Source organism: Mixophyes fleayi, chromosome 5 (assembly GCF_038048845.1).
Source record: "Mixophyes fleayi isolate aMixFle1 chromosome 5, aMixFle1.hap1, whole genome shotgun sequence".
NCBI classification, from domain to species: domain Eukaryota; kingdom Metazoa; phylum Chordata; class Amphibia; order Anura; family Limnodynastidae; genus Mixophyes; species Mixophyes fleayi.
In genome coordinates, this window is record NC_134406.1 from 64,628,137 (window position 1) to 64,916,494 (window position 288,358).

The window sequence follows — 288,358 nt, forward strand, 5'->3', positions numbered from 1 at the left end:
AGAGGTATCACAGTAGACTCTCTTAGGGAGTCTGCTGTGGAACATGACAAAAATATCTTTAGGAAAAAAGAAGAGAAAGGTGATAGGTTGATGACAGTGAGTATTCAGGCTTTAGAAGGAATACACACACAACCACAATCATACCAAGCATACAACTCAAGTAAAAAGGTCATGGTATGTTTTTGCTGTAAGAAAGAGGGACACATAAGGAGATTCTGTCCAGAAGCAAGGAAAGAAACATCAAGGGGGGAATCATATAGGTATCCTCCACGGAGAAACACCCATAGGCAAGAGAACACACAGCTACCCGCGCATATTATAGCAGCAAATGCTGCGCGAGAAAATGATAGTCAGCGCTAGGGGTCAGGTCATACCTGTAGTCTACAGCCAGTGAGGTTAACTGAGAGTCAGAGTGAAGAACCAACAATGATAGTTGACATAGCTGGTAGGAAACAAACTTTTCTTGTAGATACAGGGGCGGCCCGATCTGTGATAACCTCTCCTTTCAATCTACAGGTGACCAGTAAAACCATTCCAGCTATGGGGTTGACGGGAAAAGGGTTACATTATCCTCTAACTAAACCCGCTGAAGTTACTATCGGCCCTTTGCATACTAAGCATTCGTTTCTCTTAGCTGCAGCGGCTCCTACTAACTTACTAGGGAGAGACTTGTTATGTAAAATGGGATGTGTCATATACTGTACTTCAGATGGTGTGTTCCTAGATATACCCGAGAAGGTTGCACATGAGGTACAGGACATATTGGACACCCCTCATAGGTTAATGTTACACTCTCCTGTTATAGAACAAAGTCCATCTCAAGTAAAGGGGATGTTGCTGGAAATACCAGGTTCCCTATGGACCAGAGATGGACAGGACACTGGACTGATGGCAAACGTAGCCCCTGTCATGGTCAATCTAAAAAGTGGTAGGATAGCTCCAAAAATCCCACAGTATCCATTAAAACCGGAGGTGGAACTAGGGGTATATCCTGTTATTGAGAGGCTGTTACAACAGGGGATTTTAATTCATACAGCCAGTACAGCAAATAGTCCCATTTTCCCTGTGAAGAAGAATGGGGGGAGGGGCTATAGATTAGTCCAGGACTTAAGGGGAATTAATAAAGTTGTTGAGAGCCAATTCCCCGTAGTGCCGAATCCAGCTGTCATCCTCATGCAGATTCCACCGTCTGCCAGTCATTTTACTGTCATTGATCTATGTTCTGCTTTCTTCTCAGTCCCTCTTCACCCTGACTGCCAATACCTTTTTGCATTCTCCTACAGGGGAGTGCAATACACATGGACCAGACTACCCCAGGGGTTCATTGACAGCCCCAGTATTTTCTCCCAAGCCTTACATGACTGTTTGCAATCCTTTCAACCCCACAATGGGTCTGTTCTAATTCAATATGTGGACGATTTGTTGTTGTGCTCTGATTCTTTTATGTCATGTTTACATGATACTAAATTGTTGTTGCTTCATCTTTCACAAACAGGGCACAAGGTGGCAAAGGATAAATTACAGCCATGTCAGACTAAGGTCAAATACTTAGGACACTGCCTCACTAAGGGGCTAAGACACCTGACAACCGACATAATTGAGGCCATACAACACATGACCCTGCCGCAGAGCCAGAAGCAGATTCGTACTTTCTTGGGGATGTGTGGATACTGTAGGTCCTGGATCCCAGGTTTTTCTATTCTGGCATTACCATTGCAGGAGCTAGTCTCTTGCTCAAAACCAGAACGTGTTGTACACACAGAAGAGTCAGAGCAAGCGTTCTTTAATCTTAAAGATAGTCTGACAAGAGCACCTGCATTGGGAATACCTGATTATGAAAAGCCTTTTGAGCTATTTTGTACAGAAGCTGATGGCTGTGCAGCAGGTGTCCTCGCACAGAAACATGGTGACGCTAGCAGACCGGTAGCATACTACAGTGCACAATTAGACAATGTGGCAAGATCACTCCCAACATGTCTCAGAAGAGTAGCAGCAACGGCTCTTCTGGTGAGTAAGAGCGAGGACGTAGTATTAGGACACAATTCAACCATCTATACACCCCATGCTTTATCAGCTCTGTTAAATTCAGCCCAAACCAGACATGTTTCTTCAGCTAGATTCACAAAATGGGAACTAGCCCTGATGGCACCCTCAAACATCACCATCAAACGATGTAGCACCTTAAATCCAGCTACATACCTTCCGTATGTGTCTCTAGAGACACAAAGGGTGGGAGGTGAAGAGACCCTGGTTGATGATGAGTTAGGCAAGAATACTGACACGCATGACTGTATGGAACACCTGAATCAGACCTTTACTGCAAGGCCCGACATACGTGACACCCCCTTAGAAAATGTAGATTTTACGTTTTATACAGACGGAAGTTGCCATAGACAGACAGAGACAGGAGAGCTATGTACTGGTTACGCTGTTGTAGACGATCAGGATGTGGTAGAAGCTGAACCCCTTGGCCCACCTCACTCAGCCCAGGTGGCGGAACTAGTAGCACTAAGGAGAGCGTGTGAATTGGCAGAGGGTAAATCAGCCAATATATATACTGACTCTAGGTACGCCTTCGGGGTAGTGCACGATTTTGGGGCCCTTTGGCATCTTAGAAACTTTACGACAGCAGCAGGTACACCAGTAGCACATTCACAACACATAAAAGGACTTCTGACAGCGATACAGTTACCCAGAACAGTAGCCGTCATAAAGTGCAAAGCCCATACCTTTGAAGAAGACCCAGTGTCATTGGGCAACAACAGGGCAGACGAAGCTGCTAAATGGGCAGCAGGGCAACCTATGACTGTATCGACCGAGACTATGATGGTTTTTCAGACATTAGACACGCAGAAACTAATTGAAATGCAAGATTTGTGTTCCCTGCAGGAGAAGGCGGTCTGGAAGGCGAAGGGATGTGGTCAAGAGTCCTCAGGACTCTGGAGGGATAGACAAGGTAAGCCTGTAGCTCCCCGAACATACTATCCAAGCCTGGCTGAAGCAGCACACGGCCTGACTCACCTGGGTAAAGAAGGTATGTGCAAACTGGTGAGAGCATACTGGTGTGCTCCCGGATTTTCCTCTCAAGCTGGTAAGAAAGCAATGTCATGTCTTACTTGTTTGAGGAAAAATGTTGGGAAAACTATTCCAACTGAGCCATCCCACATCCCTCCTACAGACGGACCTTTCCAGGTAATACAAATTGACTATATCCAATTACCACCGTGCAGAAATCTAAAGTATGTGTTAGTGTGTATTGATGTGTTTTCCGGTTGGGTAGAAGCATATCCAGCAGCCACTAATACTGCTGTGTTCACTGCAAAGAAAATTGTACAAGACTTTGTGTGTAGGTTCGGTATCCCTAGAATCATTGAAAGTGATAGGGGTACCCATTTTACTGGTGATATCTTCCAAAATAAGTGTAAACTCATGGGAATCAGTAGCAGACTTCACACCCCTTACCGACCACAAGCCAGTGGTAAGGTGGAGAGAGTAAACGGTCCTCCACAGCATTCGAACCACTCCTAGACCTCCTCTTAATCTGTCCCCCTTTGAGATACTGTTCGGACGACAACCTCATTTGATCGTGAGTCCACAAGACGACTTAAAGTGTAATAATGAAGTGACTGTACAATATCTTATAAGAATGAGTAGACAGCTGAAACAACAACAACAAAAACTAAAAATGCTGTCACCTGGTATGCCAGAGACGAACTGTCATGATGTTGAACCTGGAGACTATGTTATGATCCGCAATTTCTTACGTTCAGGTTGTTTAGCAGACCGTTGGGAAGGCCCATACCAAGTGCTGCTGACCAGTACTACATCACTGAAGGTTGCAGAGAGAGACACTTGGGTCCATTCCACCCACTGTAGGAAAGTCCATAATCCGGAGAAAGTGCAAGACAAAACTCAGACCGACGACATAGAGCTGTCACTTGTGAGCCTGTTCCGGGAGACCTAAAGCCTGCAGTTGAGACACCTGAACCAGAGACGTTGCCTCAGAACTATCTTTCCAGCGATGGAGTGGCGGTTTTTGTTTTTCTTTTGTTCCAGGATTTTCCTTGTTTTTACTTTTTCTAGGACATTCTATTTTTGTGAAGGAGGATGGAGGACGGAGGAGAGTTCTGGGAGTGATACGGATGAAATGGAGGCCGAAGAAAAGTTAATAGGATATCCTGAGCAAACCATTATCAAACTTGGTCCAGGGGTTATGAAAAGGTCTGCTAGCTCAGGAACTCGGAGGCAGTGTGAGGGGCTATTGTCTGATGAGTATTGTATCTGCAAGTTCTGCAACTCCCTAGTTGAAGAGAGATGCATCCAACGATGCCAGTCCCCCAGTACTCTGAATATAGGCGGCCATTCTTTGGAGGATTATCACTCCCTGGTGGGTAAGGTGCTAAACAAAACCGAGTGTTGGGTGTGCTCTCACGTGCCTCAAGGGCAGCATAACATAGGACTAGTGCCATTCCCTCTAAACATATCTGAAGTACTCGAATTAAGGGGTGGGAGGCCCATAGAAGGGAGGTACAATAACACTAGGTCCCCTAGTCTGACGCTTCGACAATACTCCATAGGCAGATCTTTGCTGTGCCTAAACATATCTCATGCAAAGCGCCTGGAGAATTGGGAGGCTGACCTATCAGATCAGACAATGGCTCGCCACACTCATTTTAGAGAGAGACTCACAAGGTCACTACTAGGCAGGAATGTTGATGGAAGTCACAAGTTAGGGCGTATAACCAAACATAAGAAGGTATCCATTGGAAAAGTCTCTACAGATAAATGTGAAAATGTCATTAATGCCGACACGTGTCTAGAGCAGATGGAGACACTAGGCATGGGTAGTTTTATCAAAACTCTGTGTGACATAATTCATGGGCATACTGTTCCTTATGTTCTCCCTGATGATGTGTATTTTGTTTGTGGAAGGAAAGCCTATTCCTGGGTGACTCCGAGTTCCAAGGGCTTGTGTTTCTTAGCTAAACTGGTTCCTGAAATCATGACTATTACTCATGAAGAAATGGTTGGTATTCACAAGACTACATCACCACCATACATACACACACAGTATGAACACCGTGGCAAGAGAAATATGATTCCTGGTGAGGAACCCATAGCTACAAAATTGATTAGTGAAACTGCTGGTTTCCAAGTTATGGTTGCTCTAGATCTCACCATGACCGCTCGGGGAACATTAAACTTTAAATATATCCAAGACCTAGCCAAACTAATAGATAATATCACCGAGATCTATGATGACACTTTCAGGTATACTGGAAGGGAGCTACAAGCGTACAAGAAAGAGTTGGTGCAACATAGACTGGTACTAAATTATCTCACCTCTATTACTGGTGGGTACTGTGTGACACTGGCCACCCAGTTAGGTGTCAAATGTTGCACGTACATTACTAATAATGCGGATGACCCTAAAGAGGTTATAGACCGGAAGATGGATGAAATTTTGCAGCTGAAATGGGAATTTCGAAAGAGCCATAATTCTTCGTTATATGAGGTCGGGGAAAAGGTGGCGGGTTGGTTCTCATGGTTGAACCCAGCAAAATGGTTCTCCGGTCTGGGGGAGTGGGTACAGGAAATGATTGCGAGTGTAGGTAAGCTCCTTCTCCTTATACTGGGTGTTATCTTAGCAATTGGTTTAGTTGTCAAATGTGTTCCTACTGTGTTGAAGTGTGGAAAACGGTCTCATAAGAGTAACACTGAGAAAGAGACTGAAAGGGTAGTACCAGATACCGAGATCATGGTCTGTGGAGAAGTATTGTACAATCCTGAACTTGAAACGGTGATTGGGTGATAGTTTATTACACTATCAAAGGGTGGAACTGTCGAAGTCAGTAAATTGGATAAAGTCATTTCAATTAAAGTCTAGCAAACTTGGTTGTCTTTGTCTGAAAAGATGCGTACGGTATGCATCGACGTACAAGGGCACGCTACGGCGTGAAAGGGCGTATGCATCCACTACACGTGGCAACAACAGTAATTGGTCTTTTACCATACATTCGCACAAACACGCATACTTATAAAATAGTACACATTAATGTTAGTTGCAACACATAGTCAGTTATGTCGAAATATAGTAGTATTTATATGTTATATCAGAGTTACATGCATATTAGTGAAATACACGGAACGGGTTAAAGGAATAACATCATGAGTGGTATCATAATGAACCTCATTACATATCCTACTGTTTGGTTCACTCTGCGAGGGAATCGCAGAGTGAATACGCAAGTTATGAATGATAGGGAATTATGAACTACTTAAGACTAAGGCATCCTGGCGGGAAGAGCAGAGCATACCCGCTGCAGAGATGACCCCCTCCTTTGGATTCCTTAGGATGAGCCAGCCAATGATTGACGACCCCTTGGACATTCCTGAGACCCGGACCAATAGATGCAAGCCATACCATCTTCATTGTATTACTGTATTTGATTGTGTATATAAGCAGCAGCTTGTGATCCAGAGTGCAGACATCTTGTCCCCAGACTTCAGGATTGAATGACTGCACTGGATCCAGAGCGCCTGCGATAAGTAACGGCTGTATTTACTATTACTTCGCTTGAGCATATTATTCTACTTATTTGCGAATAAATCTTTGTGCTTTGGAAACACAAATCGAGGTTCGACAATCGTTATTGGTTAGCGACAGTACACACATAACAGTTGCATGCCATATGGATGGGAAATAAAGGTATGCACTGGAGCCCCTGCAGACCCACTTGCAGCATAATCATGGAATAAGCACAAAATCTTTACAGAGGGGAGGGAACCCTGTAGATTTTGGGGACATAATAAAACCCCTCTCTCTTTCCCCCACCTAAGACGCAATAGCCTAGTGGCTACAACGCGTGAAGATGCATAGGATGCTATTTCTTGTGGGTTGCTTGCCATATGGATGGGAAATAAAGGTATGCACTGGTGCCCCTGCAGACCCACTTACAGCATAATCATCAAACATGGAATAAGCCCAAAATCTTTACAGAGGGGAGGGAACCCTGTAGATTTTGGGGACATAATAAAGCCCCTCCCTCTTTCCTCCACCTAAGACGCAATAGTCTAGTGGCTACAACGCGTGAAGATGCATATAATGCTATTTCTTCTGGGTTGCATGCCATATGGATGGGAAATAAAGGTATGCACTGGAGCCCCTGCAGACCCACTTACAGCACCATCATCAAACATGGAATAAGCCCAAAATCTTTACAGAGGGGAGGGAACCCTGTAGATTTTGGGGACATAATAAAGCCCCTCCCTCTTTCCTCCACCTAAGACGCAATAGCCTAGTGGCTACAACGCGTGAAGATGCATAGGATGCTATTTCTTGTGGGTTGCATGCCATATGGATGGGAAATAAAGGTATGCACTGGAGCCCCTGCAGACCCACTTAAAGCACCATCATCAAACATGGAATAAGCCCAAAATCTTTACAGAGGGGAAGGAACCCTGTAGATTTTGGGGACATATTAAAGCCCCTCCCTCTTTCCTCCACCTAAGACGCAATAGCCTAGTGGCTACAACGCGTGAAGATGCATAGGATGCTATTTCTTCTGGGTTGCATGCCATATGGATGGGAAATAAAGGTATGCACTGGAGCCCCTGCAGACCCACCCACAGCATAATCATCAAACATGGAATAAGCACAAAATCTTTACAGAGGGGAGGGAACCCTGTAGATTTTGGGGACATAATAAAGCCCCTCCCTCTTTCCTCCACCTAAGACGCAATAGCCTAGTGGCTACAACGGGTGAAGATGCATAGGAAGATATTTCTTGTGGGTTGCATGCCATATGGATGGGAAATAAAGGTATGCACTGGAGCCCCTGCAGACCCACTTACAGCATAATCATCAAACATGGAATAAGCCCAAAATCTTTACAGAGGGGAGGGAACCCTGTAGATTTTGGGGACATAATAAAGCCCCTCCCTCTTTCCTCCACCTAAGATGCAATAGCCTAGTGGCTACAACACGTGAAGATGCATAGGATGCTATTTCTTGTGGGTTGCATGCCATATGGATGGGAAATAAAGGTATGTACTGGAGCCCCTGCAGACCCACTTACAGCACCATCATCAAACATGGAATAAGCCCAAAATCTTTACAGAGGGGAGGGAACCCTGTAGATTTTGGGGACATAATAAAGCCCCTCCCTCTTTCCTCCACCTAAGATGCAATAGCCTAGTGGCTACAACACGTGAAGATGCATAGGATGCTATTTCTTGTGGGTTGCATGCCATATGGATGGGAAATAAAGGTATGCACTGGAGCCCCTGCAGACGCACTTACAGCACCATCATCAAACTTGGAATAAGCCCAAAATCTTTACAGAGGGGATGGAACCCTGTAGATTTTGGGGACATAATAAAGCCCCTCCCTCTTTCCTCCACCTAAGACGCAATAGCCTAGTGGCTACAACGCGTGAAGATGCATAGGATGCTATTTCTTGTGGGTTGCTTGCCCTATGGATGGCAAATAAAGGTATGCACTGGAGCCCCTGCAGACCCACTTACAGCACCATCATCAAACATGGAATAAGCCCAAAATCTTTACAGAGGGGAGGGAACCCTGTAGATTTTGGGGACATAATAACGCCCCTCCCTCTTTCCTCCACCTAAGACGCAATAGCCTAGTGGCTACAACGCGTGAAGATGCATAGGATGCTATTTCTTGTGGGTTGCATGCCATATGGATGGGAAATAAAGGTATGCACTGGAGCCCCTGCAGACCCACTTAAAGCACCATCATCAAACATGGAATAAGCCCAAAATCTTTACAGAGGGGAAGGAATCCTGTAGATTTTGGGGACATATTAAAGCCCCTCCCTCTTTCCTCCACCTAAGACGCAATAGCCTAGTGGCTACAACGCGTGAAGATGCATAGGATGCTATTTCTGGTGGGTTTCTTGCCATATGGATGGGAAATAAAGGTATGCACTGGAGCCCCTGCAGACCCACTTACAGCATAATCATCAAACATGGAATAAGCCCAAAATCTTTACAGAGGGGAGGGAACCCTGTAGATTTTGGGGACATAATAAAACCCCTCCCTCTTTCCTCCACCTAAGACGCAATAGCCTAGTGGCTACAACGCGTGAAGATGCATAGGATGCTATTTCTTGTGGTTTGCATGCCATATGGATGGGAAATAAAGGTATGCACTGGAGCCCCTGCAGACCAACTTAAAGCACCATCATCAAACATGGAATAAGCCCAAAATCTTTACAGAGGGGAGGGAACCCTGTAGATTTTGGGGACATAATAAAGCCCCTCCCTCTTTCCTCCACCTAAGACGCAATAGCCTAGTGGCTACAACGCGTGAAGATGCAAAGGATGCTATTTCTTGTGGGTTGCATGCCATATGGATGGGAAATAAAGGTATGCACTGGAGCCCCTGCAGACCCACTTACAGCACCATCATCAAACATGGAATAAGCCCAAAATCTTTACAGAGGGGAGGGAACCCTGTAGATTTTGGGGACATAATAAAGCCCCTCCCTCTTTCCTCCAGCTAAGACGCAATAGCCTAGTGGCTAAAACGCGTGAAGATACATAGGATGCTATTTCTTGTGGGTTGCATGCCATATGGATGGGAAATAAAGGTATGCACTGGAGCCCCTGCAGACCCACTTACAGCACCATCATCAAACATGGAATAAGCCCAAAATCTTTACAGATGGGAGGGAACCCTGTAGATTTTGGGGACATAATAAAGCCCCTCCCTCTTTCCTCCACCTAAGACGCAATAGCCTAGTGGTTACAACGCGTGAAGATGCATAGGATGCTATTTCTTGTGGGTTGCATGCCATATGGATGGGAAATAAAGGTATGCACTGTAGCCCCTGCAGACCCACTTAAAGCACCATCATCAAACATGGAATAAGCCCAAAATCTTTACAGAGGGGAAGGAACCCTGTAGATTTTGGGGACATATTAAAGCCCCTCCCTCTTTCCTCCACCTAAGACGTAATAGCCTAGTGGCTACAATGCGTGAAGATGCATAGGATGCTATTTCTTGTGGGTTGCTTGCCATATGGATGGGAAATAAAGGTATGCACTGGAGCCCCTGCAGACCCACTTACAGCACCATCATCAAACACGGAATAAGCCCAAAATCTTTACAGAGGGGAGGGAACCCTGTAGATTTTGGGGACATAATAAAGCCCCTCCCTCTTTCCTCCACCTAAGACGTAATAGCCTAGTGGCTACAATGCGTGAAGATGCATAGGATGCTATTTCTTGTGGGTTGCTTGCCATATGGATGGGAAATAAAGGTATGCACTGGAGCCCCTGCAGACCCACTTACAGCACCATCATCAAACATGGAATAAGCCCAAAATCTTTACAGAGGGGAGGGAACCTTGTAGATTTTGGGGACATAATAAAGCCCCTCCTTCTTTCCTCCACATAAGACGCAATAGCCTAGTGGCTACAAAGCTTGAAGATACATTGGATGGTTTTGTTTGTAGTCATCTACACTTTATCTGTTTTCATATATTGTATATTTATCACTTGTACAAGCCCATTTTTATGCAAAACAGTGTAATATCTGATTTGTCTTAATTGCAATATATTCTGCATGCTACATTCATGGAAATATTTTCTTTAATTTGCACAAAAAAATGTATATGTTTAATAGTTGGTGCTACTGTACACAAGCATTCACAGTTATATTTAAAAGTTTTTTATGTTTGAAAGTCCCCACCCCCTACCCCTTTGCTGCCTAGAAGAGGTAGAGGGAATTTGGTGGTTGGAACCTCTTCTTGGAGCAGGTCATTCCCATAAACATGGCCGGGATACTGTAAAATTTAGCGTGCAGGAGGTAGCAATAGCAATTTAATCTGTGTTTTATACTGCTAGGGAGAATGTGGACCCCAGTTAGAGGGCTCCCTCTGTTCCGGTGACTTAATGAAGCATCAAAGAGTTCCTAGAGTCAGGGCAGACTTAGATAGGTGTTTATGTCAGAATCTAAATAGCCTCTTTGAGGCCCCGGTGTCAAAGGACCTTTGGGTATTCTTGCTGTTGTTTCCCCCACCAGACCTAGATACATTTTTTAGGAAGCTTGCTGTCATAGCAGCAGTCAAATCCCTCTTAGCTCTGAATTAAAAGAACACTTTTACATCATCTCATTGCACACTCAAAAAGCAGATTTGGCATATAGCGGCAGTGGAGGAGTTAACTTACTACCTTCATGATAACAGCCATGTTTTTAATCAAGTATGGGTCCCCTGGCTCTTTGCTGAATGCAGATCTTTGTCTTTCTCCATCTCTGCTCTGCCTCTCCCCCCGAGGACCCATGTCCGGTGAATGATTCTTCAAATACTTACCTTCTTCTGTATTTCTGTAAGGCTATGCCCATGCTGCCCCACTCAAAGTTTCTCTACATTGTGATATTTTATGGTTGCCCTCCGTCCTACTTCCCCACCCCCAACTTTTGGTCCTGTACTTTCTCCCTGCTTTCAGTCTAACTTCTGCTTATTATACTGTTATTACCAGTGGTCAAAGTGAACATTTAGAAGTAGCGGTTTCGAAATTTGGAAGTGACGGTATGAAAAATGTAATGGGAATATGAGTGAATAGAATTTGATAGGTTTACAATGACAGCAGTAGAAGAAGAGGTAGGATGTCATACCACCGTATACACCGCACTTGGACCACTGGGTATTACTGTCTGTAAACCTTGAAAACTGGTCTTACATTTTCAACCTGGTTTTGATCCCTCTGTAGACTCTGTTTTCTTCAGTATCCTGGATACAGTGTGATATTCTGTATATTTCAATTGAAGCTTTTTGTGTCACTGTCAACTCAAAAATAAAGAATTATGTAAAAAAAAGTGAACCCATGCTTCATTTATTTAGCCATAATGTAACATATTCTTAGGCAATAATACTATTGGAATTATTAATGTGTAATGCAAAACAATACTAATAGCTGCAGGTTTTGTGCAGAGAAGAGGAGCAGGTGCCATCAAGGAGGCTTGAAAAACCATCCCTTCTAAACATCACAGCTATTGGAACACCATCTGAATGCATAATATCCTGATTAATTGGCTATTTCAATCCATTTCAATTCATTTGAATTCATTTTTATTGTTATATTGCTTTATTATTTTACAGCAAAATACTTTCTTATCGATATACCATCTAACAGTGTAAAGTTCAGTAAGCTATTTTTGTTATGTGGTGATTAAAACATCAAACATGAGACATAGGGGTACAAGGAAATTCCTGTATTATATAACAGTATTGTAGCAGTTATGGTCTATAACATAGACAAAGACAAAAGCAAATGTACTTTGACTGTATGTACAAGAAAGAATGTAAATTTTCGCTGTTCAGAACCAGGCCCCTATTTATGGGAAACCCATTATAACATACTATGGTGGCAGAATTACAGAGGCTACATGTTGCCCGATATTTTATCATTACATTTCCTTCTTATTTCTTATGTATGTAGCATAAAAATAAATAAACATTTATAATTCCTGTTAGAATAGATTTGCTTATTTTACATTAAGATTACTTGGTGTTTGGGCATTGGAACTCAGTAGCAAAATAGGGAGATACACAGCCAAAGTGGCCTAGGGAGGGCTGTGCATGTAGAGACAACCAAAGAAGAAATAGATAAGCTAATACCTAGGAACTGTGATTTGAGACAATCTAAGTATCACCCTTTTCCCTTTGATGTACTAGGTCTGTGCAATTAAAGTACTGCTCTATTGCAAAAGCATTTCCACAAGTAAGAGTAAGTACAAGTAAGGTAACTGAAATGGCAAACTGTATATAGCAATCTTCCTAAAGGACTGTTACATCTAAAAATTCAAGTTTATTTTTTTACGTTTTTAACAAGAAATAATTATAATAAAAATATCCAGGAGCCTATTAGAAATAATGGCATTTAATATATGTCTCTAGGGTTACCCGAAGTGGAGTTTTCTCTGGGTATTTTAATTTATACTGACATTTTAAATTGCTTTCTTAATTTTGTACCATGTCTTGTTATATTTAAATTTTTATGGTCATTTATTTCTATATGTTCACGTTACTTTTTAACTAGTACAATTGTACATGTTATTGTATTTTTGATCATACTTATGACTATGTGATAGTCATAAAAATAAAAAGTAAAAAAAAAAGTAAAGTAATGGCTTTACCTGATTTGTACTAGAATATTTGTATGACAGTAAGTATGCTTCTTCTATTTTTTTGGTGCCATATTAAAATAATCTATTAATGCAAATGGTAACATCACATAGCAGCTGGATGTGTTCTGCTGTATCACAGACAAATCCTCAATCAGCATTTCAAGCAAGTAGCGCTAGTTTATAGAAGAAGATGAGCGAAATCATTGCTAACTCTGAACAACTGAAGTGTAGTGATCAAAATGAATTTCCTTTACTGCCAGCCAATCACAAGTGGTGTCAACATGTGACAGTGAAGTGTAAGCAATCTGGACAAAACAAAAATCATAGGGGAATTACATGTGGACCACATTTATTGCCAAATTTTACCTACAAAAAGATGCAAAATTTCACCAGCAAATGTGAAATAAGGGGAATATTCTACAAAAGAGTGTAGTACGTATTTACGGTACTGACCCTAATGATTAACCCTAATATCCCTAACACCCCTAACCCCAAAATAGTACTTACATGTCATAAATGACAGGCGACTCCGTCCTTCGCCGCCTTAAAGGCAAGTCGTTTTTGTGGATAACGTCATTTTCGGGAGCTGGCAACACAGCGAGTCGTCATCTGAAGACATCTGCATTCCGGTAAGTGTTTCTTTTTGCAGGTCGGCCTACTCTGCAGTCGGACTCCTCATGTCATGCTGTCATCTGTCTAGGTAGTCAGTACCATGAAATTGACTACCACCGCTACAAAACAATTTTGAAAACTGTGATCATCTCTACATAAAAATATTGTGAAATATGTTCTATGAGTTGTGCAATTACTTGAGTCTGTAACCAGGACATTTTAACCTTTGACCAAGTATTGTTGCAAATAAATCTTTGACTAATGGAAAAAAATGATGATTAGTAGTAATTTATTAAGCATTATTAGTTCCTATAAAGCTATATGTGTACTTGTGAATGTTATTGGGTGTAGGAAAATTTTATATCTGTAAGTCACCGCACCACTCTGCTCTGTACTATGGACAGTTACAGGCATTGGGATCTTCAGCAAATCTGGTGAATGACTATACCCAATAAGCATAATTTTGTTGGTTTTTTTTTATTCATTAAACTCAACCCAGTACCCCTTAGCTTTAGGTGGAAACAATAGTATAACAATAATATAATATATACAATGCAAAAGCTAAGTGAAAAAAAAAAATTCAGACACATTCTAGTAAATGTAGGATTGAGCACTTAATTTAGTGATAAAAAAAATATGCATGTAGCTTTAAATATGAGTGTCAACCAATTCACACATACCTTAGAAGTGTTTATAATACACAGATTTCGGCTAAGTCACTGTTTTTCAGACATGTGTGAATGAACTTTTTAAATTAAGTTTCTTAACAATGATAGGGGAAACTGATCTGCATATAGTAGTTTATTATAGCACTGTCATTGGTTATACACTAACTGTTACATAAATGGTATCTTTCCAAGTGGGTGGTGATCGTATGTTATCTTAATGTTAGTAGCATAAATATTAACATATTATTGGGAAAACACTCAGATACATACTTACATCCATTCTTCCAAGAGATGGTTTAAAATACGTATTTGTGTAACTGTGTATGCATAGCTAGTGTATACTGAAAACCTATAATTATGTCTAACTGACTATTGTGTGAAACAGTGGGTTTTGCCTATAGAAGAAAACTTTTGGATTCCTGCCAGGTTTTCTATACAATTTTCATGAAGAGAATCAGTAATTCCTTTTGATCTCTTTGAATGCAATTATTAGTGCATGCATGTGTACAATTTTTCGCATTGACAATGAAGCTTACAGTCACAGGTAATATTTTCAGAGCTCCTCAGTACATTCCTCAAATATCTTAAATGCCCAGTTAACTTGTTTTAACATATACTGCAGGCTATTAACAGGAACACCATGAATTTGTAACAATTTCATCAGCTAGGTGCATTCTTATAGCAGGAAAATAAAACAAATAGTTGTGTTGGTCCCTTGGCATGGTGTTAGCTATTCAGCGACAGAACCACCACCTGTCTCTAAGTGACACTGTGGCAGAGTTGGGTCTCTCTGTAGCATAGGACTCCCCTGAACGTCTGTTTGTAAAAGTATCATGTTGGCATAGTGGTAGTATTGTTACATATCAGGTTCCATTCTGACTAGGGCACTTTCTGTGTGACATTTTATACGCTCTCCCCTTGTTTGCCTGGGTTTTCTCCAGGTGCTCCAATTCTCTCCAACAGTCCAAAAACTACTGTCAGGTTAATGTGTATGTTTGTGTGATATACTGTAAGCTCACCGGGGCAGGGACTGATGAATGATTAATGTGTTCCCTGTAAAGCTCTGCAGAATATGTTGTCACTATGTAAATAAAAGTTATTAACAAAAATTTGCTTTTAGGGGACCACTGCCTCTCTGTCTCCAACTACCAGGTCTGGGCCCACTACTTCTGTTTCCTGCTATTAGCATGACACAGCACAACTCCACTCTGAGCTGTCCACTTAGCTCCCTACTGAGCATTAGATGGCTGTGGTCACACATATTTTTAAAGCTTTTGGGGCTGATGCCAATCTTTACTCTTACAATTGTCACAATTTCCCTCCTCAGCTCACAAGATTCATTTCCCGGGTGCACTGCTCATCTTCACTGTCAAAGTTTCCCCCTCTTGCTATTTCTTTTCTTAGAGTTTTTTATGTTAATGATTAGACTGTTTTTCTGTGAAACTGTAACGATTGTCTCGTTGTCTGAATGCAGAGATCCCTGGGGAGATGGATACACATGTTAGCCTGGTTTAGCACTGGCCAAACAGAGACGCGGAGTGTTACAGGTTCCCAAGTCTTCACCAAGAATCGCTGCAAGGCAGGATGGACTTTAGCAGGTCAGCTAGCCGATGACTGGTACATTGGCGGTAGCGAGGTCTAAAATCAGTATGAAGAAGGAAAGGAATCTCGTACACAGGCAGTAGCGCAGTACAGAACCAGGATCTGAGGAAGAGAGGTCAAAACAAGCAAGGACTGGTACACGAGGGGTTAACAGGCAGAAGCACTTTCCAAGAAGGATTCACATGGAAAACCAAGGACAGCAGCAATACAGCATAACAGGGAGTCAGTCTGGGTATGGAAATCTGTTGCTCTGACACTGTTAGAGTGAGCTTTATATACACTGCAGAATATGCCACTTCCCAGCCACAATCATGTGACCGCCCAAACCAGGAAGTGCTGATCTAACACAGAGAAAGAGGGAATCAGAAGCACAGATGTGTGAGCAGGGATGTTTTTGTCAGAAACTTTCCTATTTTGTTCTCGTGTGCCAATTTTCCCTGGTTCCACTTTCTATGTAATGTCAATGTGGACACAATGCCCGAAAGATTATCAAACTTTTCCATATATAAATTACCCACTTTACTTGTCACTAAAAAGCAATCTTTGCCAGTCTTACTGACCATCCTCTTGCCCCCTACAAGAGTCTTTATCTCTTTAGTTAGCTCCAGAGCGTTTTTTGTCCTTTTGTAAATTTTATTTCACTTACTTAGTCTACTCGGCTCAGAAAGGTAGTCAACATCTTGTTTGTATTTCTGTCTGATCTGCTGAATCAGTTTAAGAAATTGTGATTGCAGCTCTGGAATCTAAAGATATAAATTAAGTATCCCACTAACTGTGCCTTCATATATTCTACTTGGTGTCCTAATTCTTTCTTAGACATTTCTACATCATGTACACTCTTTCCTAGATCATCCATGGAGCTAATCATGTCCTGTATCTTAGCACGCATCTGGTTATAGAGGCTTTCTAATTCAGCCTTAAACTCCAGAGCTTCCTCCAGAGAATGGGTCGATTCCAAAGCTTCAGTCTCTTTCTGACAAGTTTCTGTTTCTTCATGGCCATGTTCTTCTGCATATTCAACAGAAATCATTTCCCCCTCACCAAGTCATTTATCAATCTTCTTCTTCTTCTTTTCCAAATTGAAATCAATTTGCTGCTGCTGATCAAGATCCAAATAATATCACTGTATGCTGAAGCCTTGTCTTTGTGTTCTCAAACTTGACATAAAGTAGCTGTCTTTTCCTCATATAATTGACTTACAGTTTCCAGGTCTTTCTCAACCTCTTTGTTTTACAATCAGATTATCTTCCTCTAACTCACAGTCCGAAAGAACTCAATTAATTTCTCTCTCGTACATCAGTATTGATAGGTACCCTTTGTTTTTATCTTATGATCCTTACTGAGCTTTCTTAATTTCCCTATTTCTTTCTCCTGCTCTACCAAGTTTTGTATTGTGCATTGACTCTGGCCTCTCCGTGTGCTTGACATTGCCTGAAACATTGACATAGAGTGGACTGTTTCCGGCTTTGTCTATGGATAGCTGTTCCAAGTCGGTCTCTTTTCTTGCTGAATTACTATGTGTTTTGTTCACAATTTCTTGTTCTCTCTCTGCTACAATCAGATTACTTAAGTGTTGCTCTCTCAGTAAATTTCCTTTCAATACTTCACACTCTTCAATATCCATAACCATTACTGCCAGTGGTATGTCTGTCTCTTTAGAACTCTAGATCAGACGCTGCAGAGCAGTGACAGCTGTCTCTTTCACTTATTGGCTCTGCAGAATGCTCACTTTATAGGTCTTGATTCACACTTTCTTGTACAACTATGTGGATGTATGCTACCAAGGTTAAAGTGGTCTCCTTATGCCTGCTGCTCTCTTGAGTCTTCTCACTAAAATCTGTAATATATCTGCACTCTCTTTTTGTTTCAAACACTCTTTTAAGGTTTGATATACAGTCTCTGGCAGTTTTTAGACTACTCTAGTTTCAGCTGGGTTACTCGATCAACTTCTGCAAAATCTGAGCTTCTTACATTATAATTTCGAACCCTAAATATTCTAACTCTGTTGTCCATATGAGAAGACAAAAATGGAAAATATGAGAAATCATATATTTTGTCTTGTGAATGTACTACTGGTTGAAACCAAACATTTTATTTCAAAGTATTTGTTTTTGCTTCAAACTCCTTAACATTTTATGATATAAAGCTTGTTTATTATTGTCAAACTCTTCCGTAGTGGCAAAGTCAACTGCAGTTAGCCAAGCACCACATTTTTGTACTGACCCAGATTTAAATTGTTTAGAAACTTAAGCTAATATGGAAATATAAACTTCCCTTTCTCTGAATTTTAAAATTGTCACTTCAAATCAAATATTTTATCTTTATATCCGCAACTTACGGTTTATTCCCCTCTTGAAGCCAATGTACCATATAGGTGGGTTCTTTAGAGCCATCACTTTTTATGTGTGCATGAAGAGAGGGCATGGATATACTACATGAAAACATTGTCATATTGAGGGAAGGGGGGTGCCACATCTCCGAGTGGCGTGCCCAGCACTTCAGAAGTCCTGTGATACGCCCTTCCCTTCCCATAAAAGCACTCCTTCAATGATGCATGTACCAGCTGCAGGTGAAAAATGCATCATTCAGTTGATGGATGGTGGCACAGTGTTACACAGCAATCACCTTCGCTCCTTCTTGCAGTCAATGTACCAAAGTCAGGGCCGGATTAAGGCAGGGCAAAGGAACTCTGACCAAAGTGACTGAGTGTAGAAAGAGGAGGAGACGAATCATGCTTTTAGAGTGAGGAACCACACTGTCTCTTTATTTGTGCAAGTGCACCAATGTGTGCACTAAGGGCCTGAGTCATTAAGGAAAGTAAGGTAAAAAAAGGAGTAAATGTTCTCCAGGACAAACTATGTTGCAATGCATGAGGAGCAAATTAGTTTATTATTTTGCACATAACTTATATATTGGCTGTTTTTTCATCTAGCACACAAATACTTGAAAGCTTTATTTTTACAATGAAATTTAAATTTGATCTAGGACATGCCCTACTTCAACTATAAATCTGTCCCTACAGTTTAAATTTACTTCCCCTTCCAATGCAAAATGTTTTTGCCCAAGTGCAAAGTTGCTCCTTTTTTATGCTTTACTCTCCTTAATGACTCGGGCCCTAAGTGTATTTTAAGTTCAACACCAAGTTACCAGATGATGCCCTTCTAAATGTGTATTCTCAATCTCTTCATCTCATATAAATAACAAATGCTGCAAGAGAAAGTCATATTTATGCATGTGTATGCAGAAGTAGACACATGTATGTGCCTAGTCTACACACAGTAAGTGCCAGCAAGCTGAACAAACTTTTGTACCTCCACAGATGCCACACCCTTGGCCCACTAATATAATGCAAACTTACAGTTTATTTTTTTTAAAGTGCACCTGAATATCACTTCCTCTGACATGGTGGTGAATCTCCAATCCATGAATGTCAAAGGGTTAAACTCATTTTGTTGATTATTGATCTCTAAACTGCTCCCTACAGTGTACTATTCTTCCTATCATTCTAAGCATAATGGTGTACTCATGTAACAGTGTGGAGTCAGAATCAGACTCCAATGGCTAGAAAGGAAGGCAGACCATTATAAATTCACTAGAATAAAAATGGTCAGAGTCAGCAAGGTTCGGTACACTGTAAGGTAAATCAGTATTAAAGGGTTGAGGTGAAGACTAAGTCAAGGATAAGCCGGTAACAGTACACATGTAGATAATGGCAGAAAATAGCAACAACTAAATTATCAGACAGGAGCACAATAATCTGGGAGGAAGGAGGTAGTGACAGGGCTGGTACATCTCCCTCCTGGTCTAATGCAGCATTCTATCCTGGGACAAACGTGACTTCTGTCTGCAGTACTGGATATTGCCATGTTGGGTGAGATATTTGCTTAACATTCTGCTAAGTCTGAACATCTGATCTCATCCATCAATTGGCTTCCTCTGCAGATTATAAGAGTCTCCTCCTACACTCAGCAAATTGTCAGTGCAACACTTTCCTAGTTCCAGACTCCCACATTTGCTGTTGGTTGCGGCTTCACTCCTGTTTGCTGTATACAGATCTCAACCATCGTCCTTCGTGTGAATTCAGCTTCACCCTGTTTGCTGTTCTATGGATATCTGCCATTAACTCTCTGATTTGAGCTTCATAGTGTATGCTGTTATATGGACTTTTACCAGTAACCCTCTGAGTGAGCTTAGGTTCATTGTGTATGCTGTTATATGAACTGCAAACCATTAACCCTCTGTGTGAATTCAGCTTTAACCTGTGGCTGTAATGAACTGCAACCATTAACCCTTTGTGTGAATTCAGCTTCATTCTGCCTGCTGAAATAAATACTTTGGTTATTTATTCCTCGTGTGGATCCACCATCATTCTATCAGCTTGTGTACATATTCCAGCTGTTTTCTTCTGTGTGGCTCCTCCTCTCATCAATCTAGTCCTGTCTCTCCTACTGGCTATCTTGGGTAGAAGGTTGTTGTTCTGAGTCTTTCACCTTCTGAAGCAATTTCTGTGTCTCTGGGTACTGACTTCCAGTTCCAGGCCTAAACCAAGTTCTGAGTTCTGAGTTGTCCAGGGCCAGTTCCAGGCTTTGTCAGTTCAAGAGGTTGCCACCCCTGTATATCCTCTGCCTGAGTTCTGAGTCTTCCAAGTCCCAGTTGTGGTACTATATTTGTCTCTGAGTTCTTGGAGGTACTGAGTCTCTGGTCGTGGGTTCAGATCCCCCCTATTCCTTCATCCAGGTTCCAGTCCATCATCTCCATATTCCAGACATTTATTTAAGTTTGGAGTCCAGTCCAGCCTTCCTCCTCTTAACTTCAAGTATACGGGATTAGAGCAAGCTCTATGAGCGAGGCATTCATTCTGCCTCCCAGTTTCCACTACAGTCCTGCCACAGCTAGCCCCAGAGGTCCTGAGACGGATCCCAGAAAACCTATTGCCGTGACAAGATCATTATGATTACAGCTAGACTGGGCTGGACCCAAAAAGCAATGAGCTGTCCCCCAGTTAGAATACCCCAGTCAGCAGAGCAGCAACCTATAGAGGCATGAGTGCTGAGTTCATATACAGATAAGTCATTATGTTAAAGAGGTCACTTTCCATCATGGTTGGTAAAAGCTTTACCAAGGTCAGATACATTCTGGCAGCGCAATACTGGAGGAAAATCCAAATCCATGGTCTAAAGGAGGTAGCCAAGGTCAATACACAGTCTGAGAGCGTGGTTCAGGAGGGAAATCCGGAATTGTGGTCTGGAGGAGGTTGCCGAGGTCAATACCGATATCAGAATAAGGCAGACAGTACCCAGGATAATCCAAAAGTAGAGTCAAGGCAAGCAAGTGTCATACACAGGAGGACTGGTAGAATGCACAGCGAGCAAGGGAACAACACAGGGAGCAGGACAGGAGTCAGACACAGGTTATCTGTTGATCTGACACTCTCACAGTATCAGAGTAGCTGTTTTATTGCCAGGGAATCAAAATTCTTGTCTCTCGGTCACATGACCGCAATGCAGGAGAGCCACTCGCCCCAAAGTTAGATGGCACGAGCAGCTGCAGGACGGGACACAGGGGCCAGGATGGGGTAAGTACCTGACAGTACCCCGTCTCCTAGGGGTGAACACTGGGCATCCTAAAAGGTTTACCAGGAAACATTTTATGGAATTGTCTAACAAGATCAGGAGCATGAAAGTCACCAGTGGGTACCCAGGGGTGTTCTTCGGGTCCATACTTGTTCCAATCGACCAAAAACTGAAGAGTTCCTCCTAATATTCGGGAGTTAAGGATCTCATTGACTTCACACTTTTGTTGATCTTTAACAGAAATGAGAGAAGGGGTTTCTGAGGGAAGACAATTTGTTGATAACAGCGGTTTTAAGAGCAAACATGGAAAACATTCAAAATAGAACGTAAATTTAATCTAAAAGCCACAGGATTAATGACCTCCAGAATTTAAAAGGGTTCAATTAAACAAGGAGCAAATTTCTTTGAAGGAACTTGGGAGTCAGAGATTCAGCATAGATAACCATACTTTGTATCCCGGAGAAAGAAGAGGAGTTGGATGTCTCTTTTTGTCAAAGACTTTTTTGCTTTGCACAGAGGCTTGTACCATCTTCTATTTAACTTGAGACAAGCGTTCAAAAAATTTTTGAAAGAGAGAGTCAAAGGAATTTCAGATATTGGAAGGTCGAAATATGGAGGAAGCTTGGGATGAAACCATTGGAGAACAAAAAAGGGGGAAACAGACGTATATTTGTGGCGCTGATTATTGGGGAATTCTGCCCATGGTAATAAATCATCCCAATCATCATGTTTGGCAGAAATATAGCACCTGAGAAATTTTTCAAGCTCTTGGTTGGTTCTTTCAGTTAAAACATTAGTTTTGGGATGATAGGAGGAAGAGAAAAGATGATAAAAGGCTCTCCAGAATTTAGATACAAATTGGATGTCATGGTCGGAGGCTATCAGATCTGAGCAACCATGCAAACGAACAATCTCCTTTAAAAAAATGAAAGCCAGAGTGGAGACTGAAGAGGTACGACATGATCTACTTGAGAAAGGTGGTCTGTGATGACCCAAAGAATAGAACAACCCATGGAGGTAGGTAAATCTGTGATGAAATCCATCGATAGATGACTCCAAGGGGGATCAGGAATAGGAAGAGAATTCAGAAGGCCATTAGGTGCTTGTCTAGGGATCTTTTTCAGGCACAAATAGAGCAAGAAGAGACATATTATTCCACATCAGTGTATAAGGAAGGCCACCAGTAGCCACAAGAAATTAGTTCTCTAGACTTCTTACTACCAACATGTCCAGTAAATCATGAGGTGTGGACCCATTTGAGGCGTTTGGCTCATAAGTGAGAAGAAATTAAGGTCTTCCCATGTGGAATTCTTAGGTCTGTTGGAGTAGCACTGACCACAATACATTTGGGGTCCAATACAGGACTCTCTTTACACTGATTCTCCAAATCAGCTGAGTCGAAAGACCAAGAGAAAGCATTGTCTTTTTTGTTCTTGGAGTCTGGCCTGAAGGTGATGATGATATCAAAGCGATAAAAAAATAAGGACCTCCTATATTTCCGAGGATTCAGACAGGAAGAAGATCGTAAAATACAAAAGATTTTTATGATCTGTGTAGATGGCCATTGGGAATAAGGCTCCTTCCAGTAGATGTCTTCATTCTTCTAGTACTAATTTAATAGACAGAAGTTCTTTATCCCCAATCCCATAGCTTTTCTCTGCTGCAGAAAGTTTCTGAGAGGAATATCCACAGGGGTGTAGTTTCCCCGAAGAGGACCTATGAGACAGAATCACTCCAACATCAAAAGATGAGGCGTCAACTTCTAAAAAGAATGGAAGAGTAGAGTCTGGTTGCAAAATTATAGGAGCAGAGTTAAATGCCTGCTTGAGCAGATTAAAGGCTTGAAGTAACTCAGGTGGCCAGACTTTGAAAGCGGACAACTTTCTAGTTAAGGCAGTGATGTGCGCTGGAATAGAAGAAAACCCCTTGATGAATTGCAAGTAATTATTAACGAACCCTAAAAAACACTGAATAGCCAATAGAGTCCAATCGGTTGAGGCCAGTAGAGTACAGGCTTACGTTTTTCGGGGTCCATCTGGAGACCAGTGCCAGAAATTACATAACCCAGAAAGGGAAATTTATCCTTCTTGAACAGGCATTTTTCCAATTTGCAGAATAACTGATGTTGCCGGAGTTGGGTAAGAACTAAGGTCACATGTTCACGATAGGAGAAGAGATCACAAGAAAATATAAGGATGTCATCTAAGTAGATAACTATAAAATGATAAAGGATATCTCGGAAGATCTCATTAATGAAGCCTGAGAAACCGCGGGAGTGTTATATAACCTGAATAACCAGAACTTAATACTCAAAGTACCCGTCTCGATTATTGAAGGCTGTCTTCCACTCGTCTCCCTTCTTCATGCGGATCAAATTATATGCACCCTGGAGATCTAATTTATTAAAAATAATAGCTCCTCAGATCCGGTCAAATAGTTTGGAGATTAAAGGCAAAGGATATCTATTTTTTACAGTAATCATTGTGTGAGACTTGATGGATCCTCCTACTATTTAGTTACCATCAATGTCTGTAATAGTGATGGCTTGATCCAAAGGAACAGTAGGTAAGGAAAGCTTTGCGACTGTGGCTGCAGAAATAAAATTCCCAGGTGCACCTGAATCAATGAAAGCCAGAAGGTAGGCCTGTTTACTGGAATACTAAAGTAATACCCTAATGGATAAATTAGAATTGGATGGAGATGTAGCAGTAATACCTAATCCGTCCTCTCCAGAGCTGGTTAGGCTTTGTCGTTTCCCGGGTGTTTAGGGAAACTGCCCAGAATATGCTCCGACTCTTCACAATACAGACATAACTTATTTCTGAAATGGCTCTCCCTCTCTTCCGAGTAGAGACGGGATCGCTCCAGTTGCATGGACTCCTATGTGGAAGTAATGGGATTTTGGAAACTGGGCCAAACAAACACCAGATCGGCGAACATGTTCTCTTTCCTGATTTCGCTCCCTGAAAAGAATATCTATTTGGTTACAAAGGGAAATGAGAGCATCTAAAGAGATAGGAAGTTTTCGGGAAGTCAGTTCATCTTTAATTTGGTTGAAGAGACCTTACTAAAATGTCGATACTGGGGCCTTCATTGTCCTAGTAAAGCCAGAGTACAAAACTGAATGGCATATTGACCCAGCAGTAGCAAACCTTAGTGGAGACGCAAAATATCCAAGGCTGCACTGGAAACTTGACCTGGCTCATCAATTTTTTTTAAAAGCTTCCCAAAACTTGGAGCTATTAGCAAACAACGGATCATTGTGCTCCCATAACAAAGATGCCTAAGCCAGAGCCTGTCCAGATAACAGGGAAATAATATATGCCACTTTAGTATTCTCTGTGGGAAAATTCCGCGGTGGTAGTTCAAACTGTATGGTACATTGGTTTAATGAATCAGGCACAATTTGATGGTCATGCCTAGTTATCAAAGTGTATTGGCATAAAAGATATGATTTAGTAAAATGGGTTATGGGTGTGAATATTCCATATGACCTCTTACATAAGCCCATTAAATCTTCCAACAGAGCTCAGGTCAGATTTATTTAGATTTTATGTGCAATGCAGCATATCATCAAATTACTCAGCACTGGAATACGGAAGAGGTGCCAGCAACAAAAGCTGTAGCAAATTGTATCTAGTTCATTGTTTTCATTGAGTATATTACTAGCTTGATGAATAACTTGTTTCATAGTGTCTGAAAAAACTGGTACTTATTACATGGTAAATCTTTAACAGGAAGTCCCGCATTTCTTCAGTAATTATTGCCTGATCCATATCACTATTCCTTCTTCCCCATCCTCCTACATTGTTTGTTTCCCTTACTCCACAAGAGGGAGTGGAGTCAGGGGGTAAAGCAGGTACAGGTAAGTAGTAAAGCTTAATACAGTGTAGAAATAAGAATACAGTTACAGATCCCAGGACTATGAGAGACATCTATCATCACTGATCCAGATTGCAGTCCAAGGCCTAATGCAGCAATTTGTCACATTCTGGATCAGACTTAATGCCAGCTTGCCAATTACATAACTCCTAGATACTTACTTGGTACCACCAGAAAGGTAACTTTAGGAGGTGGTGCAACAGGTATGGGACCCAAGGTAACGGGGACACGATGATTTACATTTGTGGACACACACCAGCCCCACTCTGCTCTTATGAGCATGTATTTGATTCAGAGCATGCAAAATAAAGCCCTGTTTGTCCTTCACTGTGCATGCGCTGGCCCCCACTCATGCTCAGAAAGTAGAACAGGGACTATGGGAGAATGGAAACATGTTGCAGGGCCCCACAGCAAATTTTGCAGGGGTAATTGCTTCTTAGATCACCAAGTAACACCAACTAACAAACACAGAGGACCTGTGTCATTAAGGAGAGCAAAGCAAAAACAAAAGGAGTAACTTTGCACCTTGGCAAAACCATGTTGTTGTCAGGATCTGCCTCGCATTCTCTGCAGCTTTGTGTCAGGATGCAGCTTCATCTCGGCAGCTCCGCTTCTGGGATTGGATTGGACTTTATTATTGTGTCTCACTGAATGTATTATCTGGCAGTACCTCTGATCCACCAGAGGTGTTGCTATTGTGCTTTGCTTCTCTGTCTTTTAGGACTTAACCTTGTTGCACCAATTATCTCCTGCACCTGGTTGTTATCTATTTATACCTGCCTCTCTCTCTTTCCTGTGCCGGTCATTGTTGTTGTTACATGTTGCTGTGCTGTTCCTTGCAATGCTCCTGGTTTACCTGTTCACTTGCATCAGCCGTATTCCAGTTATTTGCTTTTTGAATCTCCCTGCAATCCCTGTCCTGTATCTACACCATCTGGTTTGTACCATACTGCATTTTCTGGAAACATATCTGCAATAAATATTGTGTATTTCACCATATTCTGGGATTCTTAGCTGTGATTTCTGCATTGAAGTGTGACAGTTGTATTGGAGGGGGAGGTAAATTTAAAATGTGGGGACAGATTTATAGTTGCGGTAGGGCATGTGCTTGATCAACTTTAAATTTCAATGAAAAAAATAAAGCTATCAAGTATTTGTGTGCTACTTGAGAAAGCAGCCAGTATTTTCCTTGCGTGCAAAATAATAAACTAATTTGCACCACTTGCATTGTAATAAGGTTTGTCCAGGATCAAATTTACTCCTTTTTTGCCTTGCTCTCCTTAATGACTCAGGTCCAGAGACCTTAGTGCACAAACCTATCTACTTGCCATAAGAAACATTTAAAAATAGTGATGTCTAAAGATAACTAGGTAAAAGAAAAAAATAGTAACTTTCCCACTGCTACTGAAATACAGGGATCTTAAAAACTTTGCAAATAAAAAACTAAATTAGAATGAACATTTAAGTGGCCATAAGCCTCAGGAAAGAGCTCATATAGCATAATTTTAGAAAAAAATTTTTTATGTACAAATCAGTGATCATAAGTGATTATTTTATAAATGTTCAAAGTAAATAATGATTTTCTTGCGTGGTTATTGGATACAGTCATTATAGACATAAGACAGAATCAACTGCCCTGATTTTATCCTTAATTAATTATCTTCTTTGTTACCACTAATAGTTGATCTCACTGATTCACTTTTTGTCTAAACATAACTGCAACTTATCCTGTGTCTTGTCCCACCAATCTTTCCCCCAATTCTGTTCCTTTACCTCTATTATAAAAGTAATTTGTACATAAAAGTCCAGTTCATTGGGGTCTTGTTCTGGTTGGTGTCTCCATTAGCAGCATTCCCTCTTGACTTCAGCCATAGAGCACTATCCTGCCAGAATTTGGGGACATAAATATTAGTATATATCCCTGAGCTGCGAGCTGAAATCCAGCTAACTATTAGTTTTTCCGCGTTGCGGAAAAAAACCAATTTGATATGCCCCTTAGAGGGAATTCAATTGGTCGTGGCCTGCTCTCTATTACTGATAATACGGTAATTTTAACCCGAAAATCAGTGTTATAAATTACCATAGTAGGGGTAAAAGTGCGCAGGTCGGGTTACTTTCGGCAGTAGCACGGTCAATTGAATTCTGCCCAAAGAATGTGTGTTATAGGTAATGAGACATTCTTAGGGGGGAATTCCATTGACCGCGTTACTGCCGAAAGTAAACCCAGCCTACGCACTTTTACCCCTACTACGGCAATTTTTAACGCTGATTTTCGGGTTAAAATTACCGTATTATCGGTAATAGAGAGCAGGCCGCGACCAATTGAATCCCCCCCCTTATTCTTAAACAAAGAAAATTATATTTGAGTATTCTAAATACAAATGCTTGAGCTAAATAACAAAACAAAGTGAAATGCATGTTTAACTATTTATTATCCACATATTTTAAACAATGAATGTTCTGCTTTTACATCCTAAAAAGCATCTTAAGTTTTCCTAAAACCAGTGACATATTAGAAGATGAATACATATGATAAATATGTAAATATGGAGTAAGGAGGTGTAAAATTAGAGGCTTGATTAATGTGAATGAAAACTGGAGCCAAGAATATTTTTATGGCTCCTAAAGGCATGATCTGTTAGCAGAAACTGTCTCCAAATATTTACATCCAGTTAAAGTTCATGGCTTGAAAATGACAATGTACAGTAGTTGAGGTTCGAAACAAATGGGATGGTTTATCTGATAACTAATTGTATAGTAATATAATTGCACCATTTAACAAATGTTTATCCCCACTAGAAACAGGACTTATAGTTGACACAATTAAGTTATTTCTAGTTTCGGCGTCTCTCCTTCTGTACATAAGTTTACATGAACATGGGCAGCACAGTGGCCTAGTGGTTAGCACTTCTGCCTCACAGCACTGGGGTCATGAGTTTGATTCCTGATCATGGCCTTATCTGTGTGGAGTTTGTATGTTCTCCCCGTGTTTGCGTGGTGCTCCTGTTTCCTCCCACACTCCAAAAACATACTGGTAGGTTAATTGGCTGCTATCAAAATTGACCCTAGTGTCTCCCTTTCTGTCTGTCTGTGTCTGTGTGTGAGTGTGTGTATATTAGGGAATTTAGACTGTAAGCTCCAAGGGGCAGGGACTGATGTAAACGAGTTCTCTGTACAGCGCTGCGGAATTAGTGGCGCTATATATATAAATGATGATGATGATGATGAACAAATTGACTGTGAATTGGTTTTAGAGTCAGTCAGTATAATGTGCAGCAGTGTTGGGAAATAGGCAGTCCAAGAAGTGCTTACAAGTGTACTCTTGATCAGAGTATTATTTCTCTCTGGTCCCCTTATTGGTGATTTTAATTTCACAAAGGGAGCACAGTGCATTCATACAATTTATGTAGAGGATTATTCCTTGATTTAATGGGGATGTTGCATCCCTAATTTGACTAACCAACCATAAATCATTGTACTGTCTCTGCTGTGTGAACATTCCATTTTGATGCACTGATCTCATACAGGTCCGGATTTACATTCTTTACCCCCCCCCCAACCAAAAAAAATAACATTGTCCCCACAAAGCTCCATAACCTGACTATACCTTCTTCCATAGACAATGTCAATAGAGCAGATAAATGTATTCTTCCAGTACTTATATTATTATTGCTGTTTTAAGCTCACAAGCATACATAAGAAAAAAAAGTGAAAACTCTGTGCTTTTGTTGTCTTCGCAGTGAATCAAGGCATTCCTTGCTGAGTGTGGACCATGTGCATATTTGTATTTGCACCCACATGCAAAAATTAGATGTAGGCAGCTGCAGAGAATTTTTTCCTCCCAGTTATGACTTATTTAGCATGTCATTAATAATGGTGGAAACCAGATTTCAGCCTATACTTTCAAAATATGCCTTTTGTGCCTTCTGGGTGCAGCTTCTATATCATTTCTAGGAGCATTTCGGCCAATTTAGAAAAGATTTCAAACACATAACTGTGACACATGTACTAAACAGAGCTCTCACTCATGTGACATAAAGGAGACTAATTCAATCAAAATTCTAGCAGAAAAATGGAAAATATTAAATTGTCCCCCTTGAGATTTCCAGTGGGCATCCGAGATAGCTTCATTTTAGTAGTGCTCCTGTTTGCTGAACTCAGTCCAGCTCCATTTAGAGTATAAAAGCTATTTAAATGCCACCTAAAGCAAGAACCAGGAGCTTAGACCCCAGATAGAGCCATACCTTGGGTTTAGCTGGGAAGATACTTCAGGACCTGCTGGCACATCATCACTCACCTGCTCATTGAGGGTGCGTGGCCAATACAAAATCAATCTACTGAGCCAGAAAAGAGAGCAAGAGAGTCTCAAGTACCAAGCTGTAGGGCTTATAAAAAGTTCTCCCCAGGGATCTTGATAAAGTTGAGCTGTTGGAGTGGCATACAGGGAGCGAAAGGCAGGACAGTCTGAGAAATACTCGCATGGAGAAGCGCACATCTGCGAAAAGGCTTCTGGGCTTGATGTGCATTCGTGGGACCCCTGGCATTCAGAGCTTAATAGGACTCAAATTGGTATTGTAAATTGATAAAGCCACAAAATAAATATGTTTTCAATACATACAGCAGTACCATAACTTTTGCTAAAAGCCTATCACAGATCTGAAACCTAGAGCTTGGTGGTGTTCAAGTCTGGCCGGCATGTCAGTAAACCACATGGAGGCTTAATCATAAGAGATCTTCTAACTCACACTCCTTGCGACACCAGGCACCATGACTGAACTGTAAGCTATTACATAAAGCACCACAACTAGTAGCATCCAACTCATCTGATAGCTCCCAAGCTCTCACAGGACTATACTTGAAACAGCCACATACCTAGCCAGTTTGGGAATAGATTAAAAACACACTAGGAAGTAATAGTGCCTTTATGATGTACAACAGTGCCATAATATAACCAAACATGAGCAAAGAAAGGAATACTCCAAAGCCATCCACTTGTGCACAGTGGCAAATGTATTTGTACACAACTCAAATTGCAAAAGGCCTCAAAACCTCAAGGACAGGAGATCAAAAAAAGCTGGGGTTACTTGAAACAAATGCACGCTGGAGGACAAGGAAGACTGAGAAAGAACCCCTTAATCTACCTAAGCTCAGTCCCCTTTTCCTCTTCCTCTCTCCTCACCTATTCCTTCTTTTTGCACTATTCCTTACTGCCCCCCTCTCTTCAAACCACATCATGTCTCCTTGACCAGAACGGCATGGCAAGTCAAGAGTCAAGATTTCTTTTACCTACATCAAGAGGCAGAAGGACTTTCCATATATGAATATTTCAATCATATATTTATCCTTAAAGCGCTTGCACCTTTGCCTTATGTGTCCTTATGAACCCCATATCCCCCTTTTTTTCTTCTTTCTGTTGTATCACAATAACTTAAAAAGCACACATGGGATCAATTATGTTATGCGATAGCATACTGATTTATTTGGGGGTATGTGCTCAACTGTCATTACATGCCAATAGTACTCAAACTCTTAAGCCACCATAACTCTTAGAGCAAGTCCATTTGGACTCTCTTAGGGCCTACCAAGTCAGTTGTGAAGACTATATATTGTTAGGAGACAGTGAGACAACATACAGGATCAGCAAAATTATTATGAAAAGGAAGAAATTGTATTTGTGGGGGCGGCTTATCTATCAATCATTCTGTGTTTTCTCATATGGCCTTAGTCATAACCAGAGTCCTTTGGGACTCTGTCAAGTTCAATCAGGTCATCGTAAACCAACAAAGAGGTTTTCGGAGGAGCAGAGCCACCCAACATAATGAGCTACTACTACTTACTTCTCAAGGGTGATTACAAACAATCAGAAAGCTTATTAATTAGGGAGATTAGACAGAGAATCACGTTAAATAGTTATTGGTCCTAATACTATATAAACACACAAGTTACATACAACATAAGAACTTATATAGGAATACTTTTTCATTTTGCTGTATTTTTTACTGCTATCATTATGTAACACAGAGAGGTGTATTAGAGAAGGTAACCACTATAAATCTAATATAAATAAAACACATAACTAAATTTTTATTAGTGTAGTGACAATTGCAATGCATTCTCTATAAGCAATATCCAGTCCTCTAGATTAAGTAGAGAGAGTTTGCATAATTATTCATTTTTCTATGCATTGATCTTTGTGAATGTAGCAGCTGGGGACCCCAACATAATTTCACAGACAGCAACTAGTCAAAATAATACAGAGCAATCACTCATATTGGAAAATACCTACTGGACTATTTAGAATGAAAAATGAGACTGGGAAAGGAAAAGCAGAATCCTAGAAAGCAGGGACCCCCTTCTCTGTACCTAACACTGCATTGTGCTCCTATTATGGGAGGTTGCCCTCCCCTTTAGTCAAGACAGTACTAACACAGCAGCTGAAATAGCCAAATAAATACTATTAATCCTGATGCCCATTGTTAATAAAAAGTTGGAACTGCTCCAAACTTTATCTGATTCAGCTACTACAAAGATTTCAGAAAACATGGTCAGGATAAATATAAGAACTTATGTTACATAAGACATCCTTCTTTCCTTGCAAAACCCCCAGAAGCCCAGACCAAGCAGCTATAACAACTCACTGACAAGATTTACATTCTTGAAAAAAGAAATAATCTATGTTTCATAGGCATACCAAAGTAGATCTAAGGTTTAGGGGTATATTTACTAAACTGCGGGTTTGAAAAAGTGTAGATATTGCCTATAGCAACCAATCAGATTCTAGTTATCACTTTTTTTAGTACATTCTACAAAATGACAGCTAGAATCTGATTAGTTACTATAGGCAACAGCTCCACTTTTTCAAACCTGCAGTTTAGTAAATATACCCTTTAATCTCAACTTCAAACCTTCAAGTGGAAATAGACATCCAAAGATGGGAGGACACACCTTATGGAACAAGAGAGGAAGAGGAACGCAAATAGACCATTGTCAAAATCCTTGACTTTATGTTTAAGGAAAAGATTTTGCTCAAATATAGAAAGATTAAAAGACTGGTTGTGTAAGAAAATAAACTTTTTATTTTCCAGGACTTCCCCGTGGGTTAACTCACCCTATTTGTGTCTACCCCTCATTCTAGGATTCTGGTTCTACCCAAGGCAGAAGGTGTAATGGTGGCAATGGTTGTTCTTCACCTTCTGCTCCTAGGCACAGATCTAGCCTACACAGGTACTTTTATGCTCAGTTCTTGCCAGTGATTACTCTGTATTACTTTGAGCTCTGTAAACTTTAAGCTGTTTGTTTATTTTCTGACTATGTACTGTATTGTTACCTGTATGCATAATTCGGAGCTGTGTGTGCAAAGTGTAAATTGCTATTGTGTACTCATCTCTCTATGTGCGGACCCTTTGTGGCACCTTATAAATAAAAGATAGCAATAATACATACTATAATACACAATACATACGCAATAATACATAATATACACAATATACTCTTGGCTTTATTGTACCCTGAAAAGCTGAGAATTATTAAATATGATAAGAAGAAAACAAGAAAAAAGAGTTGAGTTTATTAAGCACTCCAGGTCTGAAGGTCTGAGCCATCAATAGTTAAAACAAAAACTTAATTAAATGCTATTAAATATTGTTCAACCAGAAACAAATAGGCAAATGTATATTAAAATATCAAGATGTGAGAAAAGTGATAAAAAGTGATTAAAATAAGGACCCTGTGGTGGGACTGCTAGTAACCTTTATGGGTCATATAAGTGGACCTTACATGGGTAGAATCGGCTAATGTATTTTTGTGAACTTGTTAGTATGAAGTCCTATACAAATGATAGTTCATATAATTTCCCCAAATTTTGGGCATCATATAGCATGGATTACTTGGAGTATTTCTTGTATTGAAAATATCAACTCATTATTTTATAGTTTTGCTAAGACATCATATACATAAGCCAAGTATAGGTGTCATATGCCCCATGTTATACCCAGTATTAGTCATACTTATGGCCAAAACAGTTATATCCATTGTGTATTGAATTGTTGGAGATAATCTCATATGGCTAATTGATTTCATGAATTGCTGATTGTAATACGTTTATGCTATTACATATAGGTATGGGCCATATATTTTTTTATGTTGCCTCAATAGAAGATTTTTATTCTCAGGTATTTAGAGTATATGGATTGTATCTCCATTAATTGTGTGCTCCCTGAAAGATCGTAGCTAGATCATAAATATTTTCTTTAATACTATCCTCCTAAATGTTGGGCGGATAGAATTGCATGGATTTTAACTAAATTTCTATTCCACGCACATATTGATTGAAAGCCCACATTCATTCATTTAGGATATAACTGGATAGAAAATTAAGTTATAAAGCAAAACGCTAGCTAGCGGCTAATCGCCACGAACAGTCCCTAACACTTCTGGGTTTGACGTCAGATGGCGTGACATCTAGCCCCGACATACATTTCGCCTATGATGGCTTAATCATGGTAAATTACTTGGCTGTAATGGGGGTGTAAGTTTTATGCTGAAAAGAACCAATCAGGGTCTTCCTATTGGATTGACATGTTGCTCAGCCAATCACACAATGTTGCTGCTATGTCAAGAGAAACAGTGATATTATTAACGTTATGAGGGTAACTGATGATCCAAGACTGTGCCAATGATTCTGTGATACACCATGGGATAAGCACATGTACCTATTTCATCCTACCAATTTATTTATATTTTACTTTTTATTTATTATTATTATTATTATTATTATTATTATTATTATTATTTATTTATAGGGCGCCACTAGGTGTCCATGGCGCCGTACAGGGACAGACAGAAATACAGTACAGGGTGAGACATCACGGAACAGTTAACAAAAAGCACAGTAACTCAGAAGCTCAAAGTACAGCTAGATGACAGGCGAGAGCCCCAGCGGGGTAGCTAGAGGGGTAGAAGGGCCTCACAGAAGAGACAAGGAGCTGGAGAGCAGAGTTAAGGTGGTGGAGAACAGGAGGAGAGGAGGCCCTGCTCAAAGGAGCGTACAATCTAAGGGGAGGGTAGGACGGACAGAGACGCAAGGGTAGGAGGAGGAGAGGGGGAGAGTGGAGGCAAAGACGGAGGGGAGGGGGGAGAGGAGAGCGACGAGGAGGAAGGTAGGTGGGAGACAGGAAGGAGGGCAGTTAAGTGGGGGACTGGAAGGCTATAAGGAAGAGGTGGGTTTTTAAGGCCCGTTTGAAGCTGGACAAGTTGGGTGAAGTTCTGATGGAGCAGGGGAGCTGGTTCCAGTGGAGTGGGGCAGCACGGGAGAAGTCTTGGATGCAAGCGTGGGAGGAGGTGACCAGGGGGGAAGAGAGGCGACGGTCATTGGCCGAACGCAGAGGGCGGGATGGAGCATGGATGGAGATGAGGCTGGAGATGTAGGGAGCGGTGGAGTTGGAGAGGGCCTTGAAGGTAAGTGTAAGGAGCTTGAACACGATTCTGTAGGGGAAGGGGAGCCAGTGAAGGGATTGGTAGAGGGGGGAGACAGAGGAGGAGCGGCGAGAAAGGAAAATAAGCCGAGCGGCAGCATTGAGAACGGAGCAAAGGGGGGCGAGATGAGAGCGGGGGATGCCAGTAAGGAGGAGGTTGCAGTAGTCTAAGCGGGAGATGATAAGAGAGTGGACAAGAGCTTTAGTGGCATCTTGGGAAAGGAAGGGCCGAATGCGCGCGATGTTGCGCAGCTGGAAGCGGCAAGATTTTGCAAGTGAGAGAATGTGAGGGGCAAAGGAGAGAGAGGAGTCGAGGATGACACCGAGGTAGCGAATTTGAGGAACAGGGGAAAGAGAGGAGTTGAGTACAGTGATATAGAGGTCGGAAGGGCAGGGGGAATGAGCGGGAGGAAAGACAATTAGTTCGGTTTTCGTAAGATTAAGTTTAAGAAATTTAGAGGACATCCAGGAGGAGATGGCAGAGAGGCAGTCGGACACCCTGGAGAGGAGGGAGGGAGAGAGATCAGGAGAGAAAAGGTAGAGTTGGGTGTCATCCGCATAAAGGTGGTACTTGAGACCAAAGGAGCTGATGAGTTTGCCCAGGGAAGAGGTGTAAAGAGAGAACAGTAGGGGTCCGAGAACAGAGCCTTGGGGGACCCCTACTGGAAGGGAGGAGGGGGGGGAGAGAGATCCAGAGGTGGTGACCGAGAAGGAACGGTCAGCAAGGTAAGAGGTGAACCAGGACAGGACGGAGCCAGAGAGGCCAAAGGATTGAAGGGTGTGGAGCAGGAGTGGGTTTTCAACGGTGTCAAAGGCCGCTGAGAGATCCAAGAGAATGAGAAGGGAGAAGTGGCCCCTGACCTTAGCAGAAAGGAGATCATTGGAGACTGTGGCCAGGGCAGTTTCGGTGGAGTGGAGAGGACGGAAGCCAGATTGGAGAGGGTCAAGGAGGGAGTGCTCAGAGAGGAAGGTGGAGAGGCGACTGCAGACGAGTCTCTCAAGTATTTTGGAGGCAAAGGGGAGAAGAGAGATGGGGCGATAGTTGGAGAGAGAGGTGGGGTCAAGATTAGGTTTCTTGAGAATGGGGGAAACAAGAGCGTGTTTAAAGGAGGAGGGGAAGATACCGGTGGAGAGGGACAGATTAAAGAGGTGGGCGAGGTGGGAGCAGGTGGTGGGGGAGAGGGAGCGGAGGAGGTGGGAGGGGATGGGGTCAAGGGGACAGGTAGACGGGGGGAGGATGAAATGAGAGAGTGGACTTCTTCGCCCGTAGTGGGGCAGAAGGAGAAGAGGGATTGGTGGCTGGGGGGGAGAGGGAGGATGAGGGGGGGGGGGCAGGTAGGGGAGGGGAGGAGGAGAATTCAAGTCGGATGGCCTCGATTTTAGAGGAGAAGAAGGAGGCAAAGTCAGCGGCGGTAAGGGAGGAGGGTAGAGGAGGGGGAGGGGGGGACAGGAGGGTGTTGAAGGTGGCGAAGAGGCGGCGGGGGTTGGAGGACTGGGAGGAGATGAGGGATTTGAAGAAAGATGTAAAGACTTCAGATAAGAAAAATAAAAAACGCAGAAGAACAACAGAAAATATATAAATATATTTTTCACATCCAAGTACATTCCAAGAGGGAGTTAAAGATCTGCAAAGTGAACAATGAGATATAAAAGGTGCATCTTGTACCATTGTACATATCCAGCGAATAGAACAAACTGCCATGATTTTTTATTTTTTTGGGAGGTACGGGGGGAAGGAAGGAAGGGGAAGGGACAGAGGGGGAAAGGTGAACAGGGGGGACACAAAGAGAGTAGAAGAAATAAAGTTATAGAGATTGAAAAAAGAGAAGGAAGGGAAAGCATCTAAGGCTTATGAGAGACCTGGCATAGAACTGTTGTTAAAGCTATACCAAGGATCCCATACTTTTGTGGAACGTGGGAACTTTGTCATGGAGGAGACTAGCATCCTATCAATTTTTATTTATACAATATAATATTATTATTATTATTATTATTAATATTTATTTATAAGGCGCCACAAGGCATCCGCAGCGCCGTACAGAGACAAACAAAATCACAATACAATGGGAGACAGCACAGTACAGTAAACACAGCAACTCAGTATGCTCAATGCACAGCTAGAGAGGGCGGGGAAGGGGGAGGGAGGATCCGCAAACGACGGGGCCCAAGAAGGAGGGCGTGGAAGACAGGGAGACCCCCAGGGGGGAGGAGGGAGCGAGAGTGGACGTGGGGTGAAGGACCCTCGAGGAGGAGGGCTAAGTAGCTGGAGAGCAGAGTTAGAAGTGGTGGAAACAGGAGGAGAGATGGCCCTGCTCAGAGGAGCGAACAATCTAAGGGGAGGGGTGGACAGACAGAGAGACGCAGGGGAGAGAGGGAGAGTAGGGGGACAGAGGCAGAAGATAAGGTAGGAAGTTAAGTGGGAGACAGAAAGGCTTTAAGAAAAAGGTGGGTTTTTAGGGCCCGTTTGAAGCTGGACAGATTAGGGGAAGTTCTGATGGAGGGAGGGAGCTTGTTCCAGTGGAGGGGGGCAGCGCGGGCGAAGTTGTGGATACGCGCGTGGGAGGAGTTATAGACATATGTGTTATATTAAAGATGTCAGTGGTATTAAATAAAGGTATACATGAGCAGTATCTCTAATATGTCCAATTATGATCAAGGAATATTGCTGATTTTTCACATGATCCATTCTTACCTTATATCTTGTTAAAAAGATGTCTATATTATCCGTAACCATTATATTATTACCTTTTTATTTTTTATTTTGTTATTTATTTATTTATTTTTTATATTTTTTTTTTATTTGTTGCCTTCTATATTATTTTTGTTTGTATTAATTTTTATTTTTGTTTTTATTGTTATTTTTATTTGATATTTTTGTTTATGTTTTCAAAGATTTCTTTATATATTATTTATTTTTTATCATTTGTTTTTTATTTATTTACTTTTATTTATGTTTATGTTTATATTAATTATTTTTAAATTGTTTTTAATGAGTAATGGATTACAAATATTCATGATGTTCCTCATTCATTATTTTAAATTTAGCAATCTATTGGAATATATGTCAGGCCACCACAAACAGGTGAGATTAAAGAAAAAAGTGGAAGGAGAACAATATCTCAGGTAAGTATGCAACTTAATATGGTGTATAATGGTCGATATCAATAAAGGTTATAAGAAGTTCATGTGAGTGGCAATATCATGCTAAGGGTAAGTATGTGAGGAAAAGGGAAAGGGGAATAAAATAAGTGTATCAAAAATATAAAAAAATCAAAAAATAGTGAAAAAAAATAAATAAAAAATGGTGAGTAAATGGGTGAATGTTGTAATAGTGAAAAAAGAGGGACCTGAAGTGTCCAATATTATGTTAATCGTACAGATATAATGTTTGTGGGACAGATCATGAAAAAACTACATCTTATAGGATACATTATTCAGAATGGGTTATGAAACTGATGTCAGGAAAACATAAAACATCAATTGTTATCTCCATTTACACATGAAAAAATTCATTAAAAAATATAATGGTTATTTCAAACACAGAAAATCCAATGGGTTTTATTGTAAGGTAAGCAGGGAAATCATAATTGTTCAAACTTAACTTAATAGATTCCTGGTGGAGAGAGTAAGGGGCGTATTCAATTGTTAGCGGTAACGCTGATAAACGAGCGCTCAAAAAATCTTACCGTTAATACGGTATTTACTCTCGGAATTTCAGCTCGCAGCCCCCTGAGCGGCGAGCTGAAATTTCGCGAGTAAACTACCGTGTTAACGCTTTTCGCGCGCAATCTTACCGTATAAACGGTAATATTTTTTGAGCGCTCGTTTATCAGCGTTACCGCTAACAATTGAATACGCCCCTAAGTGTTCTATATAGGTTATCCCCCAATAGGTTATCCTCAATACTTGATATATCAAATTGAAGTGACTGGTATATTAGCTTTCACCAGATCTAGACTATATCAGATTTATTACAAAAAAATGGTATCTTTTTGTGGAGGTCGTCACTCACACAATGAAGGAGACCTTAAGTTTTAGATCGGCATGCAATGGACTTAATCATCCAGCTGAGGTGTAGGTTAGTCTTATAGCCCTTTTATCTTTAGAAACCACACTGGCACATTTATTAGTGTGGTATAAGCTTCTAAAGGATTTTCCAATATTTTAAATCAAAAATATAAATTGTAGTTTAAACAAACAATTGTATATAATCGATAAATAGTACTTTATAATACCTATACTACCATATATATATATATATATATATATATATATATATATATATATATATATATATATTCTCTCTTCTCTATAATTCTGCTACTAAGAGATGCCTCTCATTAAACTACAATCATCTGGCAAATATAACTAATATCAAACAATTAACATGAAATAAGTTCAGCAGCATAAATAGACATATGTTTACACTTTGGATTTCACCATCTATCCCATAGACATGACCATATAATCACTTTAATATCGTAGGCTCCCCACACCACAGGCTTGTGAATTTTTCTTGTATGTGACTGAAAACTTAGTGAGGTAGTCTGCACAGTTACTCATGCATGTAATTCAGTCTCTGCTCCCTAACTAACTGTCCCTGCACTAATCCCCTGTTAAAATTATCTCAGTCCAGCAAAAGGATTCATTTACATTACAATCTTCAGGCCTTCCCACCTAGTCCCTATCTGACTACTGGTATAATACAGAGTCCCGATAAATCAATAAACAAATAATAAGATGTTATTTATCCATATAACGATCAGCTTTTTAGTGCAAGATGGCTTTTTCCAGTCAGGACTACAGTTGTTTCTCTCTTTTAAAAAGATCTTTTCTTTCTTCTCCCTGTGTCTCTCTCTATATCTCTCTGTGGGATTTTCTTTATTCCAGACTTTTACTTTAAACAACTGACAGGGGTGTACTCCCCTCACCAACAGCTCCTATTTACCAATATCACTCCTCTGTATACAGGGGTCTAAAAGATACTGCTCTCTCCTCTTCTCAGACTTCTGGTACTCTCCCAGAGTCTCTGTCCTGCCACTCTGCTTTGTCTGTTTTGCTCCCAATCAGCAGTACAGGGGTACACTCACTTCTCAGTCAGCTCTGTTCTTTCTTGCTCTCTTCCATTCTCCTTCTCCTCTTTCAACTGCTGCACTCCAACTGCCAGTTTTAAAGTCATTCCTCTCACACCTTAGCCCCTACCCCTTTCGCAAGCTATTGTTGAATCCTCCGGCAGCAGCTCTGTGCAAACTGGGGATTGTTGTTCCTGGTTGACTACAGTTTACTAATGCGCATGTGCAGACGTCCGTGTCTGCCAGCGCTACATAGATATAGCATATAACACTTTGATACTAAACCCAGGCAAAGACCCTAAGTTAACAACATTGTATTGTCCAATTACCTTTTTCAATTTCGATTTTACTTAAAATTATGGCTAGTAGACTTCAATCCATACTCCCCTCACTATTGACTGAACAACAGCTGGGATTTGTGGGAGGCTGTCACTAAGTGAATTGCATTCATATGACAATAGCAGCAGTTGCATCATAACTACCCTCTGCCCCTACTGGCATGCACCTAAGCTTAGATGCACTGAAAGGCTTTGACATTGTCTCATGTATTTATCTATATGAGGTTGTCAATCATAGGGTTTTGGGGGAGATTCACCAATGACTACTTAGTAAATTACCTTCCTATGACCCCAGAATAGGATATATTAGGAATTTTACCTATTGATCTCAAAACATCAAAAAGAAGAAGAAGGCAGTTTTGGCAGCAACAAGGAAGAATGTGCTCCAGGTGTGGGCAGGGCTGTCTTTCCCCCTAGGCACGCTGGGCAGTTGCCTGGGGGCCCCACGATCATAGGGGCCCTATAGGCAGGACCTAATAGAAAAAAAATCTATTCACCCATGTATCAAGGCACAGATGTGCAGCATGTTTTTTAATGTTTAAACACTGATTTTTGTTGCAAGTACCAATAAATATGAACTTAATTTTATTGATAATTTACATTTTTTCCTGTGAGTTGTCGTGTAAGTAGGGGCCCAAGTGCACTGCTTTGCCCGGGGGCCCATAATGTTGTTAAGATGGCTCTGGGTGTGGGTCCAGAAAACCTCTTGTTATTCAGGGAGAAACCCTTTCATATATACTGTATGAATTGGATAGAGGTCTCCATGCAGAAATAAAAATGGCTGCATGGTAGAGCTGGAGACCCACTACCTCATTCATTGTTAGCTATGGCATTTATTGGCTTGGATTGCTTTAGCTATAACAAGAGATAAGCAACATTTTTGAAACTGTTCTGAGTATTATTCAGTTCATTCTGCATGGTTTACAGGTGGAATTTGGCCATAAGTGTTACTAGTCCTACCCAACTACACAACACAGCAAAATCAATGGACTTCTGCTCCACGGAAGGTTTCTGTCCTCCCTGAGCTCACTTTCCCAGGCCGATTCTATACTATAAGGAACAACCACACAAATAATTCCCCCAGCCCACTGCTATAGCCAGCAAAAGACCTGCAATTTCTACTGTAGATAAAAATCCAAAAGTCTTAGTTGCACACATCTGCAAATGTATGTTAAAGCCACCCGCCACTCCACGGCGCTTTTGCTAATAGGGTAGTCCTAACTCTAAACGGTGAGAGTCCCATATATTTGGTCCATACTTATATGTGTTTTTAAATTGAGAGCTAACTTACCAAAGAGGTACCCCAGAAGCCTCCAAAAAGCAATTCAGCACCAGTACTTCCCTTCAACTACTGACACCAACATGCCTCTTAGACAAATGCAGAAGTGGAAGTTTCTCAATCAAATTATAGGCTCAAAGCAGGTGCTTGAAAGGGTGGGGTTATCCTACAAGGAACAAAAACACAGGAAATTCCCCCAGCACACTGATATAGCCAGCAAAAGACCTGCCATTTCTACTGTAGATAAAAATGCAAAAGTATTAGTTGCACATGTATTTGTCTGAGTGGCTTTAACATACATTTTCTGTGTGTTTGTTCCTTTTAGGATAACGACAGCTTTTTAAGCACCTGCTATGGGCCTATAAATTTATTGAGCAACTTCAAATTCTATACTATTCTATATTATAAATACTGCAAAACACAAAATTACAACTAAAGTGTGAAATGTCCATTTTAAAATATATGTAATTTCCAATTTGCTAACTTCCAGGAGGGCTGTACTATCCTAGGACAGATAAGAGGCAAGGGTGCAGACATGAGCAAAGGGGCATAGGACTAGCAAAAACAGACATGGGAAAGACATAAAGGGTCAGAGATGAAGCAAGGATGCACAGAGAGACAAAAAGGAAGACAAAAGACAAGACAACAGGATAGTTATAGGGAAAAAGAGGATAGAAATGTAGGGGCAGAAGAGACATAGTGGAGGAAAAAGGATAAACAGGAGGAAAATGGATAGGAAGACAGAAGACATGTGTTACAGAGATAGAGGTAGATTTGAGGCAAAGAGGCAATTGTGGTAGAGGAGATATAGGGAGAAGAATAGGAGCAAGGAAGAGTCAAGGAGGAAGTGAGAACATTTTGGCAAGATAAAATGAAGCAGACATGAGGCAAGAGGATAAGAGATAAAAGAGGGTACAAATCATGCAAAGGGAGTAGACATGAGGCAAAGAGGTAAGGACTAATGCAGAGGGGGTCATTATGGAGCAGGCTCTTTAGCAACACCTTACTTTAAAGAAATGCATAATCTGACTCATATCATGAGGTTCCAAACTTGCTGCCTACATTTCTCCTTGCTGCACTCACATATAAACTTATATAGTGAGTGGACTGGTACGTTTACTTCAATTTGATAAGATGTAATCTATATTGCTTATGGAAATAAAACTGTAGCAGCATAAATATATTGTATTCTTTTGGTAAGTGGCCATCCCACTACCACCATATCATTTAAAACCTCACAGAGAGAGAACTTAAAAAAATCTGCAGAACCATCATATCAGGATATAGTTAAGCAACTTATTGTTATCTTGGCAGCCAATGCCAGCAATCAGAAAAAGACCAAGGCTAAATAAATTAGGCCAGAAATGTATAATCTATAAGTAGTACTAAGACAGAAGATGTTAAGGATTGTGGTGAACTTCTAGCACCAAAACCAGAAGGACCATTGTTTTGGAGGTGCACATCTTAGCCATCATCATTACCATGTTACAAATGTAGGAAATGTGCATTGAGACAGAATGGTGCCTCAATAGTAGTTGCTGAAATTTCAGGTTCAACTTTTACAAACACCACCAGTGCATGCCAGACATTGCATTGCATAAGCATACTGCTTATAGATGGTTGGAATACATATCAACTAACCACACTCTTTCTCTCCATGTCTATCTATCAAACTACTACCTTTTGATTTTGAAAGTACCTTCAAGGGAGGTGCATTGGAAAGATCAGAGATGCGGGTATGAACATTACTGGCCTAAGTATTGGATCTGTATCCTTGTCTCTGCTGTCTCTGCCGACAAGGAAGAAATACTCAACTGTGCTCTTTACATCAATGTTCTCACCAGGTGGAGCAGTCCTTCTGGCAGATTTGAGAGCACAGAAGCTATTGCTTTCTCAGTGGGGAATAGTACCCAACCTGTATAGATCAGCCCCTCACTTCACTATTACACAACAATCTTGTGCTGCAGGTTAGGACTTGTATGGACCTTAGATGAAATGCAAGATGAGTCACCAGTACAGAGTGTACATGCTGCTTGCATGTTAGCTGCATCAGCAAAAAAAAAAGGCACAGTAGAGCTATCATCATTAGTGGGGAAGTTTCAACTCATTATTAGCAATAAATTGAATTAATTAATATGCAAATTCCACTGCTGTTAAATTATCATTGTAGACATCCAACCAAGAATTGTGCTGTCTGGGTGTGATGTGATCTAATTGTTGTCTGACACACATGAGGCATTCTATTTTTCCATTACACCTTATACCTGCTGGCAAAAGCAAGTTCAGTGTCCTCTTCTGACTGACATACTGGATACAATTGTGGTAATCCTTCATTGGAAACATTGGGAAGCTTAGCTGTCTTGGCATCTTCTATTATGTCTGTACCCGTATCAGGCTCCACATTCACAACTGCAGCAAAAGTGCTAACACACAGCTCTCTTTGTCTAAAGTGAGGCTGGGGACTTGGAATTAATATTACAACTTTTTTCTAAAGTGAGGCTGGAGACTTGGAATTAATATTTCAACTTTTTTCTAAAGTGAGGCTGGGGACTTGGAATTAATATTTCAACTTTTTTCTGTTGCCTTTAAAACAACATTACATGTTCAACAATTTTCCAAAATAACAAGGCTTAACGTTTTAGACCAACATTTTGCAAAATCTCAAAATTTCCATTGGCAGGGTGATTAATTTTAACATGTGACATTTATGCCTCTCTAACTACAGTGCAGGGTATTACTGTGGTTATAATATTATTGGTTCTATGTTATAATTATAGTTAAAAATATATTTGTATAATAATGCTGCACATTAATGGGACTACTGTACTATAATTCTAGACACTGGAGCTGTATAAATTCTTCATTAATCTACAGTAACAGCAGATAGACCAAAATGTTGAATTTGCATAAAAATTCAGACTATGAAATACAACTGTCTGAAGCAAGTTCTTAAATTTAAACTATTGCAAATGATATCACTTTAACATTTAGAATCAGGGTCAATGGGTAACTGTGTATAAAGACCTGACATATTTTCAATTAGGAATTTACCTCTCAATATAACCTAAAATTGGGACAGCTGTAGAAATACCTAAAAAGAAATCATGTTTCTTATTAGTTATTAACTTGAAGTTACACATTGATCTAATTATAAAACAATTACATAGCAGTAAATGTTTTTGTGAGTGTGGGAAAAATAATATATTCCATTGGGTGTATACGGCTGACAGAGAGACACAGTGGAATAATTTTGAAATGAATGACTCAAATTGACTCATTCACAAAAGACTGTAGAGGTCTCTGTTCTTTGAAGAGGAGAGAGAGTTGCTACTGTATATACAGACAGAATGTAATATATTCATAGAACGTAATAGAATACAACTTAAGGGTTGAAAATGGTTTATCATTTAGGCTAGCATGTCTTAATAAGCGTTTATAGATTATTTTCCCATCACCTTTGCTTGAATGGTAGTGATCTCTTTATATTATAGCTCTTTCCAAAAGGAGCACTCTATTTGCAGAGCATGCTGCATCCCACCAATGTAATTAAAGTTGCAACACCAGTAGTTAGAACACTGCGACATTAATTACGTCACTAGGCTGAAGTAATGGAATAACATAGAGCGGTAGTGTGGCCTATTCTAAAACCAGGTCTTCTTCTGTGGAGGCCATGTTTAATAAAAGCTCTTCTCCAAAACAGGATATGGGAGTTCCACTTAGTTCTGGCACTATTCAGGTATTTCAATTTTAAAACAGCTTTTTAGATAGAGGAATTATCTAAGAGTAATGCCACCTTGATTGCATTATCTATATGCAATGTCCCCTTGATCACGTGTTCAGCTGATGCCACTGAGTGACGTGTGAATGAGTTTGCCAACTCTGACATATCTGAAGTGTAGCATCTTCTGGCTTCAGGTGACAGGGCAGGGTCCAAGGAAAAGGGTGCCCCCTTTGGTTGAATGGGGGTGGGGTACTGCTTATTCACCCTATAACCAGATGGAATTGTAAGTGTACCTTCAACACTAATTTTCTAATGCTTACCTTGATTTCTTGCTAGCACAGCTGAAATCTTGTACAAGAGTATGTTATTTCTTTTGCGGGCTTTCCACTCTTTGTATTGTTAAAGTTGAAATTTTAATAAATCAATATGATTGTATATTTAATCGTCAGTTCATTGTAATTTTACTATGATGCTATATTTGCCTCTAATGAATAGGATAAAACAAAATTCCTTTATTGAATCAAAAATGCCTTTCATTCAAACAGTTTGTCTCTGTGTTAAAACTAGTTACTTTGAATGTTAATTAAGAGTCTCACGTAAAACTTGTGAAACTAATCTGTATGTTGAACCCAGATACTAACATATAGTTACTATAAACACAAGTAAGATACAAATACAATACTGAATATATTTCCGTATTCAGCTAACACAAAGAAATAAGCAGTAAAGTAAAAAGCATTATTTACAATGATTATGGGAGACCCTGATTAACATTTTTAGATAGACTAGAATAAATGATCAATATCTTAATAATAATAAGAAAAATATTATGTAAAAGGTTTAGAGTCTTGGAAAATGACACTATCATACATGTTGTTAAATCCTTATTAATTCAAGACTAAATATGACTTCAATAATTGTAATTTTTCTACTTAAGATATACCTGTTTAAAAGGATTAAAAAAGCCAGATGACAACATTGCCTGAGGAACCGAAAATAAAGATGACATTTCATCCGCCCAGAGAGACAGAGCTTATTGCATATTATAATTACCCAATTCTTGGAACATTGTATAACATTGTAATAATTTATGTATATTTGTGAACTGTCCTCATTGTTCAAAAAGTATAAAAACTCTGCTGTTGTTGTTATGGCCAAGACTTTCATTCCTGAAATATCCAAGCTAAGAGCTTAGCTGTGCTGCATAATTCAATCTTAAACTAATGTTTTATCAAGTAAATGTATTTATTTTCCATTTAAGCAGCTATGATCGGACAATCTAGTTATTTTTCTTTAAAAGTATTGACTGTGTGATAATATTTTGTTATTTGTGAATTATTTCCTGTAAGCCACCTGTTTTTAAACCTGCAAGTAGATAATAAAGGTATCACAGATCCAAATGATATCCAAGTCCACATAAGTGGTTACTCATGCAACTGTCTTCCAAAGACGTTTTGTTTTTTGTTTTTTTTGTAGAAAAGTAACGGGCAGGAGGGAAATGTGGACCAGTCTTGTTTTTACATGGTACTGCACTCGTGTTGTAAATTATATGTACATCAGAAGTGTCCAAAGTAGTATCTGACTATATAAAAACACAAGAGTGTAGGCCTGTATAAAAAGTCACAGCAATAAATGTTGACGTCTAACATCCATAATAATTATGAGTATATCTGTAATAATATACAGCAGGTGAACCTTATTCTTTATAATACACACATGGTTATTTAATAGGCCTCATTCACGCACCTTTTTTTAACAAGGCTTATTGAGAAACAATAGTCATGTAGTACGACTCAGCTATTGGCTTATTTTGGGTTTATAGTTCTGCATATCTTCAAAGAGTATCTTGTTATTACAACCATGAGGATTGGTGGTACAGGCTCATAGACTACTTACTTGTGTTTGATGCTCATTCCAAACTTGCTCATCTTTCCCTGTTCTTGGCAGACTTTAAAATTAAGACTGTATATCTGTTTACTATGAGCTGCAATGCAAAGGTGGTAGTTAGTTAAGAACTGATATTTGGCAGCATGTCCTATCTTGCACTGAAAAAGATATTCCAGGACGTCAAGGTGTCTGAAGATTATCATTACTTTGCCACTTCCAGGTATTTGCTCATCATGCTGGCTTAAAATACCTGGTGGTTGGCAGGTTGACTAAGCAAACAATGATAACTATATAAATGTGCACCACAAGAATACCAATTAAAGTGAATCATATTTATTTTATTTTAAAATAATATTGGTTATTGCAGTATGGTAATTAACAAGGCCCATGCTTTTGCTGTAGCTAGTGATTCTTCATGCTGGGAGCTAGACACATTTAGGATATGGAGCTAGTCATGCACACTGCACTTAACATGCAACAGAATAGAATATAATGTTTTATTGTTTTATTCTTAGAATAAATCGTTCCATGTGGTAAATTCCTGGAGTATTTATGTCTCCTGTTCCTTATTAAGTGAACACTGAGGTCACTCTGAACTGTTTAGAATATAATGAATTGCTCTGAATTCAATAGATAGTTGACATTGTTAAAACACTATAACAAATTATGCTGTTAGAAGGCTGAACTAGCACGAGTTTGAGAATCTCATGCATTACTATCATTAGCTTACGTAGCTACTGGCGTTTTAAATCCAGCAACATGCACCAGTACTTGTGTAACTTTATTTTAAGGTGCATTTGCATAAGGTCAGAATACCTTATTTTTTTGTTCAATCTTCAACTCCTGCTCATTCACCTTGTCCTCGGTTGTGCAGTGGGTGGAGATACATAGGACTTAGTTCGAGCTGGAATTCACAGGAACACAGTTCCAGCACTTCTTTTGCAACCTAGTTTTTAAATATTAAATAATTTTGAATGCCCTACCAGCATATGTCATACATTTTTGAGTTTCACTACGTGTAGCCATTCATATCATCAGATGTGCTGACCATGTGGGAGACAGTGACCTGTCCATTTGTGTGATTATGATAGTGAAGAAAGACAGGGCTGCATTTAAATTAGTGGTGGAAGAATGTGGCATCAAACATACCTCTATGTTGTTTGATTGTTCACCCAATGATACACTTACAGTTATATTCAAACAAAGTCCCTCAGAATCCTCCTTAGAATGGCATACATTCCTGTTCCCATAATTATTCATATTGTACACTGGATATTTTACTTTACAGATGAATTTTCATCTGAAAGGTAATTCCTATTGTGAACCATGTTGTTGTAATTTGAAATCTGAATTTCCAGATCAACGTGCAGAATACTGCCAAGTGAAATTATCTATGGTTTACATTTTCAGTTGATTTTTGGCCATGTCTAGGACAGTAGGTGGTTGTCAAAAAATTGGAAGCAGTGGTCACTCGTTAAATCTGGTGTCGGCATAAGGTTAAGGGTTGTGTGGTCTTTTCATTTTTTTAAGTGGTGAATAGTTTGTGATGAGTAACCTTTTGGCAATATATTCCAGGTATGGTGGGTGTTCAGTTAAAAATGATTTCTGTTTTAATGGTGTTGGTTTCTGATAAGTAAATTATTGAATACAAGTTATTTATACTTTTATTATCTGCCATCTGTGGCAAAAGTGGTAAAAGTTAATACTAACTAAAAAGCAGGAACATAGTAGTTTTCAGTGCCAGTCCAGGTCATTGACTCACTGAATAACCTTTAATAAGATTATTTGAATGTAATGAGCTGCAGAGGAAATAAATGCCCACATATCTCTCTATATATGTGGGATTTAAACATATCTCTCTATATATGTGGGATTTAAACATATCTCTCTATATATGTGGGATTTAATATGTGGGATTTACTGTAATAACTGTTACATTTAAATTCATTAGGCTAATGCACTACCTGGAAAAAACTGTAGAGGAATCAAACTTAAAAATCTCTCTGTATATATTTGGAATTTTAATTATCTAGAATACATAATACAAATGATAGTAGGAGGTTAAGAAATGATGTGACTATAGCACTTCTGGGGGTAAATGTATCAAGCTGCAAGTTTCCGTCAGGTTTGAAAAGTGGAGATGTTGCCTATAGCAACCAGATTCTAGTTATCATTTATTTAGTACATTCTACAAAATGATGGCTAGAATCTGATTGGTTGCTATAGGCAACATCTTCACTTTTCAAACCTGCCGTAAAATCGCAGCTTGATACATTTACCCCCTGTAGTCATTCTTCCTCTTTGACTCTGTCCCTTGTCCTCCATCTTACCTTTTCAATTGAGCCAAATAAAAAAAATTAGCAGAATTTTTACTGAGATAGTAAGTTAAACAGAAAGGAAAGTTGCTCAATCAATTTATAGGTTCACAGCAGGTGCTTGAAAGGATGGGGTTATTCTGAAAGGAGCAAACACAGAGGCAAATCCCCAGCACGCTGATGTTAACCAGTAACAAAGTTGCTATTTCTACTTGTACATAAAAATGCAGAATGCTTCGTTAAACACATTTGCAAATGCATGATAAGCCACCTGCCACTGCACGGCACTTCTGCTAATAGGATGGTCCTAACTCTAATGATACATTTACCCCACAAGTGCTGCATTTTTATGTACACGTACAAATAGCAGCTTTGTTACTGGTGAACAGTAGTATGCTGGGGGATCTTTCTCTGTATATATGTATTTATAGTGTAATTATGTGTTATATATGAGAACGTGACTTACCATCCCTCTCCCAGTGATGGGGTGCAAATGAAAAGACTGGTCCATCCACTGTGCCCTGAGACAGGTCAGGTGGAGTGTTTCTCCTTCTCTAGTTGCTGGTCCTGGTCTGGGGCACATGGGTATTCCGATCTAGAGAGAGCTTCCCCAAAAAATTGACTTAAAAAAAAATAAAAAAAATAATAATATAGCAATCCCAGACAGTGTAGCCTTTTCTTGTACATACTACCCTCACAATCCCAAACAAAATGTAGAAACAACACTCTTGCCAGAGTAAAAGGTGATGGCATATTGGGAGAGATGCAACTGATTTGATGGCGATATCAGCCATATGTGTTCCTGCATATTAAATATATGCAGTAATATTGGAAATTTTTTTTTTGCTTTTTTTATGTCAATAAGTAACTGACTCCACTTAAGCAGGTGACCGCGTTCTCCTCCAATGTTTTGGTCATGTGAAGATTGTTCTCTGATTTTTAACGATGTCCTAGCAGAAATACATAAAAAAAACTCCTTGTATTTTTTCTTTAAACGTTGAAATCTATAAATCGCAGAGGTGGAAAGGTGCTTGGTTGCATATGGAGAGGAATCAGTAGCAGAAAGAAAGAAGTAATAATGCCATTATAGGTCATTGATACAGCCTCATCTAGAATACTGTGATCAGTTCTGGACGCCATATTTTCAGAAGGATATAGACTATACAACTAAAACGGTGCATGGTCTACATCACAAACTTATCCAGAGAGACTACAAGATTTAAATATGTATAGTTTGGAGCTAAGAAGGGAGAGGGGGGACATGATAAAAACTTTAAAATATATCATTCGATTAATAGTGCAAAAAAGAAATGTGAGAGGAGACAGCTATGCCGTGTACTGATGGAATTTAGAAAAAGGGGAGAAGTTACTCCATTAGTCAGTATCGTTGCTCTAGAAGGCTTGCATTAAGCCAATAGACCATTTAAGAATTTACCAGCAAAGCCCATTGACCTCAGGACCCTAGACATAAAGGTTAATGAAATATGATCAAACATTTTTTAGCGTCAAGCGCATGAATAAAGATGGTTGCTTACGCACATGAATGGAGTGCACAAGGTCAATGGCACATCTAGTGATGTCTAAGGCCTGGTGGCCCATAATAAACTGAACCTGATCCTGGTTGTTCAAGGAGGGAAGCAAAATTCAATCTGTTTGCTAGAATGTTTGCGTAAATGTTTAGATCTATATTTAGTAATGATATTGGTCTATAGTTAGAGCAGAATGTGGGTTCTCTGGCCGGTTTAGGTATGACAACGATAATGGCCAAGGTCGGCACAGCGTCTAATGGGTTTCCAGTCAAAATTTTATTTAAAAAATCCGTCATGCAAAACTTATAGCAAATAGGCTAAAACTCATGCTCCCAGATTTGGTCCACTCTGACCAAGTGGGTTTTGTCCTGGGCAGTGAGGCTCGAGACAACACCACCAAGAAGATAGACTTGATCTACTTGGCCTCATTTTCAGCAACGGTGTCAATGCTACTATCCACCAATGCGGAGGAGGCCTTTGGGTGAGCTGGCCTTTCATGAGAGGTCTCCTAGAGCATTTAGGCCTAGGCCCAATAGGACTCCATAGAATCCCAGCTCTATACCGACAACTCACTGTCCATATTAAAATCAATGGAGATCTGTCGGAGCCAGTCACTATAAGCAATGGCACCAGACAGGGGTGTCCACTATCCCCTCTCATATTTGTTTTATGTATGGAAGCTCTGGCCAGAGCCATCAGAGGTAACCCAGATATATCTGAAATTCGAGTAGGCAACGTGGAACACAAACTTGCCTTATTTGCAGATGACCTTCTGGCTGTGGTCACCAACTTGGTAGTATTCAAACCTACTCTAGTGAATGAATTCCAAAACTTTGGATTTCTATCCAATTTCAAAATTAACAACACCAAGTCAGTAGCCTTGAATATTACTACCCCGACCTCGATAGTGGAGGGTCTCCAGCATTCCTTCCCTTTTGTTTGGCTCCACTCCCAATTGAGATATCTAGGCATCTTGCTCTCGAATGACCTCTCCCACTGGTTTGATCTCATTTATAAACCACTTTTAGGCAGTCTCTGGGCGCATTTGTTAGAGTAGCAGAATAAAACTTTCTCTTTGATAGGACGGATCAACATTATTAAAATTAATGTACTACGACTTCTTTAACTTATGCAGACACTACCGATCCATATTCCCAATGTTTGGTTCCAGGGCTTGCAACACCTGCTACGTGACTTTGTGTGGAGTGGGAGACATCCTAGGTTTAATCATGACATCCTGTACAGACGTAGACACTTGCGAGGTCTCCAGCTTCCTCACTTCCCCTCTTATTATAATGCAGTGATATGGAATAGGATTATGGAGTTGACTAACCAGACGGCAGATAAACAATGGGTAAAGATTGAAAAAAAAATTCTCTCCTCCCCTGGAGCCACACTTTATTGGCTCAATGACCTGCCCAAGGTCTCCCACCGTACCATAGGACCCACTTTATCGAGATGGTCTAAACCTAGATCCCTTTCCTATATTTATTCCTCAATTTCACCATTTACTCCTGTTTCATAATCCGATATTCCCGCCGGGCACCACCCCATCGGCCTTCGAACTCTGGCTGTAGGCAGGGATTCATCGTGTCTGCCAGATGGTGGGTGAAACAGGGGTGCTTCCCTTTGCATAAGTGCTTTTAATTGGGAATTACCAGATGCTGAGATTTGAAAATGTCTGCAGATTAAGCATTTATTGATGTCAGGTCTCGCAAAGGGACATATCACTAGGAAACTTATAGACTTCATCATCATCATCATCATCATCATTTATTTATATAGCGCCACTAATTCCGCAGCGCTGTACAGAGAACTCATTTACATCAGTCCCTGCCCCATTGGAGCTTACAGTCTAAATTCCCTAATATAGACACACACTCACACACATAGACATATATATATATATACAGACAGACAGGTAGAGACTAGGGTCAATTTTTGATAGCAGCCAATTAACCTACCAGTATGTTTTTGGGGTGTGGGAGGAAACCGGAGCACCCGGAGGAAACCCACGCAAACACAGGGAGAACATACAAACTCCACACAGATAAGGCCATGGTCGGGAATCAAACTCATGACCCCAGTGCTGCGAAGCACTAGTGCTAACCACTAGGCCACTGTGCTGCCCACTACTTCATGCTGTATGTCACGCTGCCCTTCCAATTCTCTTTCTATCATTTACAAGCTTCTGGTAGAACATCTCTTCAGCTCTTTGCTGAAGTTTACTGGTGAATGGGAAACTGAATTAGGAGCAAAAATCTTTCAAATGACTCTTGCGTGCTCATCCAATGTCTCAATCTTAGAAACCAATTACAAAGTTCTCACTAGGTGGTATAGGTGTCCCGCACACCTGTCTAAAATCTATCACAGAGTTTCTGGCACTTGCTGGGGATGTATTCAAGGCCCGACTCCCTACTCCATATTTGGTGGGACTGCCCAATATTGCAGCCTTTTTGAACTCAAGTGATAACTCTCTCACAGAAACTATTAGGCCGGACAATACCTGAACCCTTCATTCTGGATACTTAAGAAAATAAATGTGCCTTTATTCAGTTTCAAAAAATCCCTACTGAAATTTCTCATATCAGCAGCAAAGGCTGCTGTGGAGATCCACCTCCGCGCCCACTATCCGAGATTGGTTTAATAGATTGGAGTTCTATAGGTTGATGGATGAAATGCTTCTTTCAGCAACAGACTCATTTCAAATGTACTATGCTATTTGGGGCCCATGGCTAGAGTTTACAGATTCAGCAGAATTCCTGACCTTGTCCACCTCAACTTTTCCCTAACCAAGAGCCCAGAGGGTTTACTCATATATTAGAATCTAAAGGTCTGTTTTGTCCTAATAGCGGCTCTCTAAGAGTCAACCTGTTGGGTTTGGAAATACAACTAAACTTAAATACTCAACACTCTTCTCCCCCAACCTATTGTCTCTAACCTATCTATCCCCTTTCTGTCTTTATGTTATAAGGTTATAAGATCCAGATATACTTGGCTGTAGTTATGTAAACACTCCTCCATAATGACCTGGTGCCATGATGCTTTTCTAATGTACGAAGACGCAGAGTAATGTAACTTTTATTGTACCTTAAGTATTGCCTGTTTATGTGTTTTGCAAAACTCAATAAAAATTTATTTTGAAAAAAATTAAAAAAAAATCCGTCATGGGAGAGGCAAGTACATGGGGCAATTTCTTGTAATATTGGGGAGTAAGATTGCCAGGGCCCAGGACAGAAGAAGATTTCAGTTACTTGATCACTGACATTGTCTCTTCCTGTGGGATGTCAGTGTTCAGAAGACACGATCAGTATTTGAAAGGTGTGGTAAAGGAAGCAAGAATAAAAACAAGATTGTCTCATCCTCCAGAGAGTTGGCAGTAGATGGAGTACCAGGGAGATTGGACAACTCTTCCTAATAGTTGAGAAAATCCTGAGCGATCTGCACCGGGTCATATACTGACTGATGACTGAGAATCTTTTTAATTTCAGCAATCAACCCGTGAGCTCTTTTCAGGCACAGTTTGTCGGCAAGCATTGAGTCTTATTGGCTTTATCATTAAAAAAAAATTGTAATATTTATTTTCAAAGTATTCGCTGCTCTGCAGGCAAGAATTGCATTTAATTGGCCCTTAAGTAGATAGGAGAAACTCTGCAGATGAAAGGTTACAACAGGAGTAGTGAAGTGTCAGCTCTGCGCATCACATGTTTACCGCTGGGATAGTGGCGAAGTACACGATGAAGTGTCAGTTCTGCGGACAACAGGTTATAGCAGGAGAAATGAAGTGTCAGTTCTGCAGACAACAGGTTTACAGCAGGAGAGATGAAGTGTCAGCTCTGCGGACAACTGGTTACCACAGGGATAGTGGCGAAGTACACAATGAAGTGTCAGCTCTGCAGACAACAGGTTACAGCAGGAGAGATGAAGTGTCAGCTTTGCGGACAACTGGTTCCCACAGGGATAGTGGCGAAGTACACAATGAAGTGTCAGCTTTGCAGACAACCTACAGGTGCGTGGCGGTCAGCGAGGAGCAGGTAAGTGTGCCAGGCCTCGATTATAGAAACCGAAGGATTATTAAGTTTAAAATATTCTGTGATTGCATCTTTAATCTTATTATAATTTGTCTGAGACAATAAATGATAGTCGTCAAGACGCCTCCGATGAGATCGCAAGGTTAATTTAAGCAGATCAAAACTTATATAAACTCTTGCGTGATCTGTCCACGTAAGCAGATAAAAACTGGCATCAATTGCTGTTTGTGTGAGAGAGTGAGATAAAGATCATGTCAATATGAAAGTAACTGTGATGTGGGACCAAGTAATGTGTAAAGTCTTTAGCATTCGCATGTTTAAGGCGACAGGTACCATGTAGAGTCAGGCTATGAATGCATGTTAAAAGAGATTGTGAGCCGCTCGAGGGGATGACAAGAGCTCTCTCATTAGTGCATTAGTGCAGATAACCTATTCAGAGTTGGACTTAAGATTGTGTTGAAATCCCCAGCAATTAGTATATGACCTGTGCAAGGCGCCCAATGTATTTAAACGCTTCTGGAAAAAGGTACCTTGACCTTCGTTAGTTGCATAAAGAGAGAACATTGTAATTTGTTCAGAACTAATGGTGCCGCCCAAACTCAAACAACGACCGACTGGGTTGGAGTATTATTTAGGCAAAAGAAAAGGGACTCTATTATGTATTAAAACTGCCACAATTTGTTTTTTACAGTCTGCAAAACAAAACATGTTTGAGTGTATTGCTTACTTTAGAGCAAGTGTGTTGACAGATGAGATGGGTCACCTGAAGAAAAATTATGTTGGCTCTCTCGCTCCTGTAGGCACCCAGGATCGCCGGCCATTTAGTGGGTGAATTCATACCATTGAAAATTAATTAAGAAGACCTTAAATGCCATGGGTAGTGTTCAAAATTCTTGGAAAAGAAATAACAGGTACCAATCTTACTGGAAACCTGGGGATAGGATGGGCAAGGTAGACGAATGCCACAGGTAAAGAAGAGATAGAAAGAATTAGAGGTAGCCTGCGCAGGCCAAAACCCTCAAAGAAAAGAACCCCATGTGGGGTTATTTGTGAAAAGCTCATAGAAGGAGAGATTGTCTAAATAATAAAAATGGAGCTCCCAGTGTGGAACCATGTGTAAATGCCCAGCGCCAGAGACTGGGGTGATAGAAAGAGTGTAGTGACCAGAAGGGGACCAGAGGGAATACAGGGGAGATGAGTAGTGGGGAGGAAAGGGGACAGAGCAGAGGGAGTATGTGTAGGTACCAGGCAAGGAAAGGGATAGAGGGGTAGTTACGGGAAAGAATAGGGAGGACTAGGGAAAGGAAGGTAAAGGGGAAGTGATAAGAGAAAGAAATATAAATAGTAAAAGCAGGGGCATTGTATATCAACAATGGCATTGTAATACAAAATGTAAAATGCATAGCTATATATCTACTATATAAAAGCCTAGTGGCGTGTGTCTGTGTGTGGGAAAAAAAACACCACGCTGCAGCGCCACCTGCTGGGCAAAGTTATACACTGACCTACTAAGTTCTTAGTGTGTATGGGAAAAAAAACTCAGAAAGGGCTGAAATTTTCTGCAGCGCAACCTGCTGGGCGGAGTTATACACTGACCTACTAAATTCTTAGTGTGTGTGTGGAAAAAAAAGTCAGAAAGGGCTGAAATTTGGTATGCTAAGATGTTTTTAATTTGTTAATTTAATTTGTTGATTGTTAAAAGTGTTTATAAAGATTTAAAAAAAAATATATATATTTCTTGAAGGAGAAGTGACAGTTGGGAGTGGTTGGTGGTTGACGGGGGTGACAGTTGGGAGTGGTTGGTGGTTGCTGGGGGTGACAGAGCGAGAGGAGTGTGATACTCAGGACCGCTGAGAGAGATCCCTGTGTCTGGATAGACATCTGGATAGATGTGGCGATAAAGATGAAGGATGAGGTGATGGAGAAGAATGATGAGGTGGTGACATGTGGACAAAACCACGTTAAAAAAGGGCGCTTGCGTCGGGAAGTAACGCTCTTCCCCTGAGGAGGCCTGGCCTAGCCCCAAATGCATGACAAGAAACTTTTTAACACCTTAAGTAGCTTGATTTGACTAGAATGCATGAGTATCATGCACGGGTTAACTTATATATATATATATATATATATATATATATATATTCCCTTAAAAAGTTGTATAAACAGAAGGTTTATAACAGTGGGCAGGTTCTAGATTGAGTATTTATGTCAAAATAAAAGATAATGTATCAAAAAGGCAATCCTGAAAACATGAACTATAACAGAGAACATAAGGTCCGTAAAATGTCTAAACCTTAAACAAAGGAAGAGTGTGGACACATTCAAGTTCCCATGGAAATGGAAGCTCGATAAGGATAAGAAAAGTTAAGGAAACTCCCAAACAGGATACAGCAGATGATGCTTCTTCCCGGAGGGATGGAGTTTCTTGCAGGGCGACATCTCACTATGGTCCATTCAGGAGGAGGTGCTCAGACTTCAGAAGGCTTCACAGAGCTGCTACAGGTGAATGGAAAGTTGGCTTCCGGTATGATATCAAGTTTTGATAGAATTTCTTGTCCTGGATCTAAAAATTTGGCTAAGAGAACTGAGTTCCCTGCGAACACTTGTAATGAAAACGGGAATCCCTAGCAGTAATGGTAGTAATGTTGGCAGAGGATCTGCATCACAGGTTGTAAGTCTCTGCATTTTTGGATAGTGGAAGGAGTCAGATCTTGGAACAGCTGAAGTTGCATATCTTAGAAGTCAACCGTGTCAACGGACCAAAGTGCATTGAGCAGTTTTTTTTTAGTCTGGTAATAATGAAGACAGAGTATAATGTCCCTAGGTCTTTAGTCAGAGGATTGTTTAGAACTGAGGGCCCAAACCATCAGAAATGCTTTATCAGCAAGGTCTGGCAGTAGATGTTTGAAGAAACCAGCAAGAAAATCAGGTAGGGAATAGTTTGTCATGGGTTCAGGAACATGACGTATCCTCAAATTTATACACCGTGACCTGTTTTCCTGGTCCTCTTGTCTCTCTTTTACAGTCTCCATCTCAGAGCAAAGCAATGCTAGCTCTCATTCAAATGTCACCTGCGCACGACAGATATAATCAGTTTTGGATTCAAGATTATCGATCCTACAGTACAGAGCCACAATTTCTTATTTGAATTCCACAATAGCTTTTTAAGTGCTTGTTGGAATGTGAGCTTAATGTTGTTTGTTTGAACAGCAGGATCGATGTCAGCATCCGGTGGAGAGACAGGGCTTGAAGTGTAAGGTTGGTCGACGAGTGGTGAGGAGGCTGTTCATTTTTATGAAGAAATGGTAAATATTGGGGCTGAGCCACCTGCAGCAATCTTCTTGGTTTCAGTAGACGTTTATTGATGGGCGGCAAGGAAAAGAGAAAAAATAAACAGAAAAAAAAGGGTGGAGGGTGGGACATAGGGAAGACGGAGCACTCCAATTTAAGTATCATGGTCTCTCAGGACCCAGAGTTTGGGAGAGGCCAAAATACAGTTGCACAAACTAGACAAGAGTGAGAATGTTCAGAGTCACAAAATAGGTTGGTCGGAGAGTCAGCAAATCAATACACCAGTGCAACAGTCTGGTTTGCAGTTCTTTGTCAAAATTGAAGTCTATCTGAAACCCAAGTTAAGGGTGGGTGAGTGGGTTGTAGGACCACAAAAGTGTGATGAGGTTTAGTGAAAAGTTTCAGTGTGGTTACAGTTCAGCAACAAACAGCTACCAGAGGACAGCAGAGCCTCAAATAGCAGATGCAGATAATGATCAAATCGGTTCAATGTGATTGCAAAACTAAGCAGTATTCACTGTTTTGGACCACTATGGATGTTGGGCCACCAAGAGATCCAGCAATTCTAATCAGAGTATTCGGCAAGTAGGAGGCCGTGATGAAGGCCCAATGAGCCAGTGATGATGCGGGTACCACTTTAGTCTTTCTGCCTCTACTCCTTCTTAGGAACAGATCTACAGTAGCGTGAGGCAATGATAGCAGAGGATGGTGCCAGGGTGGCAGCACTGGCGAGAGCGGAGCAGTGGTAGGGCTGCTCAGCCACAGGAAAAGAAACGTGAGGCACAAATGCAGAGGGGCTGAGTATGCAGGTGAGTATCAAGCATCTGTGCACTCCGGGCATTTGAGACTCTCAACCAGGGATAGTCAGAAGGCAGGTAGAAGATAGGATTTAGGGCAATAACTGGAGCACAGTGGTGTGAATAACTACGGTATAGACCGTGAACTCACCCCTGATTAAATGTATAGGCCACCAAGGTTGTCAATGATTTGATCACAGCAAAAAGTAAAAGCCATTACTCTCTTCTAATTCTCCTGGATCTCTCTGCTACATTTGACACTGTTGATCAGTCTCTCCTTATACGCTACAATCCCTAGGTCTTGAAGTCACTGTCCTATCCTGGTTCTCATCCTACCTATCTAATTGCTCTTTCAGTGTTAATTTCTCTGGATCCACCTCTGCTCCGCTTCCTTTATCAGTTGGAGTACCACAAGGCTCAGTCCTAGGCCCTCTGCTATTCTATATCTACACCACTTCTCTTTGAAAACTAATAAGCTCCTTTGGATTTCAGTATCATCTCTATGCAGACAATACACAAATCTATCTATCCTCTCCTGATCTTTCACCATCTGTGTTGTATCACGTTACTGACTGTCTTTCTGTCATTTCATCTTGAATGTCTTCTCGCCAACTCAAACTCAATCTTTAAAAAACTGAATTAATAATATTCCCATCAAAAAGCAGAAGTTTCCTGCCTGGCATTTCTATTTCTGTTGATAACATGACCATAAATCCCACCCCGTAAGCTCGATGCCTAGGTGTAATCCTTGACTCACAACTATCATTTATTCCCCACATCGACTCTATATCTAAATCATGTTACATACGTCTAAAGAATATTTCCAGAATACGCACATATCTTACACAAGACACTGCAAAAACCTTAATTCATGCACTCATCATCTCCCGCATCGACTAATGCAATTTCCTCCTTATTGGTCTTGCCAAAATCAGACTTGAACCCCTACAATCTATTTTGCATGCAGAGGCTAGATCGATCTTCCTTGCAAACCATTCTTCCTCTGCTGAGCCACTCTGTCAGTCTCTACATTGGTTACCTGTATTTCAACGAATACAATATAAAATTCTTCTACTAACATACAAGGCCGTCAACAAAACTGCACCAACTTGCATCTCCTCACTTGTCTCAAAATATCTCCCAACTCGACACCTCCGTTCTGCACAAGATCTACGTCTGTCTTCCACTCTCATCACATCCTTCCATTCTCGGTTACAGGACTTTTTTCGGGCTGCACCCTGTGGAATTCACTCCCTCGCACAGTAAGACTTTCCTCTATTCTTCAAACCTTAAAGCGTTTTCTGAAAACCCACCTCTTCAGACAAGCTTATGATATTCCTCAACCAGCATCTTAATTTACCCTATTACTATCCTCTACACAGCTAACACAAGACAACAACCCTCTGACCAACATTGCTGTGTAACTGATCACATAGCCCACTCAATATTTTTACCTTTACATTCTAGCTGGTCCAATGTGCAAGATAGATTGTAAGCTTGCGAGCAGGGTTCTCTTACCTCTCTGTCTGTATGTATTACCCAGTATTGTTTTATTAATGTTTGTTCGCAATTGTAAAGTGCTACGGAATTTGTTGGTGCTATATAAATAAATGTTGATGATGATGATAGGTCAGACTTTTTTGCCCATAGCTGGAGTTGAGATGGTTGCAAGTGCAGCCAAAATTAGTGCTAGGAGCGATAGTAGGAGGTAACAAGGGAGCCCGACACCCCCTGAGGCCCTCGCGCTTGGGAGGAGGAACTACAGGCCTCAGCATTCAAAATGTGGTGTGAAGCACAGAAACTGCTCGGGAACACTATGTATCTGATCACTGGAGTTGCAGAGAAAACTGGTTGTTTGGATTATGGGAGACCCCCAGATGGCATCAGATATTGTTAGTGGTGGATAGAGCTAGTCTGAAGTAAGTCCGCCATCTTTGACTCGCAAGACACTCCCCCATATCATTGTTTTTATATATAATTTGTTTTATTTAGATACCAATAAATTTCAATGTTTTTTAAATTTCAACACATCCTTTTATAGTTATGTTTATTTATATATAAGTGTTTGGGGTCATTCTCAGTGCTGTATTGTTTTTTCTCCTCCCTTTTCTTGTGATCATTTTGGAAGTACACATATCATTTTGTACAGCAGCGGGACTGGCTTACCCATCACTTGGGTTATTGTATCATATAAATTGTTGATACCTCAGGAAAAATATTTTTCTTTTGAAATGCACTTGTTGACATTTTTACTTGATTTTGGGAGGTCACTGGAGCTCACTCAGTTGACCTAAATACATTTAAGTTGCATTTAAATGCATTGGATGGAACAGTGATCAGAATACCATAATGCTCCCATGTGGTGAGTGGATATGGGTTTATTAGAAACTATGGTTTCCATTTTTAGACCCATGTTCATGCATTGTAATAGGATTAAAAATTCTAGTACAATGCAAAAAATTGTCACCAGTGGCCTAAGAGAGAGAGAGCAAATCAGAAATAATCAGTCAGGACCCAATTGAAAACTACCTTGACCAGGCTAGCAAAAACAAGTAACATTTGCTAGTACTATTTTGCTCTAAGGTGTTGTATACAAGTCAATATGGTTTACAAAAACTGAGGATATGGTATCAGATACAAAGTTGGAAAATTTCACAGAATCAAATCCAATCAAGCAAATACAGTACCAAAAAATTATACAGAGTATAGTAGTGAAGGGCCAAATCCAGAAGTCAGGGCAGGTGTGGAATAGACATAGTCCAAGGACTAAATAGATGTTAAAACATGGTAAAAAAAAAAACAAGTTAAAACAAACCCAAGAATGAAAATAGGTCTTAACATGGACCGTGATAAAATGCAAAAAACAGCTTATATAGGCATCTTATGCCTAATAAAAAGCACTGCAAGAGTGCCTCCACTAAGATGGTCTCCATAATAGGTGCACTGTGAAATACTTACATGTGCCAGGATGTGCATGGCTGCACAGGCACTGCAGACACCGAGGTCTGCTCTAAGTAGCTAAACACTTGCTGTTAAGGTGGAAGGCACAGAATGGAAAATCCTTAAACAAAAGCATTCTCATGTATGTCTCTGACTCAGCCACACAGATTGTTATGCAATGGCATCTCAGAAGATTGAATTAATTTCTTGCATGAGCAATGTACTTTGCTTGCGTCACCTTAAACAAATTCTGGCATTACCTTTCACATATATTTTTGTGTTTTGGGCTGTAGGTCCCTTTGTCCGTATTGTAATCTGCCACAGCTTAACATATATTTGAGTTCAAGCCATCGCCTTATTATATTGTGAAAGTGGAGAATTACTTCACAAAACATATCAAGTCATCAGGCAATGCTTAACTGAGACGAGTGAAATAATTGGGAATCTTTATGGATTCCTTTAGCTTGAGTATTTTGGGGTAAGTTTGTTCATTGGTGACTAGATTGTTCGGTGGTAACTTTCTTCTCATTCTATTTCTAACAGTCCCCTCTCCTCCCCAACTGCACCTTCCCCTACCCTATGCTGTCACCACCCCTCCCCCAAGAGAGACTGTACAGGAAGTAAATTGAGGAATCTGCCTCTCAAATCAGTCATCCGCAGAGTGTGGTGGTGGTGGGTTGTTAATATAATGTGGGGGGAATATTAATGTTATGTACTGGGGCTATTAAATTAATACGGGGCTGGTGGAGGATATTAATGCGATGTGAATATTAATGTAATGCAGGAGTTGGTGATGGCTATTATTGTAATATGGGGTTTATTAATGTAATGTAGTGGAAGGTATTAATGTAATGTGACTGATCGTGGTGGCTATTTATTTAATGTTGGGTCTATTAATATAATGTGTAGGCAATTCATGTAATGCAGAAGCAACTATATCAATTTAATATGGGTTCGTATGGCTAATAATATAATATGGGCAAACTCACTGGTGCACCAGGGTACCAGGGAAACCCCCAATGAGCCCTAGTGCCAGCGAATCTCCCTATGGAACAGAGGCAACTGTTAGAGATCAGCTGGCTGTTCCCTGCATCCTTGCTTTCAATTAGTCATGCGCTGTAGTACAGGTGTGTCCTCTGAATACCTCTGAATAGCTGATCCACTGGAACAACTGATGGTACACTGTTGATTTTTGATTCCTGGCTGTGAACTGTTGAGATCTTTTACAGACTTCATCATCTAGCAGACTTTCATTTCCTACAGCAGGTTACTTGCAGGTAGGTATACATAGTAGCACTGAGTGGTTTCATTCCCATCTCTGTAGCTTCCACTGAGCTCTACATATCATCATAGTAGTGCTTGGACTGTCATTCGTTTGAACTGTCTGCATACTTGTTTCCTGTATATCCTGAGTCTCCAGCATTTGTGTGTACATCACACAATTCATGTTCAGAACTCTTGGTATCTGTATCATTTTATTTGGTGCAGAATTGTTGCTTCTCTCTGCATTGCCAAAGTTGTTCCGTGAACATTACTATAGTATCTGCATTACTTGAAGTTTGCATAGACTGTTGATTCTATCTGCATTGCTGAAGTTATTCGGTTAACCTTGCCATACCTGTAATAAGACTGTTATACACTTTTGCTTATACATCATATCTCTGTCTTTGGATCTGTACCCCTGATAACTGCCATGTTTTATACAAACTGCAGCCTGGAGAGTGCACCACTGATTGTAGGAAGGTGAGCAACGCGGGAGGTAGGGCGTGCTACTGCTGCAGCAGTGAAGTGTGACTGGGTCCTCTGGTGCCCAGAGTTGTACTATAGAGGACCATCCCTTGCATTTGGATCCATCCTAGTGTCTGGCCATTCCCCAGGCTCCTGCAAATTAATACAGAGAACTCTTGCTGTGTAACACCAATCAGACTTATGAATCATACAGCTTTGCTTTTTGTACATTTAGAAATTCAGCCTTTTGCTTTCAACAGTTAAAACAAAAGACTTGGCTGCAGGATTTTTTTGTACTTACTGTAAGCCACAAATTGACTTTATGCGGCTCTGAAACCGGTTTTGGTTTCCATCCCACAATACTCAGAGGTACATTTTTCCTTCTGGTAGTGATTGCCTTCAGCATAAAAAATAGTCCCACTTGATGCAAATCCTTTTAATGATGTTATTATTAATATTGGTACAGTGCAGTATTATTTTGAAATTGCCTTGTAGTTAGTGTTTTATCTCATTCCTTTTAATAGAATCCTGATTGTACAAAATGTGACTGTGATTTAAGAAGAAACACATGCAAAAATACATTATCTTCTTATTTATTTGTCATATAGACATATTTTTTCTTTTTGGAAGCCAAAATGATTTTTAGACATTTTTTAAAATAAATTAAGGGACCGAAAATGTAATACCAAAATAGTGTTGACATAATTTTTTATATAATGTATACAATTTTCTGTGGCTTTTCTTGAGGCTATTTCAACTGCAAAAAGGTAAGGGCAATATCTAAAGTTCACTACCTTGAAAGTATACTACATTTGTGTACTGAAAAATAAAGAGAAATTATTTAATATTAACATTCATTTTCAGGCTTTTTTTTTTTTTTACCTTTCTAATGCTTTAAACCTGGCAGACCACTCCAGTCTTTAGCTCAACTCCATTGTCATACTACTTGTTTTTCTCCTCTCTGTGATCAATACTTACCTTCCCTTAAATCCACTCTTCCCATATGTATTCAGGTTGTGGAAAGGGATTCAGGCCTAGATATAAGATTTGTAGCCAAGCACAGAAGAGGTTTTGACTTCATTGATCGGTGTCACAGTGTGAATATGAGCAATGATTAGCTAGATACATGCTGTACATATGTAAATCGTGAGCAGCCAATGATATTCATTTCTGCGAGGAGGTGGGGATATGAGAACGTAGGTGTCTTATCTTCACTTTCACCTTCTGACAGTGCCTCCAAATAAAGCCTCCCTGCGCTTTGGGATGATAGACAGGTTCTACCCACCAGAGATCAATACAGGAAATTCCCTCCCCGCACCAAACTGACCCTGACAACAACTAAAAGCAAACACAATGGCTTGGGTGCTGAAATCACCTGGTGTATTTATTAAATGGAAAACTAAAATTGGCAATTAGTTCCTTTCTATAACAAAAATAGTACAGGTAACATTCCAGCAATGGAACAATGTAAAGAACACAGGTTCAGAAATGGCAATGAGATATAATAAACACAGTGACAATTGAGTTATAATAGCAATTCTTGCACTTCAAGGCCGAATTATAAAGCAAGCAGGGCCGGATTTACATATGGGCTGAGCGGGCTGCAATCTAGGGCCTCATAATCTAAGGGGACCCTAAGCCTCCTGCCAAAAAAAATGAAAATAATTACCATTCATTTTATTTCATTTCTAACAATAAAAATGAGGGGCGTACCTAGGACAAAATAATGTGTAAGCACAATTCCAAAATTAGGAACACATTGATGGGAGTGCCGAACGCACTCTGCCTTGAATCCTTGATTTTACTATCTAGGCCCAGTTACTCAGTAACATTAAACAGGTTATGTATGAGTCGATGAGCCTGAGTCATTAAGGAAAGTAAGGCAAGAAAAAGGAGTACATGTTCTCTGGGACAAACCATGTTACAATGGAAGGGGTGCAAATTAATTTATTATTTTGCACATAAGAATAATACTGGCTGTTTTTTCATGTTGCACACAAATACTTGATAGCTTTATTTTAACACTGAAATTTAAAGTTAAACTTGGACATGCCCTACCCCAACTATAAATCTGTATCTACATTTTAAATTTACCTCCCCCTCCAATGCAACATGGTTTTGCCAGATTCAAAGTTACTCCTTTTTTATGCTTTGCTCTCCTTAATGACTCAGGCCCGATGACTGTAACAGTTACACAAGTGCATGCTTACTGTTTAGTAAAGTTCGTGGAGGCTTTAAAGCTACTCAGAATTAAATGATAGAGTCAGCTATGAAGCAGTACAAGAGTTCCGTTTACTGTCTATCATTATAGCGTGCATTTTGAGAATAAGTAAGGATTCTTTTATGTCATTGTGAATCACAATAATATTTCATTTTAACTTTTTGTGAAAATAATGAGTAAGTGATATGAAAGTGGTGATAGTAAATGAAAGCGACAAAAAGGACAGAAGGAAATTCAAAAGCGTTTAAAGCCAGTCACGTCATATGGCTTTGTACAGCAGGCAGAAACAGCCCTACATAATCCCCAGATACAAAACATTTGTGTTTACAAACAGAAGAAAACCAAGTAGACTACACTAAGCAGTCTGAGCAGACTGAAGAACAACCAGTTTATATATAGAACACAGCCAACCAAGAACTTCAAGAAGAACTGTTGTCAGTAACTATCACTACAAGTACAAAAACTTCTGAAGAAAGTGACAATTAAATGACAGGACCTACAGCCAAAGAACAAACATAGGGCGCTGAAGGAACATGCCACAAGATAGTAACACCTAAATAAGCAGTTAAAGCTCATTACTGTCTCAAAGACTTGAAAAACAAAGCAAATGATCTCAGCGAAAATTCTAGCATTGCAGACACAAAAATACAAACTGTTCATGCTACTAGTGATTTCAGAGACAATAATGATGTAGGTTTATAGACCACATTGAATAACGAGGAATTATCATTCTGGTTTGACAAAGGACCATTGGAATGTCAGCACTGGGACGGACCTTTTACCTATTTGAAGCGAACATACAAAAAGCAAGCCCAGCTTTGCTCAAAGAAGTGATTCCATTTCACCAAAGTAAATGGAGAAACCTACCGTTGAGAATGGCTAGTGTATTCCCAAACAAAACGAAAAGTCTGCTGTTTTGTGTGCAAACTTTTCTCTAACTAAACTACTTCAACTACAGCTTTGGCTTCTACTGGATTCGATGATTGGCATCACTCTTATCTTGTTCAAAGCCACGGAAACTCTAAAAATCATAGTAACACCATGCTAACATACTTAACAAGAAAGCGTAGTCATATGCTCACAACAAAACTCGAAGAGCAAATCAAAACAGAGCAGTATTACTGAAGGCACATAATTTAGTGAATTATTGCAGTGAATTCCATTTTGGCAGAACGTGGCTTGGCATTTAGGGGAGATGATGAAACTTTTCATTCACCAAACAATGGTAACTTTCTTGGATTGTTTGAGTTGAGGTTGTATTTCTCATGAGCAGATTTAATTTAGTACGGGCCTTCTAAGGTCTCCTAGCCAGGGGGCTCCAGTTGCTTTAATCCAGCACTGAATGCAAAAGGTACAAGAGTACAGCATGCAAATATTACTCTAGGTTTGAATCAGATTCAAACTTAAATAATATAAAAGAAACAATACTCAAATAAATTATTCATGCGTTCCTGCAACCACACATGATGAATGCCAATCACACTTTATGAAAATCATAAGCACGTTGGACCTGTGTCATTAAGGAGAGCAAAGCATAAAAAAGGAGTAACTTCGCACCTGGGCAAAACCATGATGCATTGGAGGGAGAGGTAAAATTAAAATGTGGGGACAAATCTATAGTTGGGATAGGGCATGTCCTAGATCAATTTTAAAAATCAGTGTAAAAATAAAGTTAACAAGCATTTGTGTGAAATTGTGAAAAATCAGCCAGTATTTTCCTTACATGCAAAATAATAACTAATTTGCACCCCTTGCATTGCAACATGGTTTGTCCCAAAGACCATTTGCTCCTTTTTGTGCCTTATTTTCCTTAATGACTTAAGCCCGTTGGGAGTACTCTCTTTTAGTGGTGCACTGTATCTGAAGATATTGAAGTGCAATAAGAATAACAGTACTTGAAACATAGGAATTCTTTAGTGAGACAGCACTCTTGTGAGTTGGAACAGTCTCTGTCTGTAGCAGTAGTACAGTTCAATTTAACATGGACATTACCAGTGGCGCATGCAGGGGGGGTTTTTGAGTCTCCACAAACCCCCCATGCGCTAACTAAGTGGCCACCATAGCGGCACTGTCCTATACAGCAGCCGCGGCGCTGTCAAAGAAGCGTCCACGGCGGTGCTATATTGTATACAGCACCGCTGCGGACGCTTCTTTGACAGCGCCGAGGCTGCTGTACATGACAGCGCTGCCGAAAGGGAGCTGCTGCGCATGCGCAGCAGCTCTCTCTCGTTGGTTTTTTGGGTTTTTTTGGGGGGTCAGGGGACGACGACAATCCTGTGTGCGCCCCTGATTACTGCAAGCACTATTTGACTCCTTCCTTCCAAATAGAATCTGCTCTATCCACACTAAACAGAAAAGGAAATGGTAATACTGGCAGACCTCTTGACAAGCAGATTATACTTATATCATCATTATCGTCATTTTTTTATATAGCACCAGCAGATTCCGTAGCACTTTACAATTGGGATATGACTCAGTCTCTCTCCACACATACTTTCATGTGCTGGGCTATGTAGTTCTACTGAAATCCTCTTTTCTCAACTTCACATATAACTCTCCAGTACTATTGCAACAATTCAACACAGCACTATATCAGTTTGCATGAGCTCTTGTTCAACTAGTCTTTTCTATCCATGCCAGCTCGGTGAATAAGCAATTGAGTACAATGATACTTAGTTTTTCAGCAGGCAGATGACCTCCTTCTGAGATTTTCTCTACCCACTGTCTGTATCTCCTACAGTCAGAGTCACTGGCACTCTCCCTCCACCCTGGATATCATACTGGGGTTTCAGCAGGGACAGCTGACAAATTTTAGCCCTGGGAGCAAGACTCAATTGAGCCGCCAATTGGGAACATTTTAAAGGAAAAAAAATTCAGGTGGCCCATATCACACAGCCCAAGGTAACCCACTATGGAACTGGACCAGCCTGCTCCCGGGGTTCAGACCTTTTTCCTATCTCCACCTCTCTGGGTTTCATATGCAGCCTCCTCTTCTCCTGCCTCTCCTGCTGCTGGCTTTCAGCTCCTGTTATCCCACGTTTTTTGCTGCTGCTCTACCGCCAATTTCTCCCTTCCTGCTCCTGTGGGCTTCTGGGATGTGAATTCTTTGAGAGTCCATCAGTGCATGTGCACACGCAAAGCAACACAGGGGCTACATATGTATTTGACTGAATCAAAGAACTCTTACATACAATTTGCTGATCGCATAATTAAATAAAGAACTGGAAGTTCAATCAATTTAAAGGCTATAGCAGGTGCTTGAAAGGGTGGAGTTATCCTGAAAGGAACAAACACACAGAGAGATCCCCCAGCACACTGCTATAGCCAGCAACAGATCTGCCATTTCTACTGTAGATAAAAATGCAAAAGTCTTAGTTGCATACATTTGCAAATGTATGTTAAAGCCACCTGCCACTCCACGGCGCTTTTGCTAATAGGGTGGTCCTAACTCTGAACAATGAGAGTCCCATATATTTGGACCATACATATGTGTTTTTAAACACACTGTTGCTGGCTATATTCCAGTTCTTTATTTGTCTGAGAGGCATGTTGGTGTCAGTAGCTGAGGGGGAGTGCTGACATTGGATTGTTATTTGGAGGCATCTGGGGTAACTCTTTAGTAAGTTAGCTCTCAATTTAAAAATACATATGTATGGCCCATATATATGGGGCTCTCATTGTTTAGAGTTAGGACCACCCTATTAGCAAAAGCGCTGTGGAGTGGTGGGTGGCTATAACATACATTTGCAAATGTGTGCAACTAAGAATCAACCTCATTACTAATCAATGGTTTTTTACAAAGATTTTATAAGGCAGGAATGAGAAAAAGTAAAATCAAATCGAAAATAAAATCTGAAAGTATTGTATGCCATGTACTCTAAAGCGATTTATTTTAATTAATAAATAAAAAATAGACAATGATTTTATTTGATTTTATTCACCCCTTTTACTAAGATATATTTATTTAAACCCTGGTTTCCTCCCACACTCCAAAAACATACTAGTAGGTTAATTGGCTGCTATCAAAATTGACCCTAGTCTCTCTCTGTCTGTCTGTCTGTCTATCTGTCTGTGTGTATGTTAGGGAATTTAGACTGTGAGCTCCAATGGGGCAGGGACTGACGTGAATGAGTTCTCTGGATACTTCATATTTTTGTGAACTGTTGACACATTGTTTTGGGCATTATTTACTAGCAAAGTGCAAATTAGTCATTATCTTAAATCAATCTAGTGTGGATTAGACTGCAAAATAAAGTTCTGCTTGGTTGCTAAGGGTTACAGCAATGCAGATCCAGATTAAGATTCTATGGGGTAGGCAATATTCCTGTTTGGGTCCCCTTTCCAGTTTCATCTGTCAAAAAAACAACAAAAAAAAACGGGTTAAGTGTCACGAGGCGCGGCGGTACTCACAGCCGCCGCGGCTCACTTCATATGCTCCCCGGCGTCCCGGCTGTCACCATGACAACCGGGACGTCACATCCACCCAACTGCCTCTGCAGCGCGGCGCCCCGGCAGTATAGGAAGCCGGGCGCGCACGTGCATCAATTAGACCAACGATGAGATGCAGCTGGCGACTGAATTAACAAGCATTAGCCTGCAACTGTACACTTCAGGGGCAAGCCCTGATTGGTCTGTTTGTATAGCAGGCAATTAGCCTGCAGGTGTGCATTCCCCAGGGGCAAGCCCAGATTGGTCTATGTCTGTATTTAAGGCAGTGAGGTCTGCAGCGTCACTGCCGGTTATAGCTTCTGTTGCCAGTCTGCGTTTCTCGTGACCTTGACCTCTGGCTTGTTTACCAATCTTCCTGTCTGCTCGTGACCCTTGACCTCGGCTTGTTTATTGGAATTGCTATCTGCTACCGGCCCGTGACCTCTGTTAGGACTTCACTCTGCTTGCCTGGGTTCTCCCCAGCCGGTACACACTTCACGACCCTCTGTCAGTCTGCAGCCCAGTCTGTACCCCCAAAACACATACCGGAGACGAGGTTGGAATGGATGGAAGCGGAAATACACCGTCTCCGGCGCAAGCCCTAGCGTGCCATGTTGAGTCCCTGTACCAAATGATCCACGGATTGTCTGAGCGTTTGTCCATTCAGGAAGAAGCTGCAAAGCCCTCACAATCCACTCCAGGTTCCACCTGTGAACCTAAAATGAATTTGCCGGATCGGTTCTCCGGAAATAGATCCCTGTTCCGGAATTTCAGGGAGAGCTGCAAGCTCTATTTTCGGTTGAGACCCAGCTCCTCCGGTTCAGAGCAGCAAAAAGTCGGGATTATCATTTCCCTCCTGCAGGGTGACCCCCAGTCCTGGGCCTTTTCCTTGCCGCAGACCAGTCCTGCCATGCAGTCAGTAGACTCTTTCTTCGAGGCATTAGGTCTACTATATGATGACCCAGATCGAATGGCCTCCGCTGAGGTTCATCTCTGGGCCTTGAAACAAGCTCGGCGGTCGGCAGATGAATACTGCGCTGAATTCCGTAGATGGTCACCTGACAGTGGATGGAATGACCCTGCCTTACACAGTCAGTTTCGCCTAGGCCTGTCAGAACAGATTAAAGATTCTTTGGTGCAATACCCGACTCCTACCTCATTGGAGGATCTGATGCACCTCGCCATTAAAATCGACAGGAGAATTAAGGAGCAAAAGTCTGAGAAGGAGGCATCTTCTCTTCCATCTGCCTTGATTCCTGTTACCACGGATGGTGAGGAGCCTATGCAATTAGGAGCGTATCGTCTCTCCCCTGAGGAAAGAGACAGGAGACGATCACAAGGCCTATGACTCTATTGTGACACTAAGGGCCACTTCTCCCGTTCCTGCCCTAATAAGCCGGGAAAAGAGCATGCCTAGGGAATGAGGGGAAAGTTCACCTAGGTCTGCAAATTGTTTCCCCAAAAAATGCTGTATTGATCCCTGCACAGCTCACGTTCAGTGCTGGTTCTGTGGACCTGTCGGCCTTCATTGACAGTGGAGCTGCAGGCAACTTCCTCGACATCGGGTTTGCCTGCTCTGCTGGAATTCCGATGATAAAGCTCAAATCTTCCATTACTGTATGTGGCTTAGATTACCTGGGAGACCCCGCTACTACAGTTGAACATTGGAGCTCTCCATTCAGAGTCCATAATCTTCTTCCTTATCGAATGTCCATCGGTTACTTTGATCCTGGGCCACCCTTGGCTTTCCCGTCATAATCCTGTCATGGATTGGGTAAAAGGAGAAATTGTCCAGTGGAGCTCTTATTGTACACAGTCTTGCTTGACACTGCCTCTGCGTGTGATTCAGTCTATTCCGGAGCAGCTTCCCTCACAATATCATGAGTTCTGGGATGTGTTCTCCAAAAAGGCTGCTGATACTTAACCACCACACCGTGACTTCGACTGTGCCATCAAGCTTATTCGTGGTTCTAAGTTACCCAAGGGACGCTTGTACTCCCTCTCTGGTCCAGAGACCAAATCCATGCAGGAATACATTGATGAAAACATGGAGAAAGGCTTCATCAGGCCATCTAAATCTCCAGTAGGAGCGGGATACTTCTTTGTATCCAAAAAAGAAGGAGGACTAAGACCCTGTATTGACTACCGAGGACTGAATCTCATCACAGTCAAGAACACCTATCCCCTTCCTCTCATCTCCGTACTATTTGATCAATTAAGAGGTGCAACATTCTTCACCAAAATTGATCTTCGTGGTGCATATAACCTCATACGTATTAGAGCAGGTGATGAGTGGAAGACGGCATTCAATACGCTTTCTGGCCACTACGAGTAACTGGTCATGCCGTTTGGTCTTAGTAACGCGCCTGCAGTATTCCAGGACCTGATTAATGAGGTGCTACGTGAGTTCCTTGGACATTTCGTTGTTGTCTACTTGGACGACATCCTCATATATTTGGAGTCATTATCAGTACATCAGGGTCATGTCAGACAAGTCCTACAAAAATTGCGAGAACACCATCTCTATGCTAAATTTGAAAAATGCGAATTTAAGGTTCAGAAGGTGTCCTTTCTAGCTTATATAATCTCCTCGGAAGGATTCTCCATGGACCCACTCAAGGTCCAAGCTATCCTGGACTGGGTACAACCGAATAACCTCAAGGCGGTCCAGAGATTCCTGGGATTCGCCAATTATTATAGAAGATTTATTTGCGGCTTTGCTGATATTGTGGCTCCTATTGTCACCTTGACTCGCAAAGGAAGCGATCCAGCTAACTGGTCACCCCAGGCAAAAACTGCATTTGAAACCCTGAAGAAAGCTTTTGTGTCTGCTCAGGTCCTTAGACATCCAGATCCTAAGGTACCGTTTATTCTAGAAGTTGATGCCTCTGACGTCAGTGCTGGTGCCATCTTGTCACAGAAAGATTCCCATACTCACCGCTTACACCCATGTGCCTACTTTTCCCATCAGTTCTCTTCAGCGGAAACCAACTATGATGTGGGAAACCGAGAGCTGTTGGCAATCAAATGGGCCTTTGAGGAATGGCGACATTGGTTAGAAGGCGCTGCACACCAGATCTCTGTTATAACGGATCATAAGAATCTGCAGTATAAACAGTCGGCCAAACGCCTGAACCCCCGGCAGGCTCGTTGGTCGCTGCTCTTCACCCGTTTTAACTTTGTAATCACCTACCGTCCAGGTTCTAAAAATGTCCGGGCAGACGCCCTGTCCAGAAGCTTCCTGGCACACCATGCTCCAGTTACTAGTCCGGAGCCTATTGTTCCCTTGTCTATGATCCATGCTGGGTTAACCCAAGACCTGAGTTGCGCCCTACAAAGGTTTCAAAGATTAGCTCCTGATAATACTCCAGTAGGATGCTTGTTTGTCCCAGTTCATTTAAGGAAGGCGGTCCTTGCTGAAACGCACGATAATCAGACTGCTGGGCATCCTGGAGTTTTCAAAACATTGGAAATCCTTTCCCACACTGTATGGTGGCCATCTTTGTCTGCTGACGTCAAGAGTCACGTCCTCTCTTGTGAGGTTTGTGCCAGGAACAAAATTCCCAGGACTCGCCCGGTAGGTCAGTTGGTTCCATTGGCCATTCCTGCAAAGCCTTGGACACATTTGTCCATGGACTTTATTGTTGAGTTGCCACCCTCTGCGGGACACAATACCATTTGGGTCGTGGTAGACCGCTTCAGCAAAATGGCACTCTTCATACCAGGCTTCCTACCGCTCGAGATCTGGCCATTCTCTTCATCCAACATATTTTCCGTCTCCATGGACTGCCTTCTGATATCGTTTCCGATCGTGGTTCACAATTCATAGCACAATTCTGGAAATCCTTCTGTACCCTTCTCGGAATCAAGATCAGTCTGTCATCTGCATACCACCCTCAGTCTAATGGGCAAACTGAAAGGGTTAACCAGTTCTTACGATGTTATACTTCAGAATTTCATGACAACTGGTCCTCTTTGTTGCCCTGGGCAGAGTTTGCCTACAATAACTCATCTCATTCATCTACTCAAACTTCCCCGTTCTACTGTAATTTCGGTTTTCATCCCAGGTCCAATTCTTTATATTCTCTCAAATCTGGTGGTATCCCGGAGATTTGTTCCACAGCTGCTGATCTCAAAGTAATCTGGAAGAAAGTTCAGTCCTCCTTAAAAAGGTCCTCATTGTCTGCTAAAAAAAAATCGGATCGCCACCGTACCACTTGCTCATTCAAAGTGGGCCAGAAAGTGTGGCTTTCAACACGGAATATTAGGCTCAGACAGCCTTGTAGGAAGCTGGGGCCTAAATTTATTGGTCCGTTGATGATTACCAAGCAGATTAATCCGGTAGCCTTCAGATTGAAGATTCCTGGCTCACTAAGGATTCCCAACACATTTCATTGTTCTCTATTTAAGCCAGTATTATACCTGAATCAATCCCAGCCTTCAGGTTTTTCTGTGAGAAATAGGAACATACCGCCAAAAAATTTGCTGTCCAGAAGATTCTCGATTCTAAAAGAGTGCAGGGTCAGGTGCACTTCCTAGTACAGTGGAAGAATCGTGGACTAGAGGAGCGGTCCTGGGTCCCGCGAAGACGACTGTACGCTCCAAGACATTTGAAGGAATTTTTCACAGCCACCGTGGCTTGCTTCAAATGCTCCCCGGTGTCACGGCCGTCACCATGACCACCGGGACGTCACTTCCGCCCAACTGCAGACGCCTCTGCAGCGCGGCACCCCGGCAGTGTAGGAAGTCGGGCGCGCACGCGCATCCATTAGACCAACGATGAGATGCAGCTGGCGACTGAATTAACAGGCATTAGCCTGCAACTGTACACTTCAGGGGCAAGCCCTGATTGGTCTGTTTGTATAGCAGGCAATTAGCCTGCAGGTGTGCATTCCCCAGGGGCAAGCCCTGATTGGTCTATGTCTGTATTTAAGGCAGTGAGGTCTGCAGCCTCACTGCCGGTTATAGCTTCTGTTGCCAGTCTGCTGACCTGCTCTGTGCCTTGTTCCTGTCCGTTGAATATTCTGATTACCCATATATGACCCTTTGCCTGGATTTGGACTCTGCCTGTGTTTCTCGTGACCTTGACCTCTGGCTTGTTTACCGCCCTTCCTGTCTGCTCGTGACCCTTGACCTCGGCTTTATTGGAATTGCTATCTGCTGCCGGCCCGTGACCTCTGCTTGGACTTCACTCTGCTTGCCTGGGTTCTCCCCAGCCGGTACACACTTCACGACTCTCTGTCAGTCTGCAGCCCAGTCTGTCCCCACCATCAGGGGCTCCAGTGAACACCTGACTGGCAGAGTATATTCCGGGTTGTGTTGTGCCGGCTGGAGGGGTTCCTAACATTAAGGTAATCTGTGTCCCTCAGTGACCACTGTGCCTAAGACAGAAGTCTAGGTCATCCTAAAGCAGGGGTCAGGGAACTTTTTTAGTTTTTACCCCAAAATATATTTAGATACACCCGACGTTACTCCCTTGATTTGAAAGAAAGGAAATCATATATTATTAATTATTGGAATTCAAAGTTTTATTGAATCTATTCAAAATTTCTTTGAAAGCTTCAACTACAAAACTTCAGGTTTTGGATAAATGAGGTTGCTTCATTTTTGATACGAGAGCATCAATATTGGGGCATTTTGATGTCAGTGCAATTTGGATACAGTCTTCAGTGTCCAATCGATTTCTCTGCTTTGTTTTTATGATCGTTAGAGTGGAAAATCCTTGTTCGCAAAGGTAGGTTGTTGCAAAAGGCAGCAACTTTTTGACTGCCTCCTCGTCCAATTTTGAATGCCTTTGCAGCTGATGACATCCAAAAATATGACAGATCTGCTTTGTTTTCAAATGCAATACGTGCTTCATTATTGCATCGAACCTCAAGAAGTGCCTCTGCCAACCCTTGAGGCTCTTCTGGTACAACAGCAATTTCACATTTAAAGGGGTCTACAATCCAACCGACAGCATGTGAATCAGCAGCATTACCCCCATGAATTTCATTTTTACCCCATTTGGGGTAATTTACCCCTGTTCCCTGACCACTGTCCTAAAGGATGATCCGACTATGCTACAATATTTACACTTCGTTAATTAATAATATGCAATTTTAGACGATTAAGAAAGTCTTTGCTTATTTAAATATCGTGAAAACATTCTGGTTTGCCTAACTAATGGCTAAAGTAACATTTTCAAAGTGTTATTTGATTTTATAGGTTTATTTATGCTTTAATGTTTAATGGCACCACTGAGTTTTCCGTTTAGACACTAATGGCTCTCAGCATATCCTCCAAAATCTTGAAACTTATGTTATTTCCTAACATTGCACTTTCCATCACTTGTTTTTATTTTTCATATTTTTTTCTATATTTCTTTTTTTTAACAGAACAAAAGTGTAATTAGATATTTAGTAAAATGCTATTCCATACTATGATGACATAAACCATTATGCAGAAAGAAGAAGATTGTGAAAGTTAAATAAACTTAGATTCCAACATAAGAAAACTAACATCTTTACCTATTATTAATAGGTAAGTAATAGGACAGTAATATATTTTAGATAATGTTATGCTTAGCAACTGTATACAATAAATTAGCATTTTAGTTAGTTTTCCATATTTTCCAATGATCCTCTCCAGAAATTATTTTTACAACAGACGGCAAGTGTTAGATTGTATCTGTATTTATGTCATGCAATTATGCTGTACTAATAAAGCAATTCTATTATGGATATTGCAAAATTGCAGCCTAATGAAATTGTTATGTCCTTCACTGCTGAAAAAAATCTGATGAACAATTTACATCTTTACATGAAATCTTTTTTGTTATTATAACCAGGACAGGTGCTACCACCAGCCCAACCTAGGCAGTTGCTTAGGGTTCCGGGGTTTTGAGGGCACCTAAAACATAATGAGTGACATGCCACTTTTTCAGTGTCTTTATCTTCACTGGGGCACCCCCTCACAGAGTTCCAGCTGACATGGAGCGGCAGGCAGATTACCTGACAAGCTGCCGGCTGCTGCTCCTTTATATGTTGATAATGGGATGGCAGTGCAGTGCTGGGCAATGATATCACAGCTCAGCATCACACTCTCAAGAAGGGACACTGTTGCCCCACCCTCATTTCACACAATGCAAGAAGTGGGGCAGGTGGGGGCAGGGCCAGATTAACCCGAGGTTTAACTAGGCTACAACCCAGGGGCCTCAGGCATCCAGGGGGACCTTGACAGTGCTCAGTGGCATGCCGGGGCGGGGATCACAGTGACAGGAGAACAGAAAATGGTAAGTGCTTGGGGAAGGGTGGTGGGCGGCTCACAGGGGACGGGGCACGGGGGGCGGATCTCAGGGGGGGCCTCACAGGGGAATGGTGGCACCCTTAGTAGTCCAGGGGCCTTCATTTGCTTAATCCGGCCCTGGTGGGGGGTGGCACCTAACTAGACACATACATTGGTCCTGATTATAACTATGAGAATAAGTGTGTGCGAAGTGATGCTAAAATATGTATAAACTTGTAAATAGTATCCATACAAATAAGTTTCTTCAATGTTCATAAGGGAAAACTCTGTAATATAAGCCAAAATACATTCCACTTGTTAGTATTAATGTTGTTGTTATTATTATTATTATTGATAATATAAGTTACTGAGGATTTATGTGTCCTATATGAGTCATCTCATGCTGTTATATGGTCATGAAACTCCTTAGTGATTTCCAATATACATATAGGGCCTGAGTCATTAAGTAAGGCAAGAAAAGGAGTAAATGTTCTCCGGGACAAACCATGTTACAATGCAAGGGGTGCAAATTAGTTTATTATTTTGCACATAACTTAAATACTGGCTGTTTTATCATCTACTACACAAATACTTAATAGCTTTATTTTTACATGGAAGTTTAAAGTTGATATAGGACATGCCCTATCCCAGCTATAAATCTGTCCCCACATTTTAAACTTACCTCTCTCTCCAAAGCAACATGGTTTTGCCCAGGTGCAAATTTGCTCCTTTTATATGCTTTGCTCTCCTTAATGACTCAGACCCATAGTCTACACTATGTAGTACATAATGCTATATATAACTGACTATCTCAAAGTTGCACACTGTTCGCTTAGAATTACAATGATAAACCCATTACAGATTAACTGGTTCAGAGTCAGGTAAAGGGTGCAAACTTGCACCCGGAAGAACTAAATTGTGATACAAGATTGCAATTTTCTTTTTTTTTTTGTATGCAGTAAAAATGCTGTATGCATATAGCACACATGTAGCTTTATTTTTGTAAAATAAAAAAATATTTTAAATGTAGACCCTGCCCCTCTCCCCTGCAGCCAAACATGATTATGCCAAGGTAACCACAAAAATGTATTCACATAAGCACATAGCACACTGATATTCATTTTGCTGTGGCCTTGGGTTTATTTCCAGTCTGCATGGAGTTTGAACATTCACCCAGCAATGATTTCTTCTGTCCAAAGACATTCTGCTAGGTTAAGTAGCTTATAAAGAAATTTCCACTTATGTGTAAGAGTGCCTGTGCTAGGAAATCAATCTATAAATTGGGACAGGGACTAAGGTTACTGAATTAAAACCCCTGATTGTACAAGGCTCTGCAATATGTTTGCAATGTATAAATAAAGAATAATAAGGATTGTTTAGCAAGGCCAAATATTACAAGTTTAAAATAAATTGATCACCCTTTCCCTTTTTCTACTGTACTTGAATGCAGACTGATTAATGTCACAGTCATTTTAGGTTAGATACAAGCAAAGATCCAGAAACATAGCTCCAATTAGCGGTTTTATTCTCTTATTAGATCTTATCAGCATGAGATGAAGTCTGTCTTCTGCTAGAGCTTTGTAGAATCCTTGCAAAAAGTGATCATCACACATAATAAAAAACCATCCTAAGTCAAGACAGCAGTTACATGCGTGCAGCTATCATTTTGCTTTCTTCATTAAGTGCCAACATAATATGCAATGCTGTTCAATAAGAGGTTCAGGCTACACATAGTTTACATACAATGCAGTAATGAAACAAAAGGCAGATATGACCCTGCGTAAACCAAAATGTTTACATAAAAGATGAGGTTATAGGACTGTAAGATCTAAGCAGACTAAATAATGAAACTGAACAATCCTTGAAGAGGACCAGATGCCCATTTCAATAGTGAAAACATATTGGTGCTGAAAATGCCTCATTACAACCGTCTGGCGATTAGCTTTACTGGTCATACAAGGATTAATAGTTACTGTGTACTGATTGGTGTAGGGTCATATAGCACCTCAACTATTTGACCCAGTGTAGCAATAAATTGTTTATATATATACATATATAAAATACAAAAGACAGGGGGCGCCACACATAGTGCATTAAAAGTGATACAATTGTGATAAGTCTCCACAAATAAGTAATTCCCGTACCGGAAATTCAAATCATTTTAGCCAAAATGAATCAGTGAGGAAATCCCTCTGATGACATCAATTGGGGATGCTGGAATGATCCTAGGTATCAGGTAATCCTCCCAAGCAGACACTTGAGAATCATCCTGGTTCACTTGGAAGGATTACCTGATACCTAGGATCATTCCAGCATCCCCAATTGATGTCATCAGAGGGATTTCCTCACTGATTCATTTTGGCTAAACTGATTTGAATTTCCGGTACGGGAATTACTTATTTGTGGAGACTTATCACAATTGTATCACTTTTAATGCACTATGTGTGGCGCCCCCTGTCTTTTGTATTTTATCTGTTAGGTATGACACTTGCAGACAGGTGTTGAACGATTGGGGAGCTGCCTGTTGTATCTAAGTATCAATTTATTCTGATTATTCACTTATCTACACCTTAATAAGCGCTTTGTAGCTTAAAGACTATTGGGTTTCATATATACATATATATATATATATATATATATATATATATAAAAAATTAAAGTCATGTATAATGATCAAAGTCATGAAATAGAGGCATGAAAGTCAATAAATCAAAGAATTTTAATAATTTAATAATATAACTTGCTAAAATAAACCACACTCACTTAGAGGTTACCGATTCAACATAAAAGATCAGTAATATATAATGTATGATTGGAAACTGATGCCTGCAATGGAAATAATGATACTTGAAGAAAAGCACCATGAGCTTTAGTGGAAAAAGATGATAAATTGCATAATCTAACTTTGGCCTTTGCCATTACGTAACACCACACCACAACTCTATTGGACTAGCATCAAACGCAAGAGTAGTGTGCAAAAGAAGAGCATGGCACTCCAGATGTGAACAGTGGTAGTGCCCCAAAACATATCCTTTTCTGTGTCTCTCCATCCCTACTTTGCAAATAAATTCAGGGATGTAGCCCCAAAATGACATCTGGGGGTAAATGTATTTAACTGCGGCTTTTGCAATTCGCTGTTATTCAGCGACCTTGCAGGGCAAATTTAAAACAACAATGTCTTTAAGGCAAAACTTTTCCATTCAAGACATTGCTCCAGATAGAGTGTTATGCTATTTCAGTGTCTCCTGATATATCTGCCAGTATTCTTAGGGGGGAATTCACTTGCCGGAAATGTAAGACATTGCAAGTCATTAAGGTGGAATCTCAATGTCTATCAGTTGTGAGGGAAAAATTTGCGGAAATTCCAGCTCAAACGTCAACGCTTTTTGTCTGCGTGGACTGTATAGACTCGTCATCCTGAATTGAATCTCACCCTTAGAGCAGTGTAAGCCTAATATCTTTCAGATATCAAAGTGATATTGCAGTGCAAACCTTAGTAAATACAATGGATGTATTAATTCACTATTAATGTCAAGCATTCGTCTTATTTATTAAAGTACATCTCACAGCCTGAAATATAGTGTAGCAGGTCCTATGATAGCCCTTTTATCACAGAGAATCAGACCTATCTGATGCAGTTTTAATAAGCAGTTGTATCTAGTGTGATCACATAACCTTGATATTGTTCTAAGCTACAATGAAAGGGTTTATGTTATACCTCAGATATATATATGTACAAAGGCTAAAATAGTTAAATGCAGGAGACATCTTACATTGGTTGTTTTTCATTGTCCAATGTATGCTAAATATAGAATTAATATTTTGTTATATAAGTATTGCTTTAAAAAAAAGTTGAACGTTTTGACCTTATTTAGAAATAAATTGACTTTTTGCAACATATAATCAGTGTCTGAATATCTTTACCTGTACATAAAATGTTTCTGGTAGTTTTTCCATTAGAGATATTATAGCCCAGTGTATAATCCCTATTATATTATTCAACTAGATTAAATGTTAACATGTGAGGGCATTTTTGTTTCAACATAAACTTAAAATAATTTAGATGCTTTTTAAAAAAATCAAATCCAGATTTTTTTTTCCATTCAGACGTAGAAATGAAAAGAGACCTCCATCAACTAAAAATTCTGATCAACTAATTGACATTCATATTATTTCAAAATCTATCTCTTTCTCCTAACGTCTCATTGAAAAACAACATTCAAGGGTAGGTTTATCACATCTTCTAAAAAAGAAAAGTGGAGGTGTTGCCCATAGCAACCAAATAGATTCTAACGATCATTTTTCTAGTACATTCTACAAAATGATAGCTAGAATATGATTGGTTGCTGTGGGAAACACCTTCACTTTCCAATTTTTTTAGGTTTAATAAATCTATCCCTCAATATGAACAGTTTATACAGGCTCTTTCACAAGTGCATGGAAACCATGTTTGTAGCATGTTTGTAGCACGGTGGCTTAGTGGTTAGCACTTCTGCCTCACAGCACTGGGGTCATGAGTTCAATTCCCGACCATGGCCTTATCTGTGAGGAGTTTGTATGTTCTCCCCGTGTTTGCGTGGGTTTCCTCCGGGTGCTCCGGTTTCCTCCCACACTCCAAAAAACATACTGGTAGGTTAATTGGCTGCTAACAAATTGACCCTAGTCTGTGTGTGCCTCTCTCTGTCTGTGTGTGTGTATGTTAGGGAATTTAGACTGTAAGCTCCAATGGGGCAGGGACTTATGTGAGTTCTCTGTACAGCGCTGCGGAATTAGTGGCGCTATATAAATAAATGATGATGATGATGATAAATGCATGTTTTATAATTACAAACCATGTGTTTGTGAGTGGGTTGATTAAATATCTAAAGCTCCTTCCGGATTATTTAAATATGGAAGGGTAAGTGCTCAAATCCAACTTTTACAAGAATGCATTTTTTTTCTAGTACATAGCACTTGAAGATGTGTCTAGAACTAGAATGTGGGATCAAAACAAATACACGTTTTACAACACATATATTTAAAAGATATTTCTATGCTTGTGTGAAACAGTAACCTTTTTTTTCCCCAAGAGTCTAACAGCATTATTTCAACATATTAAAAAATAGCATTTTCTATTATTGGGAATACGCAAAGGCTTGTCCACACAAATGTTTTTTTTTACCAAAATACTTGCACCTCATTACAAATAGAATGCAATGCACCTAAACCACCATAGAAATATCACCAGCAAGGGATCCAAAGAGTCCATGTGAACAGCACAAGTGGCATGGTGCTGGGATCAATGAATCAGTAGTATTTTACTGTCTCGTTACACAAGTACATTGTTTGATAATGCTCGTTTTGAAAAGCCCTTAAAGCTAAATTAAGGAGCTGACACAACTAGTCGGAATCAGCTGTATCCTGGGAGACTAATAGAGTTGTTGAAAAAAATTAGACTATACTTTGTATCTCCCAGAGGGCAGCAGAGAAAATAACAATGTTTCACAAATCAGAAAATAATCACCTAAAGAATGTATCTTTTTAAAAGAATGAGTGGTAGTCTTCTGTTTTCCAGGTGTACAACAACAAATCGGAAAAAAACAAAACCATAAGTGACCTTGTATTTATATTTCAAGATAACTTTGATACACATCTCTTATAAACTTTCTTTAAAATGTAAATTATTAATTCAAAATAAAAAGAATTTCCAAATATTATTCCACTGTTTATTCATAAGATAAATCAGCTTGTGATTCGCCCAAGTAAAAAATAAATAGGAAATTTAGTAACAAGGTATTTGTATCCAACAAAGACAAGCAAACACAATTATATACAATATACACACAAAAAGTTACATTGAAAAAAACTGTCCGATTAATAGGATTACGCTTTCATGTGGAGTTGATAAGACTGTGATGTTTAGAGAGCAATTATCTATGTGATGTCAGAGTTTACAATGCAGAAACTTCCTTATAGCCGTATGTCTTATGTTTAATGTTTTTATAATTTTACAGCATATATAGACCCTTGTACCTCAAACTGTGTAAATTAAATCATTAAAATAAATACAAAAAATAATAATCTGATTTATATGAAGAATATGCTCAAAAGACAAATTAATAGGAGTATTATGCATTCAGAAGGTGTTTGGCAAGGGATGGCAATTTAGGTCTCCTTGATGGCACCAGTTGTTCTCCACACAAAACATGCAGCCATTACTATTATTTTGCGTTATACCGTAATTATTCAGTCTTAGGAACACTGACAAAAACTCAATGTTGTAGCAAATCGCATACACCGACTGTATATGATAAGGGCATTTGAAGTCAATTGTAAGTTCTGTGACCAATATCTTCCTCCTCCTGAAATCTTCACATTATATAGAAGGACAAACATTATGTCCTATTTCTGATGCTTGAAAACAGTGCTGGGGAAAACCTGAAAACTATCCTGGTTGTGTAAATGTTTAGACTATACAAAATATGATCTTTGGATTCCTTACTTTCAGAGATGTATCATGTTTATATTGATCTAGACTCAAGGATTATGTGGACTTTCAGACCCTATAACTATACCTGGTACTCTTATCTAGAAAATGTGTCATGACAAAGCTATGCTTTTTCATATTCCTATATTGAGAGGAATATAATTCTTTATATTCTAGTATTTAGTTTTATCTACTTCCCTACACCAATTTGTTTTGTGGCAGCTTGTCCCAATAGCTATCAATCAGTGGCGGAGCTACCATCGGTGCAGCAGGTGCGGTGCACCAGTGCTCATGAAGATAATAGGGCCCGCTGCATGGAGAACTAGCAAGCTGTGGGCCCCGATTCCCTGCACGGGGACCCACAGCTCACAAGTTCCGCCTCTGCTATCAATGGCTTAATTTCTTAGGCTTCATAACCCTATGTGGATATAAGATGCGTCTACAATAAAAATTGTTAGCATTTCCTTCCTTTTAGTCATTTGCTAACCTGCTGCAGTATATTTACATGAGACCGAAGGCTCTAGGTCTATAATTTTATGTATTGCAGTCTCATGCACCATCATAAGAATTGTCAGCACACTGCAGTGGAGGAAGCCAGGTAACTAGTAATGTTATGAGGCCAGGGGATGCTGTGTAACCTGGTCACATCGTCACGAAACCACTGTGTGGTGTGGGCACGAAAGTACGTGTAAGAGAGGTCCAGATCACTTATGCCACTAAATAAATTATATATATATATATATATATTACAAACACACACACACACATACACATATACACAGCAGATAAGCTGCTATTAGTTTCAAATAGCACTGGATAGAAATGTATAAGAGTACAGGAGGAGATCCATTAGAGTTAAATAAAAGCTAAAAGGTATTTTCATTAAAGTCATTTAAAAATAAATGTTTTAAAAAAATATTAAAAGAAACTAAAAGTTAACTCCTTCTCTAATTCTTTCCCCTTTATATATGTGGTGAATATATGTGATGTGAACGTCACACAGAATGATGGTTCACTCAACCAAATGACAAAAACCCTCTTCTTTGAATATTTGTCTGCCTAGCTGTGGTCACCTTTATCACAAACAAGGAATTTGTGTGCAGACGTATGATGATCCTATGTGCAGTGGTGGCGTACCATGAGGGGGAAACATAATTCACAAAGAAAATATACACTTTATACAAGGTTTAACACCTTTATAGGCCCAACTTCTAAAGTACATATGATTTAGAGATAATTTATGGAGTTTTTCTATGGGAAAAAAATGATGGAAAAACTTATTTCTTCCTATTCCAGGTGAGCCTGGCTATGCATATCTGCTTATCACTCTGGAGCCACCAGAGCATGTGTGGGGGTCAGTGCATGCCCAGCGGAGCCTCATATAGAATGTCCGTTCCATTGTGATTATTATAATTCTTAAGACATTTTACAGTTGAACTTAAAGCCTGCTGCCCACAGGGAATGCTCAGAAGAGCAGAACAATGGCTTATGGAACGGATGGATATGCGTCATTGGGGCCATTAACAGCTGCATGGGCAGCCTGTACACAAGGACATAAACACATATTTTGAAACACATTATCTGAAAAACCTGTTATCCAAAAAGATCCCAAATCCAGAAATAAAGTGACATAATTATTTACCGCAGTTTGGTGAGAATATCCTACACTAATTACTAAGGTGCCTCCTACTAGAGGCTCTGTGATTTTATATATATATATATATATATAGCTTTCCAGATTGAGGGGCACTTCTGAAATTTGTACCATCATGCCTGAAATAATATATATATATAAAATTTATTCCTGCCGGTACCATGATCAGGATTAACATAAGGTGTAAATATCGGAGTGATCCACAGGAGAGTGCAGAGCTGAAAGGGGTAAGAAAAGTGCACTGCTTTGCATCTTAATCAAACAGTCAAGGAACAGGGGTATTGCATAGAATGCACATACTGTAACTGACAACATGGTTTTCATATTGAGATATAACCTGGAGATGGATTACTGAACTAAGTTAGTAGGGCCCATTGGCTTTTGCATTTAAAAATACTTTTATTATGTTATCAGGGTACCCCTGCACTTACTGATAATTAGCGAACAAGATGAGCAATACAGAGAGCAATATGTGGCTAAAATTATGAACAAACATACAACACATTTTGTGACATTTTTATGTATCTTATGGGCCTTGTTCATTCCAAAAAAAAAAAGCGACACATATGAAAAAAAAAATTCTGTGTACATGCTGAACAAAGGAGAGTTTATAAAACATTGCAGTAACATAGCAAACACTTCACTTGCATTAATGCTCATATTACCAGGAGTTAATTTTGTTTGCATAGTACAGAGATACCCTAATCTCACTCTAAAACTCAAATGAAATTCATTATAATTGTCATCAGTAATTAAATCAATGTCCTGTTTTACAGTACATGAGACATATTACTTATTTACAGCTGACATATGCAACTTGCATTACAATCAAGTAAACAATGTAGTATTTACTACAAAGAAATACAACTAATGTCAGTAATGTGAGGATGATGTGCAAACAGTCGGGAAAAGAAAACCTTCTGCACTTCAGCAGTTGCTGAATCATCCTACTATTGATGCCCAGTTGATTTCCAGATAATCACATTCCAGGTAATCGGGTGCACTTCATTCAGATTTATTTAAATAACGTCAGCATACTCCCCAGTGCTTTACAACTGGGATACTATCCCCTTTAGGAATCCCTTACACATATAGCATCTCCCATAAAACAGTGACCAGGGAGCTTCAAGCATTGGAGGACCATAGTCACCCTAGAGATTTAGTTTGCTAGGACGGTAGATGTGAAGTCAGTGCAGCGTCTAATTAGGTGGCCGCAGCTCTAATCAGATGTCACATTTACTTACACTATTATTGTCTTGTCCGGTTAAAAGACTCTCTTTTTTAGATTCAAAGCTGCCTGCTTACCACTCTGTCATTCAAAGTAGTTAGTGCGGGGCTTGGAACAATTTCCCTTTGAAATTGGCAACCACTAATAATTACAGAAGATGTATTTCAGCAACAAGTGAAGTCCTAAAGGTTTTCCCTGCCAGATCTATGGTAATTTAATTGGTTACAGAAAGGTCATTAGAATGGTCTTTCTTTCTAGTAATCATTTTACTTAAATATTTTTGATTATTGTTACTTGGTAGACTAATAAACATAAAAACATATTGTTTTGTACAATATTGTTTTGTACATGAAATGTAAAAGTATCTGGGATTTTATTAGGGCTACACATTGTCACTGTCCATGCAACGAGGTGCATTCAGTCTGAGTGATGTTCACCAGTTGGTGAATAAAGAGTAACAGACACTGCAGATAGGGTTTATTGAACCCTATGAATGAAGTGCCAAAAATACATGAGTATTTAGAGCGAATGCTAGACTGATGGATCTATGACAATCGGACATACTGTACTCTTGTCTACACACAATTCACTCTGAACACTCGTGTGTACTGCCAGCTATTTCTTCATAGGATTCAAAGAACTTTATCTGTCGTGCAAGCTCACTACAGAGACCAAATTACCTCCAGCATACGGAAAGCCCGTGCGTACAGGCCCTGAGACTAAATATTAGAGATGAGCGGGCTCGGACTCCGCTAATCCGAGCCCACTCGAACAGTGCGAATCCGAACGGGATCCGAGCACTGTTCGGATATTTCCGGCGGGCAAAAAAATGAAAACGAGGCTCTGTCGTCCAAGTCTCGCATCGAATCTCGTGAGGGGTGGGAGGGCCCAGAACAATTCCATCTTGTACCTCTTTTGTTGGCATTATGTGCTCAAGCTACCTCGGTGCAACCTTTTGGCCTAAAAACAATATTGTGAGGTGTTCAGAATAGACTGGAAATTAGTGGAAATGATTGTTATTGAATGTTATTGAGGTTAATAATAGCGTAGGAGTGAAAAAAAACCCCACAAAACTGGTTTTTAGCACTTTTTATGTTTTTTTCAAAATAAATCCGAATCCAAAACCTTAAATCCGAACCAAAACCTTTCGTCAGGTGTTTTGCGAAACAAAACCTCAAGCAAATCCGAATCCAAAACACAAAACACGAGACACCAAAAGTGGCTGGTGCACATCCCTACTAAATAGAACGTCTAGGATTCACAAGAGGTAAGCAGAGTGCCACTGCAGTCAGGATATCTTGGCTCCTTAATATTAAACTTTCAGATTGTGGCTTGTTATGCATCAGGAGAATGTGCATGCAGCTCATATATGTATACATGTATGTTTGTGCAAGTCCATTTTTCATACTTGCCAACTCTCCCGGAATGTCCGGGAGACTCCCGCATTTTGCGAGAGTCTCCCGGGAGAGTGTGGCAATATCCCCGATCTGCCCACTTCACTAGGAAGTGCCCACTTCCTAGTGAAGTGGGCAGAATTAGCTCCTAAACGCCGCGATTCCCAGTGAATTGCGGCGTTTGACCCCGTCCCCCGCTGGTCAAATGACGCGTTTACGTCATTGCGTCACGGGGGGGGCGGGTCCAAAATTATATGCATTTTGGAGCCCTGCTCCCATCACGCTCACCTCTCCCGGAAACCAACTTTGTCAAGTATGGTCCATTTACCATAAGTAAATTGCTTGTGTTTGCTAATGAAATCTCAATCTGAAGTATGTTCAAATGCGATATTTGTTGTCAACCAATCTTGGATGCCTGGTATCTTACAGTCAGCTATTTACAGTCACTGATGTTGCGCCATATTTACTGTAACAGACACAAACTTACCATATCATACCAAACAATTTTAATCGTGTAGTTACAGCCAATAACCACTTCTAGTCAGAACATCTTTGCATAAAGAAAATTGTGATACATTTACAAAAACAACCAGCTTAAACAAAATAACTGGTGTTTTCATAGGCATAAACTCATAAAAAAAAGAAATACACCTTTATACAGAAACTTTGTACAGATGTAGCTTGAAAATTGATTGTAAACCAAGGGAAGACACGTAGCACACAATTCTTTTTCACATTAATTGCATAAGTTTCTAGGGTGATCTATTTCTTTTATTTACCTAAGCTTGTTTGCATGATAGTAAAAATTTGCATACCACAATAAGAGTGAAGCTTATAGTATGAATTGCTTGGATAACATAGAGCACTTTTTTATAGGCAACTCTGTAAAGCACATTTTCTCTATTTAAAACTTTTAAGACACTTTGTTTTACTGCCCATCAAAATACATATATAAATAGAAAAAAAAGGAACCAGTATTGTAACAAAGATAAGCAATATTACATACAACAAAAATAAAATAATATAGTCCCCCAAAAAATAATTACAACGTGATGCTGCAGAATCTACAGATACTGGGACCAAACGTTCACATATTCTTCTTCTTGTAACCAATAAAACAAAATAAAAAATACAGTGACCTTTTTATTTCCAAAATGAAAACATAAGAAGTCTAAATTACGGCAGTGCCATATAACACAAGGCATTTGTTGGCATGTTATCATTTTAAACTGCATACCACAGCATAGAGCTCTTCTGTACCCTACAACTGTGCAAGAGTAACATACTCTCCTATTTATATAAGCGTGACTTTCTGAAGATCAAGTGTGGATTAGAACAGGAAAACAGAAAAACGAAAAACCATTGAAGGTTTGAATGCTTGTTTCAATGCTCCAGCTTTCAATTCTGCCAGCACTAGAATCATGCTTGTCAAGTATGCTTGTGGCTTATCCAGTGAACACAGATTTCAGAACAGTCTTCATTATTTCGTCTGGAGCTATGAAAAGTTTATAGACAGAGTAAAACATTTAAATATCTTCTGCATCATTTCCTTTTTTTTGTGCAAGTCCCCCCTCCCCCCCACCCCAAGTTTCATCAGCCGTACATTGTACAATAAAGTGTTACTGACAGTACACAGGATGGAATTGTTAATAGTAATACCAGTGGAACCTCTGAATAAAAATAATACTTTACGATAAGTCATTCAGGTCTGCAGTGATGTCTGTATTCCTTTCTCCAGTTAAATTGTCTTCAAGCTTAACTGAAAACAGTGTATTAGTACTTTTATCTTGGGTGTCCCCTTCCATGTCCTTAGCCAACTCTTCCTCTTCATATTCTGCAACATCTATCTCTAAACCAGAATTGTCTTTCAGCTTCCCATGGTGTTTTTGATAGTAACGCTGATTCTGGAAAAACTTGATAATTGTATATTTGGGTAGGTCAAGTTGAGCAGACAATGTTTGGATGGCTTCCTCGTCTGGGTACAGGCCAACATCTTGAATGAAACTCTGTAAGATTCCTAGGGCCTCAACAGAGATTTTTGTTCGCGGACGGGACTGTTGACGATTTTCATCTTCCGATTCCGCTGGAGATGCCACAGTAGGCTGTCTGGGAGGCAGCCTGGGCCCTGGTGGCTGTGGTGGTTGTTGCTGTGGCTGCTGCTGTTGTTGTTGCTGCTGCTGCTGCTGTTGCTGTAATAAATATGTATATGTGAGCAATATCCAATTAGTAAGAAAATAAATGATTTAATGGTGTTCCCACACTTTAATTGAAAAAAGGGGTACAGCAATAATAATTTTCTTTGGAGTCTAAGGTGTCAGTGTTGGAGTCAGGAATCATTGTGTGTGGCTCCTGATCCCCCAAACTGCTACATACAGAATTTGAACACACTTTGCTCATTCCCACAATTAATAATCTACATGCAGAACAATCTGGTGCCTAAAAACTGTATAGGCTTTGTGTGCAAATATGCATGCTTGTATTGATATTCAATTATTATGGGCTAAAACACAGACAATCTTCGCATTATTGTTAATTCAATATAATGTGGGTATTAAAACATGAGATGCCCCAATAACCAGGCACATAGGTAGAATATATGAGGATGATCAGCAGTTAGTCATAAGGTAAAAATACTCTTTGTAGAAACTAATCAGACGTACTGACCTGAATCTGTTCTGCAGAAACATGGATCATATGAGATGGTCTTTCACTGTGCTGATGAACTGCATTACTCTCTTGCTCATAGATAACATCTCTCTCTGTTTGGGGAAGACTGAGAAACCTTCGAATCATTGAGAGATTCTCCCAAAGAGTCCTGTTTTCTGGTGAGGGGTCTTCTTTCCACCTCAACAGTTCACAAAGCCATCCCTGTAATATAATAAAAGAAAACGGGTTTCATTGTTTATGAAGATTGTTGTAGATTTTTTTTGCACCAAGTTCCTTCCTTTTAGACTTAAGGAACCATCAAACCAAAAATACAGTTTGCCTTATCACCTTTCACAAATATAAATATATGTAAAAGAGACCATACTTTAACTTTAGACGTTTGCATTTTTTATTTACATTTGCTATACAGAAGAGTGCAAGGTAATTTATATTTCTGTATAATCAGTCATTTTCAGACAGGCAGTCTGTCTGTACATGTCCTTCAACATTACACACAGGGAACCTATAACAAATAAAAACCCTTTATGATAAAAAAATTTCACAATTATATTCAGTTATTGTAGGCTATGTCACTAGTATCATCATCATCATCATTAATTAATATAGCGCCACTAATTCTGCAGCGCTATACAGAGAACTCACTCACATCAGTCCCTGCCCCATTGGGACAGTCTAAACTCCCTAACATACACACAGACAGATAGACAGACTATTTGTGGGTCTGGGTCAATTTTATAGCAGCCAATTAACCTACTAGTATGTTTTTGGAGTAACTCTAGTAACTCTTTTATATAAGGCAACTTGTATTTTAAACATCGTGCTCCTTTAAGAATCTCAACCCTCACCTGTGTTACATGACTCATTTTTAAACTGTATCATAGTGCAATGCATGACCTCAGTGAATGCTAGTATCACAGACATGATGAATGTCTCCCACAACAATTCTAAATCATTTTCTTTTTCATCTTTGTTATCAAATAGTTTTAAAGTGGCACCTAGAAGATCGTATCTAACCTGCTATCCCCAATCAACTATGACAATGTTACCGTCTATCATCACTGTGATCTTAGATGTAATGATTTTTTGTTAATCAACTTCAGCTGAAACTTGTTAAAATACAAAAATGAGTATTTACATTTTACATGTTTCTAATAATCCTTAAATGCTTGGATGGCATTTATCTACATCCTGTGGGAAAATGCCTAATTATGAAAATTAAAAATTGTACAATAAACCGCATACATTATAAATACACAAGCCAAAATATAAAGTATATTGAAAAGCCAAAACATTAAAACAAGTGCATTACATATATATACATATACACATACACTGTGTGTATGTGTATATATATATATATATATATATATATATATATATATATATATATATATATATATATATATATGAGAGAGAGATCTCTACTATATGTGTGTATATATATATATGACACTTCCAAATGACGTCTGTTGCGTGCGTGACTTTGTTTTTTTTTTAAAAAAAGCGCCAAAGCACGGACTATGGTAATATTAATTTCATTCCTAACCCTAACTCCTAACCCTAACCCCCAACTCCTAACCCTAACCCCTACCATAAAGATAAACTTACCTGGGTCCGTGTGTTGCCACTTTAAAAGCCAAAATTTCCAAGCCGCGCACGCAATTGACGTCATTTGGAAGTGTCGCAATGTCCCGTCATCGAATTTCCTCTGTGTCTTTTTACTGGCAAGTAGTTATTTTTTCTATGTCGCTCTGTTTATTATCAGAATAATTATGTAGGAGTAAACACAGTGTCGGTGTTTACAGCACCGATAACACGATCACCACAGATACCTAGTAGTGTTTCCAATGTTAAGAATGCTCCAAAAAGCACCTTTATTAATATGACCCCAAAAAGTAAAAAAAAAATTGCAGGAACAAAAAAAAAAAAAAAAAAGATTGGGCTGATTCATTCCCAAAATCTTACAAAAACAATGGGAGATATATACAGCAGATGGTAAAAAGATACAGAAAGTATAGGGAATAAACATAAGTAAATAAATTATTTGAAATTTCAGGAAGTTGCTAATTTTTAAACTGACAAAGATTAATTTGACACCTTCTGTTGTAAACACCCTGTTTCTGTTCAATATTCTGTTATTAGCGGAAGCCAATAACCTTGCTCGCCACTTACTTTAATTGTTGGCATGAGCTGCGTATGAACTGAAAATGCCATGCAGATGAATGCTAGGCTCTGTTCAAACCTGCTACATACAACACAAATCCTGTAAAGTTATGTATTGTAAAGCTAAATTTATTGTGAAATAAAGGTCTTAAATCCATCTGCCACACAAGAAATATTGTTAGGCACTGCATTGCAAGTGAGTACCATCTGCAGATGTCTTGCAACACTAAGCAATAATATGCCGAAAATGATTTCAATGTCATTTTATTTAAATATATAAGGACTTGAAATGTGGGTTTTAATTATTAATTTATATATACAAAATTTAACAAAAATGAAGAAACCCAAAACAGCAGAACACTATTATATTTTATTTGGTTTCAAAAGACAAACAGTGGAGATGATAGTTTGCGCAAACTCCTAATTACAGTTTTCTGCCTCTCCCAGTTTTATAGAATTGTTATTAGCTCAATAAGCTTCTTTTGAATCCTTCACAAATTACAAAGATTTATGGACAAGGGTGGAGTATTAATATATCTAAATAATTATTATTAGTGTAGGCGTAGTTAATATTGTTTAAATACATGTTTGAAGCGTTTGTAATATTTGGGAGAGTTATAACCTTAATGTAACCCTGTCACGAAATCATTATTTGCCCAGAATTATTTCCCAACAAGCGGAACATAATAGAAAGATCTATGACTGCTCACAAGGGAAAAAGTCTCCCATGTTACTATCTGCTTGAGTATCTTCAACTGGCTAGAGATGGTACCTACCATCAAAACTAGCTCTCCAATATGCACACCTAAAGCAATGATTGGCTACATCCACAATGGATGACATTTAGAAAAACTGGTGCATAGGAAAAGGTAGTGTTGCCCATAGTGATCCATATGATTCTGTCATTTTTCCGTAGCAGGTTAAAAAAAAAGAAAAAAAAAAGAGCTAATGAAATGCCCAATTGGCTGCTATGGGTAACACCATGTTTTAGTTGTACCATTTTTCATATATTATTCCTTTTTTTGTATAAAAGTTATACTGTGATATCATTTTAGATGACTGTCATTTCAGTTAACCTAGCAATTCCATAATTTATTATATACTTTAATTTTTAATCCCACAGCCTTATCACCCTTACAGTAAAAACCCCTCATGCTCCTGGTGAAAGTATTTTTTTTTGTATTCGTCCTCTATGTGGTCCTTTGTCCTTTGTTACACAAATCTTTGTATAGACTTGAATATATTTATATGTATTCCTTAGGTCTCCCCTAAGGTGCCTATTGTCCCCAAGACAAAATAAAACAAACAAACAACAGCAGCATTTTCTATCCTCATTATTTAACTATGTGTTTTTGAAGTAAAGTGTCCACCTTCAATATGTAGTAACTAATGACTTACACCAGGCCTGGGCAACCGGTGGCTCTCTCCAGTCCCTACAAGTTGGCAGCTATCAGATGGCTATCTTCTGGCAAAGCATGCTGGGGCTTGTAGTTTCACAACAGCTGGAGAGCCACAGACAATGTAATACTATGTATCCCAGACACTGTAAGCTTGCGAGCAGGGCCTTCTTACCTCTCTGTCTGTATTACCCAGTATTGTTTTATTACTGTGTTTGTTCCCAACTGTAAAGCACTGTGGAATTTGCTGGCACTATATAAATGATGATGATGATCATCACTTGCATTTATCCCCCTTTTTATGCATCACAGCTGCTAGTTTAGCTTTGGGTTAACTAGTATGCCCAAGTCTTTCGCCATCTCGCCTTTCTTCAGTATCCCATTTATTTTGTAAATAATATGGCTTCGGTACATAAACACACATTTATCTACATTACATTTCATCTGCTATTTCACGGTCCAGTTTTCCATTTGCTCTAAATCTTTATGTAGCAAGTTACTATCCAGCTCTGTGTTAGTAATCCTACATATCTTAGTGTTATCAGGTGAATTATTATTATTATCTTTTGTTTATATGGTACCACAAGGGTTCTGCAGCGCTGTACATGTTACAATATACACCCTTACATAAGTACATACAGATAAGTACAATGGGTACAGACTGGCAGGACAATAATTGCTTGGATGCATTCTCACTTAGAAGCCAGTTACTAGAACTGAAGCCAGAGTTGCTGGAATTGAATTTAAGCACAGTAATAAAATAGGAAACTTGACAATAATTAAAGGAACATCCACTTTTGGACAACCGCCTCATGACGACCTGCGCAAAAGTAGAAAACCCTTTAAAATAATTCAAAATACTATAGAAGATAAAGCATGTATGCACAAAACAGAGAGATCTATCCCGCAAGCAGCAACTTTTCAAAATATACAGCATCAGAATGCTAATAAATGTCGGCTCCATACAACAGTCATTAGAAGGGTCTATGCTAGTAAAATAGAGTTGCACGTCTTAGTCAGTTATACCTTTAACGCTGCTATACAATGTCTAAAGAGACAAAACACACAAAACAGCTGGTCATCCTTTCAGAACGTTGCCATTCATTTGAAAAAGAACAACATATATATGTAGGTAATGATTTGAGCAATAAAATACATTATGACGGCAGAAAGAGGCATTGAAAGCATTTTAAATTATTTACTAGGTTAAAAGGGTAAAATGCTGCTTTAAATACATCAGATTTCATCATCTCTGCCATTTTTTGGTGGCAAAGTGGTATTGATCTTTTCAAATGCTTAAAATTAACTATTTCCAGAAGGTCATTATTTGATTAAAGACATTAGAGTTGAGGGCAAAAACGATGCACTTTGTCTTCCTTATTGTTTCAATCACAATGTAATTTAATATGAAATATGCCTTAATGATAATGAGAAAAAAACTGGTCCTACATTGTAAATGATATTCTGTATCTCTATATACTCAACCTAGATTCCTTGATGCTTTTCTATGCCTAACTGTACAACAGTGTTATATATCATTTTTTACTTACAGATGGATGTAATATTTTTATGGCTTGTTCAAAAAATACTTCTTATTAAAAGTAAAAGGTACTATACTAAATGGTGGTCAAAGTGGAAATGTATAAGTGGTGGTATGGAAAATATAAATGAATGGAATGTGATAGTTTTACTATGAAGACAGAGAGAGAAGTGCCGCTATGGCATACCACCGAATACCAGCTCACTTCGACCACTGATAATAAAGCATTACAATGTACCACAATGCTGTGAGAGATCAAAACAATATTCTGCTATGATACAAGAATGTCAATCGCTAGAAACAATTTAAATGAGTAACTGGGATTAAAAAGAAAAAATTCTACTAAAAATTATAATTTAGTTTTGGGTGGATTTATGCCGGAAAAACCCCCCAAACAATCTAAATGTGACGTACACAATAAATAACGTCTCTAGCCAGCCCAACTGACACAGGCACCCCTAGAAAGGAGGATCAGGGGGGAGACTTTCTTCTGTTATATAGCTCACATAATGAAAGAAGGTTTAGTTATCCCTTACGTTTCACATCATGGAACAGACACTCTACTGTATTACGCTACACACCTATTAGTGTTTCAACTGATTTTAAAAAAACATATCAAAAGCAATACATTTAATCAGAATATGTAATTAAATTTTACTTGTATTTTCAGTAGGGTTTTCAAGCTTCAGAGACACTGAAAAGTGATAACAGCACAAAAATGAAACAAATAGTGTTCCAAAAACCACTACTGAAATTCAATGCAACTAAACAGCACATAGATATGGATTCACTTGAAATAATGGCTTTTAGTGTAACATTTCTTTTACACATGTTAAAAAGTCATGTAAAACACATAATTGAAACTCAATTGGGAAAGCAACCAAAAAATGGTATTTTTTAACTTAAAAAACTGTCCTACATTTGACATTAGGAATCTATTCCATTCCTAACTTGCATCATTGGTTAGATAAACCTTTATGGTCCGATTCATGTTCGGACGTCAATCCGTTTACATGCTCTATCTTGATTTTGGTCTTTGCATGCTCAGAAAGGACCTTTTTCATGTAATTCATGCCCAAATGTAAGTGACACTTATGACTGTCTATGACTTGGGGAGTGGAACAGAAAAGGAAGCTGTGGATTAACGTAAGCAATTTACCAGGGCAGATTCAAGTACTGGGTCTCTCGTAAGTGTGCCTGGTTTCAGCCGTATCATTTGGACCAACTATAGGGCAGGTGTAAGTGTCAACTGATAGTGAAGACTCACAACATAGTCTTTGTTTCAAAAACTACACGTATGTGTACCACTGGATAGCACAGAACATGCATGTACAGTATGCATTAAAAGCATGTTTTTGTATTTAATGTGAAAAATTTAAAATTATATATTTAATATAAGTAATCGAAATATTTTCAATAATGATTATACTGTTAATAGTTGATTATACTGTTAATAGTTGTTATTTTAGAATATTTTTTAAATGCATTCTGACCTTATATTGTACAGATACTTGTGCATATACTGCAGTCTGCTGTGTATATCTACATACGGGAAGTAACATTTGGGCAGAACTTACCTCCAGAATCAAACTGAAACGTATCTTGAGGTACGTTCAAATTTGAAGACGGTGGGTGCTACACACAAGTTCCGTGTTCTTTGTTGTGTCCAAACATGAATAAGGCCCTAAGTATCTAATGATACCTGAACATGCAAAAATGTAAGAACATTCCCTATTTCAGTGAGGCAATTTATATAGACACCCATACAGATCCCCTACCTCCAAGTCATATGGCTGACGTAAGCACTTATGAAATATGCAAACAGGTTTTTTTGTGCTGGCAATTGAATCAGTCTGCTTTTAAAGAGATCATCATGACAGCAGCCTAGACAGCAAAAGCTTTGATTGTATCCATATGTATGAATAAATCTCTTAAAAATAAGCGTGTTCAGCTTCTGAGTTTAGTTCAATTTTAAATTTCTTGATTTGATATAAAAATGATCTTGTAACACTGTGAAACATGTATATCCAGTTTCACCAAGTATGCATTATGATGGAACATACCTGAATAAATGTATTCATTTAGTTTATATTGTTTGCAGAATTTATAGATGAAAAAAACAGCAAACCCATGATTACAAAATTATGCATTTGAAATTTACTAAACCTTAACTTGATCCTGAACAATTTATGACATGGCAGCTATCTGTAAAATAATAATGTGCCAGTGTTATCTATATTTGGATAAACAGTAACATCAGAAACACCCACTGAAAACAAAAACAATAACATTGCAAAAAGCGTCTACATTCTAAATACTTTTAATGGAACACATATTCTGGTGGCTTAAAAGAAAACATAATGAAATAAATGGTTACTTTATGGGCAATATCCTGGTCTTTATGTTGCAGGCTTTGGAAGTGGAGTAAAAACAAATAATACCTAATAGCAAGATCTTGAAGGGCTAGCTAGATACATGGGCAATGTTCACCCATTTAAATTACCTGTGCCAAATACTTTGGGCTTTATTTAATACCAATCAGAATGCTGCTATCATTTTTCTAGTATAGGTTACAAAATGACAGCTAACACCTAATTGGTTGCTATAGGTTACAACTAATTTGTGCACAATGGAACATATAACTAGATAAGCCTCAGAATTTAAGTTACATCCAGACACTTCCACTTTGGCTCTGTACAATTAATTATATTTATTCAAGGACTGTGGACAAATAGCATCGATATATGAACTAAGAAAAGATAAAAACAAAAATTTTAATGTGCACTGTGGAATGCTGTGAATCTTATTTTCAACAAACATTAATTGAACATCATCGAATCATGTTCTAAGCACAGCACAATTCTAAAATAAAAGTGAAATTAACATTTGTTTTATTAAACTGAATTGATTGAGACAGTTAGCCATTATAAGAAGGTAATCTGGATACATCATTTTTACAAATTGCAGTAATAACATTATTTAGAGTAAAAAAATAATAATATTTTATATGTTGAATGTGAGAAACGACAAAACAAGTTAAAAGGTTAATTTTTTCTTTTTCTTCTCCACATGTGGTTTTCATTTGTACAAAAAAATGAACAAGCTGTTTGTGGTTAAACTGTGTAATCGGCTGTTATCAAGCTAGCACTGCATTTAAGATTTACAGGATACATCAGCTTCTGTGCCACATTAGATGTAATAGGGAGGGGGGTGGGAGGAAAAAATAGGAGGAGAGAGTGTATCCTGAGGAATAATATTTCCAATGCAGCCACTCTCACACTACATCTGGTTGTGCCGGTAGCAGCAGTTAAATTGAAATATTTCTCAGCGTGTGTCAGAAACATGCAGAATGGTAATTATGACAGATCTGATTAAGCCTGAGTGCCACTAACTCCCTGGCCAGCTCCGGTTGTGCAGGTGTGACCTTGTGCGTGCCTGCGTGTGTAAATAAAATTAATTACAAGCGAGAGGGCGAAGGCTTCAGTGACATCACAAAGCGGAGAAACTCCCAAGGGGGAGACCTAATGGAATATTTTCCCTCAGTCTAATAATACAGTTCATATTGACTTGAGGTAATTAGTGGGATCATTAAAGCAGTTTTCCCGGCGTATTTGGCTGCCTGATCAGATTAGTGAAAATGTTCTTCAGAACAAGCCCTGTGTGGTCTGCCAGAGGAGGAGGAAATAAAAAGCAACAAAGCATATTTTGGAATCCTAAGCAGTTGTGGGTATTCAGTCCTGCAAAATCTACCCATCTCTAGGGTCTCAAAACCTGGTGGTCTCTGCTCCATTTAATGCAGCCCACATGATGGAGATAATGTGCCGTGCCTCTTATAAAGCTTAACTGGTGAATTGTACAGGTAAATTCCTTATAGTATTTATATTTACAGCATTACATCTTTCAACATGGAAAGACTTATACAATGTGGACTGGCTACTGAAAAGTAATGTCAGACACGTAATCTGGTACAGCAAAATGTTTGGTTCTATCTAGTTAGAGCATTACAAGAAAAAAGTAACTCGTTAGCATCTGGTTTGGTTGTAATACTTAACAGTCTTCTAAAAGCATCCGCTGACCCAACAATAAGTAAAAATAGATAATCTAATCTAGGCTTTCACAACATGTAGATAACCAAGTTATCGCAATGTTTTGTTCCTTTTATATTTGTGTTTTATTCTGGTGGGATTTTTAGTTATGAATTTTTATAGTCCAATTCCTGCCAAGGTTACATCACATTTTAGACACTCAAAAAGAAAGATGTATGCCAAATCTCAGTTTACTGAATGTGAAGCAGTTGGATGAGAAGGCCTATTTTTATTGCTTGTATTAACTGGCTGCTGAAATGTTTATAGTATTTTCTGTATATGGGAGTCTATATTAAATCATCATGGGCAAGCAAATGCATATATGCCAATTTAGTGGACTATATTCTTCGGCAATTCTATGGCTGAGCACTGTAGATAGGAACCACTCACAGATGTGTCTTATACACAAAATGTGTATTAGACTAATTGACTGAAATTAACTTTTCAATTATAGCTTCCTCTTCCTCCACTACAGTAGCAAAAAGGCCTGGTTTTACAGAAATGCAGAATAGGACAAATTGCAGGGTGCTGGACATCAAATGTGGTTTAGGAGAAAAAATATTTTACATCCAGCCCTAGCTATATGGTCTCATCTGTTGCCTACACTGCATGTGCATGGTAAAGCTTGTAAATGGAGGAAAGGACTTCAATAACAACTAGCAAAAACGTTAGTGTGATGACTTTTTTCAATTCTGTTGATCTGAAAAGCTGGTGAACCTTGTGGTTTGAGGTAGGGATCAACAAAATTGTTTTGACATTTGACGTAAATAAAGTTTTACAGTGGAATAGAACATTATGCAGAACTGCAAAATTCCAGCAAAGTTTTAGTTCGCCATTCCTTCATCATCCTGTGCAATGCCATTCTCCACTGTATTTCTAAATTTGCATTTTGTTGATTTTACAGACTATAACTAGACAATAATAGTCAAGTCATGTTGTGTGGTATTCTTGGAGTAGGATTTCAAACACTAATGCCCACATTTTGTGCAATCTTGCAGCCAAATATGGAATAAAAGATGCATATTCCATGGAACAGATTTGAAAGTTTTGGTCATTTCTAGTTTCAGGATATCATAAACCTCAAATAATGTTACTTAACTTTAAAAATAGGTCAATGTAACCTCACTCTCTGCAACTCAGTACTTGGCAGTGAAAATACAACTCATCTGCTGCTCTCAAACTGTGCACCAATGAGAACCAGAAACACTCTACATGCATGGAAACCAGTGTTCCGTTACATTCTGGTTGCATTTAAGATGCTATCTGGAACTTCAGTCTTTTATCCACACAAACCTGTGATTAATACTGTAGAATTAAGTAACTGTTTCTATTTTGAAAATAATTTTGTTTGTTTATCTGTACACATGCTACATGAAAAAATACTGCATAGTGCTTGTTGGTTATTTTAAATGCAGTATATATTTTTCATAGTCAAAAAAAAGTTTCATTGTGTATGGCTACTTTGAAGTACAAATGAATCAGCTCCTACAATATCAACATACTACACAACAAGGGACAAAATCCTCTAACCGTTCTATAATCTAACTTGAAACACACACACAACAAGGTATAGCACACTCCAGTTTGGTGTGTAACTGGGATATGCCCAGCTCTGTCACAGATGGCAGACTTTGACAGCTCCCATCCGTAGCACAGATACTCGACAGTTCAGCACAAGATCAGTGACATTCTGTCTCATTAGAGCCACGCTAATTATCACAGCTAGTTTCAGGGGAAACCATGTGTTGCAATGGTCAATTTGAAGGAGTCTGTGCATCAACAAACTGGTAATAAGGATCAGACACCTTATTATATGACAGCATGCTGCCTATGATCTGATTTACTGAATTAAGGGAACTAAGGCAACACTGAGACTTGATTGTTAGGGAGATTGTGTGTGCAGAAAATACACTAACAACTCAGTCACTCACACAATTACAAATGGATGTACATATTTATATCTCCAGAGAGAGTACGCCAACATGTCTTCATTTTTAACCCATATTGCAGGCAGAATTTAAACTTCAATATAGCAGTATTATATATAAAAAGACAACAGTTATATAAAAAGAAAGTAATGTTACAAAATAAAAAAAAAATGTGAAAGTAAAAAATGTAACAAATATGAGTAACAAGTAAATAACTAATTATAATAGGAGATCATACGCTCACCTTTACAAATATAAATACATATTTCAGTTCCACCAGGTCCTTTATTTTATCTCTAACCTAATTATCTCTATGTCTATCTTTTGCAGTGTAAGTTCCAAAGTTTAGAAACCATGTTGGCTATAATAATGTACAATGAAATACAATACCGTGACTAGGCAGTATAATATCACCACTACATGTCATGCTGTTCACTACTTCAATAAAGCATTTCAGCAAATGGGAGTCATTTTCATTTGCTATATGCAGAAAATAATAGCAGTAGATGTTGTAAGACCACAAATGTTGCCCATACAGTATAGTGGCCGTCTTTCACAAGTTTACATTTATTTGTATTAGTAAGGTAAATGAAAATGTTCTTACATGGATTCAGCTTCACAACTAACTTCATTTGAATGAAACTTAGGAGAAGAAAAGGCACACAGAGAAAGGGGAAATGACAACTGGGCATGGGAAGCAGAAAAAGGACTGCTAGCTCATACTTGCCAACTTATGGCAAGTATGATCCGGGAGCCTGCCGGGGAAGGTAGGCATGCAGGGGGCGGGGCTCCAAAAATCACATCATTTTGGCCCCGCCCCAGTGACGTAATGAAGCAAACCGCGTCATTTTACAGCGTCATTCCCGGTGAATCGCGACATTTTGGACCCAATTCTGCCCACTTCACTAGGATTGCCACACTCTCCCGGGAGTCCGTGAGACTCACGCGAAATGCGGGAGAGTTGGCAAGTATGTGCTAGCTATACAAGTAGAGGGTTGAGGCAATACTTGGATCTGGCAACAAGTGTAGACAGTAATACAGAGATGTGGCAAATGTTGAAGCCTGCCACCTTTTACAAGAATGCTTCCCAGACTATTTAACATGTAGTAATGTACATTATAAGTTTTGAAATGACCTCTCCGCTAGCTACATATGACACCTATTCCAAAACAGCAACGGTGCTTGGTGTACTTTGGTACATCAAGCCTAAAATACATTAAATCACACTTAAAAATAACCCTTATATTTTCCAAACTGGCCTTAGCAGTCCCCTTCCTCAGAAAACAGTTTACAGCACTTCCTTACAATTATATATAACTTGTTTTACTTACTGAAAGCTTTATTAGCTATGTATATCGTTGTAAACAAAATTTGTCTAAATAAAACAAACAAACAATCAGCCCATGTAAAATGTTGTCCGTTTTAAAATGAGCTTTAGAAAAAAGAGCCATAAAACTAATATCCATCTAATCTATATTTTTCACACGTGAATAAAGACATCTAAAATGGAGAATTCAGGTTTTCAGATAAACAACACATTCTATCTCAATTAGAAACATTTCAAAAGCCCTATAATTTTCAATCAAAATTACAGTAATTTCTGATATACAAGCCATGATTCATGACAGATTTTTACACTTCATAAGAGATTACAGTGGCCTGATGTATGACATGCTGAGCAGTGAACCAATACAAAAAACTCTGTTTAATGTTTAAATAGCACTTAATGTTTAAAACCCAACAATAAAAGATAACAGGTTGTAGAAATTACAGCTTTTGTGTTGATTAAGGGGTAGGATGCATTTGATATTCAACTGTTTTAGGTGTCCATTTATTGGTGTGTGTATGTTAAATCACACACACATATATAAATGTTACAATATGTAATGTGCACACTGTAAGAAAATGTTAATACTTATGCAATGTGGGACGGTTAGAAAACTATTTTAAAACTAGAGACTAGTGTCTCTTTCTCTTTTAAATTTTGGTTCTTTGCCCTTAAGGCTATTTATCACTGAAGCTTACAGTTAAAATACAGTTATCAGTCGCACAGGTTTATTATTGACCAATGTCGTCTTCAATTCACTTTACACCCGTTTATTTTTATTTTTCACACTTCTGATTAAGTAAAACAACTGCCTAACACACTCTCCTCTCACCTCCTCCGACGCTCTGCAATCTTGATTCTGCCCCAGCATTCCACGTAGACTTCCTTAACAAAAGTAACTAATAATTTAATCCCAGAAAAGGCCACTTCTCCTTACTCATAATTCTGGGCCTCCCTATTGCTTGTAACCCCACTGATCACCATCTTCACCTGCACACCCCTCACTACACTGGCCTTCATGATACAGCTCTTCCCTGCTCCACAAACCTAGCTACGGAACCACGTCCTTATCGTCTCCCCATCTGGCACATCATCCTCCTCTCTGTTCCCACTATATAAAGCCTCTGTACTTGGCCCTCTGCTCTACTTGTAGCTCACCTTTTCTTTTCTGTAGGCTGATCAACCCATTTTTCCTCCTGTATCATCTCTATATAGATGACATTGAAAAAGCCTTGAAAGGTTTAAACACTTTCTAACAACTCTCCTATTCTCTCATACTCCGCAACCTGACTCACTCCTTCTCCACTGGCGTTAGATACCTAACCTCACACTTGCTCCTCAACTGTACATCCATACTCACTAGATTGTAAGCTCTGAGGAGCAGGGCCCTCTGCATCCGTATTTTATATCTCATTGCTACCCTGCATGTCACTAATTTATGCTGTTTCCTCACGGTCAAGCACAGTGTCTCTATGCCGTGTTTTCCTACTAAACAGTAAAAATAAATGACTATGCTATACTTTTAGCTTTGTCTCCTATTAACCCTTCTTTTTCCAAGCTCAGATCTTGCAAGATGACTTTGCCATTCTATTCAGGGGTAGGATTCTTCCATTTCATTTCTGTTCGGTCTCAACTGTTATCGTCCACTTCTTTCTACTTTAAAGGTTCATCTTGCGAAAAACCTGTTCATGGTCATTGGATAGATTGTTACTTAAAAATAATACAACATGTTGTCAGATTAAGCAGGACTTGGCCTTCTTTTACCTTAGCCAAGCTTTGAAACACAACTACATTGCCATTCAAAAAAAATATTTGGTCATGAGACCCTGTTGACCCTGTTTAGTTGTCACATGTTATTAAAACATTCGCATCCATTAATATTGTGACACTTCCCCCTCAAATCGCCTATTGATATTCTGGAACCTTCAATAACCAAGTTTCCCACCATTTCATGCGCAAACATGGAATGGTTAGTTTAAGGCTTCTTCCTTGTGATTGTTACAGTTGTCTGCACACATGTTAAATGTCCTCTTCTTCCACAATTCCATATTCTTTCAGTCTGCTGTTGAAGATCTGTATAACTGAACTCATCATAAGCACAGATTTTTTAAGGTCACAGCATTTTCCAGAACATTCGCCATACCCGGAACAGCATTCTTGGTTGGAAGTAAAACTAGCTTGTTGACTAATGCAAACTCATTGTCTCTGTCCCCAACAATGGCAGTTTGAATTTCATGAAAGGTGAGAGCATTATCCATGTGCACTCTCTATTATGATCTGTTGAAGAGGCACGTTGGGGGTACCTAATACAAATTGATCCCAAAGCAATTTATCCAATGCGCACAGATCTTTATCATCCTTCTTTGGAGGTATCTCATCAATTCTTGAAGGGAATTTGCAAATTGATCTATGATTTCACTCTTTTTGAAAACAATTAAACAATATTTAATGTAATCAATGCTAACAAATTCCCTTATTGCAACTTTATCCATTTCTGGCTTTAATAAAATAGTCTTTCTGCCATTGCCCTCTAATGCTTTTAAGGCCAGCTCAGCCTGAAAATCTCTAGAGATCTGGTACAGCCTTCTAGACTATCAATCCAAGCAAATACATTTTGGTGCCATAAAATTTTAGTAATTGAGCAAAAACAGCACCTATAAGTATGTCACTACCAACAGACAATGCAGGTATAGCACTATGGTAATACATTAGGTTAGGTGATCAGGGGGAGTAGCCTTTTATATTCTGTACACTATGACAAAATGTAATGACGGGGCATGGAAAATGTATCAATGAATTAGTGTCTCTTTCTCTTTTAAAACTGTGTTTCATTTTACTGTCAACTTCAGTAACATAGTTTTACCTTATATGACAAAGAAGCATAGTTATCTGGTGCTCGAGATGTTTAATAAACAACACCTTCTTTAATTTCCTTTCCACCAATTATGTTAACAAATGTGAATATGTACAATAAAGCATGTTCCCACCATCATTTATTTTTAGTGTGTTAGTCTTAGTTTTTCATTTTAGTCAATATCGTAAGCAGTTTAACTCTCTATGAAAGGCGATGTTAATAGATAAACAGGCAAAAAGGGTACTTAACATATAGAGGAATATAATATATTCCCTGAAAATATATGTAATCAGACACAAATATAATGAAAGCTCAGTTCAGATTTCAGTTTCTTTCTCTTTTCAACAGATTCACCGTCTTTTATTTCTTTCCCCTCTTCAGTTCTTTGCTTATTATTGCTCTGTAGAAGTCTCCAGTTTCCTCTCTCATTTTCTAGTTTGTATGATCCTCTATTTCTCGTTATACAAATGCGTTACATCGCATGACTCACTCTCCTCCACCTGTTACCTTGTTTTCATCCAATCCCATTCATTATTCTATTATTGCCAGTATTTTGCCTTTACTATTTTTGGTTGGCTGCAGCTTAAAGTTGCTGCATTCCTTCCCTCTCTACCTGTAATTTTTAAAAGGACCCTCTTCCTGGACCAGCAAGCCATTAGAAAGGTAAGTATCCCTGCACTTTTTCTTAATAGAGATGGTTGGGGTAACTCAGGCTCTTCGTTCTCTATGTTAATATGCTTTTTGTGGTGTATATGAAGGGCACAGGAATAATTTGTATGCATTAAAGTATAATGCGCTACTCCTACAACATTGCTACTCCTACAACATCGATGATGGATAATAACTAATTATTTGTCTTATTTGAAAGTGTGTGTGTGTGTGTTATTAAAATGAGCATACCCTGACAGAATACATGAGAAATTAACACACACTTTGGATGACAGTGGGCAGTCTGTGCTTGGAAATTACACTGCCATGTTACATACTGAACAAAGATGTCAAAGCAAAAGATGGTGTTGGCACAGCATGCAGATGTATACACAATCTTTGCCAAAGTTCTACGGTTTTATTAAGGCCACTATTTTGTGAGACTGGACAGTTAGGGGTCCAGAAACCAATGGTGTTCATGTCATTTCACTTGTATGGCTAATTATAAAACTAACCACACATGTGGCAATTTCCAAGGCCAGATTTTAAACCAAAATGTTATGAATGATTGTCCTGCTATTTTCATTGGAACAAGAGTTAAATCTATGCGTGCAGACACCTTACATATGTTTTGTTCAGCACACAAAGTAATTGGCTAGTTCTATTCAGTATGTAGCCAGTTTGGGAGCATTGTATATGGGTGCTCAGCATGACCAATGTATGACTTGAACTTTGGTGATACAAGTATTTTACAGTGTATGCAGGGTATATAAATCAGGCTTTTTTTTAAAAGGAATCATTTTAAGAACTACATAGATTTCAGAGAGATTTCAAATCCTACAAATATATGAATAGAAAAGGTTTTTAAACCTCAGCAGACCGTTGATGTTAACTAGTGGTTTTAAGATACAACCCATGCAATTCTAAGGGGCAATTTCTTAAAAGGCATAAAATATACCCCAGTATGATCATTTTCCCATGTGGCTCCTCCATTTCTATTTCAAACCTGGCTAAAAATCACTAGGAAGAAGGGGTGGTAGGTGTGAGCAGGATGACCAATTTGAAGCTGCAATCAAGAGATTGCAACTTGTGATTGGTCCTGGCACTTACATTGCACCTCCTCAGCTCTTTAATGTTGGGACAAATGGCGCCATCATCATCATCATCATTTATTTATATAGCACCACTAATTCTGCAGCACTGTACAGAGAACTCATTCACATAAGTCCCAGCCCATTGGGGCTTACAGTCTAAATTCCCTAACATACACACACATACACACACACACACACACACACACACAGACTAGGGTCAATTTGCTAGCAGCCAATTAACCTACCAGTATGTTTTTGGAGTGTGGGAGGAAACCGGAGCACTCGGAGGAAACCCACGCAAACACGGGGAGAACATACAAACTCCTCACAGATAAGGCCATGGACGGGAATTGAATTCATAACCCCAGTGCTGTAAGGCAGAAGTGCTAACCACTTAACCACCGTGCTGCCCAATGGAGCAACCCTGAGGCATTCTAGGGGAGGGGCCATCATAGGAAAATAATTGTCTCATATCAACTAATTATAGTAAACCAGGGGGTAAAATGTTCAGCTTTGGTAGATCACTGTCTAAATTCTTAATTCCCTGCTTTGTGCTTATAATAAAATGAAAAAATCAAATAATCTTTTCAACATTTAACGGTATTGAATCAAGCAAACATCCATTCAATTGAATTCATATTAAATAACCAGTTTTTCTATGTTGAATTTCCACAGTGAGTTATGCAGAAGTGTGTCTATGTTACGTGTTTATGCTCCATTACTGGTACAGCTGAAAATGTGTGTGGGGAATAATTTACAAACCACAACACAAAGCAGAAATCCCACACAATCAATGTGTGATATATCACACTTTTGAAGTATATCTTTCATTTTCAATTAAAATGCACAAATGCACCCATCAATAGTTAAGAGTGTACAAATCACTTACCACTCTATCTTTCTTGTGCTTAAAGTTTCAAATATTGCTTTTAATAAAGCATTCCCTGTCCCATGCTCTTTACAATGGTTTCCTGGAAATTGAGGAAAAGTCCTGGGGAAAGGTTAGGGTGGTCTTATGCTAATATTCCCTTTTCTGCAGATTAGAATGTGCTGGACTGATAGATTATCTGAATTTCTATTACTCGCCCTGCATTTATATATTCAATATGATGGCGCTGCCAATAGGATCATTACATAAAGGTAATAAGAACAAGACACATAAGTGCATTTAAATGAAATTTATTTTCAGAGGACACGCTAACACTTATCTTTTCATTTTTGTTAGTTCAAGGCTGCTCTAAGCTTGGTATTATAGTGTTACCCATGTATTGTATGTACATATGTTTGAGCAGTAACATTATTTGTCTTTCTCAGTATTGTTACAAATGGAGAAGATTTCGCAGGGCTGAAAAAAAATCTTTTTAGCCATGTAAATATCCTAAATATTAACACCTGGCAATATCTAGGTACACAACAATAAAAACATGCACGTAATGCCCCCATGTGACCTGAAGTTAGCTCAGATCCCACATCATTATTCATTTACAGTTACCAAATAAAGTAAAGCATAATATGAGGTTATCTCAGCTTGCCATTGAGTATAGATTCTGTGGGTGTTCAAATTATGGGAAAAATAAATATTGAAAGCCCTGAGAAAACCAGAACACATGGGAGCCATACGGGTGTTTCAAATAACATAGTATTTTGTTTTCGTTACTCTAAGATTTTTGGGGGGTCTACAAAGTACTCATCACTGCCTACAATCATCTTATTCTCTTTGTCAAACCAGACTCTTTTCATGCTCTTTTACTGTAATCTTTTGTGTCAGATCTTAAAGATTTATTGGTTGTTCTTGAAATAGACAATATCAATATCCATAAAATGTAACAATTTATTCAAAGAATACATCACCAACAAATGTATGCAAACTGGAACCTGTTACAACATTCTAGAATACACTCAATGCAGTTAATTATAAAATATTGTTATATATAACAATATATAGATTATGCTAAAGACACCAGAAACAGAACTTTAGCATTTGTGCATTTTAACATACAGTAACTGTTTAACTAAATGATATAAATATCAGCCAACACCACACAACATAATACATTATAGATCTTATATTCCAAGACAATCCATGCAGTACATATACATTTGGTTCTCATAAAACACACAAAGACCAGACATCCATCCATAACTATTGTCTGAAGTTTCCTTGCTGGGTAATAATTCAAATACAAATTTTCAAAAGCAATGTATGACTGTAATAGTGCTGCCCAAGTCTAATAACATGTTATCTGCATAAGCTTAGTTTTTAAGTTTGACTAGAAACATTTACTTAGGAAACAGATATGTATGCAAGGGCACAAATGCCACTTGAGCAGCCCATGCGACCGCTATGAGGCCTGACGATGAGGAGGTGCGCGGTGATACGTGTCCATCCACTTTGGAGGCCCCCACTCTGCTCTTCTGAGCATTCATGGGGACCAGCACATGTGCAGTGGAGCCCATGCAGCCCTTATAATCACAGTGGAACTGGAAGCCCAAACGAGGCTCCACCGTTTAAGTGCCGATGGCCGTGCCTGCTGGGCCATCTACAAATTTTTCTTTGGGATTGCCAATTAAAAGTTATGTTCCTGTATATATGTTTTCAACTTATGCTTATATATACCATTAGTATGAAGTATTGCATTGAGGTGGACTGAAATATAATTTGAAATGGTAAAATGCATGTGCATGGGTGTGACACAACAAAATACTGTTTTAAGTGGCTTCATATGCACTGTTGCTGCTACTAGCATTTCCATTCTACTGTTAGATCTCCTGTGTGTCTATGAATATGCATTTTCCAGGGATACACACACTGTGCTCTACATGGAGCTCCAAGAGCTAATAACAAACGCATGTCAAACTTGTTTACATTAGACAGGCGTCTGCGCTGAAATAAAAAAAAGCAAATATAACGCCAGAAGGTACCTGGCCTCGCAGTGCGATCATAACATTCCAAAGCATTTGCTACTAAATATTCATGAATACAAAACAATTTGTTGAATAGTGCATATGTTGCAATGCCTCTTTTTACCATAGTGTCTTTCTTCCCTCAAATTGCCCCCAACTTCAGAAATGTTAATTTATTTATTTTTTTACAAGTTCGTCTGTATTTGTTCCTGTTTTTTTTGCAGCAAAGGAAAATTGTTCACAGCGTTCACTGAGAGTAATACAATTTAGAAACTGTCATGTGTACAATGCAATAAATTCCCCTTTCAAATACTGGAGCTTTCTAAGTCTGTACGGAAAGCAGTATAATAATTTTTCTTCAAATGAATATTATGTACCTGGCTTTTGGAAGCTGCAACCTTTGCAAATAGTGCTTGGGATACTTTAGCTCTTTTCATTTCCTGCTGAATCTCGTCATAAATGGAAGCATTAATATTCATGCTGCAATTCTCCAGGCTTCCATTTCTCTCAGTTGCAATGGTTGCTGTCTTCACCTGGAACATACATTTGTACAACAGAATGTACTTTAAAAAGATGAATATACATACGTATGCATACGAACAGATAAAATCACAAACTGTGGACATTCTTCTGCTAGGTTTGTGAAATAAGTAAGTGATAGACCATAATGCATCATTTACGGTTCAAGTCACATGTACAGCTTTCCAAATATTTCACATTTTGCTAAAAGGTTAATACAACACAATTTCCATTGTCAGGTAATGACACGGAATTACTAAGTCATAAAACAAGTTTTGTGGCAACATGCCAGATTTTTTCACACAGCCGTGCAAAAGTACAAACTGAAAGCTTTTGCAATTAATGTGAAAGAATTTAACCATCTGTCCTAGCAAATATCGGCTTATCTTGAATAGCGTGCGGCATAACTGTCATGATTTATGTCTGTGATAACAGCACAATGGCGGCATCTTGGATTCCTTTTTTTTTTTTTTTAGTATTAGATTTTCAACATGGCTTAACCTTGCCCTTTAAGTTTTTGCATTAAACATTATCTGTCTATACCATAAATTCAGATTTGAGAATAAATAACATACTTTGCCTATCTAATGATTGTGTATAATCATTACCTTTATGCATACTTTCAGGAAATACAGTGTAGATGTAAGCAGAGTCCACAAACTCTGAACGTAAGTGATTTCAGCATTTCTTAACATATGGATAAATGTATGCATTCACTTAGAAAAAAAATCAACATAGCTTTTGGACCCCCCTCCCTCCCAATAAATACATTTGTTATCTTACACTACAAACACAAGCACAGGGGTAAGGGCACACACACATTATACAAAAATATTATTATACATAGAATCATTGCTTGCACAAAATGATCTGCATAGTAAAATTGACTTAAGAAAATCGTCCTACAACTTTAACCAGTGGTCGAAATGGAAATTTAGAAATGGCACTATGGAAAATGTAAATGAATGGAATTTGATAGTTAGTGGCAGCATGGCATATCAGCGTATACCAGCCCACTTCGACCACTGACCTTAACGCAAAAGTAATTTGGAGAAAAACAGGTGAAGCAACTGAATAAAAGAAAACCTTGCATTTATTAGGTTGCAAATCCACCATTACATTTTTTAGCAGCAAGTTTTGGACTCAGCCTTTCCTTTGTAAAATCTGACTAGAAGAGATGTACTTGGCTGCAAAACAGGAAGTCTTTTGAAGGAACACATTTGTGTTTCAGCACTCAAGCTTGTTCCTGAGGAGACCTCCTTTCATGTACAGCTACTTAACCTTTACTGCACGGTCCTATCGGCAAAAGCAGTGTCATAGCTCTAACAGATCTGCTTTTTTTCTGTTTATATGTATTAGTTATGTTCTGTTTTTGTTCAGCTATGCAAAGTAAGCAGAAAAGATAAATATATGTGTGCTCTCTGCAACATTACCCTAAGTGGAGCCCCGGGAACAGCACAGTGAAACTGTTTTTAATCAGGTATCCAGTATTACTGTTGCAGTGTTTAGAGTCTCCTCCTCCCCATGGTAGTAACACGACACATAACTAACTGTAAATCATTAATATCAGCTAATATTACTAGAGTAATGGAATAAAAAACAAACAAACAGAACACAATACAAACACACACACCATTTTTTCAGCTTTCAGTGAAAATAAGATAACATAACCCATACTTGCCAACTTTGGCAAGTTTGCCTCCGGGGGGGATGGGATGGCGGTGCGCATGTGGGGACGGGGCTCGGCAAATCATGTTGTTTGGCCCCGCCCCCTAAACACACATCAGTTCTAGCATATTATGGTAGGGGGTGGTGCTATGATAATACATGATTTGTGTCATAAGCCATGCCCCCACCATTTAATTAAGTGTGTCCAGGACCCGGGAGGTTGCCCTGCTCTCCCGGGTGACTGGGAGGACTCCCAGAAATTCGGGAGTCTCCCGGACATTCCGGGAGAGTAGGCAACTAAGGCTCCTCCTTAACTCCCTGGACGTCCAGATCACGCCTGGGGAGAACACAGCGAAGTCAGTAACAGCCAACCTTCTGTCATGACGTAGCAACGAGACGTGACATATGATTAAGGAGAGGGTGACCCGTAAAGTAACTGATCCTCAGGGCCTCTTAGCGCTCTCGTCGGCCCTGCCTATATCCATAGCTTACTTTTTCATAAACTTTTATTGTGATAAAAAGGTCATTGTGTGCTTTATTTAGGGTGGATGCAAGCCAGGACTTACATCAAGAATTAGCTTTGACTGTATCTACCATAGTTCAAGCTGGCCACACACATTGTTTTATGACTTGTTAATAATGTAACACAAAAACATTTTCTAAAAATAGATTACCCGAGTATCTAATAACAAATTTTATTCAAATGTGATAGAATGGAAGTGTACTGTAATTGTACTATTAGGTCATACAATTTACTATGCTCTAATATTGCACATGTGGTAAAAATTTTGTTTTGTGCTGTCAGATAAAAATGATAATTTGTGTGATTGACAGCTATAAAAAGGTATTGTAAAATGTACTCCTCCATTTTGTTATTGTACAGACATGTAATTTAGCGTTTCGAAATGAAAAAAAAAATGTATGCAAGTGTGGCCAGACCTAAGACAGTTTTTCAATCGCAGGCGATCTATAAACACTCACTAAATTGCCCAGACCAGTCTTGGGGCTAGATTTATTTAGTGCATTCTACAAAATGACAGCTAGAATCTGATTGGTTGCTATAGGCAACATCTCCACTTTTTCAAACCCGCAGTTTAGTAAATATACCCCTTGACATCAAAGGTTCCACTAAACCCAAAACACAAATGAACATAAAAAAACTACTAAAAACAGTGACACATATATTTAAAGTTTAAAGAGTTTATCAGAACAGAGATAGAGCGATTGTGTGGGATTTTTTTCTTTTTGTATCCACCCCAGACTTCCTGTCTATATTTCGACTGAAGGGAAGTGCAGCCAGACTATATTAGCTGAAAATGGCTGATAACAGAACAGTAGATTGCACTTATCTGGACAGCAAGTGTTAACAATCGCCAGGTATCTTAAAGTTCTGTCACCTTTACATATATTTGTAAATGTTATTAGTAATTTTATGTAAGGCAACTGGTATTTTACAGTTCTTTAAATTTATGAATGGCACTTTACTATTACCCTCTTTTACTGAGGCATCGCCATTAAAGTGTATATAACAGAACTTGGCTATTCACTGTACATCTTTCTCCTTGCAATTTCAATGGATTACCTTTGAAACCAGCGAGAATGGTGAGCAGCCAGCAGTCATTAGATACACTTTAATAATGACTGTATCTAACCAAGTAGATGAGTCATGTGTGTCATTGCTTTCCACTAAAAGGCCATACGGGATTAAGAAGTATAGCAAAATAAATTTAATCAGTAACCCTTTAAAAATATTTAGGGAAATATTTTTTTTTTCCATTTTTGGGAGTATTAACATACACTTATATAATTTATATTGTACGTTACTGAGAAAAACAAAACTACAAAGTTAAGAAATGTAAAGCTATAACTGCCAGTATAAAATATCCATGTATATGAAATTGCTCGCTGAACACATTTTTAAAGCTATGCTGTTTGAAGTGACAGGAAGTTCCTATTTTTCAGGAAGCCACAAAAGTACTTTAGATAACCAAGAATCAGAGTTTTCACAAGGAATACAGTATCCCCCAAATCAGCCTGCTGTAGGATACATTACTAGAGCAGTTTACTTACTGATTTAAGTCAGTGACTCGACTTGTGTGACCAACACTCTCAAAATATGCAATGAGTAACTATAGTTGACACTGAAGGAAATGTAAGAAGGAAGAATTAAACCGTTACTCTAACTTCCTGGTTCTTTTGATTGATTCCAACTTTTTCATCAATTTAAAATGTATACATTTATGAAGCTCTTTTACTCCCCCAAAGTCCTTAGTATACAGGATGTGTAACATATGATAAAGCACAACGTAAAAAGTATTAATCCTGTTAAGACTTTGTAATATTTCCAAAATGCTATTTTAACCACCATATTTGTGAAAACCTAAAAATTAATAAAACACATTGTTCAGGTTAAAAGAAAAATAAATAAATCCCAAAAGCGCTACGGCAAGGCTAACTACACATGTCTTTCAAAATGTTGGTCACGATAGGGACTTCTCACACTCCAAGGGATTTAAGAAAAAATATTTGCAAGTAAAAGTTTAAAGTCCTATCTACTTTATTCTGACAGACATGTATGTTACGGTGTGCATGAATGCATCAATAATCGTCTCTACATTTCTCAGTATTATCAGACTCGGTGCAGATTGTGATACCTGTTTTTGGACGAACATGAAAAGAACGGAAAATTTGTCAAGCAATTGATGAATCTTTTGTAGTTTGTTTTAATTTATTTTCTATAACATTTGGCAACAAAAAATGGTATGCAAAATAGGAAACAGACATGCTAGATGTTTTCTGTGACTTTAGTAGTTGCTTACAGGAATATGCTGTATATATTGTATTCTATGTTCCATTTTGAGCATTTTTTCAGCTTTGTGAATGCCATTCCTATACTTTTCAGCTTGATAAGTATTCTGCTCTGTATGGATTTAGGACTTAGATTATTTTCTAAAGTTAAATGCACACAGAAAACATAGGTAAACTGCAGTATAAAACACAATCCCTTCTGATAAGAGCTATCAAGTGTATCACAGGAAAACAAACATATGTTTGGATGGCATGTATTTATTTTTGCTTATTAACAGCTATTTATATAGCGGCTACATATTATGCTTTACAGAGCAGAGTTTTAATCATTGACATAAATCATACTTACCAACTTTTTTAAGTTGGTGTCCGGGAGATTCTCTGTAGCAGGTGGACGTGCGGGGGGCGGGGCTCCGAAATCGCAGCACCGGGAATCGCGGCGTTTGGGATCTAATTCTGCCCACTTCACTAGGAAGTGGGGCACTTCCTAGTGAAGTGGGCAGAATTCGGGAGATTGCCACACTCGCCCGGGAGACTCTCGCAAAATGCGGGAGTCTCCCGGACATTCCGGGAGAGTTGGCATGTATGACATAAATCCCTGTCCCAGTGCAGCTTACACAGTTTATAGTCCTATATTTCTACATGCGCACCCACTAGGGTTAATTTCGTCAGAAGCCAATTAACCTACCATGTATGTCTTTCCTGGAAGGAAACTCACGTAAAACACAGGGAGAACATACAATCTCCAGACAGATAGTGCCCTGGTCAGAATCGAACCCATGACCACAGCACTGTGAGGCAGAAATGCTAGCCACTGTGCCTCCTTAACAAAACAACAGCCAATCTGATTCTGTCTTTTTCTAATAAAAGCAAATAAAAAGCAAACATCTGATTGTTAAGGGTAAAAACACCCTTTTGCAGTTTTCTGGTCACCAGTTTCCTAACTGCCCCTTATTGTAAAATAAAATAAACGTTGTATCATTGCTTGATAAGTGGACTATTAGCTCAGATCCCAAAGAAGTAGAACATAAAATGGCTAAACTAAACAAAGCTCAACTCATTTTGAAATATAATATTATTAGGCATTTCAAATGAGTAATCTTTAAGACATACAGAAGCCCAAATACTATGATTTACTGAAGCCTGAGGCAATACTAATTATTAAATCACAGTAGTTCTATTAGGAGATCACTTTTTTATGATTTGGAGTCCATGTTTCCCCCCTTATCTTTAAAAGGATCCTTTACTGGACTCCAGGCTAAACTCCATTAATAGTAGACTAAGCCATTAGCACACCATGTTCCCTTTCAATAAGGAAATTTGTTCTCCTTCTTGCAATACATTAGTCCATAAATGTAGCAGCTTCCGCTTGTCCACCATCGTGAACCTGTGTTATTTATTACTCCTGGAAGACATTTGGTAATCATTAGCTGTAAGCTCTGCCGCATGTCAAGAAAAGATGCTTTTGTCTCAGATGAACTCATCTGTTTTATTATGTACATTGAATCTAGGTATTGGATAAGAGTCTAAGCAATATTTTCCAGGATCGGTATGTTCATATCAAGCACAAAAACATCCCATAAAACGTAGTTGAAGAGCCACATACCATTACAACATAAGTGTGAATGGTGTAAGACACATCCATGATTTATTGAAAATAAATGTGACATGATCATAATCAGTCCATAAAAGTCACCCCTTGCATCCTCTTGGGTAAAAAAATAAAATACAACAACATACCCATAGGAAATCATTCCCACTAATTCTCTTTACTCCAGTGTACCATCATGCATTAATTTCTAAGAAAACATATATGCCATTAGATATAATTCTGGTGGCAAAACTTTGAATGATTCTGGGAAAACTAGGACAAATAGAACTACTACACCTAATAAAAATCACCTATTTCGGTCAGCTGATGAGTTCTAATGTGTTCTAGGGCCTGATTCATTAAGGATCTTAACTTAAGAAACTTCTTATTTCAGTCTCCTGGACAAAACCATGTTACAATGCAAGGGGTGCAAATTAGTATTCTGTTTTGCACATAAGTTAAATACTGACTGTTTTTTCATGAAGCACACAAATATCAACTTTAAATTTCAGTGTACAAATAAGCTATCAAGTATTTGTGTGCTACATGAAAAAACAGTCAGTATTTAACTTATGTACAAAACAGAATACTAATTTGCACCCCTTGCATTGTAACATGGTTTTGTCCAGGAGACTGAAATACGAAGTTTATTGAGTTAAGATCCTTAATGAATCAGGCCCCTAGTGTCTACCTGCTGCCTACACACTGATTAGTCAGCCATTTTCTGGGCTGAATTTAATTATTATCTTATCCATTCATGAAGTAATACATGCCTTAGTGATGTCACTGGTTCCTAGTGAACTGATAGGTTGCATGACTATTAGTTCTGTCCATAAAACAGCTGTTTACACTGTGAGCAAGTGCACTTGAACTACTAGTAAAACCGCAAAAAATGAAAGTAGAAAAGCAAACATTATTTCAGCAGCAGATGGTTCTTATTTTCTTTTGTTAGCAAACAAACATACAAACATTTAAAATATTACAGAAATAATCCAACTTTGGGTGTACTATTTTATAGCCAATCAGATCATCGGAATGTTCATTACAGAAGAAAATGAGTGTGCTAGTCACATGGGAGGCAGTAACCAGTAACTCGAGTGGTTATGTTAGTAAGGACAGGGCTGAGTGTGACAGGAGCAGTTTTCTGAGTTGGGGAGGAGAATGGAGGTAAGCAGGAAAGACTTCGATAGCGGAAGGAGCAGGATCTCCAACAGCACGGAGTATTGATGTAAGGCTCCTGTCACACTGATGCAAGAAAAGTGTCAAACGCAAACCACGTTTGGACACCCAACTTGTGAAATTCTGATTTTCACCTATTACTTGAAAAATATTACCAATATATGTACAATGCTGACAACCTTTTTAATAAACACGTTTAAAAAAAACTACATGGTATGAACAGGATTAACGCTAAACAGTCAGCAACATCTTAGGAAAGGAAGTTAAATTTGTTGGCAGGATGCAATACTGAGCAGGGAGATTAGTAGCAGATATAGTGGAGTGGATGGGACTTTACACAACATTGAGTGGAAACTGGTGAAAGAAGGGCAGCTGTGATACATGTGACATAGCATTAAGCTTATCATCAAAGACAGACGGATATTAATATTTACATCTTAAACTTTAAGGCAGAAAAACAGGTTCATATTTACTCTGCCATGAGCAAAATGAGGCATTTTATTTTGCATTTATTATTTTATTAATTAAGCTAATTAGTTCTGCTGTACCACCATAGAAAATATATCATATATCATACACAAGTTTAAATACATAGAATTTTGATATATCTATAAACTCCTGCAAATAATCTGTGTAAACAGTGAGTTCTGATGCCTTCAGGAAAATGTGTATGTTATAAGAAATAACAAGCCGCCTGTAAATTATAACTGTACGTTATTATAGGTATTAGAAGACACATCCGTGACTTAATATTTATATAGTTTACAGTAAGGACTGCATTTTCCATTTCTACGAAAAAATTGTCAGCTCATTTGCCTATGCCAGAAAAATCCTATGCACGTACTATAAAAAAGGTCATCTATAACACAATTTTATAGTAAACAACGAAGAATAAAATAGCAAAATGGTCATACGTACATTACCCATTACCTGTGGAGGACGGGCTGGTGGTGTGCTGATCAAAGGTGCTGGACCCATGGTGGAGGCGGCATTGAGGCTTCTTTCCCTTTCATCCTGGTAAATTCTGTCTCTCTCAGCCTCGGGTAGCTGTAGGAAATTTTGCATCGCTCGAAGATTGACCAGTAAGGACTGCGATGCTGTCTTGGGATCTTCTTCCTTTCGTAAAATTTCGGAGAGCAAGCCCTAAATGGAAGGACCACGAAAAAAAGCAATTTAGCCTTGATCGGCAAATAAATGAACCATAAAATTCATGAGATATCACAGGTCTCCAGGACCACTAACATGGATCACTGCTACTAGAAATGCAAGTGAAGGAGATGACTGGAATTTAGGTAAAACAAACAATGGTGGCAGTCCCATCAATGGGGGCAACAGTGTACCACATTAAGTTAAAGAAGATGTAACAAAATTATACAATTATATATCTATGTTGAAATTTGCAGTACTACAAAAATCACTTATGACATAACTGCTAATAGGAGACAAGGCTGACATAATATCACACATTTGTGAACATTTTAAAATGCATCTCATTTACTTACTTAAAAACACTCTGCAACTTTCTTCTTATATCTCATATTTTCCATGAACTCTTTATCTAGTGAGACTCATGTCAGAAGATAAAAACGATCGATGAGAGTGTACACAAGTTGATAACAATATAGCAAAGAAGTCACCAGTTTTAACTACAAACATTTAGTACAATATCTAACCCTGTACAGCATCTTTGCATCACAGAGGGAATCTCTACTGTAGAATCTCTGTCCGGGTGTTCTAAGTTCCTCCCTATCCTTATGTATGTCTACATGTTATGGGTAGAGAAGTTCCAGGAGTGTGCCTAGACCACACATGATGGTTTCAGGAAACGTTTGTGGGGTTTGTATGGAAGTAGATTATATTGACCATATTACAGAGTTACCGAAAGTGAAAATCCCTTTAAGAGTGAGTCTTATGTGCAATTTGATTCAGTAAGGGGCTGTTGTCATTGAAACAAATGAAAACTGATGACGATTTACATGTAAAGAATTGCATTCTAGGGAATTACCCATGAAGCTGTACTGGACAGCCTTGATCTAGTTAATCATATTTAATTATAGTTCTAATTATTATAAGAGAGACTGATATCAGCTTTCTCACTTTGTTTATATCACTAAAATGTGTGATGAATGTCTCCATCCTCTATTTTGTGGGTATCTGAGTGCTAATAGAATTAGTTAGGTACCTCCCACAATAAAATGGAACGAGAAAAAAGTAAAAGAAAAAAAAAAATCAATCAAGTTTCTCTGGAACACACAACTAACCTGAAATGTAGTTTTAATTTGGTCTATCATGGAAAAGGGATACATGTTAATTCATAATTATCATGCCTAACAGACAACCAACACTACATTTGAAATCAATATTATCATGACAATCAACAAATACCTAATTAAGGAAGAGAGAAATAATAGGATTATAAAAACATATAAATTTGATTAGTACAGCCCCAATTATGACCTCTTGCTGCTTGTGCTGTAATTGAGAGACCTGGAGAAAAGATGTGGGCAACTTAAGATCGATCCCCTTTAAAATATACTATGATCCTTTCCATTTTGGGCCTTTGTAAGCTACACTCAATTCACAGAGAAAAAAGTATCCATACCGTGTTACCAGTATTTTTTGTTTAACATATCTTATATTACTGTACCAAAAGCTCAGGCTACAATGCAAATGCCTCACTTTCTAAATGTGCAATAAAGGACTATGAAAATACAAGATGCAATAAGATCCATGACTACTGATATCACAAAGAAGGAAAACAATGTTGTACTCTACTGAACTGAAACCTACAGGTTTGATAATTTTCCCAAATTTAATCTTATATTTTTTAAATGATCCATCTCAAGGGGTCTAATTTTGAGCCATTCTGACACTGCATTATAAGGCATGCCTTGCAGCTGAATGATCATGGAAGAGATGAATTCCTCAGTTTAACCATGGATGCTTTATTCTGGAGTAGACTTCACTTTAATTCAAATGCAATTATGAGGGGATATTCATCTTGTTATATGCTGATTGAAATGTGTGTCTAGACATAAGTTTGTAATATCTTTATAATAACACTTTTAATAATACAACTTCATTTTATATAAAACATTTCAAAATAAAAAAAAAAGCATGTCCGACAATATAAGACTTTAGGTCATATCAAACAACTGTGTAAGATAAAAACAGGCAGTAATTCATAACCTTCAGTTTTATCATCACAGCACAGATAACCTCCCAATAATTATTGATGGGGTCATGGCAATTAATTGAGCATGTAATTTATTGTGCAATGGGAAAACAGAAGAAAGCTGAACCGTGCATCTCATTTATGATCTGAAAGAGCAGTCTATTGTGATTCAAAGAATTTATCAATCCCGCACTAATCTTTATTCTGATAAGAAATCACCATCTCTAGTAAAGAAGAAGCAAACCTATGTTGTCACTAATAGAATACCCCCATAAAAGAATTCACACCAGCCATAAAATTGGGTATGTATAATATATATATATATATATATATATATATATATATATATATATATATATATATATATATATATATATATATATCTATCTATCTAATATATTGGGAGTGGTTGGTGGTTGCCGGGGGTGACAGTTGGGAGTGGTTGGTGGTTGCCGGGGGTGACAGTGGCGAGTGGTTGCCGGGGGTGACAGAGCGAGAGGAGTGTGATACTCAGGACCGCTGAGAGAGATCCCTGTGTCTGGATAGACATCTGGATAGATGTGGCGATAAAGATGAAGGATGAGGTGATGGAGAAGAATGATGAGGTGGTGACATGTGGACAAAACCACGTTAAAAAAGGGCGCTTGCGTCGGGAAGTAACGCTCTTCCCCTGAGGAGGCCTGGGCTATGGCCCAAATGCATGACAAGAACCTTTTTAACACCTTAAGTGTTCTTTGGTGAAGTTGGAGAAAATAAGATATCTACTTCTGATAATTAGACCCTTTTTTGTGTTATTGAAATAAAAAAAAATAAAACATTAATGTTTTTCATGTAATAGCAATCTAATATATTACAAACACACACACACACACACACACACACACACACAAAGCCTGTCGTAGAAATCTGTTACTTTGCTGTTTCAGCATGCATATAAAGATAATGTATAAGCCAAGGAATGAGTGTAAGCTTCTTAGAACATCTATGTACATGTACTCTACAACAGGCATTTCTTTGGATTATTGTTTTAAAGACACTTCTGTGCTGCCTACAAATCCTTGGTCCATATTGCATTATGTCCACAGATAACATAGATTCGAAACTAGATTACCTGCTAAAAACCGGAGTATCGAGCAAAACTTCAAATGGCGAGTAAACAAGTCAAATAAACAACTAGCCAGAAGGAAGCCTGAGTGCCCCAAGCATTTAGGATAACAATGTGTGCAGCTAAAATAATGATCAATGATAAATTGTAGTCAAAGTTGATCTTACATGGAATACTTGCAACGTGTAATGGTTTGTGTTAAAAAAGAGTATGCTGAAACATGACAAAAAGTCTGTAACCGCAATACTAAATTAAGTACAAGAAAGCTCATGAAATAAATATTCACTTTTGTGATATAATTCTCTGCAATAATAATGAGCTGGCAGTAATCTAAATAGATAGATATAGGAGCCTTTAAAAGACACCAAAAAAAGTAAAAAAACAAAAATAATTAAAATGTATAGTCAAATTTTCCACAAATTTTTTCAGTCTGTGTGAATGTTACTTATTCATGTAACACGGCATAGCAAAATTTGGAAGGAGGGGGCGGGAAGCGAGACTGCGTTGATGCTCTACCTTTCTGGGCCCCCACTCTACTCTTCCAAGCAAAGTCGTTACATGATTGGTTACAGATTTCAGTACATGTATTCTATGGGGCATATTCAACCGTTATAGCAGAACTTCTCGCGGCGCGCGCACTATTACCGTCCTTACGGTAATAGTGCGCATAAACACCGGTATTATGGTACTTTTCTCGCTGGATTTCAGCTTGCGGCTCAGGGAGCTGCGAGCTGAAATCATCATCATCATCATCATTTATTTATATAGCGCCACTAATTCCGCAGCGCTGTACAGAGAACTCACTCACATCAGTCCCTGCCCCATTGAAACTAACAGTCTAAATTCCCTAATATAGACACACACTCACACAGACACAGACAGACAAACAGGGAGATAGACAGACAGGGAGACAGACAGACAGGGAGACAGACAAACAGAGACTAGGGTCAATTTTTAATGGCAGCCAATTAACCTAGCAGTATGTTTTTGGAGATCCAGCTTACTATTACCGCAATACTGGTAATAGTTTTTACGCGGCGGAAACTGCGGACAATTGAATATGCTCCTGTGTGCGCTATCTAAGAGCAAATCAAGCTAAAGGGTACAATTTACACCTAGACAAACCATGCTGCAATAGAAGGGGTACAAATTGATTTTCTATTTTGCATGCAGGAAAAATATTGCCTTTTACCTGTCGTACACAAATACTGTGAAGCTTTATTCTTACACTGCAATTTAGAGTTGAGCTAGGACACTCCTCCCTCCAAACTCTAAATCTGTCCACCCATTTTAAATTCTCACATAGCACGACATGGTTTTGTCAGAGTGCAAAATTGCACCTTCTAGTTGTATGTACTCTCAACTCTAAATGAGTCCCTGTGTGCTTAGTTCAGTGGTTCCCAAGCTTCTTGACATTGTGACGTCTGCTAACACACCTGCCTTGTAATGTTCTTGTTCTTAAAATAATGTGATAAAGAAAAACGGAATATAATAAACCAAAACAAAAGTTAACAATTTCCTTTAAATTATCTATTGAAATATATTTCACGTTATCCCTATTGCATATCTTCATCTTTTCACAAATCACACCATAATTCCTGTAGCAAACCAGGGGGTATATTTACTAAACTGCAGGTTTGAAAAAGTGGAGATGTTGCCTATAGCAACAAATCAGATTCTAGCTTTCATTTATTTAGTGCATTCTACAAAATGACAGCTAGAATCTTATTGGTTGCTATAGGCAACATCTCCAATTTTTCAAACCCGCAGTTTAGTAAATATACCCCAATTCTACTACTGTGACAGATTTAGTCCATGGTTCAATAATCTGTAGAAGGTTTGCAATATCCTTTGTGAACAACTAACTCTTCACATTTCTTAAATACTAAAATATGTTGATAAGTTTATAATGGACAAGCTTATTAAACAAAAACTAAGCACATAGTTGGTGTTATATAAAGAATGTATCTTCTTGTGCCCAGGATTATTTAACCTTGAGGCTGCAAGTATTTAATTATTATTACTAATATCATCTATGTGGTGTTTTCTTGTTTTTGGCTATCAAGAAAGACAAGACAATTAGAACATCTGAAATCCTGTAAACCATAGTTGACTACTGTCTCGAAATGTCCAGGAGACTCGTGAATTTCTAGGAGCTCCCCAGACTCTCAGGAGAGCAGAGCTGACCTAAACCATATTGATTTTAGGTTTATAATGATGCCCAAAAAAAATTATATTGGGCCACAAATAATTATGAACTGATAGAAATTATTTTTAAAGCAGTTACATGTGCCGGTCATGATTTTACAAAGAACATTGTCATTTTTATTAAAACAATGTACTGTGCATCTGGTTAGTGCCATGAAGCCACAGAGGTTGCAATAAGGGAGATAAGATGAACATGACACAACTGGTATGGTCACGTTTTTACTCTTGAAACCAGACACTGTAGTTAGTTCCTCTTCGAAATCAAATACAACTAGGAGACTGGTGGCCATAACATTCCATCTAGGTGCAACATTTGCAACACGTCATAAGAACTAGAATCAAGTAATTGTCCCACCTTTATACATAATCACTGATTGAAGAAGAAGTGATCAACCCGGGCAACATCATAAGCACCTAGGCAAAAACAATTCCTCTTTGCCCAAGTCAAAATATCTAGAATGTCTTTTTTGAGACCCATAAAATTGTGCAGGCGGAGGATTAAAAAAAGAAATTCCACCCAACCATCTGGGTCATAGCCAAATATTAGTCATATATATTTATCTATGTCTCTTGCAAGCAGAAGCGTAGACAGTGTAATAGCACCTTTTTTTTTTTTTTACCTTTCATTCAGTAATGATAGAGATTCTAGGTTTATTCCTAAATTATACTACAAAGAATTACATGGAGCACAGTAGTAATTAAGTAGTTAGACTTAAGCAGCAGATCTCATTTCACCACATAATTTACACAAACTTATATTCTTATATAAGGCTTCTCCATTACAAACAATGATTCTAAGAAGAACATTTATTTATTTTTTTTGCTATTTGAATAAAACACCTTGTTAGACAAAAATCATGCAGAATACATGTAATGTTCCCTTCAGTTCCCAATAGAAATCACACACATGCTCATTCTACTCATTAATCTTTATGGAGGAGTTGAACCAGCTAATAGTCAATGCCAACGTCATTCACTTTAAGGGTCTACTTTTCAAAGCTGTTTAAATACCTACTTTTCTTTAAAAAAAAAAAAAAAAAAAGGATTAATATATTTTTCACTGTTTTAGTTCTAATCTGCTTTAATTGTCCCTCTTGTTCATCCCCATCTGTATTATAACAATGAATCCAGCAACTGGAATTCTTAAGGGTGCAGAAAAGTAATAATGAAATGGTTTCTTTTCTGTAGAACATTTGAAGAACGCTACAATACAGCAGTCGCATTATTACAACAGCTCATCTAAAAAAAACAGCATGGAATAACAAACACACACATATATTTATTGACCTCAAAGGATGAGGGGGAAACAAATATTCCCGCTGCAATAGAAACAAACAGGTTTTTAATAAGGAAATGCAAAATGCACATATTGTAAAAAAAATACCATTTCTATGATGAAAACCTGTCCTACACCACATAAAGTACAACACTTCAGCATGCGCTATTCAACTAAAACAGTCTGGCGTACCCTACAGGAATCCTTTACTACAAATAGCACAGGTTAAGGAAAACTGTTGACAACTTCCCTTTAACAAGTTTTCTAATGATGCATGAATAATCCTTTTTGTTTAATTCACAGGGGACATTTCAAGACAATAGCAATTCCCTCTGCAGCCATTTAAAAATAAGTTGACATGTGCAAAGGACTTTCATATTTATAAAACAGATTGTGGGTCCACCTCTGGGTGCGACAATCAGATTTAAATCAACTGCACAAATATTTTTTTTTCAGGAGCTGTTAAATAGTTAAATAAAAAATACCCACTTCTCTAGTTAACTATGTGCTAATAGCAAATGCTTTATAACTATCCTTTAATGTACACATCAGCTAAAAAAAAAAAAGAGGAGATTGTAAATAAAGACAGAATGAAAATCACTAAAAAAAAAAAAAAAAAAAAAAAAGGATTTATAGAACACATTACAAAGGACGTCTCAATAGGAGACCAATTATCCAAAGATTTCTAGGAAACAAAAAAAGCAGTGGGTTCCTCTGCGATAGTCAAATACTGACACAATATACAAGCGTTTCCTCCTATTAAAAAGAACACTGTGAGGAGCACCGCTAAATAACTTGGAAAGACTGGATAATTTAAATGTAACTTACAATATTTTAGGTATAATTAATGTAATGTAAAAACACTTATTCAGAAGTCCCAATCATTACAGTCATTACAGACAGTAGATCCCATGCTTGTATATGATCCAATTCAATAACTGGTGGCAGATTCCCTTTCCCTGATCTTCCCTTGTCAATTTCTCTGCCTTAAAACTAGAAAATTGCATGCTAGAATTGGAAATAAGGTCAAATCCAACGGCAGCTACAGAATTTTACTTTGTGTTTGGTGTCATTTCAATAGAAAAAAATCCAACAACATAATTTTGTTTTACATCCATAACATAGCATAATTGTTCACAACACACTACTCTGGGACTAGTCCATGCTAGGATTTAGGAATAAACAATACACTGGATATATAAACTTTGTTTCCATGTGGATATTTACGAAAAAAATTGAAAAAAAATCTGCCATGAACTTTTGAGTTAAAACAACCAGTGAACAGGAGGTGGGATGGGTGGTCGCTGGATTCCAAACACTTTACGCAGAATAAAGATTAAAAACACATGTATATACAGTAACAATGATCAATTAAAACACATGTAAATGGTGGATAACTAGCTATACACAAAGGTTTATTGATGATTAATTCCTATTATCTCCATCAATACTGGTGAGAAACACAGACAACCCTTCCCCTGGCTTCACTTTCTATTGAAATGAATCCTATGAGCAAATAAAAGAGATGCAAGAGTAGCTTCAATATGATCTATATTAGCATCACTGTAATATTTTCACTCAGAGGAGCTTTGTTAAGTCTATCAAGTAACCTTAATCTAAGGCATTACTTAGAAGTCATCATTTTAAAATCCACTGGTAAGTGTTAACATGGTTAACAAATGGGACATACTCAGGTCACAGTTGTAGTGAATATAGTGAAATAGTAAATATGATCTCCATACATATACTATTTCACGCCACAACCAACCAAAAGGTTTAGAAGCAAAGAATTCATTCATGCACATAAGGCACTTGTTTCACCAATAAATGGCAAACGCTTTAAAAGTCAGTTTCAGAAACAGCTTGTATTTGAGATAAGGCAAAAATGTACTAACCCATCTATTATAATTCATGGTAAAATTGCTTAAACATACAAGATGCCTTCTTATGGGTAATGGGTTCAAAACATTAACACGTTTACAAACGAGCACAAATTAATTGACAAGAATATAAGTCTTTATATAACCATCCCAATGTAAATCACATTACATTGATGGATTAGAATCTTCTGTATAGTTATCGCAAAAATGGTAGTTCCGCCACTGCTCCAGGGTCATACATGCACTGTACTTTCTACTACACAATGTCTGAGTTACGATTGGAATAAATATAATTGCACAGGAGTGTGTTGTGTACTACACTGGTCTCTCCACAGATGAAGTTCAACTCTAATTGAAAGCCTTAGGGCTGTGATTTCTGATCTTCCCAGCTAAGTAGAGACCCAAAGAACTACGAAGGGAACCATGGGAGCCATCTTTATGCGAGTATTGTTATTGGTTATGAAGGTTATTTAGTGCAGGGGTGATTTGAAGTAGAAAACCCCACTAGTATTTTGCTTCAAGTTGGCCATAATTTTCAATATACAAAATGTATGCAGAGAAATCTTATGAATATATTAATTTGCGTTTTACAGTATAAGGTTATCAGACGATAAGCTCTTCTTGTACATAATATTACATTGCATTACTTATAGTAAATATCAGTCATGCTGCATTCTATTTCCAGTCACTGCATGTAGTTATGAGTACAGGAATGTTATTGGGAACTTATTTACAACAATACTTACAAATGTTAGTTATATAGGATGCATCAGGATAATATATCCTATAATTGTAATATGAATAAATAAATTAAGAATGCTTAGGAGTGAGACTATACCTGTTCTAATGCCAACAGCACAATTAAGTAAGTAAATTATGTAAATTAGAAAAGGATCTTATACTGGAAGGACAATAATGAAAAAGATGCAAAAGAAATATGTTTATTTTACAAATTTAACCCATATGCTATATCTAACCATTGGTTAGATACACTCTCAAGTGAGCGCATCTAAGGAAAAGCTTATTGACCTGATTCTCCATTCGTGGTTGGCATAAATGCCCAGCCTCTGGAAGATGGAGTACTCATCAGATGCGCTCTACTTGAGAGAGTTTTTCAGCCAATGAAAAGTGAAGTTTAAAGTGTAATTAAAATTATTCTGCACTTGCTCATGAGTACACGAACATTTATGTGAAAGTCTGCCCTAATTCCAGAAATAAACGCTCCTTTTAGCAGCATTACATGCTCATCTCCTTAACAGAAATTTGGATCTCTAACAATCAAGTATTCTATCCTCTGAGAGACATTACGACAACTCTAAGGGGTATATTTAGTAAACTGCAGGTTTCGAAAAGTAGAGATGTTGCCTATATCAGGTTCTAACTGTCATTTATTTAGTGCATTCTACAAAATGACAGCTAGAATCTGATTGGTTGCTATAGGCATCATCTCCACTTTTTCAAACCCGCAGTTTAGTAAATCTTGCCCTAAGGGCCTGATCCTGAGTTAGGAGCAAAACAAAAAAAGGAACAAATTCGCACCTTAGCAAAACCATGTTGCATTGGAGAGAGAGGTAAATTTAAAATGTAGGGACAGATTTATAGTTGGGGTAGGGCATGTTAAGATCAACTTTACATTTCAGTGTAAAAATAAAGTTATCAAGTATTTTTGTGTAATTTATATGCACTCCTTGCATTGTAACATGATTTGTCTTGGAGCAAACTTTTTGCTTTACATCTAACTTAGCATCAGGCCCATAGTCAGCAAACACCTGACACAGAAGGTGAATGTGTATAAAAGTAAACACATATAAAGCATTTTTAAATTAAAAAAAATTGAAGTAAAAACTCAATTGCCACATTGCTGCAGTTGGAGGTGAAGTTGAATGTACACAGTCGGTGCCTGGCTTAAGCAAACTGTGGACGGCCAGCTGATGTGGAACTACAAGTTCCAGCATGCCCTGTCAACCAAAGCCTGTGAGCCATTGCTGAAACTTACAACATCTGAAGGGCCACAAGTTGACTACCTCTGCTATGTACAGTCTTTCTGTTGTAAGACTTTCATGTTACAACTTTGTTAGATAAACCCAAAGACAGACTATCTATATCCATTTCAGAAAGGGCAACTTGCAGTACAAGAATATAAAACTCATACTCCTGTTTGGTTTGTATAACTAGCAAATTACATATTTTAATGGTGTTCTTTCACAGCTATTCCACTGACTTCTGGTTTCTGTGCATTCCCCTCAACACAAAATAAATGATTACTGAATGCATATACACACACATGCACACATTTGTGTTGTTTCCCAAACAAGAATGAATATATACAATGCAGGGAAATGAAATACACAAAAAAAATCCATAAATAAAATATTTTACAAGGCCAAGTTTTATTACATTTCTTGTGGGACTTCTTTATTTAACAGAATGATTTGTAGAAGACTTCAATGTGGTAATTAGAAGCCACATTTGAACTATTAGTGGTATTTAATGTGTATTATCATTGTTAGTGATTAAAGTAACTGTAAAAAAGCAAGATAATTCTACTGCACATTATTTACAAGGCTATTACTGATTAATTTGGTCATTTATCAGAAAATCAAATACTGCACAAATGGAAGCCCTTTGTAAAATTTGGAACAAAAGGGGTCCTCATTAAATATACAATGTTCTCAGAGCCACAGGGATGATCACTTCCTCAATTAAAACCTAATTTTGCAGTTAACGCAGCAACTTAAAACATGAAAAAGCATTAATGTGAAAACTCAAGTGTCAGTTCATATTGAGGAAAGTTAAGGAGTTACATTGCCTGGCATAAGTTCTACTATGACAAAATGATCTCTCTCAAAGTTTGTGGCATTGTATTATATATACAAAGAATATCAAAAACATCATGATGAACGGTGGTACGATGGTTAGCACTGCTGCTTCACAGCGCTGTGACTATGGCTTTAAGTCTGACCAGGACACTAGCTGTGTAGACTTTGTATGTCTGGGCACAACGGTGAATTAGTGGTTAGCACTTTTGCCTCACAGCACTGGGGTCATGAGTCCAATTCCCGACCATGGCCTTATTTGTGTGGAGTATGTATGTTCTCCCCATGTCTGCGTGGGTTTCTTCCGGGTGCTCCAGTTTCCTTCCACACTTCAAAAACATACTGATAGGTTAATTGGCTGCTATTAAAACTGACTCTAGTCTATCTCGGTCTGTGTGTGTGTGTGGCACGTGTATATGTTAGGGAGTTTAAACTGTAAGCTCCAATGGGGCAGGGATTGATGTGAGTTCGCTGTACAGCGCTGTGGAATTAGTGGCGCTAGATTTTTTTATATATATATATATATATATTATATATATATTTATGATGATGATGATGTTCTCACTGTGTTTGTGTTGGTTTCCTCTGTGTGCTCTGGTTTCCTCCCACACTCCAGGTGGATTAATTAGCTTTGCATGTTAGGAAACTAAGACTTAGATACAATGGGGGCAGCGAGTTATATGAATGATCCAATATCCTCTGGAAAGCACTTTGTAAATATGACGGCAGTATATATAAATAAATGACAATACATAATTATGCTCTTATGTCAAATTTAAACACTGCCATGTATATTTGGAATATTTACAATGTGCAATATAAGGCATTTTAACCTACAGACACTGCCCACTCTGAGTAGTACACTCTGTTAATAAGAGGAGCTAAAGGATAATTACACTTTTCGCCAATTTATGTAATCTAGGATATTTAGGACTCAAGCATTTTAATAAATTAAGGTCCACCTTAGATTTACCAACTTAGATGTAGCTATAACTGCCCACTGTACGATCAGTGACATACTGGTTGCTAATAGACACCTATATCTTAAACTGAGCAACTCAATGCCTCATCGTTCATCAAATGTTGATTTCTTTTTCAAACTACTGAATGGGGATTTTGGAAGTTGGTGATGTTGAGTGAATATGATTGTGATGGGTGGTTTACATATTGCACCTGACTGCAGAGATTTTTCTGGCAACCAGAGGAACCCAGGATCAGCCAGTGTATTGGTGCAGTTACCTAATTGTAGCAGGGCTGGTAATCTAAAAAAGCAGGAGCAGTAGATGAATAGAAGCAAATAACTAGGGTGTAAGAGTTACAGATTATGGAACGTGAAATGATCTTGGACTTATTCTTTAAGAACAGACTTTTATGACAATCCATCCTACAAGACTCCATTGGAAATCTTATATTTTTAATCAGGTTTCACATACAAGAAACAATGTAATTGTCATAGGGACCCCTCAGGGTCTTAGTATTTATTTGTACAGTGACCCTTTGGCTCAACTGATTTCTATATTATTGACTTAATTTTCTGTTTTTGGTGGTGCAATGATAAATAATGATGGTATGTGAGATGTTATTCTAATCAACAAAGCTTAAATGCCATCTACAACTGCCCGTAATCATGTACCAACTAACCTAGGTGGCATTAACCCCATGAGTTAAGCTAAAATCAAGGAAGAAAACAAAGTATAAAAACAAATAAACACCTTACATAATAAATACTCTGATAGTATGTACTATTTTGAGATTCAAATATGTATGTTTCATTCAGTGAAAATACTAATGTTTCCATGGATTTTGCTATATAATAATTTACATATAACCATTACTTGTTTGGATTAAAGGAAGTGCTCATTTTGAAATTAATAACATTTCTGACCTGCATGTTTAAATCTAAAAAAACAATTTTTTTTTTTTACATAACATTACTTTTTTTTATCTTCCATATATGCTTTTCAGCAAGCTAGCTCAATAATCAGATAGAGTTGTTTACTTTCATTTCTTCTGGATAAGAAATGGCTTGGCAGTCATCTCTGCAACAGATACAACTGAACCAGTGTAAATAACCAACTGTACTTTGTTATAAAGACATGACAAAGTAGTTAATAAAGCTCCAGCATAGTATGTACAAGCCAACAAATGAAAGTTATATAAATGTCAACAACCTATTTAGAAGTGAATCTCTGATGACAAATATGTAATAATTATTATTAAAGCTAAAAATCCTATATTCCCATTTTGGGAGGTAATTCACTTTAGACTTTCCAAGTGTGCAGTGTATGTTGTGTCATGTGACTCATCTGACTGCATACACAACACACTGAAAATAGAGCAAGCATTGGGATCATCCATCCTGATGCCAGCAAACCTGCTCTTTTCACATACCACACATTAATATACATTTTGTTCAATGACAGTGGCTTTACATTACATTACTGTATACCAAAAAAAGAAAAAGAAATAAAAAAAAAGACATGAATTTGGATAAGGAAGTATGTATATGAAAATCCTTGTACCAGAGTAGAGGTAGGCAACACGTAGCTCACCAGCCGCAGTAAAACTACAGTCAATGCATAACACTTAGCAATGGATTAATAGCAACAAATGACATAATGGAAAAGCTGGGTTTTAAATTTGCAACAAAGTGTTCAGTAGCAAAGTTAGCAAACATTACACTCTATGGAAAGAATATTAAATAATGTGAAGTTAGTTTTAGATGGTATTCAAGGAAAACTCTAATGCAACTAGTTCTAAATCAGTTTATTTTACAATGCAGCCTCAAACCATTTCTGTAGAAATGTTGCTAAAATTCCATTATATATTGCTTGACCCACAAGCAGATAGACAGTTGTATCTCAAGGAGAAGAATCTGTACAGCACTGGCCTGATTTATATCCTAAATATTACTAAGCATTATACAAAACAAAACACAGATGAAAAAAGTTTTACGGCATAGTTACCTGAGTTCGGTTGAAAGCCACACGTGCAAATACGGCCTGTGAAATTCCTGCTCGTTTCAATTCATCACGTACCCACTGATAGATATCGGAAGACACCTCTGTGTTGGGTGAGACTTGTTGCTCCATAGGCTTGTTGATGGATCTACTGACAGGAGGGGGGTGGTTCAAGTACTGTTGGTTTAAGGACTGCTGGGCTAAAAGTCTATTCACTGCGTATTGCTGGTTCAATAACTGAGCCATCACCAGCTGCTGATTTACTAACTGAGGGCTGATGGGAGTAGATACAAGTCCTGGATGTAAGTTGGGGAGCGGTGTCCGCACAGTCGGCTGACTGCTGAGAGAATGCTGTACTGGGGATGGAGGACTTTCAGGAGTGTTACCCGGACCAGGCTGCTGACCAAAGTTCACATGATTTGAATTTTGTTGAGATAATTCAGACAGATCTTCCATGTCAACTACAAAGAACAGAAATATATAAATATCTAGAGTGCTTTACAATTAATTATAATATGCAAGTGACATTAAAAGTGTAGCAGTGTGTCATTTCTATACTTTGAATTGATTTTTCTAATTGCATAGAAAAAGTGACTTGCGAAGTCCTAACTGTATAATACGAACTGTATTCTATCGGAAAAACCCACCAGACTATTAGGTCACCTAATGCTGTGGCCTTCTGTGAGTATACTGCCTCTGCCTTCTAAGATCCTTAAAGAATACCACAGCAAATGCTTCTTTGCCTCATGAAGCAAAATAGAAATAGCATTGTAAAACTATACTAAGGCTCTGGATAATTATAGTACAAATGATACACAAGCCACCCTAGAGACATATGACTTTAGACATGATCAAAATATTAAGCCATATTTTTGGCCAATATAATGCAGCATAAGTATGTCATCTGGCACATTAGAATATATTTTTTAATGGCTATGGGGTCATTAAATTAATACAACACTGACCTTGTATCTGAAAAGTTCAAATAACTGATGAGCCAAATTCAAAATAGATTTTGGCATTGAGCAGCATATCTGATTAATTCTGCTTTGGGATAGTTCTAGAGGCAAAGTTTAACCTTTATTAAATTAAAAATGTTCTCTATACACACAGAATGGTTGTGTGCATTCAGATTTTAATTGGCACAACAGAATGTACACTCTCCTAATCTGGATTACACATCACAAGTGATTATAATAACATGCATTTGAGTACATCAGTGTCAAACACAGGATTATAAACAAGATCTGGCCATGTATACGTAGATGACCATACTAATCTGAATGGCATTTAAATATTAAAAATGACTGTTACAATTTATGTGTGGAAACTTTTAATATTTTTACTTACTAGTTATACTGTAACAAAGTATGTTTTTTACTCTTGGGACATTTAGTGGCCAAATCAATTTTCAGCAATGTGCGGCTGAACAAAACCGTGATGTTCGCCCACGCATATATTTCTGGTTACTATGGTATTCAACATCAGGTGTTTATTCACACTCTATAAGGGGTGAGGCAAAATCTGCCTCTTAGGGGCAGATTCAATTCCCTAAATATCCACCCGAGGTGCCTCCAGAACGGCTGCCAGACACCTCGCATGGATATTTTTTGACAGATGCAACTCTGATTTTTACTTGCACCCCATAGATGTGCGAGCAAAACTCAGTTACTTTTTACCGTAAAAAAAAAGTGAATCCGCAATGTTCTTAGGAACATCTCGGACAATTGAATTTGCCTCTTAGAATGTAATAGGAACAAATGTACAAAAAACAATTATTTAACTGTAACATAACCAATGCTTGTACGCAGTGAAAATGCTACAGCCATTACAAAGTATATCACTACGTATAGTGTCTTCCTTCAGTGAAAATACCAAATACATTTTGTTGCACGCTGAACAAGTTTGTTGTATTAAAAACTACTTTTACATTGTAATTGCACAAGAGCATTGGTTACCCCTAAACACAATTTTTACGGCATGGTTATAAATTGAATACATGAAATGCTCGAGGCAATTTTGCCTACAGTGGAAGACAGCTTTCAAAGACGTTAATGCTGATAGTTTCAGGGATAAAGTCTAATAATAAAGAAATATCTGGGAATTATTGATACTGAAGATTTTTTCCACCAGTTCTTAGGGTAATTGTGAAAACCAACAATCCTATAATTTTGTCATGGAAATTTGCAATAAAACTGAAAATCTCTTTTTGGTCACAGCAAATATGGTTATAAACAATGAGGAACAATTATACAGATAAAATCTATGACATCTACACAATAAATTCAGAAATATAGTAAAGCCGTCTGAATACAAGCAGTTTGTTTTTTTTTTTTTACATGTTTTTAAGTAAAGGGGCTCTTTAAATTTCAGAGAATGCAAATCATTTGGTGTAATAAAACTAGGCATAGGCCCGGCTAGGGAGCACATTCCAGCGAAATACATAGATTATCTCACGCTGATAACGCAAAATAATACTAATAACTAAGAAACAGTGCGGTGGTTTCATTTAAAGGGCTAATTTGACTATATGGATAATTTCTTTGCTCTAGAATTAGAAACAGCTAAAATCTCAGCACTTTCATCTTTGCCAAAACAATTGAAAAGGCAATGTTGAAATAGGGTGTTTAGACAAAGAGCACTATAATTTACATGCCACGGCAAGAGACATCTATTAAATACATGTATAATCCAAAAATAAGCCATGGCTGACAAATGTATTTTACAAAGTACATGTTTTAGAGATCACAGCATGTTTCTTAAAAAACACTCACAAAACTTTTTTTTTTTTTTTTTTTTTTACAGTGTATTGGGGGAATTCAATTAGCCACAAGGTGCCACTGGACATCACCCACATTGCCAGCTAATACGGTACAGAAATATCCACTCCTTTTCCCTCGTATCTCTATGAAATATGAGCAGAGATTTTAGTAAAAACTCAGACGAGATGTGTCTTTGAGGACCGTTCCGGAGACACTTAGGGCTAGATTTACTAAGCTGCGGGTTTGAAAAAGTGGGGATGTTGCCTATAGCAACCAATCAGATTCTAGCTGTCATTTTGTAGAAGGTACTAAATAAATGAAAGCTAGAATCTGATTGGTTGCTATAGGCAACATCCCCACTTTTTCAAACCCGCAGCTTAGTAAATCTAGCCCTTAGCGTCACCTTGCGACAAATTGAATTCCCTTCTCTGTGTTATACTTCATGGAAACAGAGACTTTGGTTGCATCTACACGTTCTTGTATCATTAGCTTAAGTGTGTTAAAACTACACTATCATCTAAAGTGGAGAACATTTCTGTTTACCACATTACAATGGCTGCAGAACAATATTTCTGACTGCAACATCTCATTGGTCCTCTGGCTCACACACCCACTCCAAAATGTCATTTGGATTTATGTTGAGTCTGTGAGGCTAACCACTGAGCCTGTGGGGAAAAAAGGCTGCTGGAAGCAGTGCCCTGAGCAGTGGATAGAGGGCAGATCTGTAATGCTGGTGGTAGTGCAGCTTTAAAGGGCAACAGAAAGATACATGGCAAATAAAGCTAAGAGCCAATTAGTGTATATGAATTTTAGGAGTGAAAAGCTTTTTCTCAGGATGTCATACAGCACATGATTAAGATGAAAAGTACACACAACAGTATTACCATTAATAAACCATTAGCTTTGCTCTACACACTTTTTATATATAAATAAACCATCCTTTAGCTAGTTATACTAGGACAGCAAGTTTGTAGCTTTGACTTCACTAAGGTGTTTGCCTTAGTTTAATCATAACTATTTTTTTTTGTACACAACATACTGATTAGAGTAATTTAAAAACAAAAATTGGACAACGGAATTAACATCGTTGTAACTCAAACGAACACAAGTCCTTTATACATGTGTTTTTGTACTTACCCATCATATCTCTTGTCTTCTTGAAATGTTTATACCACCTTCCAAATTCTTGACATTTTGCTGCTGAGACATTTGCATAGTAAGTGCTGTTCACAATGGAAGAAATCATACTCTACACACAAAAAGAAAAAGAAAACCAATTGAAGCTAATAACATAAAAAATGTCAATATGACAACTTTTCAGAGGCATAATAAATGAGCTTCTAACCAATAAAAAAAATTGCCATATACAATATGTAATACACAACTGCCGCAATGTACAAAAATAAATCGTGGTAGGTATGCAGTTTGTATGGTTTGTAGTGCCCACAACAATACAGGCAAGTGTGAACAAATATATTTAAAGTACTTCAATGGCATGTATTGTAATGTCAATATCACTCCAATGAAATCCAAATAATTCCAAATACACAGCTATGTACAACAATATACCAGTTTCGCCACAATATACACATTTACAAGTCAATGGCTATCTATATGCAACTACAAGAGGAACAATTACTTTTTAGTTCAAACTGAACAAAAGTGTAATTCTGGTAGACATGATAGGGGACAACAATACAAACTGGTGATAGGTAGCAGTGCAAAAAGTGCTGTAATCCGTGGCATGCAGACATTTTCTTGTTTTATAAAATAAACTAGAAGAATGGCAGGTTGTGGCCGGTTTTGCACAGTTACTTCTTTTCATGAATGCTTTCCAACATAACTTTGCAACCGTCCAGGAAAATTGGCCAAAGAGACAAGCGTGGATTTTGGGCAATGGATTGAACAGGAAGCTCATAGACTACATAAGGGCATAACTACTAGCTACAGGTATTATGTTCCGCCTGAAACCTGTAGATATTGTTATCTCCTAATAAGCTAAGTGTAGCTGTTACTAAACCCCTACATTATAGAATACAAATAAACCTACAACAATCAAACTGTTTAAATAACTCATTCTGCGCAATAGGTGAACGTAAGAATATTTTCATGGAATATAACCAGGACTAGTTAATAAATGGGTGGAGGAGTTTGCATGAAAATAATGTATTTGGGTTGGGTTTTGTCAGTTGGTTTTTTTTTTGTTTTTTTTAATACCGTTCAGCAAAGCAAAATAATTACACAAAAAAACAAACAAAAAAAACAAACATATTTACAAATCTGGTTTACTAGTGTTTAAAGATTTCAAGCTCTACAAAGTAGAGAGGGCAACGACAAACAGCTTATTTACACAATTATCTAAATACGATTAAACAGCTGATGGACAAATATTAAACTCGAAAATGTATAGTCATTTCAGCTTAATGTAATCCTCTCTCTGTAAACACCCAAGATGATTTTTTTTCCCAACCAGAACAGTCCTGACATCTCATAAGCCTAAGGGTGAATAGCAAGAGATTGTTTTCGATAGTTATAAATATTCAAGAGACATGCAGACCATCTGCTTTCATAATACAGGTAAAGAAAGGCTGAAATGGAGAACACTTTGCAAAATGGTTCTTAGCAAAGTCTTCTTCCCTTCCGAAAATTTAAAGACAGATGTCAAACCTGTTTAAACAGTGTAATCTGGACATAACTAAAAGCAATATTTCTCCTGTATCACGGGCTTCGATGCTTTTTCCATCTGTGTGGCTACAAATTTCTACGCCATACACATAATAATTTAGAATGGGAAATTATATGGGTCTGTAAAACCAAAACTTTAGCACCTTGCATGTCAATGTGTGACAGCTTGAGGTAATAGATCTAAAAACATAGCCCAAAAACAAAATATAGCAAATGTATATTTACCCATGCACCCATTTATATGCATGCAAATTGTGTAGTTTATTGGTATTATATGCCTGCCTAGTTCTCACTCAAAAATGCCACAATGGTACTTTGTAATGGCTTATCCTCTGCATTGTTCTCCTGTGTGTAGTCGCAATACCAAGAAAATAATTTATACTCAAACTGAAATCATTGGTCATGTTTAGTCACTGGACACTAAACCAGAGGTCAAGCATATGCAAAACGCCAGGTAAACAAATGATTGATGTTCATTCCTTCATTATAGCACACAGTGTGCCAGTTATGTCTTCTGTCTAACAGGCGTGTACAGCACTGTACCGTTCAAAGGTTTGCTTTATCATTTAACTACCTTACTTAAATCTCTGACCAATGGACAATCCCCAGGGCCACATCCCGAACTGCACATTATTGAAGAGTTTATTTAAAAATTACATTATACATCAATTCAAATACAGAATACATAAAATTGGGAGGTGTTGCCTATTATTGTAGAAAAATCTACAACTGTATCTTGCATAATGGGACAGCCTAATGGCACAATGGTTAGCATTGCTGAATCAAAACACCGGGTTCATGGGTTCGATTCCAAACAAGGCCCTTTCTGTGTGGACTTTCTATACTTTCTCCTCATGTAAGCACTCATGGGACAGGGACTACTGTGAACGATTATATATTCTCTGTATAGCCCTGCGTAATAGGATTGGTGCTAAACAAAAACATATACAAATGAAAAAGAACAATAATAATGAGAAGACAATCAAAGACATGCCCATGTGCTGATTACCTACAGCATATATGCACCTTAGAAGTGAACGCTGCTTATTTAAACCATTGGCAGAAAATGCATTGTTCGGTAAACTGCACCTAAACATACATTTACCCTGACAAACATAAATAGCTACTATCATTAATTATACTGCTGATGGAGAGGAGTACACTATAATTGTAAAATACCAAAGCAAACATTATTTTAATTAATGTTATAAGATGAGGCTTAGCAAATAGAAGGGAACATTTTAACTGACTCATGTGCAAAACTTTTTCCCATAGTTACAGCCAGGTGGAAGAAAGAAAAAAAGTGTAATAATATATATATATATATATATATATATATATATATATATATGAATTTATACAATCAGTTCCAAATAATAATAATAATAATAATTCAAATATAGATTGTAAGCTTGAGAGCAGAGAACTCTAACCTCTCTGTCTCTCTATATTACCCAGTATTGTTTTATTACTGTGTTTTTCCCCAATTGTAAAGCACTATGGAATATGCTGGAACTATATAAATAAATGATGATGATGACAAACGATGTAGATTGGAATGGAAAGATAGACAGAAGCCATTCCATTTATTTTATTTATAGCCCAATAATAGTGTAGCTACAACGTTATTTAAATCAGTGCAGAACTTGCAATTAAAATTATATATATTTATTTACATACTAGTAGTCTCCACAAGTGTCAAAGACCAGCACTAATAGAATACTATGAGTAATAAAGTTTAAAAACACACAGTTAAATGTGTTTTATTTTATAGGTCGACAAGAGTGAAAAGTTTGTACTCAACTTTGTTGCTGGTGTCATAAGCCAGAATGCAGCAATATTCCACTGCCCTATTGTTTTATAGAATGCACTGTAATTTTCCTTCCATTAAAACTTTCCAGTTAATAGAAATATGATACTAATGTATTGTCAAGTGAATGTATAGATTACTATACGAATAGATGGAGACAATGTGTTATTCAGCACAGATGGATCCCTAAGTATCTCTTCAACTTAGATGGTGTACAAGTATATGTGCTGTGGTTGCAAAGCTGGAGACATTTCTGGATCTATCTGAAAGCAATTTCATAAAGGAAATGCAACTGAAATGAGATTCAGTAGCATTTTAATACATAGACCACAAAACTATCAAAGTGATGTTAATAATAAACCCTGGGATAAAAAAAAATAAAAAAGATAAGATTTCTCAATATGTACATTACTTTTCTCAGGCCAGTGATCACTATAGCAGAATAATGATATACTGTTAATGAACTGAGCGAACATATTACAGGGAAGGGGGAAGGGGGGGGGGGGGGAGTGTCATAAATATATCTCATTTACTTCAATATTTAATACTACAATTCAAAGCAAAGTGTACACAGCATGAACAGGTCAAGAAACCTGAACTGAGGTCCAGTAAATATTTTTTTTTATTTAAAGTGTTTGCAGAGCTTTTAAATTGGCAAGTCTACAATTCTTAAAAAAAGCATGACAGGAACATTTATTATCCTAATATTAAACATATAACTAACTTAAAAACGTATATAACTAATAGACAAATAGAGCAAGAGAAATAAAAATCACTTTTTTTTTTATTAATGCAAAATCCACTGCTAGTATTATGCAATAATAATAAAAAAAAGGACGTAAGTGGTGTCCAAGATGTAAATAAATAAAATAAATATCAAAAAAATAGACAACAAGAAGCACAATTTTTTTTTCCAAAATAGTGGCTACACATACATTTGCATGGTATAGATTAACGGTAACCTTCAGCAAAGATAATTAAAAATTGTCCCTGATTGTCAAAATATCAGCAATCGCTTGGCTTGCTTTTTTTAAGTGATGAACACCTTCATTGCTTTTGAAAACTCATGACTGAAAATACTGAGACGCTCTGTAAAAAAGACCAATCAACTATCTCAGTCACTTACCTAAAATTTATGATCAAAAGAGTGTTTTAATTATGAAAAATATTAATGAAAGCATATTCAAAGACTAACCAAAGAGACTACAATTTGCATATCCCACTAGAAATACAGTTCAATACACAGGAGTAATAATAAAAGGATGGCAAGAAGAAATATTTTACCTACCCGTAATCAGTTAAAAGTCATGCTTCTCTTTCAAAAAGAAAATGTTATCTTTTCGTAATTTTCCATTTTTGTCTTACCATTAAAAAAAAATGTAGGTAACATGTGCGAGGGAAAATTTCCACAAGATTGTACAAAAAAATATGGTATGTCTATAAACGCACAAATGCGATAATAGCCACCAGTGAATAGAATTTTGATTATTTCCAGTTCAACAATTATGGAAGAGAAGCCACAAGGCTGATGGAATCGACAAATACCTGTACAGAACAACAACTGCACAAACAATTCCAAATCACTTCCAATACAACCATGTATGGATAAACACAGTTGCCAACGTGGATAGTTTTTGCTTTTAGCCATTTATAAAAAACCGTGTCTACCAATAAAATTAAATAAAATATAAAAACATAGAAGGAAACTAAACAAAAAAGCAAAAACAAAAACCTTCCTGCCTCAAAACTGGGCGGAATATGTATCACAGTTCTGAATATTAATGCTAAATGTTCAAGGCTTTCCTGTGACAGTGAAAAGATACAACTATTCACAGTGTGTTTACTGAAGACTGTAGACTCACAGACTGACTCTATAGAGGACTGCTCAGAGCAATGCTAAATAATGGTTTCACCCGAGTACAAAAATGTATAACTAAACATAAAAACATCAGTACTTGCAAACATTTCTTTTATAATTAGATAAAAATATTTTAGTATGCAAGTAAATAGTAAATTAATAGCAGTGTTTTAAAAAACAAAAGCTCTGAAATGTGCATTTAGTATAAACAAATGGCAATAAATCCTTAAAATGGAATATAAAATCTACTCATCCAACAAAAAGGGGGATCAGAAAAGTGAGCAACTATTCTGTGGTGAAAAAACAGTGTCACTATTAGGGCAAATGTAAACCTGCTGATAACCACCTCCAAGTCATTCACATCAGTATTTAAAAACACCAAATTTCAATGGTTTAATTGTATTACTAGAATATTTTAATTAGATTATATGACAGGATTCTAATTGTGTTGCTTGTAATTATTCTGAATCCCATGAGGAATCTTTTCTCACTTTTTTTTAAAGCTGCATGCATAATTCATTGTTTGGGTGTAGGCTTTTGTAAGAGACAGTGTCTTACTATTGTGGACAGCATGAAACACTAAAGTGTGCAGTAGCAATTACACAATAATGCTGGAGCAGAGTGGCAGGTGAAATCTGACATGAGAGGAAATACACTGCTTAGAACAATACCCAGAGGTGACAACAAGCAGAATACAGTTATTGAGGTCATGCCAGTTATTGGACTGTTGAGAACAGCGTTATTTTTCGACAGTGTCAAAGCCTGATACCTGTGATAGAGGGCACTCCTTAGCCAGAGAACTCTGGTTCATATCTTTCAGTAAGTCCTTCAGAGCGTTCCGTACTGTTATATGGGACCATTGTTCAGGAGGTAAGTCTTCAAGTTTAGGGCAACTATTAGAGACAGATTAGAGAAGGGATTATCACAAGATTGCATCCTGCTGCAGAACATTCCTTTAAGACAGACAGATTTCATTTTGCGCACCAAGCAGATGCATCTGGAGATTGCTCTCCGTCTCCTGATTGTTCCGATTAGTTAATTACTTTATACAACACATCTGCTGTATTGATGCATGAATTATACATCAGCTGCATGTGGCGACTATTTTTGCATGTTACTTCTACCTTCCTGCTCTGATGCGCTTGGTGAAACAATTTAAGGTGCAATGCCTCCTCACAACTGATCAGGAGAAACAGGCTTAAGATATTTTTTATTTTTTTCTCCTTTCCTAAATCGCCGTTGGAGGGAAAAAAAAAAAAATTCACATACCAGATTACATTAAGAAGGGTGAAGTCATTCTTTCACAGAAAATACCCAGATGGCATAGTACAGGATATGCAAAATATTTTTCTGTTAAGTACATTTTATGTAAAATACCTATTTGTAATGCACGTATTGAATTAATTGGCTAAAGATAATACAGTACATATAGCAAGATTTAAATGTATGTCAGACATAAGTGACAATAGTGCTTTAGTCTTTTTTTAATCTTTTTAAAAAAAAAAAAAAAAACTTTATTATAACGACATGCAGCGATATCCTTTCATAGCACCAAAATCAAAGTAATATGGGAATGAAATATCTTCTGCTGTCAAGGAAGAAAGCAGTTTTGAATCATGTTATGACTCACCTATGTAGCTGTATTTTCAGTGTGACCACATGAAACACGTCTTGAAGCATATCTGCTACAGTTGCATCTGGAGCATCTGTCACACAGGAGAGTGGAACTGGATTCCATTTACCAACTTGGATTAGCCCTATGCCAGAGGGACAAAGTAAGAGCCACAATTAATGACAGAGCAACTACTGTTTAAAGATAGAAAACAAATGAAAAGAAAAAAAAAGAAAAAGAAAAATAACAATGGGAAGACGGACAACCATGCTACACCAATCATCACATAACATCAAAATAAACATCAAAACATCTTAATACGATGTACAAAAGCTTTGGAGTAAAATACCATCATAAAGTAAAAACATAAAATAAAAAAGAAGAAATAAAAAAAAAAACTTGCAATGTGTACACCTTGACTTGCATAAATTAACAAACAAAAGACAGCAATTTCCAAATAAATTCAGACAAACTGAGCTCCAATGATTTCACACTTAAACGTTTAAGAAATAGTCAGCAGCAAATTACACTGCCTAAATAATAATAAAAATGTGAAAACAGAAAACACATCTAGGTATTCAGTCATAAATGCAAATTGACTCTCAGCATTCCATCTGCTCAGATATGCTCAGCATTTCTCCCTAGATTCTCAGTGGACCATATTATTAAGGTCAATAGGCATGCTAATGATTCAGTGGTAACATCTGAAGTCCCTCACAACCAGCCACATTATTTACAATTTAGTTGGCAAAAAAAGTTAACTGGTTTGTGTTTTGTTCTTATCAAAACGAGAAAATAAAAATAATCTAACAAGAAAAATGTAATCTTTGCAATAATTTTGCAACTTTATTATTTACCTTTGGCCTGGGCAGCTGCACTGTGAGAATATCCAAGGGACAGCAGAGCCATTTCAATCAACTGGTTGAAAAGCATGTCCTTTCTAACCAATACAAATTCTGCATGTTCTTCTTTGCAGTCGTACTCAATGAAATTTTCATAATGTTCCACTACACAAAAAACTGGAAGCATATTTCCTAGGAATATGAAAAACGTGCAATAAACATCACTGATCAAATAACCAGTACCTGTGTTAAATAAATATATATAACGCTGAAACAAAGATCGCCTAAACATAAAATGTATAGAAAATGACTAATATACACTTAGTCATTGTAGGCAAAACTTTACCGTTTAAAAAAAAAACATAAAAACCCAACAACAAAAACACTTGTAAATAATAATTTAGTAATCTGATAATATAACAATAGGTCTGTAACTACTGTAATAACAGGCGAGTGGAAACTAATTAAAAGGTAAAACTGGCAAAGTCTTCATTTTAAAAGCAATATAAACGTGTTATTCCGTTTTCTGAACAACTGACAATTCATTTTAATGCAATGCTTACAAATCATAGCCATAATACTTTCATTAAGACCTTTCATTTATTTGTGATTTAGAAACTTCAAAAGTCACAACAACGTGTACTTTTGTTTTAAAGCAGCAAGGAATTATTTTACAGTTACGCAATCCTGTCTGATAGCTTAAAGTGAGATCGTCTTGCAAACGATGACAAGATAGTTTACGTTACTAGAACACAACCAAGACCAGTGGTCATTTCAATGTATAATTTATGTACACACTCTACTTTACCTCACTGACAGCTTACTTACAGGTGTGCCGAATGCACGCTACAAATATTACACTGTACTAAGTAGCTGCAGAGGTGCAGGGTATCTCAATGCGCTCTGCACACTGTGCGTATGTTTCAGGAAAACATTCGTGTATTTCACGTTATTTGTGTATATAAGAATTTATCGTAAGTACGTATAACCCACTTGTTTCCAAAACACTTGCAAACAATACTGGAAATCAAGTATAAAGTACATTTTATTTCAAATTGCTTCTACCTTAACCATGTGATCATAGAGAACAAAAAAAAAACAACAACATATATATCACAAGCAACTCCTCACTATATTGATGCATTGCAAAGTCCCGTTTGGTATTGAACAGGTTAAGATCTGGAACATTGTTTTACAATGTAGGAAGGCTGTAGCTATTCTCTTCTGAAGGAGTAGCTAAGTGGGGTTTCCTCTGTCTTTGAAGTGGGTGAGGGGAGCTCAATTTATTATGTGAACTCTCCTTGTGACCTTATGCAAGTCATTAATTTGTTCTTTTCTGGAATAGAGGAGTCGATTGCAATCTATTCAATGCAAAATTTCCGAGCGCTTGAAACCTATTACATAAGGCACAGTTGGATCATTGTATAGAAAAATGTAGAGGTTATATGTGCACGCAATTAAATGTTCACTTCCGAACCGACTTTCAATGTGCACATGTTATGGTCACATGGACCTCACATAAACAGTAAATGTGTAATGAGATGGTCTTATTTCCATCCCAAGACTTCCAAATATTTATATATATATATATATATATATATATATATATATATATATATATATATATATATATATATAATATGAGTGCATGTTATCACTGCAGAGTGATAAGTGTCATTATCTAAGTGATCAGCATTATACAGCAGCAATCTCGCGTAACTGCTCCCATCGGATCTAATGCTTGGCCCAGCTTCTCGGTGCAGCAACTTTATAACTGTCCAGCATCAAAAAAAGAAGAAAGCTTTGGTCAGTGCTAAAAATATAAGATGATTCCAACCTGAAGGCACTGCTAGGGCTTTTGCTGAACGTTTATGAGTCTATGTAAACAACAAGTCTGCATAAGGAGCAGTGAAGTCTGTAGAATCCTTGTCTAAAACTGTCCTGGCATTAAAGTTTACTGTGCAAATATCACATAGTACCAGAGACAGCTGAAATCTCCTATTTAGGAATTTATAGAACTTATATGTTTGCAGGCGTCAGAATGTCCTTTTATATAGCCTCACTAAAGCTTCTCAGTCCAGTATTAATGTACTCACTTTGAAAAGCCATAATAAATGATATTTTTTATGCTTGTTCTACCCTGGCTTTCTTGAGATGCATACATTCTTGGCAAACAATCAATAAATAGGGTAATCATGAACTGAGGCCAAAGAATTTGCTGAAGTGCTGTTTTTCCATTTTAATAGATAGAGATCTAACAATACCAACTGCTGTGTCTGTTCATTTTAGGATCAATATATGCTTTGTTTTCACCAAACTGAATGCAAAATGAATGATTGTATGATAAATGTTACACATTGAATACAATGAAATTCCACTGCCTTCAATGATGTACTTGAAATTATCAGTGGTTTGAAAATAATACATATTGCATTCCAAAGGAAAAAGAAACATCTACACAAAAGACATAACCATAGATACGTTTTAAATAACCATTTCCTTAATTTACTTCATCATGTTTAATTAGCCATTTTCAAAATCTGCTTTAAAAAGTCCAAAATCTTTTTATATATCTTTCTCATAGATATTAGATTGAGGAAAGATGTTAAAAAAAAACTTTGCATATCCCATTTTAACTTAGCACCAAAAGCATTTGAAGGCTAAACAAAAATGAAATCCTTCCATCTAATACAATAATATAAAAAAAAGATTGTTAAAACTTGACAGTACAACAAGTTTTAAATACTTCTGTGAATTGGCACCATAATAGAAAAAATAAATAAAAATGAATTCTATATCTAATCTGCAAAACGGCAAAAAAAAAAAAACCTCAAACTCTCATTTGTAAACAATTATTGAGATACAGCTGCAGTTTCTGATTCATCTATAAATGTAGGATGTTATATGGTCTGAAGAAAATTACCTTTTCTGATACTGGTCCTCATCATGTGTGCGGAGTGTCTAAGTGGCACCCCTTGCATTTTTCCTCCTGTGCTTCCAATTCTTCCTCTTTCTAGAGGACTTCCATTCTGCTCAAGGCGGGCTATTTTGGCTGGCGGACCTTTTGGATCGCTTACATTGTTAGACATTTCTGAATGTTCTATCCCCTGAGTTGTCTCGTTCGAATGATCCATGCTCAGTCCCGCCTCTAAGGATCACCTGGCACAATTAAAAAAAAAAAAACAACAACACAGAAGTATTTATAAATCAATGAGGCATGCTTGTCTTTTGTAGCACAAAAAATGCAAATGATAGCCAATTCCAATTCTACTTGTGCTAACCTACATTTATACATATATGGTCATAATTTAATGCAGTACAATTTTATACCATTGCACACATACCTCTTGATAATTAAAACATGGGCAGAATCTTAACAGCAAATAACTAACACTTGTGAAGCTTGTAGTTATTGATTTCTGTTTAGAAAGTCTGGCAATCATATCTGTTGCAGAGTGCTTTCAATTAAGCATGTCTACCACACTTCTGCACCATAATCTGAAAATTTGCTTGTTAAGCAAAACAAACTTTTGCAGCAGAGGGTGACATTTTTTGGAAACTTACTTCTAGTAGGTTGTTAGTTTCAATTTGATTTTTCAGATACAATCAATAAGTCAATTTCAGTGCATATATATGATGCCTATGTTTCATTTAAAATGTAAGGTATGAACTTTCATTTTGAGTATGGAAGGGCACAATTAAAAGCATATAGCCATATTTAGATGGTTAGCTTAAAAATGAAATAAAGTGTATAGTGGGAATTCACAGTTATCATAATAAGCGATTCACTGTGCCTGTGTGCATGGGAATTTGCGAGATGTATCTATTTCATTTCATATTATACAAGCGTTGTGTGCAATTAAAAGCACATATTTATAATCTGTCTGCTCTTGTAAGACTATAAGCATGGAAACATGAATAATGCCCCATGCTGATTGAACATTATACTGTCAAAATGACATTACACATTCATGTAACTTCTGCTACAACGACACAAAAGTTTACCATAGAGGGCCTTTAAACTTCCGATGGTTTCACCTAAGCTTAGTATAACATTAAGTGAGGCTGTTACATACATTTATACGACTGTTAGCTGGAAAATAGATGATAAATGAAAGTCTGTCTTTTCATTAGGAACACCCACTTTGAAATTCTATACCGCACCAGAATATATTGTATTTGTCAGTAGCTGTACTGAGATAACACAGGCAGTAGGTCTGTCATTTGAAACTTCCTTCTAACAAATCCCTTAAGAATTAATACTGCTTTCCAAATTCGAAGCAATTAAACATCACAACCCCCCCTCCCCCCAAGACATACAATTCAAAGTTGTTCAAGTAACATGAGGAAAAGAAAGTCTGCTTTGCAGAAATGTTTCAATCTTTCAATTAAAATGCATCTCTTATCACTCCTCGTGTAACTAAGCACAATCAGAAGCCAAAAGGTAAGATGTCACTGAATTAGCTAATAAAATGCTTCACTTAAGACAGTGTATTACACTTATTTAACACTGTTACACTGATTACGCTGTATATAAAAAAAAGGTATTTTGCTCATTATTGCTCTTGAATTAATGGGTAGGTTAAAGTTGACGGTAACTTTGAAAAATTCTAAGTGCTCAAGTAATGATGTAACTGATGTTTGGGTGTCAGACATGACATTTCCTCCAATTAAAGACTTTCTGACAAATTTGGCTGGTACAGTGTTTTGACAAACAACAGCCCACAGAATTTCCACATTGTGTATCAGTGTCAAATTCAGAATGAAACCTGTATAAAACATCTAATTTCCCTATTTAAAACACTATGCCCAAGGCTAAAGTTCACCAAGATCTCAGTTACAAATAATGATGAGCAGCGCATACACACAATGACAGCACAAGGCGGTGACAATTATCTGTAGTTATCCCTGTCAGGCAGTGCCTCTGTTCTCCTTAACCCATTCACTGCAAAAGAAGGGTCAGCAAGGATCTACCTCTCTGCCTTGGCTCTGGTCACAGCAAGCTTTAACAAACTGTATTTTCAATAAAGCCCATCTGAAAATGGCAAGTTGTGTAAAGAACAAAACAAACAAACAAACAAACAACACAGTAACTGGCTACAGAAGAACACTTTACACCTCAATATCGGTCTACAAACAGACTAGTCTTCAGATAATATTATTCAGTGTTAACGTTATCAAAAAAAAATTCAACTAGAAAAAGGTCAACTTTTATAAATGCAACCTGAAGTTAATAAAACGTTTAGACTATTTTTAAATTACATCAATATTTATATGAATTGTACACAAATATGTGGTTGCAACATTATATATATATATATATATATATATATATATATATATACATATATATATATATATATATATATATATATATATATATATATATATATATACACATACATTATATATATATATATATATATATATATATATACATACATTATATATATATATATATATATATATATATATATATATATATATACACATACACACACACACACATACATATACACACACAACTAGCAATTCAACGCAGAGTAATTGATGCTAACTTTAGATAATAAAAATATACATGTTTTATGGAAACAGCTTTAAAGGACTAATGAAAACTTTAGACTTTGCTGTCACTCCAGTACTCAAAGCACAGCAACAAAAAAAAAAATATCACAGGGCACGTTTGTTAGGCAAACACTACAAGGTCTCAGGAGACACAGGAAGCCAGTGAAGTTACAAGCCCGTGTAAGAGGTTGGTGCAGCTTCCAGTCCGTGTGACTGCTACAATCCCAACCAGGATTTCCCTTTGACCTTTTAAAGAGACAAAGAAGCAAAGTGCTCCAGTACCACAACACACACAAGCACCAACTCTCACTGTGACAGTCAGTGCGCTAAATCCTCTCCCAGAAGGAGCAGCTAAAGATAGGATAAAGGAACACTCACCACTTCCCAACTTGACAGCATATAAATGATCAGGGAAAGCCCAGCTTCCTCGCAGTTCACGGAGGACAAGTTGAAGCCTAGGGGCTTCTCGGTTCCTTTTAGCAGCAGACCTGCAGATGACTTCCCCTATAAACGTGAATCCTCTTTTCTAGTTTTTTTTTAAAAAAAAAAAAATATTTGTGTATCTTAATGTGCTTCCCCAAAATGGGGGAAGGGTAAAAAAAAATAAGAAAAATAAATAAACAGCAAGAAGTGAGAATGAACACAAAAAAAATGTGCAGTTGTAGCACGGGCAACGCAAAGCAAAACAGGGGCAGGAAAAGACTGACGTGAGGAAACTGTAGATTTAAAAAAAAAAAAAAAGTATATTAATAATCTGTCCTACAGAGATGCTCAGTAGAGGAAGAAGCGAACAGCAGCTGCTGGTGATATTCAGTCTGGAGAGGTGTCCAAGAAGCTCGCAATCAAATCATGCCACATCATAGTGAGAGCAGGGAACCAGCCAGTGATGGAGGTACAGATGGGATGCCCAAAAAGAATTGGAGTTGGGATGTCACAGATAAGAGTGGGTGCTAATGTCATCCACCTGCACAGTCACTGACAGTGACCATGAAAAATAAAAGCACCAAACTTTTTTTCTTTTTGCTGGAAATATGTTACGAAGTGAAAAGGATGAAAAGGAAAAAGGAGACGGATCGCGGTACTGCAAGCTTCCTACTTTTACAGGCTGGGAAGAGTTGACAGGTGGACCAGGATTCTCTCCATGTATAAGTAGATGGGAGGTAGGATCGGAGGGGTGGGAGCAAAAAAGGGAGATGGGGTGGATGAGGAAGAAAAATAAATAAATAAATAAATAATAGCAATAAATAATAATTTAAAAAAAAGTCAGAAAAGTGAGAAGAGCTTACTCCTTCCCGGTAGAAAGGAGAGGGGGCAGATCAAAGGGAACTGCTCAGTAGTTTCTCAAAATGCAGGAAAAAAAATGACTCTTCTCGGTGCTGGGATTATTCTGTTTTCCTCTCTTAGATTCATGCATTATTAAACAATAGGCACGCAGATAATGAGGAGTTATTTGCTTGTTGGATTTTTGTTTTCCAGGCCGGTTTTCTGGCTGTTGCAGGATGTTATTTGTGCAGGTTGTGTGTCATAAGAGAGTGTGTGTGTGTGTATGTTGTGTTTGTTTGTCCAGAGCTGCTTTGCTTCTCTCTCTCTCTCTCTCTCTGCGTTTCTGTGTCCCCATTAAATTATTAGTTGTATTGACTCATCACTCCTCCTCCTCCTCCTGCTACTGCCGCCGTTCCCTGCTCTCTTTGCTCTATTATTGCTCTTGCTAATAAGGATGCTGCTGCTGCTGCTGCCTCTGTTGTTGTTGATGTTGGTGCTGCTGCTGCTGTTGCTTCTTCTTCCTCCTCCTCATTTTAATACAAAATAACACCAGCCAGGCCACCGCCGGAGATCCAGCTCCCTTCCTGCAGCCCCAAGCCCTTCCCTGGCGGCCCCGGATCAGCCGACGTCCTGGGAGAGAGACAGAGGAGGAGGAGGAGGAGAGACATGATGAGAGGGGGAGGAGAGCAGCCAGCAAAGGCTTGGATACATGGGATCAGAAAGGGGAAAGCAAATAGAATATAAAAGGCAATGTGGGCAAAGGGACATTAAGGGAGATGAAGGATGACAGGGGAGTCAATTAGGAGTTTTAAAAGGCAGGTGAGAGTTGTAGAATGAGAGGGGAGATGGATGAGGGGGTGTATCAGGGGGGAATTGGGATTTCCGGACGCGCAAGAATCTCTAATCTTCTTGATTACAGTGAGGCGGCTGCGCGCAGATTATACACAATAGCCAGAATAACAGGGAGCAGAGTGAGGGGAAGGGCGGCTGCATGGACAGGGAGGCAGGCTGAGCTCACACAGTGACACACACATACAGAAGCACATAGGAAGGAGGGGGAGGAGTGTACAGCCACTCGGCAGACAGGTTAACCCCTTCCCACAGCCTCCTCCAAGTCAGGGACCAGAACCAACTGGAATCGCCCACAATAAACGAGAGGAATAAAAGTAACTAAAAGTATTTTTGACAAAATATCTATAAAGAGCAAAGAATATTTGCTCAGCAAATACAGGATTCTAAACCGCAGAGAAACGATTATCTCAAGTTTGTCTTCTCGTGCAAAGTTAAATTGATGGAGAGAGAGAGAGAGAGAGAGAAAAACTTTTCTCGTGTAATAGAAGTCAGCCCTTTGTTACACACTAATGATGTCCATTGATACTAAAGGCTAATTATTATGATCATAGTTAATGTGTGCAATATGTCTACTAGATGCAATAAATGAATGCAATAGAACTATGCAGTGTCTAAGTATTTTGTGGTTTGAGAAAAGAGAATAAAACAGACACATACAAACTTCTAACATACACATAATTCCTAACATTTTAAAATAATTTACAGGGACAATTTGATGCTGAGCAGGTGCATCAAAGCACCTCACATGCAGGACCTTGATGTTACAATCCTTCATGTCCTTACAACAGTTGAAGGATTCCTGTGCCAGTCCTGGGTCCAGTGAGTCACAGGATGTGACCCAGGAATTTGAGCAATTGTTTTAACACTTTTTAATTTTTTTTTAACTACTCTCCCTCCTCCAAACTGCTAGAATGAATACTAGGGAATGAAGGGGTGAGAGAGATACAGGTAGCACTTAAATGTAGCCAGTGCTCACCGTCCCACTGGGCAGGAAGTTAGAGTGCACCTTCTGCTTTCTAATGGATTGGCCAGTGGCAGTGTGAAAGAGCACAACCAGTACAGCGCTGTGAGGAGGGTGATGGTGAATTGATGGATACAATGAATGGTAGCTGCTGAGGAAGCGAATGCAAAAGTTAAGCTGAGAGAAAGTACCATATAAATAAGAGCACACATGGGGGGTAATGAATAAGGCCTGTAATGGTAATCAAATAAAAATACATTTTATAAGGATAGTGGTAATGCTGTTAGCAGAAAATGGAGTAGATTGGCAAAAGGTAGGAGGAGGCAAGGGGGTGTGTTCAGTGCCATGAATGTTACTGGCTGTTTACTAGGTGCGCAACCTATACTGATGGCCATTGCCAACAACTAATGGACATCTTACTAGGCATTACTGACAAGTAAGGGGCACCTTGCTGGCCAATAGGAGTAACTAACGGTCATTATTGCTACTAATGAGTATCTAACAGGACATTACTTTTATTAATGGGCATCTTACTGGCCGCTACTTCTATTAATCAACATGCATGACGTGCTTACTGAACTTGTGCTCCCCTTTAATAAATATACATTTGTACAGCCTACAGAATAAAATCAATGATAATTATAAACAATATAAAGAATAGAACTAGGAGTACAGTTGTTTCTGCAGTGAATAATAGGGAAACTTCTGAGGACAGGCTTCCAGAGACATTCACAAAATGTGTACAGTTGGTCTATTGGCCAACTATATGCACACATGACCTCTTTGTTTCTCTTAGCATCTGCCCTTTATCTGCATTTCCAAAGGACTAGCAAGCACACAGACAACTGAGGTGTGATGCTCTGACGTACATTCAAAAGCATGTGTAGAGCAGTTTGAAGTCCATGTACGACCATTTAACCGATATGTTAATCACAATAAATATGATCATTCATAGTGAAAGCTGGATGATCCATGAACACAACTAAATGCAACAAGAAATACACAACTGGCACATAAATACCCCCCACATATGTATTAACCATTACGGAACTCTACTCTTGCAAATAATTCCTAACAGAAAAAACTGTCTACTCAGAATTATCCACATTAGTTAATCTGAAAAAAAATCCACAATTTTTTTTATTCCTGTTTAAATACTAATGCTTGTGTAAGTGAAAATGTATTGCATAAATCACAGATTACCACAATCTCAACTCTCATCTATGGCCTGATAATAGTGAGGAGGCTTGGGGGAGACAGTAGTAACGGGTAGCACTCCCACCCACATGACTTTGCTAGCTATATGGTACCAGCAGGGCCATCTTAACAACATTATTGGCCCCCGGACAAAGCAGTGCACCGGGGCCCCTACATATATAGAAATATATATAGATATAGATGTATAGAGATACAGACATAGATATAGATATATAGAGATGGAAATAGATAGATGTACTTGCTCAGTGACCCTTGAAGGTTTTTTTTTTGCAGGTTTTGTCTTTTGCAGGGTTATTTATTCTAATTAAGAGCCCTGCATATGGGGCCCCCTTGCCCGTGGGGCCCCCAGGCACCTGCCCATCGTGCCCAAATGGAAAAGATGGCCCTGGGTACCAGGACTGAGGTTTAATAAATATATGTGTGAAAATTATTGTCTGCGGTAGTCACATGCAGTTAAACACCAGTACTGCAAACTTGTCTCCCTGTACCACTTGGAAGTATATTCTGTGGGACCTAGCAAGACTCCCTACAAATTATGTATTTTAATATTGGCATAAGAAATGTGCTTCTTTAATGTTGGTATTATTATTATATGTGACTCCATTATATGGATAATGATGATATAATTACTATGGAGGCAATGCCTCTGTAGGGGCACTACTGATTTGCTCACTGGGCCTGAGTCATTAAGGAGAGCAAAGCAAAAAAATGGAGTGACTTTGCACCTTGGCAAAGCCACGTGTCATTGGAGGGCAAGGTAAATTTAAAATATGGGGATAAATATTTGGGGTAGGGCATGTCCTAGATCAACCTTAAATTTCAGTGTAAAAATAAAGTTATCAAGTATTTACAGTCATGGCCAAAAGTTTTGAGAATGACACAAATATTATTTTTCACAAAGTCTGCTGCCTCAGTTTTTATGATGGCAATTTGCATATACTCCAGAATGTCATGAAGAGTGATCAGATGAATTGCAATTAATTTCAAAGTCCCTCTTTGCCATGACAATGAACTTTATCCCAAAAACAACATTTCCACTGCATTTTAGCCTTCAAATAAAGACCAGCTGACATCAGGTCAGTGATTCTCTCGCTAACACAGGTGAGAGTGTTGATGAGGATAAGGCTGGAGATCACTCTGTCATTCTGATTGAGTTAGAATAACTGACTGGAAGCTTTAAAAGGCGGTGGTGCTTGAAATCATTGATCTTCCTCTGTTAACCATGGTTAGCTGCAAGGAAACACGTGTAATCATCATTGCTTTGCTCAAAAAGGGCTTCACAGGTAAGGATATTGCTGCTAGTAAGATTGCACCTAAATCAACCATTTATCGGATTATCAAGAACTTCAAGGAGAGAGGTTCAATAGTTGTGAAGAAGGCTTCAGGGCACCCAAGAAGGTCCAGCAATCGCCAGGACCGTCTCCTAAAGTTAATTCAGTTGAGGAATCAGGGCACCACCAGTGCAGAGCTTGCTCAGGAATGCCAGCAGGCAGGTGTGAGTGCATCTGCACGCACAGTGAGGCGAAGACTTTTGGAGGATGGCCTGGTGTCAAGAAGGCAAGCAAATAAGCCACTTCTCTCCAGGAAAAACATCAGGGAAAGACTGATATTCTGCAAAAGGTACAGGGATTGGACTGCTGAGGACTGGGGTAAAGTCATTTTCACTGCTGAATCCCCTTTCAGATTGTTCTGGATATCTGAAAAAACGCTTGTCCGGAGATGGAAAAGTGAGCACTACCATCAGTCCTGTGTCATGCCAACAGTAAAGCATCCTGAGACCATTCCTGTGTGGGGTTGTTTCTCAGTCAAGGGAGTGGGCTCACTCACAATTTTATAAATTGGTGAGAGGTGAGCGCTCGATTGCTCCTTTTGGAGATCAGTGGTCAGAGGTCTGGAACGCTGAAACCTAAATAAATAAACTTGTTGTATACTAAATATTTAAAAGTTGCGACCACATACAGTATTATCTAGATAATAAAAAGTCAACATATAGATTCGGTAATAACAGATAAAATACATGCATTTAATAAAATGACATAAACGTGTGTGCCGGCCAACAGCGTGTGTAACATATAACAATTATGTTTAAAAAGACCGTGGGTAGAGGACACTAGAGCAATTGTCAATAGTGTATGACACAATCTAATGTCCATCAGATGTCCAAAAGCGAGGTCCAATGTCAATAGTAGTGAAAAACCCAGAGGGAGTATGGTAGATGGTGAGCGGGTATTTACGAGTCCTCGTACTCGATATGCTCAAGGCCCAGACGGAACTGATTGATAAGTCTTACTTGGAAAGAAACGGTGATCCTCGGTGGAGTGTCCTGGATTAGTAGGGAGGACTGTGGCCAAGCAGCGATGATCATATGGGTAATACACCCAGCGGTGTATGTCGATGAACGGCGTGCGTTCCACAGTGGGATGCACAGATGGATTTCCGGACTTTCGGTTTGACGTCACAAAAAGGGGTGTGTCCCAACGCGTTTCATTTGCTACAGCAAATTTCCTCAGGGGATCTCACCAATTTATAAACATAGGAAGGGATTCCTTTTTTAGTTGAGCCGCTCTTGCTACCTAAAGAGTAGAGCGCGAGTTCCATACCCAATATTGTATTCACTCACAATTTTGCCTAAGAACACAGCCATGACTAAAGAATAATACCAAAACGTCCTCCAAGAGCAACTTCTCCCAACCAACCAAAAACATGGTGACGAACAATGCCTTTTCCAGCATGATGGAGCACCGTGCCATAATGCAGAATTGTTAAACAAGTGGCTCGGGGATTAAAACATCAAAATTTTGGGTCCATGGCCAGGAAACTCCCCAGACCTTAATCCCATTGAGAACTTGTGGTCAGTCCTCAAGAGGCGGTGGACAAACAAAAACCCACAAATTCTGACAAATTCCAAGCATTGATTAGGCAACAATGGGCGGCCATCATTTGGTATGTGACCCATAATTTGATTGACAGCATGCCAGGGCGAATCACAGAGGTCTTCAAAAAAGAAGGGTCAACACTGCAAATATTATTTTTTGCATAAACTTTATTGTCAATAAAAGTCTTTGACACTTATGAAATGCTTGTAAAATTACTTAAGTATACCATAGCAACATCTGACAAAAAGGTATAAAAACATTGAAGCAGCAAACTTTGTGAACACCAATACTTGTGTCATTCTCAAATCTTTTGCCCATGACTGTATGTACTACATACATATACACCACTGACATATGTACTATATACATATACACCACTGTTACTGAAGCAAATTATTTTTATTTTTTTTGTTAGCAATAGAGGTTGCAAATGGTCTGCAAAAAGATATTTGTTTCTATATGAGACATTCAAGGCTAAATTTATAGTGTTCCAAGGCTGTGACAACAATTTAAAACTATCTGGCAATGGAGAAAGCGACCACATTCACACTTAGTCCATAAAAATGAAAATAAAACATGCTTACAGACAAGTTATATTTGCTTCCATAGTGTGCAAAGTGCATTTCAAATTAACTCAGATTTGTTAAATTTACAGTAATTGTAGTAGATAATTGTGTGATCGTTACATTTACTGAAATGCTCTGTGGATAATTAATAATTAATGTAATTAATATTGGTTATGTGCAGTAAATTGCTAATGTGATAGGTGCTGGTGTCCACATTTCGTATTAATAAATATTTTGTTTATATAGACTGTTGGTTCCATTGAGGCTGAGCATTCTTCACAGATATGAAAAAATAATAAAGAAATATAATACTATGTACATTGGTTTTATTGATATTTCTAGTAACATTTTATCCATCACATCCAATATCTGTGATTTTGCAATGTGATGCTTGCCAAGATCTTAAAGATTACTAGAGATATACATTTTACTGTCATGTGAAAAGCAAAGAACCCCATCTTTAAAATCTGTGTTTTTACAAATCAGGAAATAATCAACAATTATTTTGCCCTCTCCGAGATCTAAAATGTGATCATTATGAATAACATAATATAATAATAAGCCAATATAAAGAAGCCATGCGTGAAAAAGTAAGTCTAACCCATGATTCGGTAGCTTGTAGAACCACTTTTAGCAGTACTAACTTGAAGTCATTGTTCTCTATCAGTTTAACAAAATCTTACATCATATTCAAATAGTTTTTGCCTAGTCCTCCTTACAACACTGCTTTAGTTCACCAATGGTTGATGACATTCATTGATACACCGCTCTCTTAAATTCTCATTTAACATTTCCTGATGGTCATACAAGTGCACTAAACTATTAGCACCTTACCTTCTTTATTGACTTGGAAGCAGTAAGAGTTTGCTTATTTTTTCATGCCTGTGATTTTGGCTTAGTTTTTGTTGAATAAATAATGACTTAGCAGAATCTCTTATGTGCTATTTGTCACATGAGAATCAATTTATCAAATTTTAACATTTAGTGACAACTGGTATGTTAATTATGTCCTGATATGTACAAACACAGATTTGATGGTGGGTGTACTTTCTTTTTCATATGACTCTGTATAAAGCAGACAAGTCCTCAGTAATAGCTGCTAACCTGTCATTCCTGTAAATGTCATGTAGGGTTTGTAGATGTGGGTAATCCTGCAGCTATAGATTACAGATTACACTTGGAAGCAAAAGTAAACCAGAGGCTCCTTCAGAGAGATAGATATTGTCTATGTAGTTCAAGTATGGACAAACATCTTGCAATAAAATGTCACTTAACAGGAAAAACAGTGCAACTAGAGGAGAATAAGTGTCATGAATATTAAGGCTAATGTCTAATGCCTTGTATAACATAACATTTATCCTTAAAGGAGAGCTCCACGCATTACTTTAATAAAAAATAACTTGTTCCATTTGTACATGAGGGAGGGGGCACAGTCAGGACTGATGGGGTGTGACACAGAGAACACGCTTTGCTGAATTTCCTGAAACCCCATGTCTGTTTCTGAGGTTGAAGAACAGTGATGATACAGCTTGGACTGAAGAAGGGCATACTTGCCAACTCTCCCGGAATGTCCGGGAGACTCACGAAATTCGGGTAGGTCTCCCAGGCTCCCGGGATAGCAGGCCAATATCCCGCATATGGCATCTGCTCTTCAAAATGATGCAATTTGCATCATTTTGGCCCCACCCCCCACGGCAAAAGCGTCATTTTGTAGCGGGGGCGGAGCCAAAATGACGCGAATTACTGCACCCCGCTCCTCCCGCCCACCAACCACGCCCCCCTGCCTGGGATCTCCCGGAAGGAACTTACCAAATGTTGGTAAGTATGAAGAAGGTATGGGAGGAAACCTTTCCATATTCTCCTCTCTGTCCATTGGGTTGGAGTAAAGTAGATGTTTCAGAACCTTGAAAATTATATTAAAAAAACATCTGTCTGCGCTATATATTTTAACCCTAAAGATGCATAAGAGAATGCTAAAAATAATTTGCAAATAATATAGATATCAATTGTGAAATATGAACTACATGCTGGATGTCATCCTCCTTTAGATTTGTATCCTTGTGGTTTGCCAAATTGAATATGGCAAGTTCTCCTTTTTCATTTAGTTATAATATTGTAATTATAATTATAGTGTAATTATAGTCTCAGGACCAGCCTGTCCTTCTTGACTTAGTGTTTAAATGATGCCTGTTTCCACAAGAATGGTATAATATTTCAATTTGATGTTTATGATTTGAATTAACTCATGTCACAATACTGTTTAACTTTGCTTTTAGCAACTTGAGTTTCAGGATATGCAAATATATTTAAGCTTTCCACTATAAGATGTAACAGCTATGTTTTACACTAGTTATTTGTGAGGGCTGAGAAAATAAGCATTTTGTAATATTATGCTTTCCTTTTACTGGTAATAATATAGCAGGAGCAGGATTAGCCGTAGAAACAAGTCATCAAACCCAGGATCCAAATAATATGTGTACAAGCATACCCAGAAGTCTGAATCTCCATTTTTTTGCTGACCCTGGCCACTTTTTCTCTGCCGCAATAAACACACACCCCGCCATTGTCAGAGCAGAGTGGGGGACATCCCCTGAGTAACCAGCCTTAATGTGGTACAGATTAGTCAAATCGAAAGCAATGGAATTGTATGTTATTCAAATATTCTGAAATGTTATTGAAAACTTTGATAAATACCATTGCATTGCTGACATATTTTACTTTTCTTCACCATTTATTATTTTTGCATTGGCTAAAATATTTGTTTAAATTATTACATCTCGCTGCAAAGTTAAAAATGATTTTATTTTGTTTTAATCTAAATATTTTGATATTATCAATTTCATTTATGGTGCATTTACTAGGCCTATAGCTACATTCGGCCTGATTGTATAAGGAAAGTTAAGCAAAAAATTGAGTAAGTTTTCTAACTCAAGTTTTCTGGACAAACCATTTTGCTATGCAAGGGGTGCAAATTAATTTTTTATTTTGCACATAAGGAAAATACTGGCTGTTTTTACATGTAGCACACAAAAACTTGGGAGCTTATTTGTAGAGATGAGTGGGCTCGGATATCTGAAATCCGAGCCCACCCGAACGTTGCCGATCCGAGCCGGATCCGAGACAGATCTGGGTATTCCCGCCAATTGCAAAACTGAAACCGAGGCTCTGAGTCATAATCCCGCTGTCGGATCTCGCGATACTCGTATTCTATAAATTCCCCGCTAGCCGCCGCCATCTTCACTCGGGCATTGATCAGGGTAGAGGGAGGTTGTGTTAGGTGGTCCTCTGTTTTGCTATATCTCGTGCTGTGCTGTGCTGTTCAGTTCTTTGCTGTGCTGTGCTGTGCTGTGCTGTGCTGTGCTGTGCTGTGTTCTGCTCAGTCCAGTGGTGCTGTGTCTTGTGCTCTGTCCTTCTGAGTTCAGTGGTGCTGCTGGGTCCTGTGCTGTGTCCTGTTCAGTCCAGTGGTGCTGTGTCCTGTGCTCTGTCCTTCTAAGGGCATTGTTATTTCCCCATTATTCCCAAGTTATAAAAAATTTTAAAAAAAGTTATAAAAAAAAAAAAATTATAAAAAAAGAAATTAAAAAAAAATATCCAAAAACAATCCTGCAGTATAAGTCCATTGGTACTGCAATATTACAAAGTTCACTGATTCTGCAGTATAAGTCCATTGGTACTGATATATTACAAAGTTCACTGATTCAGCAGTATAAGTCCAGTGGTACTGCTATATTACAAAGTTCACTGATTCTGCAGTATAAGTCCAGCGGTACTGCAATATTACAAAGTTCACTGATTCAGCAGTATAAGTCCAGTGGTACTGCAATATTACAAAGTTCACTGATTCAGCAGTATAAGTCCAGTGGTACTGCTATATTACAAAGTTCACAAGTCCAGTGGTACTGCTATATTACAAAGTTCACTGATTCAGCAGTATAAGTCCAGTGGTACTCTCCTGTGCCGCATATAATTTTTAAAGGCTTTGCTGAGTGTGTGTGGCTTAGGGGTACGCTCTCTTGTGCTACATATAATGGAAAACAAAAATTTGGAGGATAAAGTAGGGAAAGATCAAGACCCACTTCCTCCTAATGCTGAAGCTGCTGCCACTAGTCATGACATAGACAATGAAATGCCATCAACGTCGTCTGGCAAGCCCGATGCCCAATCTCCTAGTACAGGGCATGTAAAATCCAAAAAGCCCAAGTTCTCAAAAAGTAGCAAAAAGAGAAACTTAAAATCATCTGAGGAGAAACGTAAAGTTGGCAATATGCCATTTACGACACGTAGTGGCAAGGAACGGCTTAGGCCCTGGCCTGTGTTCATGACTAGTGGTCCAGTTTATAAGTTATAAACACTACACTTGAAAGCTTGAGCCTTTAAATGAAAAAGTCACTCTTCATTGCACGAATATTTGCAACAGGGACAGTTTTTTTGTTAACAAAGTCAACAAATAACACTTCGACCCTGTCTGTCTTTCACATACTTGATGGGATCTCAATGATGAATGCTCTGTACCATGGTCGTCTAAAACAAGAGGTATTGACGTGCTTGAACTACTGTAGTGTTTATAACTTATAAACACTACACTTGAAAGCTTGAGCCTTTAAATGAAAAAGTCACTCTATATTGCACAAATATTTGCAACAGGGACAATTTTTTGGTTAACAAAGTCAACAAATAACACTTCGACGCTGTCTGTCTTTCACATACTTGATGGGATCTCAATGATGAATGCTCTGTACCATGGTCGTCTAAAACAAGAGTTATTGACGTGCTATAACTACTGTAGTTTTTATAAATTATAAACACTACACTTGAAAGTTGGAGGAGGTATTGTGGCCCCGGTACCAAATTGGGTACCGGGGCCACTCCACTATGCAGTCCAGATAGAGGCGTATCAGATATTAAACAACGTTGACTGTTGCTGCCAAATCATAAATTAATGAAAATGACCTGTCATCGTCAAAAACAAGAGGTCATGACACGCTCGAACTACACCCTGTATATGCTGCAGAGGATGTAAGAGCAGGCAGCTGTGCAGTGGAATTCAGACCATTTGAAGGCGGAGGTATTGTGGCCCCGGTACCAAATTGTGTATCGGGACCACTGCACTATGCAGTCCAGAAAGCTACCTCGGTGAAACATTTTGGACTAAAAACAATATTGTGAGGTGTGAGGTGTTCAGAATAGACTGGGAATTAGTGGAAATGATTGTTATTGAATGTTATTGAGGTTAATAATAGTGTAGGAGTGAAAATAAACCAAAAAAACTGCATTTTAACACTTTTTATGTTTTTTTCTAAATAAATCCGAATCCAAAACCTTAAATCCAAACCAAAACTTTTCGTCAGGTGTTTTGAGAAACAAATCCGAACCCAAAACCTCAAGCAAATCCGAATCCAAAACACAAAACACGAGACACCAAAAGTGGCCGGTGCACATCCCTACTTATTTGTACATTGAAATTTAGAGTTGATCTAAGAGAAAAAGCCAGTATTTTCATTATGTGCAAAATAATAAACTGATATGCACCCCTTGAATTGTAACACGGTTTTGTCCAGGAAACTACTTACTCAATTTTTTACTTAAATTTCCTTAATGAATCGGGTCCATTGTTCATCTATACTTGTGCTCACATGTACTTAGTGCTCCTGAGGGATAAACATAGCATGATTTTTAACAGTCAAAATAGTTAAAATGGTAATCTAGGGAAGAGCATAGAACATAAATCAGTTGTTTTTAGTACAATAAGCATACAGTAAATTGCCTGGGACAGCAGGCTACCACTAGTGAATTGTAGACAGGATTTTTCTAAATCCTGAAAATAAATAAATATATATATTAAAAAATAAATAAAAAAAACACAGTTTTTCAGTTGATCAGGAAAAAACAATCACAGTTCAAATTCAAATTTGTAATTTTGCCTATTTGTAATAACAGAGCAATACATATTTTAGAACTGCCAGGACAGCCGTCTATTTGCATCGAATTTCCATTTGGACAAAGACAGGAAAGATTCCCATTCTATTTTTAAAGAGACAATATCATATTTGTATTTCATTTAATTGTTATATAATACAGCAAAATTCATTTTTTTCTACTATTTTCGGTTTGTCAAAATGTATAATAAAAGTTGAAGAATGATTTTGTGTTTCACTTTGTACAATATTTTTTTCTAATTTTACATTCACTCATACAGAATCTGACCAAGGATTTGTATGGCCAAATTGTACTAGTCTGCAAAACTAAAAACCTCATGTGACAGTACACCTTAACAGAAGTAGACCATCCCCAAACTAATTTGAACTTTTTCCTTTTCGTTTTTCAAAAAAACGCTTTCTTGGCCTTCAATAATGTATTTTGTAATTCATAGATATTAAGGAAAATTTTAAGAGTAACATGCTTAAATGTTTTATTACATACTCTGCATAAAGTAGCCTAAAATGTGCAACATATGTCCAATTGACTGAATATTGGTTATGTTTTCAGTGGCTAGGAATCTAGTCATTGGCCATGGCTAAAAAATAGTACCTTTAAAAAAGTTTCACCCCATGATGCTCATTATAATATTCAATATTGCAAAATGGAACGTCCTTATCTGCCAATCATCTTAAGCAAATAATAACTCATGCAGCGATCAGCACCATCCATGACAGCATTTTTAATGATCACTTACAAGAGGTATATTTATCAAAGACAAGGGGTATATTTACTAAACTGCGGGTTTGAAAAAGTGGAAATGTTGCCTATAGCAACTAATCAGATTCTAGCTGTCATTAAATAAATGATAGCTAGAATCTGATTGATTGCTATAGGCAACATCTCCACTTTTTCAAACCGGCAGTTTAGTAAATCTAGCCCCAAGGCTGAATTATCAACAAAAATGTGAATGCTTTTCTTTTTTTATAAATCTTAAATGCTCTGGGAGAGGAAGGTTGCCATTTTGGTACAGGAACACATAAGGTGCACAGGACATTAAAAAATAAGTGTACCTGTCATTGTCATATACTTCTGCAATCTTATTCTCTCCAAAAAGTAGTTGAAATGGTTTTGCAATTGTGAAGGGGGTGGTCAAAAACAACATATGCCCCTCCCAAAGACTACTGGTCCCTGGACTCCCAAGCTGTAGTGGCTGAGATAATGAAGGAGACTGCCACTCCTGAAGCTGCAATTTTGTTACCCCAGTGACTCTAAGATCCCTGTCCATTATACCAAAATATTTAAAAAATAAACAAATTAAATTTTGAAATAAACTTTGAGTAAAAGACTTTGTCTACCCCAAACACTTGGTCAACCCTTGCTCACAATTATTAAACTCTTTCTTGATGTAATGTAGTTCTGAAGTAGGGAGGTGGGGAAGCAGAAAAATCCCTCCAAAAATGGGGCAGACAATTGTAAACATTTTTCTAAGGTGGACGATGAAGGTAAGTCCCAGGCGATGTAGGTGGGCGATTCTTATTACGGAGATTTTTCAGGGTTCTTTTTTGTTTGCCCAAATCGGGTGAGATTTATTTTTAAAACTTTCATGAAAATGGTAAATAAGGGTCTGGGAAGGCTCGAGTCTTTTATTCAAATAATGTTTATTTCAAAACTGTGACTCTCTAGCTTGTACAATATACTGAGCCCAAAGGGTGGTAAAGGTGCACACCCCTCCCCTAATCATAAAGGTACCAGTTAACCCTCTTGGGTCTGGTTTTCACAAAAGCAGAGGGACCCCACACTTGTGGTCTCCCTGTGTTGATGAAAACCAGCCCATGCTGCCTATTGCAGCCGCTAGTTTAGGATTTGGGGAGGGTGGCAAACTTTTATTTATTCATTAAACCACACGCTAATTTTTGGTGAATCACCGATTGGCTCCAGTGCATAATACTAACTGCAATTGTGCCGAATTCACAGATCAAAAGAATTTCAGAGAATTTCATACACCACTAATTGTGATCACTGAAATGAGCCCTCCGATTGCTTGAATTGACACTAGACTGCCAAATCCTGTTTTTTTGCTGCAAATGTATTAGTCAGTATAGAATTTCACCCAAAAAGTTTATGCATGTATAATGATCAGACAGTCCAAAATGCCGTAATATATCGAAGAAAAAATGTAGTCAAACATACACATATGGTTTAACACCTTCCGCCATCCAAATATTAGGCTACAGTGTCTGATACACTGTAGTTCATAAGATATGAAGGTATTATTCAGTAATGGACATATTATACCTCTGCTTATCTGGGCGTAAGTACAAATCTCTACAGCCTCTGCTCTGCTAGTTGAATGGAGGGGGTGTTATATCATATTTTAATATGTAACAGGAATTCTTATTTAATTTGTTAGTAATGAGTGTGTATGATACAATAATTAGGTAAGTGTCTATTCTTCAGTTTTGACCTAGTATTGTAACCACACACTGAACTGTAAAAACATGCTAAACATTTGTGTCAATTTTCATAAATCCAAATATTCTTCTTTGGCCACTCAAGACATTGAGAGGTAAGCAATTACTATTCATATATGTCCTATATACTCTATTCATTATATATTCATGATTTGCCACTATTTAAGTGGGGAAAGTACTGCACTTGCATCAAAGTGCAGCTGTAAAATGTATCATTGCAAAAGCACTGTAAAAGTAATTGTGATCATATTTTCTAGAACCAATCCGATGAGCCACATTTTTTTTTATGGATTAAGCATTAAATACTTCAATAGGAACGAAGGCAGACACAAAAGCAAACCAACCTGCAGCAAAGATATGACAATGAAATATTAATCATACTCAATAAAAAACGAGAGGGCATTACAATCCTGACAAAAATAGAGATAGGTGATGAAATATTCATAAGCAACAGTTTATAAAATCAGGCACATTACCTGTTATACACAGACCAAGTGAATAGATGAAAGGTGGTAAAATATTTATCTGAACAGAAAAGAAATGGAAAATTTACAAATGAGCGTCCGAACATGACAGATTATAGACTTGCGTATACAATATTGTATATGCAGTTTACACTTTATTCTATGAAATATCATGCATTATTGAATTGATTTTAATTTACGAAGTGATGTGTAGTTATAAATTATGGACCCAGTCACCGTACTGAAATTTAGACTCAAACTGAAAATACACACCTCATATAAGCAAATATAATATAGTTTGACAGTTTTTTTTAAAAAAAAGTAAGAAGATCTTTTTTGTTGAACCCTAGAAAAATTAAGTTTGCAATTGAAAAGTAATTAATATTTGTAGTAGCATTTTAATTGGGAAAATATATCTGAGAAGTATGGCAGTATAAACTCTGGTTTTATATAAGAAAAACTGTTCGCTTACACCTATATTTTAGTGTTTAGGAGATGTACACTATTTTGGGGCATTATACTAAATCCTTGCTTCTATAACATCTATATTGTTGCCCTTTTCTCTCTTCCGAGTTCATAAGGACTTAAGGTTTTGGCTTGGTAAAATAGGCAATTATCCTACCATATTTACTGTATAATTATTCTATCACTGGGGACACTGTTGAGTCCCACTCAAGTTAGTAAATTCAAATAGGAAAAACAATGATATTCTCTAGGCAAAATTTATGCTCATATGATTTATTGAACATCATATGATTTATTGAATAACAACGTGATATGGCTGGGGTTTGGTGTGATGTGACAGGGGGGCGGCGTGATGTAAGGTCTGGGGAGTTACCTGGCCATGGACCCAACATTTAGTTGTTTTGATCCTCGAGCACCTTATTTATCACTTTTGCCTTATAGAAAGGTGCACCATCATGTTGGAAAAGGCATTGTTTTCTCCCAACCATCCAAGAGCAGTTTGGTGACACATGCCACCATGTGCTTCTGTTCTCCTGTTTTGACCTGGCTTGTTTGACTACCCTCTTGGATCCTGTTTTGGCTTGTGTTCTCTCCTGGTTTGGCCTCGGCTTTTCTGACCATTCTCGGAAATCCTCCTCGATACCACATTGTCCTCTTGGTTTGACCCGGCTACTCCTGACTACCCTCTGCGCTATTACACTGGTAACTGTCTTGGAGAACAGCGACCTGCACATCTCTAGCAGCGAAGTCCAAACCTCCTTAGGGGGGTCCCTGGTGTAAACCGAGGGTGCGTTACACTGTACAGTAGAGCTAATACCAGTTAGTAGCTCCATCCAGCTCACAGTCCTGACATAGAGATGACTTAATAGGGCTTATTCTAAGTTAAAGTAAAGCATGCTGAAAGGCCTTGACAAAGGATATTAATTTAATGGGTGTTGCAGCAATATATGACAGATACAGGAAGTTAAACATTCATTTTGTGTTTGATTATTCCCCCATGAGAGATGCAATATGGAAAGCTGTTCTTAACAATTGGCATATTATGGAAAGTGATCCAGTGCCATTCAACCTGGGGATTAAAGTATAGCAAAATTGAGAAATAGCCAAGTGTCCAGAGCTGAGAAGTAGTCGTCAAAGAGAGACAGGGTTTAAGAGAAAGAGAAGGTAGTTGTCTCGCAGTCAAATTTCAGGAGCCATTGAGTTAGTGGTCTGAGTGCCAGAGGTCAAAAATTAGAGAGATAGTTGACCCAAAGCTAGAGGTCAAAGCATGGTAAAACAGACATAAAATTACAGGATTCAGATTATTGGCAATGTGCTTTTCACAGGAAGATGCTTCTACAGGCATGGACCTGTACTAACAAGCCTCAGGTTCTGGCAACTTATTACCAGCAGCATGTCATTAGGCCATTCCTTGATGTTGGTCTACACAGATGAAATACAAAGGATGCAGCAAGTTGTTAACTGAGCCTGTGGCTCACTACACAGAAGCTGCACTACTGCAACTCAGAGTTCGCAGATTGAGCATTATATCTCTCCTGGGCAATGGCATGAAAAATCATGTGGCAGTTTACTACTGCACCATGATAGAAAAGAGGCTAGATTTTAAGCGGTGACCCCTGAATGGTAACCATGAAACTCACACAGCAGGTCAGGGACTTACACCCCCTCTGTGTAGAGGACAGACAGAAAATAGCTCAATGGATCATTCATTTGGATGCAACAGAACCTTGTGGTTTTAATGACCATTTTCTGTAAATGTATTTATGTGATCTTGTATAGCAATAGGGAAACTTTGGCTTAATTTAGTAAATATGAATTCAGCATGAATTAAAGAATACAGGGAATGGGGTTGGAGTGAAGGAAGAAGGAGGGAAGAAAAAGCATTTTAAGGTGGTTATGTTGAAACGTAAGTGTTATTGTAGATAAGAAAGGGCCAAGAAAATATATACAGAGGTTATAGGGACAAGGTAGGTAGTAATTATAAGGAGAAGGAGAGCTGATGTTGTCTTTCTCTGAGGTTCAAGTGGTCCAGACCAGGGTCAAAAGATGTGGTCTGTCATTGAGACATGCCAGAAGCAATCTTTTCAATGATAATACAGAGGGCGAGTCCCATGCATCCCTGTCCACCTTCCCTCATGTCACAGACTCTGAGGTCCTCTCTCTCCTCCACTCCTATTCCCCCTTCAACCTGTTCTCTCTACTTTGCTACCTCCCGCCTCCTCCACTCCCTCCTTTAACACTTGCAGTCACCTAGGCCACCTTTTCAACCTGCCCCACTCTATTGACATCTTCCCTTCTGCCTTCAAACATGTGCTTATCACTCCTATTCTCAAGAAACCATCATTTGACTACACTCCTTTCCAAACTTCTTGAATGGCTAGTCTACAACTGTTTAACACACTTTTTACTATTCACTCTCTCCTTGATCTCTTTGAAACAGGCAAAGTGACTAATGATCTACTCTTGGCATAGACAAACCGAGGGGGGGGGGTTTCCTAGTGCCCGGAAAACCCCCTCCAAGCCTGATGCACTGTATAATTGAGGTGGCTGGACCCTGCCCCCGCTTCACACGCTTCTGCTTCAAAAGGGAGAGCTGCGTACACCAGCAGTAGTGCACGCAGCATTGCCCATGTATATTATGGGGATAGGAAGAGTTGGAGAGCAGTCAAGCACTGTCTAAAATTATAGCTACGCCCCCATGCATGCTGGTCATGCCCACTGGCGGCGTGATGTGGAAACCCCCCTCTACAAATCCTGCGTTTGCCCCTGCTTGGCTAAGTTGAAGGGCCACTGCTCCCTCCTCTTGCTCCTTGACACAGTTGACCATCCTCTATTCCTTGATACTCTTCATTCCCTTGGCCTTCAAAGCACTGTCCTTTTCTGTTTTACCTTCCAATTCTCAGATCATTCTTTCAGTGTCTCTTCCTCTGTTGCCCGCTCCCAATGTTGGGGTTTCCCAAGCTTCTTTGGTTGGCCAATTTCTTTTCTATCATTATACCTCCTCTCTTGGTTAACTCATTCACTCCTTTGGCCTCCAATATCACCTCTATGCCGCTGACATGCTTATCTTCCTTTACTCCCATGACCTCTTTCCCTCTCTTCTCTTCCGTGTTTCCAACTGCTTCTCTGCCATCTCCAACTGGATGGCTGGACCATACCTCACATAAAACTTATTAAATATTGAGCTCATCATCTCTCCACTGACCAGTGTTACATCCCCTCCTCATTTCTCTTTTAAGGTTGATGGTGTCCCCTTTTCCCCTGTTCCCCACTTGCGTTGCCTGGCGAACCATCATTGACTCTTCCCCAATTTCACTCCCCACATCCAGTCCCTCAATCTAATCCTATTGCATCCAGTTTTGCAACATTACTAATATTTGCCCTGGTTGCCACAAAGTCCATCATCTCCCACCTTGATTATTGCAACAGTTTTCTCCCTGTCTTGCCCGACAAACATCTGTCACCCCTGAAATCTGTCCTGAATGTGGCATTGTGACTTATCTTCTTTTCCAGATGTTTCTCTTCCACTGTGCCTCTCTGCAAAGCCCTGCATGGACTCTCCATTCCTTCCAGAATACAAGTCAAGTTGCTTACCACACTTATAAAACCCTCTTTGATGCGTCCCCTCCTACATCTCTGGCCTTGTTAATAAATACTCCCCTAAGTCTTTACTATGCTCTGTCAATGACATTCGCCTCTCCTCCTCACCTGCCACCACTTCCCACTCCTGACTTCAGGACTTTGATTGCACTGTTCCCCATATTTGGAACTCCTTTCTCTTTCTGACCACACTTGCCCCCAACCTTGAATCTTTCAAGCACTCCCTCAACACTTACCTTTTCACACGCCTACACCCCCATCCTAAGACAGTTCCTTCCTCGCTGTCCACCTGCCTTTTTTGCTCCTTTCCCGCCACCAGTGTTATTGTTCTCTCCATTTGCTACCCTTCTTCATCATAAAGAGCTCCCTCCTCTTGCTTCACTAACCTCTTCCTCTCACTTCCCCTTCACCACAATCGTCTCCATTTACTTCCTTAATGCTCTTGAATGTTAACTCTCTCATCACCTCATTCTCTTTGTAAGGTGTCCTTTATTCCTTGTCTCTTGTTTTAATTATTATTCCCCTAACATATCTGTATTTCGTTCTGTTTATTTTTTTGCTGATTGTGCAGCACTGCTGATTTTGTGGAGTCATATAAATAAAAGATGATAATGATGATATGAACTTTATCCCAAAAACAGGTCCATCATATATGAGAAAAAGTTCCCCTGTAGCCACAACTATTCCAAGCCAGGTTAGATATAGCATACATTTTGTAAAATGTTTTAGGGATATGGCACCATTGGTAGTATATTTTGTATGCAGTTTCCTTAAGTGTAGTAGAATTGGATGTTCATGTTACTCTGTCTCTAATCTTCTTTCAATGGTCTTATTCAGGGGGAGGTCTCATTTATATCTCCTGTGGGATTTTGTTAATGTGTCCAGTAGCATGTTATAAAATGAGGATATCATGCTTCTCCAGAAAGGGGTTTGTAAACAGATTGGGTGCAAGAAAGATGTCCTGGAAGGAGATTGAGAAGACAAAGGGTCTGATATGCAGGAATACAAAGCATTTTAGGTTCAATCATCATCACCACCATTCATTTATATAGCGCCACTAATTCTGCAGCGCTGTACAGAGAACTCATTCACATCAGTCCCTGCCCCATTGGGGCTTACAGTCTAAATTTCCTAACACACACACACACACACACAGACAAACAGACAGACACACAGACTAGGGTCAATTTGTTAGCAGCCAATTAACCTAGCAGTATGTTTTTTGAAGTGTGGGAAGAAACCGGAGCACCCGGAGGTAACCCACGCAAACACGGGGAGGTTCAATGAAGTCTAGTTTTGTGGCTATTAGCTAATGGAGTAAAATGTCTATTTTCAGAGAGATGGGCTATATATTTAATTACTGACTAACTCCAGGAGTTAAAAAAAATGTTGATACAATCGAAATTAAGTATGCAGGAACCCCATACTTTTAGAGCATCATTCATGTTACAATGCAAGGGGTGCAAATTAGTATTCTGTTTTGCACATAAGTTAAATACTGACTGATTTTTCATGTAGCACAGGAGACTGAAATACGAAGTTTCTTGAGTTAAGATCCTTAATGAATCAGACCCTTAGTCTCTGTATCCAGCAATACAATTGTATTAGGGGAGCAAAAGTTGCAACAATATGTGCTAAGTGTGCTGCTCAGTTATATAATTTTACAGCAGGGAAACCGCTGTCATCTGCCTTAATTGATGTTTTAAGAATCATGAATTTTATCCTCAGCTGTAAATTTTATAAGCCATTTGCCCTCTTGTGAATACTACAATATGAGTCTAAAACTAGATGTTTGGGAGGAGTTCATCTTGGAGACCTAAATGCAGTAAGGATTGGAGGCAAGGAACCAAATTGTCAGAAAATTTCTTAGCATAGCCCATCAGGGCCATGGTGACTTACCAGATTATTGTTCTCTAATTACTTGGACAATTCCTTCAGTGCTAAACTCAGCTATGAGCAGTGTTGATTTCTGATGAGATAGATGTGGGAGGCCAACCTTGTATTGCGTATAGGGATGTTGAGGTAGACTAGGACAATAGGTGTGGAATTCCTCTTCAATGGCTTTGTTGTATTATGTAAAGTTCCCTGAAGGAGTGCTTATAGCTAAAAGGTTACAATTGGAATTTTTGGATCTAAATCTTGTGGCTAAAATGTTATCACCTTTCTTATAAAAGATTTGTGTAAGACACAGTTATGGGGCAGTTTGGTCAGACACAATTAAAATTAAATTACCCTCTAACTTCCCTGATGTTCTGCAAGACTATTGGATCCAAGTAGGCTTTATGTTGTGATTCTGAGTTCTTAAGTTGTTTGGTTAACTCTGTAGATTTAAATAGAGCTTCTCTCCTAACTCTAGACGTTCTACTTATCAAGTGACCTCTTATCACTGCACTGTGGGCATTGTGAGCCTCCCACATCAGGAGTACAATTAGAGATGGGCGGGTCCGGTTCCCCGAGAACCGAACCCACCCGAACTTTGGCTATCCGAGTACCGAGCTGAGGAGCTCAGTACTCTCCCGCCCGCTCCGAATCGAAATCGAGGCCGAACGTCATCGTGACGTCGTCGGATCTCGGGGCTCGGTTCTCGTGATACTTGAAGATCATAAATACACGCCTCCACAGCAATCCATCGCCATTTGACAGAGGGAGAGAGCAGGGTGTAGTCACAGGCTGATTAGAGCAGGGACAGAGAATACAATATTCTTCTTGCAATTGCTCTAACAAAAATCGCTATAGAAGAGAGAAGGATAGAGGTTTATAATTTTGTTTTAATATTTGGCACTCCCCAGTGATTTTGGGGTGTCCCCCATAATTGTGCATACATATTTCTGGCTGTCAAAAGTCATATCTGTCAGCAGTATCTACCAAATAATTTTTAGCCCTCCTCAGTGCTTTTGGGGTGTTCCCCATACTTGTGCATAAATATTTCTGGCTGTCAAAAGTCATATCTGTCAGCAGTATCTACCAAATAATTTTTAGCACTCCTCAGTGTTTTTGGGGTGTCCCCCCTAATTATGCATAAATATTTCTGGCTGTCAAAAGTCATATCTGTCAGCAGTATCTACTAAATAATTTTTAGCACTCCTCAGTGCTTTTGGGGTGTCCCCCCTAATTATGCATAAATATTTCTGGCTGTCAAAAGTCATATCTGTCAGCAGTATCTACTAAATAATTTTTAGCACTCCTCAGTGCTTTTGGGGTGTCCCCCCTAATTATGCATAAATATTTCTGGCTGTCAAAAGTCATATCTGTCATGCAAAGGATGGTGGAGGGCCTATCAGGGATTAAACTCTATTTTTCCTAATTTTCACTAATAATGTTTGGGTGTAATATACACCCAAAGACGAGTGCTCAATTGCTAAGAGTCATTGATGAAGAGGAAGACAAGCAGGCTTGTCTGTAGAATTTGCAGGCAAATTGTGCTGCGTTATATAGGTAACACCCAAAGAGAAGAGCTCCATTGCTCCATTGCTAATTGTAATTGCTGAAATAGAAATAATAGGGCTGACAGTCTTGGTCTAAATCTGCAGTTACATTTTATTGTACCATAGCTCACTGCGAAACAGGAGAGGTGGCAGGGTTTAGTGATAATCTTCCTCCAACAATACTAATTCATCCCACCATCATAGAAGTCTGTGTAGTATGATGTAAATGCCAATAATGGCCTTCCAAAGGGAATGACTAGTTGATTTTAGGGCAGAGCTGTCATGATTTTTGGGCAATTCTTTTACAGCACAGCAAATATCAAAATGTTGAGCTGACTCGTCTGCATCACCACTGGGTGTCTTGGGAAAGCAATTTCTTTTACAACAAGCAGTTGCCAGAGAAACTGAAGGAGAAGACGTCCCAACAAAATGTTGATAAGTCTGGGATCCTTGCAAAGAAAATTAAGTATTTAATCTACAATTAAAATATAGTTAGCACATTTACTTTGTTTTATTGCACACTACAATTTTCTGTAGCACCTTTTCAAAATGTATTATTAAGGCAATCACTTGACTCAAGTTAACCGTGTCTGCACTTTCTTCACAGGTAACTACTTCGCTGGACTAAAGTATATTCCCCAAAAAATGCTAGTCTTCTTGCAGCTGCTGCATTCTCCTACATGCTGTTGCTGAAACCAGATATTGACTATAAATGTTTCTGGACACAAACAGCATCTCCTGCATGTCATTTTTAAAAAGTTCTGTAACACCAAATTGATAGTGTGTGCAAAACAGGAAATGTGATGGAATTCAACCCCGCTGTAATGCTTGACCAATATTGGGGTCGTAATCAGAAATGACATATCCTCAGGAGAGTCCAAGCAGGATAGCCATCTTTCAGTGACATCCCTTAGTTTTTGGAACAGTTTGTCAGCTGTATGCCTCTTACTGAAGCCGCTGATACACATAGTAGCCTACTTCTCAAAAATGTGACGTACCTGGGTACATACTGCTGCTGTCCATGCTGGGGAAGGCGAATGACCAACCCAGTGGGCTTTCACAGTCATATAATCTTTAGTTTGCCCAGTTCCGCTTGTACACATATCTGTGGTTAAGTGTACAGTGGGTAGAATGCCATTTTGTCGCCCAATAATTAAATTTTTAGGAACTTTCTGGTACAGGAGAGAATTAGCTTTTCTAGTAAAATGGTATAGTGATGACATTTGCTAACAGGGACAGAACACCTCAATTAAATGTCTTAAACCAACCAACTGTATTAATAGTGGACATTGGACGCAGATCTAACACTAGCATAGTACCCAGGGCGTCTGTGATCCGCTTTGCGACTGGATGACAGGTTTCATTCTTGCTTCCTCTTGCAGAGGATTGTTTAACTGCCAATTGTTGGTTCAGGGGATATTGATTATGAAGGTGTTGGGGGGGGGGGAAGATTGCAGGTGCTGGGATGTAGATGAGAGAAGGGAGGTAGATTATGCTGCACTGCTTGTTGTTATTTTTTTTAACCGAAGTTTCTGATTTTCCCAACAGTTTTCCAAGAACTCGCTGAAAAATGACCAAACATGGATGAGGATCCCAGATGGTTAAGGTCCCTACCTCTACTGAGTGTGGCTTTAAAAATGCTACAAATGGATAGACAACTCTTGCCAGGATTTGTGTAAAAACAATTCCACACTTAAGAGGTGGATTTTTGGTCTTATGCCCAGGCATGACAATGGCCTTTTTGTTATCACTGGCAAGAACTGCAGCAATTTTTCTTTTCAAGTGTATGAAAATCATATTGTGACATAGGAGGTGTTCAAAATTGAATAAAAAATGACTGGAAATTAGTGTTACTGAGATTAATAATAATGTAGCTACAAAATAATACCTAAATTATGTTATTTTAGCACCAATAAATGTAATTTTTTTAACAAATTGCAAAACAAAACCAAACAAAACCAAAACCAAAACCAAAACACGCAAGGGCGGTTTTGCAAAACCAAAACCAAAACCAAAACACGACGGTAATCCAGATCCAAAACCGAATCCAAAACCAAAACCATTATACCATCTCTAAGTATAATGGATTGTGAAATAGAGAGATGCTTTCTTTTTCAACTATTTTTGTAGAATCTGGAACTGAAAGTCTGAATCCATGCTTCAAGTTCCAGTTTGCATGCCCGAGCTAACATACAAGTTCATGCATATGCAGAGTGTCCCAGGACTGGCTTGGAAAGTGGGAAGATTTCTCGTACCACTGTCAGCCAGTATAACCAAGCAGCTGAGCCCTGCTCAGGTGCCCTGGTGACATTTTCTTAATAAATTGACCAATAAGAGATTTCACTGTGCTTCACAGCAATGCAAAATCTTTTTATCAGAGGGGTGTTAATAAATACACCCCTATATGTGGGTATAGATTTCAGTGATGTTTAAATCAGGGAGAGTTTCAGCCATAAACTGGTTGAGTTCAAGCACCCAACTGCATCCTGCAGGGAGAGATCTAAGTGTGTGATGTATTTTTATTTTATTTAAAGATATTAAAAAGTAGCTGGAAATAGCTAGAAATGTGTAGCCCTGTGTGACATTACTCTAATAAATATAGTTTAGGAGGGAATACAGAGATACAATAGAGAAGAACCATGCACAGATGCTAGAAAAAAGTAAAAATTGTACTATTGGGAATTAATACTTCAATGGAAAGTTAGTGGATGTGTGCCTAACAATACCTATTCCAATGTCCAAGCTGAAACTGAAAATGAAGGCTCACTTCTCTTACACAAATCAACGTAGGCACTTCAAGTAGTGTAATGTACACAATAGAACACAACAATCATTATTTGACCTACCAACAAGCTAGATTTCAGTTAAACTTATGCAGCAATTAAACTTATGCAGCAAGGAAATTAGTATTGGTTAAAATCAATTACCTTTATTTTGCTGGCTCCCACAGCCTACTACTACCCGAGACAGCTGCCTCACTATAGGCACATCAATGGATGCTGATCTCTACAGCAAAATATGCACAAATACATAAGGCTGACTTTCAAAAAAGCAATTCATATCTAGATATGCACCAATATATTCTGTTTACATTAAAAAATGTAAATATGAAAATACTCTACACACATACTGTAGATAATAAAAAAAGTGCTGTGGAAAGCTGTTTTGTCAAGACATGTTTACTTATTTTTTTCATAACAAACAGGTTATTAAGCAATTAAACTTGGCAAGTGTTCAGGGCCTGACCACAAGGAGAACGGAAAAAGAAAGGTACTTCATATATTTTCACCAAGAACGGAAGCAGGGGTGTGGGTATGGGTTAAAGGTATTTCTTTATAGTGAGAAATGGTAAACACAGACCCTGTCATATGCAAGCAGGTGCCCAGTAAACATACAAAGCACCAGCAACAACAACAAAAACACATTATAATTTTATTTAGTATCTGCTCCCTTCCATAGTTAATTGTCAATCATTTTAAAAAAAAACCCACTAAGTAATCTAAAAAAGTGAAGCAGTAACTTTAAATCACTAAGCAAGAAAGGAACTGAAATAAATTATTGTGTTTGAAGCTGCCGCTACACAAGCTATCAGATGACTTATGGCATCTTAAAATGGCAAAATGTTATCAGACTTCATGCTAACCACCCACGTGCAGATTTCATCTATCAATTTTGTAGTTTGTTTGTAGCCTCCTAAATGATCCAAAACAGTTAGATTTAATACAACAGGATAGGAAACTAGGTTGTTTAATGGCATCCACAGGTGCATTTTTAAGGGTCCAGACACGTAAATTTAACAGGTCAAGTAAATTTCACAGATAAATAACTAGCATGCAGACTTGCTAAATATAGCTTTTAAGGCTCCTGATATGAATGCAATGAAAAGTATTCATAGTTACTGCAAACAGAGTTTTTTTGAACACAGGTCACACAGGTAAGATCAAAATGCAGTCAATGTTAATATAGGCATCACAGGTCCATAGGCACAACAGGTAATGCTGGCTAGATGTATTGCAGATCTCAGAGTCAGAAAGGCAGGGGTTAATGCAGAATAGTATGGCACTAGTCCAGGGTTTTCAAAACCCAGTCCGCAGGGCTCCCCAACAGTGCAGGTTTTATGGATCACATGTGACATAATTAGGACCACCTGTGGATCTGTTACAATCTGTCAGTCAGTAATGAATACACCTGTGCTCCAGCAAGGAGATATGGGAAACCTGCACTGTTGGGGAGCCCTGAGGACTGGGTTTGGGAAACCCTGCACTAGTCTGATGGAGAGGGCAGCTCACAGTAGCAGGTAGTAAGCAACCAGAATGTATTTGGCAGATTCAGGTCACAGTGCAAAGGCACACTGGATCAAGCAGGAAATAAAAAGACTTGGTAATGCTGGTATCTGGGTATAAAAGAGGCAGTGCAGGTACAAGGAGACACTGGATATCAGGCTCAAATGGTGAAGTGCAGATGTAGGTTACCAGGTTTAGCCAAGTGACAGGAGGCAACAGATGATCCACAGGAAAATCAGGCAAACCAAGGGTCAGAAGCTGGAGGACCCACAATGATACCAGGGAGTAAGCAGGAGCAAGGTCAAACAAAGCCAGGGTCTTGGGTCACAATCAAAGGTGCAAAATGATGGAACGGGCAAAAGTCAGATAATCAGGAGAACAGCAGGCACAATAACACAGGAGTACTAACAGGGACCAGAAGCAGCAAGCAATTGATGAACTCCAAGGAGCAATGTTTGAGGTGGATATATAAGGCAGTGGACAGGTGCAGGTGATTATCAGGAAAGGAGCTTAACTCCTGCAGGTGAGGTGTAAATGTCCAATGGTAAAACAGCACACCTCTGGTAGCATAGAGGTGCTGTAGGCCAGATATAAATTAGGATCAGAATCCTAACAATAGCCAAATTACACTCATGGAAGAGAAGACCCTGAACGGATGCCATCAGTTATGACTACTACAATCATCATAATCATGATTGTTTACTTATAAGCCACCACAGATTCCATAGCATCAGAAAATCATCTTACAGATATGACAAACGTGAGTACAGTAATTATAATGGCAGCTACAGATCATAACTGTAACAAGAATACAATTAAGCATAGTAATGCCTTCATGGATGGTCTTGAGGTAGCAATAATAGCATGAGATAGTGGAGGATTTAGCTTAAGACATGACATTAAGGTTTTATTAGGGATATGGAACATAAGGAGGAAAGGACCCTGCCTGCGAGAGCTTACATTCTAAAGGGAGGGGTAATGAGACACAGTAGGAGGAAATGGGTCAACAGAGGATGGGGTTAATGGGTGAGGCAGAGAGAGTGGACATGAGAGTTTAGTGTGTAGTATAGACAAACATGAAGAGATGAGTTTTGAAGGATTAGAAACTGGTGCAGACTCTGGTATGATGAGGCAAGGAGTTCCATAGGTGGGGGACATTATGGGAAAGCTCTTGGACACAGGGGTGGAAGAAAGTAATGAGGGGGAAAGAGTTGTAGGTCAGAGGCAGAGGAGAGTGGATGTGCTGTTGTGTATGACAAGGTCAGGGATATCTGGAGGGGAAACTTTGGTGAGGGCCTTGTGTTGAACAGTTGAAACTTAATTCATGAGGCAATGGGGAGCTTGTGAAGGGATTTACATGGAGGAGCAGCAGATGAGGAGCAGTTATTTACTAACATTTCTGAAATTGTCAAATCATCTGTCCTAAATTTTAGCCGCTAATCAGATTTTTCTTGTAATGGGCTGATATCTAATGTTAGCAAATAACTGAATATTATTTTGTAAAATATATTTCATTAGTGTGACTTGTTTCGTCAAGGTCATTGCTGATGTAATCATTGATGTGAAAGGGGGTGTTGTGTGATACCAGCCATGTAATAATGTTTAAAATGTTCTATGTGATGTCATACACGATTAATAACGTAATTTATCATGTCATCAGAAAATGTTTGGATGGTGTCAGCTAACATTGAACAAAACCCTATAGCCTGTGATTTATTTTAGCTTTGGACACTACCATAATTATGCTTTTGACAGACATATAGACCAGGTTTCTTTGGCTATATTCCTGAATAAGGTACACAGGCTTTGCTGGGAACTGTAACATCTGAAGTAAACTTGAAAAAAGGCTGGCAAGGAGATAGCAGATGACAACAAGAGGAATTGTAGCATGTGCTGATAGAAAGATATACCTCAGAACAATTGAAAAATAAAAAGATATTGGCACAAAACAGGCCATACGCCAATCACACCTACCATACCCCCAATTAGCAATGGTCATTGTCCTGTTACATTTGGATGTACAACCATTTTATCTGGTCTTTCCCATGGAAAATGGATCAGTTGGCCATAGGGTAATGAGACCAGGGTAGACAATTAAGGACGGTGTTATAGTTACAATTATTAATCCAGATATTTGTGTACATATATCTAACCAGTGACAGTTAGTACAAAGAAATATTAATGATCCTATTGCAAATGTTAAGTGTCACTACTGCATTTTGTTGTTAGGTCTATAAAGGCCAGACTGCAGCGATTGTTACATACATTTGTCAGGACACTTTGCAGTTGTGTAGGTGCATCCATACATAGTCCTTAAAATTTTGCTCTGAGCAATTTCTACTTATTGACCAATGATACACAGTAGGAGTGATTTTCAGCGATGTCAAGCAGGGTTGACAATCTGGCAAATGTCAAAGTTGATTCTTTATGAAAAGATTGGGTACCATTCAGAAACTAAAGTAACCAATGACATGAAAATTGGTTTATGGAAACATCTCGTCCTGTTTCTAGTATAGTATAACTCCCATCTGCATCTGCCACATATTCATGGTAGCTCAAAACCAGATTCATGTATGGATTACTGCAACTTTTTCTACTGCCTTTGTTGTAAAACTATCAAATTCCTCTCACTTGCATTCTCCATATTGTTACTTCGAAATTTACATACAGCCACGTCTAAATTTCCACTTTAACCACTGGATAACATAATAAAAAATAGCAAAAATGTGGTGGGACTTGTAGCATCCATAGCACCATTAGCTTTAATTGGCCCAACTTGAAAAGGATCAAAGATTGTATCTGATTTCTGGTTGCTAGTGACTACAGAATATTTCTGCCATTTGTACTATGTTGCGTAAGTGTGTTGAAAGAAACAGATGTAGTATGTGAAGGTGTGGAATGAAATAACTGTTAATGTGGGTTGGGAGTATCCTAATTCAATAGAGAAATGTGATGTATAGAGTAGTACCACTATATCCTGCTCAAAGACAGAGCCAAATGTTTGGGTGTGAGATCATACAGGGCATGGACATAAATAAGACTTAATTATATTTCTATGTCTTCTGAATTGATGGGGAGTTGAATGTATGTCATTTCTTATTTATGACTTTATTGCTTCTTATGGTCTCAGGCAGAGCAGCCACCCTTTTGCTACACAAGTCAAAAAGATGGGTTTCCCAGCAGTAGGAAACCCCTATAAGAAGGAAAGGTGTGTATCTACAGAAGTGGCGGGTTGGGCAGGGGGACAGTGGAGCTTCTGCCTCCCAGGCCGGTCCCATGGTGGACTACCTTGGGCTGGATCACCTACGTTTTTCTTTCCTATAAAATGCTCCTAATAGGTTGCCGAGTCGAGCCTTGCCCCCCCCCCAGGCTAAAATTTTCCAGCCCTCCCCTGATCTACAGTATCCATTGTAGTAAATGTAGCCTTGTTAATATTACTGATTGCAATCCATAGGAAAACAACCAATTATAATGCTAGAAAATAAACAAATGCTCGAACTACTAAAACATACAATTATTTTAAAAGGTTGTTAGGCACACAAGCTAACTGTAACAGTATCTGATATTGTAGTTCATAGTACTGCAAAAACAATCACTGCAGTACACCCCCTGTACACACAGATAATAACTTTGTCTATTGTATAGAGAGAAATGTAATTTTAACCATCCATTATAGAGGGAGTTCCTCCTAGAAAATGCAGATGTGTTTCCATTCTCTTTTTTTACCAGTTGCTTGGCAAAATGTGTAATAATTATAATGTCATATTGTCTGGATTCACTGATGTGGAGGTTTATATGATTTAAAGACTGTGGCATTTCACAGGGTAAATAAATTTGTTACATCTCTACTAACACCGTGCTCAGTTGTCCATTTGTTTCAGGTTTCTAATTCATACTACATATATTACTTGAAAATAATTATCTACCAAACATCTACTTGACGGTTTGTATATCACTTTGCTGACTTTTCCTCCTGTCGGTCATGTGAAAAAGTTTGAGATGACTGCAGAGATAAGATTGCTATTTGCAAGGCAATGCACAAATTATTTGTGAGAAATCAGATGAGATCCTGTTTATCCTGTGCTGCCTGTATATTCTAAATAAACAATACATTATATATTGTCAAGGATCATATTGGATTATACTGAACACATAAAAAAACAAAACAAAAACAAACCGAGTGACATATATAGTACATCTGTTTGGTGTGAAACCTCAGATTTTCTGAGTTCAGAATTGGCATGGGCACATTGAATATACCCTGAGGTTTATTGGGTAGCATCCTAAGCCAGCCACATCAAACGGTTTGGCCTTTCCACTTGTGCTGAGTATTTATCTGTACTGGCAAGATAAGAAATGTGAAATAGCAGTGACTCTTTGATGACTTTGGGTTTTTTCCCCTACTGTGAAGTGATCAGGGCAGTCATTTTTCGAGTGTTTCAACTTGCCAAAAAGTATCAGGAAAACAATTTTGGTGTAAAATCACGGAACAGGGTGTTAATGCAAATCTTAGGACGTTAAGCTTAATATGCAAACTTTGCCTTTTAGTGGATAAAAGGATTACTAGTTGATATAAAATAGGCTATTTTGAAAGCCTGCTTTTTAATGGCAGGAAATGTGGTGATGAGCTCTGCCAGTCCATGGTTCAAAACCAATAAATAATTGTTTATTTACAAACTACAAACTTAACCAAATTTTTAAGTATGCTACTTAGTAATAACTATAGGACCAAAAGTGCAGACCGCGGTGCGGTCCCACTATCTTCTGAAGATAATGTTAGACATTGAACCTTATGGGGAGTGCATTGCGGTAGAGGGATCTTCGGATCTCTCACCACCAGGGCCATCTTTCCAAAAGGGCACGCTGGGCAATTGCCCAGGGTCCCCACTGGCATAGGGGGCCCCATAGACTGGGCCCGGAAGAAATTAAAAAATAAAAAAAAAAATAATCTTATCTGTTTGCGGCGGTAATCCGTCAAATTACCGATATTTAAAACAACAATTTTATTAAAAGCAAAACCCAAATAGCGGCAATTTACGGATTCACTGCTTAATACATTTACCCTCTGGAGTGATTTATGTGTTGAGAAAACTCATTTACAACCGATTATTTTATAGCACAGCAACCAATTAAGTGCAGATTTATGCTTATTTATGTAAACAAAACAACTGATTGACAAATACTGCACCCCATACTGGCTATGCAAGTAAATTACGGTGACTATAAAAAGTATATCACCCCATTGCTATTTTTTACATTTTATTTTCTTACATCATGGAATCAAATCAGAGATATTCAAGAATTTTTACCTCTGAACAGCACAAAATACTCTGCAATGTTGAACAAAAAAACTCTCACACTTTTCCTTAATTAATTACAAATAAAATACAGAAATCTACATAAGTATTTACCCCCTTTGCGAAGATATATCTTATAAAACCCTGGTGCAATCATATGCTTTCAGAGATCTCATAATTCATTGGTTTGAGTCCACCTGTATACAATTGTTTTAACTGATTTCAGAATAAATACACCCGTCTATGAGGGGTTCCATGGTTGGTTAGTACATTTCTTAAGAACGACATAAAAGAACATTCAAAGCAAAGTAGAGAAAAGGTTACTGGAAAGCTCCAATCAGAGCATATAACAGATTTCAAAGCACTGTCAAATCCATTATTAAGAAATTGAGTGATTATAGTGTAACTGTGAATTTGTCTAGAAATGGTTGTCCCCCAAAATGGAGCATCTATGTGAAACAGGTCCTTATTCAGTAGACCACCTAAAGGCATATGGTAACTTTGACAAAGTTACAGTCGTTCATGGCAGAGATGGGAGAAATAGCAAAAGGACTTTCCATGTATGTGCTTTTGGGACTTGGGAGACCCACGTACCAAGTGGAGGAAGATTCTATGGTCTGGGGAGAGCAGGAATGGACTTTTTAGCTTCAACTCTAGGGGGCATATTCAATTGTTCCCGTTTTCCGCCACGGAAAAAGTATTACCATTATTACGGTAATACTAAGCCGAATTTCAGCTAGCAGCTCCCTGAGCCGCGAGCTAAAATCCAGCGTGAAAGGTACCGTAATAACGGTATTTACACGCATTGTTACCGTAATGACGGCAATAGTGCGCGCAACGCGTTACTTTAGGCAGTAATGCCAACAATTGAATATGCCCCATGGCACCATATTTGGAGCAAGCCTAGTACTGTGTATTATCTCAAGACCTCTATCCTTACTGTGAAGTATGGTAGCAGGAGCATAATGCTATTGGGATACTTCTCTGCTTCAGATACAAGAAAAGGTGTCAAAATAGTGTACAAAATAGATAAAGCAAAATGTTGTCACAGTCTGCAAGAGAACTAGAAGTTCGGTGAAGATTTGTTAACCAGCAAGACAGTTGTCAAAATCACACAGCAATAGCAACATCTGACTTAAGATTAAATATAAAATAAAATAAAATAAATATGTCCTGGGGTGGCCTAGTCAAAGCCCAGACCTCAATCCCATTGAGAACCTGTGGATGTATTTGAAAACTGCTGTTTACCAATGGTCAACATCCAACCTGATTTAACTTAAGCAATATGGCAAAGAAGAATGGGTGAATATTGCAATGTCCAGATGTGCAAAGCTGGTAGAGACATAGCCAAATAAACTCACATTTGTAATTGCAGTTAAAATTGTTTCTAACAAGCATTATTAGGGTGTGAATAATATACTTTGGCTGTTTTTTTATTTGTATACAATTCAGAAAATGCTTTAGGGTTGTTTTCAATTAACATTACAATATATTTTATGTTAATTACAAAATGAATCAATTTCATTCCGTGATGTAAGAAAATAAAATATGAAAAATGTCAAATGGGTGAATACTTTGCATAGTCACCGTACACTTGTTCTTTGGATCACATGAATGTTTACAAGAGACACATCCAACAACAAATAACTATTTCATCAAACAAGGTCAAAATGATAGGACATTGCTGAACACACGTTTTTGATTAACCATTAATTAAGCCTTTTTGTGACAGGAAAATTATATTTAAAATAAACTATAAAAATACAAGATTATCTAATATCCAAGAGCATTCACAGCTACACATGTAACCATCTTGCCTACCTTGATATTATTTATTGTATTTCTACTGTATATGTTCTTGAGACTACTTAGCCTGGGAAATTAATAGTATATATATTTACTAAACTGCAGGTTTGAAAAAGTGGAGATGTTGCCTATAGCAACCAATCAGATTCTAGCTGTCATTTATTTAGTGCATTGTAAAAAATGACTGCTAGAATCTGATTAGTTGCTATAGGCAACATCTCCACATTTGCCTCTCACTGAGTTAAACAATAACAGCAAACATCTGGTTGCTATGGTTTACTACACATTTGCAGGTTTACATTCTCTTAGTAAATTAATCCTATGTCTTTAAGTACAGATTAAATAGGTCTGCATAGTGAAGTTACTTTATACAAAAAGTAGGAGGAACCTAATCTGAATGTTATTATAACTTCTAGATCATTGGCAAAAAGCAGCATCCCTTTTATTTCATTTTTAATCATTTCTGCATTTTAATACCGTGCTTCTTTTGTAATTCTCCTGGCATTCCCTGTATGCATTCATTCCAGCCAAAACACCAGAGTAAATTGCATGGCAAACAACAGCGACACCATTGAAGCAATTCTTGAAAATGAAATGATTATTGACAAATGATGGAAAAAAAAAAGCAAAGTATCCACCCAGTGTCTAAGTTCTTTATAACTGATCCAATTGTACACAATTTATTTATCAGGTAAGCAGTGTAGCAAGCAGTAAAAAAACAACATAAAATGAGCCAGTTATAATGCAATAATCAGTGACCATCAGTGCTTAGAAAAATGAGTTTGCTCTCACTGGCACTAAGGAGGATCACATGATTATTTAATTACAGCTCTAATTTTTGTCTTGTGGATGGCAACATATCAACAATTAATAGGGCAAATAGAGGATACTGCAGTTTTAAAGAAACAGAATTGTGGATACAAAATTAAGCCTGATTTTACTGAAGACAGAAATACACCGAAGCACAATAATATAAACATTAATGTTGCTATTACATGTAATTATGAAATCAGATTCAGAAAACTGCAGTTTCCATTGTTCTGCGTTTTCTAAGGAAATCTAATCTCCAAAACTGAAATTGTCTGATAGGAAACATGAAGGCACAATACATTGTAAAAGGTGTGACTAACTAAAGACAGCTGTGTCTCAAGTTGATAACGGTGATGACAGAGATTACTACAATATCAGAATCTGCACTGCCAAAATGGGCTAGCCAGTCCATTATACCATGTGTTTGAGTTATAGCTAAAAACCCACCGCTTTGGCTTAGGGGAATTTTTTAGGGTGAATTCTTTCGTCGCGCAAGTCATCATCCTCTATAAAGTAATTGACCATCAATACAGTAAGCTTGAATTGTGATTTCCTAATACAACAAATAGTTAAATTAGAAGGGGTGGACTGACTGATGTGGATGTCGAATAATTGGATGGAGTCGTTTCAATTAGTAACCATCAATTTCATTTTCGCTTTATGTGAAAACATGCGAATAGCACGCTACGGTGTGAAATGGTGTATTTAGCAATAACACGTGTGAACACTTCTGCATACACATACACTCACACATTCACTTGCAAATAGTTCACCTTAATAAAGTTCCAGCACACAGTCATTTATAATCGAATATGATAGATTTAATAGTTTAATACAATAATGTTAAAACCACTTTGTTGATATCTAAGGTTTAGGAAACATATCATGGTTTAGTGTAATTCTAATGCACTTTTTCCCATCAGACATCCGCTACTATCAGCTAAGCGGTCGCATCTTGCGTATGCAAGTTATGGATGATAGAGCAATAAATGATCAGAATGATATTGTTTGTGTAATGCAAATAGACCAGTCTAAATTATCTTTTCGGCAGGAAGACACGTATGCAGCTGTTGGAGAGTTGCATTATACTGTCCTGAATCCTGAACCTATGGAAACACACCAAGACATCACTACTGTTTTTATATGTATCACAAACTGTACATAAAACAAGCTCTGGGTCACTATACAGTCTACTTTGACCACAGACTTCAGGATTGAATGACTGTATGCTGGATCCAGAGCGCTTGCGAATGTATCGGCTGTACTTATTCTATTGAATTGTTATTTGTTGCATCTTGCTATTTAATCCCTTTGTGCGTTGGAACCACAAAAATCGCAGCGACAATTTTCTTTGATAGTGATTAGACGAACATAACACTGACTTGTTACAATTAACACCATCATTCATTGTGAAGCCACAAAATCCAGTTTACTTCTGTTAACTGCTAGTCACTTTGCAGATAATGACCACTGGTACAAAGAAAACAGTACAGCAACTCCCTTTAAACCATTGGTCATTTTTTGTAGATGAGTCGAACACATCAAGTTATGACCTGGCTAACCCATGCTTACAGTTCAGGTGATAATACAATTTATAAATCTTTATCATCCCTTTTAGCAACTCGACAGAGCTTATTTCATATTTGCCTACTTTCCCGGAATGTATGGGAGACTCCCAAAATTCAGGGAGTCCTTCCAGATTCCTGGCAGACTAGGCCACCCGCCAGGATCCTGCTTCCCTTTCTAGTGAGTCAGACCTATATGCATACTGGGAACAATATGTCCGGTCCTTTCAGTGGTAAACAATGTACATCTGAAATTACAAATAGTGCCAGTGACTAATCACAGCAGTTGTAAGATGATTATCATGGACAGTATTACTGTGATGCAATTGTCATTCTCAGAATGATGATGAGGATAAAGATTTAGGGGTATATTTAATAAACTGCAGGTTTCAAAAAGTGGAGATGTTGCCTATAGGAACCAATCAGATTCTAGTTTTTTATTTAGTACATTTTGCAAAATGGCAGCTAGAATCATATTGGTTGCTATAGGCAACATTTCCACTTTTTCAAAACACGCAGTTTAGTAAATATATCCCTCAATCTTGTCCCATGTCCAATTATGGGGAGATGAGAGGAGAATGACACTTAACCTCAGTGTGATAAACCAAAATCTGGTACAGGCATAATAGGGCAAATGTGCTCAGACAACCCAACATTACTAAGTACATTGCACAACAAAAGGAGTGATGCTAATAATGCACTATAAAAAGTAATTAAATGTAAAAATGTAAAGCAAAGTGTCACTGATGTATCCTCTTGAAACTTGTTATACAAACAATGGAATTGGTGGCAAACATTTGTTAGTTGCATACAATGCAAAGCATCTATGTTTGTAAATACTGGTAACAATGACACAAAAAATAAAATTTCACTAGATGACCAATTATTAAGCATAAAAATATCCTGTCCCATATATTTCACACAATCCCCGCCCTTCCAAAAAAAATCTGCCTGTGAGGGAAATTACAATTTATCATACATGAAACTAGGGGGCATATTTACTAAACTGCAAGTTTGAGAAAGTGTAGGTGTTGCTATGTAAACCAATCAGATTCCAGTTATCATTTATTCAGTGCATTCTGCAAAATGACAGCTAGAATCTGATTGGTTGCTATAGGCATCATCTCCACTTTTTCAAATCTGCAGTTCAGTAAATATACCCCTAGGTGTGCTGCTACATTGCAAAATTAGAAACCTAGTTAAACTATCAAGAAAAAAAAAAGAATGAATATTAACCAGAAAAAACGTATTTATATCATTTCATCTCAACCCTGCTGGTTCCGTACCTCAAGAAGGAATTGAGAACATTTTTAGCAGCATCTAAAAGGGCGGAGCAATGCTGATAAACTCTTCAGTTGTTCATACAGCATAGCTAGAAAATATGTCAGAGTAAATATGTTCGTGGTAGTGATCCTTATACTGAAATTCGGCAAACTTTACAGAACTCCTTCCTATGGAAAAAGAAAATCTATTAACACCTATCTCAAAAAATCTATTACAATGGGACAGATGCAGAAGCTTTTTGATGAAGTCAAACTCTGTAACCTATTGACAGAAAAAAATGGAACCATATGTTAATTGCCCTATAGTTCTACTTGATTATAATCTATGATCCTCTAAAATATTGGAAGAAGAAATGTGACCAGGGGCCATAATTATTAAAATTTGCCATTTGGGCTTCTTAATCAAAGGTGCCAAAATATGTTCTTTTAATTGCATTTTTAAAATTAGCAAAAACACATATGGATATGGAAATACTTTTTACACTTGCGATCAGTAATGTTTGCGTGGCAATGCCATGTTTCCTATGCTGCTGACTCCATTTACTTGCTTCCATCAAATCTGAATGCATTGGGATCAATGGAGTATCCTCCATTGAAGCCTCCAACTGCAAGAGCAAGCAATCGTTTACCACTGCATGTCAAGTAGGATTGCATTTCACATGCGGTGTCACTGGCGTTTAGTGCAGGTAATAACGCAAAATCTAAATGTGTGCTCAGTGGTGCTAGTGGATTTGTAACCAAAAAATATTAACATCCCACAAATATGTGGAAATGCTGACAATTACAAAACAACATCAATAATAAATAGATCCTATATTCAAGCCCTCCTTTTCAAGATTACCAAGAACAATAAGTACACTATATAAAACATGTACGGCACCATAATAAATATACTAGTACACTGATGTGAAACAAAGAAATTTTCTGCAACAAAATTCCATAAAATATTAAAAACTGAAAATACAATTCTTTTGACAAGATTGTTTACATTTTCAGCACAACCCTCTGAAGATATTTTTTACGTGAGATGTGTTTGTACATTGTACAGTCTGCACTTGGGAGACAATGTCATTTGGAAAAATAAGAATAACTTGTATAAATTACACGTTTAATTCAATTACAGAATTGGCGTTGGGAACTGGTGTATCAGAGTTTTGACAGAGTTCAGATCTCCACAAATTCTAAAAGCCCTCACATACTACTTATACCACTGGAAATAATTTCTAATTTCTTTTTTGTGTGTCCTGTTTTGCTTTCTTTAAAAAACTCAATACACTTTTCTTTGCTAATGGGCCCATGTATGTGATATTTTCTCTGGACCCATGTCTTAAATGGATCCTGCTCAACCTATTGTATTTTGATTTCAGTAAGAAAAGGTCACTGTGTGCAGTCTTTGTTATATACAGGAGTTTACATTTCAAGTAAAGGGTCTATTTAACATTGGTGGCCAGTGGATGGTCCGTAAGATTCAGTTTGTATTGCTGCGGTAAAAAATGTCCTGCCGCTTGAATTTATCAAGGCTCATTGGTGATAGCAAGTGGAGGATCTGCTCCTAAGGCTAGGTCACATAAGCGCTTTGCAATGGGACTCCGGAGCTGGATGCAGAGGCACTTCTCTTATGGCGATGGAGTCCGTATGACGCCATTAAAAAGGTAAGCTAACACCATCTCAAGAATCTATAGAAGTCTATGGGGACAGGGGCAAATGCAGGATTTATAGAGGGTGGTTTCCACACCATGCCGCCAGTGGGCGTGACTAGCATGCATGGGGCCGTGGCTATAATTTTAGACAGTGCTTGGCTGCTCTCCAACTCTTCTTATCCCCATAATATACATGGACAATGCTGTGTGCACTACTGTTAGGTGCACGCAGCTCTCCCTTTTCAAGCAGAGCCATGTGAAGTGGGGGCAGGGTCCAGCCACCTCAATTATACAGTGACCCAGGCTGGGGGGGGGGGGGGTTTCCAGGCACTAGGAAACCTCCCCTCGGTTTGCCTATGGGGGACTGCAGTGACCAGCATTAGACAGGTTAAGGCTTTAACCCCTTGATAAATTAGAACATCTGCAATGCCCATTCTCTGAAGAAAACAGCAGTTTTGTGCAGATTGTTTGCTCATTGCAGCTTAGTAAATAGACCCCTAAGAAATATATTGTGTGAAAAGTGAATTTGGTGATAAATAGTATATTAAATAGTCTAAGATCAGTTCATTAAAAAGCTGTCAGAGCCAAAAGAATTTACATCATAAAAGGAGATCCTCTTTTCCCCCCTTACTGCTAATTACCCGTTTCTTTTACAGGTTCAATAAATCTGTAGCAATAATCAGAGGAAATGCTTCATATTGCAACCAATATTATTAATGACAGCCTTTTGAAAAATAAGAAATGCATACCAGAAGTATATATAAACTTGCTTATCAGAGGAAATTAAGTGCAAGCTGTCCATATCGTACATACCCCATGGGAAGGTCCAAGAACTGCTTTTACATACAACATACTAACAAATACAACATTTAAATATAAAAGTGGTGACTTCATATTGTATACTTATGTAATTGAAGGCATACAAAGGAAGATAGGAGATTTATATTGACTTACATAATATTATGGTTTATTTCTAAAATTGGAATAGGAAAAATCTGTATTGTTACTCCAAGGTGAAAATTAATTTTTACTACCATATTCCCTGACTATAATATTTCCAAATAAAATCCCCTCACCTAACGAATTTACTTTGCAAGATACAGATACCGATGAGTACCTATAACTGACTAAACTGCTATAATTTTTTCAGCTGGTTGTTATAGACAACAATTAATGCTCACTATGGAAACTAGCCGGTAACCACCATAAATTAAACTAAAATTTAATGACTAAATTACTTTATTAACAAAATTCAATAATTTTTTTTATATAGTACATGTAGAAATGTTAACAATAGAGTATAATGAATAAATAACTATGTTGTAAATCACCATATTAAAGGAACTAAAGAATTTCTTTATACACTACGTTATATGTATAAGTTCTTCCATCGAAGTTACATTGCTGGGCATAGTTAACTTTAATTTTGATAGATGCTTCTGTTTTTACTTTGGATAATGCGACGTAAAGTTGTCCATGTGCGAACACTGGTTCTGGTAACCACAGGCCAACTTTTTGAAGGGTTTGTCTTGACTCTTGTTTATTATCATGGCGATTGCGATAATTACCGGAATTGCCATTTTTAATCAAGAAAGGAAAATAATCTCTTGGTTGTAGATCAAAGTATGGTAATAAGATGTTCTTCAGCCTCCCCAGGTAAAACCATTAGATGTAATGTATTGGGATGCATATGCATCTCCTAAATCCTTGTTCTGTTAACCAAACCTTTGCTAGTGTCGATATTTCTGATCAACACAACAATTGCGCCTTCTTTTAAAATAAGGTCATGTGATGTCATATTGCTTAAAGTAATTGAATTAAGGAATTCTACAGGATAGCGAGATGACACGACTGCATCATCTGAAACTAATGAATCAGCACTAAGTTAAGTTTGCAATGGTCCTGGAAATGACAAAATAATCGTAGCGTTGATAGAAGCACAATGTTCATTTTTTGGACATAATACCATGTACTTTAAAGGTGTAAGGTCCGTGGCCAGATAACTCAGCAATATTAGCTTTGAAAGATGTGAAGGTATATGCAGAGTTGTAACTGAGGATGTTATGGAGATAATAAGTGTGTAATTTGAGAGTAATTGTTAAACAGTTCTGCTAAATATGGTGGAAAAAAACACATTTGGCAACAAAACCTTTCCATTGTGACAGCAGTTTGAAAAATGGCCAAAAATTTTCTTTACCAAAAAATGTAGGACATCACAGTTCACAGATTGCACGTCTATAGGACCCAAAAAGAGTAGTGTTGTGTCAAATACATCATGTCCAATTGAAGCATAGTATCAGTTGTTTTTGTTATACGTTGATTGTGACAATAATATTCTTGACGGTAAGATATTTCAATTGCGTGCTTTGGGTGACCAGTAAGAGTTCCACCACATCAACATTGGCATATTTGTTGTAAACAAAATGGAGGATAAGTGAATAATGAAATAGCACAGCAGTCCGTTATTGAGGTCCCTGCAAGACGTGCTGATATATGTTGCTGTAAATAAATGTCACAGTTTCCAGACCACCCAACAGGTCACATGTTCCAGGTCATCCATTAGGTGCACAGGGAGAGTTCACTAACTCTCACAGTTTCCAGAGCAATCAGCAGGTGCACAGGTGTATTGCCATCTGTCACATTTCCAGAGAACAATGCTAATGCATTGATGTAGATGGCTGGTGGACGTTTTGAGAAATAACTGCAACGATGCAACCTATTACAACACTATTTTTTTGCAAATCTACAGACCAAGACCTTTATTTTGGTATATGATGTGCCCTGCTCAGACAACGGCATCATATAAATAAGTCACTCATAAACGTCATACTTACGCTATTAATATATAGAAATACTGAAGTGATAAACAAGTGCCTTGTCCCACGACTACATCATACTAAATGTCAGTGAAGATAAACTGTCAGTTTGAAAGTAATGAAAATAATTTGGCAGAGTGAGGTGGCTTAAATTACCAGTCAGTACGAAATAATAACTGGGGTAGGTAGTACCGCTCCAAAGTGCTTGAAGATAGTTTAGACTAGGGTTTCTCAAACTGGTCTCCAAAATTTTTATGTACAAAATAAAAAATTTGTGTGGAGGCATTGGACACTAACCACTCAGCCATTAGGTCACTCAAGAATATTCTTAGAACGAGCCCCAATGACTCATCGGACGCAACATAAAATATTCTATGCCTCGCTTCACTAAGCTTCAATTGCTTAGTGAAACAGATAACAATGCTTCACAACAGACATAAAAGACACATCAACGCTAGTATTTTATTCTCAAATTTTAAGTTATGTTAGGGAAATACGAAAATAAAAAAATAGCAAATAGTGGAATTAAGGTACCCACATAAGTTATGCACCACTGTAGTGTGTATGTTCTGCCAAGGTAAACAGGAACTTTTTTGTGTGTTTGGATTCTTTTTTTTTTTTGTAGATGAAGCTCAATGCATTTCATAATCAAATCTAGTATACCATGTTTGAGGATATTGCAAGTTATATACTAGTCTCATAGAATGCCAAATCATTCTCCTCTAGCTTTATAATTTAACTTTGCATATATATTTATACATAACTATCTTAGTTTGCTCAAAGTCAGGGCCACAGAGAAGATTCTCGGGCACCATTGCAGTTGCTTCTTATATGCGACCACCCAAATACTGTGTGTTCTGCTCTGGAAAAACAGGTGCTGCGTGTGCAACCTAGGGTATGTGCGACTGCGTGGACCACTAGAAAGACAACAATCCATCACAATCCCACCTAAGCACCACTGCCGCTCCCACCTGCCTCACTCCACTCTACACCTCTTCTTATAGACTGCACAGGGGAATAACTAAAACCATGTCTAACACCCCTCTGTGCTAAGCGCAATTCTGCCAAATACTGAAAATTAACTTTTGGGTTGAAAATCATAAGTAGAAACTGATCCCAAAAGAATACACAATTCTGGTCCATGGTTCCCATGAACCGATGGATCCCCCAATGACTTCCATGTGCCCGATTCTGCTTTTGGCAATCAACACGCTGCTTGTCTAAAAAAAAACATATCTGCAACACTCCTGCTGACTTGGGGTTGGATTTACTAAACTGCGGGTTTGGAAAAGTGGAGATGTTGCCTATAGCAACCAATCAGATTCTAGTTATCATTTATTTAGTGCATTCTACAAAATGACAGCTCCAATTTCATTGGTTGCTATAGGCAACATCTCCACTTTTTCAAACCCGCAGTTTAGTAAATATACCCCTTGGTCTTTTTTTTATTCAGAGAGCATGTTGTCAATCAACAAGCACACTGCCAGTGGTAGCAAGCAGAAGTGTGATGAGCAGTGCCAGGTGCACGCAAGACATCAGGGATCTATGCTGGATCCCAGGTAAGTAATCTTTTTGCATTGGGTTATACTTTCCACCCATTACTTAAGTCTGTTTTTTATCAGCCATTAAGAGCTGGAACTGTGCATTTGGATAAAAAAAGTGGATGGTTTAACAAATACATACATGTAGAAAATTAAGGGATCATTTGCAACAATCTGCTGGGTTGTTGGTCAGAAATTGAACATATACAAATAAGATTTTTTGGGTAAAGTGCTCAGAAAAATATAATATTCCTTCCACAAGGTAGAGTAGAGGGTACATTTAGTAAAGCTTCTCAAAAGAAAAATTGGAGGTTTTGCTCATAGCACCCAATTAGATACTAGCTATAATTTTCTAGAATGTACTATATAATGACTAGAATCTCATTGGTTGCTATGAAAAACATCTCCACTTTTCCTTTTTAGAGTCTTTAGTAAAATTTACGTCTTAGTGTTTATGGTAATTCATTTTTTTGTGTAAATTATAGACTTGATAATCTGAGAGTAAGTAAAAGGGGAATATACCTTTGATAAGGAAACTTGGCTTTAATAATGAATATATTTGACTGAAACATGTTTGTCTTCATTTTTTTCACAGTATCCACCCAGCTATATAAATAAACAAACCAATCCATCTATTATGACAGTTTTCACTGGGAACAAAACATATATGAAATTAAAACATGCTAGCGTTAATATGCACTTGTCAACAATACCACATTTACTTTAGTCTCCAGCTGTCTCCAGCACACAATGTAAAGGCATGCTAAACATGAGTTCATAAAGGCAAGATTTCCCTTTTCATTTGCAGTTTACCTATGCAAGAGGAATGCTGAGCAATATTTTTCTAGTCTGGCATGTGCATGCCACTAAAAAAGAAGACCTCTTCGCTTGGAATGATAATATCATCTGATATCCAGAAAGAGACGTGTTTTGTAGATTTCAACGCAGGTCAGTTTTAAAATGCAGACAAAGCCATTATTTGGTAGGGGCAAGTATATGAGTTTACATTTGCACCCAGTGGTAGAAGTGGACATTTAGAAGTGGCGGTATGGAAATTTAGAAGTGGTAGTATGAGAAATATAGTAGGAATCAGGGGCAAACGCAGGATTTGTAGAGGGGGATTTCCACACCACGCCACCAGTGGGCGTGACCAGCATGCATGTGGGCATGGCTATAATATTAGACAGTGCTTAGCTGCTCTCCAACTCTTCCTATCCCTATAATATACATGGATAAGGCTGCGTGCACTACTGATAGGTGCTCTCCCTTTTCAAGCAGAGCCGTGTGAAGCCACCTCAATTATACAGTGCCCCAGGCTTGGAAGGGGGGTTTCCAGGCACTAGGAAACCCCCTCTCGGTTTGCCTATGGGAATGTAAATGAATGGAATTTGATAGTATTGCAATGAAGACTTTAGGAGAAGTGGCGGCATGGCATACCACTGTAAATACCTCAATTCTACTACTGTTTTCACCAAACTACTTTATAATGTTTGTTTCAGGAAACTACTAAGCTGTCAGCCTACTTGTGTATACTTCGTTAAATATCGCCTACATAACTGTGTTATGCTGTTCGGTTAGATCATTGACAAGTGCCCATGCTGGTGTTTTAGTTTTAGTACTCCTCCCAATAGTCCCCTGCTTTGTATTTAAATTCCATTCCCTATTTCTCCCCTTTAAAGAATTTTTTTTATTACCTCTAAAAATGTTTGAATCCACATTTCAAAATAATTCTGCTTTAAACTTTCCCCATCTGTTGCTGTACTTTTGGGTGTTTTGTAATGTTTGTGGCTTTTGTTTTAACAGGTTGTGTTTTATATGTTAATTTGTGTCCGGAAGTGTGCTAATGTACATAGGTGAAATACAAAGAAAAGTGCATATGATTGCACTTTTCTTAAAAGGAGCTTTAACCTGAAAAAAGGATGTATGGTCTCTTTCATTTTTATATACCATTCTGTATCTGGTCATGCCTATGAGCACATCACCGTGCTCCCAATGATGTTGCACATATACCTTGCTGCTAGGTATTGCAATGTTAGGATATTGTCATACCTCAATAAGATTGAAGGGGAGAGAAAATCAAGGATTTCAGGGGATTAGAAGCCAAACAACAGAACTAAATGGTGAGCTTTACAAGCACACTTACTAGCACCATCATAGAAACCAGTTAAAGTCCTATAACAAGAATATTGTATACAAGTTAACCCGTGCATGATACTCATGCATTCTATTCAAATCAAGCTACTTAAGGTGTTAAAAAGGTTCTTATCATGCATTTGGGCCTAGCCCAGGCCTCCTCAGGGGAAGAGCGTTATTTCCCGACATAAGCGCCCTTTTTTAACGTGGTTTTGTCCACATGTCACCACCTCATCATTATTCATTCTTCTCCATAACCTCATCCTTCATTTTCATCGCCACATCTATCCAGATGTCTATCCAGACACAGGGATCTCTCTCAGCGGTCCTGAGTATCACACTCCTCTCACTCTGTCACCCCCAGCAACCACCAACCACTCCCCACTGTCACCCCCGGCAACCACCAACCACTCCCAACTGTCACTTCTCCTTCAAGAAATATATATATATTTTTTTTAAATCTTTATAAACACTTTTAACAATTAACAAATTAAATTAACAAATTAAAAACATCTTAGTATACCAAATTTCAGCCCTTTCTGAATTTTTTTTCCCACACACACTAAGAATTTAGTAGGTCAGTTACTCCGCCCAGCAGGTGGCGCTGCAGCTTGGTTTTATTTTTTCCACACACAGACAGACTAACACACACCACTAGACATTTATATTATAGATATGTATGCCTTAATATATACATGGGAAAATATATATTTTTTACTTTCACCTTAAATGTCTTTTCTTGATCACATTAGTTGTGGGGGAGTGAAGTACTTATTGATACCCTGTGGGATTGTATATTAAAAATATGTATGGCCTCCACAGGTTTGGTGATTGCATACATTTTACTAAGGTGGAGCACAACCCAAAAATCAAAACTCTTGCTTTGAAATGGATGCACACATAATTTATTTTTAATTAATATATCCGTGCTGACACATAATTTATGTTTTACTAGCATAAACTTCTTTCTGGCTGTTTTTTGATGTGCAAAACTTATCATATTTTGTATACACAGTTGTTTCTAACCTATCTTCTTTTGTGCTGGTGATTTCAGCTAAAATAAAAATTCAAATTTGAAAAGTAAGAAGTCTAGGCTCTCACATGCTCCCCTTTCCATGTTCACTACAAAAGAACTTGGAAGACAGCAACAATTGTTATATTTTTTTTGCAGCAACAATGTTACAGATCTCTGAAAAAAACAATTAACCCTTAGTATGGCCGAGTACCTGATCATTTTAAATATTTTTAATTGTCTGACGATGTGGTAGTTTCTGATATATCTAGCACATTTTCCACCCATATCACATTCAAAGTAAATTAATAATATACACACACATGATCTTTTGGTACTTGCCTTTCTGCTTTAACTGCCTCAAATAGATCTATTTGTACATATGATTGAGGGGATTGTGCAATAACTTACATGGGGAGGGCAGGTTTACTTTAAAAAAAATGGACACTCAGTGTAGATGATGAAATAATAATAAATAATAATATGATTATTATTATTATTGAAAAATTATTGTTTTATCTCAAACACAAACAAGCCCACACTTAGCAATAATTATATTTAATAATTATATTTGTTTTCAATTTTCAAAAATAAGCAAATGATTCATATGTGTCTTATAGATTTCTCTGTAATCACTTATATATGCATAGATGAGCCACTTATTTCTGATCAAACATTGCTGAGGAGTAGGAAAGATATTCAGGGCCTGATTCATTGAGGACGTAAATGTACATATATATATTTTGCGCGAAATGACTCTGTGCATGCCCAGAACGAGACTATATGCCAGTGAAGGTAAGAACATCCAATTCATCATTGAGCGCAAAGGACACTTACAACTTCATGGGCGGAACAGGGAAGGAAATGGTCCTATGCACAGTCAATGAACAGTAAGGACATGCCAAGCTTAAGTCCGATTCAAGCTTTGGGCATTTCAGGTTTGTGTTTTTCTGTAATATCACTCGCATCAAGGTGAAAAAAGAAAATTCTATCTGCCTGCAAAGAACAACATAAAACTTGCTTTAGGAAAGAAATGAAAACTTTTTTTGCATTCCAATAAGTGAATATTAGTCTTGATGGGGCAAAAGACATCTGGTCATTAAGTGATTAAAAACTAAACTTGTTACCGATTGTTCAGGATTGCACTGGACAGCAGATTTACAATTATAATTGTCAGTTATCTTGAAAACAGCGGTGCACCGAATTTTCAGTCTAAGGCCACATTGGTAGATAGTATGAATGGGTAGCAATTAAATGTTACATTTTCTACAGGAAAAGAGTCACTTAGAGGAGGTGTCGTGCCCCTCTCCTGTAAAACATTTGGCTCCCCTCTCACATTTCTTTCTGACACCCTGCCCTTGTAATAAATGTCTGCCCCCTTCACTTCGTACACACTCCCCCTCACCTCTTGCTCATTTGTTCCCCCACAACCTACCTGTAGCACATATCTGCCTCCCGGTCCAAGGCCTGGTATCTACATTAGTATGGTGTCTCTTCTTACCTGTCCGATTGTGAGACAGAGGTGGCCCCAGGGCAGCTGCAATGGCAAAGAAGCTTACCCTCCTGAGATGAAGTCAGAAAGACTTTCCTCACAAATCACTCACAAGCTAAGACCTACTGTACAGTGATAGCAGTAAATCAGAGCTGATGATTTATTCTGATTCACTGCCAGACTTTTTGCCCACCACTGCAGCCGCAGTGAATCCCGGGATAGGACAAATTACAAGGGGGCCTGTTCGCCAGGACAGAAATACTAGTAGAGTATTCTGTCCTAACATCACGGGTCCCCTTGTATCTGTCCTGCCTACTGCAGGCTGCACAAAATGACAATACACGCCTCATGCAGCCCACGGATTGTGTGTCCTTACTTTTTTAGTTTATTAGTATCTTCAATTCTAATTGTCATATCACTCAGAAGGAATGGTAGCTTCCATCTATCCTTGTGGATCGTTCGGTTTTGGGGAGACTGCTAAACTAGTAACTGACAGATTAGCACATTGCCTTTAATTACAATTTCAACTGATAGAATTTCCAGTCTGGTCTAATAGATGTGGAAATACAATAATTCTTCAAAATTAAAAAAGGTAAGATTGACAAGCACAACACTGTAAAGACAAGTGGTCTTATCAGAGAATATTCCAACAAATGGAACATCCCGCATTCCTTACACATAGAGGGAGGTGACTGGTCAGCACAATTTGGGAAAAAAAAATCACCAAGGCACACTGGTCTTCTGTGATTTATTAGTCCACTTATTTAAACGGACATTTTGGAGAAAGTTTACACCTTCATTAGAGCAGCGATTCCTACTCTGATGTAAGTATATATTTATGCTAAAACATTGTTTCTAAACACCAGTGTGTTTTGGGGTTTCCATTTGACATTAATTAGAGAATAAACAATGTTATATAATTTTGTTGTAATTGTTTGTTTTTTTATAAATGTTTTGAGCACTAAGGATCAAGATGAAGTGTTGCATGTAAATATAGTCCTATGCATTATAATTTTAATAGTGTGAAGTATGTCCTAATCATTTTTCATGTACTTTTTCATTATTGTATTATTGCTACTATCCAGATTGGTACATATGCTTTCAAGATCTCATGTCCTACCTTGGTTCAGCATGTTTGTTACAGAAATGATGTTTAAATTGCATGCTATGCTGGTTTGCAATGTTCATGTGCTCTGTGTTTTGGGACTAATCACCTATTACTACTGAATATATTCCATGCAATATATATAATCACCAATAATGTTAAATATGATGAAATAATGACTTAATTTAAAGACATTGAATCCTTTACAGTAAACTGCACCTTTAAAAGGCATTTATCTGTTGTATAACAGGTTGCCAATAAAAGGTAAAAAAAATGCATGTTTGGCTAATGAATCTTCACTAATATCTCTTAAGAGATTGAGCGAAATAAAACAATGTATTTAATAAAACAATTTACAGCCCATGGCTTTTAGTGATGGTCATTTCAATTACCCTTTTCACACTTTGGAACAATAGATGTATTCAACTGACTGTTCAACTTAGATTTTATTTAAATTTCAAATTTGCCCACAGTATCGCTTTGCACTGTACTAAGAATATTGGGACAGTATACAAAATGATTAATAATTGTAATAGCCAGCCAAGATTACATACTATTTACGACAGTGGAAAAGGATGGTAAATAGCTTTTTCATAGAAGCAAATGATTGTTCTGGATGATAGGCAGCCCATGGTGGGCTGTGTTCATAATGATCTAGTCACAATTATATGTCAGAAACAAGACAACATGCAGAAATTAGATTTTATCTCTATGTACAAGATATCTAAATAAGGTCTGATGCAAAGGCCATATTCAATGTTTCCTACACTGCAGAGGTACAAGTCTGTACGAAAAGCCCTATTTTTAAAGCCAGCTAAATACTGTACCATATGAATATTCATGGTTCATGTAGAGTCGGACGCAATTCATTTCTAAAGCGCAGCCAGAATTTGCATCCGAAAAAAAGACATTCTACCTAGTATGCCGATTCAAACGCAACTCATGTGATGGCCATCATTATCAGTTCGGAAATTTACACCAGGTGTGGAGCACCCTCAACAGATACATTTCCCGACAAGCGTATCTGTGTCTGCGTCCAGGTCTGTATATCGGTCATATTTACTTGACCATGCCTATATTGTATTTAGCCTACACTTGCATGCCTCTTGTCTTCCCCAATCCGCCTCTATAAGCGTGAGAAGTGGTATACGCAAGATGCAAACAACCCTACATACATACTCTTCAGAACGTGCACTGAAAACTCACCTCTTCCGCAAAACCTACCAACCATCTACTTAACCACCTCACCTCCTCCACTCGCTCTCCCTTCTGTCTTATGGCTCCCCTTGTGCCTAGTCTGTCTACCCTCCTTTAGGATGTAAGCTCACATGAGCAAGGCCCTCTTCCCTCCTGTCTCCTCACCTGTTCTTATGCTCCGTGCTTATTGCATCAGCCTGCCTGGAGTTTCTGAAGTATTGGTATTTGTGTTTATTGTTCTGTACTGTTTCACCCTGTATAGTCTACTTTTTGTACTGTGTGCGGCGCTGCGGAAATCTTGTGGCGCCTAACAAATAAATGATAATAATACTCAAGTAAAAATCTTTTTTGTGGGCATTCGTAATAGTAAAATTTGTATTTTACACTAGGCAAATGGACTTGTGTCCAACTCTAAAAGAGGCCCTCAAGGTGCTGAATAGGCGCCAGGCCACCAATATAGCACAAATGAACCACATGTTTCTAATTGTACAATAGGAATAATAGAGTTGATATTAAGACAAACCACACTATTATAATTCAATTAATACGTTAATGATTTGTCAAACCAAGTTCAAATTAATAAAATGAGGAAGTCCATATGGGGAGCATTGCTTTGAACTGATTTAGCACCTTTGCACTTGTGCATAGAGAAACCATGACCAAAGGGTACATTGGGTCAATGTATTTTCTTTCCCTGTCAGACTTTTAGTCTGAATATGTGTTGAAACGCTTACAGGTAAACAGCATTTTCCTATACGTGATAGTATAGAGAGCAATGTTTTGCTGGATGAAAAAACTGTTTTATAAAACAGCTGTGTGATGTTATCTTACAGTTTAAATCTAGTTGAATTAGTGGTCTAGTGTTATACTGCAAAAACTAGTTTTACATTTTATTCTTTGTGTTCAGCTTAAACCATAGGTCACCACTTTTTTTACTTGTTATGTATGGTATTGGTGCTTTGCAAAAACAGTTCATAAAAATTCTATGAAAAGCTGTAAAACACATCATAATTAAAAGTCCAGTGAGATAACTAGAACAGTCACTGGCAAAACTTAGTTGAAAAATGTTAAAGCTCCAACACAATATATTTTAGGAAGGACAGAGGTACAGTTCTACTACTATTATTATTATTATTATTATCTTTGACTTATAAGGCGCCACAAAGGGTCCGCAGCGCCGTACATTACATATACAGAAAACAGAACCAAGACACAACATGATACACAAATATATACAAACACAGGTGACAGGGTAAAGCAAATCAGATTATATCTGACAGATAGTAGAAATCAGCAAGAAGAAGGCGAAGATTAATAAAACAGGGAAAACAGGGCTAGCGAAGCAGGCCAAGAGGTACAGAGGGTGAAGGAACAGTAGAAGGAGCACACAAGGAAAGAGGGCCCTGCTCATGAGAGCTAACAACCTAAAGGGAAGGGGGAGACACATAAAGGGTGGTACTAACTAGGGGAGAGAGCCAGGACAAGAAAGTTAGGAGGACTGATAGACTTGAATAAAGAAATGAGTCTTAAGGGCACGCTTGAAGCCTTTGAGAGTAGATGCTAACCTAATGGAACGTGGAACATCGTTCCACAGCAGGGGAGCAGCCCGGGCAAAGTCCTGAAGACGAGAGTGAAAGGAGGTGATCGGTGAAGCAGTGAGGCGGCGGTCAGAGGCAGAGCGGAGGGGGCGGGGAGGAGTGTAGGTAGAGATGAGATTGGAGATGTAGGGAGGGGCAGATTGACTAAGAGCTTTAAAGGTGAGGGTGAGGAGTTTAAATTTAATTCTGTAGGGTATGGGGAGCCAATGTAGTGACTGTTAGTGAGCTTTGTTCCCTTAGTAGTATTCTCTTTACAAGGTACATCTAAACCTGTATATAAACTATACACATTTATTAAAATGTAATTAGCATGTTAAATGAATAATTAACACATGGAATATAAATGTTAAAGCTGCAAAGCCACCTAGGAAAACATTTTTGGAAGAGGCCCCTAGCCAGAGCCCCGGGGGCTGCAACAACAGCTGGTTTTCAAGCTAAAAATGGCCACAAGTAATGGGTGTTATTAAGAGGATCAATCACAGGCTGCAATTTCTTATTTGCGGCTTATGATTGGTTCTTCATCATCATCATCATCATCATCATCATCATCATTTATATAGCGCCACTAATTCCGCAGCGCTGTACAGAGAACTCACTAACATCAGTCCCTGCCCCATTGGAGCTTACACTCTAAATTCCCTAACACACACTCGTACAGACGGACACACAGACTAGGGTCAATTTAATAGCAGACAATTAACCTACCAGTATGTTTTTTAAGTGTGGGAGGAAACTGGAGCACCCGGAGGAAACCCACGCAAACACGGGGAGAGCATACAAACTCAAAACAGATAAGCCCATGGTCGGAAATTTAACTCATGACCCCAGTGCTGAGAGGCAGAAGTGCTAACCACTAAGCCACGGTGCTGCCCTGTGCTGTCCTTTTATTTATATAGCGCCAATCATATTATGCAGTGCTACACATGGAATATGTAGTCAGTAACATCGGGCAGGAAGTGATCTAAATCTATAGTCCTTACCACACTCACCAGACTAGGGTACAATTTGTTAGAAGCCAATAAACCTACCAGTATTCTTTGGGATTGTGGGAGGAAAGCGGAGCACCCGGAGGAAACCCACGCAAACATGGTGAGAACATACAACTTTCACACATATAGGGCCTTGGTCAGAATCAAACTTGTGACCACAGTTCTGCTAGGTGAACAATGTGCCACCATGATGCCTCTTACTGCATACACTGTCCCCGGCAGTGGCAGAATTACAGCGGGTACAGTCACTATTTTACGCCCACCCTCCTGGCCTGATTTAAGATACAACAGTGAGAGGAACAGAGGAGCCCGGAGAAAAACATTTGCACAATGCAGCCATTGGGGCTCCAGCTAGGTGAAGGGGCCATCTAGGGAAAATATTTTCCCTACACTATTAGTTTTAATGACTTGCTGCAAAATGCTAGTTTTAATTTTCCCAATATATTGAATTGATAGTTTTTTATGCTTTATTTGCTTTCAACATTTTTATATTTGTTATTTTTTTGTAGATTCCACAGGCATGTTTAGAGCTTATTATATGAAGAGTGATCTTATAGTATAAACCGTTTACATGTTCTATTCTAACATGTATATTGAATAAAGTAACTTTTGCCCAGATTTGGTCGGCATCTGCCCCCCAGGCCTGTCCTATAGTGGGCTACCTTGGGCTGGGTCACCTACATTTCTTTTTTCTTTGAAATGTTCCTAATAGACTCCTGAGCCAAGTCATGCCCCCCCCCCCTCCTGGCTAAAATTTGCCAGCCAGCCCCTGATCATTTTTTTTTCTTTTTTTATAGAAAAACACAAATATTTCAGCGATTTTTATGTACCCACTACACCAAATGCCAGATCAGCAATAACTCTTAGTGAATATGAGTATATGCTAAATGAAAAAAAAAAAAATCTATCATACGATCTTTATGTGTGTTCATGAGTCGGAAGTAGAATAAGCAAAGTAGAGATAAATGAATGGCATGAATCCATTTGTAAATTGGTTTGACTGGCAGAGTTAATTTCTTTCTGAATTGTTTCATTATGTTACACCCATTGTCTGAGTTTTTCATGAACCAGAATACTGAACCCACATCCATGTTGAACAGCTCCATTTTATATATACTGTACAGATGTCATTTCCTCTACAAACGTATAATTTCCTGTTCCATGTTATAGAAAAAGTGATCATGTGATTCCCCAGCACTCTAAAACAGTTTCACCTATGTAGATGTACCAAGCTGAATTTCTCTCATTCTCTCAACAAACGTTCCCATCTCTAAGGTGTCTGTATTAAAGACGTTTCCCCTTCTTAGACAAACACCTCTCTGTGACCTGCGCCACTCATGTAGCCAATAAAGTATTCCTCCCCTGAGACACACTTACCTACAGCCATGAGATATAGAATGGCAGCATTTGTGGAGATGTGCCCCGCTGTGGTTGTGAAGAGGGCGAAGATGGACCTCGCTGATGTGCCCGTGAAGAAAGAACAAAAGAAAATCAACTTACCGTTCCTGTGATCCAGCACTGGTGAGTATTTCTCTTCTTCCGCAGGTCCTGTCAGCAGAGGGAAGATGAGCCAATCAGGACTCACCTCCCCCTGCTGGCCAATCGAAGGCCGGATGAGTGAGCCAATCCTGGCTCACCTCCAGCTGTTTAAATTATTGGCGCTGCGGCGAGCCATTGAGCGCTTGCAGCGGCGCCAAGTGATGATATCGCGCCGGTGGTTATTTAAGCCACCGGGCGGCGCCATCTTGCCAGAAGTTCGCCGGCGGAGAGACAGGAAGATGTCGTGGGACATCTGGAGAGAAGGAGACAGAAGAAGACGCTGGCGGAGGTGGCAGGGTGCCGTTGTCAGGGCAAGGAGCTGCCCTGCCGCCCGAAGACAGCGCCGGAGACAACGGCAGGGAGCCCTTGTAAGGGCTAAGAGCGCCCCCACCCAGAAGACAGCCGCACCGAACAGGAGAAGAGCCACCGCCGGCTGGAGGGTCTGAAAGACCCGGAAAAGAAGACGGCGAGATCAAACTGGGTTTCATGTGCAGAGTAGGCAAGTATACTCTCAGCAGTTAGTGCCCACGGGCCTTGTGCCTGACCTGTCGGGCACTAGGCATGTGGCTAAAATTAGGGGCACAAGATCCAGGGTTAATTTGGGCACAAGTCCCATATAGGTAGTTAGGGGGTTTTAAGCCCATTGACAGTAAAGGGCACAAGGCCCTAGTTCGTGGGCTCAGAGCCCAAGGTAGAGGGGGCATAAGGCCCATAGTCAGGGCACAAGGCCCATAGTCAGGGCACAAGGCCCTGTAGGTAAGGCCACAAGGCTCTTAGTAGCTGGACAGAGAGCCCATGGTGTAGGGCACAAGGCCCCTGGTAAAGAGGGCACCAGGCCCTGTAGGCAGCGGGCGTGAGAGCCCTGATCTAGAGTACGGTGCAGTCCCAGTGTTATGTGAGTAAGCTAGGTAATAGTCCTAGGCAAGTAGGAACAGCAGGCTCCTGTTACTGCTATACTAAACCATCTGGTTAGATAGCAGAGGTGTGTGTATTCTGTGGAAAGCCTTCCAGATACAGCAGCAAGTCTTATTCCAGCTGTGTGGCAAATACTGTCTGGTGCATTGTATTTGGTTGCGTCGTGTGTGTTTATTTACAGATGAAAGATGTCAGGCCCCCATTAAAGGTTGGCTTGTTTCCTTACTGTTTTCCTGTTATAACCTGTGTCTGTGAGGACAAGGGGTAGTTAAGGAGCACAGACATAGTTAGGGAAGAACACACAGTAGTCTTCCCGAGGCAGTGATTGGGCACCTCACTGACAGTGCAGCACAAACCATTTGAGTTCCAGGGGGCATCCCATGGTTCCATTTGGGTGTTCCAATTTAAGTTTCGGCAGGGTCCCTGGCGGATCCGGACTGGGGCGTTGTTCCGCTTGGGTGAAGGCAGCCGTTTCGAGTTCCGGTAGTGACGACTGGTGGTTTCGTGCGGAAGCTGCCACCCCGGTGGTGTGCTGTTCCAGTGAGCCTCAATCATGCAGGTAGCGACTGGTCCTTGGGATTCCGTGAGTGACCCCATAGCGAGGAGATAGTCTTCTCGGTACGACCTGGGTGCGGGTTTTAGGAACAGTCCTCTGGAGTAGAACGTGAACACCGGCTGGTGTTTCCCGTAGGTAGAGAGAGGAGGCTTACGAAGTACACTACACCCAGTTTATAGTAAAGTTGCTTTCCTGACCATTAGTTTGTGCTAGCGTCAGGCCGTCTGTTATTTAGTGACAGTTGTGTGGGTTGTACATACCAGCCTCACTTGTAGAGTAGAGGATGGCTGTGTTGTGTCTGTATTCCACAGGTGACAGAGAGGAGCAGGAGAGCAGGGATCGGAAGTTGGAGTGCCCGGTGAGTATAACGCTCTATTCCTACTTCTGGTTAGGCCCTCACTGAGAGGTGAGTGGAGTATATGAGGCAGGACTGTTCCTGGTCCCAAGTACTCGTAGTCCCGCGCCCTTGGGAAGAACAAATCGAGGTGGCGGCAAGCGAGATTGACTTGAGTGTCTCTGCTCATTGCCGTGGTCTCGTGGATAGCCCTTTACTGGTAGGCACAACCTTAATTTCTGTTTCTTATGTAGAGGGAAGTGGAGTGAGGTGACAGAGGTTCACTTGATGGTGTGCTGGGATAGGACACCGGCTGGGGTGACTCAGAAACGGACGGGAGATGGTCATCGTTTGAGAGGCAAGTTATCTGTGTGCGTCTGTCCTGTTCCCCGCAGGCGCTACACATCTGCAGCATACACAGCAGGATGACTCCATATTCCCAGTCCAACTGAATAGATTAGCATAGGACATTTGTGATGATTGGAGTTGTGAGTTACAGCAGCTCCTTTCAGATAAGCAGCATGGTCTAGCGTTAATTAATGGCAGATATCACACAATTTTGACCCCCCTCCCCCACCCGATTTGCTACATGGGGCAGTTGTCTAAAAAAGTAAATTAAGTATGTTTTACCGTACAGGTAAATTAAAATATCGATATGTTAGTTCTAGGCTACACAAGCAATATTTAGTCATATATTACTAAGGAACCTGCAAATATATGTAAAACACAAATTGCAAGATATGTAACTCCTTTCCATTAAGCCTGCTACATGTGTGATTTTTAATTGCACTATAGCATGACTGTCTGACACAATGGAAGTATGCTGCTATTTAATGTGATCACATTGAGTCAGCAATGTAATTAATTGCATCAATTCACATGAATGGAAATGCATTACATGACAATAAATAGTACTAAATTGCATGAGATAAATATTGGAAAATACACTAGACAACAAATAAATAAAATTAAAATTACACATATTAATATTAATATTACACATAAGTTTTCATATGCAATTAGTGCAAAGTGAATAATCATGCTATTAAAAAATCAGTTGTGTAGCCCAATTCTATGTTCATATTAGTTTCAGAACATATATGGTAACTGTTATTGAATATGTCCAATATATTACATTTGACATTCTTGACCAGGAAGTGACAAGCAAATGAATAGCCCTTTACTCATTCCTTATTTTTCCATATGCCTACATGCAGCAAAAGGTACTTAGACAACAGATAATTTACACCATACATTATTGCACTACACCAGATTAACATTTGAAGTCTATTATCTAAATGATAGATAAAAAAAACCTCCATGATTTCACCTTCGTGATGGTATATTTGTTGCACAAAATAGGATTTAAAACTACCAAAGTGGATATACTGTGCCTATTTTTTTTTTCTTTTAAAAGAAACAAGAAAATAAAAATGTTATGATAAAGCACACGAATAACTGCATTCCATCTTACTACCCATGCACTTATAATAATAGAGGATTTCATACAAAGAATTACTGTTTAATACATATTTCGAATCGTGGGATTGTGAAGGAATGCAATGTATTTCAATAAGCAATAACAGCCTTTTCACACCCAACTTTTAACACAGCTAAGATAATGCTCAATTTACAATATTTTCTTTAAACAAAGAGCATTGATTAAAATGAAAAGTATTCCTGAAACAGTTCTCTGTTAGATAACACGATTTTCTTTAGTGTCTTGAAGATTAACATAGAATTTTTAAAGTACGTTCCATATAGACATGATTCACATTTTAAATGTAAAAAGGTCTGAAGTTGCTTTATCCATTTAGACAATAATAACTCAAATTGTTTCATAAAAGGCACAGGTTATATTTTATTACTTGTATAACCAGGGTGCATTTAGGTAATGTGGAGTGTAATTGTTAGCCTTAATAAAATGTTTCAACTTGTATAAACACACTGCAGTCAAGCCTATGGTGGTATATAAACCACACTGTGCAAGGGAAGGGAAGCATTTAAAAATGACAAGCAGCATTGACTAATACCCCCACGGTCTTAAACATATCTAGCTTTACAATTAATTGGAACATTAGCGACACTTTGATGTAAAATACGCCACACTTGTACTAATATTTTCCACTGAGCTTTAAATAGACCACAAAGTTGTATGCAGCATGACCATAAACAGACTCTTACTAGCTATATAATGATGCTTAATGAAGTAAAGAAAGTTAATCATGTGGAATAGTTGGGATAAAGCAGAGGGTGGTTCTGTTTCTGTTTTTACTTCATCCCGTGTCAAGTGTATTTTTTGACCGTAGAAGATCAGTTTAGTTTGTCCCTCAGGTCTCACGAGTACAAGACTGGCTGAAAGCATTATGTGACGTCCCTTAGTGTATAAGTATGATGGCACTTACCATTTCATTTAGTCTTCTTTTAAATTCCTTTCATTGCACTAGGTAAGCCTTGTGCCTATCCAGGGGTTGTGGGAATACAAGTCCCAGAATGCCGGGGCTTCGACTAGCTAGAGCCACAGATTGGATTAGTTGCTTGTGCCTTAGAGTGGCATTTCTTGCCACTTAGTGGAATACTTTGTGGCACAAGATAGTACCATCCCATAATTATTAAGCAGGTTTGTTTCCAGACCTCAGTCTTTCAAGGAAGACTCTGCCCCCACAGTATTTACAAAAGATTTTGTGTCAAATCTTAAACTTTCTTCCTAGACTGCACTTAGTCCATAACATTTTTCTTGTTCCCTGTTAGATAACAAAACAGTAAAATAATATATGGTCACTGATCTAATGTAAAAAAAAGTTGTATTTCTTTGTTACCGCAAGAAATTTTGTTTTTAGACATGGATTAAGAAACAATAATGATGTATATTTGTTACACAATTGGAACTACTACATGGCATCAGATACATGTTTTTATGCATCTGTTTAGATCTAAATAAACAAAAAAGTAATGATCTACATTGCTTCATTGGACTGACGTGCAAATTCACACATCTGCGGGTTTAATAAGAATTGCTGTTGTGTCTTCCTATTATCCTGAGATATTGATATCCCCCTGCTGAGATCAGCTTCATAATTGAGCACAATAGCTCATACTGTATTTAAGTTTTAACCTACTGAAACCTTAGTGATATATGACGCTATAAAACGCATACTACTTAAAATTATGACTTTGTTTAGTTCTGTTTTCATTTCCACAGTTACTGATCTGCCTATATTTTATTTACAATTCACTGATTTATCATCCAACATACCGTACATCGTAAATCTAATACACATAATGAAATGGAATCATGGGGGAAAGACACGTTTGTGAAATGATCAAGATTTTTGAAGTGACAACTTACGGTGGTCTTTGCGATTATTAAGCCAGTTTGTATAAACTCAATTAGTGCTACATAACAATGTAGTTAACCCCTTCGTAACCATTGAGGAATGTTACGTGAAATTGTAAGTACAACCTTGAATATATATCCCAACAGTGCAAATCACAACGACATACTGCATATTTACAGTTTATATGGGGTTTAGAATTTAGTACTTTGGTCTATTTTCCAAAGGTAACAATGTGGAATCTCTATCTGGGACTCAAGAAGTTACATAAAAAAATTTTTTCAATCTCATTTGTCATGTTATACACGAGCTCTCGTCATTTATTTAGCTTATAGAGGAGCACCGAACAGCACTCAGCAATGGAGACAGACACAATTAACAAACATACAACATAATGACAATTACTACAAGGAACATGACTTTAGTAAAGCACAGATAATCCCATTTGGCTGTTTATGTCATTCTGTGCACTACCTGTTGTTAATAAGCGTGGACTGACACCTTTAAAAAGGTACTCAGAAATATATGTCACACCATCCTCTCTGATTCAGTGACGATCAATTCACAATGTTACAACAAAACAATCAGCAAGATACTTCATGTAGCTAAGCACAATAGGATATTACTGGCTTATACCATGCAATGGATACAAAAGAATACACACCCACAAAACAATGTCACAGTGTTGTTATATACATTGGCAGCTCCGTTTCTTCTATTTGGGAACAAGTTAATAACAGACACCTTGATCATTGGTAAACAGTACAGGTGGGACAGATAACCTCTCCAGTACTTGCCAGCTGAGGACCCCCCCCCCCCCCTCCCAAACCCTGTCTCTAGGTGTGTACACAGTTCTGGCTGGTGACATTATGTAAAGCTACCTCTCCTTGCAGCATCTGGCTAATCACACACACATTTTCTACTGTACCTTGGGCAACACCACTGTCCTCCTCAACTTCACTTTCTCGCTTCTTTCTCCATCCAAAAAGATCTCCCACCCCCAAACAGGAGTTATAGAATAGGCTCTGGATACACTGGTGCCCTGGAGCTGTGCTGCACTCTCTCTTTAATTAGCTGTAGGTTCGTGGGGGAAACGATCTGCCTACAGGAAAGACCCAATAAAAAAATGGAGAAAAGAAAAACAAGTGGGCTGATGGTTATCTTTCCCAAGCACTGTGATTGTTGCGTGTTTTGTCCTCTCTGCAGAACAGTAAGGCTGGTAGATGTGCGTGTGTCTGTGTATAGATTTATACATAGATATGCTAGCTGTGTGTGAGAGGTGTGAGTCTGATCGCACCTCACTCTCTGCACCGCCCTGTGCACCTCCCAGTCTTAAGCTCCCTGATTGTGGTTGACACACGTACACAGATAACACACCAGAAGATATGTATGCAGTGCCTTGCAACTATTTTTTAGTTTCAAAGGGACACCTGCAGTAATACCCTCACTGATGACCCACTTTGCACTTTCTTCCAGAGCAGGTGGTCTTTGCGCCCAAGATGACCCTGTACCATCTCCTGTTATATATCCCTACAGTAGCTCAGACTCCTTTTCTCTGAATTACATCAACTTTAGAAGTATTTGTAAGGATTAGGTAAAAGCCGGAACTTCCGGAACGAGTCAGCTTACTACAGCGCCCTCTGCTGCTTAGTGTCTTGAGGGAATATATATATATATATATTTCTGTGCATCATAGCTATATATTCTAGTTATCCATTCTGCCTGTCTGAATATATGTCGGAATGGAGCTCTGAGGACCTAAACCATCCCTTTCGGGTGCCGGAATGAGGCTTTGAGTACATTATTCATCCATTCCAGCAGTTGGAATAGGGCTTAAAGTACATTATTTATCTATTCCGGCAGTTGGAATAGGGCTCAGAGTACCTTAGCCATCCATTCAGGGTGCCGGAATGGCTGCCTCAGTACCTTAGCCATCCATTCTGGGTGCCGGAATGGCTGCCTCAGTACCTTAGCCATCCATTCTGGGTGCCGGAATGGCTGCCTCAGTACCTTAGCCATCCATTCTGGGTGCCGGAATGGCTGCCTCAGTACCTTAGCCATCCATTCTGGGTGCCGGAATCGCTGCCTCAGTACCTTAGCCATCCATTCTGGGTGCCGGAATGGCTGCCTCAGTACCTTAGCCATCCATTCTGGGTGCCGGAATGGCTGCCTCAGTACCTTAGCCATCCATTCTGGGTGCCGGAATGGCTGCCTCAGTACCTTAGCCATCCATTCTGGGTGCCGGAATGGCTGCCTCAGTACCTTAGCCATCCATTCTGGGTACCGGAATGACTGCCTCAGTACCTTAACCACCCATTCCGGGTTCCGGAATAGATGTCGGAGTATCTTAGCGATCCATTTTGGGTGTCGTAATAAGATTTTGTTTATATTAATCATCCATTCCGACTGCCGGAATGGATGGATAATGTACTAGCAGACCCATTCTGGCACCTGGAATGGATGGGTAAGGTACTCAGAACCCCAATCCGAGACCCAAAATGAATAGCTATGGTACTCACAGACCCAATCTGGCACCTGGACTGAATAGCTATGGAACACGGAGACCCATTCCAGCACCAGGAATGGATAGCTATGGTACTGGCACATCCATTCCAGCACCCAGAATGGATGGCCAAGGTCCTCAGAACTCCATTCCGGCAGCCGGAATGAATGCCTAATGTACTAAGACCTCCATTCCGGCACCCAAAATGGATGGCTAAGGTACTAGCAGATCCATCTTGGTGCCGGAATGAATGGCTAAGGTGTTCAGAACCCCATTCCGGCAGCCGGAATGGATGGCTAAGGTCCTTGGGGCTCCATTCTCTCAGCCGGAATGGTTGGGTAATGCACTCAGCGTTTCATTCCGGCATACATTCAGGCAGCTTGAACGGATAATTTGAATATATAGCTATGATATCCAGAAATATATATAAATATATATTTACACACACATATACACAATGCAATATAATATGTGGAACAGTTGGTCCACATATTACAGAGAACATATTAGTGTAGAAGAACAGAAGTCACTATATAGGGAGAGAGAACATAAGAAGCTTCACTCAAGACACCAAGCAGCAGAGGGCGCTGCAGGTAGCCAAATCATTCCGACGTTCCGGCAATTCCGGTTTTCACCCACACTCGTATTTGTAGTATTGTTCTCTAACACATTATAACGTTTAGTGCATCATCCTGGGTTCATGGGCCTGCATTTTATCTAGGTCTCACTTACACAGACAAGAGCAGCAAAGGTTACGCCCAGATATGCTCTTGATCTTTTATGTATGGCTTACACTATTGTTTTGCCGAAGATAAACAGGGGGGCGTCGCTATTGTATTATTGTATTCCTGGTCCTTGCATCTACTCCTAGAATCTAATGCCAACTTCACAAAGAAGGTTTGAGTTTTTCCAGGACGCCCCCAGGGGGTTAATACAGTAAAAGAAGGATGCTGCGCACAGTTGAAGGCAGAAATGTGAACTGTATGTAACCTGTGGTTGATGTGTTGGTATGACATACCTTTCCTAATCTAGGGCTATGAAATGGGGTGAGAACGCGACCATAACCACTTCCTCAGCTTGACCTAGCTAGTGTCATTGTTACGAGAATGTTTACTTTCACAGTTAGAACTTGAAAGGATTACCGTTACCTTGCATTCCTGCTAACAGATTGTTGTCGTATTCCATTTGATTAACCAAGGTTAAACAACCATTGGTTCTCCAGGTGTTGTGGAACTACAGCTCCCAGCATGCCCTTCCACCTTGAAGTTTCATACCTGCTGGAGAATCACAAGTAGCCAACTCCTGGTATAGGGGCAATGACTAGAAATGAAATATTGTGACTATTTATGAATTTTTGAATGTGCGTCTGTCCCCCCTAAAATTGCCATTTTCGGTGGATTTTCATGAAAAAACAGATTCATAAATAAGCCACTAAGTACATAGAATGGACTTTCACAGAAACTTAACAGCATTGAATGGAAAATGTCTGAATAATTTTCTCTTTATCCAAAGCAGTTCTAATATTCAAAGGCAAGGGACGATATTACTGCATGCTATTTTGTAATTTAATTAAATGTTAAAAAATAAATAAGAAGAAGCAGACCTAAATTAAATTAATTTCTTCACAAGTGTGGATAAAAAGCACACCAGAAGCAGAATATAGTGCTGTGTAGTGGTATATTTACATGGCAATCCATTGAATTGATGCCTAAAGCACTGGGTATTTAGGGCATGACATGCTCTTGTGCCGTTACATAAAGCTACCATGAAATCCAATAAGAAATTCGCTACCATTCTCCTGCGTTGGGCACGTCAACAAAGATTCTACGGTTTTCGCAACCCTATATTTACTCCAGAGATTTCACCTGTTGATATTCCTATGATGGTTTGCATTGTTTTGCCAACATTACTATGTTTTTGTCTATTACTAAATTATTGTCTTTTTCTGTTTCTTTGGCAGCGTTTTAGCACCTCTTCTAAACATTTGAAAATATGTATCTCCACAATAAAGGTTGTTGATACATTCTTTTTTCTAAAAAGCATAATTGACAATGCTGTGGAAATCCTTAACCAACAGCAAACTAATGCTATAGCTTTCTTTTGTGTACATTCCTTTCCCTAGCTGGACTGTAATATTGCTGAATAACCTGTCCATAGGTTGCACATTGTTTCCTTATAAGTATCTATAATTCTCTACCTTGTTAGTCTTCCTTCTACTACCATTCTATAGTGGTAACTGCTCTACTAAACAAATTTGGGGATCCTGCCTTGTGGTAGGTATCTTCTGTTTGAAAGTAACAGCATTGAGGCTCCGTGGTTTGCACTTCTGCCTCACAGCACTGAGGTCATGAGTTTGATTCCTGCAAATTTATCAAGCTGCGGGTTTGAAAAAGTGGAGATGTTGCCTACAGCAACCAGATTCTAGCTGTCGTTTTGTAGAATGTACTAAAATCTGATTGGTTGCTATAGTCAACATCTCCAATTTTCAAACCTGCAGCTTGATAAATTTACCCCAGGAGTGAGTGAGTGAGTGAGTGAGTAACTGAGTGAGTCTTTAGACTAAATTCCCGTACTGCAGAATTGGGGACGCTATATAATTAAATAGTGATGGTGAGCATTGATTCATTGTGGTTATTGATGTTCTTTTCCCTAATAATTTGGACTTTAAATTGGAGGATGAGAACCCCAGATTTAAAAATCCTGCTTTTAGTTTCTCCAAATTAATTGTATCGTTTATCACATCTACGTTGCAGATAGATGGATATTCAGGTAAAGTTTGAATCCTAATTAATAGAAAACTATCTGCTATTTTAATGGAGTTTGTATGTTCTCCCCGTGTTTGCCTGGGTTTCCTCCGGGTGCTCCGGTTTCCTCCCACACTCCAAAAACACACTAGTAGGTTAATTGGCTGCTAACAAATTGACCCTCATCTGTGTGTGTGTGTGTGTGTGTGTTTGTGTGTGTTAGGGAATTTAGACTGTAAGCTCCAATGGGGCAGGGACTGATGTGAGTGAGTTCTCTGTACAGCACTGCGGAATTAGTGGCTCTATATAAATAAATGATAATGATGATGAATGGTCTAAATGACATCTATTACATGATTTGGGAGTTCTGGATTTTTTCTTATGATACTTATGGCTTGGACTCTCAGTTGGTTACATCACTCTAATCTTAATTGTACTACACTGCCTAATAAACTGTACATCTCCCTATGTCCCCCCTCCTCCTTTATATTCATATCTACTACTCTTTTGTTATGTTGATTTGCCAAATATGTGAGAAATCATACTTAGTATATCTTAAGAATGTTTTGATATTCTAAGAAATTCAGCTGGCCTTACATGGCAGAAATAGCAGCATGTTTGCCTGGCATGTGAGAATTTTATTTGTGCTCAAAAGTGGGCATGTCTTAAATAAAGAAATGTTTTAACATCAAAGTAAATGAAAACTAGACTAATGAAACAACCCAAAATGGGACAGACAGAAGTATAGAGAAGTATTGTGGTGGAGGAAAGTGCTGATGAAATGTTGTTTCTATGATAAAAGTTATTTTTATGAACTACAAATGTCCGGTTCACATCTACTAAAGCTATTCTAAAGCTTCAAATAAGGACAATTTTACACTTGACAACAACAATTTGAACTCATTACAGAATCTGAAATGCTACATTACTACATACTGTTAGAAAAAACACTATGGGGTATATTTAATAAAATGTGGGTTTGAAATATTGGAAATGTTGCCTATAGCAACCAGATTCTAGCTGACATTTTGTAGAATGTACTAGATAAATACTAACTAGATTCTGATTGGTTGCTATAGGCAACATCTGCACTTTTTTAAACCGCAGTTTAGTAAATATACCCCTATGTGTTGTTACTTTGTGGCTGACACTTTACACAGCCACCCACATTGTAGTATAGTAATTATCCTTTAGAAAACCTTTGCAGGAACTTAAAAAATATTTGCACACACTTCTTACCTTTTGAAATTTGAAAAACTTTTTAGCACTTGAGAATGAAAATAATTCTCCTCAGACCTCCTTAACTCATGGCTAACTTCTATAGATGACACTTTTACAAACAAACATTTTCAGGCTATCAGTGGAAAATATGCTCTGTGGAAAGCCCACCAACAGAGTTAGTCAGAAACGTCATCAAATGGTGGAGAGAATTGGTAGGATAACTTGATTAGACATTGCCAATCGTAACATGTCTAGTTGTATTACAGTTTTTTTTATTTTTTTTTAAGGACATCATTTTATCTCTTTAATTTCAAGTTTTCTCATTTCGTTTTTTTAAATTCCAGATCTTTCACTTTTAATGATTTTTTTTAAAAAAAAGCACAACATTTTATTGCTCCGATTTTCATTTTTTTCTTGTACTTTAAAATGTTAATGTTTCAACAATGTACTTTTCAGGAAACATAGATTCTCAAATTCGTGGCGTTTTCAAGGTTTGTTTTATATATTTTTTGTGTTTTTCAAGTAAAATGTGGAGAGAAACAACACGGTTTGTATGTGAATATCTCTCTCTCTCTCTCTCTAGAGATATATATATATATATATATATATATATATATATATATATATATATATATATATATAATCTCCTTATATATAAACATTTGTGTTATTGGGTTACAGTATTTTTAAGAAACAATATTTACTTCAGGGGAGAATGTTACATTTAAGACTTAAGAATTGTTTTCTCCCAGTGTTGTTTTTAACTGTAATAATTTTTTAGAATATCCTTTATACTTAACAAAAAAAATCCAAATATCACATTTACATTTATATCAATTTAAAGTAGTAAGAAGTAAACTCAAGAAAACAACAACACTTATTTAAGTAAGAGACATCTCTTCATACATGTGTCAGTGACAAATGGGCATCATATTGGGCACATTTCTATAATCTTACCTATTTTTAACTGGGGCCTATTAATGATTTCTCACAAATTGGATGGTGTAGTATATAACAGTGTATATGCAGAGAGTAATGACAAATATATACTAATAGAAATGCTTTGATTGTTTATGTTTTAATGTGATATGTAAATGAAATAGTACATCCCATGCTATATCATATGTGGCTGCTAACAGGGAAGTTATTGATTTTAGGGGTTGTGTCCATTATTGGTAGTAACCATCATTATGTATCTCTGTAAATTGCAGTGATACATAATTATTTACCGTCACCACTTACCATTCAGAAGCTGCTCTGGGAGCCCTGGAGAAGACCCCCCCCCCCCCCCTCTTGCGCAATTACTTTTTCTTATTCACGGGGCAGAGTTAAAGCGGAAGTGTATTGCCCATGTATCAGCACGTGCGCATAGCTCTTTGACAGCAAGGGATCCTAGTGAAGCCAGGGAGGCTTCAGCTGGATCACATGTTAATAGCAAGTAACACAGTCATGCGATGGTGTTACTTAGCAGAGATGAGGTGAATGCTGGTAAAATCTCTGGAAAAATAAGAAACAGCGATGAAAGAGACCTTTGCCAGGGTTTATGAAGGCATTTTAGCTCTTCTCTGCTTCATAAATAGACCCTAAGTCGTTGTGTTCAGATTTGTGATGTGGTTTCACAAAAATGTGGCAGCGGAGAGCAACCAACTATTAATTTTTTGACTGCAATTATTGCTTTTATTATAATTGTGAGACATTTTGTCTCAGTCAAACTAAACAATATAGATTACCATAAAAATAGCTTTGGTGGGAATTATTAACAGTGTAAATATATAAATAATGTGTTATTCATTATAGTTCCTGGAAAGTTAAGCTTGTAAATGTGAGACATTTTTCCTTCTTCCTGTAGAAAGAATCTACTAACAAATGCCATGAAGAGCACAGTGATAGGCAATGGCATTGGCTTTCTTTTTTTTTTGGGGAGACTTGATAAAATCTCCTGTAGCATTGGACATATCAATCACTTCTCCACTTGGCCTTGTGCTCTCAGAATGAGGAAGAGCAGAATGTCTCTCTCTCTCTTCCTGCAATAAAGATTACTAGTGATTAGGTCTTTGCTCTCACTCTTTAGATTTCTCTGTAAACCCGACTGAACCTGAATCAGCAGTCACATATGAATCAAAAACAAAGATTTCATGTAAACACCCACATTGTCTTTTGCTTTTCATACAGAGGATAATTGTCATAATGAAACTAGCACTTATAGATTTACTCTATGCACACCATGTATTTATTTATGTAATCTCTTACGTAGGTATGATTTAGGAAACATGAACATATGTATCAGTTATTGGTTTAACATTTGTGCTGCTATACAAAGGGAAACTCCATATAAACAAAACATTTTCACAATTACTTACCTCCCCAGCTACCGTGGGTCTCCCATACCTGGTGTATTGTATAGAGAATACTCTCATCTACAACTTGTCTCTCTGTACTAAATAACTGTATTTGTAACGATAATTTGAACTTTTCACTCGTGAAAATGGTGCACATTTCCTATCCAAGATGTCACTTATCATGCAAAATAATCACATAATGCTTTACAGTTGGTCATAAACAAAGTAATAATACAAGACTGCTTATTAGCAAACAGAAAAAGAGGTAAGAGGGTCCTGGTCACAAGCTTGCAATCAATATCACAAAATATATTATTCAAAAGAACAAATATATGGCATAGCCAGAGGAGGACAGACAATTCACGTCTACTAATAGTAAAACGTAATGCTTTTTGTTCCAGTGCTGTCATGGCATATAGAGAACAATAACAAGACCATGGTACTGCTAAAATATTTATTATCTACAAAGCTTCTTTAAAAGGAAACATTAGAAAAGCCAACAAACAAAAACATATATACCGTGCTAAGGTAGATGATGATATCTATAATTAAACCCTATATAAATAAATTAATAATTACGCTTGCTAAAAAAACGTATTTAATAACACCTAAAACAATAAGATATAAATCATCAAATGCTTTACAATTTGTAATTATAAATCACTTAGAAAGAGATCTGAGTTTATATAACTGATGTGCTGAGAGATCTTTGTAATAAAGGTCAATGTGCATGAATATACCCACAATAAATGGATAATATATTTGTTGATTTGCTTATACAATATATAATAGACACTGATTGACACAAAAATATCAACTGTATCCTTATATGATTGTGTCAAAGGGTATATTTTAACAGTATCAGATAAACAAAAATAGCCTCACTGTCAGAAAGACACACAGATAATACAGTTTATAGTCTGCTTATATGATGTCAAATTAGCAAAGCTGGCAAAACTATTATTATTTTTATTATTTATTTAAGTCACTGCAAGTTTCCACAGCACCATATAATGGGGGGGGGGGGGGGGTACACATGTTGCAAAATGAACAAACAGAAATGAGTTACTTAGTAGGAGAGAGCAACTATAACTTACACAGTAAACAAACATGGCAGGGCAGTGCAACTGCAAATGACATGGTAGTCAATTAAAAGAGCATGTCATTGTGAGGCAAGCCTGTGCCCATGAGCATGGGTGCAACAAACAGTGCAAGGGGTGTTGAGGGCATAGATTGAGGGGTATATTTACTAAACTGCTGGTTTGAAAAAGTGGAGATGTTGCCTTTAGCAACCAATCAGGGTCTAGTTTTCATTATGTAGAATGTACTAAATAAATGATAACTAGAATCTGATTGGTTGTTAAAGGCAACATTTCCACTTTTTCAAAACCGCAGCCTGTGTACCGAACTGCTCGTTGATTCTGTACCTCATTGCTTCCCTGTGTACCACTCCTGGCTGTCTGACTACATTCTCTCTACTTGCTGCACCTCCTGCTACATCTTGAGATGAGCCTCAAGACCGCGACCTGCGATTCCCGGCAGCTAAACCCATCCCGCCCTGCCCAGGTTCATGGTAAACACTGGGGAGTTTGTTAGACTTCGCATCTCTGGTAAGTCAGCGCTAATCAAAATTAGTATAAAATCCAGCTAATACAGTTTGCTCTGACCATGGATTCAGCGGCATGGGTCCCTTCTGGAGCACTTGGTAGGAAGAGTGGAGAAACAAGAGGCCAATCAAGACCAACTTCTAAAATTCCTCCAGAGCTTATCGGCCCGGATGGATACAATTCAGAATACCTTAGTGGCTACCAGACCTCCTGCACCCGTGGTTGCTGCCCCTGATCCTCCACCCACTGTGGCAGCTACTTCTTATCAGGTGCAGATACCTAATCCTCCTAAATTCGATGGCGATCCTAAACTATGTAGAGGATTCCTGAATCAATACTCCATTCAGTTTGAACTTCTGCCAGGGAATTTTCCTTCTGAGAAAGCCAAGGTGGCCTATGTGATCTCGCTCCTGTCTGGTCAAGCCCTGGCTTGGGCCTCTCCTTTATGGGAAAGAAACTACCCCATTCTGCACAACTTTGCTACCTTCTAGTCTACATTCAAAAGGATCTTCGATGAACCAGGGAGGGCATCTAACGCTGCCACCGGCCTATTGCTCCGGCGCCAGGGAACCCAGTCTGTGGATCAGTATGCAGTCCAATTTAGAACTATGGCTTCTGAGCTCCACTGGAACAACGAGTGTAAAGAACGAGCTGATCTCACAGGAGCTTCCCACGTCTCTGGACAATCTCATATCCCTCTGTGTTAAGATTGATCTACGTTTCAAGGAATGTAATTCTGAGAGGGAACAATCCTGTCGCAGTATGGCACGCCTGGCTCCCAATTTCCAAACGCCCATTCTTCCCCCAAAGAGCCGATGCAACTAGGAAGGACTCACCTATCGGCTGAAGAGAGAGGGAGAAGATTTTGAAACAGGTTGTGTTTGTACTGTGGGGAGAGCGGCCATCTTCTGAGTTCCTGCCCTAAACGTCCGGGAAACGACAAGGCCTAACGAGTGCGGGAGAGGTTTCGTTGGGCCTCCTTAGTAAGTCTCCCTCTACCTGCCATAGTAATGATTACTTTACTATTCCAATCTCCTTACAGATGGGATCGTCCACCTTTTCTCAGTCCGCACTTCTTGATTCTGGAGCCGCGGGTAACTTCATCTCAGCCACTTTGGTAAAGCAATTCTCCATTCCTACTCAAGCCTTGGAACAACCTATCTCCCTCTTGGCCATCGATGGGGGAAAATTCCTGAAGGATCTATTCTAGTGCATACCACTTCTCTCATTCTCCAAATTGGGGCACTTCATTTGGAGAGCATTTCCTTCTTAGTAATCCAGAGATTCAATAATCCGGTCATTCTCAGTCTGCCTTGGCTACATCTCCATTCTCCCACTTTAGACTGGCAGTCCGGTGATATCCTGTCTTGGGGGAAATAATGTCCCACACACTGTCTCCAGTGGGTGGTTCCCAAAGATATTCCCAAACGTAACAAAATATTTTCCCTGACACTTCTACCTGAGCCTTACCAAGCCTTCTCTGACATCTTTTGTGAACAAGAGGCCACAAGACTTCCTCCTCACAGAATTTGGGATTGTGGTATAGACCTCATTCCTGGTAAACCAGTTCCTCAAGGCCGGGTGTATCCTCTCTTCGTTCCTGAATCTAAGGCCATGGAGGATAATGTTCAAGAGAACTTAAGAAGGGGCTTCATTTGTAAATCTTCCTCTCCTGCTGGAGCAGGCTTCTTCTTTGTAAAAAAAGAAAGATGGGGGCCTTCGTCCTTGCATTGACTATAGAGGCCTAAATGCAATTACCATTAAGAATCGGTATCCGCTGCCATTGTTTGACCGCATTAAGGGCGCCATTATCTTCTCTAAACTTGACCTCAGAGGAGCTTATAATCTCGTATGCATAAAGGAGGGAGATGAGTGGAAAACGGCGTTTAACACTCTGGACGGTCATTTTGAATATTTGGTCATGCCCTTTGGGTTATGCAATGCCCGGCTGTCTTTCAAGGATTTATGAATGAACTCTTCCAAGACCTCTTGTATCAATTCGTAGTAATCTACTTAGATGACATCCTCATCTTCTCTAAAGATCTGGTATCTCATCGCAGACTCGTATTGGAGGTTCTCTCTCGCATCAGGAGGAATCATCTGTTCTGTAAATTAGAGAAATGTACCTTTGAGCAGAGGCAAGTTCCCTTCTTGGGGTAAATCATTTCTGCGACCGGGCTACAAATGGACCCCACCAAATTGAGGGCCATACTTAACTGGCCTCAACCTTCTGGTCTTAAAGCTACTCAATGGTTCTTAGGATTCTCTAATTATTATCACCATTTTATTAAGGGATACTCTACGTTAGTGGCACCTATCACTGCATTGATCCGTAAATCTGCAAATGCTAAAGTGTGGTCAGCTGAAGCTACCCAAGCCTTTGGTATACTGAAGTCTATTCTCCTCGGCACCCATCCTCAGACAACATGATTGCTCACGTCCTTTTGTCCTGGAAGTGGATGCGTCTTCTGTAGGTACAGGAGCGGTGCTTTCACAATGGGATTTTTCTGGCAAACTTCGTCCTTGTGGATTCTTTTACCGTCGCCTTTTACCTTCTGAGAGGAACTATGGTATTGGCGATAAAGAGCTCCTGGCCATTAAATTGGCCCTTTTTGAATGAAGGCATCTCCTGGAAGGAGCACAATTTCCTACTACCATCTATACTGATCACAAAAATTTGCTATACTTACGTACAGCCCGCTGTCTGAATCCTCGGCGAGCAAGATGGTCCTTACTTTTCTCCCACTTTGATTTCAACATCACCTTCCGTTCTGGATCTAAAAATATCAAGGCAGATGCTCTATCTCGCTCATTTGATCTTGCTGACACAGAACCCTTGGAGGAGAACAAATTCATTCTGGACCCTAGCCGAATTCTGTCAGCAACACATCTCAATAGAGGTTGCCCTTTCTTCTCATCTTCGTACCAAACTACTACAAATGGGCTCATAGCCCTCTCTTTTTTGGCCATGTTGGCATTCGCAAAACCTGGGATCTGTCATCTCAAAACTACTGGTGGCCTTCCTTACTGGAGGATGCAAAAAAAAAATTGTTTTTACCTGTTCTGAATTTGCTCAACACAAGACTCCCAGAAGAAGGCCTTATGGACATTTTTTGCTTCCGTTACCAGTTCCTGAGTACTCCTGGAAACAAATTTCCATGGATTTCATCATGGACTTTCATCATGGATACAATTCAGAATACCTTAGTGGCTACCGGACCTCCTGCACCCGTGGTTGCTGCCCCCAATCCTCCGCCCAGTGTGGCAGCTACTTCCTATCAGGCATGGATACTTAATCCTCCTTCTTGATGAACAGCGGGGATTTCGTTAGACTTTGCACCTCTGGTAAGCCAGCGCTAATCAAGATTAGTATCGAATCCAGCTAATCCGTTACAGCAGTTTAGTAAATCTAGCCTTGAGAGTCTAAGTAGAAGGAGCAGGTCATGGGTGTGAAGTTGGATAGGATAGTGTGGGTAGGAAAACACAAGGAAAGAGGTCCCTGCTTATGAGAGCTTACAGTCTAGAGGGGAGGGGCAGATGCAAAAAGGTGCACCTGAGTGGTGGAGTAGGTGTATGTGTGGGGGTGGGGTGAGTCAGCAGGAGGAGGGCTGGTAAGCTTTGATGAAAAGATAATATATTAGGGGATGCGTTTGAAGCCTTGGAGACTAGGGACTAGTCTTATTGGGGACATGAGTGAGTTCCAGATGCAGGGAGCAGCACAAGTGAAGTCTTGAAAGTGGGAGCGAGAAGAGGTAATCAGAAAAAATTTGAGGCGGTGGTCATTGGCAGAGTGGAAAGGATGGAAGGGTGTGTGGATGGAAATGCGATTTGAGATGAAGGGGGAAAGGGAGGTGGCTGAGGACTTTGTAGATGATGTGAAGAGTTCATACTGGATTTTGTAGAGGACAGGGATGTAGTGGAAGTGACTGACAGAGAGGAGATGATGACAGAGAGTGATGAGAGAGTAAAATAAGATGAGCAGCCATGTTGAAGATGGATTGAAGTGAGTAGGAGATCAAAGAGGGGAGGGTTCCAATAGTCGAGACAGGAGATGAGTGGCTTTGAGCTGGTTTACATCCACAGTGAGAAAGAGTCTGATCTTAAAGATGTTGAGAAGATGGATGTAGCAGGATTGTGAAACTAAGGGACAGTAAATGGCAGGTGAAGGAGATGGAGGAGTTGAGGATGACACCCAGACAAAGAACTTGAGGAACAGATTAGAGGGTAGTATTGTGAGAAGATGGAAGGGGACACTGGAGGGGGAGGGGGGACAGTGAGTTTTGTTTTGGAAGTATTTGAAGAAGAACTGGGATATCCAAGAGTGGATAGCAGATGGGCTTTTGGAGAAGCGAGAGAAAAAGATTTGGGTATCGTCAATATATAGGTTGTATTAAAGGTAGAAGAGGGCATAAAAAAGGAGGAATTGTACAGGGAGAAGAGAAGAGGGATAAGAACGAACCCTTAGAATATGCTGACAAGTAGAGTAAAGTGAGGTGGAACAAGAGGAAGTGTCACAAAACTTTTGCTTTTGACTAATAATTTATAAATTTAGTCCAAATAATATTATTTCAGATGGCTAAGATTGGCAGAGAAAAATATCTATAACACAAATGAAGGTGATTATGAACAAGAGATTTGTGGGTTTACAAAGCTATTGCAACTGCTTCTGCATTTTAAACACAACACACAGTTAATCACTACATGTTCACTATTTGTTTTAATTTCGCAACTTTGTTTGAAACCATAATTGGAAACATTTTTTGATGCATACCAATAAAATAGATGTTTTTAATATGTAATAAAATCCTGGAGTGCCCCTATGTATACTTATTTTTTTTTTTTTCTTATTTCTTCCTCTGTATCATGTTCAAGTATTTGGGTGCACACTTTAGATATATATTAATGACAGAATTCTGGACTACATTGTATAACCAGTAAATTAGGGGATGTTTTAGGATTGATTATTAAATTAATAACTTGGCGCAGTTAACTCCTTTACCTATATAGTCACCAGGATACCAGTCTAGCAGAATTCGAGGGAGACAGACTACAGGACTTGAAGATCTGACACCTTCTATCCTGTCCAGGTGCCTTAAACAGTCTGAGTAATGAGAGGAGTGATATTCAATCAGTCTATGGCTGAACACAGGAGATTTAAAAATTTTTTAATAAAAAATCCAAGATGGCGGACTCCATCGGGAAGGACGTGCGCATTAGCGCCTGCAGTACCGGCGGTGGAGGTCAGGTAAATGTGCTGGATCCTGGTAGGCTAGCCGGAGGTTCTGGTGCATGATAGTAAGAGACAGACAAGGAGAAATTGTGAAAGAAGGAGGTAAACCAGGAGAAAACCGTTTGTTAGTGGCAATGGAGTGGAGTTTTTGCAGGAGGAGAGGTTGATCCACATCGTAGAAAGCTACAGAGAGTTCCATAAACAATTTTGCAGCAGTTTTTCTGGCCAGGGGTCCATAAAGATGTATCCGACTACTGTGCATCCTGCCCTGAGTGTCCATAACATGCTCCTACGCCGCCTTGTAAAAGTCCACTTGTCCCGTTACCCATTATTGAGGTTCAGTTCGAAAGGATAGCTATGGATTTGGTAGGACCTCTAATAAAGTTTGCCCGTGGTCATCAGTATATTCTGGCTATACTGGATTATGCTACCAGATACCCAGAAGCAATACCGTTACGGAATACATCAACAAGGGCTATTGCTTATAGCAGAGTAGGGATAACTAAAGAAATCCTCCTCAACCAGGGTACTTTTTCCAGAATTATGAAAGCGCTGTGCTGCCTATTTAAGGTTACTCAGCTCAGGACCTCTGTGTCTCACCCTTAGACTGATGGATTAGTAGAGAGCTTTAATAAAACTTTCAAGCATATGCTAGGGTAGTGGATAAAGATGGGAAAAACTGGGACTATTTCCACAGGCCTCTATCTCACCTCCATTCTCACCTTTTGATTTTCTGTATGGGGACACCCTCAGGGATTACTGGACATTTCAAAGGAAACATGGGAGGGCCGATCCATTCCCAATAAAAGTGTGATTGAACATGGTTCCCAGATGCAAGAAGGAATAGCTGCAGTGGTGCCAATAGTGAGAGAGCTCCCAGAGCAAGCCCAACAGGCACAACAAAGGGTGTATAACCGTAATGCTCAATTATGCACCTTTGCTCTGGAGACAGAGAGCTTATTTTAGTACCCACAGTAGAAAGTACATTTTTTGGCTAAATGGATGAAAGGGTTGAAATAATGGGGAAAGTGGGTGAAGTGAATTACAAGGTATACCAGCCAAGGAAAAAAAACACCGGAATAGATCTACTATGTAAACCTAAGAAAACCATGAAAAGATTAACTTTGTCAGCTATCCTGGTTTACCCGGTAGCAGCTATAACTCGGTTTCAGAAGTAATAGTAGCTAAAAACCTTTCAACAGAATCAGGTTAAAGAGATTCTCATAAGAAACAGAGACTTGCTTTTGGATGTACCCGGTAAAACAACAGTTATTAAAACATGACAGTCACTGAACCGGGGGTTAAAGTTAATCTAAAACTCTACAGAAGCCCAGAAGCCAAACAGGAGTCAGTATCTAAAGAGATTAATAAAAAAATGATGGAGTTAGACATAATTGAAGAGTCCCATAGTGAGTGGTCAAGTCCCATAGTACTCATTCAAAAACCTGATGGCCGCTTACACTTCTGCAGTGACTTCAGTAATTATATTAGCTGTCCAACTTTGATACTTACCCAATGCCTCATGTGGATGAGCTCATTGAAAGGCTGGGAACTTCACGGTACTTGATTACTTTAGACTTAAACACATATTGGCAAGTGCCGTTGACAGACATGGCAAAGAAAAAACAAAACAGCTTTTTCTGCATCAGAAAGGCTGTTCCAATATAAGACATGTGTTACATGGGGCACCCGCCACCTTTCAGGCCAATAGACATTATGTGGCTGCTTACCTTGATGATCTAGTCATCCATAGTCCTGATTGGCAATCTCACCTACCCAAGATACAGGTGTTGGAATCCATTCGTGATGCAGGGTTAACAGTCAACCCAAAAAAGTGTAACTTAGGGATAGAGGAGGTTACTTATTTGGGATACACCATAGATAGGTAGAGTTCTGATAAATCCCCAACTTAATAAAATTGAGAAAATACAAAAATGACCACCACCCTTACATAAGAAGCAGGGCCAAGCTTTAAGAAGCAGGGCCAAGCTTTTCTGGGAATCACAGGCTATTATAGAAGATTTGTTCCCAATTCTGCCACTACAGCTGTCCAATTGACCGACCTTACCAAGGGTAAGAAGTCTGTTGTGATTAAGTGGAATCCTGAAGGCCGATAAGGCTTTTCGGAAATTGAATGTAACATTGTGCACCCAACCCATTTTAATGATGCCGATTTTAAACATTAATTTGTTGTGCAGACAGTTGCGTCAAATGTAGCCATAGGTGTGGTGTTATCCAAAAGTAAAATTGGTGAGGAGCATCCTCTTATTTAAGCAGTAAGTTGAATGTGCATGAAATAAATTATGCCACTATTGAAAAGGTTGATCATGGATCATGCTCCGTTGAAATGGATATCTGAGAGCTAAGAAACTAATGGAAGAATAACCAGGTAGTTCTTGGCTCTCCAAAATGTTAAATTATCTGTAGAGCATAGGCCAAAAAGCCAACTGGCCAATGCAGATGTATTGTCCGGAGTTCATTGTTTGGGGATTACAAGTGTTCCGCCCCGCAGTTTAAAACAAGGGGGGGAAATGGGTGACAGAAGAACTGGGGAAGTAGTAAATGGCAGGTACACAAGTCCTGGATTTCTGTCATTCGTATTTTAAAAACTGCAGGGAGATTGTTTGTGTGTGGGGAAAAGCTTCCCAAAGAGTGTGTTCAGCTATAGTAAGACCTGGTATAAGGATCCCAGGGGTATAAATGGAGAGAGAACAGTAGTTTCCATTTATAAGGCCCATTGCAGTTTTTCCAACTAGCTAGCAAATTGCTAGTAATCAGGAGTTGCACCTGATGGGGTGCTGTTAAAAGGCCGCTAGGCAGTTCGTTCCCTCTCATAATACCAAGGGAGAAGGTCAGATGGCTACTGCTGCATTTTGTGATCTGTAAGTTCTGTTGTTTTGTTTGTGTGTGGGACACTGATTACTTACTTTAGAGAGAGAGTCCCTGTGTATAAGTTAGAAGCCAGACAGGCTAGGACTTTTCTTTTAGTTTATTTTTATGCCTGGTGAATAAAACTAGCTGTGGCTAGATAAACCAATACAGTTGACTGGTGTGACATCCTTGGCTGATCTGATAGAAGTGCAGTCATCTACCCCAGAAGACGGTAACCCCAATACGATCTTATGACAACAATCGGATGATTACAATGTTCACAGCAGTGCTGAGTAACTTATTATTATGTTAGTGAGGACAGAGCTGCATATGGGCAAATTCAATGGAGGTAATAGGGAAGCCAGAAATAGTAGTTAAATAGTGGCAGGGACAGCAGGAGTAGTGATGTGAAGCTTCTGTCAAATAAAAAGGGAGAAAAATAGTGGTGTCAACCTGTATGAAATGAAATCCCTAAATCCAACTTATTTTTTCTAGAGGCTGCTGTGGGGAGAGCAAAGTGTCTGGCATGTGCAAATAAAAAGTCATATCTACAGAACACTTGCTCTCACATTTTAAGCATGTAAGGGGGGCATTGAACATTTATGTGTGTTCAATTTATCCTATATTTGACCTTTTCTACTTTAATACTTGTATTGTATTTTGTTTATTCTTAAAATGTTGCCCATACTTGCCAACTCTCCCGGAATGCCCGGGAGACTCCTGAAATTCAGGTCAGTCTCACGGAATCCCGGGAGAGCTGGCAAATCTCCCGCATCCCGCTATTGCCACCACTAAATGACACGATTCGCGTTGCATTGTGTCATTTTGGCCCCAAAATTATGCATTTGGACACGCCCCACCCCCTCCACCCTCCAGTCATGCCCCTCTCCCAGAAAGAGCTTCATGAAAAGTAGGTAAGTATGATGTTGCCAGGTTGGGTCTGGGTAATTATCAGAAAGGTCCTGATCACATGTCCAGCAGAGAGGCTGCAGTAACATGTCCTACCAGGAGACAGAACATTCTGATCAGTAGGCAGCCATGTTTTGGGGAAAAGTAATGGAAGAAATTAAATGTTAGAACAGCCTAGCTATTATCCATACCAAATCCCTTAGTTTTTCTAAATGGGCTCCTGTTGTTCCAGGCTCAGGCCAGCTAGACAACCCAGAGTGAGACATGCAGGAGGGACTCCTGTGGGTGTGCAGGTTTTGGAAGGGACTGACAAGCAACAACCCAGTAAGCATGGCAACCAAACTTCCTTAAAAGGAGGGGAACCAGGTGAGGGTGTTCTTTTAGGGACAGTCTAGCAGAAGCCTAAACTTTAATGCATAGACTGCGCATTTTGTTATTACTGTTGAAGATCTCTGAAACCCTATGAGTCCTGTTACTTTGTGAGCTGGCTGGAGCAGGGAGACCTTGGGTTAGTCTCCCACCACACTGGTAGAGGGGAGAATATGAGGCCAAGCAGCCAGGATCAAGGGACAAGAAAACTAAGGTGACTGCTGTACTTTGGGCTATGGGTATAAAGGACAGTGAGTGTGGTAAACCTGCCTTGTAATTATTTAATAATGAACTTCCTAGTGTTTGTCTGAGTGACTTAGAAATCCAAAAAGATACCATATACCATTAAGTGGCACATATGGTAATAAGGTACCACTGGGTGGCCAGCCAGCGTTAAGTGGGCACAAGTTGGCAAAACCACTTCCTGGCATCATTTATAACCGTTGCAATCTTTTTTGCAATATATAATTATAATGACTGGTATTGTTCAATAAAATATTATAATATAATAATAGAACATTTCAAGCTGTAAAAGATTTCTTTAACTGGACATGCTGCAGCCTAGCTGGTGCAAGTCCGAAGGTGTTGGATTATTGTTGAAATTCAGAGTTTCAGAATGTACATATATAAATCCAATTCATGAGTCACAGGCAATACAGCAAAATGGATAATCAAAGCAAACATTAGAAATTCCAGGAAAAATCAATAGCGAAGTGCAAGATAAACTGGATTTAGGAACAGCAAGTGGGACATGAAATGGTGATATCAATGGCTCAATACCAGGATACACAATGTTCATAGTGTCACCAAGAACCACAGGTTCCCATATTCAAGAGCAGATCTAAGCTGAAAGTAAGGGAAACCAGGGGCTATTGATCATAATTAGGGATATTCAATTCACTTAAGAATCTCAGTTGTGTATCATCATTTGCGACTGCTCCACCCAGTCGCCCCAAATTCCTTTAAATGTTTGTGTCCTTCATTGGGACTGCTCTTAGACCAAATGTGGCCCTGGACAGAAATCACGGTTAGGCTCTCACAAGCTGGACTAGCGGCTTAGAGTACAGTCATAGCCAATGTAATATGTCCAACATTTCCGGCAGTTATATTATATAACTCCCATTGCACCGTATATATATATATTTTTAAATACACCACATCCTACAATGCAGCTAGAGAGAGGGTACATTACTACAAAGTTGTATTTTATTCCACACAGAAATACTTAATGGGCTGGACAATATTATTGGCACTCTTGAGAAGTAGTTATAACTAATTAGATTTCAAGCAGGTGATTCTTCTTCACTTTGGAAATAAAATCACCTGTGGTGAGAAGCAGATATCTGCAACATAAATATCATGAGCTTGAAAAAGGGACTCATTCTCTTGTTGTGGGTCACAGTGCACACTGCAATGAACATGGAGGAAAGAGAGAGAGTCAGAGAATTGTCTGAGGAGGTCATGCAGAAGAATATAGCCAAGCATAGACAATCTCCAGAGACCTTGATGTTCCTGTTTCCACTATATATAATGTTATTAGGAAGTATAGCCCCATTGTACCATAGCCACCGCCTTGGACATGACCGTAAGAGAAAATTTGATAGAAGATTACTGCGTAGGATTGTTCAAGTGGTGGAGAAAGCACAATGATCAACTTACAAACAGATTCACTCTGACTTTCAGACACACGAGGCCCAAGAGATCCCACTGCTGAGAGAGAAACATAAGAAAACCTGACTAGAGTTTTCCATCATATCATCCCTAGGTTTACAGAAAGTAAACTGAAGCCATCAAAGAGAAGAACACCTTCCCTACAGTCAAACATAAAGGAGATTCAGTGATTATGTGCGTTTGCTGCGATGCATCTCGCACTGGGTATCATGAAGTCTGATGATCACCAGGCCATTATTGGCGCCAATGTCAGAAAGATGTTTAACTGTTAAAGGTCATGTGTCTTCCAGCAGCACAACGACTCCAAACACACAAAAAGCACTCAGTAATGGTTCAAGATAAGATGTTGAGTGTTCTGAAATAGCCAGCAATAAGTCCACATCTAAATCCCATAGAACAAAAGATTCAAAATCTAGAAGAATTGGAGCAGTTTGGTAAAACTACCACTAAATAGGTGCAGGAAGCTCATTCATGGATATAGGAAGCAGTTGACTACAGTTATTTTGACCAATGGCAAACAAATATTGTCATTAATTTCAACTTATGTTCAGAGGAAATTGTCAGTTATTTGAAAAAAAAGTGCAAGGGTGCCAATAATTTTGCCCACAATTGTATAATGTTATTGTCAGTGAGATTACACATTACTTGTATTTGCAAATAGAGTGGAGTAATGCCTGTATCATATGCTGACTGATATACTGGACAAAATGAATTGTATCATATACCAGGCAGCGGTGACTATATTTTGTACTATTTGGGAAAATTGTCGTTGAATTATATTTTGCATAATTTTGGCTGTAATATGTTGATAATAGAAGTTGTACAATGCTTGTGTATGTTATTTGGGGTGCAAATTGATGCTAGGCCCATGGCTCAGAATTTACACTTTGACACTGATGTTTAAGTTTATCTTGATATATAAAGACCTCACAGACTAGAACTGGCTATCTCTATTTGTCTCACAATTACCACTGCCTTTTTGGCGGAGACATTTGTAACAATAATATGTTTAAGGCTAAGATTGTTGTTCTAGCCACCCTCACTTTTGACAGTTCAATGAGTCACCTAGTTCCATGTGCATTATGTCTGTTGTCTGAATTGATCTCTATCAGTCTCTCAAAACATTAAAACCTCAACTACACTGTCAATTAATTTTCCATAATATTACTTTAATTTATCTATACCCATTACTTCACTGTAAAAAACGTTTATTTACACTCTTATTTTTCATGCAAGTTGTCACCTGGTCACTTAGCTCTAAACATTGCAGTCATATGAAAATGCTGCTGTCAGAACTGCACCCCTGTGATCTTTTCACCTACTACCCTTTTATCTATTTCCCTTTCCTCGCACTCTTTGGAGCACACTTGGAATAGACAGAAGGTATAATTGTGCGCCTGACAGACAGTGTGTCAATCACGCCATACACATCTAACCCCACCTCACTCCCAATAAAATTAAATGGGCTAGGTGGGTGGTGCTGTTACAATGTGACTTCGCTTGTCCTCCATGCCTGTACATAACCCTGTTACATCCTCTGTCTTTTTCAACCCTCAGCCTTACTTCTGTAAATCCCAATTTGTCATAAATTCTATTAATTGGATAATTAAACTTAGCCTCCGTGTCTCTATTTAGAAGGTCTGTATCCTTTAGAATGAAGATTGTAAAGGCTCCATGATTTTTACCAGGGGTGCATGGAAGGGTACTTGGACTCTGAAGTGTGCTTACAACCATTAGGATAATCTGGGTCAGTTACCTAAAACACAACATTGTAATGCACATACAATGTTTAGGGATAAGTGACAGTGACCTATTGATTGGTCAATGATCTAACACCATAACAATGGAGCCTGTGTGTGCATCCACACATATTTCAAGGAAGCCATCTGACAGTAGCATACACAAGCACTATTAAATATGGACAAAGCACGAGCATGCAAATCTATAAATAGGTAAAACAAATCCAGAATTTATTTGGACAAATTATTTTTGGGGCTAATGGAACTTCAGTGTTCAACTACCCCATACCCACATGCGCTTTTATTAGAATTATGGAACGCTCTGCCTGCTCCATTCATTTGCATTTACTTCAAGTTAACACACTGGGAAGTCTAGACAAGATTCAATGACCTCCTGAACGCGGATAAAACTGCCGTTAACAACCGCTTGTCAAGCATTGTTTGTGGTTATGATTCTTGACAAAAAACACACACCAATGGGTATAAGGGCTTCGTTTTCATTATTTCTCATGCTTTTTATCAAGTTGAACAGATATTGTGTCTGGGTACAAAAAGATTTAAAACGTGGTGTCATCCAGTTTGCTAATGATCATATCATGATCAGAAATGTTAAAAATCTGCTTCTGTACTACCATGTGATCCATGAAGCATCAACATTTCATGATACACTTACTAGCCCTGCAGCTCCTGATTGGGATTTTGCTAGTTTAATAAAAAGGCCACCAATATATCTAATCAAAGTAAATAAAACAAAAATTACAACGACGAGATTGAAGAGGAAAATGTCAATGTTTTGCTTTCCTTTGGATTAACACAATTACAATTTATGAGGGATTGAACTTGATGGACATATGCCTTTTGTAACAATACTAACTATGAAATTATGGAACTTCAACAAGCCAAAAGGGAAGAATATGTAAATAAAGACCCATGAGATTAGAACCTGTTTCTTTTAGACGTTAGAAACAGTTACTTGAGAGTAGATAATTTTTGACACATGCCATTATTTAATTAATTTCCTGTTTAACACTTCTGGGTGAACCTGCAAGCAACACAGCATGAAACCACTTCACACTTCTGCTATTTATCCACCTCTCCTACCAAATCTACTTGGCTTCCACTAATTTGTAATATTATTCTCACTACTTCACTTAAAGACTCCCCACAGAGTTAAGATCTACCCAGGCTCATATCAGTATGTTAATGCTTAATCATAAAAAAATTGCTGGTCTTTACCATCACATCGTGTTGAGTGATGTTTGAGCGCAGATTAGGTTCAGATTATTGAATATTTTATTTTTATTACAAGACTTCCAACTCCTAGTGTATAACATATTTTATGTAAATATTTTTGTCTTGTTTACTCATATGACAGGGATCCTCTGTTCTTCAGACCCCTTATGGTTCCTACAAACACTTGTTAAGCCCCCTTTCACTCTGGCATTTAAACACTATGGGCCTGAGTCATTAAGGATAGCAAAGCATAAAAAAGGAGTAACATTTGCACCTAGGCAAAACCATGTTGCATTGGAGGGGGAGGTAAATTTAAAATGTGGGAACATATTTATAGTTGGGGTAGGGCATGTCCTAGATCAACTTTAAATTTCAGTGTAGTAATAAAGCTATTAAGTATTTGTGTGCTAGGTGAAAAAACAGCCAGTATTTAACTTATGTGCAAAATAATAAACTAATTTGCACCCCTTGCATTGTAACATGGTTTGTCCCAGAGAACATTTACTCCTTTTTTGCCTTAATGACTCAGGCCCTATGTCTGACTAATTATCAGGCAAGTGCAAACCCTGCAATCACATGTTAAAATAAAACCCATTCCATTCTGTGCGTCCATACCCATTTGGGTTCACATTTGCATTTGCCTACAGGTGTGTTGTGCACTGGTTTTTCAGACACAGTTTGAGCCATTTGAAAGCATGTCATTGGACTTGAACATTTTGCAACTGTGCACCTAACTTAATCAGCCCAGTTAAATAGTGTCTTTTGCAGGTGTTTTTTTTTTCCCCTTTGTACTAAACATTGCAAAACAAAGAATGAAAACAGAGCATTTTGTTTAGAAGAAAGCCTCAATAAGTCTGTCTTAAATCTTGTTGTCATTTCTATAGTTTTAACAATCACAGTTGCTAGGATAAAAGCAAATATTTGACAAAGTGATATATTGTCTTAATAAATATATACAGATAACAGATTGAGATTTATTTTACAGAGCTCCAATGCAGTGCAAAAAAGATTGTCTACTTTTGCACTTTTTTTGTGTGCACAAATTACATTTGTGTATATGCTTAAAACATGCATAAAAGTGCACCTCTGAGGAGTCATTGTAGGATTCCTTAACCATGAACATATGCATGCGCTTTCTTAATTGGATCTGCTATTGGTCTGCAATTTCTCTTCTGATATACAAGGAAGGAATAAATACCACCCACACTACAATCAGCAGAGAGGTAACGACCCCTTGTGAAAACAACAAGAGGGAACAAACAATGTGTCATACTATTTTAAATGAAATCATATCCTCTTAAAGTAATGGTATCATATGATACTGTTTAAACAAACACTCATTTCTAACCTACCCCTTATGAATTGAATTTGTTCAGCATGCTGTATACCCACACAATAATTTTACCCTTCAATAATTATAATAAATATCTATTAGTTCTTATACCATCTCAATAATAATATCCTTTAATAATTGCAATAAAGATAATAAATATTTAGTATACCAATTTTTAAACATAAATCCCTTCAGAAATATATGGTCAGATAGTGAATTGATAAGTCAACTTGCTAGCTTCTTGGAATATCTTTACTTTTTACCCAGAGTATAAATACCTTTTGAAAGAGAGGGAAGCTTTTACCCAGTTATAGCAATTAATTGTCAGTGTAGGTACCCATTTAAAATAATTATTAAACAAATGTGCACACCTTAAGACAGAGATGTCCAAACTCAGTCACCAAGAGCTACCAGCAGTTTATGTTTTCAGGATTTCTTTAATCATGCACAGCTAGTTAATCTATTTGGCTAGGTCAGTAATTATCCCACCTGTTCCTACAGACTGAAATACTGAAAACATGACCTGTTTGTAGCATTTGAGGACTGCATTCGAGCACCTCTGCATTAAGGCATATTCAAGCTTTATCCACAGCCCCCTTTCAAATCCAAATCATTGATATTCTTTAACAAATAAAATCATTCATCTCTTACGTGTTTTGTTGTAAAAGCAACTTCTTCAGAGCCATATAAAGCTTGAATATACCTAATTAATTGTCTTTTGATTGTTAATTATGTTGGAGAACCCTATGGCATTATAGCAGCTTTTCTTATGCCATTGCCATCAATGGCATATTGTGATAAGTTGATTGATTTTATATAATAGTGTGGATCCACAGCTGTTTTCTGGGGGTTTTTTTTATTTAAAAAAAAAAAAATAGCTTTTTAGCTTATGTGATGAACAATTGGGACAGTTTGATATAATAAGACTAAGCATATGCTTTATTTATTTTTTCATATATATTTTCTGTAGTTTTATATTTTTGTTATTTTAAAATTGCTTATTCTGCCAAAACTAATCAAAATTGATTGCCTTTTTTATAGTGCTATTTTTTCCGGTAATAGTGGACCTGATTAATTAAGGAACAGAAATGCTGATATGTGCCATATTTTGCATAAAATCACTCTGCACATGCCCAGAACCTGACCATACACCAGTGAACGTAGCAAATTCCGATTTATCTTCGAGCGCAAAGGACCTTTACTATAGCCTACGAGTTCATGGGTGGAACGGGGAGGGGAATGGGCATATGCACATAGTCAATGTAGAGAAAGGGCCTGCCAAGCTTGAGCACACGCAGCAACGTCTGATTGAAGCTTTGGGAGATCTTAAAGGTACCACCACTTTGTGGTTAGTTGTTTTTTTTTTTTTGTTGTTGAACACACCTTTTTGTGGTAGATGGGCATTCACAATTTGATCAAAATGTACAGTAGAAACCTTATTTCATATAAGACATAGCAATGATACACAAATATTTCTTATTGTAATAAATAATCAAGAGGTATTAAGAGCTTGAAGGCCTAATTCATGTTTGGAAGTACGTCCATTTGTGGAAATAGGTTTGTAAATGCTCAGAAACAGATCTTTTGCCTATGAATGCAATTGCATACAAGTTATGTCTGAATGCAATTTACAGCTACGACAGCCTACGACTTGAGGGGCGCAACAGGAGGAGGGATGAGCAGTCAAACACAGGTAATGTATAGAAAGGGCGTGCTTAGGGCATTCCGATGCTGATGCTGCCGATTCAAGTCCTAGATTTATCGTAAGTACACTTGGTTTTAGCCTTATCATATGTACCAGTTACAGGGCAGGTATAAGTGTTCGTATATAGTGATGACTAACATGGCATAGTCTAAATTTTAAAAAGTACATGCATGTGCACCGCAAGCTAGCACAGAACATGTGTATGCATAAAACAGACTATAAAAATACCTTGTATGTACATGACGCTTTGAAAGCCTTTGATTTATGTTTTTTCAAAATCCATATTTATATTAATGATTATTCTGTAAATATTTGTTAATTTATTTTGTAATTAACAGATTATTTTTTGTATGCATTCTGATGTGACCTTATGTTGCACATACTCTTGCGCGTATACTGAAGTCTGCTCTGTCTGTCTTAAGTAAAGCAAGTATCGTTTAGACAGAGTGTACTTACACCCAAATTCAAATCGAAACACATCTTGAGATCTGCTTTGATTTGAATACAGTTACAATTACACTCAAGTTCCATGCTCTTTTTTAAAAACACAACTTGAGTGCAAGTTGCGTTTATTTGAATGAGGCCCTAAGTGTCTAAAGTGTGCCATTGCATTCTTGTAAAGTCAGTCACAAAGGTAATGCACCTTTCGATACACTTGACAAAACATTAAGAAGAGAAAGTACAGTGGTACTTTTCTTGGACTCAATGTTCTATCTGTTATGCACGCCTAGTTGCTATCCAATAACGATTGTCGATTGCCGATATGTGTTTCCAAAACACAATGTGATTTAATAGCCAAAAGCAATAGAATAACAAGTTAGAATAAAATAAGCACAGCTGTTACTTATCGCAGGCACTCTGGATCCAGTGTACAGTCATTCAGGTCAAGTAGACTGACTACTGGGTCCAGAGCCCCTGCTTATATACAGTCAGTGAATACAGTAAAACAATGCAGATGATGTGGCTTGTTTCTATAGGTCCAGGCTTCAGGAGGGTCCAGTGTAATGCAGGTCATAGGCCAGTTCAAACGAAAATATCCAAAGGTGGGGGTCAACTCTCCAGGGGATGCACTCCGATTTTCCCACCAAGAATCCCTTTTAAACTAGTCTATTAACATTACACAGACAGTATCATTTTAAACATTTATTCCCTAACATCGCTAATTAGAGTGTGCAATCCCTCCGGCAAATGAACCGGACAACTGCGGATGAATAGGGGATTAAAATTATACTAAACATGACATATTTCCTGCAACCTGAACCTTTGATTTAACGAACAGGTATATAACCTATGATATTAAACATAAATAATGCTACATTTCGACATAAATAACTATGTGATGCAACTACAATTAATGTGTACTAATTACAAATGTGTATGTTCGTATGAATGCGTGTAAATGTGTAAAACTTGTTATTGCCACGTGTTGTGGCTGGATACGCTTCTCCACGCATTAGCGTGCTCTACGCATAATTTTCAGACAATGACAACCAAGTTTGCTAGATATTAATTGAAATGACTTTATCCAATTTGCTGACTTCGACATATCCAACTTGAAATACAGAACAGAGATGTGGCTATTGTACAGTTGCATCCCCAGGTGATATACAGCTAATTTACAGTGTGGCTTTTAGAGTTGAGTGTATGCTAAATTTGTCACTAAAGAGATGTTGCTGTACCTGCACTATTCTGTGTATCAGACTCTTCCTAGCATTAAACTAGGACAGGACTATGTACTACTTTTATTATATCAGATCATTAATAAAATTAATGTAATATATGTCAAATAATATAGAATTTAGGAAAAATATAAAATTTATTAAACAATAACTATCCAAAGACAATAAAAAACTTTAATTAAAAAAAAGCGACCAGCGTCTCGCTGTAACCACAGATTCTGCCAAAAGCGTACCTTGTGGCCCACAGTTGTCTTTGGATGCCCATGAGACACCCTTTTTGGTTGTTTTTAGATAAGATATATCATATCGGCCGGAGAGACATTAATTACACACACAGGTGGGATGCAGTATACAGTAGGCTCTGAGTTTATCAAGACAAATCATCACCTATTTATAATGTTTCAGTCACGTAGACATTTTAGCACTGCGCAAGTTTGAAAATCAAAATGCAGCATCAGCAATGTTACCAAGAACAAAAAAATATACATGTCCTGTGAAACTGTACATAATAAGAGAGAAATGATTTTTATGACATGCATCAATGACGTTGCAGATGCAGAAGAACCGGTGCGGAACTGCAAAGTCCCTCAACATATATGAAAGCCTATACCTGTGATGAATTTCTGGGATAAATGCTTACACAACATTCGAGTGGAAAATGCATCTCATCCTATATAAAGTATCCCAGTAGTTGACATTTTGGCAGATTATTGTACTCTGAATGTCTGTAATCCAGAATCTGTGTTTGAATCCTTGTATACCTAGCATTTCTGGAAGATGGACAGTTAAGATCAGCCAGACAGAAGAACAAGACTTGAAGATAAGACCTCCCTCTCATTCAACATGTATTTATTTATATAGTGCCACTAATTCCGTAGCGCTGTACTATATTTTTTACTCACATCAGTCTCTGCCCCATTAGAGCTTACAGTCTAAATTTTCTAACAGACAAAGACAGACAGAAATACATACTAGGGTCAAACCGAAAGGGTGAGGAATTCCAACCACGTGGTGATATTTTCTAATATCTATACACACATTGTCTTAAGTGTGATATTTCGTGTGGACAGTAATGTTTTAATATACATGTTGCGCTATGACATCTTTTCTGTTTTGATTGCATATTCCATTATCCTGGGAGGAAACTTTTGGTGTTTTGCATAGGACTTCTGTTGAATTCAAATCATGAACTTTGATTGTATAAATGGACTTTATTCATTTATAGACTTATAAGACACTGGATTACGGGTGGTTATTTTCATATCTGGACTTTCTATTTTGTGTATATATGTTTGTTGGTTTTCTGATACGTTTTGTACTTAAGGAGCGACAACTCTAATGCCACAATTTTTAACTTATTAGATCTAATAGCACATTATAGTGGATTGTGTGCAGGATAATAGAGGGCAGCTGTCTTTCTATCAGTGCAGGCATACCAATTCTTCTTTTAGCATAGACAATTATGTTACATGCTAATATTTACAGTTGTTACCTAATAGCCATTCATATTCACGTTACATGTCAGTTAATCTTTTATTATTCAGCTAATTTTAGGATGCAAGATTTAAGTAGCATGGGACTCTTTCCTTGTGTTTATCATTCTACTTGACATCACCATCTATACCTCTAGGGTTGCTTCCCTAGCCCTGTTATCTAGCCTAGGCCTACTCCATGTTGGACATTAGAATCACTCCTTCTACTTTTCCATCACCCTCTGTACCTCTAGGGCTGCTTCCCTCATACAGTTATCTAGCCTAGGCCTACTCCACTTTGGACATTACCATCAATCACACTAACTGTCCCATAAATAACTTGATCTGCATTATCAAGTTATCTATTTGGTAAACAGTATATGTCTCTTCTGTGTATTTTTTTGTTTTTTCATGTATGAAGTATTGTGTTATGGATGGTTACTGTGGATCTATTGTGGCGCCTTGTCAAACAAAGATTATAATGTAATAATAAGATTTTTTTATATATCCTAGATTGACTAGTTTTGAAGTCATAGGTACTCCCTGGCCACCTGGCAGTCAGGCTGTCAATTAAAAGAGATGCATCCCATATAGCCTGAGTATTGATTATAAAATAGTATTTTGTTTCACACAGGGGGTAACTGAGCTAGTATTATCCACTGTCCCTCTGACATGCATAATATGAGTGTCACTGGAGTTACCTTGGTTACTTACCAATGAATACACCTTTTCTACCACCACAACGGATTCAAAATGGAGTCCTTCTGTTCACCAAAACCACTTATTAATATTACACAATTAAACTACATACACATGTAGCATGAGTCTCACTTGGCTTCATAAATTGAAAAAGAATCATGAAGAATATGCTAGATTAAATTTATTTAATCCGAAAAATGTTTCCAAGGCTTAATTATAAAACAGCTAATAACAAGACATACAAAATAAGTTGCACAAATAAGTTTGAGAAATAAAATAGGAAATAAAACCTATTACTAACTTATTCATTTAAGACTTGGCGTGAGAGAAGTACACTTTGAGAATGATGGCACACTTCATCTAGATGCAGTAGGTCTCCCCTTAGAAATTAACAATATTACTAGGTAAGACAGCTGATTTGAACCTTTCTCACATTGCTTTCGCCCCCACATTTGGAAATTAGCTCTATCAATGTCAGGGCAGATTGATTCCCAAAAGTACACAAGGCTTTCAAAGTGAGTTATCTATCCCTGAGATATATGTCTGACATCTCAGAGGGCAGGATTTCTAACCTCTGCTCTGCTTGATTGGCTGGACAATTTACACCACTCTGGAGCGTCTCAGATGTTATTTGTTTAGCCTGGTTACTTTCAAAAGACTGTCTGTGTGAGTGTGTGTCTATATTAGGAAATTTAGACTGTAAGCTCCAATGGGGCAGGGACTGATGTGAATGAGTTCTCTGTACAGTGCTGTGGAATTAGTGGCACTATATAAATAAATGATGATGATGATGATCAAGGAGTTTAGCCTTGGCTGGTATATGGCTTAGCCGTGGCTTGTATAAAAAAAAACCCTCAAATTTCTATTCTAAACATTCTTATTTATGTAAAAGCAAGCAACACCCTTTGTTTACCATTTTTCATTACCCTCCTAAATCTGATTTCTTCACAATAGTGACCAGTAGTTCCACAATAGTATTTTATTATATAATTATTTTAATTCATAACCCTTGTATGCACCATTCACAAGTGCCAGGCGGAGCTCCATTGCTACTTTCCATAGGTTAGTTTAGCCCTAGGGGAGCTTGCACATATTTTGTGGGCCTGATTTCTATTGGGAATTCCGCCATATACTGCCCAGGCTGCAGGTCTCCCTATTATAGTGTGGCCAACTCAGTATGGCATAGCCTGGTGCTGGATGCCATTTTTGCTGTAGAATCCCACGCTCATTTCCCCCCTGAATTAGCAACAACCAGCCAGTGCATCAGGCCTTTAGTGTGTTTTTATATGCATAACTATGGTCTCTGTGTACAAACCCTAAGATTGATTTCATTATTGCTTGGTAAGTGGGCTTCTTGTAATGAACTTTTTATGAAAACTAACTAAATGGACTCCTAGGGCTTGATTCATTAAGAAAAGTAAGGCAAAAAAAATTGTAACTGTGAACCTTGGCAAACCATGTTGCATTGGTGTGTTGGCGGGGGGGGGGGGGGTAAATTTAATATGTGAGGACAGATTTATTATTGGAGTAGAGCATGTCCTAGATCAACTTTGGTGTCAGTGTAAAAATAAAGCTATTTTCCTTATGTGCAAAACAATACTCATTTACACCCCTTGCATTGCAACATGGTTTTTCCAAGGTTCAAAGTTACACATTTTTCCCTTACTATCCTTAATGAATTAGGCCCCTAATATCTAAGTCATGAGTTGTATGGTTGATATACTGTATTAAATACATGTAATGTTTTACTGCACAGTGAATAGACTTGGATATGGAATATGTACCAAAAGTCATGCCCATAGCACCCACACTTGGGGGTAAATGTATGAACTTGCGGGTTCTTCAACACCCGCGTGTTCAGCGTGTTCGGCGATTAAATTTCAAGCGGCGCTGCATTGTAAAGGGAAGTTTCCCTTTACAATGCAGCGCCGCTTGAAATTTAATCGCCGAACACGCGGGTGTTGAAGAACCCGCATGTTCATACATTTACCCCTTGGTCTTGATGTGCAAACATGATGTCTTGGCTCCCTGTTCGTAACCATCTGTTTGCATGGCATCTCACTCATTTACAAGTCCTTTCGGATAATTTCACTATGACACAAATCCAAAAAGTCCTATTTTATGTAAGCATACAATACCTGAATCAGCTTTTATAAATAGTACACTGTAACTATCTTACAATATTATATTATTTTAAATCCGAAACATGACATTCAATTTATACGTTAAAGCCTGAAGTGTTATATTGCATTGTGCAAGTAAGGACTGTATGAGATAAAGAACAGTTAAAAAGGGAGACAGTGAACATGTTTAAGCTAATCATTTTATGATTCTAAGTGGAATCTCTGTTGGGTGCTGGAGTCATAAAACCACAAAAGCACCTGTACACAATAAACCAGAATCACTGTAGAATTCATTGTCATATGGGGACTTCGTCATGCCATTTGGCAGTCAAGGTGCTTTTTGTTTATAGGCCCCACTTAGCTAATTCATATATAAAAGCTTGAGCATTTCCAATATAAGCCGAATTAGATAACATTATCTAGGTACCCACTGGGGCCAGATCAATACGCCAAATGCAGACAAGTTCTCATCATGTTTAGCTTGTGCCTGAAAGCTACAAGAAAATACAAAAATAAATTATTAAAGAAAACTGTCCCACCAGTGATTCTTGATTAAAAATCTTTATATAGCTAGAATTAGGGCCCAATTGTTTTTCTGTACAAGCAATTGCTCAGAAAATAATGATTGCATTTGAGAATGCGAAGAAATTGCAAAATTGTTAGGCATGTCTTTTATTTTAAACAGTGGAGCAATTTATATTTCTGAGTTTATTATAAATGTGAGTGTGATATAAGAAATGCAATTTCTAGGCCAATGAAACTATGTTTATACATAATATTTTTTAACTTAGTCTAAAAGCCTTCCTAATGTAGTTTGCAATATCTAGTATGCACCCTTAGGAAGGTGTCACATGAGAGCTTTTGTGCTGTTTATTTCCTCTTTTTTTCTTTTAAAATTCTGTCCTATTGAAATGTATACACTTTGCCTAGATGGTATCATACAAGCAAATTTTCTGCTCTGAGAGGTGTAAAAAGTAGCAAACAACATTCAGTGCCAGAAGGAAAGAAATGCTTAACAGAAGTCTATATTTCTTCTACACCCGTCACATAAGCGATTAATCAGTTACTGAAAAACTGCTTAGATACTATATAGAACCTTTCAGGCAGTGTTTTTCAAGCCAACAGGAAACGCATTCTAAAATATTGAAGAGCTTTTTTCTCTTGGTGTTCCTTGTGAGTGATTAGCTCTTGTGTGATATCACCCTATGCTTGTTCTCTTCAATTATTTCAAGTTTGCTGATGTTTGAAATGTTTTCTTCATTAGTCTAGTTAAACATTGACGTTTGGATTTAAACTTTTCAACATGATTTGTGTCCGAGAAACATTTTATAAACAAATTAGTGATTGTTTTAATTTTTGAGTAGATTATACATACATACATACATACATACATACATACATACATGGCCTTGAAAAAGACTTTCTTAAAGTCGAAACGCGTCGGTAAAGTGCGGACAGGAGATTCTCGATTGCCTAATATCTCCGTTTGGTGACTATTACATCTTGGTTCAAATCGTCGGAATTCTCGTTTTATACAAGATTTCTTTGTGATTGTTACCTATTCACCATCTGGTACAGGCAATGAAATCCCGGTCCTATGTGGTTTTAATTTTATTTTAATAAATCTTTGTTTAAAACGTACTACACAAGCATGTCTTTTTTCTCCTATATATCACTTGCTTTGTGACTGAGAGGTGAAGACCAGACAGACTTCTAATACCATCAGAAGCTGTGGATTCGGGGATACGAACAAGTCTGACTTATGAAGATCTATATTGAACATCTTTGAGAAAACGGCAGACTCTTCTCTTCACAAGCAACAGCTACGGGAATGCCAATTACTTTGTGACTGTAAGTTTATTTTCAATAGACCGTGATTTTGAGAACTTCATACAGTCTATGAAAAATACGGACATTTTACAAAGTTGTTTTTTTGTGAATTTTGTTTTATTTTGGGAACCCAGTAAGGTTGAAACTACTTTCTCCCTCTACATCCACAGTTTATTCCTGTGATTCTGTATAATTGGAAATCCAGTAGCGCTGCCATTACTCCCTTTTTTACAATTTTATACATACATACATATATTATCTTGGATGTAAAGGATATCTTTTTTGTCCTGTGTCCACTGTGATTTCTAAAATGGGGTGTTGTATGATGTAATCAGCATGCTTTCTGGGGATCCGTTTATAATAAGGTAATTAAAGGCTCTGATAGTAATGTTTCCTACAAACTTTTCCTATGATATTGAAGACCTGTCATAGAACAAGTGCAATGTGTATGCTTTTGAAAAAAAATGTAATTACAATTTTTAAAATCAAGTTTGAGCTTTGTTAGAGATTTTTTTCTTCAATTGTTCACCCACTTATGTGCCCATTGATTATATTTATTAAAATGTACAAGTAAACACACACATATATATTTATGTTTGCGATTGCCAAGCCGAAGGTACTGTATGTCTGAGATCTACAATAGAGTTAAAGAGAAAAAAATGAATTACCTAAAACTGAAATATATAATACTGTAAAACATGAAATTATACACAAACCAATAAAACATTAATTCATGCTGAATACTTCACCTTCAACTATAGACTTATAGTATAGTATATATGATGAGAAACTGAATGTGCAAGAATTCACTTAAACGCTAAGTTCCTAGATCTTGGAGATCCTGCTCTAAGGTTAATCAAGGGCTACATTTACATAAAAACTAGGTAAAATAAAGTGGAAGTATGGTTATGTCACAGAAAGTTGTTGTTTAGTTGCAATATAATCAGTTCATTAACTTAGACCAAAATATAAAGAAAAATAATTATGGAAAATCTAGGGACCAAAGTCAAAACGACAGGCAGCTGGCTAATGATGGGCACATGGGTATGTCAGTAACAAATCCAACTATACAGTTCAGTTAACAGTTTAATTGATTTCATTCACATCACATCAATTGGTTATGTTTGAAATGCTACTGCTTAATCACTGTTGGGAAACAAAATTAAAGGAGCGCAACCTGAAAAGAAATAGAATAGGAGGAAATAAGTCCTTGTGGTTATCTACGCATTTCAAGACATTTTTTTTTTTTTTTAGAAAACTGTGATGTAAAGAAAGTAATCTTACATATAAATGATGTGAATACTTCCACAGAAAGCAGAATATGTTATAAACTGCGGGGCAGATATTCCTATTGTCCACCTGTTTCCATTAAGTTCCTACAGGAACTGACAACAACAATGGGTCCTGAAGGAAAGTTGATAGAAAACAGTCTATATTTTGCACATCTCTCTTTACAGGACCACAGGTCATAGAATTACTGTCCAAACAATCTAATTCACATACCTGGTTTGGTCAAAGAGGAAATGGCCAGAAAGGGGATCTTTTTAAAAAAAAACAACAAACTAGTTCTGAAACTGTTTTGTCACTTTAACGCAAGGCCCACTTAGTGTTTTAGACAGTTCTTATGATTTGCTCACCCTAAGCAGTACGCAATGGGGAGAGTTACTGCATATGTTACTGCACTGTTATAATACATTTACCAATGCAAAGCATGGTCAAACTGACTTGTAGTTTAACAGTGTTTTATTTCTTGTGCATTGTCATGAACACTCTCCCAGCTGCCGTGACTTTGAGGTGTTTGCTGTATGAGGTCACACATGATTCCAGCCCGCAGTCTCTCTCTACCTATCACACAGGTTATAGGCCTACTGAATCGCCCCCAAACAGCGCTCTCACACTCCTAAACACTTCAGGTTTGCCACCACCTATTGAATACAGGCTATAGGACCCCAAAATACTGCCCCCAAACTGGCACACATGGCTTCTGGCTACCACAGGCTAACAAGGCCCGCACCAGCGAACAAAGGGTTAACTCTTCTCACCTCCAGACTGTTACACAAATGAATTTAAATGCAAGCACACACTAATCCTGTTAAGAAGTAGCTCGAATAAGTTAACCCTTTGAATGCCAGTGTGTGATTTGAGGATACTTTTGATTAACAGGCTAATGGATTTGTTACAGTATCAAGGACGCAGCATATTAAATTATGGATTTAATATACAAAAGTACAGGGCATTGAGATATAAAAAAATAATTAAACAATTATTAGATTGACATAACATACACAAGCAAACACAGTTTAAAATAAAAGGAATTGAATTCGGAGCATAACTTAGCGATAGCTGGTATATTATGGCCAAGGGAAAATTGGTTGGAAGATGGACAGCTTATCAATGTGAATTGATTTCCCCAAAGTCTGATAACTTGCTATAACTGGTCTCAGCCTTTTAAAGACACTTCCACACCTCTTCCTACCCCCAGGGGTTTGTGGCCTGTAACACTTTCACCATTTGCATGTTGCCTGATTTACTAACCAATTCTACTATGTGACCTAACTTTTCTGTGGAGCGTTACACAGATCCAATTTTATCATTAATAAATCCCCTATGAACTGGTCCATCTTTTGATATCAAACACGCTCAAATACAGTGTAATCGCAGAGCTTATACTGAATTCCTAAACTTCTCTGTGGGGCAGAATTCTGAATTTGACATATGAGCTGCCCTTCATCCTTCTATGGAGGAATATGTGGTTGATCACTACTTTTATTAATTTTAAGTGGCATATTTTAAAACTGAATTCTATTTGTCTATATAAAGTATATCCAAGTTAGTAGATGGGCTCAGTGATCCAGACACCATGCTGAGCGGTCCCTAAAAGTCTACTCAGGTGCCAAGGCTAGGCTGTATTTCACAGCAGGGGCTCTTTGAAGCTTCCACAGGTGACACTCCTATCTTCCCACACTGGAGTGTGCAAAGCCATCAAATCAGTCTTTCTGTCTTCACATTTTACAGCTCAATTTATCAATGGATTCATTTGATATAACATATTACACTGCAATTATGATTTTAGGCCTTATCCCCCACAATTATGTGATGGGTTAACCCTTATAAATAAGTGTAAGTTCTCTATGGTCACGACACACATTTATATAATTTTCGAATCAGTGATAAATGTGACACACATATTTATGTACTTCCATAAATAACTTATTTTATTATTGGTTTTTGCTTTGGTCTTGGGCTGAGATCTCCTATGTAGCCATCTGTCTACCAGTGACAGTGGAGATCCTGGGCACAGCTGTTAGCATGGGTGCTATAACACATGGACTGGTACCAGTCTCTTTCTCATACTTTTACTGCCGTAAACTGGGGGAGCAGAATTGAGTTGGGGGGATATCTGTCCATTGGGGATATTTTTGGCAATGGGGATATCCCTGTGCAAAGAAGTTTATCCCTGCCCAAATGGGGTTGTCTCTGTCAAATAGGAGGTACTTATATACAAGCAGATGTCTCTGTCATGGCGGTCCTGCAATGGGTTTGTCCAAGCAAAGAGTATGTTGATGGAAAGAAAGGATGTTTCTATACAAAATGAGTTTCTCTGTGAAAGCTGGTTTTTCTGTGAAAGGAAAGGTATTTCTGGAGTGGGAATATCTCTATGCTAGGGAGTATTTTTGCAATGGGGGCATGGCTGCACAATTACAATTCATATTTAATTGAGTATATAAAATATACATTATTTATTGGGGAGTGGTGGGGCGTGTTACTAATATCTGACATTTCCACCTCCAGTCACTACAGATTCAGTTTCAAGTTCACTTGTTGATTCAACCGTAAAGTTTGTTGAGTAATTTGCAGTCATAGGTGCACAATAACTGGCATAAGTACACTTGTAAGCACTTTTCTCAGGGCAACTCTCAATCAACTGAGCGTCAATATGAATATAATGGTGGCTAAATGGTTCATGTTCAGTGGACACATATGCTCAGGCCAAATAATCTCTGATTGTACCAGATAGTCCCTTACAATAAATAGATACAAGTTATGTCTCTGCAATCCATGTGGTGTCATTTTCAAAAGTCTGTAGTATATTGTCTGCTGCTGAGCATCTCCCATGTCATAGTGTCATTAGTGCCTTTACAGCAGCAGCTTTCCAATTCAGGTAATTGTAAGTCTTTCTCAGTGCTTTGAGGAAGATGTGGTTTTCTAATATTACACTTGTAGTTTTATTGCAGTGAGAGGCTCATGCCAGAGTGGAATTTTGAAAAAGCAAAGGGATGGATCATACCTTTAACCTATCAGACTTGAAGTGGGAATCATACAGTTGGAAATCTATTGTACACGGGCTAATTGAATCCACTGAATGTTTTCAGATTCCCTCCATATCGGCCTAGTAATTATGTGTGTCCAGGTTGTTTTATTAAATAACCTAACCTTCCTGCTTCAGCTATAACTCAAGAGCTATGATCTACCTCTAAAATATTTCAATTGGCATTCTATTAACATGGTGCTCAAACTTGTCACATACATATGTGGCATACTCCATTTTTAGTGATTTAGTATTCTGTCAAAATAGAGTTGTGTTTAGTCCAATGGCTGATGGAGCTAATGAATATTTATACATTCTTTAGAGAGTCTGGTCCATGTTGACATGATAGCATTACGTAGTTGCTGCAGATTTGTCTGCTGCATATTTGTACTGCGAATCTCCAATTGTACCAAATCCCAAAGAAACTCTACTAGATTGATATCTTGTAGCTATGGAGGCCATTGGCGTACACTGAACTCATTGTCAAGTTTGTGGATTCAGCTTTATATAATATGTGCTTTGAGACATGGTGTACTATCCTGCTGGAAGTAGTCATTAAAGGATGGGAAGAATATGGTCATAAAGGGATACACATGGATATCAACAATACTCAGATAGGCTGTGGCATTTAAACTATGCTCAATTGGTACTAAGGGGCTAATTTGTGCCAAGAAAACATTTCATAAACCATTACACCACCACCACCAGCCAGCACTGTTGAGTGAGGGTAGTATGGATCCATGAATTGTTTACACCAAATTCTGACCCTACCTTCTGCAAGTAACAGCAGAAATTAAGATTTGTCAGACCAGGCAACGTTTCCATTTTTCAACTGTCCAATATTGGTGAGCTTGTGCCCACTGTTGTCTCAGTTTCCTGATCTTAGCTGGCAGAAGTGGAACCCGCTGTGCATTCAGAGGTACTCTGCATATCACTATTGAAATGCCTGAGTTTTTGAGTTACAGTCACTTTGCTGTCAGCTTAAAAGTCTGGCCATTCTAGTCATTCTCATTTGACCTCTCATTCACAAGGAATTTTTACTCAAAAACCAGATGCTCCATTCTCTGCAAACTCTAGAGACTGTATGAAAATCCCATAAGATCAGCAGTTTGTAGATAATCAAACTACCCCATCTGGCATCGAAGCTTGGACTCCACAAAACCTCAGAAGGTGTCCTGTGGTATCTGACACAAGGATGTTAGCAGTAGATCCTTTAAGTCCTGTAAGTTGCGAGGTGGGGCCTCCATGGCTTGGGTATGTTTTTCCAGCACATCCCACAGACGCTCGATCAAAAATCTGAGGAATTTGGAAGCATAGTCAACACTTTGAACTCTTTGTCATGTTCCTTGAACCATTCCTGAACAATTTATGCAGTGTGGCAGGGCACATTATCCTGCTGAAAGAGGCCACTGTCATCAGGGAATACCATTGTCACGAAGAAATGTGCTTGGTCTGCAACAATGTTTAGATAGATGGTATGTCTCAAAGTAACATCCACAAGAATGCCAGGACCCAAGGTTTCCCAGCAGAATATTGACTAGAGTATCACACTATCTATGCCAGCTTGCTGACTTTCCATAGTGCATCCTGGTGCCATCTCTGCTTCAGGTAAATGAAGCACCTGGCTGTCCACATGTTGTTAAAGAAAACATGATTCATTAAACCAGGCCACCTTCTTCCATTGCTCCATGGTCCTGTTTTAGCACTCGCGTGCCCATTGTAGGCACTTTTCTATGGAGACAGGGTTCAGCATGGGCATTCTGTCTGGTCTGCAACCACACAGTCAGTTGTAATATACTGTGTGTTGTGACACCTTTCTATTATAGTCAGCATTAACTTTTTCAGCAATTTGGGCTACAGTGGGTCTTCTGTGGGATTGACTAAACTGGCTAGCCTTTGCTCCCCAGACAGATCAATGAGCCTCGAGCACCAATGACCCTGTCACTGTTTCACCAGTTGTCCTTCCTTGAACCACTTTTGGTAGGTACTAACCCCTCCACCTCACAAGACCTGCTGTTTTGGAGATGCTCTGACCCATTTGTCTAGCCATCACAATTTGACCCTTGTCAAAGTAGCTCACATCCGTACCGCCAATTTTTCCAGCTTCCAACACATGTTGCTTAATATATCCCACCTCTTGACAAGTGCCATTGTAATGAGATAGTCACTGTTATTCACCTTACTTGTGTCTCGTTAATGACACTATAGATGTCACTGATTGGTAATGGCGCAACTAAACAGAGAGGCGCGGAGTCTAACGCATCCCTGGTATTCATCAGGGGACCCCCGCAAGGAAGTATGAACTTGGCTGAGTGAGGTGTGCAGGTCGTGCTTCTCCAATTTAGTTACCAGTGCAATGCATGGAGTACATGGATGGTCGTGTAGTCCAGGTCAGATACCAAATGATGGCGTGGTACACAGGGAGGATCCAGAAAATTGGTCAGAGACAAACCAGAGGTCAGAATCCAGACAGTGAGCAGTACCAAAAACACAGGGCAAGAGAATAGTTAGGAACAAGCCAGAAGTCAGAACCAAACAACGGTAACAGGAACAGGGAACTGGAGGCAGGAACGCTAGAGCTGGTGAACCAATACCTAGACTGGGGTAAGGAGGAGCCTAATATAGTGGTAGTCAGCCTCTGATAGAAAACAGGTAATTTCGGCAGTCAGATGCACCTGACCGCCAATAACAGAAGAGGAGAGCGTCCTGTTGAATGGCAACGGAACACGACGCCACCGTGTATGCGAGTGCAGCATCAAGGCCGAATCCGGAAGTGCGTTCTGATGCCAGGTAACAGAACACGGCCCATAATGGAGTACAGGCGTCCACCCCCAGCACCTACTGCGGGGACGGCGCCTGACAACTTGTCAGTGTTTTAAATGGTGTGACTGATCAGTGTGTGTGTGTGTGTGTGTGTGTGTTTGTGTGATATATATATATATATATATATATATATATATATATAATATGTATATCTGTAGGTGAACTTTTTTGTGAGTGTATAGGGGATTGAAGCGATTAGCATGCCCAGCACTGTGTATATATGTGCATGGTCATATGTGAACCGAGAAGGTTGTCAACAGTAGAAATTACCTTGATGTCTGCTCTATCTTCACTGCACTGTGCATACAGTCACAGTGATCAACAGAGCTGGATTAAGGCTCTGGGGGGCCCGGGGCACTTTAGACAGGGGGGCCCCTAAGGTGTACTATGGCTATAATTTTATACATATACACAGACAATACTGTGTGCACTAATGTTAGGTGCAGGCAGCTCTGCCTTAACCAGTAGTACAGTGTGAAGCGGGACATACCTCCCAACTGTCCTTGTAGTCGGACCAAATCCTGTCTAAGTGGGACAGTTTCCCAAATTCGGGACTGCTCCAATAGGTTCAGGACAGTTGACAGACTGCCTGCTCTCATTACCTGTGGCTGCTGGTGTCTTAAACTCAGTTGCTGCTTGTGTAGATCCTGGAATATTGGTGTAAATTTAAAATAGCCCTGGCATTAAATCAACAGCACATTTCATAAAAAAAAAACTATTTCCCTTCCCACAAAACAGCCCAGCAATAAATTAATAGCATTTACATGTAACAAATAAACCCATTTCACACAACCATTTCTGACAATTAATATTTCATATTGACGTTTAATAAATTAGCCCTCCTTCTCCCCAACATTAGACCTAAATTGAACAATAAATTAATAGTCCCGAAACCAGCACAGCATTTAAAGATCCCATCAACTTGCCTGAATTGGCCCCACTATTAAATTAAATATTACACCAACACCTGTAAAATAAATTCATAGCACCCACCAGCAAAACTACACCATTAAATTAATAGTCTCTCTCTCTCAGCAAAACCACACCAGGGGGTAAATGTATGAACATGCGGGTTATACATTTACCCCCATATCTCTCTCTCTCTCAGCAAAACTGCACCGTATCTCTCTCTCTCAGCAAAACTACACCATATCTCTCTCTCTCTCTCTCTCTCAGCAAAACTACACCATATCTCTCTCTCTCTTTCTCTCTCTCTCAGCAAAACTGCACCATATCTCTATCTCTCTCTCAGCAAAACTACACCATATCTCTCTCTCTCTCTCGCTGTCTCTCTCTCAGCAAAACTACACCATATCTCTCTCTCTCTCTCTCTCTCTCTCTCAGCAAAACTGCACCATATCTCTCTCTCTCAGCAAAACTACACCATCTCTCTCTCTCTCTCTCTCAGCAAAACTACACCATATCTCTCTCTCTCTCTCTCTCAGCAAAACTACACCATTAATATATCTCTCTCTCTCACACACTTAAAAAGATAACTTGGCAAATGTCCAACACCCAACCATCGCTACCTCGCAAGTGTTGTACTACAACAAAGTTCGGATCAGCTGTCTTCTTTCTCCTGTTTGTGCGGCTGTCAGCTGTAAATCTCCCTTACGCAGGCACTCACCACTCAGCAATACAAACCCTCCCCCTCCAGACGGACAAATCCTTGGCAGCAGACCAGCCCAGATCTGCTGTACATTTTTACATATTTACGCCGACTTCTAGTTGCTGTACATGCGCAGCAGCTTCTCTCCTTCCAGCCGGCGGCGGGGGGCCCTCAGAGAGAGGGGGCCCGGGGCACGTGCCCCCTGTGCCCCCCCCTTAATCCGGCCATGGTGATCAAGCCACACCACAGAACACTTCTTCAGTACTCATGTGTGAATGAGACAGTGGTTATAAAATATCTGTGAAGAGAACATGGAGGACTGAAAAAAGAATACATCTATTTAATTGAAAAATTACTTTGTAAATTAATCTTGCTTTCCTTATTCAAGATCCTGAAGATGAAGGTGCAAGATCACTAATTTTTTGACCCATTAATTCACTATGTAATCATTTTTTGAATAAATTAGAAAAACAGTATAATTTGCATTGAACACAGTGTGAGGCAAATTAAATAATTTAGGAAAGTAAATTTACTAAAAATTATTTTATTATTGTATTTAACCTCAGCATCAACAGTTCATAGCCATACTAGATTAAATTGTAAAGCAGCATGATTTGGAAAAAAGGCAGTAGTACCATGTAATAAAAAAGTTTTAAGTGTGTCTACATAAAATAATCATATTGCCTTTTTCCCATATTGTTAAGACTCACTCTATAATAGTAAATTGTTGTTTGTTCGTATTTACGTAGCTGACAATTCCAGTGCTGAATGGGTGATAATCAAACACTCCCCACCACTCTGTCTCCGGCTCTTATGAAAATTATTTGACTGGGTTGTAGACCTGCATTTTTATGCAGCTCCCCTGACTCCCTCACACTCTAATGTGTCATATGTGACTGAACCTTAGACTTTCATATGAGTGTGCAGACCATCAAATCGTTTTTGTGCAGGACCAACAGCAGGGACAAACACAGGATTTCTACAGGAGGGATTTACAAAGGCTTGATTTCAGAACAAAGCAAACAAATAAGCTTGTAATGCACCAAATAAATATAATCTTCTTCTACCTCTAAGGTAAACTTACAAAGTTCCATTCATAAATATTCGTTACTAAACAAAATATACACATAATTGACATAACGTAAAAAAAATACATATCCATGCCTGGTGGAGGACTGTCACTGTATATACAGTAATATGGCTTGTGCAGACCCACAGACAGGACTGGTAGACAGACAGACATACAGACAGACACACTGATGGGACCCAAGTGACAGAATAGCCAAACTCACAGACAGAACTGAGGGACACACTGACTGGATTAGGAGACTGACTGACAAACATATACACTGACAGGAGTAGAAGAATGACTTTCAGGACTGGGAGACAGACTGATTAGGACAGAGAGACACACTGACAGGACTGGGAGACAGACTGAGAGGACAGACAGATAAACAAACAGAACTGGGCGGCAGATTGATTAGACAGACATATACATTATACACAGACAGGACAGGGTGACAGAACAGAGACAGGACTGGACAACAGACACACTGGTAGGACAGACAGGCAAACTGACAATACTGGGAGATTGATAGTACAGAAATATATACAGAACTGACTGGGAGACAGGCTTGTGGGACATGCAGATGCAGAAACAGGACTGTAAAACAGACAGACACACTGACAGGACAGACCAATACACAGACATAACTCAGAGACATGCTGACAGGACACATACACAGACAATACTGGAAGCCAGAAAGACACACTCTCAGGACAGACTGACATGGCACACAGGCACACTGACAGAACATATTGACATGACAGACAGACAAACTGACTATCTGCGAGACAAACTGACCAGGCCTGGGAGGCAGACTCAGTACTCATCCTAAAGATCCTGCACCTCCCTGAGCTGTGTGTTGGGCACCTACTAACTTAAAGAAAACTTTCCTTTAATTAATTTTTGGCACCCAATAAACTTCGAATGTAGCTTGAGGAGGGGGGGCAGGTTTTGTGCACCCCTGGAAGAACACAATATTGAGTGGTATACATTATTTGCATCTCTGGCTAAATATTAATTAAAACACTAATTTCCAAAAATTAAGCAGTGCATATTTAGATGGATATCCACTGTAAAAAGTCTATAGTCTACTTTACTTATTAATATACAGTTTTATGTACTTATTGTTCTAATTGTTTTCCACTCTACTTTGCCAAATTATTTTTTATCATCAATCATTTCTATTGAAACTTTTAAGGGCATATATAGCAGGGAAGAGAAATAAAGGGGTATGCAAAGCAAGGGAGAGACAAGGTGGAATCCCCATATGGGGAGGGGAAGGAAGTTACTCAACAAGAGCAACATATTCACAATAATGAAAGGATACTGATGCACGATACAAAGTTAAGGTACAGCAAAAAAATGGAAAAAACATGACATATCAGCAGGCTATAATCAACATGTTTAGGTAACCCACAATAAATGACAGACACTCAGTATTGAGGGGATTCAATTGAAACAAAGGGTGAGGGATCAGGGGAAAAGGAAGAATCTCCCTGAGCTGAGCCTGCTCCATATACTTGTGCCATTTGAACCATTTCATAATAGGAGCTGAAGCAGATGTGGAATTGGGCATGACTATAGTCTCCATGTCAGACTATACTGGATCTTTGAAACAAATTTAGATAGAGTGGGTAGGACGGGAAACTATCAGTTTTAAGCTATGACTGCTCTAGCGACAACTAAATTATGTCCCAAGACATATATACCTTGCTGGATAGATATGAGAGAGTGCCAGGGCACGATCTGAACCAACAGTATCCCTGAACACAGTAAATATTAAATCGAAAACTTCTCTCCAAAATGATTGAATAAGCAGGCAAGCCAAAAAAATGGAATATGTGCGCGACTTCAGTACACTGGCGCCAGTAGAATTTTGATTGGGTAGGCCAGATGGTATTTAATCTTACGCGAGAGAGATATAACCGATTGAGGTGTTTGCCCTGCATTTCGGTATGATTGATACATTTAAACATATGGGAGGCAGTGTAAATTTTCTCCCAACGTGGGGTGAAAAGGTCAGATGGAGATCTGTCTCCTAGTGTAGCTTGGAAAAGATCTTAGGGAACAGGGCCATAGAATGAATATACTGATACCAAAAAGTTATCCCGCCCCTAGTGGCACCCTTCATCAATCTATGAGTTGGTCAGTGGGCAAACTCATTGAGTGGGGAGTCTTAACAGTAGCTGTAACCCAGTGCCTGATTTGAATGTATTTATACGTTTCTTTAAGTGGGATGTCAAAGTGGTCCTGTAGGAGAACAAAAGGAAGGAGGACATCCTGGGAAAATAGATCTTTCATGGAGAGTATCCTTCTCGTACGCCAGGTTCAAATTAGTTATAATCTTGGACAGAGCTTGAAGAACATGTTGCATTTGGGGAATACCCATTCTTTTTGTAAAAGAAACAGCCTATCCCAGATCTACAGATCATCCAAAACAGAAAGGGGGCTATGAGTAGATAAAGGACAAATGCCCTTGGGAGTCCAGAGAAGGTAAACTAGGGGAAATTACAGGTATATGGTCCTTTCAAGATCCACTCATGGTTTAGTGGAGGGAGGAAGAAATGTTGAAGCTGTTCAATATACTAGCTTTCTGCTATTGTACTAGTGTAGGAAGCATTGGGCCACCCATGTGTTTGGGGAGGATCATACGTCTGTAAGATAAAAGAGGACATTTCTGTTTCCAAACATAGAACATCATCATATTGTAGAACTGATCCATACATTGTTTAGGGACAATATATTGGACCGTGCAGAAGAGGTACATTAATTTTATTATAGCATAATTTTAAAAGCTGGTATGTGTCCCATCCAGGAGACCTTGTAGTTAATCCTGTTCTTGACCAAAGAGGGTAAAAATTGACTTTGAAGACATTAGTAAGAGAAAGGAATATATGAATACCTAAATACAGTAAAGAGTTCCGAACCCACACAAAGGGAATTTTTTTTCTGCAGGCTCGCAAGGGAGGGTAAGGGGATATTAATGGGAAGGGCTTCTGACTTATTAGCATTTAATTGGCAGAAAGAGACTGCACTGTATTGATCCAACATATCTTGTAAAGCTGACAACGAGGTCTCTGGGCTGGTGACAGACAACAACACATCACCTGCGAACAGATATAATTTATGTGGCTTTGAATGAGAGCCAATTCCACAGAAACCAGGTGATGTTCTGACCATCTGAGCCAAAGGCTCAACTACCAGAAAAAAAATAAAGGGGGGGGGGCAGAGGACAGCCCTTTCTGGTACAATTAGAAATGGGAAACAGGGGAGAGAGAAAGCTGTTACTGAAGACCCTAGAGGAGGGCCTCTGGAACAAGGCCGATATGGAATGTAAAATATCACCCTGAAAACCAGCTTAACCCAAAACTTCTCACATATACTTCCAGTGGAGCATGTCAAAGGCTTTATCTCCATCTAAGGAGAGCAGAATAAGCTCTTCCCAGGTCCCATCCAGGAGATTGACAACAGCCAGAATGCGACGAGTGTTATCAGATGCATGACAACCTAGTATGAATCCTGTCACGAGCCACGGTGGTACGCCACATCCTGGCGTGATCTAGCAGCCGGGCGAGTGCTCTATTTCTATGCTCTGGTTTTATTCTTTGGGATTATCCTTGTTGCATAGATGCAGGAGGGTGTAGTGACATCCTCCAACACAAGGGGGAGCTCCTATATGATTTAAACTGGTTCACTTTTATTTTTATGCATGCTTCCTGGTTATCTTATTACCTATGCTAGTTCCCAGCTAGTAATTAATTAGCAGCCTCCTGAGGCTCATTGTCAGCCCTGTCCTCCTCCTTTCTGATTTGTCCATCATAGTATTTAAGGCAGTGAGGACTGGGCCTCACTGCTGGTTATAGTTCCTGCTCTGTGCATACTTACCTGCTCCCTGCTCAGTTCCCCTTCTCTGCCTTTGGATTGATCTTGCTGTGTATGACCTTGGACGTGTACTGGACTCTGCTGTATTGCCTGTGACCTCGATCTCTGCCTGTTTCCTGGATTTGTTGTTTGCTGCCAGCCCTGACCTTTTTGCCTGGACTTCACCACCACTGTATGCTATTTCACAATATCCCTGGGTTCTCCCCAGTCAGTACACATCTCACAACCCTCTGTCTGTCTGCAGCCAAGTCTGTCCCCACCACTAGGGGCTCCAGTGAACACCAGACTTTCGGAGCAGATTCCGGGTTTTGTTGTACTGGCTGGAGGGGTTCCTGACAAATCCAACCTGGTCCAGATGGATTAAGTTAGAAAGAAGTGGATTCAGACGATTGCAATCATCTTCGCAAAGATCTTTAAATCAATGTTTAACAATTCTATAGGCCTGTAATTTTAATAATCTGAGTGTTCTTTGTCAGGCTTCGGGATCGTAAACAATTTTTGCTTTGACAATTTCAGTCAGAAAGCTGTCGCCACTTGAAATGCTATTGTACACTTTAGTTAAAAAAGTAGTTAATTCATCCAGAAAAATGGTATAAAAAGCATTAATATAGCCATCCGGACCAGGGGCCTTGTCTTTAGGAAGGTGTCTGATAACTTCTTCAACTTCTTGTTTGGACAAGGAAAGATTGAGAGATGATAAATTCTCAGCATCCAAGGAGGGGAGATGTAAATGGCTAATGAAGGTGGATATTGAGGCTTCAGTCATTTGGGGTGTGGGATTATTCTCTCGCAGGTTATACAGGTTACCATAGAATTTTGTAAAAAGGTTTGCGATATTGGCAGGATTGCGGGAGAAGTATAGAATTTCCCAAAAGGCAATAATATCAGTTCTGCATTTGTGGAAGGTGGTCAGAGCTAGAGACGTTTGTTGGGGAAGTTAAGACCCCTAACATTCAAAGAAAATAATTTAACCATCACTTAAGTACCACAGGGGAGAAGAATCAAGGTATGGGCATTGTGTACATGATACACATCACATGAGTAACTGGGGCAGAAGGAAAGAGAGACAGGGGGAGATGGGGACAGAAGGACAAGGGGAGGAAGGACATGACTAGCCAGAGAAATGCGGCCAGAGTATTTGCCACTGTGGAAAGAATGTGGCAAAATTGTTAACATTTGGGTGGGAGGGGTGTATCAGGGCATAGCATGGAACAGAAATAAAACAAGACCAGATTTATGTTACGAAAATACCAGCAAGCATAATAAAACAATCTCGCAAGTGGGCAGAACTGGGCATAAACCAAGGTCAAACATACCAATGGATCAATGAATTGAATGTAGAGGTGCCAAAACAGAGCACCACTCAAGTAAACTGTGCTGTTGGTAGGGCATAATTCAAGCTTGTGAAACCCAACAGTAAACAAGAAACAAGTATACTGATCAAGTTATGAACAGGAACGAAAATAAGAAATCATCTGGATTGTCCCGATGACACATGTGGACAAAACAGAAACAAAAATTCGTCAACATGTTGTCGATCTATCTGTGGGAGGAAAAGCTCCTTGCAGGTGGGCAAAACCATACATGAACCAAAGGAGAACATATTGATAGGAGCAAGGAAGTGAGTGCAAAAACACAGAAATAGAATACCACTCAATTAAATTACTTCATGGTTAGGGTGTCAATTTAAACATATGAGACTACACAGCCAAAAACAAATATACTTCAAATTATTATCAAACTGTAAACTGGAAAAAGAGCAAGGTCCAGAGGAATGCTTTGAGACTCAGTTCTTCCCGACATGTGCCCATTCCATACATAGGGAGACTTTTGTGTAGATGGGCCAGAGGAGAGTGTTATCTGCCATTCCTCCAGAAGCTTAGAGCTGGCTTCAATGGACAAAATGACATAGGTGGAACCCTCATAGTGAACCAGTAGTTTAACAGGTATCCCCACCAGGTACAAATATTATTCGTCCGTATAGCTACCATGATCAATTGTAAGGGATGACACTTGTTTATTGTAGTCAGATAGAGGTCTGGGAAAAGTTGAAGATCCCCAAGGATGTCCGCATTATCGGAATTTTGTACAGCCTGAAGGATAGCCTCCTTTATGTGGGAGAAGTAAATCTGGAGGAAAGTGTCCCTGGGGTAGTTTCCTGATGCAGAGTGTAAGCATGACAGATGATGAATACAGTCAATTAAGAGGTCTTTACCATTTTCAGAGGGCAATAGTTAACGAAACTGAGAAGTAGCATACTACTGGATGCCGAAGTTAGACACAGATTCTGGTATTGGTTATATCAAAACTACCGTCCTCCAGGTCCACCACCTTGTCCTTTAGGAAGGTGACCTCACTTTGGAGTTGGTCATGAGAAGAAAGGAGGTCATTGTGAGAGGTGACCAGCTTCTCCATTTTAGTCTCCAGATGATCAGTACGGTCTCCCAACTCAGGAATAACAGTTTTCAGGTTGCCAAGTATCACTCTCAATTCGCTAAAAAGGACTGACCGCATGGTAGCTAGCATCTAGGGCAAAATGTGGACTGAAAGCAGAGCATCCAACTCAATGTCAGGGTGGGGAGTAGCAGCATCTGAGGCTAAAGTAGGTTGAGTTTGTGGTCTGTTCTTCTTGTTAGGAGCAGATCTCTCCTTATTCGAGGCTCTTGGCAAAAATCGAATGGGAGGGGCCAGAGAGCTTCTGCTTTTTAGAGGCATGACACTATGTGAGTAGACATTGAAAAATAGAAAAACCAAAAACCGGGTAGGACAAAATGGTCTCAGAGATGGGAGAAATGAAATAGAATGTTGCATGAGTGGCAGTCCCAGTGTTCCATCACAAATAGCATTATTGGGCCCTTAGTGCAGACATGCTGTGGGTACACACCTTTAAAGAACTGATAGTAATCCGGGCTTGAGTATAGCCCAAGCACAGTAAGGCAAGCAAAGATAGACGAATGCGCCAGAAACAAACTTTGCAGGTGGAAGAGGGGGTGCAAAATGGAGGCGGCCCCTGAAATAGTAGTCCCGATGGTGCGACACCCCTGTGTAAGCAGTTTCTCTTGATATACAAGGTTTAGGGAGTGAGCAAATGGAGCTCTGCTGGTGTAGCAAAGAAATAGAAAAATGTGGGGGGTGCACATACTGTCCTGTGGCTGAGCAGTGATGGAGGAGCCAATATGCAGTATGAGTAGCGGTGCAGGTTGTAAGTAGGTACTGACTATCAGGCTATAAATCGCTCCTAAGAGGAAATGACCATAAAGAGAGCCAACAGTGTCCCGACAGCATAAGGTAAGGTAGCAAGATAAGATAACCAATGTGTTAGGGCGGTCGTCAACAGAAGGAGCGCCACTGCGGTGCAGCCTGTGGATGGGCAAGGAAGCTGTCAGAGGCAGCATGTAGGTAGTTGACACATGCAGGGGAGAGGATCGATTCGAAGGTCCCTGACCAGCAGAACGCTTCTGACAGCAAGCATGAGTACCAAACTGCAAGGGCCTGGAAGGTCTATTGAGCCAGCATAGCCTCAGCCAAGCAGTAGGCCTCTGGCAGGTGTAGGGCATCTGCAGAACTGCCACGATACCAGTCCAGGTCATGCTTGGTAGGTGTGTGGTGGATTACCCGATGAACCTAATGAGGGCACTGCGATATGAAGTGGAGGACTGGGAGTGCCTCCAACTGGCATTGTAACCGTCATGACATAGTTCCACCAACATCATACACTGACTGTGCACTGCGCAGCAGCCAAACCCTCCAATCTGTGGGTCAAATGCTGCATGGCAATCATGGAACCAAGATGACAGCATCCACTGTGGCCACACTCAGGTAAGAGGTAGTGTGGCAGTCTGGTCCGGGCCTACCAGTAGCTGCACTGGCGCCACAAGGAGCAAAACTGGCCACTTGGTCAAGAGACAGTCTATACTGTACCGCAGGCCACAAAACTGGCCCCGATGGCTCCAGGCTGTGGCACGGGAATGTGGACTGGTTTTCAGAGATTGTAGGGCAGGGGAAACCCTTGCAAAAGGCTACTTAGATTCCTGCAATGACGGGGCCGATCAGCAGAGCAGCCACCATATGAGCTGGCCAAGCCATGCCCCACCAAATTATTTTTAAATAAGGCACAGGAAGAGATGTAGATAACTAGAAAGCACAGCTGGAATTAGAGAGGGGGTATTTGGTAGAATTTCAGCCATATGGGAATTCATGGAGCAATAAAACTCAAGACCTTATTGTACTTGAAAGCTACAACGAAACATTGTGATGTCTACTAGCTACTGTGAAGATATTGACAAACAAAGAAAATCGTTGCCTCCTCCATGAAAAAAAAAAATTGACTGCCTAGTCAATGTTAGCACTTAAGGTGAAAATTAGTTGTGATTCTCTATTATCATCATTAAATTGGGATGCAGAACTTTATTTAATCACAGCTTTGCAGGCTTTAATATTAATATGTTGGGTCCTAGCAGTGGTGAAATGAAAGTACTATTAAGTGCAGTGAATATTCACAACAGTTTGAGGAGGAGCTTGAGTAGACGTTGTGCTACCATGCGATAGCCTTTCCTATAGGGATGGTAAGTATGAGCATTTTGGGGTTTATTTACTAAACTGCAAGTTTGAAAAAAGTGGAGATGTTGCCTATAGTAACCAATCAGATTCTAGCTGTCATTTTGTAGAATGCAATAAAAAAAAAAATTAAAGCTAGAATCTGATTGGTTGCTATAGGCAACATTTCCACTTTTTCAAACCCGCAGTTTAGTAAATATACCCCTTTGTCTTGTTCAGAGCTACTAAGTGATCAGATGAGAATAACATTTACAACCATCAATCCCACATCGCTAAATATAGTTAAAAAAATTTAATGGGTTGCAAACATTTATCAGTTGTACACAATGAATATCAATATGTGTTTGCAGATTGTGGAGAAATAGCCTTACAAAATATAATGACATTAGACAATACATTTTCATAAACTGTAACGTTATATTAAGAGGTGATGTTGATGAAGAATAAACAGTCACACAACCTGATGCAGCTGCCATTCAGCAGGCACATAATAAGCATAAACATACTTGTGAGAAGTACAACTCCCTACATGCCTCCCAAATATGTCTTTTGAAGGAAAGTGTAGTTAATTATAGGCTAAATGAAACTGCTAATGTAATACTAGACAGTGGCTGATAGTTCTTTACCACCTACAACTTAACAAACATGTACCAAGAAAATTCACAATTCATTATCTAAAAGGCTTGTTGCCAGTGTAAATTAAAATTATGTTTTTTGTTGTTGTTTTTTTTAAATTCAGAGTACCATGGATAACTTTACAATGGTCAAATGCCTAGTATATGCATAGAGAGTCAGGAAACAAAGGTTAGAATGTTGATTCCGATCCAACATATGAAAATGTATCACAGACCCTTTTGGGAAAAATATATTTGATCAGACAAACCAGAATTCAGTCGCTAGACAACACTAAATTCACAATACAGCATTAGCAGTCCGAAATGAAAAGGGATAAGTATTTTTTGAGTACTCCGTAAGTGGACAAACTCCTGTAGCAGCTCAACTACTATAAACCGCTAAAACAACATACATAATAAACTTGGTTGCCTTATCAAAGGGAAGTATATGCTTTTGTGTTACCAAGAAATACAAGCTCATAAAGCAAGTAAAGGAAATATGTTAGAAAAGATGTGTCAGGTTTTCACAACAAACCCAATGACCATACTAATGAAATTCACTAAAATGTTACCAAAACTGTTTCCCAGGAAACTAAAAAATCTATCAACCCCAATGCAAAAGAAAGTTATTGATTGGAATGATGTAGTTGTTTTGAAAAACATGATGGTGAATTATCCAGTTCTGCAATTTATGGACAGAAAATAGTAGAAGCATACACAAATTACCCTATAGTACTGTCATCTGATTGTCATCCCATCAAATACTGACAGATTAGGTTTCACCGGTATCCAGAATTACCCAAATGCCATAGAAACTCTTTCCTGCCTGTGTAGTGTATCATCAAAATAGGTATTTAGAAACACAGATGGAATATTCACTTAAAAGTGCAGTCATGTGGTGTAATGACTGCTGCTGAAATCAAGCTGACTGTACAATACTGACAGTCAGAAACAAAGGTTTTGATGCACGTACACGTAAAAATATCGGATTTACACCCACATTCAACCCAAGCTGTTCACAATCACTTACAAACCCTCATCTGTGCTTCCTCCCATCCATCTCTGTATCTCCCCCATACATATTTTTGTCACCTTATATACCTCTGCTCAACTACTCTGCTCTGCCTCTGATATTCGCGTTTCTTTCCCTCTCAAATTCCTTATCTGATTAGGTTTCACCAGTAGCCAGATTTATTCAAATTTACCATAGAGAATCTGTCCTGCCCATGTTCTAGTGTGTTATGCAAACATGTATTTAGCGGGTGGAGTATTCACAGAAAAATTATTTATCACCCAAAATTGTGAGAATACTCACACTACACTCATAAAAATTAATAACCCCAAAATGTACACCACTCCACACCCATACAAGAGTTACAAGAAATTGTATATATTATTTAAATGATTTTCAGTGTATTTTTTTTCCCCAGTCCTGAATTTTGTCCCCATCCTCCTAGACCTCCTCCTTTTCTTCCGCTCCTCTGCCCATTTTTCCAATCTCTGAAGGAACAGCAGGTATGCTCCCCGTGAGTGACACAGTGAGATAAGTAGTGTGCTTGTAGGTTGTTGTAACTATATATAAACTTTTTTTTCTCCTATCTTTCATTGCAAAATGTTAGCAAAGGCCAAAAAATTTGTAAAAAATAGTAAAGGATGTTTTTACCAATTCAGTAGACCTGTAACCATTATGGGTGAATTATGCATCTGTAAGATATTTATGTTTCAAGTATTTTACAATTTTGACCCCTAATTTAACTTTTCTCTGTTTTCAAGAAATAAAAAAAAAAAAATCACAATTCAAACTATAAAGTTTTTAAAACAGTAACCCTCATTCTAATAAAAACGTAAACAAAGTAACCAACCTATGTAAAAAAATAACCCCCAATCTAATTTCTTTTGATTTGATTTTATAACCTCAGAAAATCAAACTTATTACAGTAACTCATAAATCATTTACATGAAAAAAGAATGCTTAAACATGCACCCAAAATATAATATCTGCCAAAGCAACTAAGAAAGAAACCAATCAATGTCAGTGGTGTAAATGGAAGATGCGCACCCTTACTGCACTCGGCCTATGTTCGAATGCCCTCATCCCTTCCAGCCTCTCCAAACCTGCATGGATGCATATACAAAAAACAAGAAGTGGTTATCGCACTAGGAGTAGAACTATCCTCATTGTAACATACATATAGTCATATGCTGAATGAAATCTTGAGGGGGTGCTCTTTCAATATAGACCATAGATATCTTAAACAAATAACCCAAGAGCGGTACGAGTATATGAACAAAAGGCACTCCAGTTTTCTAATGATCAATAAATTATTAAATAATTGTTCATTATACATATAGTAACTAAAAACGAACTATAGAGATTCCAATCGTTATTGCACGATTGGAATCTCTATAGTTAGTTTTTAGTTACTATATGTATAATGAACAATTATTTAATAATTTGTTGATCATTAGAGAACTGGATGCATATACATGCACTCACATGCGCAGAATGATTAATGCAAAAGATATGCTATGCATACTGGCATAGTACTCACACTGCTTCAACACCAAAGTATAGATGAAATTAAATTGACCAAAGCAACACCTGTAATTGAGCGATGTCCCTCTCAAACATATCCTATTTGCGATGTAAAACATGGTGCATCTCCAGCATCTTAACAACTAGGTGTATGTGTCTGAATTAATTCATTCAGAACACATCACTGTTCTGTCTCACTTTCAATAGACTGGAGTTATTCATAGTGAAAGATGTCCATGTGATCTGCCTGAATTGTTCTGCCTGTTTGCTTGGATTCTGCCCACCAAAAGACACCCTTTCAAACGAGACCCAACAAACATTCAGGAACAGGGACCTGAGATTATCTGTCAGATCACTAGAAAGAAACAGGAACGAGAACCTACTATGAAGGCTAATTTGCCCTGCCTTCAAAATTGTATCCACTGCTAACTGTAAGCAGTTTGTATTTTGTTTTTAAACCAGATTGAAAATGTTGCTCAATGATGGAACAATGTTCCAATTCTGCAGTGTGTATGCACTCACGGCCGACAATGTCCATAGATCTGTATGGAGTGTACAGAGTCATGATCTTTTCAGCCAAATGTTATGACAGATGAAGAGCACAGATCTGCAAGTAAATTGTGTAAAATGTGTTTAGTGTGTACACATGAATCGACATGCTTATTGGGACTTTTTTTCAATCATTAGTAAAATCGTTAAAATATATCACATTCGGAGAAAGTTTGTTTCGTGTGTACCAAGCCTAAATAACCTCTTGAGAGTCATTTATCAAAGTTCTAAAATGCTCCTCATAAAATGCAATTCCATTTGTGTCTATTTTTGTACAAATGCCAAAAATTATCTGCAATATGCTCCAAAATGGCACATTAAAATAGTAACAAAATGTTACATCTTTCGATGGGAGGAGCTGTGTGTTCCCTGCTGAGTGGTGGCTAGGCCCATAAATGCACCCAATTATGCACCTACAAGCAAAGTTAGATATAGTTGTATGGAATATATTTATTTAAATTAGATTCAAGGCGTGCAGAAGGTGCACTTATTTAGGGTGTTAAGTGGTTAGTTGGATGGGTGGTGGTGCAGAGCATTTTTCATTTGCAAAAGGACTTGGTGGATACCAGGCTTTTTAACAGAATACTTTTTGTACTTCCCAGGCTTACATTATATAGAAAAGAACATTTCTAGGTGCATTTCAACCAATGCAAAATAAACCTACAGACCTTTTCAAACACACATGTGACACATGTAATTAAGGTAGGACTGATGTCCCCACACTCTCATGATTAAGGCAAAAATTAGGCTAAACTGAGAATAACTAAAGAAGATAAATGAAAATGTTTAAATTACAGAAAGAGATGGTCTTAAAGAGTTAGTAGCTCTCTACTAGCTCTTTCAGTAATGAACTTTCACTCCATGTGGATTTCCATTGGGACCCACATTCCTTCAGTAGGAGCATATTGATCTTTCAGGGGCTGTCCCCAAAACCAGAATGAATGACATGCAATTGTGCTTGTAGGAGGTGGAGAAACATGTGCATAAGAGCCAAATGAAAAGTTCTGCAAGCTGACATGTTTTGCATTTTCATAAATGATCTTTACTAAGAGAGGTTACTTTCTCACTTATCCTCGAAGAATGAGTGGGAAATAGGCTGCATAACATTTTTATAAGGTTATGGTCATGTGATGGAGGCTGTTGTCTTCAAACATTTGTTGCCTTGGCAATGATTGGTTCCTTCATTTTCATTGCTCAAGTTTTACTTTTGACATTTTTTATTTGCTTTTGTTTTAGGTGGACCTGAAATTTTTTTTATACAGTGATCTATTTGCAACAAAGTGTTTGGTTGGGCTCAATTTAAGTCATTCATACAAATTTAAACATTCATGCCTGATTTATCCTATTTAATGTCTATAAATAAAAATTAGATGTCACAGCTATAACAATTGTGAATGTCTTTCCTCTCTATCTTGAAAACAATAAAAATGGCACCAGAAGTATAAAATCAGAACACAACGTTGACTGCTCGACTTTATTTTAGGATATTAACTTAAATGTCAGCTCCAATCCAAAACTCACCCAACAACAGCACTCTGAAAATTTATACTGAGAATTTCCCAGCATTGCTATCACATTTTAAAGCTACTGACATAAAGTTTTTGACGCTTAAACCACATTGGTTTCATTTTTCAAGATAATGTTTTGCATGTTGTGTTGAGAAATGAACTATTGGCTATACGGCTTACGTATGTTCCCATAACGGACAGCGGGGAGTTTGCTGCAATTTTTACTAGATTTCTAAGGGTGTATATATATATATATATATATATATATATATATATATATATATTATATATATATATATATATATATATATATATATATATATATATATATATATATATATTTATATATATATATATATATATATATATATGCATATATATATATATACATATAAATTGATATAAAATATATATATACACATTGTTTTAACATTTTCAAATTTTTGTAAAAATGTTGCATTAAAATTCCACAAAAAAGGTATCTGTTTGTAGCTTATGATGGTAAGTAATGATTCATTGTAATTTGTAGTCTCATCTCAAGAATCTGAAACATGTAAGAACATCCTGTGACTACAAAGGGAAAGCCCTTATTGACCTTAGCTTGCATCATAGAAAATAAGAATTGGTTACTGTCCGTCTAATGGATAATCAAAATGAAAGTTACGGTGCATCCTCAGAAGTTCTACACTGTTCATAGAAATTGCAACTTGACCTTAATTCATCTGTAATGTCACACTATGGAACAAATACAGTTGTATTTAGTTTTATTCTAAATTCTTATTTTCTAATCATATGGCAAAGTGTGGAGGTCTCAACTGAAGGACCTATTATCTGTGTATACATATTCAGTAATACATATGGACAAAAAACTTTCAGACAATTAAAAATTGTGTATGCTCCCACAAAATCAGTTTTAGGAGTATACACATTGTTCTCAGCATAGACAGGAATATAAAGTTCATTGCACCTCTCTTGTTCAGCCAGAATGGCTTTAAAGGACTTTTAGTTGTTCTAGAATGAATAATACCATGCAATTGGTGGGGTACATTTTCTGGGCTCATATGGATAGACATACATATGACATTTGCGATAGCTTTTGCTAAGCACAACAACTATGGATCATATCAGACAAGTTATTTTTAACAATAAAATCTAAAAAAATTATCTAAAAGATAATGTTAATTATTATTTTAAAGGCAGTCATACCTCTAAAACATAAAGGGCCTCATTTAGAGTCGGACGAAAAGTCAGTTTTAGGAGCATCAAAAAACCACTATCACGCATGTGCTGCAAGCACCATATCCCCCTGCATCTTGGACGCAATTAACACTTATGACGCTTGCGGTTTACTATGAGGGAAAGGGCGTAACCCTGAATTGTGAAGGTGTGACCCAGTAAGTAAATACTAGACGTAGTAAGGCGCTGATACAACACACGTCAAAAAAGAACTAAAACTGTGCAGCAGGAATTAGGTGGCGCAAGTAGTTAGCTAGCTGCACGAAATGCTTGCAGCTTGGTAGGGTATTATGAGTGGGATGTAACTGGGTTTGCCTGCTACTCGTTATACCCTACCAAGCTGCGGCAAATTCCCACTCCTACACGTCTTAGACGCACATTGCGTCCAACTCTAAATGAGGTCCAAAGTGTGATGGGCAGCACGGTGGCTAAGTGGTTAGCACTTCTGCCTCACAGCGCTGGGGTCATGAGTTCAATTCCTGACCATGGCCTTATCTGTGTGGAGTTTGTATGTTCTCCCCGTGTTTGCGTGGGTTTCCTCCGGGTACTCCGGTTTCCTCCCACACTCCAAAAACATACTAGTAGGTTAATTGGCTGCTATCAAATTGACCCTAGTCTGTCTGTCTGTCTGTGTGTGTGTGTTAGGGAATTTAGACTGTAAGCTCCAATGGGGCAGGGACTGATGTGAATGAGTTCTCTGTACAGCGCTGCGGAATCAGTGGCGCTATATAAATAAATGATGATGATGAAAGTGTGATAGTGACATATGTGATAAAGATGCCCCCTCCTTCTCATTAATATAAAAAATAAACAAAGCTGGAATTAATAGTATTTTAGGAGAAAATTGTACAATATTTCCATTTTGTGTATTTCCAGCAGTATGAATGGAGTACTTTTGCATGGACAGCTGCAAAAAACAGATTGTGAGCATGATTTTATGTATGCACAAGGTGGAATAGTAGGTGCATTTGCAAATAGAAATGCATTGCATAATTGTTTTCCACACACTTTGTAAATGAGGCTAATTGTTTCCTTTTTTTAAAATTTTGACCAAGAACAGTCAGTTGATTATAATTACATTGAAACATAAAGTTGCAACGAAAACAGTAAAATATATTAAAATGTATTTGGGAAGAGAAAATTATCCAGCAGTCATACATTATTTTATCTTTTATGTAGGGTGGGGGAATTTAAGATTCCCATGCTCACAGTAGAAGATATTTTGCACAACAATAAAAGTCAGCACAATGGTAGATAGCGAGATACTAGTTTTCAAGAAATTACAGCATACATAAATCTTTAGTTTAGTGTTTGTTGCATAAGCATATTTTAGAAAAAATGCTTGAAATTTGCAGATATAGGGCCAGAGGCATTGAGGAGACCATAAAAAAGGAGTAAATTTGCACCTGGGCAAATCCATGTTGCATTGAAAGGGGGAGGTAAATTTAAAATGTGTGGGAAAGATTTATAGTTGGGATACAGCATGTCTTAGATCAACTTTAAATTTCAGTGTAAAAATAAAGCTTTTAAACATTTGTGTGCTACATGAAAAAACAGCCAGCATTTAACTTATGTGAAAAATAATAAACTAATTTGCACCTCTTGCATTGTAGCATGGTTTGTCCAGGAGCAAACTTACTCCTTTTTTTTTGCCTTGCTCTCCTTAATGACTCAGGCCCATAATGTTTATAAGGGATGCAACTTCAGAATATTCTTTTTTTATGACATTATTGTCTTTGGGATGATGTTGTTGTCTGAAAAGGAATATCTTTAATATGATAGGCACTTGATGACATCATAATCAACAGTCACATCTGAATATAACATATTACATGGCTTCTACCTATGTAAAAAAAAAGGACAAACATGATGATGCAGCATTAGAAGATTTAACATGCAACTGTTTGGGTTTTAGGTGAATTAATCAAGCGCAAAAAATTAATATATTTGTTAGGAACAGCAGGTAACTGCTGTTCTCTTTTTGACTGCTGCAGTGTTGTTTTCAGCCTGAGTGTGATTACCTGAACTCCTATCACCTGCAGCTCTATCTGACACCTGCCCTGATTGGCTACTACTGGTTTAAATACCTGTTAGCTTCACTCTGCCTTTGCCGGTTATAGCGTGCACACGCTTGCTTCTCCGTGCCCCTGGTTCTGTGATTTGTCTGTCAGTTTCCTGATTGATTCCCGTTGTGACCTGGATACCGACCTTGCCTGTTTGCTCGTGACCTTGACCTCTGCCTGTATTCTGACCTTGCTTGTTTGCTTGTGGCCCTGATTCTGCTTTGTCTCGGACTCTGCCTTTTCACCTGAGAGATCTCCTCCCATCCGCAGGATCGTGGTGCCAGCTATCCGCTCCATCAGGCTCACCTGTGTCTGCAGTATTTCACAGTACAGATTTACTGCTCCATCTTGCTCCGGTGTTTTCTCTGACACTGTGCTGCACTCTAGCTCCATCTCACTTAGGCCACAGCTGGCACTACACCATTCTCTACTCCACACTGCCAGTCTGTAATACTGGTGGAGGTTGGTACTGCATCCTGTTACTACTCAGTGTTCCTGTTTTATCTGGTCCAGGAGTATCTCTGCTCTCCATCCCAGTGTCAAGTCCTCTGTAGTGCCTACCTACCGGAGTTGAGCTATCACTACTCAAGAATAAGTCCTGGGGACAACCGAGTACTGGCGAACATATCTGGTTCTATGGGGGAAGGGGGGTTGCTATAGGTGAAACTCAAATCATAGGGTGATTCATGAAAATATTATTATAAAAATATAGGGTCATATATCTACACACCCAGCCCTTGCAGTCAAATCCAGGATGTCCTAGGAAGTCAGGATGGCATTTTCACAGACATGGTGAGGAAAGGACAAAGGTCAGAAAAGGCAGCAGGAGCAGTTAGAGGGCAAGCCAAGGATATGGTCACTGGAGCACTATCTTATTCAATTGAAATCCAAGCCAGTTGTGGGGTGATTGGCCACTGGCAGCTGTTGCTGCATTTAAGTGGGAAGGGAACAATGGTCTTAAATAACATGGATTAATGGGGAGAAATCATGGAGCTCACCACTCCTACATGTTGAATTCCTGACTAGCAGTTAATTTTACATGCTTCATTGAAAACCATATTACATTACTCAATTTCACAGAGCCTACTTTTTTTTTTACTCTATATTATTTTTATTATGCCGAGGCTTGTATGGATATGTTTAGTCATATTATTTCATATCAAATGTTTTAAGTTATTTGGAGGCCAATCAAATCAGGGAAGGAGACATAGGGTCAATGGAAGAATTACAGACATGTAAAAAGGGAAAATTGCTAAAAACTTTAGCATACATTTCTTTTCTTGGCTTTTCCCCATATCAGTCCTTACCTCTTGGCATAGCTTCAGCGTCCCTTGATAAGACAGAAAAAAACCTTCCCCCAAATCCGTGTCTATTAATTCAGCTGATTACTTAAGAGGGGGTTGGCTAACAAGGGAAATGTCAAGGAAAAGAAAAATATGCAAAGTATGATAACAATTTTCTCCTTTCCTGACCATCCCTTGCCAGCCCTTAGCTCTGGGTGATACCAAAACAATGTGTCTATAGAGATGCCCCCGGAGCCGGTGCTCGAGAAGCGGGAAAAGATGCCCGCTACCGCCGTGTCCCTGGAGGGACAGAAGATGCCCCTGATTCCCGTGCCCAACAAAAGGGTGAAAAATGAAGAAAGAACTTACTTACCCGTCCAGCGCTCCAGCGGTGGTAAGTATAGCTTCATCTTTCCAGGTTCTGGCCACGGAGGAAGGATGAGCCAATCAGGGCTCATCTTTCCCCGCTGGCCAATCAGCGGCCGGATATGCGAGCCAATCGCGGCTCGCGCCTGGCCGTTTAAAAGATTGGCGCCGCGGCGAGCCAATCAGCGCCATTTTTGCAGAAGTTAGTCGGCGGCGGAGAGAGAAGGACGCTGTGGGACGTCCAGAGCGGCGGACCAAGAATAGAAGAAGCCGCTGGAGCAGAGATCGTCGGTGTGGAGCCCTTGTAAGGGCTATGAGCGTCCCTGCCTCCAGAGCAGCAGAGGAGCCAGCGCCGAACCGGAGAAGAGGCGCCGCCGGCTGGAGGGTCTGGAAAAGAAGGCAGAAGACGGCGTGGCAAGCTGAGATTCCTGCGCGGAGCAGGTTCGTAGCCTCAGCATCAGGTCGGGCACTAGGCCCGTGGCCACTGTCTGGCACAAGGCCCGTGGAGCAGTACATTAGGGGCACAAAGCCCAGGGCACTGGGCAATAGGCCCCTGATAAGTAGTGGGCCAGTAGGTTTTAAAGTGGTAAATGGGCACAAGGCCCTCTTAGCTAGTCAGTTAGGGGGCTCAGAGCCCCAGGTGCAAAAGGGCACAAGGCCCTTAGGTAGGTAGTGGCCTAGAGGCCATAGGAGAGGCTACAAGGCCTAGACAGGGGGCTGATAGTCCTCTAAAGAGGGCATACGGCCCTAGTAGTTAGGTAGAAGTAGGAGGGCTACAAGGCCTGAGTAGGCAGGGGCTGGTGCCCCTAGGTAGCAGGGCACAAGGCTCTAGGTAGTGGGCTCAGAGCCCTGAGTTAGAGAGGGGGCCAAGGCCTGTAAACAGAGCACAAGGCTCTGTGTGTAGCTGGGCAGAGGCCCATGGTGTGTAGGGCATAAGGCCCTGGTGGTGTGACAGAGGCGTGAGAGCCTTGTGAGCTTAGGGAACGGTCCTGTGCGAGGTGAGCACATGGAGTTAGGAGGTACAGTAGAGCGGAGGCTCTTGTGGGTGCTGTAGCAACCGGCTGGTTGGCTAGCAGCGGTGTGCTCTGGTGAGTAGCGTGCAAAGTACTGTATACTGTATTTATTCTGTCTGTGCGGCGAGTATTGTCTGTATTACTGTATCTTTGGGTGTGCTACATAATTGTGTCAGGGGCAAGACGTCAGGCCCCCATTAAAGGTAGGCTCTTGTTTCCTGTGTTTTCCTGTGCTAACCCGTGCTGTGGGGGACAAGTGTAGTTACCAGCTTACACATAGTCAGGGAAGAACATACATAGTTTTCCCATCCCTTAGGTCCCTGGGGTCATGCTGGTTCCCAGAGGGGGTGACTGAGTGAGTCGGTGGCAGTGCAGCACACCTTGAGGCAGTTCCAGGGGCGGCCCGTTGTTCTGGTTCAGCGTCCCCAAGCCAGAGTTCCGTGCAGGTCATCCTGTGGTTCCGGGTGTAAGGATACGTGTTTGATACCCGAGTACAGGCAGTCAGGCGGTTCAGTTTCAATTGGCTGTTCCGTGCGGCAGTCGGCCCGCGGCTTAGTGTGCTGTTCCAGCGAGCCTCAGTCGGGCCTGGTGCAGCCGGTCCTTAGGGTCCGTGGGTGACCCCATAGTAAGGAGACAGTCTCCTTGGTTAGACCTGGGTGAGGGGGTTAGGAACCACCCTCCGGTATAGTCTGTGAACACCGGCTGGTGTTCCCCGTAGTGGTTAGTGAGCAGTTCCGTTAGTGCACCACACCTAGTTAGTCATAGTTGTTTGACTTAGTTGCGTTGCTGACCATTAGAGCGTTGTTAGGGTCGGGTCGCTGTTGCAGTTAGTTTAGTGTTGTGTGTGCACATCTTAGTCTCACTGACAGCGCAGAGGGAGGCTGTGTGTTCCTTGTCATCCGCAGGTGTCGGGGAGGTGCAGGAGAGCAGGATAGGAAGTGGGAATGTCCCGGTGAGTATCACGCTCGATTCCCCCTTTCGGTTGGGCCCTCACCGGGAGGTGTGCGAGGTACTTGAGGCGGGACTCTTCCTGGTCTCAAGTGCCTGTAGTCCCCCATGCCTTGGCGAGAGAAAAGTGAGGAGGCGGCAAGTGAGCTTGGACTGAGAGTGTCCTTGTTCATTGCCGTGTTCTCGGACAGCCCTTCCCTGGTAGGCACGGCCGTAATCTAAGTCTCTTTCCTAGAGGGACGTGGTTGGAGATGACAAGGGTTGCGGCTGCTGATCTGCTGGAATCGAATCGCAGCTGGGATATCGGAAGCGGACTGGAGGTGACCAACATTTACAAAGTAAATTCTTTTGTGTTGCGTCTGTCCTGTTCCCTGCAGGCGCTACATGTCACTAGGGAGGGAACAAATCACTACACAAAAAACAGAGTTACAAACATAAGTCAATATGTAATAATTTATTTTCCATCTGTCATTACTATTGACATTAAGACATTGTGTCCAAACTGGGCCCCTTCATTTGCCTTTACATCCAGACAATAATGTTTAAGAGAAGTATGCAAAGAAGACCATGCTGCTGCCTTGCAGATGTCCAATGAAGGAACACCAGATTCCACAGCCCAGGATGTGGCTATGCTCCTTGTAGGAGGTGCTTTTATTGCCTCTGGCAGTTTCTTGCCCGCTGAAAATGTATCTTTTTGGAATGCATATATTATATACCTACTTTAGAGCAGTAGACCATTTGACCTCTTTTCCACCCTTGCTGCTTTATGAATGGTCTATTTGTGGTTCTGACTGGCTCATTTGCCACAATATATATTTTGAGGCATCTATACATGTATGCGGGGTCTCCTTATTTATACAGCCTGTATAACACACAGGCCAAAGCTGATTGTTATAACAAGGGTGGCTTTATAGAGAGGGTGATATGTAAAGCAATTAAGGATTATGAATATACCTTTGTGCACAGAATATGCTTTGATGGGGGGGGGGGGGTTATAAAGAGGGAGCATTGTGCAGTTACCATTTCAGAACACAAAATAAAAATAGCTCATTTTTGGTTGAATTCATTTTATGCAGTAATATAGCTTTACTATGTACGGTGTCAATACTGATGGTCATGTTTTCTATAGTCTTAAACACAGTGGGGCTCATTTAGAGCTGGACATACATCTCAGGTTTTTTATGTAATATAAAGTCATGGCCAAAAGTTTTGAGAATGACACAAATATTGGTTTTCACATCGTTTGCTGCTTCAGTGTTTTTAGACCTTTTTGTCAGATGTTGCTATGGTATACTGAAGTAATATTACAAGCATTTCATAAGTGTCAAAGGCTTTTATTGACGATTACATTAAGTTTATGTAAAGAGTCAATATTTTCAGTGTTGATCCTTCTTTTTGTAGAATTCTGCAATTCGCCCTGGCATGCTGTCAATCAACTTCTGGGCCACATACTGACTGATGGCCACCCATTCTTGCTTCATCAGTGCTTGGAGTTTGTCAGAATTGGTGGGTTTTTGTTTGTCCACCTGCCTCTTGAGGATTGACCACAAGTTCTCAATGGGATAAAGGTCTGTGGAGTTTCCTGGCCATGGACCCAAAATTTTGATATTTTGATCCCGAGCCACTTAGTTATTACTTTTGCCTTCTGCCAAGGTGTTCTATCATGCTAGAAAAGGCATTGTTTCATTACCAAACTGTTCTTGGATGGTTGGGAGAAGTTGCTCTTGGAGGATGTTTTGCTACCATTCTTTATTCATGGCTGTGTTCTGAGGCAAAATTTCTATTTTTCCCACGAACCATATGAAAATGATCACAGTCTCTTTTTTTTTTATCCATCCCTCAAGCTATGAACACTGACCGTGTACATGGACCTTACCAAACACTGGGCACAGGACTGGTTGTCAGATTCTATTGGAGATCCAGTCCCAGATACCATAACCCATGTTACAAATCTCCATGCCACTTCCGTCATCACCATCAATTGATAAAGTTATCCTGTACCAACCAACCCTGTCCTGTGTCCCTGTAATGTCCTTTCTCCATTTATCTGTCTTAGCATGTGGGGTGTACAGTAAGAATTGTCTCAGAAGCGGCTTTTAAGTGGTAGAAGCATGTGAGATGAGATTGCAGGAGTGTTTCTGGGCAATGGTAAGTATACGTCTGCCATCCAGCAGCCTGGAATGGTCCATGAAGTAGTTGATGATGGCTTTTCATTGCTCATAAACCCACACAAGAATGCTAATAGTGATTTTCCTCTTTCAACCTGTTGAATGGAAATTTGCAGATTTTGCATACTAGCAACAAAATACGTTGGACATTTAAGAGTACAGTGTGCTGGAGGAGCAGGAGAAAATGTCAGATTTGGGTCTAATGCCTGGGTTGAAAATTGCATTTTTGTTACATGGCTTAAAGAGAACTCCACTTGAGAAAAGCTCTCCTTGTTGTTGTAAAGACCTATGTGTGGTAACTGGGGGGCACAGAAGAAAAAGAAAACTCTTTGCCCATTAATGGGACAGAAACTGCAACGACATTATAAGAGGATGGAAAAAGCAATTGGGAGAACTCAGTTTTATCAGTTCATAAATACTGACAATATATGTGAACATAATGGGGGGGGATTCAATTCAGCGCAGAGGTGTCTCCAGGAAATGTCAGAGGAGACACGTCACACCGATGTTATAGATGGAATCTCCGCTCATTTCTCTCTGCACCCCATAAAGGGGCAGAGAAAAATGAGTGGAGATTCCTACCATTATTGCCGGCAATGTGCGCAGTCGTACATCACCGTGATGTACGACTGCGCCACATCGCCAGCAAGCGAATCTCCTCGAATACATGTTTTTTTTTTTTACATTTTGCAAAGCTAACCTAACAAAAGGTTTTATAGTGAGCATTGCAAACATAATTTGTATATTCTCAGATACCTAAATAGTCTCTAGTTTGCTTAACACTTGCTACTTATAATTCCTTGATGTTACTAATGGGAGGAAGTGGCTCTTTTCCTAGCAGTTCATTTCAGCCTTTGGTGACTTTATCCTCACGTTGTCATAATTTTTTTTTCAATGTTTGTGCATTTGCCAACTACACTCCTCTCACCCTTAATATAAATAAAATATTGCTGAAGCAGATTAGAATTATATCCCCAATACAGCAGTGCCAAATCCAGGGTAAGAATTAGTCACAAGCACATTGCTTGAATAGACAGTTGTAATTATTGCTCTTGTAATTATCATTTTATTGGATTAATATATCAGATGGCCAAATTAATTTAGCAAACAAGTTTGTTCTTATTTACAGTAATATTCTTATATTAAAGTATATATAGAATATCTGTTTCATTTTTTTATGCATTTGTTTTTTAGGCTTCAACTCGTCTCATCCCTTTGCTGAGGGCAGTATTAGAGCTCAAATGCCAAACTATGGAATATATTCTTCTGACACTAGCATCTGGCCTCTTGGCAGAATCCTACAGAAATCATATTGGTGTATTTGGAGTTGTATCTGGGTATAGTATATCACGGAAAAGTTGCAGATGGGCTATTTCATCAAAGCAAATGCAATATTCTTCCTATTTGTGATTTTGCAAAAATGAGCATCTATGAATATGTTTTTGCCAAATTAGTGACTCATTTATGCAAATATTTGTTATGATTTAGGTAATATGTCATGAGCTCTAATTATAAAATGATTTGACTTTTCTTCAAGTAATGGTAAGCATAGCTAGTGAGTGATATTTATGGAGTTGGTGTAGTCATGCACATGTTGGCTTATTTTAATAAATGTAGACTTTTATTAGTTAGTTAAAATATAGTAGAAAAATTTAAAAAACAATGATATACATGCTTTAAAACAGATTAAAACATATACATGTATAGGATCTATTATTTGTATAGCATGAAAATGACTTTATTACTGTACATAACATTCTATCATTTGGAATATCCTGCTTAAAGCATACTACCATACATCGAAAGTGACCCCTGTCTTTCCACACCGTGGGTTTCACTGTTATAGTATGATCAGCCCAGCCTGACACAACCTCGTCGTTGCTGCTTTTGCATTGGGATCCCATACTCATCATCCCCCTTTTTTTGTGGTAGCCAGTCCACACTATAACACTGGGGAAAGAAGTGGAAGGGCACGTCTATTTATTTATTTAATATTTATTTTAAACAGCAAAATGTCATCATAAGCAGTAGCTATCTTTCCACCAGCCCTTAGGCATTCACAATAGACACGGTTCCTAAGAAGAGTATCTGGAGATGCGTCTAAATCTAGCTAGGATGCATCTCCAGGGGTCGTGCTACACTTATGTGTGCATGCACCTACTGTACTCTACTTGCGCTTACATGCCTCCATCTGCCTCTCCAGGGGTAGGGGCCGCATTTGGAAGTTACAGTTAGCTCTAAAAGCAGCTGCATTTTACTGAACACGTTCAGTGAGGCAAAGCACATTTTTGCGAGGGAAAGTTGGACTTACATCCAAATGTAAATGAGACCAATGGGAAAATAAGCGTTGTGTATTTGCGATTACTAGTGGAGAAAAAAGAAGGCTGTCCTGGAAAAATATAACACATAGGAGCAGTATGAATGACCTATTTCAGTAAGCTTGGAAAAATTGCCGGTGACACCATTGAATCTTTTAAAACATTTACTTTGCTGGACACCAATGACAAGACATTAGAAAATTCTGTTGGACACCAGTGACAAGACATTAGAAAATGCAGTATCACAAACAAGCAAAACAGGTTGTTGTTGTTGTTGGAGCCTATTGTTAAAGCTTTCTACCATACTGTAAATTTTCCAGAATACTGAAGATAAAGTATTAATTTGAAATTAATTGTGCTACTGCCTTTAATTCATCATAGCTAAGCTTCCAAAGACAAGGAAACCACATCCCCAATGATCATAGTTGAAGAAGGTGGGCTAATAATAACAATAAAATAAGGAAATGATGCATATGTTAATGGTAGTGATAGAATAAAATTCAGTTTGCTCTGTAACAATGCACTCATGAGTCTGCACTTCTATAACACCATGTGACAGTGTTATTTTTTGATAATTCAGGGCCTATAAACTTGCAATATAGATAACAATTGTACTTCATCATCATCTATTTATTTATATAGCACCACTAATTCCGCAGGGCTGTACAGAGAACTTATTAACAACAGTCCCTGCCCCATTGGAACTTACAATCTAAATCCCCTAACATACACACACACACACACACAGACCAAGAGAGACTAAGGGCAATTTAGTAGCAGCCAATTAACCTACTAGTATGTTTTTGGAGTGAGGGAGAAAACCGGAGCACCCAGAGGACACCCATGCAAACATGGGGAGAACATATGAACTCCACACAGATAAAGCCATGGTTGGGAATATAACTTATGACCCAAGTGCTGTGAGGCAGAAGTGCTAACCACTAAGCCACCGTGCTTGTCCAAATCCCTCATCAGTATTAAGAACCTGATCAATCCAAGGAAGGCAGTGAAAACTGCAGCTAGCTATGGGTGTCATCTTGGGAGAGAGGATACAGGTGAGTTTTGCCATATTGTTCATTTGAGAATGATTATAATCATGTATAGCACTTGACCAGGAATGTTTAAACCATTAATTTGAATTGCTGTATGATTTATGGCAATGGATGGCTAAAACTAACGCCATGATTGCCCAATTGTAAAGCGCTACAGAATCTGCTAGCAATATATAAATAAATGTTGATGTTGATTATGATGATTGATAGTCTTTTCTTGGATGAGCTAAATCCTGGCTGATGACAACAACCCTGGGGTTCCCCTGCACAGGAGAGAGGCTATGGGACTTATAGTACACAAAGTAACTGTCACTAAACTCCTAGTGTCAGCGCATGTGTCATTAATAGATTGACAAAACTTTTCCTGAGATATGTTGGTTTATTGAAGATGGCTTTTTGGGGGGCGAATTCTTACTTTCTCATATTAGCTACAGTACAATTTCAGATTTAGCTCTATCTTTAAGAGCAGCATACACATGACCATTATTCTGAATGAATGTGAACAAATTATACATGAAATAATCTGAAATCGAAAAACATGGCAAGAACTGTCAGGTGCATATTCAACATAACAGTTGTTTTATTTGCGTCAGTGGGTGATAAAGGATAGACAATCAAGGAGATTGTTCTGCTGATGTATGGGAAGGGCACAGAACTTTGTTAAAATAAAACATTACACTCACAGTGACAAATACAGGATTTCTGGAAGTGGTTTCCAAATGCTTGATTTCATAACAAAGAATAAAAGTTTTTGCTGCAATAACCCTGCAACAGATACTTTTTTTTGTAGGTAAAGTGTTTTACTGTATATAACAAGTTTGGTTGAGGTATAAAGTGTTGCTCATTCACAGGTGTTAACTAATAATAATTGGTTATTAACATTAATGACCACTGACCACTTAATGACTACACAAACGCGCAGGAGGGAAACCATGCGAGAGATATGCCTGTCACATGGAGCCCCACCATCTCTACCCTGCTTGAAAGGGGCCGCGTGATTGGCCACTGCCAGCTGCTACAGTGGGAAGAGGGGGGCGAGGCAGGTAGTATTTCCAGAGCGTGAAACTGGTACCTCAGAGCCGGTTTTACAGTAGAAGGGACCCAGGGAAAATGTCAAGCATGGAGCCATTGAGCTAAAACTGTAGTTAAAAACTACATGCTGGATATAGTGAACAGTGAAAGTGTAATAAAATTAAAAAGAAGTGGTACTGTCCAACTGTCCATATATACAACATAACAAAACAGTCCAGAATTGCAAGCAGAACAGAAACTAGGCAGTAGCTTAATATGGAAACTAGAACTAAAAAAGTAACATGTAGATAAATTTAATAATTTGTTAAATATAAAAAAAGGAATGAAGCATAAAGCAAGTTAAATGTTAATATTAAACCCCACATTAATTAGCCTCCTGTACATAAATCTTACCAAATTAATACTTCTCTACTAAGCGTGGTTTACCCAGCATTGTGCATTTTTCCCCACACATGTCTATGGCTTATTTATTTATTTGACCTACTCATTTCAATGGAGTTGTGCACTACATGTAGAAACTCCTTTGAAATTAATGGGTCATGCAAATGAATGGACCATACACATGAATGGGTACAGCACTGATAATTTGCTTTCCCCCCAACATCAATATAAACACTTTAAGCTCCATTTATATGTGATCAAAGCAGTCAATAGCAAGTGACCCTCATTGGAAATCACTTGTAATTGGTAAGTGCAGTTAATTATATTATGATCAATTAATTCTTCTCCATTCTGTGACAGGGCTCCATTCATAGCAGTTGCTATGCATGAATTAAAAGAAGTTGTTATGACTGTGGATTAAAGGAAAAAGGTTTTCCTATGGATTACAAATATTGAACATTTTACATTTGGATTACAAATACATGTCCCTTTGGATTACAGATATGGAACATTTTGCATTTGAATTACAAAAAGAAAATGGGTGACAAGTAGAAAATTTTCCCATTGGATTATAACTATGGAACATTTTACCTTTTATTAATAATTTGGTGATCAATAATTTTGGGGAGTTTTGATGTCAATAAAAGTTTATATAAGGCTGCAGAATGAAGGTGTGACTAGGAGAATTAATGAATGCCACAATGTCCATGATTGCAGATTCTCTATGGTCCTACCTCTTACACCCCTCTCCAAAATGTCATACAGCCCCAATTTCTTTGTTTTGATGTGGTAGTTTCTCCTCTATTTTCCAAGATCATTTATCTTCCATGATTGAAGGGATCAAAATCCTGTATTGAAATTAAATTCTATAGCCATTCTTTTAGCTCTATTTATTGCTTTCATCGTTGTTTATACATATATACCAGTCATCTGACTAGTCATCTGACCATTTATTCTTTGAAGTTATATTTTATTAATAATAAAATTCAACTTGTACCTGAGGGTAACCATGACTGAAATATATTTGATGAAAAAACAGCATAATCTTCCTCACAAATCTATGACTGCCCAATCCAGCCTTTGAAGGTACTGAACTTTGAAGATTAACAGGATCCGTTCTCAAACCAAAATTAGCCGATATCTAGGGTTATATGAATGGTGATATCAAGAATGGATTTATCTGCTCAACCAGCAATGACCAGCTGTGATAGGAATCATCTTTGAGGAGAAAAAAGTAAGGCTCTCAGGCTGTACACTGAATATTTAAATCTGAACAAGATAAAAATAATAAGCTGGTAACTTTCACAAACAGATAATAATTAAAACTTACTTTACAGTGGTGTTTTGAGAATGTTTGCTATGGTGTTAGGTTGTCAACCATTCATCACACGCTAAACATCCCCACCGGGCCAGTATTTCTCTATTTGGTTAATGGTTGTGAATGGTGTAGCTAATTGTTTCTTTTTATACTGTATGGTATTTCTTTTGTTATTTATGAATTCATTTCAATATATTGCTAAACAAGATTTGAAATAAAGTTTTAAAAGACAATTTTGTGTGAATTTTGAATTTTTGCTTGAACAAATTCATCAGCCTTGAAATTTGAATGTTGTGGATAGTTTGTTTATCTCTAATTGTCAGTGTCTGGTGATGATTTTTGGCCTATTGAATACACAAACTACTTTTCAGCTCAGCTCTTTTCCTGTTTTACTGTTCTCCCCTACACAAATGGCGGTCTGCTATTGCTGTAGCTGTATTGTTAAAAAGCCAAGCAGTTTTTGCTAGCAGCAACGGTAGTTGGCCAAAAAGGACATGAAATTTCTGTGGTTTCCTTAGTTGAAGCCACATGCGATTTTATGGGACAAAAAACCCTACAATATTATTGAAGAAGAAGAAGAAGAAGAAGGACCAACAGAAACCGGGGGCTCGATCTTGACGGGAGTAACAGCTCGAGAAGCAGGTAATGATGATTGTAGAGAGTCCAGACATGAAGCTAAAGCTTGAAGGCATTGGAGAGTTTGTATTTGAGTGGTGTCCGAACGTTCAATACGACCCACCAAATGTTGCAACAAGTCCTTGACTGATGGTTCTTGATCAAGATCCATTCTTGTGATCAGTTCATACTATTATGAAAGCCAGATAGTTGGAATAGTCTTGATCTCTGCTTGAGTGACAGCTACCCCCAGAGAGGTGTGGAGTCTAACGGGTAGGTATTCACGATGGATTCCCGCAAAGTAAAATGGTCTTAGCTGCTCTCAACCGCAGGTCACGGTCCTCTAGGGAGAGCAGAGCAGATAATACAGAGAACCACAGAGTAACTGTAAGGCGGAATGGAATGTAGCCTCAGGTGTATGGAATTCCGTAACAGGACAGGTGCTGTGCGATGATCAGCAGTGTAGTCATGAATCTCAATAATAGGTTAGGCTGAGCAGGAAGTACAGTCACAGGTCTAATTAACGGAATAAGCTAAACAGATGTAGCTGTAGCACTGCGGTGAGCAGAAGTACTGAGATCCACACAGGTGATTTAACTCTGGAACAGGACCGATGATGAACGATACTCTGCAGTGAGGTCATAGGTCTTGACTGTAGAATAAGCTGAACAGGTAATGCTGTGAAGCGATGAACTATGGAAAGCAAAAGCACTGAGATCCACACAGGTGTTATAACTCTGGAACAGGACCGATGCTGCAGCCGATGAACGAACAGCCTAACTCGCGAAGACGGGAACAAAGTTAAGTATGAGCACAGATGGAAAGCAGTGGAGATGCTTCCTATCAGGTAGGAGACCTGATGAACTGACACCCATATAAAGGAGAAGGACCCTTATAAAGGGAACTGGCTGGTTATCCTCCTATCACCTTTGAGCAGAGGATTTAAAAGGTTCCCGTGGTTGCGCATGTGCAGAATGCTTGGCAAGATGGCATCTGAGGATAGAGGAACGCCAGGCTGTACAACATATAGGAGTA

At 38.8% G+C, this 288,358-nt stretch overlaps 1 protein-coding gene across 5 annotated transcripts; it reads right to left on the reverse strand.

Moving 5' to 3' along the window:
* Positions 1-89,037: 89,037 nt before the first annotated feature.
* SATB1 (SATB homeobox 1) lies at positions 89,038-214,039 on the reverse strand. 5 transcript variants are annotated; one of them, XM_075212317.1, is made up of 11 exons: positions 213,729-214,039; positions 148,833-149,068; positions 145,925-146,101; positions 145,086-145,212; positions 144,225-144,348; positions 138,240-138,351; positions 134,347-134,801; positions 119,839-120,063; positions 111,533-111,688; positions 91,213-91,416; positions 89,038-90,737 (listed from the first exon to the last, which is right to left on the reverse strand). In XM_075212317.1, exons 2-11 carry the CDS (start codon positions 149,041-149,043, stop codon positions 90,237-90,239), a joined length of 2,292 nt encoding a protein of 763 aa, XP_075068418.1. In that variant the 5' UTR covers positions 149,044-149,068; positions 213,729-214,039; the 3' UTR covers positions 89,038-90,236. The 5 variants fall into 5 exon arrangements, with proteins under 5 accessions (XP_075068418.1, XP_075068420.1, XP_075068419.1 ...); XM_075212319.1 differs by lacking the exon at positions 213,729-214,039 and adding an exon at positions 151,853-153,737 and having other exon boundaries at positions 119,839-120,036; XM_075212318.1 differs by lacking the exon at positions 213,729-214,039 and adding an exon at positions 151,853-153,736 and having other exon boundaries at positions 119,851-120,063.
* Positions 214,040-288,358: the final 74,319 nt, after the last annotated feature.

Bases quoted from the DNA above. Each gene is read 5' to 3' on its own strand.
- SATB1 (XM_075212317.1), bottom strand. From the start codon at position 149,043: ATGGATCATTCGAACGAGACAACTCAGGGGATAGAACATTCAGAAATG. The intron at 144,349-145,085 runs GTGAGTCATAAC...TGTCTCTAATAG, and splicing joins CTGAAAATACAGCTACATAG to TTGCCCTAAACTTGAAGACT. The intron at 134,802-138,239 runs GTAAGTACAAAA...TGTTCTTTGTAG, and splicing joins GAAGACAAGAGATATGATGG to TTGACATGGAAGATCTGTCT.